This window comes from Sparus aurata, chromosome 23 (genome assembly GCF_900880675.1).
Source record: "Sparus aurata chromosome 23, fSpaAur1.1, whole genome shotgun sequence".
Classification (NCBI taxonomy): domain Eukaryota; kingdom Metazoa; phylum Chordata; class Actinopteri; order Spariformes; family Sparidae; genus Sparus; species Sparus aurata.
The window spans coordinates 2,058,728-2,328,711 of record NC_044209.1 but is presented as its reverse complement, the minus strand read 5'-3'; the positions used below and the strand labels follow the sequence as shown (position 1 = coordinate 2,328,711).

The window sequence follows — 269,984 nt, the reverse complement described above, 5'->3', positions numbered from 1 at the left end:
ACACACACACACACACACACACACACAGCCATACTTAAGCGTGCACTCACATGCACACACACACACACACACACACACACACACACACACACACACAGCCATACTTAAGCGTGCACTCACATGCACACACACACACACACACACACACACACACACACACACACACACACACACACACACACATTATATTTCCCAACATTTAAACTATATTTAACAAATATGTTTTCATTCATTCAAGCCAGGAACTCCATTCGAGTATTTAAATGTTTCCAATCATCAATATATTGAGATTTATTGAATTTCTCAGTGTGATTCAGAGTATTTGACTCATTCTCACTGAAACATCTCTTCATACTCCATCAGCTGAAATAAAACAAACTGGAATGCTGGCTCAAATTTGTGTTGAAATGCACTTTTCAGCACAAATTTAAGCTCTCTTGCTCTCTCTGTCTGTCTGTCTGTCTGTCTCTCTCTGTCTGTCTCTGTAGCCTCACATTGTAGGAAAAAAGTGGAAGACACCTGCGAAAAATTTCCCATAAGGAATGAATGGGATGATGTCAAAAAAGTCGCTAATCTTCGACGTTTGTCAAACATGTCCTGCTCTGGCATACATTCACCTAGAAACACCATTCAAACTTTAAAATGTAGGCACAAGTCCTGTGTATTTGAGTTGTATTTGAACTTTTTTCCTATGATGTGCACTTTCTAAGCCATGAGAGACTCAGAAATGTGCTCTTTACGTGACGCTCCCAGCCACACATGTCACTCAACAATGGTGATATTTTCCAGAGTTGTAGCCACGCTTGTCTTCTTTCTCCCAATGTGTCTACTTTATCGGTAGGATTTATGGTTTTTGAATTATCTGCCTCTAACCGGCAAGAGTAGCTCTCAACTGCTCCATTCACTCCAATGTAAATCGGGAGGAGGATTTTCGAAACTGCACCCTTTTTTAACTCGCTCCTATTACCACATTTCTGAAACTAGGACCACAAAACTTGATGAGTTTGCTTTTTCGTCACGGGGCAAAGCGCACAGCCCACTCTCGCGATTTCCTGGCGGGGAATTGTCTAGTTTCATTTTTACCATGGGAACTTTTTACACTCTTGAGTTTACGTATAGTTTGTTTTGGAACTGCACTCACCTGTTGAGTCCCTCTAATAGATCATTTAAACTATCCTTCAACCATTAATTATTATTAATTATATTTGGAAACTGGCTATTAGCCAACATGGTGTAAATGTTGTTATCCAATTCAAAGAAGAGTGCATTACTAACTAAATTACTTATTTTTATCCTCTAAATCATTTTACCTTACAACAGTTATTTTCATGTCCAGAAATCTTTTGAAAAAAGCAATTTTGAGCTGTCACAAGTTGTCATGTGAGCTGTAACATCCAGGAGGTCTGATGCATGTTGGGACATGATAACAACAAATGCCTTTGAAAACTAGCATGTCTTCTGGCTTCTCTGAGATCACCACACATGACATTACCAGTGGAGCTCCAGCAGCTCTTGTCTCTCTGGCAGTGTATCCAAGAGATACAACACTATGTAATTTCTTTACATCTGCTAGTTCTTTAGCACTAAGGTCTTTGTACAATGGAGAGTGTGGTTGTGAGAAGAGAAAAATCACTATTTCATACAGTATTGTTGATATGGAGCTTTGTGAGAGATGTATGTCCTTGGTGGACAAAAAGGAATAGATTTAAAAGCTGGACATGAATATATAAACATTTGAGCCTGCAGGGTTAGAAAAACAAAGGTCACTGGTTAGATTCCAATATCTTAATTGGAAGGGCAGAGGGAAATGTCCCTTGAGCAAGGCATGTAAACCCTTTACCACAAGACTGGGGTCGTACAGGGCAAGTTCCATAGAAAGAAGCATGCAGGCTTATTAAACCATTGCTGGAAAAAACCTAAAATCAGGCAGGGCCTGGTGCCCATCTCTCACAAAGAAGTCATATCTTGCTGTTCTCCAAGTGGGAATCGATGTGTTTGATGAGGGCGTCATCAGGGTAACCAGTAGGGAAGGTCAGCTGACACAGAGGACAGCTACGAACAGCACTCTCCTCTGACTCCATCCATAACTACAGACAGAGGAAGACACAAGTGTCAGTGAGTGAAGCTCAAATTTTGAGTAAAATCTCAGAATCTCATCTCAGTTTTCACTAAACAATAACCAACAAATTAAACCAACGTTTAATTGTTATTACAACCCATTGCAAGTTTTGCTAACTTGTGAACCTTTTAAGGTGATACAATTTAAGTATTGCTTGTACTGACTGGTCTGCACTGATGGATCAAAACGTTCTATCAATACAGCTCAAACTGACAACTTTTGCTTATTTCCAATATGCTATGTTAGATTTTATATTTACATTTCTAACTTTTGGAGAAACAACTGCGTTTTCTCTGCCTCAGAAAGTTCTGATATTATACCATCCCACTTCTGCTTAGTGTAGTGGAGTTTGTTTGTCTACGGAAGTCCAGAGGGGAAAATGTGATTTCACAATTGGATTTAACAACGTTTTCCACATACATATTACATTACATTATGAAATCATTCAAATGTAAATTCAAATATGTAAATTACATTTCAATATAAAGACTGCACCCTTTGAAAAAGAAAATTAAAAAAGCCATCTGCCATTTTGCACATACAAGCATGTGAAAATGAAAATGCAACGTGGATTATTACGTTAGTGTTGCACACATATGTGACAATTCTATTGTGGAATTACACTTTCATTCTCAGGTTGTCTCAGGTTGTAAATTATTGGGTTTGTTTTCTCTATATTTTTTTCCCCATGTATCCTGTCATGTCATGTATTTCCATGCAGGGAATCTATTAGCTGCTTTATGACATTCTCATGTTTCCTACTCACGTTAATGGAGGGCCAAGACTGAGCATGCTCAGTGTTCATGTAGGGAGGCAGATGGCAGGAGAGGGTGGCAGGGCCCTCAGGTGCTGAGAAGGAGGGATGATGGGGCTGTTTCCTAGGAGACGGAAACGAAGGGTGTAGGGGCTGTTCCCTAGGAGACGATGAGCCAATCCCAATTGCACCAAGTGTCTGAGGCGGGCTGGCAGCCGGCGATAGGTATGTGCATACATCCTGTAAATTTACACAACATACACATCTTCACAATGAATATCTCTATGAATCCATAAGCAGAGCCACACACACATTTATCATGGACTTCACCTCTTCATCATCAGAGGACTGTGGTGGTGTAACCAGTGGGGTGGGCTCTGGTGGGTTGTCAAGGTGACAAAAGTGATGCACCTGGATGAAAGGAGGGTCAGGGGAGAGCATGATGATTAAATATCATCAAGTTCAATGGTTATACGTCAGTGTTTCTGTCTAAAACAAACAGTGGTGCAGAAAGCATGTCTTGTTTTGTAAAGGGTTTTATATGAATTAAAGTGAAACTCTTGCCAAAATGCAACCAAGGCTTTTTTTTGTGAATGTATATGAGTCAAACCTACATGTAAAAGCATATTACGACAAAAGGGGCACTTTTAAGATTTACTGTATTTTCATATTCGGGTCAAACTCATTTTCAATGGGAGTGCTAAGGGCAAATTAGCACTACCATCAAAATCGACACGTCATGAAACTTTGCTCGTAGTATCACCAGGGTCTCTACACATGAACACGAGCATTGAAAACATTGTTTGTGTACACAGAGTTTACTAAAAAGAGAGTTTTTGGACGACTCATGTTAGCAGATGTTTCTTCCGCTAGCCGCCGTCCTGCCAGTGAGAAGTGTCGATCTCTGAATGCGACGTAACATGGAGGACAGTTAAGGTGGACCGCTCCTAAAGCTTGGTTCCATATAAATGCACAGATAATTCATTGTTGTGTCGTTAGCGAAAAACAATATTGACCTTGAAGTTGAAAAAGGAGCCTCATATAAGAAACAATACTAAAATCAAAAGCTGGAAAAGTCACGTGAGATATCGCGTGGATAGTTGTTGCTGGAAGACAGTAGTGTTCCACCTTAACTCTCGTCCATGTTACGTCACATTCGGAGATCGATACTTCTCGGTTGCCATGACGGCGGCTAGCAAAACAAGTTACTGCTAACTTTAGTTGTTAAAAAACTTTTTTTTTAGTAAACTCTGTGTAAACAAACAATGTTCGCAATGCTCATGTTCATGTGTAGAGACCCTGGTGATACTATGAGCAAAGCTTCATGTTGTGTCGAGCCTTCTTACTGTTTTAAAAATAGCGATTCTGATGCTAGCGCTAATTTGCCCCAAGCACTCTCATTGAAAATGAGTTTGAACGAAAATACGGTAAATCTTAAAAGTGCCTCTTTCATCGTAATTTTGCTTTTACATGAAGGTTTGACTCATATACATTCACAAAAAAAGCCTAGGTTGCATTTTGGTGAGAGTTTCACTTTAAAGTAAAGGAAAGCTCTCACTCTGACCTCAGCAGCCAAAGGGAAGCCCAGGTCCAGAGCACAATGATGAGGACTGCTGCTCAGGCTGCTGCCCCCACCTCTCTCACCTCCCCCTCCTCTCTCTCCCCCGGCTCCATGAGCCGAGGCTGGTCTGACCAGGCCCACCAAGGACGCACGCAGCTGGGGTTTGGCTTGGCCAAAACCCTGCATCTCCCCAAGGAGCGGCCTGGGCTTAGGGAGGGTGGATACTGGATCTCTCATCAGGCGAGCTGATGGTCTCTGGATGACTGATGGGTCAGATACCTTGGAAAAAGGTCAAAACAATTGTCAGGCAGTATACCTGTAGTTTGATAGTTAAAATAGACAAAATATTAATAAGCGCATGTCAGATCTTCAAACCAAGTTATACCAAAAATCAAGCCTCACCTCTGAGTAACTACGGCGACCCTGGAATTTTGCTCGTAGGCGGCTGCTCGTTGGCTGATGGGAGTAAGAGGCAGGGCCATCGTTTGGTGACAGAGGAGGAGAGGTAGTGGGGAGGAGCCTGTCAGGAGAGAGTGAGGGGTGTTGGGGGGAAGTAGGGGAGAGACGCTGAGGAGCCGGGGGAGGACGAGAGACTTGAGGAAGAAGAGAGAAAGACAGACATTTTGGCTTTTTGGCTCAATAATACAGAAGGATAGTGACAATCAATCGAATGCATCAACCAAGAAGCCACTCAGGTGACCTACCCGGCTCCTGTGAGACGTGTCGCAGAAGGTCACTCTGTTTCACTGCCAGATTGCGAACACGACCCAACTCCTCTGTTAGCTCAGTGTAAGCTAATGCTAGGTTCACCCTGCAGCATGAAGAGAGTGCATGAATACACAAATAAATAGAAACAGAAACACTGCAGACTGGTTGTAAAATACTGTCCTATTTAAAGTAAGACTCACTGTTCGTCCCCGGCTTTCTTTATCCATTCCACATCACAGTGTTCACAGTGTGTGGACAAGTCCTGTGACTGACAGAGAGACAGACACAGTGCTGTCTTAACATCTTTTCTAATACATCTCTGTAAATCTATTATGTACTGTATTTCATATATTTGTTTATCTACATATGGTCTAGCTTTGGCTTTCTTCCCTCTACTGCAACACTTGCACTACTATTTCATTTTTGTTTTATTTTTTGATGGATGGATTTTATCTGTGTGTAGCACTCAACAGTCCTTCCACCTCTACTCATGTTTAAATTGGTGGCTGAGTTCATCCTTCTGTCTGTAAGTTTGCTGAAAAAGCTTTTCGCCAAGGCTCTTTGGGAAAAAAGCTAATGTTGGGATCTGTATCTGGTTACTGTGGGGTTTTGTAGTTCCTGGGATTTGGTTTCTATGGTAATATTCACAATATTTGATCACTCATTTGCCATGTTAGTCTTGTTATGAAAATGCTCCTGATATTATGCTGAATATTAATTTTGTGTGAACAGAACCTCTGCTGTGCACATTAAATGTCCTCTAGATTTTCTTATGTGAACCCTGAACCTTCAAACGGTTCAGTTCGAACTCCAGCTGTGATAAAAGGATGTGCCATGGAAGACCTTTTTAGAAATATGACTGGATGCAGGGTAGGCTCATCATGTCAGGTATAGGTGGCAAAATGAACATGAAAATTACACTGGTTTCATATCAGCTCTGAGCGATTTGATAATATGCAAAGAAGCCATATATGACATGTTAAAATTATTGAACATTTTATATTTTTAGAATTACTCCTCATAATACAAATTGATTAATTATTGTACAGAGATTCAATTTGTTGCACATGAGGCAACACCGTTCTTAACCCTATCTGTGACTCTAGGCCCCAAGCCCTTTGGTTGTTCATGGTGTAAATCTTTCGAAGTGGTTGACAAATATATAGTTTATTATTATTATTATTTTCTTAATATTCATTCATTTCCCTAAACAGCTGGTCTCTGGAGTTTTCAAAAAAGCTTAAATACTATAGATATCAGGAACTGTTGTCACTATTCTCAACCAACCACATCAACCTGCAATAGGTTTGTATGATTATTTTTATGATTTGTATTATGCATACATGTAATCTATTCATTTCAGTTTCATTGAATTTTGTTTTTCCTTTCCACACTTCATTATGAATTTCCATTATCTGTGAAAATGGCCTGGAGACCTGCAGTAGATAATGGCTCTGTGGTGTAAACATTCAGTCTTTTAGGCATGAGGCCTACCTGTCTCTGGGCATCCTGTAGCTGAGCTACATCCTGCTGCAGCCTCTGAACCTTGGCCCTCAGCTCCTTCTCCCTCTGACAGGCTCCCTCGGCTTGGTGCCTCGCCCCCTCCAGCTCAGCCTCCAGTCGCTGTAGCTTCAGGTCTGACAAGGCGTCCAGACTGCGGGAGCTTTGCAGCGTTGGCCCACGGCCCTCTGACAAAACCAGACACATAGCTGCTTCAGTGTGTGTCATCTTTTACTCATTAGTTTTCTTTCAGATCGATGCTCTACAATGATATGAAGAAAATAATAAACACCTAAATCGTTGGCATTGTCTATGTACATGTCTGTGATCTGCCCCACTGTTCTAACAGTTACGAATAATTTAACACTGGAGTACAGATGCCATGCATGAAGTTGCCACACCCTTTACCCATTCTGTGTTCTCTTCATGTCTATGAAATATTCTACAGATATGGACAGTAAAACTGCAGTGAAAAGTTGGTATGATGACGCTATGGCTGTCCACAGGTTACTTCAGGTCTATTTCACGATGAATTGACTACAAATGAGACAGCTAGTCAGCTAGCATGCTACTTCAAATTTTGTATATTCAGTGGTTGTCAGGAGTCATTGGGTTTGTGTCTGTTCTTCCGCAGTTGGTTTGTATAACAAAACTACTGAGTGGAGCAGTGGTACAGCGGCTCAAGTGAACAGCTGCTCACAGCAAGTTGTCTGAACTTGACAGGAACAGCAGCAGACTATAAAACTATAGCTCATAAAGCACCGCAAGACAAATAGATATAACCACACTACACTTTAAGTTGAAAGTTTCAGTCAAGTGTAGAGAACCAGTCAGAGGCCGAGTAGATCTTAGATTAATATTTAGTTATTAAGTAGATGGGTCTTAATAACACAATAAGGAATGGACTGAACAGTGTGTGGTAACTGTATATAAAGGGGAAGGGATTATCAAATGATAAATTGCATCATTTGTATGTTTACCTAACTAAACTTGGGTCGTGTAGTGAGAAGAGGTTTAGGTGTCCACTTTAAGCTTGTGCTCTACAGCTACTAATATATGTCTAGCATTACTACAAATACTTCTGTTGTTATGACTGGCAGAACTGCCGTGATCCAAACAGCACCTACCTCTGGGTACATCCAGGCTTGTGTGGAGCTGAGACTGATCTTTGCTGCGGAGCTGAGCGCTGAGTGTCTGAAGGGAGGTTTCTCTCTGCCTGAGAGCCGACTCCAGACTGTGGATTCGCTCCACATGCTGCTCTGCTAGAGTCGTCTGACACACACACAGACCAAAAATTGCCACTTTATACTTTTGCTTAAATGTTCTGACAAGGAAACATTGGTCTTTGTCTGTGTGTGTGTGTGTGTGTGTGTGTGTGTGTGTGTGTGTGTGTGTGTGTGTGTGTGTGTGTGTGTGTGTGTGTGTGCTTACCATCTTATCTAGGTCTCTCTGAACATTGCTTTTCTCCAGGTGAATCTTCTCATAAGCCTGGATGACTTCCTCCAACCTCTCCTCTCTCTCCTTACTCTTCTGGAGCTGAGACACAAAGAGACAACTGTCAGATTCTGCTTCAGTTCATTAAAAACAAACAGTTTGGGTTTGATATTTCTTTTGTTCTGTCCATCATTCCAATTCTGAATGAAAACACATAAATGCATCTCCTCAGCGACTATCAGTTAAGCTGTGATTCGTAGTGAAATATTTCATGATATGATAACTCGGCTGAGCTATGAACCTTATGAACATAACAGCTTTGGACTAAATCTACACTGAAGTGCAGACACTCAGTTCACCGACTGTTGTATGTACTGAATTGCCTTTAAATGGTGGTGCATTCAGTTGAACATAGTAAGGTGCATTTGACCTTTGATGTGACTCGTATCTTTGGAGAAAAAAAGGACATGGACTACATCAGTTGTGTGTGCAAATCCAATTTGACACTACGCACTAAAATGATAAAATAGCTGTTCAAAGCTGCAGAGCATGCTCTTTTTGTATGAATTAATTGGCGGAGATATGAAGATAAGCTTTTCTGACAGTATTATACAAAATGAAGCGCCTCTTGTGCAAAAGCTTGTTGACAGTAGCTGCACTTACAAGGACACTCAAAATTTAAATGCCTCATATGAGCAGAATAAGATATTTGGAATAGGCTGGTCTGATCTAGAGGGACAAAAACAAGCAGGGCCAGCCCGAGGCATAAGCGAACTAAGTGGCTGCATGGGGCCACCATCAAGAAAAAAACAATGATTTTTTTTTTCTTATACACATAAAATAAATTAAACAAGTGACATAAATGAATGAATGAATAAATGAATAATTAAATTCATTTATGTCAATAATTGTCAAGCACAGGTAACTATTTGGTGGTAGGAGGGTGGCCCAAAATCAAATTCTGCTTAGGGCCCCCAAGAGGTTTGGGCCGGCACTGGTGACAAAACAGAGCTGGACTATGGCTGATACATGTTTTTGCTGGGGATCTTAGAATTTAGGATTACTGAAGGTGGAGAGGTTCAAAATAAGACGCTGTTCAAACGAGTGCTTGAGGATACGAACAAAGCTGGAGTCCCGTGCTCTTGTCGGAACACACTGGAACATATCGTGTAAGGTAAAACCCAGGAACTTCTTGCTGTGACCTCATTAGGCTGCCTGTATGAATGATTTGATTTTTATTTGATTCTTATTTTTCCTCTTCTGTTTTATTTCTGGCAGATTAGACCTGACACCTCACAGAGGGCAGGACCACTTTGTGCATATCAAGTTGTATTCTGATTAAAGGTGTGCTATGTAGTCTTAATGAGAAGAGAAAGATCTTCTGCCTAAACAAACTTAATATTTAAACTGTCTTTTCATGACTGAATAAGCAAACTGACCTTAAAGGACAACACAATTTATGCTGTTTAACTTTGTTCATATGTGGCGGACCCTGCCACCTTTCTAGCTTCAAACAGTGTTCTGGAGAACTTCATTTCCTCTGAGAACAGTTTTTGGAAACAATGATTATTTGACTTTGCATTAGTTCCTCATTAATATTGTAAAGTATCAACATTCTGAGTTTGAATTTCTAATCCCAAACTACATAGTGCCCCTTAAAACTTTCTACTAGTAAATCTCTACTAGAATAATTTCAGTCACACTACAGAACCATTATCCATGTACGCACAACTAGTGAGGATGATGACAATGTATTAGATGGTGAGAAATATTAGTGAATATGCAAATGACAGCACGTTTTAGAAATGCAGGCTACTAACTCACAGTTATCTAAAGTTACAACCATAAACAGTCTTATGATCACGCTACTTGTTGACTGGTGAGTGGGTGAGAAGGAGCAGCTCATTCGCTCTCCCATCCAGCATTAAAGATAAACGAAAAAACACACTTGAAGCTACTCTTGCATGATAATCAGAAGCAAACTGAAAAATACAGAGCGCTTTAATGATAAAATGACTAAATCTTTTTTGTGTTTGCTCTATGTGACCCCATAGTAGAAGTCAGAGTTGATGTAAGGAGTTTTCCTCAAATTGTCTTCCAGCTTGGTTAAAAATATTGGGTCTTAGTGTATGTTTGCCAACACTGAGTAACAGATATGTGCCGCAGCAGTACATCTGCTATCTTGGACAGTTAAGTACGGCAACACAACATGGACAAACCACATACAGTACATATCACAAATGCAGTAAAAGCAGAAATTTGTTACATTGGTTTAAGATTATGATACATTGTTAATAATTAATATTTTGGACAGTAGTGTAGGATTCCCACAGCATATTTTACAGTGTTCATTTTGTGGTTATTGTGGATTGCCCAAATATTTAACTAATATTATACATTTTGTGCAAAACTTTTTTTTAAATCTGTATTTATCAGCTTTAAAGAAATGTAATTACTAATTCAATAATCACATTGAAAAACAATTATTTTAACAGCTTGTAGAAATGCATGAAACACACCGAACATTAAAAAGAGATCACAAAAAGTAATAAATATTGTACAAAAAAACAACACATGGCTATGATATCAAAGATTTTCCAGCTGACAGTACTTTAACATTTTTAAATATAGCCCAGACTGTAGAGTCAATTAGTTTATATTGACTTCATTAAGTGTCATCTTTAATATATAATTTCGAGGCTTTTAACAGAGACTATTGAACTATTTAACCTGCCCACAAAAATCAAACACCCTACCTTTTATTTTCCTCTGCCGCTGGGACTGCTGTGCAACAAGGGATCAATAGCAACTGTAAAGTTGTGCTCACTTTGGTGTGACCTCAATAATCCGGCTAAACAGTCAGCTCGGTGTCTAGTGGTCTGACTTTGAGAGAATATTGTCTCTACACTCGACAGTAATTCCATGTCCCCAGATTTCAGCAATTGCAACACTGCTAATATTACAGAGTACCTCCTGAGTGAGAGAGTTGATCCTCTGCTGTAGGTTGGTGGTCTCTGATTGGATAACACTGGTATCCTTGATGATGGGCTCACAGGAACAGCAGAGTATCCTCTCCTCTCCAAATTCACTGATCATAGGAAACTGGAGGACAGGAGAATAGAGGACATGTGAGAAGATTGACTCTCCAGTAAACAATGCATTCACATCTTGACAGTGTGTTTTCTATTCTCTTGTGTTCTATTCTGTGTGATAATTTGTGTATCGTCTGTGTGTTTGTGTATGTGCTGCTCTCCACCTTGACCTCGTAGTGTTTGAGCTTCCTCTTAATGCTGCTGTTCTCCCTCTCCAAACTGGCCAACCGGGTCTTGATGTCATGATAGGCCGCGGCCAGGGCCAATCCTGATGCCGGGTACATGTCCTCAGGCAGCCGATTGGCTGACCAGCTGATTCCGGAAACACCCACATCATCTCTCAGCCCTTCTCCTCCTCCAAGCAGCCCCAGCTCTCCTCTGCGGAATAGATCCATCATCAGTTAGCTGTAGGAGAGGAACAGAAAGAGCTGTGGTGAGTCTCTGGAAATGTGGTGGAGAAAACACAAGCTGGCCTTTAGGCAGACAGTCAAAAGGCTAGTAGCCATATCAGCTCAGTAAGTCACTTTGCACTCTCCACCTCACACCGGGGGCACTAATTACAATAAATCTGCCAGGCTGCATGTCTTGGCAGAGGTGGCAGTCAGAGAGAGTGTTTGTGTGGTTGTGCATTTTCAAACTTCAGCCAGGAGCCCACTGAGCCCGCCAGCCAAGGTTTTGGTGTTTTCCATCTGCTTCTGTTAAGTACATCCGCTCTACCCTGTCCCTTTCCTCTCACCAACCACTTTCCAGGGTTACAGCAAAAAAAGATACCTCAAAAGAAGACAAAGAATTTAATCTAAAACTATACCTGCACATGATGGAATCAATAAGGATTGATAATTCCATGTTTTACGGGGCGTGTGTGGGTGTGTGTGTGTGTGCTTTTCCTAGCCACTGCTTCTCAAGAGCTCTGAACCTTCACTATGGTGTGTTGACACGAGTGTCATGACAGTCTGGATTTGTTGGCAAGAAAAACTGTAGCACTTGCTGTAGAGTCACAGCCCTAACCCTAACACAAGAATTTATGCCCCGAATTCAAAAAGTTCGTTGCTGGACAAATAGACCTCTTCTTTGAAATTAATGACTGTCCAGACATATCTCATTGCACCTTATGGGAATCACATAAAGCCTACATTAGAGGTCAGATAATTTCATACACGGCACAAAAAAATAAAGAACACAATAAACGCCTTTTGGAAATTGAGCAGGCTATAGCAGATATCGATAAAAAATGCTCAACACACTCCACATCAGAACTACACAAAGAGTGCATCCTGTTACAAATGGAATATAATAATCTCTCTACCCATAAGGTAGTAAGTAATCTGCTTAAAACTAAACAAAAATTCTATGAGCACGGTGAGAAAGCACCCAGAGGAAAGGAAAATTGGAAAAGAGATCTCAATAGTGTCTCATTCATTGCTCCTAGACAACTATGAGATCTTTGTGAGACCAAAGTGAGGCTGTGGCTGATTTCTCATGTTTCTCAATTGTTTCCCCTGAGAAACAGGTGCAGAAAATCTTGGGCTCCCTGTAAGTTTCAAAGGAGATCTCATCAAGCTCTCAATGAAGTTTCAGAATGTCTCCCCAGTGCTGGAAAGGAGCAAGGTTTAAGCGGTAAAGTCTCAAGTCTCACCTATTGCTCCTAGGGAATTTTAGGAGAAACAAATGAGAAATGTTTGAGACCAAAAAAGACTACAACGAGACTGAAATGAGAACTCTCATTGAGCTCCTTTACAGCTCCATAGCCATAAAGGAGCAAGCTTTAAGCAGTAAAATTTTCCTCTGGGCAGGTCGAATGCTCGCACATTAGCACCGACAGTCAACCAGCAATTCTCAAATTACAGAGATTAACATTGGCCCAGGTGTAACCACATCTGACCCAAACCTTATAAACGACCAATTAAAAAAATATTACTCAAACCTTTATTTGTCAGATACGGACACAAATACAGCTAAAATACAATCCTTTCTGGACTCTCTAGATGCTCCCACTCTCAATCCAGACATCAAATCCTCCCTTGATCAACCTCTCACAATCAATGAGATCCAAGCCGCAATTAACTCCTCGCAGAGTGGGCGGACTCCAGGACCTGATGGGTTTCCAATTGAGTACTATAAGGCATTCTCTTCCAGATTAGTCCCCTTACTTAAATCAATGTATGATGAAACTCTGGAGTCTGGCTGTTTACCACCAACTCTAACCCAAGCAACTATATCATTAATATTAAAAAAGGATAAGAATCCACTTGTAGAGCTGGTGGGGGGCGGCTGTGGCTCAGTGGGTAGAGCTGGTGGACTAGTGATCAGAAGGTCGCTGGTTCAAATCCCCAGCCCCCCTGGGGTGGAGCTGAGCCACATGTCAAAGCATCCTTGAGCAAGATACTGAACCCCAGAATTGCTCCTGATGTGCAGTTGGCACCTTGTGTGGCAGCCACTGCCATCAGTAAGGGTCCTGTGATGAGCTGGCAACTCATTCAGGGTGTACCCTGGCCTTCACCCCTGAGTAAAACTGGATTTGGCCCCAGTAAGCCCCACAACCCCTCAGGGGCATAAAAGCAGCAACATCCCATGACCCTCATGGAAAGAAAACAAACGAATGAAGAATCCACTTGACTGCTCATCTTACTAGTCCAGCAGATTAGTAAAAAAATCGTTCACTTTGGTACACAAGCATGAAATTTGGCACAGATACTCTCTAAGGGCCACTATTTCGGAAAAAGGCGTTGGCCACTCAAAAATTCAACATGGCGGCCATTTTTCAAGATGGCCACCGTTCCTGTCGAATATTAATTATTTCAATTGTTCAAATGGTGATGCAAGCATAAAATTAGACAGAAATACTCTTCAAGGAACATGTTGCTTGCTTATGCTTATTATATCAATTATTGAAACAGTGATCCAAGCATAAAATGTGATACAAATACTCTCTAAAGGACATGTTAATGGAAAAAGATGCTTGTCCCTCAAAAATTCAGGATGGTGACCATTTTCAAGATGGCCACCATTTCTGTCAAATAGTCATAATGTCTGCTTTGTCTGCCTCCTCTCCTTTGACCTGTCCGGCTTAGTTAAACTTGCCAGGGATATAAAATCCCCGCCGGCATGGCTCTCAGGTTCATTAGAGTACACAAGCCTCTCCACCACGGCAAAGTGCAGTCCACAGAAAAAGGAAGTGGCCAGTAAAAATTCAGGATGGAAACCATTTTTCAAGATGGCTGCCATTCCTGTCCTATGTTCATCGCCACTGTTTCCAAATAGTGATACAGAAAATATGCCACAAATACTCTGTTAAGGCCACTTTTTGGAAAAATCGGATGTCCAATAAAAAATTCAAGATGGAGACCTTTTCCAAGATGGCCGTCATTTCAGTAGTATGTACACATATGCACACATGCATGTTAGCAAAAATACTCTAACGGCCACACTTTTAGAAAAAGGGTATTGCAAAAGTTCAAGATTCATTGTTCAGGGTGGGTGTTGCTTTAATAGTGTACTCTGTTGGGACTGAGTTAAAAGGAAGGATTGAAAAAAAAACCCCCACAAGTTCTATTCACATTTTTACCAGCTCAAAGGCCTTGTGGTTAGAGTGTCCAACCTGAGATTGAGAGGTTGTGCCCTGCTGAGTCATAATAAAGACTGTTAAAAGTGGTAGCCAATGCCTCCCTGCTTGGCAGTCAGCAAGTGTTGTATTGGGGGCAACATATCCAGGAAGGTGTACATATACATCACGGTCCAGAATCGGGAAGAATATTTCTACCAAATTTGATGATAGCATCACCACTTGAAAAATTGATTTAAGGATTAAAGAGTAATGGCGGCCATCTTGAAAAATGGCTGCCATCTTGAATTTTTGAGGGACGAGCACCGTTTTCCAAAAAAAACATTCTTGAGAGAATTTTTTAACAAAACGTATGCCTACATCACTGTTTGAACGATTGACATAATGAGCATTTGACAGAAATAGCGGCCATCTTGATAAAAGTTGAGTTTTTGGGTGGCCAATGCCTTTTTCCCAAAAAGTGACCCTTAGAGAGTATCTGTGCCAAATTTCATGCTTGTATACCAATTTGAACGATTCTCTTGAAATATGCCATTAATCTGCTCCACTATACATCTCTGTTGTGATTACAAAGTCCTGACCAAAGCCTTGGCTAACTGATTGAATGATGTGATACCAACACTTATACATCAGGATCAGACCGGCTTTATTCCAGGCCGACAGCCCTTTTTCAACCTAAGGCGTCTCTTACATGCAGTAATGAAAAAGTTTGGATTCGGGGAAACATTCAGAAACTTGATCAAAATTTTATATAGCAGTCTTATGTCTGCTGTAAAAACAAATGGCTTAACATCAGCATATTTCCCACTATATAAAGGTATACGTCAGGGCTGCTGTCTGTCACCATTTTTATTCGATTTAGCCATAGAACCTCTGGCCATTGCAATTAGGGAGGATGGGAAGATTACGGGCATCACTAGAGAAAACACAACCCATAAGACTGCGCTTTATGCAGATGACTTGCTCCTTTTTGAAGGGAATTTGGGAGTTTCTCTGGCTATAAATTAAATTTATCAATTTACTTTTTCCCGGCCCTGCGATGAGCTGGCGACTCATCCAGGGGGTACCCATAGAGTCACTGGATTTGGCCCCAGTACCCCCGCTCCACCTTGAAAAAAAGGTGGTATAAAAGCGGTAACATCACCCGCGACCCGCATGGATAAAGCGGAAGAAAACGAAACGAAAAATTTACTTTTCCCCATAAATGATATAAACAATACACTAGACTTTGACACATTTCCCTTTAAAATTGAACATCAGTCCTTTAAGTACCTAGGTGTACATGTAACCAGTTCATTCAAATCACTTTAAAAAAACAACTTTGACAATTTATTAGAACAAACCAAAAAAGATTTGGAGAGGTGGTCGTGCCTCCCCATTTCGCTGGCGGGCTGCATTAATACCCTCAAGATGACAGTATTGCCTAGATTCCTGTATTTGTTTGTAGCAATCCCTATCTGGCTCCCAAAACATTTCTTTATTAAACTGGATAAGTATGTCTCATCTTTTATATGGACCCATGCTATGCCACGCATTAAGAAGGTCTATCTGGAAAGACCTAAATCGGAAGGAGGATTGGGTCTCCCCAACTTCCTCCATTATTACTGGGCATCAAATATTTCTAAATTGGCATATTGGGTGACATCTTTCTCTGACAAAAATGGACTTGCCTGGGCGATGATAGAGCTTTCATCACATACATCGATATCCCCTATCTCGTTGCTCACAGCTCCATTGGCAGCGCAGACAAATAACAAGACTTTTTGTAATCCTATGGTGTCTAATTCCATTCGAATTTGGGTACAATTTCGTAAGCATTTTAACCTTGATCAGATGAATAGCCTCTCCCCTCTTTCTTTTAATCATCTCTTCGCACCCTGACAGACGGACCAGAATTTCGCTGGTTGGCATCGGCACGGACTGGTTTTCTTTGATGATTTGTTTGATGAGAGCTCCTTCCTGTCCTTCGAAGACCTAGTAAAAGACCATAATATCCCAAGATCTAATTTTTTCAGATATCTCCAAGCACGCAGTTTTGCCTCCAAACATTTCCCTACTTACCCCAAGCCGCCAAACAAAGATTCTGTGTATGATTTATTAAACCTGAATCCATGGAACAGGGGTCTAATCTCCAAAGCATATAATATAATACATAATATGGATCCCCCATCGCATGCTAAAACGCGTGAAGCATGGGAACGGGATCTGGAAATTGTGATACCGGAGGATGTCTGGGCTAGATGTATCTCCAACATACACATCTCCTCTATATGTATAAGACACGGGCTGATACAATTCAAAGTATTCCATCGGTTACATTACTCCAATGATAGGCTAGCTAAAATATACTCGTCTGTTCTCCCTACCTGTCCCAGTTGTGACGACCAAGTGTCACTCGGCCATATGCTCTGGTCCTGTCCCTCCTTGGTTGATTTCTGGTCCTCTATTTTCAACTGTCTATCAGTTCTATGTAACACACCCCTTAAACCCAATCCACTCACCGCTTTATTTGGAGTCACACCCTCAGAAATATGTTCCACTAATACACAAAAGAGAGCAATAGCGTTCTGTAGCCTTATAACTCGTAGGGTGATTTTAATGAATTGGAAATCTAACAAATGCCCACCCTTCAGGAGATGGATTCAGGAGGTTTTATCTCTTCTTCAACTAGAAAGGATAAGACTTACACTGAACGGCTCATGTGACACATATACCAGAGTGTGGTCTCCCTTTATTGAGTATGTAAAGAAGTTAAATCTCTAACCAATCATGTTGCCTTGGTACTTTCTCTTGTCAACCTGTCTGACTAGCCCATTGATTGATATGCAGTATTGGATCGTTTTTCCTTTTTTTTTTTTTTTCTCTCTTGTACTCTTGGTCCCAAAGGAGGGTATGTGGGGAGGGAGAAGGGGAGGGTATGTGGGGAGGGAGAAAGGGAGGGTACTAGTATGGGATTATGTTAATGGTGACTGTTGTACAAGCCTGCAAAAACTGAAAATACAAGGTAAAGCAGATTCTCTCTGGGCACAAAAGTGAGCTTGTGTTTAGGTATATCATGTTGTACAATTAAAATAGACAACACTATGTGTACAATGAACTGAATTGAGCAGCACATTGCTTCCATCCACTAACTGTCCGAGCTGTCCCCTGACCCCTGCTCATACCACAGCCTAACCTACTGTAGGAAGAGAGAAACACACAGAAATAAGTCAATACTTCTAAACTTCTTGTTCCCTCTTCTCAAAGTAAATGGGCTTTTGAATGGGTTCCTGTTTAGAAATGTTGAAAAAAGGTCTGTGGTTAACACAAGCTGAACAGATTTTCAGATTTTGTTTGGTTTAAAATACATCAGTAAATACCCCACGCTTGAATTCTAAAGCATGTACACACTTAAGAAAGATGGTTGCTATAGTGGCTAAAAAAAGCATCAGGCTTGATGTTAACTTTTAGCCCTATGAGCACATAGGGAACTTGGAGCACAATGATAATGTATCAGATTCAGTTTTTTTCTCAACAAAGGGATGCAAGGAGATATTTACAAGCTAAATAATACCACTTATTTGAGTCAAAAAGTGCACTAGTATATTTTAATTTTATTTAGTAATTATGTAATTATTTATATTTACTCCTATTCATTTTCAATAGTACATTCAAGCCTTTTCAAAGTGCATTTCCAAGCCTTTAAGCACTTTCCAGCTGTGGCTAGTTGCATGTTATATATGGACAAAATTATTATTTGACTTCCATCACATTCAATCATAAAGACAAGCAAAAAACCCTTTGGTCTCTAAATGTGTCACCTGTCTGTAAGTAGACTTGGCATCCGTAATAACCCGACCTAACCGATGAAAGAATAACTCATATAAGTGATTTCTTACAAAAAGCAAAGTTGCTGATTCAAGCAGTTTAAACTTCAGCTTTTTCCAAAATGTTTTCTGTCCCTGCCCTGAGGAGCCTCTACTCCTCCTGCTCACTGCTTTTATCTGGTTACTTGAATCTCTGACAGCAGTTCAGTAACATAATGTAAAGTGTCTGAAGCAGTGCATTTATTTAGCGTATACTTGTTGTGTCATCACATTAACTGCAGTTCACTGTCATATACATCATCTACCTCTGAACAGAAACTCTGTCCTGCTGTGTATTCAGCTCTGTTAGCTGTAAGCTATTAACTCCATTAGCTGTAAACTGGTGGCTAACAGCTAACACAGCTAACCAGCTCTCCTCCTACTGATTTCAGTAGGCCTATGGATTTCCAGTAACCCTTTTGAGTTATTCAGCATATCATATTTGCAGGGTCCTGTCTGCAAGCCGTTTGTGACCGAGAAGATGGAGGGACAGGTAACAATTCTTGTAACGTCAGGTCTTGAGGTCAGTGATTGTAACTACCACTGACACAGCTCTGTTTAGAGAAAAAACTATGGTTACAGCATGAGAAGACACGCTCTGTTGTAGTCAGCATGGGCAGGTCAGTTCAGTCATTTGAGTAGTCTTTTTGTCCCAAACAAATTTTCTGTCTCGCTGCTCAGATCTCAAGCCTGTTTCTTTCCTGTTCTTAGCCCCTAACTAATTTGTGGCACCTAGAAAACTCTTCACACTGACAGGTGGATCCAGTCATTGGTTCTTCTTCTTCTTGTTTTGTCACTGATTTGACAGCTTTGGTGACACAGAGATGTTATTTTCATTCATTGTCGTTGTTGTTGTGTTAAAAAAGAAGTGGCTGTTTGGGCTGAATAATATAGTCACACATTTTCTCATGATTAATTATAAAAGTTCCCACACATCTATGTCCTGTTGCGAATGTGACTGAAATGCTCATGCTGTCAAGCCCTGGTCGGGGAGATTAAAGCTGCAGTCTGGAGTTTTGAGAAAAACGTGGACTTAGCCAGAAAATGTTAATGAGCACAGCTCCCAGGTCCCTCCTTCTTCCTCTCTGCTGCGCTGCAGCCCTGCCTTCAAAGCCCCTCCCACAGAGGAGCCTGCTGTGCACAAGCAGGCTTGTAACCACGGTAACAGAGGACGCCAGATAACCAAGACAGCGCTGTAGGAGACACTGCTCACACACTACTTTGATATATATATGATAATCAATCACTGGTAATTAATTTTACACTCGTAAATGGGGCACCACCTCCGTGTTTAGTTCTTGGAATAATCTGGAGGAAATGATTCCAAACACCCAACTGTACCAGTTGGCTTGGACAGTTAGAGTCCATTCAAAATCAATTTATTCAGTCTCAATATTCTGAAGTAGTGACTTCTTTGCACATATCCATCGGTTCGCCACATTAAAATTAAGTTCAAGACAAAGACAAACGATTATATATGTTTATTGACTAAATAATTTGGGGTAAAATAAATGAAATGACAATTTTAGACGAACAACAGATAACAGAAAAGGTAAAGACTGTAATTAAGAAAGTAATAAAGTCATGTTTTTATATATTAAATATTACGGGAGTAATTTTAATACTAACGAGAGCCTAATCGTAATTCTCTTAAGTTCATAGAATAGAAGTCAGAACTTAGACAGAAGTCAGAACCTAGACAGAAGTCAGAACCTAGACAGAAGTCAGAACTTTAGACACCACTCATTCTCACGTGTGTGGATCCAGCTGCATGAAGACGTTCAGCCTGTTTTGTCTGGGAGTCAGGAGGCACTGAAGTTTGGTGTTCTTGAGAGTTCTGGATTGGACTACGGCACGGCGCGTTGATCCAATAGCCAGTGGGAAGGCCGGTACTCTGTTGAGGATCTCTTGGTCCAAAGGCCCAGCGGGGTTGCCGCCTTGGGAGCGCTGGGGGCAGAGTCGGTCTCGGCTGGGAGCACACAAGGTCTCTTTTGTTGGAGACTCCTTGCAAGGCTTCTGAAGCAGACAATGACTGCAACGTTCTTCATCAAATGATCACAGTCTTGAAAAAGACTTTTTCTCTGTTGTTTCAAGTAGTGGTTCTTAAGTTCTGATTCTGAAACTGATTCAACTTCTTCTTGATCAGGCGGTGATACTTTAACAGTATATTAAAATCAAAAATCAAAAAGAAAAGAATTTGTTCTATTAAAAACTTGGATAAAAGTAAAACACTTAAGGTAGGGATTCAATCCGCTTGTCTTAGAGCTTGTTGCAAAAATAAAACTAAAGATTACTTAAAAAAATTATTAAAAGGAATGAAAGAAGAAAAGAGATTAGTGGGAGATGTGAAGAGAAGAAGTCAGGAGAAGGAGCAGGGAGAGAAGAGAGGGGAGAAGAAGGGTCTGTTTTATGACCTGCAGCAGATGGACCACAAGGGGTGGGGGCAGAGTGTCCCTCCTTCTGTGATCAGAGTTTAGGCTCCCAAAAGTTTAATCTAACTACACTATTGTATTTAATGTTTTGAAATCATGTTTTAACCTTCCCAAAACTTCACCATCTTAAAAGTCGAAATTTTGCCTTCGTGAAAAGATGCAACATGAAAATGATAACTTATCATTCGAAAGAATTATAACCTGATTAAGACATGAAGCAATAAAGTATACAACATAAAACAATAAAGTATACAATACACAGTAGGACCAAGGACTTATACATATTCCTTGTAGTTCTATCTTAACAAAACCTATCAGACATTTAACTGGTAAATAACACAAGTATTACACAAGGAATAATGATCTGCAAGTCTCTCCTCCATCACCAAGGGGAGGAGCTGGTTTCTGTTGACCTCAAACTCATTAAGTAATAAACTTCATTTGGGCTTGACAATAACATGGGAAAGATCTATTGTATGACCTTCTTACGCTATTTTGGAATCTGCTAAAATTAAGGAATTGAGATTGCAGTTTATTAGTTATTTAGGACGTATTTGAATTTGGGTGAGGATAGAGACTGCAGTGGGATTGGTGTGTCAGACCCAGGAACAACAGTGGTCGTAAATAAAAGTTGGACATGTGAGGTAGAAGAACACACAGATTAGGTTTCCCATTAAGCCTTCCCCCACTGGAGAATGTTCCAGAGGGAGAGAGATGTAGATTAGTAAGACACCTTAAATCACAACATCTGTGTTAGAAACCAGTTCTCCCTTCTTCTGATGTGGAGAAAGAAAACTCTATCCTGCTTGACCTCGTTTGACCTGAGGAAAAGGGGTTCATCTTCTTTGGAGGGGAGGAAAACGACCAGATGTGCTTAGTCGTTGTAAATTACTAAAAGAAGGTCTCTGGTGATCTGTTTATAGCAAGAAAAACAACTTCCTCCCCCCTTGGTGGAGAGGAGAAGATCTGCCAGGTCAGGATATGGGGGGGGGGGCTTTCAGTCCCATATGCTGGAAAAAGGAGTTGATTTGGGTTAAAGGGGTTCATCTTCTTTGGAGGGGAGGAAAACGACCAGATGTGCTTAGTCGTTGTAAATTACTAAAAGAAGGTCTCTGGTGATCTGTTTATAGCAAGAAAAACAACTTCCTCCCCCCTTGGTGGAGAGGAGAAGATCTGCCAGGTCAGGATATGGGGGGGGGCTTTCAGTCCCATATGCTGGAAAAAGGAGTTGATTTGGGTTAAAGGTAATCATGGCCGAAATGAGACCACTTTAAGATGCAGAGACAAAGGCTTGTGTTCCTACAGCGCATTCAAAATAGCAACAACAACAACAACGTAAGCCCCAATTGTTCTCTTTCTGACCAATACAACTAAATTACAATGACGAGTGCCTAATGCAGATCACAGTATATATCCTGATGACAAACAATATTCCTCACAACGCAGTAGACAGCGCTACCAGGGAATCATTACCCGGTGCGACATTTCTAAGACACTCCCCTTGGCTCTGATTGGTTGTGTTGGTCCAGAAGCGGTGGATTCTTTGAAATCAAATTAGGGCCACTGGGTGTAGCTGCAGACAGTGGACTTTTACACAGCTGACCTGTATCTTATTCTACTGTCAGATCATAATGACAATTCTAGCAACTATAACAAAAAAATAGTTACAGACTACAACTTTAAACGTCATCACAGTGAACACAGAGACTTATCTACTCACTAGTCTGTCTTCACAGGTGGACTTTAGTTGCTATTCTAATTCTAACTTTTCAACTTGCACATTGATCAGGTTAAAGAACAGTGTGTTTTGTATAGTGTAGTAACATGATAGCAGTGGTGACGTTGAAGTCATGGTACCATGATGTAGTTTGTTTGTATCTTAATGTTGCATATTACTTCCTTGGATTTCATTTATGCTTCAAAAATGTTTCATCTACAAAGATAATCATGCTGAACAAAATCCAATCAAATATAGGCTTTTTGTTGAGGGAACAACTTCCCTCTAACTTCCTATAAAAAGATGTCATCCCTGCAGCGCTCCATAGCAATGGATGTCAAGAGCGCCTTTTTCAGGACTGATGCCTGAAACACATGATATTATGGCTTAACATTCTACACAATGTATGCTCTTTACTGTGATGCACATCCAATTTGCACAACACCAAGGCATAAAGGACGAAGTACCCAAATGCACAGTGCCTGACCTACTCCAGTGAAAGATACAAACTAAATGTATTGACCAAATGCAAGAAAATAGGCAATGAATAATAGACATGGCCACAATGTTGTCTTGTTTACTTAATACATTCAGACACTCTATTTTTCAGAAAAGTTTGACTAGTTGGAGGTCCCTCAACCACTTGGTCTTACACAGAGTTAAACGCACAATATGTAATTTCTGCTGCATTGTCTGTATTTGACTGGTGAATATCACCTCTCATCATTACTGACCAGGGCTGCTGACACTGAAACATTTACCATGATACTTTTCATACATTCTCAAGCAATTTTCTCACAGAATGCAATGCAAATTTTTAACTAATAATGGAACAAGAAACGGACATCGACAGCATATAGAAAAGAGTGAACGACTCTGTAGGCTGCAGTGTCTCCTCCTCCTCTGCACCGTGCACAGGCAGGTAGGAGGGACAGTGAGTTACTTTTCAATGTATTTTAGAGTGAGGTTCATTATCAGTAAAGTTGGTGCACTTTTTGAGTAGGCCTTCTGTGACCATACCCACCACTGGAGTCAGTGTCATACTAATCATGTCAAGTCAATAATCCTGGTTGATGATAAATAAATATGGTTTATCAAATTACTTGTCAGCCACCTGACATAGTCTTAATCGGAAGATGAACATTAAAAGGGTATCTGGAGATCCATTCAAACATCCTGTCTTCGTCATGTGTTTGTTTTTCACTACATTAACAAAAGAATGTGATACGGAAGAGTGTATGAAAAGTGTCCATTATGTGAGTCACACAGTTAGTGCGTGAGAGTTGGCAGATTTGCCCTTTTTTCCTCCTCATATTTCTGAATTCATTAAATTTCTGCAGGCTGGATGAGCAGCTTCGGCGGGTTACATGTGACCTGTGCGATGCCAGTTGACAATCACTGGTCTCTGCAAATGCCGCAGAGATCTGATTATGTAAGATTAAAACTACTTAGAACAGTCTAAAGATGCTGAGCAAGAGGATCTGAGCAGTGGCTTGATGAGAGCAGGACAGAGAGTGCAGCTCTGCAGTACATTAACATTTCATATATGAACATCGAACACAAGGTTCATAACAGCCATCCACACCTCTCACAACAGCAAGCAGCAAAACACATATGCATGCGCATATCCCAGTTCTACACTACAGTGTTTAGCAATCAGATCATGAAGCAGGCAGTGTTGTGGCATTATGTAAAACCACAAAACTTCTTCAACTGTGTTGTGACTAAATTTTTTAAGTGAATTTTAGAAGGAAGTGCAACCGTGTATATATAAAGACTTGTGTTGAAACAAATCCACGAAAGTTTAAAATGTTTCCACTTGAGCAACAAATTTTTTATCCTGAGGCCTGTGATGCCATTTCACATTGCTGGTCGGTTATGAGACACATCAGCAGCTGAGCCGTTACACCAACACAGCACATGCACTTACTGTACATGGCTGGTGTGTATGCTGCTAACAAGCTACAGCTAACTGTAAGTAAGATAAACTGGCAATAACAGTCCAATGATCAAGTTCCTCTGAATATCACTGGCGGAATGTCATGTTAGCTGTAGAACGTCATGGGTTGACTGTTTCCATAAATCTACGTGCTCATGACCACTGTGCAAAGAAAGAGAGTGGTGGACGTAAGGCTGTGTAATTTTCTTGCTCCAACTGAGCCTTCATTAGATATTACGTAAGTTTGCGTCGATGGTCTCACCTGTGTGATCGTCTCACATCTTCTAAAAAACTCTACCAAGTCACTGTACAGAGAATATGTGGAAAAAGCAGGTTTTTAACAACTATGTGCTGACGCTGTCAGTACATTATCTACTTGTACAGCAAGCACACTGTTGGAATTTCATCATGTTTTTAGGGTAACGTTTCGTCTGTGAGTAGGCTCTATGTTTGGATCCTATGTTGCTAGTTGATGTTTGGGACTATAGGTACTGTATATCACTGATTAGCATTATCATTGGGAGGTCAGTGGGATTAATTCACTGTTAGCACCACAAATGAGACAATATTGGCTAGCTAGCATACCATTTCCTAACTGTATGTTCAGTGGTTGTCTAGTGTTAATTGGCTGTGTCTGTATTTTTCCTTGTGGTCAGTTTGTAAAACAAGCAGCCAGTGGTGGAGATGATACAGCTGACTGAGAGCTGCAGTTTCCCTGTAGACACACTGATTAGGTTAGCTATGGTTAGGCAGAGCAGTCAGGCCAGGTGGTGGACCAGCTTTGCCTAGAGACACTCTTGAAGCAAAGAGTGGCTCTGGAGGATGACTGATCCTGAGGGGAGCAGCAGCAGACCAGGAGAGAGGCCAGTTTGTGTACAGTTTACAATGAGTTAACAGTTTGAGTCAAGAATAAAGAACACAAATAAATAATAACAGTCAGAGGCACGATGGGGCATGTCTGGCAAAAAACAAAAACAGTGGTGTCCAAAATAATGCATAATGTTCCAATTTAGCTAACCCAGGCTGATAGGCAATGACAGGGTTGTGATTAAACGTTTTGCGAAAACAAGGACAAGGGCTACATACAACCATACCTATAAATGTATTTGAAATCGTTCTCAGCAGTCATTTCATGGTACAAAATATGGAAAATGTGCATAATAAAGCTATCATGCTACATGCATTCTGAGTTGTTTGTCCAAAAAAAGGTCAAATAAAACATTATTGTCATTGACAAATGGGAAGTTTTGGAATTGACATAGGCCTATGTAGTCACTTAGGTTGTTGCTCATGAATTAAATAACCCTGAAGGGGAAATGTGTCCTGTGTGTTTGACATGTCCTTACGGAGCAGCTCCAGCTCTCTGGCAAGAGACTTGATTGTGGGCAAGAGCATAGCACTGGAGAATAATTTCATACTATTGTGAGCTTATTAAAAATCTAACGCTCTTTCTCTTCTTCACACGCTATTACTTCCGTGTGTGTGTGTGTGTGTGTGTGTGTGTGTGTGTGTTTACAAAGCCTAAAGGCAGCTGCAATAGCAGAGAGGTCAAAGCATCTCTCTGCAGATAACTCCCACTCTGCAGCCCACAGACTCTGTCTCACACACACACATTGAGCCCACACACTGCTCGTGTCTGTGGTCTATCTAGCTCTTCCTCTACATCCCCCTCAATTTTCAACACAATTCACTCAGCTCTATTGACGTGCTTTTGCAGGAGCACACACACAGTACCAGCCAAGGGCAAATCAGAGCAGGGCCATATGTCTTCATCACATGGTTGATTCATTTATTAATGGACCCACAACCCCCTGCAGTCAAACACAAAAGCCAGTGGTATGCCTCATCATCAGAGTGTTTGCAGTAATGGCATTCATGTAGACCAAAAAGCTTTAGTAATAATGCAACTGTCAGCATTTCATTCTTTTTACTGTATGTGTTATTTATCATTTTATTATTTGTATGTTTATTTACAGTCTATACACTTTACACACTTTACACTTTACAATGATCTGGAGAAGCAGAAGCGAGGAACAGAGACATACAACCTCGACACATCAGACATTTTTGTTGCTGTTATTTCTTTGGCAGATGTAAACAAAACTGAGCAGTGCAGCCTCCTGCATAAATAAATTAAATATAGGTGGGAAAATGATGCATGAGGTAAAACACGACAGTAGCTTTTGAAAAGAATGAAGAATGTTTTGATTTAGATCATTTGTTTTTAACTGTCCATTATGAGTCCAACTGCCTTTCAAAACCTGGTGCCTACAATTACCCATAATGCAACATAACCACTGAGTGACATCATTGGAGGCAAATTATAGATAGATGGATAGATAAATAGATAGATAGATAGATAGATAGATAGATAGATAGATAGAATTACTTTAATGATCCCCGACAGTGAAATTTTTTTGTTACAGCAGTAGTGGGTCCACAAATAAAACACTTTGTACATAACATAAATAGAAGGCAATATATGCATAGTGTATATATACAATGCACAGTGTGCTATATACAATAAACAATAACAATATATACAACAAAACAAAATATGCAAAATATATTATAAACAATAATAATATATACAAACAGTAGAGAGATCAGAGTTCTCTGTCAGGCAGAGGTGAGAGAGTTATTGTATAAAGTGATGGCTTGTGGCAGGAAAGATTTCCTGTATCCATTTGTTGGGCCTCGTGCCCTCATGCACATGTCTCAAACAAAGGGACCAAGAGAGGCCTGTAGTTGAAACCAGAAGCCTAACTACTAGGGCCTCACACGAGGAACTACCAAACAAAGAACAGGGAAAAATGCCGACCAGGTGTGAAAAACGTGACCAGATTGACCTGCCCCCAAGACGTCACCCGGGTCCCTATTGGCTGTGAGCCCGGAAGCTCCGCCAGGATCACAATGACGTCACTCCCACATTAAAAGGTCACGCAACCCTCCTGCTCTTTCTACTCAGGCAGCATCCGTTGTGAAGAGACTTCGGTTTCACGCAACTGCTGCCATAAGGGTACAACTCCGAGAAACGTTTTTCATTTTTCCCCACTTTTGCTTGAGCTGATTTCAGTTCCCTCCTCGCTGGACAAGACAGAGACTGTTTTTGTTTCACTTTCATTTTTGTTCAGACGTTCGTCATAATTGTTTTGGATCCCGAGAGGAACGCTGTACAACCCAGCCGTTTCCTCACTACCTGCAGAAGGAAGAAAAGAATCTTCAGAAGGAACGAAACCGTCCCTTCCATCGAGTCGACATATCGCTGTGGACAGCCTGCCATCAGCTGGAGGACGCTAAAGCTGATTCCGCGCCCGCGCTCCCGACCGAGTTGGAGCTTCGGGTCAGATGGACCCCACGCTACCGCAACAAGCGGCATCCCAAGTAAGAGGCTTTTGTTTGGGCAGAAACAGATAGTATATAGCGTGTTTTTCTTTGTTGTGCTTTTGTTTTATTGTGAAAGGACCGCTGAGTCCGATTTACGGTTACCCGTACTGTGTGCTAACTGTGTATGCTACGCTCGCTAGGAGCTCATTCAGGCTAATCCAGCCTGTACGGTCTTGCCGCCGTGTGTGACTACAAGACGTCGTATTCCGGCTCGATCAGCGGACGACAAACGAACCTCGGTTCGCTTGCCGGCCACTGTTCGAGGGAGAGACGACCGCTGTGCACCACATGGCTGTTGTGTTTGTTTCTTTGTCGTCTTAGCTTCTTCCCTCTTTTACTAACACACACACACACACACACACACACACACACACACACACACGGAGATACATGGCGATCTGTTGTAAACTTACAGTTAACAACCCCGCTATAACATAAGATGTGTGTCCAGCATATTCCCTTTATTGACTGTAAAGACGGACTTCCCCGGTAGCACGGCTACCTTTTTGGGACTGTGGCTATCATCCCTGTAAATTCACCCCTCGTGTGACCAAACCGCACACGAGATCAAAGACGGCGCAACCGCTGCCTTTGTTCAAACCTCGCGCGCATGTGTAGTGATCACCTTTGGTCGATACAGTCACAGCCGCCATGTTTGAGTTCCAGGTATATGAATCAGTGAATCTGAATTCATCATCTCGGAATTCGCGCTCTCGCGTGACACTAAGTCACGTCCGGTGTCTCCTGTAGTCTCTCCGACGAGACTTCCCAAGTCACGCCCACCAATTTGTAGTCCAGTGAACGTGACTTTCCAAGCCACGTTCGGCCATCTTTGTAGTCTTTATTGGGGACTTCCTGCCACACACACGCACACACACACACACACACACACGCCTCCACCCAGGTACCTGTTTGGCTTGCTTATGTTTTGATGTTGCTAGCTTTGTGAAGGAAATTGTTGTTTGTTAAAGTAAGTGGTTCGTTCTGTGGAGAAAGCTTTAATAAACACTGTTGACTTTAACTGAGCAACATCTGTGATTGTTTTGCACAATCTCATATCGTAATAACTGCTGGTTGAGATGGTCAGTGCTCGGATTCACGCCTTCCCTCTTGTCTAATTATTGATAATTTCATAATATTGACAAGTTGACTAATTTTCAGGCTAGGAGACTCAAAGGTAAATCATTTGATTATTGATCCCTGATTTCAGGGTGGTGCCCCGTGTTCATTAATGACTCATAGTTACCTAGGTTTCATTAATCAACTATAATAAATGTAATTAATTAATAATAACATATTAATTAATAATCAATAATCAATAACGATTCCCAACATATTGCTATGACAGCGAAGCTGAAGCAGCCTTCCGGAGAAGGTGCTCCGCTGTCTGACCAGTGTGAGTTGGAGAGGGTGGAGAGGATTATCCATGATGGATAACAGTTTTTTCAGTGTCCTCCTCTCCACCACGGCCTCCAGAGTGTCCTGTTTGCAGCCAATCACAGAGCCAGCCTTCCTGATCAGTTTGTTGAGTCTGTTGGTGTCGCTGGCTCCAATGCTGCTTCCCCAACAAACTACAGCAAAGAAAAGTACACTGGCCACCACAGACTGATAAAAGATCTCCAACATCTTGCTGCACACGTTGAAGGATCTCAGCTTCCTCAGGAAGTAAAGTCTGCTCATCCCCTTCTTGTAAACAGCTTCAGTGTTAGATCTCTAGTCCAGTCTGTGGTTGATGGTAACACCAAGGTACTTATAATCCTCCACCGCCTCCACATCCCTTCCCAGAATGTGCAGTTGTTGGAAAGCTGTCTTCCTTTTCTTCCTGAAATCTATCACCATCTCTCTGGTCTTGCTGATGTTCAGCCACAGGTGATTCTGTCCAGTCCACTCCACAAAGTTGTCCACCAGTGCCCTGTACTCCTCCTCCTGTCCCTCACTTATACACCCAACAACAGCCAAGACGTCAGAAAACTTCTGCAGGTGACACGACCCGGTGTTGTACTGAAAGTCAGTGGTGTATAAGGTGAACAGGAAAGGAGACAGTACAGTCCCCTGTGGAGCTCCTGTATCACTAACCACCGCATCAGACAGAACACTGCCCATACGGACAAACTGTGGCCTGCCTGTTAGGTAGTCAGTAATCCAGGAGATCATTGTGTCGTCTACACCCATCACCCGCAGCTTCTCCCCCAGTAGCAGTGGCTGAATGGTGTTAAAAGCACTAGAAAAATCAAAGAATGTGATTCTCACAGTGCCTCCTCCACCATCCAGGTGCGAATGGGCTCGTTGCAGCAGGTAGATGACAGCGTCATCAACTCCCAAGTGGGGCTGGTAAGCAAATTGCAGAGGGTCTAGCAGAGCTCTCACCTGCGGCCTCAGGTTGGCCAAGACCAGTCTCTCCAGCACCTCCATGACGTAAGATGTGAGGGCCACTGGTCGATAGTCATTGAGGTCTGATGGTGTTGACTTCTTTGGAACAGGAACCAGGCAGGATGTCTTCCAAAGCACTGGTATTCTCTCCTGACCCAGGCTCAGGTTGTAGAGGTGTTTTAGGACAGGAGACAGTTGGCTGGCACATGTCTTCAGGACCCTGGGGCTGATACCGTCAGGGCCTGCAGCCTTCTGCTGGTGGAGTCTCTCCAGCTGTCTCCTAACCTGGCCTGCAGTCACAGTCATGCGGGGGAGGCTGCTGATGTCTTCAGTGGAGGACGAGGAAGTGGAGGAGGAGGTGGAGGTGGAAGAGGAGGAGGAGGAGGAGGTGGAGGAGGAAGAGGAAGAGGAAGAGGAGGAGGAGGAGGAGGAGGAGGAGGAGGAGGAGGAAAGGTGCTGCACAGGAGGGCTCACATCAGGGGAGTGAGGGGGGAGGGGAGGAAGCATTTGGGGCAGTGAGGGTGTGTGGGGGTCTGGAGGTGTCAGGGAGACGACAGAAGGCTGTGAGCTGAACCTATTGAAGAATCTGTTCAGCTCGTTTGCCCTCTCCAGGCTGCCCGATGACTGTCTGCTGCTCACCTTACACCCAGTGATCTGCTTCATACCAGTCCACACATCCCTCACATTGTTCTGCTGAAGTTTGGCCTCTAGCTTCCTCTTGTAGGCGTCTTTACAGGCCCTCAGCATATCCCTGAGTTCATGCTGCACTCTCCTCAGTTCTTCCCTGTCTCCAGACCTGAACGCCCTCTTCTTCTTGTTAAGAAGGGCTTTCAGGTGATCCACGGCTTATTATTAGGGAAGCAGTGTACAGTTCGGGTTGGCATGGTGGTGTGTTCACAGAACTTGATGTATTCTGTGATGCAGTGGGTCATGCTGTCGAGATCCTCTCCATGCAGCTCAACGAGGGCATCCCAGTCTGTCGACTCAAAGCAGTCCTGTAGTGCGTCAGCAGCCTCCTGAGTCCACCTCCTCACGCTCCTAGTGTGGACAGGCTGCCGCTGAACAAGAGGGACATACGTAGGGGTCAGCAGGACCAGGTTGTGGTCAGATCTTCCAAGCGGGGGGAGGGCTGTGGGACTGTATGCATCCTTAGCATTTGCATATAAAAAATCCAGTGTGTTACAGTCTCTGGTGGGGCAGTCAACATACTGATGAAATGTTGGGAGGGTTTTGTCCAGTGAGACATGATTGAAAACCCCAGTGATGACAATAAATGCGTCAGGATGCTGCGTCTGTATCTGGGCAACAGCGGAGTGGATGACGTCATAGGCCACCGCTGCATCAGCTGAAGGAGGAACGTACACACTGATGATGATGGCGGTGAATTCCCGGGGCAAATAATAAGGCCGCATCCCCACAGTCAGCAGTTCAATGTCCGGGCTACAGAGACGTTCCTTCACATGAACATGTCCGGGATTACACCACCTCTCACTCACATACAGTGCAATCCCTCCTCCTTTCTTCCTTCCGCTGCTTGTCAGGTCCCTGTCCGCCCGAACAGTGCTGAAGCCGGGTACCGCCACGCTGTGGTCCGGGATGTGTGAGTGGAGCCATGTCTCCGTGAAACACAACACACTGCACTCACGATATTCCCTCTGAGACTTTATCAGCGCGGTGAGCTCGTCAGTCTTGTTCCCCAGAGACCTCACGTTCCCCATGACGATCGCCGGTACAGCCGTTCTGTGTCTCCTCTTCTTCACCCTCCATTTCACTCCGGCTCTGCACCCCTGGTGTCTCCTCCGCAGCTCCTTCAGGACCTCAGGCCTGGTTCCGGGCAGCAGTGCAGGTTCACACAGCAGTGCAGGTTTGCACAGCGCAATCAGCTGGTCGCGTGTTTAAACAATGCGCTCAATGATGCGCTCCTGACCCTCCGTTGCTAGGGTGAGCAAAAACATCATGAAAGTGCCTTAAAAATGTTTTAAAAAGAAAAAAAAGTTAAGTGTTCGTCTTCTCTCAGTCTCTGGAGAAGAGTTGCCAAAGTTCAACGGAAATCAGAACAGAAATACAACAAAAACTACGAAAAAACTTGAAAACCCACAGGAGCTGCTGTTACAGGCTGCCACCTAGTACGGCGCCATAGCAACAAACATCAGATTACATGCAGCTTGCTCTGGAGTAGTGTAACAACTAATAATTTAATAATGGCTAATAATGTAATAACGGCTCATAATGTAATAATTTCAATGTAATAAAAGTTCATAATGTAATAATTTCAATGTAATAAAAGTTCATAATGTAATAATCGATTCATAATGTAATAAAATCACGGATGCATAACGTAGTAAGGGCTTTGAGCATAATGTAATAATGAAAAACGTATTACATTAAGAGCCTTATTGATATCGCCCATAATGTAATAACAGCTCGTAATGTAATAATAGCACATATAGTGAGAAAAGTGTTGCATTATCATAATTTTTACTTCTGCCATCCCTTCAGGGGTGGAAGGAAACGCTTTCACCTGTGTCTGTCTGTCAGCAAGATCACATATTTCTGCAAACATGGTGGAGTATCAGCCAACTTAGGTGCCATATACTGTACCTCCACTCCCAATAAGCGGCAGGCCTCATAAAAAGGAAGAGAAGCCTATTTGTTTAACGCATCATCCTCCATAGGTCAAATCCATGGTATAAAGGCCACAACTGCACACACTGACAACTAGAATGCACTTATTGACAGAGGTCTGTTTTTTTTTTTTACTATGATTTGTACATAGGTGGTGCTACAGTAACCAACTCAAAAGCTGGCAGGAGAAGAGGTTGGATTGGGGAGGAAGGAGGGGGACTGTAGTTCATGTAGTCAAGAGCATTTTCTTTGCTACAATAACTAATAATAACTTTTTCAATAAAAACACATTTAAAATTGTTCTTTTCAAATGAGTAAGTGAACTCTCTTTCCTTCCACACAACCTGACGAAGACCTTCCAGTCAAAATGGTGCAGTTTATTATTGTTGGCCTTTAATGCCATTTTAATAAAGGCTTTTAAACATTATTTTCCTGCTACTTACGTTAAATACATGTTACAAGCAGCATAACTTTCCAGCTTCTAGACTGATAAATCAAAATGTCAAAATGTGTGACTTGTGAAACTTGTGTTTGCTATGGGTATTAATTTCTGCAATAATAAAAACCAAATTCTCCATTTTCTTAACTTATTCTCCAATTTCTATTGGCTTTTTGCACACCTCTACTCAGAAATGTGAATCCGAAATGGGTCATCCGAAATTCAGTTAAATGCCTGAAATAAGGTCTATGACTAAGACGAGAGATTTTCAACATTTTCAACATGCAAAATCTGATAGCATTTAGACATGAAAAGGACATTATACAGGGCTGATGGACCTGACCAGCTGGACTGCTGCACCCACATCTTTAAAGAGACCCCACCACAACGCCCCAGGTTCAGCTGTTGTACTCGACGTGTGGACTGTGTTCCTAGCCAAGAGAGCACAGGACTACAAGCACTCAAAAAATCCACAGCATGTTCATGTACATATGTACTGTATATAACCAGTGCTATCCAAAAAAAAATTAAGTTTTGCAAGCGAACATTGACAAGTGTCATGCCTAACATCATGTATGACAAAATGAACAAAGCAAAATAATGATAAAGCCAAGAGATAGAGAGAGAGCGGGAGGGAGAGAGAGAGAGATCCTCAAGGACATGGAGCCTTATCTGTGAGCACAGCTGAAGGCCAATTCAGTGTGTGTGTGTGTGTGTGTGTGTGTGTGTGTGTGTGTGTGTGTAGTGGGGGTCATGCATGGACAGTGGGCAGTCAGCTAGAAAGTGCAGAGAGAGACACATGGAGAAGAAGACTTCAAAATAGGACGACAGAGACGCAGAGAGATGAGAGGGAATTAAGAATGACTGAGGGGGACAGCGTGACATGGATAGAGAGCACGAGTCAAAGAACATGGCGAGAAAACAAAGGAAAGGGGTGACGGCGGTAGAGAGAATTATAAGAGAACTCTGTTCTGTCATCATATGACCTTTTCAACACGTAACACACACACAGGTGATCATGAGGAAACTCGTTATTTTACTCTGCATTGCAAATCCTTTCATTCAGAGGGTGGTCAGTAGCTGATCTCGGTTGTGTAGGCCTATCATCTGGCATTACATCAGCTCTAAACTGACTTTCTTTCCAATTTAGTGGAATCCTAGTTCAGTTCCGAGTTCAGATGAAGTACAGGGGTTCAGGGTGCATTTGCCTTGGTTCCAGTGGCCGTGCATTCAGTCGGGTAGGGTCTAAAAGATAATGTGTTAGAGTCCCAGTTTAAGACTCATGCAAAGTTAAATAAGAACATATCTAGAGGAGATGAGACATTACATCATTTTAGTAGCGTCCTAAAATCTGGGATCAATTTGTCGCTTTCCACAGATAGAATTCATGAGAATACTTACATTCATTTGAGCTTGTCAGGCATTTCTTGCAGAACATGATTGATGTTAACATAACTACATTTTTCTCGTATTGTATATCTATGATTGGTATTCAAAGTTTATTTGAGTTTCAGTTATTGAACTTTATTGAAGTTCTCTGTCAGTGTTAGACCTTTCTGGACCGGACCAGGAGCAAATTAAGCTTCAAGGCTATTATCTTCCATTTTATGTTCTTAACTACAGTCAGTACGTTTATATGCACAGCTTAGTCAGATTACAGCCATAGTTAACTCTGCCTCGGCATTTAAGAAAGATGGCGTACGAAAGGCAAGAGGAAGCTACATCTTTGTACATTTCGTATATGGTGTACATGATAATTACACAAACTAGATGCACAATGGAACCCTTGCTTGCGGTTATTTCGGAGGAAAGCCGCACCGCCGCCGCCGTTGCTGCCGTCCTTCTACTTCCGGCTCATGGCCCAGGGAAAAAAATCTTGAGCCTGCGCAGAACGCAAAATCTGAATCCAATCTGATAGAACGTATAAATGCACAAGTAATGTGACTATCAATCGAATTACCTAGGTGTTTTAATCCGACTATGAGAAATCTGATCCGGTCCGATTTTAGTTAGACTAAGGTGTAATCATGCATCTTAAAAATCCGATCATAGTCGGACTTACCCAATAATTCGTTTTTCTTGAGTGTCATGTAAACACACTGACTGAAATGTGTGCTGTGTGTTTACTGGCTGATGTATGCTTATCACAGATACATTAGTTTCACAGTTAAATAGTGTGGGAGTGCCATTGTTTAAAACTTGAAGCAGCTTGGGGCATTCCCTTTCCAGCCAATCATCTTTTGTGAAGGCTTAAAGGAGTTGGGGAATGGCACCAAGGTGGCTCTCACATTCATTCTGAATCTGTCCCTGGCTCACTGAGAACCTCATCCCCTCAGACTGCCAGCAAGACACTCTGGTTTGTCAAGGCTCTATATCGCGTTTACTTGGCCGCCCCATGTCTAGTGAGGAAACTGATTATTCTTTAACTCCTAGAAATCCAAGCCTCTATACACCTTCAGTTTGCACATTTTATTACTAATGGGAGCACATTTTTTGTTTGATTACACCATGAAGAGGCATTTGTTTATTGGTTTATTGTCCAAGTAGCTAACATTGTTCAACATCTCTAGATTTACATACTGTATTTCTTGTTAATATTTTTATGCAGGTTGGGGCTGGCTTTCAAGCATTTTATTGCCAGTACTGCCATGTGTTTGTCCAGCAGAGAGAAGTCAATTTTGACATTTTGCAAAATGTCTCACTCAGCACATATGTGGTTAACAATTCATTATTACTTAAATATACAAATATAATTATTGTAAGCCGCTTTGCCAAAAGCATCGGCTAAATGCCCTAAATTTAAATGTAAATGTAAATTTAGGGGATCAAAACTGGAATTGATTTTAGACTGTATTCAAAATCTCTACAGGGGGTCGAGGTCTTCTGGGTGCACTCTGCTAAATGGGTTTAATGGTTTCTCAAGACAAGAAAGCTGAACAAAGGCTTTCATTCCTCTTCCTCAAAGACGGACCAAAACAACACTGAGAATTTTAGGACAATTAACACAGTCTTTTCCCTTATTTTACCTTACACACACTGTGTAGTGTTGTAGGTCTTCCACTGCCCTCTCCTCCCACACATTTACTCACAAATACCAACTTAAAACATGCTCTCCAAACCCCTTTATCTCCCTTTGCCTTCTTCAACAAACAGCACTACTGTTACAGCCAACTACATGTAAAGCAAAGCTCTCTGCTACTCTTGGCCCTTTTGGACTTTTTCCAGCGGCTTTACCAGAGAATGATTGAGCAGACCACCCACCTCCAGCTAGTTTTAGAGTTTCAGATGGAGAAGAAAGCATGGCAAGGACAAAATGACAGGTAAGGCAAAGTGAGTTTCATCCAGCATCCATCCAGAGAACAAAGTCTTCAGCTGAGCTGTGCTGTTAAGATTATTTTAGCCATCTGAAATAGTACAGAAAAACTAAGAGCTGAGGTATTTTATTTAAATTTTTTATTTCAATTTCACTTAAGTGATAAAAATATCAGTCAACTGGTGGCTCCTGTATTAAAACAGATTTGCATTTTTTTTTTAAAAGCACTTAACAATGTATATATATTTTCACCTAAGTTTTGCTGTTGAATCACACATTCTTTGGGCCTTTTTTCAAGGATTTATTGGACAGGACAGCTTGAAGTCGGGGGAGGGATACCATGCAGCAAAAGGCAAACGGGTCGGACCTGAATCTTGGGCTGCTACAGTGAGGACATAGCCCGTGTACATGTGGCACATGCACTACAAACTGAGCAACTAGGGCGACTCACATAACAAACCTATAAACATCTCCAGCACATGAGGGTCCCTTGAACTGAGGTCAGCTCTCATCATGTAGATCAACCAGCTAATAGGCTATAATGTCATTCAGGTAAATTAATGATTGCAACTAATGCTAATGTTTAACATGTGACTGGTCATTGTTAACAGTTCTACTAGCTGTACCATAGTTCTGCAGGGGACTAAAGCAACAAAAAATCTCAAAGTGACTGCTCATGTTGTCTAATTTTAATTCAACAATTAACAATACAACAATACAATTTACATAAACAGAAAGTCAAAACAAGAAAACAAACAACCAGAGCTTTATGCATCACAAAAGCCTGAATCTGAGCCTGTATGTCTGTGTAGGGCTGTCACATTTTTAAAAGTCAAGTTTAATGCATTAGAACTTAGATGTTATTTGTTCAGCACCTGCAGTCCACAATTAAGATTCATTGGTCATTTGCTGGTCCCCCTCATCCTCACTGACTGACACGCTAACATGACTGTCTGAGACAACTTTAAGATGTGAATAAATCATTCTAGATGGAATATTTATTTCTTCCACAAGTTCTCAATGTGGTTGGAATTGAATCAAGGCACAGCTTTAGTCTGTACCAGCTAGATCTGGAATATTACTTGCTAAATTAGATGCCACTTACGTTTTCGGAAAAGCTGTCTGACATACTGCAAATGGTTTGTCTTACCCATTACACAATAACAAATCTACGTAACCACTCACAAGGCACATAAATTCAATGACAACTGACTAAACTGTGCATTCCAATCACTCAAATATATCCAATCTCTATGTTTTATCCAAGACATTTTTTTCTAAACATTTAGGCTTACAAAGTGGAGCTGACCAACAAACACTCAGTCGTCACATGCTTATACAAGGTTTGCCAGGTCTCTGTTGCTTACAAAAAGGGATCAGGCCTGACAGGATGTGCCTTATTGGGATTAAAGGTCCCATATTATGAAAATCACATTTTCTCTGGTGTCTGCACATATAAGCTGGTCCTCCCTGAGCCTACCAACTCCCAGAATGAGGAAAGCAAACGAGTCCTGCACGGTCTCTGCAGTCCACCCAATGGTAAAACAGTGCTCCGACAGGCTGTTCAGATTCAGCTACTGTCATTGTGTAACGAAAGGAGAGATGTTCATAGGCCGGCCTCCTCTGCGTGGTGGTAGAAGATATCCGAGAGGGGGGCGTCCATCCCCGAGGTAAAGTTTGGTGTGTCCAGCGGTAAGCTGGCAGTGTTTCGCAATGTCAGAGCGAGACACACAAATTGCTCTGTTGTGGTTGTACAAATCAACATCAGTGCCTATATTCTGTCCCAGCAAGAGAACAACAGAGGAGACAGTGGTTGTGTTTAATTTTTAACGACAACGTGTTGGCTGCGCTTCCTGTTAGTTTGTATGTGTGTGCTAACCACTTCACATCGGACTGCTTCAGTAACGAGGGTCAGTACAAAGCTGGCTTTGACTTGACTTGACCCTGACCCTCGTAAAAGGATCAGTCCCAACCATACCGGACCCAGCAACTGCACCTGAGCCACAGGTAAGTGTCGCCACGTTTGGATAGTATTTACAGTTGCCTAGAGTATGGTGAAGTCAGCTTGAAACTGAAAACTAACATTATACAGACACACTAACCATTCTGAAACGCCCTGCTGCAGCCACAGAGTCTGTACTTCTTCAGGAGCCTCTCCTTCTGGGTCCGATTCTGGGTCAAACTGGTATGGTTGAACGACAGCATCTCGGCGAGCCATAGCGATAAAAGACTTTTGGATTTTTTATTTTGGTGTGTTTACGATTCCATTTTTCACAAACCAGTAGTCTGTTTTATAGGAGTGTTTGACTAATAGTTGGCATTAATTATATCCATCCCATAAGGTTCTTATACAAGGAAACATTGTTCACAACTCGAGTAAACAGGATCAACCTTAAATATGATTTGACAACTGGAGATAACCTAGCCAACTCATCTCATAGAACCCTTTGGCTATTACAATAGCTAGAATGCTAACATTATGCTAGCAAGATTCAAAGTCAATAACTTTGTGTACAGTTGACTAACAAGATTAGCTACTCCAGCCATGTCATTGTCCTCAATATCAATATCAAGATTTCAGTTCATGTTTACTGTCGGGCTCAACCTGAAGTAGTGAACTGAACAGTGAATGAGATGTAAGATGAATACTGCTGATACAAAGTATCAGTAAGTTCACAGGGAGAGAGATTGTGTGTCACAGCCACAGGACGATGCACTGAGAGACCACACTCAGTGTTGTAAATACGGTGTATGAGTGTACGGTGTACACATTAAGCTTTTTAGTGTGTTGCAAAATATTGTGAACGAAGACTTTGACTGCATCCCTGTTACTATGGTTTCATAATTTAGATATCGGCTACAGCGCATTAATTTAGAAACTGTTAACAGACAGTTTTTTTCAAAACTGCTTCATCATGCCACGGGTGAGTGTATGTCTGCATTTAATTGACAGTCATCAGAGTCAACCAGACCAGTATAGCATTGTCTTAATCATAGAGAAAATTATGGAGCCAGAACGGTGACTTTAAAATTTGGCATCCAAAAAAAAAATTGGCATTGAAAACAAAACCAGTACTGAAAAAAGAAACATTGTCATTGAAACATTTGTATTGAAAACAGTTGTATTGGCATTGAAACAAGTATTGGCACTGAAAAAAGAAAGTAATTCAAATAATTCAAATCCGAAAATCTTATCATTTTATTTTATTTGGATTTTTTTGTATTTTTCAATGACAATCTTCAGATTTTTTCTTCATGTCACTTTTTTTTCAGTGACAGATTTTTTTACAATGTCAGTTTTTTTTCAGTGTCACTGATTTTCAGTTTCAACTTTCTGTCACTGTTTTGGCGTCGAGAGGGAGGGGCCTGAGGGGAGGGGCAAGTAGAGCGTGGTTTGCATATCATTTGAGAAGGTAATGGCAGCAGCCTGCGGGAAGGCGGGGCTGGACGGTCCAGCCACAATACAACATGTTAGGGCCCGTGTGCCGGCCGTCGCTGGGCAACACAGAGTCCAACTACCTCGCAGACTTTTCTTCAAGCTCTCTCCTGATGTGTCCAAGTCTCTGTGTATCTGGTTCTGTCCTGCAGCTCCCGAGCTCCGGTCTCTATGTGTATGGAGTGTGTAAGTAGTACTGGGGCGCCGAGCACGGAGCATTAGCCACAGTTAGCACAACAGTAGAACAGCCTGTTGCTCCAAGCCGGGGCGGCAGCGCCGACAGCAGTGCTCTGGTCTGCTCCCCGAGCTTTCAGTTTCAACTTTCTGTCACTGTTTTGGCGTCGAGAGGGAGGGGCCTGAGGGGAGGGGCAAGTAGAGCGCGGTTTGCATATCATTTGAGAAGGTAATGGCAGCAGCCTGCGGGAAGGCGGGGCTGGACGGTCCAGCCATAATACACCATGTTAGGGCCCGTGTGCCGGCCGACTCTGGGCAACACAGAGTCCAACTACCTCGCGGACTTTTCTTCAAGCTCTCTCCTGATGTGTCCAAGTCTCTGTGTATCTGGTTCTGTCCTATCTACTGAAGTTAGCATGTTAATCATCCAAAAGCAGTCCAAAGCACCCAGTAGAACAGCTAGCTGCACAGCTAACTCACATAACAAGCTAACAGTAGCTACAGTCATCCATGTATACAAAATAATACCGGTAGCATCAGTTAGCAGTTACTCAGGTGATATGCCGCCCTGTTTGTTGGGAGTATGATTTCAACAGATGGACAGTTTTTCCATACTGCAACTTTATAATGTTCAGTGGGACAAAGGCTTGTATTAATCAACTACAGGAAGTCATCAGCCACGTGTAACATTCCAGGCTACAATTCATCCTTTGGGTTGTGAGCATCCTAGCTAGAGATACTTTTATTCAGGCTATGCCACCTCAAGCTGCAGGACTTCCCTAACCACAGGCTTGTTCTGGTTCCATTAGGGAACATGAAAAGTGTTTCAGAAAAGCACAAGCCTGGTTTGATTGTGAACTTCTTCTAACCATCTAGATGAAAAAGACAGTCGGTCCTCTGCAGGCTTAAGCTACAAGATTTTTAAGCTGCTTCCTAAGGTGTACCTCTTTCTGAATCAAATCAACAATGGCAGCCTGCCAGCTATATCTGGATGAGAACTTACAACTTGTATTTTACCTTGAAACTATTTTCATCATTCAGCAGAGAAAATATGTTGTTACCCAGCTGTTTCAAGTCTCTCTCCATATAGTGGTTACCTAATGTAAACCAGAGGCAAAAACTGGGGCTGCAGACATCAGCACAATCTGTTTCCGTGGTGGTGGTGTTTCTGGAATCTCATAAATGGCCTAATATTTTTTGAGGACCATCAGCTAAACTGACCAATCACGTGTTTTACAATGTCAAAGTTTAGGAACTCAGGGAGAAAATGTTTTAAAAAATATTCACGAGTAACAAACATATGTCTTGCAGCCGTCTGCGCAACAAACTTAAGTTATGTCTGCGAGACATATGTGTGCTATTGGGGGAGAAGTTATCCTTTTTAAATGAGTGTTTAAGTGAAGGGGTCATTTTAACCCAGACCACAGTTTTCTCACACCTAACCCTGTTTTTATTAGCTCATAAGCAGCAACAGAAAACATACAATACATACAGTAGCACCTCAGCACAGAAAAAGTATGAACAATCTCAAGTCTGGCCATATTAACAGCTACAGCTATGTGGTAATATTGTTTTAAGAGTGTCAGTTCTGTGTGCCAGCCAATATACAGGACCAGCTTTGAAAGGTGTCAGTGAGAGTCAACGAGATGACGTCAAGTGTGTGTGATCTTTCTAATCAGGCTCAATATTTTCGGACCTTAGTTTTATGACAAACACACTTTCTTGAGTTAAAAAATGATCGTTCAGGCACACAGACATCACCAAACAGGATCAGAGCTATTGTACAAATCAGCTCCAACCGGGCCGTATCAGATGCATGCACATCTTTCAACCGAAACAAAGATAGTGCTTGAAATGGAAGTTACATTCCTGTGGCGTTTCCTCTCATCCCAAGTAACATGACGCCAAACCCCATCACAGATTCCCGGGAAACTGACGACACCTGAACGCAACACGTAAATCCGCTCTCCCTGCCAGCCTTGGTGAAACCTCGTCACTCAAATGTTCCCCGTCGGTTCGGTACAGTAAAGAATAAATGGTGAGAAAAAAAACACTGAAGCTGCGGCACCAAGTGCACCCAACCATGGCTAGTAGCCCATCTCCCCACAGCGCCGCATAGCGCATCAGCGGGACTGATGAGTTTCCACCAACCTATCAAATATCGATATTTTTCTCTGTAATGTAATAATGTAGGTGATCGCCTGTTTGTCTGATATCCCTCCTAGTGTTCATTATGGCTCCACTGCTGAGCCTCTCCCCCGACACAGTCCACCGCTGCGCAACCCAGAACATCCCAGGCTGACCCGCTTGGAAATAATGAAGCCTCGCTACCACCGGTGATCGCAGCTCTTCGAAGAGATCCGCAGATACACGCACATTTCAGCGACAGACACGGCGCTGTGAAGTTAGGAAAGGGACCGAGAGGACGGTGGAGCCGGGATACTTACATCTTTGTAGAAAAGCCATAAAGATGGTGGTGCTGATGGTGCTGAGGAGGGTCGACATGACTGGAGTCTAACATCAGCAGTGGATGCCGAATGTAGGCAATGTGTGTGTGTGTGTGTGTGTGTGCCCGCGCGCCTCCCACCTCCCATCTTTGACCATACAGCGAGACACTGACAGAGGAAACACGCACTGTAGATATCTGTTCCAAACTGTATTGGTTTAGTTATTTCGTTTCAGTAGTCTATATAAATTCAAAGAAGAAATGTATTTACATACAGAGTGAAAAACGTTTATTTGCGAGACAGTCTATCCAATTGAAATATCAATATCGTTTCCTGCAAAAACGAAATGATTCCATCTGTGTATGGAAGCACATAGTGGGCTTCGTCACAAATTCTTATGTAAATTAAAAAATTAAAATGTAATTCCACATTAGCACCTAACCCAAAGTGGACAATATTCTTCTTCTTATTATTATTATATTTAAGTCACGATTTAAATCAATATGCAAACAAATTGAAAACAGAAATGAAAATAGCGTTTGATGTTTTCGCAAAATGAAAATGGGATAATTGCATTTTCACTATAACACATACGTATAGGGAATATTAAATGGCAACAGTGGAATTACATCTTAATTTCCAAGTTTAATTATTATTTCAATAATGTCCCATATTGGCTTCCATGGGATCCTTCTCTGCTATTCAAATTCAGATGTTTTGCATCATAGCTAGTCTTAAAGATATAACTGACCCAAAAGTACAAAGTTCCGCAATTAGCCACATTGCTTAAAGGGGCAATATGTAAGAATTTTAGTTTCAAATATTTTAAACTTAATTACAATTATCTACAGAACGTGCAGTGCATAACAGTGTTGTAGAGGTATACTCTGATGATATACTACCTGTATTTGTTTGAAGTATCAATGTGATCATCCATCTATCTATCTATCTATCTATCTATCTATCTATCTATCTATCCATCTATCCATCCATCCATCCATCCATCCATCCATCTCGAAAGAGAGGGAGATATATCAGTGTTTGCAACAAGATCAACTGTCACTGTAGTGGAGTATCTGGTTGTATATATGCAGTAAGATGGCAATGATATGGAGGAACAGTGGTTAGTGGTTGAAATTAAATAAAACATTCTTCTCTTTGTTAACTCTCTGCATATGTGCTTAAGACACAGGGTTTGTCAGAATATCTCATGCAGCAGGTGTACTGTATGTGCATTATGCTCCATCTCCAAGTCAAGTGCTTCTCCACATTCATCATTAACCTATTTAAGCATTGACGTCATTACGTGTCAGCATGTTTGAGTGCTCCTATGTGCAAGTGCATCTCAGTGATGAGGCAGATGTGACATTGTGCTGTTCATACATCCACACAACTACAGCTCAGGACACTGGTGCGTCATTCAGCTGTGAAGGCTTTTCTACTCGTTCAGCTGGAACAGTGGGAGATGTGGAGACTGGTGACATAGTTTGAATACACTGTGAGTGGTGGAGCAAGATAAGATGAAATTTACCATTACTGATCCTCCACAACATATATCTATCTGATCTCTCTCTCTCTCACTCTCTCTCTCTCTCTTTCAAGATAGAGTTAACAAAGAGAAGAATGTTTTATTTAATTTCAACCACTGAAGTCACTGTTCCTCCATATCAGTGCCATCTTACTGCATATATACAACCAACTACTCCACTACAGTGACAGTTGATCTTGTTGCAAACACTGTCCTTGCCAGAAGACTGGCTACAGGTGGCTCCTCCCTCTGGGCCTGCTGCTGGTCTCTCCTATTTTTTTGTGCTCCCTCTCCTTCTTCCACCCTGGATGAGCTGGTCAGATAAGTATCACCTGACAGCGTATCTGCAAAGACGCGCACTGTTTTCAGTTTCCACAATGACTGCTTTAAAAGGCAGTTCTACCAATTTTCCATATTAAACTGTCTACAGGTGCTGGGGAGCGCTATGTATATGTGAAAAAAAGAAGTATTGAGTCTTTTGTGGCTCAGCTGCATGTAATCTGACCAGTATCCTCAAGTGATATATGATATGATTTGAAAAGCAGTCCACTGGTCTATCATTGCACTCCTATAACATCATTGGAATCCTTCACCATTTTTGTCTCACACATTCTTCTTCCTATATTTAAGACCTTTTCTTTTTTACTTGTCCTGTAACATTATTTCCACCACTCACAGTCACCTGTCATCTGTCTCAGCTCAGGTGCCACTTCTATCAGAAGAGACTGACCTCTGGTGGTGCATGCTGTGCAGCACATCGCCTCAATGCAGCTAGTCTGTATCAGTTTAGTTGAAAGAGCAGGGTCTGTATTTTTACCAGTATTGAAAATCACAACTTCATTATTTCTCAATATTATGAGACACAGAAATACCTTGTTACTGCAACAAGATGGTTAGAACCCACTGCTGTGTCCCTCCCTGCTTCAGCTGAATCAGGATGCTGTTTTTTTTTTTCCAATCAGCTTCAAGGGTGAGATTGTGATGAATGCTGAGCTGAAGTCAACAAACACTCTGCGCTTCAGTACAGCACCCTGCAACTGGATATTGGACTTCTTCACAAGCAGACCCCAGAGAGTTCTGATTGGCAGTCACACCTCCTTGTTTGTGCTCAACACCAGAGGACCCCCAGGGCTGAGTGCTCAGACCCCTTCTGTTCACACTGTACACCCATGACTGCACAAACAAGAGAACTTTATTGGTAAGTACAGGCAGGACACAGCTGCTTTCCCCAGGCTGTAAGACTCTTCAGTTCATCATCAACACTCCATTTTCTTTTTTCTTTTTTTTTTTTAAAGTATTTTTTTTTGGCCTTCCATTGCTCCACTGATAATACAGCTGAAGAGGGTGACAGGGAATAGTAAAAGAGAGAGGGGGAGCAACACGCAGCAAAGGGACCCAGGCCGGGAGTTGAACCCGGGTTCGCTGCAGAGCCTCAGCACATGGGACACCCGCTCCACCAATCGAGCCAAACGGCGCCCCAACACTCCATTTTCAAAACAGATGTAGCAGGTCTCAAAGGAATGTTTTTTTTTAAATCCTTGTGATTTAAAAAAGAGGACAAATTAACTTAATTGAGGAAAAGGGAAAAATGGGCAATGAATGCATGGTGTTTTATAGGGAAGGGTGCTACGCCCTGATTTGGCCATGAGTCTAAGGGCCCTGACATTGGGGAATGGACAACCGTCAGCTTGGCGTGTCAGTTGAGAATGTAGGATCGGCAGTGGAGCCCATTTGTGAAAGAAATCCCTCTGATTGGCTGTTCAGTGAAGCAAATCAGTGCGCGAGAACAAAAACTGAGAGAGAAAGGGTCCTTTGAGCCTGTTGCTTTTGCATCCAAGATTTCACCTATTGAGTGTAGTTTATATTATTTTTTCTTCACCAGTGCCATTTGCAACTGGAGCTGAAAGTGGGCTGTCCCTTTCCAAAGGTTTGGCCTAGAAAGGACACTGAGTGAAGAGCAAGAAGAGGTGATTAAAGCTTGGTTTTGCTTTGTCTTTCTTTTTCTTGCTTTGTCTAATATGTCATGTTAGAAAACAATGTGTCACAAAACAGATATGTGGTGTTCAGTAGTGTAAAAGGATAATTAAACTGAATTTAAATGGTGTTGAAATTGAGTATAGTAAACAACATCATTGGGAGTGATTATAGAGTTGTGGAATGAAATGTATGACATTCTAGGAAATGCATATCAAACAAATGTGAACCCGATAATTAAACTTCAGGAAAGAACTCTGAAATTCTGAACTGAAAGTGAACTGACCCTTGAATGCTGTTCATGCTGAGCGGAACATATCTGCTAACCATCCATAGATGCTGAGGTTAACTTTCTTATTAACAAGTGACTGAGCTATCCAGGTGTGTTTTCAGGTGCCTGATAAAGTTTGATGTATTCGAACCAACTGTATTCCCATACAAATATGAATCAACTCAATCAATGTTGTAACTCATTTGAGATTTGGGTTCAGCATGGAGGAAGGTGGTGACACTGCACATGGATTTAAACAGGTGCTAGTACTATTTACAACTTGTGTTCATGACACAGTCCTCTAGCTTTTAATGGTAAGCACCTTTTTATATCTGTTGTGACGGTAACTCACATAGTGCGAGTTGTGATCGCACACTGAAGTCGTTTTCAAGTCCATCTGACCTGTGTTCTTCGTTATTTGGAGTTTGCATTTAGATTGTAAGTTAAAGATAACGTTGCAGGACCTTTAGACAAAAAAAAAAATGTAGGAGCAATTTCTGGTTGCTGAAACACATCAATACACGTCTATGTAAAGAGGTACTTAAAGCAATATTATGTAGAAATTGACGTATTGCACAATTTGGCTTTATTCAAAAAACATTCTTTTTTATTGTAGAGCATGATTTAATGATTTAAAACCTTCAAAACCCTGCCCTTGCACTCAAATAAACTCCACTTGTGCTACGGTGGGCTCACCACTTGCAGGAGGGTTCAGAAGGGGCCGGTGCAGTCTGATTTGGGTGGCAGTCGTGGGCGGGGGCCCCGGCGACCCAATCCCCGGACGGTGACTCTAGCCATGGGGACATGGAATGTCACCTCACTGGGGGGGAAAGAGCCTGAGCTGGTGCGGGAGGTTGAGCAATACCGGCTAGAAATAGTCGGGCTCACCTCCACGCACAGTCTGGGCTCTGGAACCCAACTCCTTGAGAGAGGCTGGACTCTCTTCTACTCTGGGGTTGCCCGCGGTGAGAGGCGGCGAGCTGGTGTGGGCTTGCTTATAGCTCCTCAGCTCAGCCGCCATGTGTTGGAGTTTACCCCAGTGGATGAGAAGGTCGCTTCCCTGCGCCTTCGGGTCAGGGATAGGTCTCTCACTGTTGTCTTGGCTTATGGGCTGAACAGCAGTGCAGAGTACCCGGCCTTCTTGGAGTCCCTGGGAGGGGTACTGGAGAGTGCTCCAACCGGGGACTCCGTTGTTCTACTGGGGGACTTCAACACCCACGTGGGCAGCGACAGTGTTACCTGGAGGGGTTTGATTGGGAGGAACGGACTCCCCGATCTGAACCCGAGTGGTGTTTTGTTACTGGACTTCTGTGCTAGTCACAGTTTGTCCATAACAAACACCATGTTCAAGCATAAGGGTGTCCATATGTGCACGTGGCACCAGGACACCCTAGGCCGGAGGTCAATGATCGACTTTGTGGTCGTGTCATCTGACCTCCGGCCGTATGTCTTGGACACTCGGGTGAAGAGAGGGGCTGAGCTGTCAACTGATCACCACCTGGTGGTGAGTCGGATCCGCTGGCAGGGGAGGAAGCTGGACAGACCTGGCAGACCCAAACGTATTGTGAGGGTCTGCTGGGAACGTCTGGCGGAACCCTCTGTCAGGGAGATCTTTAACTCCCACCTCCGGGAGAGCTTTGACCAGATCCTGAGGGAGGCTGGGGACATTGAGTCCAAATGGACCATGTTCTCCACTTCCATTGTTGACGCGGCTGTCCAGAGCTGTGGCCGTAAGGTCTCCGGTGCCTGTCGTGGCGGCAATCCCCGAACCCGGTGGTGGACCCCGGAAGTAAGGGATGCTGTCAAGATGAAGAAGGAGTCCTATCGAGCCTGGTTGGCCCGGGGGACTCCTGAGGCAGTTGACGGGTACCGGCAGGCCAAGCGTGCGGCAGCACGGGCAGTCGCGGAAGCAAAAACTCGGGTCTGGGAAAAGTTCGAGGAGGCCATGGAGGAGGACTACCGGTCAGCCTCGAAGAAATTCTGGCAAACTATCCGGCGCCTCAGGAGGGGGAAGCAGTCCTCCACCAACACTGTTTACAGTGGAGGTGGGGAGCTGTTGACCTCGACTGGGGACATTGTCGGGCGGTGGAAGGAATACTTCGAGGATCTCCTCAATCCCACTGACATGCCTTCCATAGAGGAAGCAGAGGCTGGGGACTCAGAGGTTGACCCATTCATCACCCAAGCTGAAGTCACTGAGGTAGTCCGGAAGCTCCTCAGTGGCAAAGCACTGGGGGTGGATGAGATCCGCCCTGAGTACCTCAAGTCTCTGGATGTTGTGGGGCTGTCTTGGTTGACACGTCTCTGCAGCATCGCGTGGCAGTCGGGCACAGTGCCTCTGGACTGGCAGACAGGGGTGTTGGTCCCCCTATTCAAAAATGGGGACCGGAGGGTGTGTTCCAACTATCGGGGGATCACACTCCTCAGCCTCCCTGGGAAAGTCTATTCCAGGGTACTGGAGAGGAGAATTCGGCCGATAGTCGAACCTCGGATTCAGGAGGAACAATGCGGTTTTCGTCCGGGCCGCGGAACACTGGACCAGCTCTACACCCTCCACAGGGTGCTCGAGGGTTCATGGGAGTTTGCCCAACCAGTCCACATGTTTTGTGGACTTGGAGAAAGCATTCGACCGTGTCCCTCGTGGCATTCTGTGGGAGGTGCTCCGGGAGTACGGGGTTGGAGGCCCTCTGTTAAGGGCTGTACAGTCCTTGGACGACTGGAGCAGGAGCTTGGTTCACATTGCCGGCAGTAAGTCACCTGTTCCCGGTGCATGTTGGACTCCGCTAGGGCTGCCCTTTGTCACCGGTTCTGTTCATCGTTTTTATGGACAGAATTTCTAGGTGCAGCCACGGGCCAGAGGGGGTCTGGTTCGGGAGCCACTGGATTTCATCTCTGCTTTTCGCGGATGATGTGGTCTTGTTGGCTCCTTCGAGACAGGACCTCCAGCATGTCCTGGGGCGGTTTGCAGCCGAGTGTGAAGCGGCTGGGATGAGAATCAGCACCTCCAAGTCCGAGGCCATGGTTCTCGACCGGAAAAAGGTGGCTTGCTCCCTCCGGGTTGGGGGAGAGTTCCTGCCTCAAGTGGAGGAGTTTAAGTATCTTGGGGTCTTGTTCACGAGTGAGGGAAGGATGGAACATGAGATTGACAGGCGGATCGGTGCAGCGGCCGCAGTAATGCGGTCGTTGTATCGGTCCGTCATGGTGAAGAGAGAGCTGAGTCGAAAGGTGAAGCTCTCGATTTACCGGTCAATCTACGTTCCTACCCTCACCTATGGCCAAGAAATTTGGGTCATGACCGAAAGAATAAGATCCCGGATACAAGCGGCTGAAATGAGTTTCCTCCGCAGGGTGGCAGGGCGCTCCCTTAGAGATAGGGTGAGGAGCTCTGTCACCCGGGAGGAGCTCAGAGTAGAGCCGCTGCTCCTCCACATCGAGAGGAGCCAGCTGAGGCGGCTCGGGCATCTGTTTCAGATGCCCCCGGGACGCCTCCCTCGGGAGGTGTTCCTGGCATGTCCCGCCGGGGGGGGAGGGGGACCCTGAGGAAGACCCAGGACACGCTGGTGTGACTATGTCACTCAGCTGGCCTGGGAATGCCTTGGGATCCTCCCAGAAGAGCTGGAGGAAGTGTCCGGGGAGAGGGAAGTCTGGGTGTCCCTGCTCAGGCAGCTGCCCCCGCGACCCAGCCCCGGATAAGCGGACGAAAATGGATGGATGGATGGATGGATGGATGTGCTAAGGATTGTTCTGACTGTGCTCAAATATATTGTGGCTTGGACTGATTTAATGCAGTCGAGCTTCAGCCCCTCTGCTCCGTGAAACTTCTGCAACTTCCTCCAGGTATCTCCTGCACTCTTAGATGTTTTGTGTAATAATTTTTTCAAAATAACCCAGCCAATAGAGAGCCGAAGTCACACCTCTTCTGGTGGACCTCATGGGACCTCCATTTTGGAAAATTCAAATTCAGATTTTTAATCACAGAGAACACCAAAACACACAAAAGCACAGAAAAAAGTCCAGACGAGACAAGTGCTGGTTATTAACAGGCTAACAGAACAGCATAATATGAGTTTGAGGAGCAACACAGTATTGTACAGTCAGTAGTCTCTATCTTTCCACAGTGTCTCAAGTAGTGTCTGCCTCATAACAGTGCCGCCTAGTGGCACAGGTGTTGATAATTTCTCCAAAATTCTAAATCAGATTCCTACTGAAACATGTATGGAGGTGAGGTTTTTGTTTTAGAATTGATCATTGTGTAGAAATTCACTGAAGAAAAATGCAGCCAAACTCTGTATGATCACAGCAGTTAAGCCACTGAATGTCCCCCTATAGCACTCTTACCAGATGTCCTAAGTAGTAAAGCAACACATCTGCAACGAAGCAGGGATCATTTCATGGGTCGCCACGCCACCTAGCATTCTATTGACTGGAGAAGTGTGACAGGAGTATTCCAGAAAACATCTGAGAGCAGAGCAATTCTAAGCACAAGCAGGGGATATCTGAGTACCAGGGCGGGTTCTGAAGGAAAACATTAAGACAGAAACCTTAAATCACACTCTCAAACTGAAAGGGCATGAAAGGAACTGCTCATGAAGTGTCCAGAATCAACTTTTGTTGTGAATTGGCATTATACAAATGAAGATCGATTGAAACCCCAGGTGTGTAACAGTTTGTCAGATGTAATGTAGGTGCCAACTACAAACAAAACTCATGACATCATGATGTGTTGAAAACATGTATCTTGTGATGCTGTAACGGCTCTCGCTGAGGTTACATTACTACATCACTGAAGAAACAGGACAGAGATACCTTCATCCTGTTACAAGAGATTGTGCGATCAAAATGATTTTGAAGCTGTTATTTTAAGATTTTAAAAAATATACATTATTTTGCTTTAATATGAATACACTGAAGGTGTATTTGCTGAAAAAAATGACAGAAGCAATGAGAAGAAGTTAAAGACTTAACTGATTAACATGAGGAAAAAGCTTAAAAGTCTTAAAATTTAATCACAGAAATAACACACATGTATGGTCTGAAACAAAATGTTAAAAGCTGTTCTGCTCAGCTGCAGACTGAAACAGGTGTGCTGGTCTAAATAGCTGTGGTGTGTCCCACAGAGAAGCATGTTATGTCATAAACCAGAAGCACTCCTCAAGACTGCGCTCAAGCTTTCCAAGCTGCAGGGATTTGGGTATGTTAATGTCTGTGACATGAAGAGTTGACTGACAGGCTGTCACTCAGCGTGCGTCCTGGTATTTCGTGTTTCGCCTGGCTTCAACAGTTATCACCGACTCTTTCATGAAGCATTAGTGTCTGCCTCTAAGTCTGTGACTTCTCCGTGTGATTACATCTTTCTGTGTGTGTATGGGTGTGCTGTTATGCATGTGCATAATGTTATCTGCACACAGATGACATCATCACATAACTCAATGAACCATTACAGAGATATCTTTTTGAATGTGTGTTTGAGCATGTTTATTCTCTAAACAAGGACTTTACATGCTGTGAGAGCAAAGGTCAGCAGGAGGCCACTGACGCTGACGGTCCATGGTGCTCCACAGGTGACCACAGCATTTTCACTAAGCACAGCTTCCAGGATGAGTGGGATACCACAGAGGTTACTGGATATACAGCCGAGCTCCAACATCTCTGTAGAGTTTGACATCACTACAGAGGAAGGGCATGAGAATAATACAGATTAGAAAGAAAAAAGAGAAAGATTTCATTAAACTGGCAATTGATGACTTTTCCCTTTTAACCTTTTAACTCGTAATACTGTGGAAAAGTGACACCATCTTCATATAGGCTGGTTCTCTATGAGTTCTCTTTCCCCTATAACGGCTCCAAACCAGTATTCTTTCCACTAGATCAGTAAGTAACCAGACACTTTTCAGCACTGAGGTCAGGGTTTCTCAGTAAAACAGGGATTGTTAAATGTTTTATTTTGTTTTAGACAGTAGCCAGGCTACTAGCGGTAGCCATGTTGGATCGGCTGATTATCAAAATCAGTGGAGGTTAGATGATGAAATAAATTAATTCAAATGTGCTACTTTGGCCCTAGTAAAGAAAAATATTTGTCTCCAAACTGTAGTGGAGTAGAAAAGGAAAATACTCTAAATGTACTTAAGTAAAGTAGTTGAGTAAATGTACTTCATTCCATCATTGTATCCCCATAAAACTTACCATATTAATCTAAAACTGATCTTATCTTAAAGGTCCCATATCATAAAAAACATGTTTTCTCTGGTCTCTACATATATAAACTGGTCCTCCCTGAGCCTGCCAACTCCCAGAATGAGGAAAACAAGCGAGTCCTGCATGGTCTCTGCAGCCCACCCACTGGTAAAACGGCGCTCCTACAGGCTGTTCAGATTCAGCTCCTTTCGTTACGTACCGAAAGGAGTCATTATCATAGGCCGACCTCCTCTGCGCGGTGATAGGAGATATCAGAGAGGGGGGCGTTCATCCCCGAGGTGAAGTTCGGTGTGTCCAGCGGAGAGACAGCAGTGTTTCACAACGTTGTCGCTCAGAGCTAGACACGCAATTGCTCTGTTGTTGGTGTATGAATCAACAGAAGTGCCTATATTCTGTCCCAGCTACAGAACAACAGAAGATACCGTGGTTGTGTTTCATTTTTAACGACAACATGCCGGCTGCGGTTCGTGTTAGCTTGTATGTGTGTGCTAACCACTTACATCGGACTGCTTCAGTAACGAGGGTCAGTACAAAGCTGGCTTTGCCTCGACACTGACCCTCGTAAAAGGATCAGTCTCAACCATACTGGACCCAGCAACTGCACCTGAGCCACCAATAAGTGTCGCCGTGGTTTGATAGTATTTACAGTTGCCGACGAGTATGATGAGGTCAGCTGGAAACTGGCTAACTAGTTAGCTCCACTTCGGTCCGCTATGCAATGGCGTTTGAAGCGAGTTTGATGTTAATAATATTATGATGGAGCTTGGTTGTCACAGTAGAAAGTCTGGAAACGTGCAGACTGGAGACAGAGACGATGCGAACGGTGTATAATAGTTTGGAGACTGTGTTGGAGAAAAACACAGCTTTCGCTAGCTGTTAGCCATTAGCTACATGGTAACGTTAGTAACCATAACAACACATACAAACAAACTAACATTATTTAGCCAAATTAACCATTCTGAAACATCCTGCTGCAGCCGCAGAGTCTGTAATACTTCAGGAGCCTCTCCTTCTGGGTCCGATTCTGGGTCAAACTGGTTTGGTTGAACGAAAAAATCTGCGCGAGCCATAGTGTTACATCCACCGTAAACATTAGCGCATGCTACCGTTAGCATAAGGGGCTTCCTCTCCCTGAGAGTGACATAGCAGGCAAGGCTCCCCAAGTAGGCGTTGACAGGCGGAGTTCATTAGCATTTAAAGGTGCAGGCACAGAAACAGAGTGCTGTGAACAGACCTCAGCAGAGCGACTTTTAGACAGCTGGAGTTCAGGACCATGGATGTGTTTGGGGCAATACATATCGAATACAGAGTTGTTGGACCTCTGACAGCTGTGTGAAATTGATGAAAAACAGTATAATATGGGACCTTTAAACAGAATGAATATACATGGAAAAAAATAATACATTAATATATGGTAACAAACAAAACAGCTTCTGAATATCTGATGTTGATTTAGAATTTAAATGTCAACGTTATGAATGCAGCTTCCAACTGTTCAGAACAGTCTGCAATGCACTGATTACAAATTATGGCCAATCATAACATTTAGAATTTCTATTGGAATTGTTATTCTAATTAGTAGTTTCACTTACTTTGCTTGTGTATAAAGGTCAAAATGGTTTGCTGTGTTCGCATGAACATCAACAGCCTCAAACTAATCACAACAATCATTTTACTGTTAGAACATACTAGTGCCATTGAAGCAACGGTCCTCAACTCCCGCACAGGACAGTGTGGTGTTGCAGGTTCCTGCCATGCTGTCAGCTGAGCTTGCACATGCAACACACTGCTTCCCATTTGTTAAAAGATTGGGAACTGGACACATGTGACAGAAGGAAACAGAGAGGGAGACAGAACCAGAAGTCTAGTAACTACATGTATACAAATTCATTTATAACGCCAGTTCTCAAACTGAACTCAATAAAATACAAGTGTATTTAGTATGTAGTTACAGAGATGAGAGGAAGGATATCACTCATAGGATAAGCGTAAACACTGCTAGAAAGGAAATAGTTAACAGTTAACAACCTGCCTCTGGCACTGTTCAGACCTGACATTTACATCTGTCCTGAGTGATCCATTCACAAGTGGACAGCTTTAAGTACAGCTCACATTTGAGATCCGACCACTCAAAACACTTTCAGAGGTGGTCTTGGCCACATGTGACCACATTCTTTTAGCAGTGAGTACAAATATGTGTCCTGGGCCACACTGAAGGGCAGCCTACTCAACTGATGTCCTGCACAAAAAAAAAAACAACGAGAAAAACCACAACATTCACAATGGATTAAATGCTGTCTGATTTTCATGTGCTTCACTCTAATGTAAACTACATGTTTGGATGGACTGTCTTAACCAGCCAGTATTAGCAGCAGATGTTTGTGAATACACAGTCTGTTACTGCTGATCTAACCTTTTAACTACTAACCAATATCTCCAGACCCAAAACATTGTTTCCTTCTTGTAAATTCAGCATTAAATCAGAAGCTGAAGTTGTCCGTCTCCTTGTCAAAAGTGTCAGTTTGTGGCAGCATGTCTGTACCAGCTTTGAATTAGAAAAAACTTTATCAACTTCGCGAATTGGTGTCTCCATCAATTTCCCTTGTTTGAGTTTGCAGATTTAGTGCTGTTCACTTGTGGTACGATCACTCAGGACAGATGTCAAAGGTAACAAAATCCACCCACCACCTCTAAAGCTCACTCGAGCTGTAACTTCCTGGAGTATTCCAAGGAAACAAACATAAGAACGAACAGTAGTGACATAACAGTCCTGGCACATAACAGCGAACTGACATTATCACACATCAGTTTTTGTATATGTTAATAAGTTAATTTAAGAGGTGTTGGTAGGCAGGTCAGGCTAGCTGTTACCCTCTTTCCAGTCTTTTGGAAAGAGGGTAACAGTCTTTTTCATGCAAATGCAGTTGAACTGACCAGGCGAAGTCACAGCTACAACCAACAGGAAGGATGTGTGTGTGGTTGACCCTCCAAAAATTATAAAATAACAAATAACAAATAACACTTGGAATGATTTTGATTTTCAAATCTAACTCAACAAGAAAGCGACATAAAAATATATTTCCAAAAATAAATTTCTTTAAAAAATGAAATCACTTAGCCAAGGAATAGTGAACAATGTCAGTGACAGTGAAACTTTTAGTTTGAACCTTGAAACGATCACCTCTAATGTGGAGAATTGAAGCAGGCTACATTTAGTCACTATTGGCTACAAAGTTATTAATCTGTGAACTTATATCAGTTTCATGTTTTTCAGAACACAGTAAACAAGCACATTTCCCTATTCGCCTCTTTCCCCCAAAAAGAGGTGCTGGTCTTGGCGATGCAAGTGTAAAGGCCTCAGCCAGGTCACGGACTGCTTTATGAACTTAATAACAGTAGCAGTAGATCTTACCAGCCAGTGTCCCGAGGTTGCAGTTATCAGTTGTGCAGCAAATCTGTGTGTGGGCTTCTTTTTTAAAACCTCGGTTCACAGACCATTCAGTTTCAACGTTGTTGGGAGTGATGCAGGACAGCGGCGAGGAACAGTTTTTTCCCACCGTCACACTAGCAATTGTATTGCTCAGCCTCACTAACAGGAGGGAAGGAATAAATGGTGATGATGAAAAAGGAATTATTCAGGCTCCTTCATCTTGTAAAAAACCTCCCCTATATGACAACATGATGAAACTGTCATTCTATTGGTCTGATGTGTCATCAGAGATGTAAATTAACTTGAATATACTGTGTTATGAGTAACTGGCACCCACCTGAAGTGATAGTTCTGCACACTGTACTCGTGAGAGGACACAGGACTGAGGTTGAGTTGGAACATGATTCATTGGTGCACTGATAGCAGCGCAGTGACTCAGCTGAAAGGGAACAAATTCATGTAAAGAATTCAATGAATTTATATTGTATTTCTGACTTATACAGACCCGATCACCAGGGCAACCAAAAGACAGCACCCACCCACCACAGTCTGTTCACCCTGCTGCCATCCGCCAAATACAGAAGTACCTTCTGCTGTATCACCAGACTACATAGCAGCTTCTGTCCTACGGCTGAGAGACTCCTGAACTCATCATCAACACTCCACCATAAAAAAATAGGTTTCTTGTGTAACATTAAGGGAAACAAATTGCATTTTGTTGTAGAATAACAAATAAATGAATGTTTAATAGCTAAAATATGTTTCGGCTCTTATCCCATGATAGGGAGGTCAGGGCACCACAGTTTGAAGATTTATTCAGTTAAAACCATTTTGTTTGTCAAAAGTACTGTTGGGTGCTGAGGTTGAAAAAGTCATATGATGGCTCTACATCAAATCAAATCAGTCTAATCAAATATATCGTTACACATATTCTATCATTTATCCTCAGTGCACATGATCATATACAACATGGTTGTTGTCTAATATACTTACACACTCACTGTACAGCTATGAATATTAATATTGTAAAACCCTTTTTTTTCTTTGACCAGTAAGGTCAAATTTAAATTATCTGTCTTCTGCAGCCCATATTTGCTAAAGGTCTATGTACAAATGATGCATGATACAACCCCACATCAAAAGACCCAAACTATTCCTTTAACTTCTCCGCACAATTAGAATCATTACATTAATTAGTTAAACATCATCTCAAATGTCGGATGTAAAGAAGCAGCGAACTTGACTTGGTACTCCAGGATGCAGATAAAACAAAAAAACAAACATTAAAGATAAAGAACTGCCTGCTTCTGCTGTGTGAAAAATCCCTTCCAAAACCTTGAATACAGGAAATAAATACTGGAAAAGATTTCTGTACTGATGTAGAGGTGTGTGTGGAAGTATCAGAGTAAGTTACCTGTGTAGAGCAGAACAGAAGCCAGACAGACAGTCAGCATCAGCTTCATGCTGGATACAGTTGGTAGCTGTTTGGTGCTTCAAGGCAGGAACACAACAGCTGGTATAGTGATGTGCAGTGCTCCTTGTAGAAGGAAACTGAATACTGTTCTTTTCTACGAGGGAGTGAGAATGCTGGAAAAGTCCCTGGGTGGCACCTGAACTTTATATCTATACTCTGTCAGCTATGGAACCAGTTTAACTGCTGATTATCTGATCATTTGGGTTCCTTGTTTTCTTCTCTCCCAGGCCCAAGAGTTAGCCATTCATCATGGTAGTGATGAGGTAAAAGCTCCTGCAGTTTGTTTGATATGAAGTTGCTGTGAAAGTCAATGGACAAGCAGGTGTTTCTGGAAAATGAATCCTTCACTTAATCGTGATTTTCAATGTGAGAACCCTTTGAGAATAAACACATTTATTTTAGATGTAGAGATAAACAGATAGACCTGACTGAAGCAGATAGAATCTTACAGCTTCCTTCGACTTTTACCTCGTGACACATATTCTCACAAAATGGTTTCAGTCAGGATGACTTGCACGTTTTATCCACAACATGTTCACACAGTGCTGGTGTTCAATAAACATGGATCATGTGTAGAACTGTTCAGATGCAGACACATATTTTACAGACTGACAGAATAACAAACATGAACTGTGGTGAGGTTGATCTCAACAGGTAAGCATGTATTAACTGTCACACCGCGGTGAGGGCTGTCCTGTCTCGGGTTTTTTTGTCTCGTGGATTTCATGTTTTATTTTGAAAAGTAACTCTCCTCTCGTTTCAGGTCACTTGCCCTTCCTCTCGTGTCACCGGTCTGACGTCTCCCCTAATCCCTGATTGTTTCCACCTGTGCTCCCTTCCCTGGTGTATATATTGTCTGTGTCTTCCCCTGTCTCGTCGCCAGAGTATTTTGTCCTGTCGTGTACCTCCAGCCCCCGAACCACAGCCTTACCACAGTTTGAGAAAGTATTGTCTTGCTTGATTTTCTGTTTATTCTTGTATTCCTCCGATGTTGAGTGATTTTGGTTACTGTTAAGTTTTGGTCAGCGTGTTCTTTTGTGCTTCAGTTAATTTCTTAGTATTTTGTGTTTTCCTCCCTCGGGAGCGTTTTGATTTGTAATTTTAATAGCTCAGTGTAGCTCAGTTCTGTTTATAGCCTTTTGCTTTTTCCTCTTTCGAGAGCGATTTCTGTTGTTTAACATTTCATAGATTTATTTGTCGTATTCAGATCAGAGTAGCTATAGCCTCTGTGTTTTCCTCCCTCGGGAGCGTTTTCTGTTTTTTTCTGGTGTTTGTGCCACGTTTTGTTTTCTTAGTTCCTCGTCTGCTCAGACGAGTATAGAGTTCATAGCCTGTTGAGTTGTCACATCAATGGAAGTCGATACTTGGGTATCAGAATAAAAGCTTGCTTTTCACCGTTCTCTGTCTGCACTTGAGTCCTCATTTTGCCTAGGCCTGACAGAATACTCTGGCCAGACATGGACTCAGCAGAGGCAGAACGGGTGTCGGAGATCCTGCGGACCCAGGAGGCGCGTCTCGTCCGTCAGGAGGAGTTCCAGACGGCAATGGCGGCGCACATGGGCCAGCTCTCTACCCAGCTACAAGACCTGCTGGGGCACGTCAATCGACCGGGTCCGGCAGCCCCGCCTCCAACAACGAGCGCCCCACCAGCTCCACCCACAGCTATCAGCGGAGCCGGTTGTAAGTTGGCACCTCCAGCTCAGTACACTGGAGAATCAGGACTGTGTAGGGTATTTTTAATTGACTGCTCGATTCATTTTGAACTGACACCCCATGCTTTTCCCACGGATCGGTCCAAGATTGCCTTTATGATTTCGCACCTGGGAGGCAGAGCCAAGGCTTGGGCCTCAGCTGAATGGGGCCGGGGTTCATCCATCTGCAACTCTCTCCGAGATTTCCAGGGCGCACTCACCAAGACATTCGATCCGGTTTCCACCAACCGGGAAAAGGCTCAAGAATTGAGCAATCTGAGGCAAGGCAGCGGATCGGTATGTGATTACGCCATCCGGTTTCGCACCCTGGCGGGGGAGAGCGGGTGGAACGCCGCCGCGCTTTACGACGTGTTCATGAAGGGGCTGGCAGCCCCCATACAAGACCTGCTCGTCCCGCTGGACTTACCATCAGATGTGGATTCACTCATCGCGCTGGCCATCCGGACAGACAATCGACTCGGCCAACTCCGACGACAGCGAGGTGGGAGGCCGACAGCCACGGAGAGACATCTTCTACCACCTGAGCTGACTCCTCACACCAGTGCAGAACGAGAGGAGGAGCCCATGCAGCTGGGGAGAGCTCGACTGACGCCTGAAGAGCGGAGGAAACGTCAGTTGGAGGGGAGGTGTTTCTACTGCGGTGAGGTCGGCCATCTTGTCATTTCATGCCCAGCTAAAACGTCTCGAACGGTGAGTCATGTTACGGTTTCTAGTCCTGTACATCGTATCCTCACGAAAATTACCGTAAACCATCACACCACCACTGATTTAGAAGCGCTCATCGATTCAGGAGCCGACGAAAGTCTGATGGACTGGGGGTTAGCTGATAAGCTGGGACTTAAATCTGAGCCGCTAGCTAAACCCATCAGGGCCAGATCACTGAATGGCAAGGAGTTATTTGCCATCACACACATCAGCGAGCCCATCCAGATGCACATTGACCACCACCACGAACTCATTCGCTTCTATCTATTTACCTCCTCATCCCACTCTCTGGTTCTGGGACAACCCTGGCTTTTCCTTCACAACCCGCACATTAACTGGAGAACGGGAAAGATCAGAGAGTGAGGAGAAGGGTGCATCACAAAATGTTTTACCCCGACTATGCAGGAGAAGACTGTTACCGAAATTAACCTGTTCTCTGCCAACCCTGCCACAGACGCAGAGTACCCGGACCTGAACGCGGTTCCCTCCTGTTACCATCACCTTCAAAAGGTATTCAGCAAGACCAAGGCCCTGTCTCTTCCTCCCCATCGACCATACGACTGCGCCATTGAACTGATCCCAGGCTCCACCATTCCTAAGGGCCGGCTATACTCCGTTTCGGGACCTGAAAAAGAGGCCATGAGGGAGTACATCATGGCATCGCTAGAGGCGGGCCTGATTCGCCCCTCATCTTCTTCCCCAGCAGGGGCGGGGTTCTTCTTCGTGGGGAAGAAGGATGGGTCCCTTAGACCTTGCATCGACTATAGCCCCTTAAATGAGATCACAATAAAGAACCGTTACCCCCTTCCTCTCATGTCATCTGTTTTCGACCAACTTCAGCAAGCCCAGGTATTCACTAAATTAGACCTTAGAAACGCTTACCATTTGATCCGGATTAAGGAAGGGGATGAGTGGAAGACAGGTTTCAACACACCCAGTGGACACTACGAATACCGGGTCATGCCGTTTGGCCTCACCAACGCACCCGCTGTCTTTCAAGCCATGATCAATGATGTACTCAGAGATTTTCTTGACCATTTTGTGTATGTGTATTTAGATGACATCCTGATCTATTCACCCGACCTCGACACACACAAGGATCATGTGAACCAGGTTTTAAAGAGACTGCTAGATAATGACCTGTATGTCAAAGCCGAAAAGAGTGTGTTTCATGCCGACACTGTCTCCTTCCTCGGCTTCATTGTAGCCCCTGGAAGAGTACAGATGGACCCGGCTAAAGTTAGCGCTGTAGCAGATTGGCCTACACCAGACAGCCGCAAGAAGGTTCAGCAATTCTTGGGATTTGCTAACTTTTACAGGCGGTTTGTCAGAGGCTTCAGCGCAATAGCTGCTCCTCTCCATGCTCTCACTTCCACCCAGGTGCAGTTCTGTTGGTCACCAGAAGCGGACAAAGCCTTCCAGTCTCTCAAACAACGCTTCACCTCGGCTCCCATCCTCACCATGCCGGACCCACAGCGGCAATTCGTGGTGGAGGTCGACGCCTCCAACGAGGGAGTAGGAGCAGTCCTGTCGCAGCGCTCGGAAAAGGACGGCAAGATGCATCCCTGTGCCTTCCTGTCGCGGCGGCTGTCTAAAGCGGAGAGGAATTATGATGTCGGTAATCGGGAGCTGTTGGCAGTCAAACTAGCCTTGGAGGAGTGGCGCCATTGGCTGGAGGGGGCTGACCAACCATTCATAGTCTGGACTGACCATAAAAATCTGGAATACATTAAAAAAGCTAAAAGATTAAACTCTCGCCAGGCCAGGTGGGCGCTGTTCTTTAACCGTTTTGCATTCTCCCTTTCTTACAGGCCGGGGTCCCGGAATGTTAAACCGGACGCCCTGTCCCGACTATTTGACCCCGAGCCCAAGGCCAAGGAACCAGAAACCATCCTTCCACTGACCTGTGTGGTGGGAGCGGTGACTTGGCCAATAGAAACAGAGGTAAAGCAGGCTAATGGTGGAGCACCGTCACCCAGTGGATGTCCTGATAACCGTTTATTTGTTCCCCCCGAGCTACGTCCACAGGTGATTCACTGGGCTCACACCTCGCTGCTTTCATGTCATCCGGGAGTCAGACGAACGATGTTCGTCATCTCCCGGTGGTTCTGGTGGCCATCCATGGAGCCGGAGGTCCGGGAGTACGTAGAGGCATGTTCGGTCTGCGCACGTAACAAGACGACTTCCAGGGCCCGCATGGGTCTACTTCAGCCACTTCCTATCCCCTCCAGACCGTGGTCCGACATCTCCATCGACTTCGTCACGGGGCTCCCGGTCTCTCAAGGTAACACCACTGTGCTCACGGTGGTCGACAGATTCTCTAAAATGGTCAGATTTATCGCCATGCCCAAATTACCATCCGCCAAAGAAACGGCGGAGGTCATGATGACCAACATATTTCGAGTCCATGGGTTCCCCAGGGATATCGTTTCAGACCGGGGGCCCCAGTTCGTGTCCCGGTTCTGGAGGGAGTTCTGCCGGCTCATCGGAGCCCAGGTCAGCCTGACCTCAGGCTACCACCCGGAAGCTAACGGCCAGACCGAACGCCTCAATCAACAGCTGGAAACCGGCCTCCGGTGCGTGACCTCACAGAACCCCTCCACATGGAGCAAACACCTGGTCTGGGTAGAGTACGCACACAATTCATTACCCACATCTGCCACTGGGTTTTCACCATTTAAGTGTGCTCTTGGTTATCAGCCCCCTCTCTTCCTAGAAAATGAGCTGGAAGTGTCGGTCCCCTCCGCCCATGCCATGGTCCGCCGCTGCCGGCGCATCTGGGCAGCTGCCCGACAGGTATTAATTCGACAGGGAGATCGCGTCAAAAGAGCGGCTGACCGCAAGAGACGGCCTGCTCCCGCTTACCAGCCTGGCCAAAGGGTGTGGCTGTCGGCCAAGGATCTGCACCTCAAAGTACCTTCCAGGAAGTTGGCGCCGCGGTTCGTGGGACCATTTCCAGTCACCAGACTCGTCGGTCCAGCAGCGGTCCGGCTGCGTCTGCCCCGGTCTCTCCGCGTTCATCCCACTTTCCATGTCAGCCAAGTGAAACCGGTCAAGGAGAGCTCCATGGTTCCAGCTGCCGCACCCCCCCCCTCCACCAGAGGTGATCGATGGAGGCCCCGTGTACAAGGTTAAGCAGCTGTTGGCAGTACGCAACCGGGGCCGGGGCAGACAATTCCTGGTGGACTGGGAGGGCTACGGTCCGGAGGAAAGACAATGGGTTCCGTCGCGTCACATCATTGACCACAGCCTCATTGACGACTTCTACCGGGACCATCCTGAACTTCCTGGGTCGTCAGGAGTCGACCCTAGAGGGAGGGGTACTGTCACACCGCGGTGAGGGCTGTCCTGTCTCGGGTTTTTTTGTCTCGTGGATTTCATGTTTTATTTTGAAAAGTAACTCTCCTCTCGTTTCAGGTCACTTGCCCTTCCTCTCGTGTCACCGGTCTGACGTCTCCCCTAATCCCTGATTGTTTCCACCTGTGCTCCCTTCCCTGGTGTATATATTGTCTGTGTCTTCCCCTGTCTCGTCGCCAGAGTATTTCGTCCTGTCGTGTACCTCCAGCCCCCGAACCACAGCCTTACCACAGCTTGAGAAAGTATTGTCTTGCTTGATTTTCTGTTTATTCTTGTATTCCTCCGATGTTGAGTGATTTTGGTTACTGTTAAGTTTTGGTCAGCGTGTTCTTTTGTGCTTCAGTTAATTTCTTAGTATTTTGTGTTTTCCTCCCTCGGGAGCGTTTTGATTTGTAATTTTAATAGCTCAGTGTAGCTCAGTTCTGTTTATAGCCTTTTGCTTTTTCCTCTTTCGAGAGCGATTTCTGTTGTTTAACATTTCATAGATTTATTTGTCGTATTCAGATCAGAGTAGCTATAGCCTCTGTGTTTTCCTCCCTCGGGAGCGTTTTCTGTTTTTTTCTGGTGTTTGTGCCACGTTTTGTTTTCTTAGTTCCTCGTCTGCTCAGACGAGTATAGAGTTCATAGCCTGTTGAGTTGTCACATCAACGGAAGTCGATACTTGGGTATCAGAATAAAAGCTTGCTTTTCACCGTTCTCTGTCTGCACTTGAGTCCTCATTTTGCCTAGGCCTGACATTAACACCCAATTCTGATCCGATCCCTCACCCTACTCCTCGACAGAGTGTAACTCGATTTAAACATTAATAACACAGAGACTAAACACGAACATTGAATACCCACAACACCGCTATCCATCCCTCCCCCCGGAACACACGAATCACCCCCACATCCCTCCCCCCTTCCTCGCCTCCTCCCCCTCCCCACGGGACACAGTTATACATTTTACAAAATCCGAATCAAAACAGACAAATAGTACAATGTGATATACAGGATTACAAACATACAGCGTGACACAGGTGAACGTCAAAGGTCATGACAATAATGTTTGAACATCTTCTGCAGCTTTTTTCCACATCTGCAACGTTTGTGGCTTAGAATTATTAATGCGAGCTGATGACCACTCCAGGTAGATCAGCACAAGGAGAGCTTGTAGCCAGTGTTTTATTGATAACTGATGTGGGGAAAGCCACCTTAAAACTATAATTTTTTTTACTGCAGTCATGCCAGCCAACCAGAGTTTACGTTCTACCTCAGCAATCTTGAACCTGGAGTCATTATTTAAGAGGAAAAGTGCAGGTTCCAGAGGGAGTTTCCTCCCTATCAGATCAGACACCTTATCCACAACTTTAACCCAGAACCTTTGTACATCTGGACACTCTCACAAGACATGCATCAATGTACCCATAACGCCCTGATTACAGAATGTACAGTCAGGATTGGGAGCTAAGCCCATTATATGTCTTTTACGTGGTGTTAAGTAGGTCCTGTGACAAATTTTGTAGTAGATTAATTGCTGATTTGGGTTTTTAGAAGACCGAAAGACATTTTCCCACACGGTATCCCAATCAATGGTCTCTGTTCCTAGATGTATATCCGCCTCCCAAGATCTGCGTTTGGGGGATTCTGCAGGGATGTATGATAGGAGATTATTATAAACATAAGAGACTGTTTTCTTATGGGGAGCTTTCTCTATCAGTGATATTAAAGGGTGAATCCCCAAATCAGCCCCCCAAGGACCCTTGAGCGAATTAAATAGAGGAACTGTGAGTTTCTTGAGATACCGAAATGGGACATTAGATTGGGAAAATCCAGAATTGCATTCTGGCCTGAGATATCCCCCGATGTCCAAATGCCATGTTGAGCCCATAATTGTGAAATGAATGGTTCGCCACCTTACATAGGATATTATCGGGCCAAATTGAGAATAACATTTCTTATGTTTGAGTCCAGAGAAAGCCGCATCCCGAAGTCTTAGGGGATGAACCAGCTCCTGTTCCAGTGTCCTCCAGGGGGAAGCTACCTCTGTATCAAACCAGTGTTTCAAGGAACGCAGCACGAACGCCCAATGATATAACTTAAAGTTTGGGCAAGCCCATCCACCTTGGGGTTTATCTCGTTGTAATGTTGACCATTTAATGCAAGGTTTTTTCCCCATTCCAAATTAACTTTTTAAGCTTTGAGTCAAGTTTCTGCCAGAACCCCGCTGGGGTTGGTAAAGGGAGAATAGAACTTACAAAGTTTATGCGTGGGAGCACATTCATTTTGATTGTAGCTACACGGGCAGGCATTGATGAAGGGAGTGCTGCCCATCTCTCAAGGTCATCATAAGAGTAGTTATTTTTCGTTATTGCCTGGATACAGGGACTAATTTCTATACCTAAATATACTGCTTTTTGTGCCACCGGTATGCAGGATTGGATTTTTAATTTCTTCAGATCTGTGTTCAACAATAGTAGGATCGACTTCGATGGTTAATCTTATAACCAGAAAGTGTACCAAAGTGTTCTATGATTTTCAGCACACTTGGGAGAGACTGTTGTAGGTTGGTTGAGGTAAACAAGTGTGTCGTCCGCATTCATTGAAATTGAGTGTGATGTGGAGCTTATTTTAATTGGACCAACTAATGTGCTTTGTTGTATGTATTGGGCTAACGGTTCGAGAGACAAATTGAAAATGGCAGGAGATGCTGGGCAGCCCTGTCTAGAACCTATACTAAAAAGATCATAAAGATCATGATCATGCCCAGCTGTGACAACCCTAGCAGAAGGATTAGAATATAAAACTTGTATCATTTTAATAAAATTTGGACCAAATTTAAGTTTTCCCAAGACTTTCCACAGATATCCCCATTCCAAGCGATCAAATGCTTTCTCCGCATCAAGAAATAGGAGTCCACCTGGCAAGCCTGTCTTTTTGGCATCAGCGATGACATGTAAAAGCCGGCGGACATTGTCTGATATCAACCGTCCTTTAAGGAAGCCGGTTTGGTCCGGATTGATTAACTTCCCTACGACTTTGTCCAGACGCAAAGCAATAACTTTGGAGTAAATTTTGATATCTGAGTTAATTAGTGATATAGGGCGGTAACTTGCACAGCTCTGGGGATCCTTGCCAGGCTTATGAAGCACTGAGATAAGTGCGGTGTTAAGATCTTTGTGGAAATAGCCCTTTCTTATAGCAGAATTAATAGTGTCTAACCAAATTGGACCTATAATATTCCATAGTTCTAAATAAAGCTCAGCAGGGATCCCATCAATTCCTGGGGAGCGCCCCCTATTGGTTAATTTAACTGCTGTGTGTAGCTCATCTAAAGTTATTGGGGCATCCAGTTCCTTAGATTCATTGTCAGATAGCGTTGGTAAGTTCAGCTTGTCAAAAAATGAATCAAATAATTCCAGTGTGAGTCTGTCCTCTGAGGAGTATAGATTCTCCAAAAATGACTTAAATGTATTATTAATATCGGCTGTTTTGGTGACCCGTCCCTTAACCGGGCAGTTAATAGATGGGATGTTGAATTGGTTTTCTTGCCGTGTCAAGGTTAAAGCAAGGAGACGACTTGGTTTACTGCTATCAGTATAATATCTATGTTTGGTGGTGTGCATCATAAATTCAACCCGCTGCCTAAGTATATCATCTAGCTCTGCCATCACTGACTTAAGCTTTCTTTCCACTTCATCCCTATAGTTGTCCTTAAGCTCTCTCTCTAAATTACTGCAAGCCTGTTCTAATTGGGAAATCTTTTGCATTTTTTTAAAAAATAAGATGAGAAACCAATCGCATTGTGGCGCAGACAGCCCTTGATCGCTGACCATACAATTGCGTTATCCGAGACTGAATCTTTGTTAATATTAATAAATTCTACCAATTTGGTTTTAACTTGTGAGAGATATTTTTCATTTTTAAGAAGAGTTGTATTAAACCTCCACCTGGAAGGGGTACCTTGTAGGAGAACCAGATTAAATGAGGTTATTACTGTGTTATGATCAGAGATATTACGAGGTAGGAATACAACTTCATCTACAGTTCGAATCAGGTTTGGTGTGGCTAGGTTATAGTCTATTCTTGAGAACATTTTATGATATGTGAAGAAGTATGTGTAATCTCTAACCGTAGGATTCTGAATCCTCCAGATATCCACCAAATTAATGTCCTTAGCAAAGTTCTTTAAAGCGTCGGAGGATAAGGCTTGTGAGTGCGTAATGGATGGATTAGATCTATCTAGATTACAATCGAAAAATGTGTTCATGTCTGATCCTACAATAAGTGAGTAATTAGAGAGACACATTAACTCTTTAGTTAACCAAGGAAAATAAGATGGGTTAAAGGTTGTGGGCACGTATATACTTGCAAAGGCTATTTTTTTACCTTGGATAGAAACCCCACAATAAGCCAATCTCCCTGAATTATTACAGCTAATTTTATCAATTGCCAGATTTAGTTTATGTTTCATTAGAATCATAACCCCTTTGGTCTTAGATCCATCCCCCGAGGATGCAACTACTCTGTAGTGTTTGTTCTGCATACGACGGACATCAGACGGTTCTAGATGAGTCTCAGATAGGAGAGCCACATCTACATTTTTCCTTTTCAATAATTCTATAACTTTTGAGCGCTTAAATGGTGAGTTTAATCCCCTAACATTGAGGGATAGTAGTGTAGTTAGCCATCCAAGTGACCCCTTATCATGTGGTGGTATAACATCCCTGTGTGTCCCCCCACCCCCCCTCCCTTCTGTGATATACACATAACTTCCTTGAAAGCCTCATTGAGCTATCTACCCTACCTAGAAGAGCTCCCAAGTTTAAATTCTTAACATATAATGCCAAAATCAATATCAATATACACTGAAAGAGAAAGGGACGAAAGTGAAAAATGTAATAATAACAGAATGTAACAGCATTGGAAATGGGACTTGAGAGTATCTTTTTATATCTCAATAGATTTTGTCCCTGTCACCTCCCATCTCAGGTATTTAATCAAACAGTATGGAGACTTAGCGATGCAGTAGTGACTGCTGACCAGAAGACAACCACTGACTGTCTGAAATTCTTATGAACTATAACTGGTCATTGTACAAAAGAAAGAAAATATAGCAATTCAACCAAAAATATACAACGAAGAAAGTCTCCCACACTAAATGAGCTTCTTTTAAATCAGTTCTGAGAATGAGGCACTTATTGTATTGTCCATGTGAATAAAAGTCTGTCAGTCAATAAAAAGAAAAATAAATAAATAATAGAAACATAAATAAATGAAGTGTAATAAACTAAGAGCCTTCAATGTTGTACAAAACCTTTAAATTGTCCTGTTCAATTACAGTGCCATACCGTAGAGAGGTCAGATCAAAGAGTAAGGCTCTTACGGTGTTCAGTTGCCATGGTAATGGTCATTCAACGGTCAAAGCTAGATCGGGCTCCAACATCTGGGTCGAGGTGTTGGTTAAAAAAGGCCTCCGCAGCCCCAGCGGTGCTGAACGAGTGTCGGGACCCTTTGAAGTACACCACGAGCGTTGCAGGGTATCGAAGGCTGAACTTGATATCCTTCTCGTGCAGCTGTGCTTTCACCTTCTTATAGGTGCTACGCTTGGCCACCAGCCGGGCACCAAGGTCAGGGAAAATAAGGATTTTCTTACCCCCATAGGAGAGTTGGCGTTTCTGTATCGCCAGCTGGAGCACTTGCTCCCTCTCCTGGTAGCGATGAAAGCATAGGATGAATGGTCGGGGACGTGCATCGGGGCTCGGCTTGGCCATCAGGGCTCTGTGACATCTCTCCAACTCCGGCGGTTTTGTAAAGCTTTCATCATTCAGCACTTTCACCAGAAGCTCGGACATGAATTTCAGGGGACACTGTCCCCGCTCGCTGTCCTCGGCAACACCGAGGACCCTTAGGTTCATACGCCTTTGCCTGTTTTCATATCCATCCAATGTATCTTTTAGTCCTTCATTTTCCTTAGCAAGGTCCTGCACGGTGGATTGCAGTTCCTCTATGGATGTTTCCAGCGTGGTGATCTGGTCACTGTGGTCTGAGAGCGCGCTCTCTGTCTCGGTAAAACGAGCCTCAAACGATTCAACCTGGTGTTTTACGGCTTCCAGTCCTGTCTTAATCGGCAAGAGCGCTGTTGTTAGTGCTTCTGTGATGTTACTCTGGGATTTCTCAAGCTCAGTTATCAACGTGGCTAACGTTAGCTGCTGCTGCTGCTCCGCCGTTGCTGCCACTGCCTCTGTACTTCTCGTAGCCGGCCTCTCTTTTCTGTTTCCTTCCGACATCTCGAATGTAAATCTAACCTGATAAGGTCGTTGGCGTAAAGTTATGGTCACTTTATAGGCGTAATTATTAAACTAAAATAAACTTTACTCGAGAGCTCCCCTCCAGGCGTCCGCTCAGCAAGCCATCAACCGACAGAGTGTAACTCTTGACGGAGTCACATTTAAGGCTCTGGAGAGTCTCTTGATAAGGCAGAGGGTGTAAATACACTGACAAGTTTTGGGACACCCTTGCCTTCTGTGACAGGAACAAGAAAATTTGCATATAATGCACACATTTTTACATATTTCTATATATTGTTATTTATTAGGGATTTAACAATACCAAAAACTGCAAGGATATCAAGATATATAGTCCACAGTACGATATTTATCATAATATTAAAAATGACTTGAACAATGTCCTTTATTATTACATGCAATGTTGTATACAAATAAGAATGATATAAAGTGTTTTTACTTTAACGTCCTTCTGCTTTCCTTTTTTAGGGTTAGGAAAGGAAAGTAGTCGGCCATGAGTATGATGTGTAAACAGTAGCCATTGGACTATGTACAATTGCAAAACAACACAGCAACCAGTAGCAATCCCGCCCTCCTTCTGGTTGTACATTCGGACTTTCAGGGCACCCAGGGGGATGTGACACAGGCACTCAGCTGCAGGTCCCACCTATCTCCCTCTTTCCTGTTCTCCAGCAGTTGACCAGGGCCACAAGAAAATCTCTTTCAGCTTCACTGACACAACATTATGTCCTAACTGTATGTTCAGTGGCTGTCTGTTATTGGCACTTTGTTTTTCTCACAGCTTGGTAAAACAAGCAAGGAGTGAGGAAACAGTCAGCAGCGGAGCTGATGCAGCAGATTGTGAGCCGTAGTTTCCCCCACTGGTAAACACACCACTTGGCTGTCACACATGCAGCGTCTTTTGTCTCGTTAGGTAAAGCAGACAGGATGGGTGGCGGAGCAGCGGCAGCACAGCCACCCATCCTGCGCGACAGCCAGCCTGCTTGATCCGCCTAACCAGCCTAGAGTCACTGCAGTGAAATTCGGCTCCGGAGAATGACTAGGCTAGTGAAGAGGTTGGAGCAGAACTACAGCTTAAACACTGCCAAGAACAGACATTACTTGGGGCGTCTGTGTATGCTTAACCAGACTGGAATTGAGACTAATTGGATAATGGCTGTGTCTTAACGTGAAACTCTCACCAAAATGCAACCTAGGCTTTTTTTGTGAATGTATATGAGTCAAACTTTTGTGTAAAAGCATAATTTTTTCGGGTCAAGCTCATATTCTCAGTGCAAGGGGCAATTTTACGATAGCATCAAATCGTTATTTTTAAAACACTAAGAAGGCTCAACACAACATGAAACTTTGCTCGTAGTATCACCAGGGTCTCTACACATGAACACGAGCACCGAGAACATTGTTTGTGTACACACAGTTTACTAAAAAGAAAGTTTTTGGACAACTCACGTTAGCAGATGTTTCCTCCGCTCGCCGCCGTCCTGCCAGTGAGAAGTATCGATCTCCTAATGCGACGTAACATGGAGGTGAGTTAAGGCCCCCACACACCGCCCAGACTCAAACCAACAGCCAACTGCCTTTATCTGACCACTCTGTTGCCTCTTGTCTGAACCGTTCGGCAGAAAAGTTGCACTGAACACACCGCTTCGATGTGCTTCCTACTCCACAGTAGCGTGTACGTTCCGTGCTTGTGCGAGATGCAATAAGCGGGTGGCTCTACATGAAAACAGGAAATGACGGAACAGAGTGCATAGAAAAGCAAAGTATTCCGCCCCTCCCACACCGCTCTGATTTGCTAGCTCACCACCAATCAGAATGGCCATACAGCTAGCACACAACCAATCAGAGAATCCAATGGCTCAGACAGCCGACAGCCAACCTTCTCAGACTTCGTATGTTGAATCGGAGCAGACAACGTCCACGCGGCTCCGCAAGCTTCCAACACAGCTACACACACCGAACAGATTTGTTCCCGACCTCGTCCGAGTCTCCCCAAACGCTTCAGATGTCCAGCGGTTGGGCCAGTGTGTTTCTGCCTTTAAGGTGGACCGCTCCTAAAGCTTAGTTCCATATAAATGCACGGATAATTCATTGTTTTGTCATTAGCGAAAAAAACAATATTGACCTTGAAGTTGAAAAAGGAGCGTCATATATGAAACAATACTAAAATAAAAAGCCAGAAAAGTCACAAGATATCGCGTGGATACTAGTTGTTGTCAAAAGACAGTAGTGGTCCACCTTAACTGTCCTCCAGGTTACGTTGCATTCTGAGATCGATACTTCTCAGCTGCCATGACGACTGGGAGCGGAACAAGCTACTGCTAAAGTGAGTTGTTAGAAAAACTTCATAAGCAAACTCTGCGTACACAAACAGTGTTCTCAGTGCTCAAGTTCCTGTGTGGAGACCCTGGTGATACCTAGTGTTTTAAGAATAGCGATTTTGATGCCATCGTAAAAGTGCCCCTTGCACTGAGAAAATGAGCTTGACCTGAAAACGAAAATGGTAAATCTTAAAAGTGAATCTTTCGTCGTAATTATGCTTTTACACAAAGGTTTGACTCATATACATTCACAAAAAATGCCTAGGTTGCATTTTGGCGAGAGTTTCACTTTAAGGCATCCATCTACCCATCTCCAGGGGTAACTCCGAGCTCCTCACTTGGGGTGTTACTGTTTTAAAAGGGAAAACTGAGGCCCTTTCCACACCAGACCAGGTTATTTTGCAACTGAGGTTTTGTTAAATAAAATTCCGCGTCCACACGAGTGGTGTAATAAAAATAACCGAGAATAACTCCGTACACACGCAACCGTAAAATCCACCACCAAGTGATGCGATACACGTGTAATACATATGCCACAGCAATAGGTGGGGATGTAAGGTAAAACGAGAAGGCTGTTTTAACCAATCAAAATAGTTTAAAACCGGAAAGGGGAAGTGTGGTAAATACCAAAACACAAACAACAATGGTGACTCGCAAGGGTGCATCGTTTGTTTTCTAGCAAGAGGGGCAGTCTCCTTCGTTGCTCATCCAGGCGCCGTCGTTGTTGCATTAGGTTGAGCAGCTGGACATAAGCCAATAAACAACAACTTTGTCACGTCCATATTAGCCAAGTTATCAAACGAAGCAAGTTAACCTCTTACCACCTTCTAACTGTCATTACTCTGGGTTTACATTGCTGCGTGTGCAATATTTACAGAGGCACACGCTCAGCTCTGATATTTGCGGTTGTCATATCCACGCGCAATCGCTGAAACCCGAATCGGCTGAAAACCTCACCCTGGACTCCGGTTTCAAACGACCACGGTTCCAGTGTTCCAAAAGCACGGTTGCATGTGGACAGAACAGTAAAACCGGGAACATAACTTCACGGTTGCAAAATTAACCGGGCTGGTGTGGACAGTTCCTGAAAGGTGAACCCAAAAGCAGACACACAGGAGGCAAAGCTGATGCGCCACAAAACAGAAAAACCAAAACTGAATTACCAGGACAACAGAAAGATACTAGGGCTAAAACAAAGTACAACCAAAAACAGAGGTCAACTCAAACATAGAAAAAACAGAAATCAAAAATCCAAAAACATGTCAGGAGACCAGAGACACGGGAGGAAACGCAGAGGAGCTGGAGGGGGGACACCACACTAAACACATACATCAAACTGACAAGGCGTGCAGGGAAGACAAAGACTATATTCACAGACACTAACGACAAGACGAGGAACAGATGAGGTGGAGCAGCAGGTGAGATAACGAAAGGGAATCACAGAGGAAACAATACTGGCAGACAGAGGGAGACAAACATGCACAAGAGGGGAAAGCGCAGAGGGAAGAACACAGGAGACACTGAAAAGACGAGAGCAAGAGAGCAAGGAATCAAAACATAAGACACAACAAGACACAGAAACATGACATGGGGTCTCGTTTAAATACAACGTACACTTGAACAGTTGTAGATTTTTTTAGGTGAACCTTGTTTTAGGTGGTTAAATTTAGCTTTTTCTCTGGACCCCGTTCACTGCAGTACAAAGCTAAGCGTCTGGGCTGGAGCGGCTCTCTACTTCTCCAAACTGAGGCTGCGCTGATCGGTGATTACGGTAGGGAACAGATCGACTATAGATATGTACTTTATATGACCCCACTTCAAAAAAACAGAACTATCCCTTTAACATCTCATTACTATCATCCACCTGATTTTAGGTTGGTACAGTTTAGATGAGAGATGCACTGAAAAAAAAGTCTGTTGAATAAAGATAAAAAAATATGTACATCGGTTGCACATATTATATTTATGTTTAGTCAAAATGATTAATTTCTATTTAATATACTGAATTCTTATTTGTAAAACCAGCATTATTTTATTATGTTAATTCAAAGTTTTTCATTAATGTTAATTATATTCAATTATTCTGTGATGACCCAACATAATCTTTTGGGGTTAATTTAAAGTTTCCCTTTTATGTTTACTGTATTCAATTCTTACCTATTAAAGCAACATGAGATTTTTATGCAAAGTATATGCAGTCAACTTTTCCTGCTCAAGTTAGTCTCATAAAGATCCTACATACTTTGTGTATGAATTCTACATGCTAAAATTATTTCTGTACGCTGATTTCTAATGAATATCTTACCTACAGCATTTACTCCTGTAACATTTTCAAAACAAATAAGGCATAACAAAAATGTTTAGTTTAAAACTGTATTGTCATAGAACAGTAGGTTCGGTGCAATGTATACACTAACACATATGCATACATACACAAACAAATCTCAAATTAGAACAAAGCACCCTTGTCTTTCATAAGAAATACTTGGTACCCTAGTTATCAAGAGTGTGTAGTAAACATTCATGACTGCTACAACCTGAGGAAACACTGTTGGTCCTTTAAACACCTTCTGAATTACTCCAAACCAGCATCAAGAGAATAACACAATGGCCAGATTAATGCAGGAATGTCTTGCAAAATGTGCAAAAAACATTTACAACATTTACAATTTTTCAACAAAATAAAAGAACAAATGTAAGAAAACAATTATTGTCCTGGCAAATGTAGATCCAGTGCTTGAAAAAATAATTTTCTCCTTTAACTGCAAGGGTTTTGAAAATAAAGTGTGATAAAGTAATGGCTTGCTTTCCCAGCAATACTACTTTTCAGTTAAGAATGTGCAAAAACCAAAAATCACCTCCGAAATTTCAAAATGGGGGAAATTGTTGAAGCTCTATTCAACACACATCTGACAAATGCTGACACATAGATGAAAAAGGCACATTTTGCAACACATGACCCTGAGAAAAGAAATCTGCTGAAAACAATACACAACACTTGATATAAACAAGAACATACATTAAGGCAGCGCAAGTGAAATGTGTAAGTGTCAAAAGTCCAGTCCAATGAAAAAGCAGCAGTGGTCCATATTCCAAAAGAAGATAGGGAGACTGTTGTATCCATCTTGCCATTAAATGGCAACAGCTCACTGTAGGAGTCTGTTTTTTGAGAACCTGGGCTTTCTTTGACAATGTGTTGCCGTCCAGCTCCATCACAACCTTCTGGAGCACTTCGAAAGAGTACTTAAGTTCAGAAGGGTAGGTGAGGTTTAAGGCATACATTAGGCCAAACAGCATGGCAACAGCTAAGGCAACGTTGTCCAGATCATGCAGTACCAGCTGGCCCTTCAGGACAATCCCAATGTCCTCTGGTCTATCAGTGGCATCTCTATGTTTCACAACACATATTCCCAGCATGGTCTCCTCAATGGCTCCTTGGTGCAGGCCTTCGTCTTCTGCCTGCAGAGTGCACATTCACAAAAAGAGTCATATGAGAGGAAATAAAACACTTGGCCTAAACCTTAAGTCTATCATGCCCTGAAGACATCATACTATTTAACTAGTATCTATGTTAACTGATAACTGTTTCCTCAAATCCTCTCCATTTCACTGGGCAGCTCCTTTAGCCCCCCCTTTCTTTTCTTTTTGCAGATCTGCATGATTCACGTGGGTCACATTTTCAGGTCGGAAAATCCGGAATTCCAGATAATCCGGAGAAATCACATCCCTGATTAATGAACCTTGACAGGTTAACAGCTCTTCAGTAAGAAATGTAGCCAGTACCAAAGCAATACTTTATAATATTTTGTATAAAAAGGTCAAGTATTTTATGTAACTACAAGGAATCTGTCAGTAGATGTTTTTTTGAATTATACTACAATTTAATGAAATACCATGAGGGCAGCGACTAACAATTCTGTCATTATTAGTTAATCTATTGTTTTCTCAATGGTTACCCATTATGAAAATTCCATACAACACAAAGCAACATAACATCATAGTGAAAAATACATTATGTGTTTCATTTCTAATGTCTCATATTTTTAGACATTTCACCCTACTGGTCTTATAAATGTAAAAATTGATATACACAAATTCTATGACATGAATTATTTTAAAATTTCAGTCTTCAACATATTTTAGGCTACTACCAAACATGAACTAATTTTAGACCCATTTCAAAACCACTACCATGGTGATATCTAAATAATTGGCTAGCTGTTGACTAGATGTTTTAAAACTTCATAAAGTATTTAACATAAATCTCAAAACTACTGAATCCTAATATTATACTCACTGTATATTCTCTCACTAGATTTTCCGGGTCCTCATTGAGGTACACACACAGACCCTTGAGCATGCATTCCTGCCCAACATTGTAATATTCCATGATGTTCCATGTATGCTTTTATTCTGAAACTCCAGTACCGGAGTAGAATGTAACGAAGATATGTCTATGGTAACTGTTGCCTAAGGGACTGGGAATAAAAAGTAGTGGAGCTACAGACAGCTACAAAGTGGCAGTGAAGGTATCCGGTTTGTTGTACAGGATAGATTATTAACACATCATGAGTAGTCTATCACAACATGGTGTCAGAGATTAGTCGCTAGACTATGGACCCGCCGCGTTAAAAAAAATAAAATAAAAAAAAAAAAAGAGAGAGAAAGGAAGACGTGAGAAAGTGTCGGAGAAAGTGTTTCGCTGAAAAAAAAACACCAACGGTAAGAAGAAATGGAAGCCTTCGGTGTTCCTACTCCCAAAATGGATTGGGACTCGACCAATTTACCGGATGGATGGCGGAGATTTTGACAACACGTCGAGCTCATGTTTACCGGACCACTCAAAGCAAAGTCAGAAGAGGAGAAATGCAGCTTTCTTCTGCTGTGGATCGGTGTTAAAGGACGCGACATCAGCAACACTTGGACACTAACGGATAAGAAGGCGAACACGTTAAAAACGTACTACGACAGATTCACGGAGTACCTCACCCCTAAAGCAAACCCCATCTTTGCTAGGTACAAGTTTCATGAGAAGACACAAGGAAGCAGTGAGTCTTTTGACCATTTTGTGACTGAACTGAAGTTGCTTGTTAAGGACTGTGGCTACACAAACAGTGATGAAATGGTCAGGGACCGTATAGTGTTCGCCACCAACTCACCTAGAGTGCGAGAGAAGTTGCTTAGCAACGGACCGGAGCTGACGCTGGAGAAAGCAATAGATATAGCGCGCTCCCATGAACTATCACAAGCACAGTTAAAGGCTATGGCAAATGAATGTCAAGTGCATGCAGTCCACCACAAGATGGTAAAGCCAGGCGCCAGGAGAGGTGCTAGTAACAAGCCAAATGACCACCAGAAGAATCAGGAGAGAGCCTGTAGTACGTGTGGAGGAAACCACAACTACACAACAGAATGCCCTGCAAAAGGCAAGCAATGCATGAAGTGCAAGAAGTTCAACCACTATGCAAGAGTGTGTAAAACGAAGCCTCAGACTCAGAATAGAATGAGATACAAGAACGTTCACACCGTTGAAGATGTCGATGAGGACTATGATTCTGAGCTGTATGTGGACACTATTACTGCAGAGGAAGAGGATGAGGAAAGTGCATATGCAGACATCGGACTGGGACCACAGAACCGACAGCTGAAGTTCAAGCTGGATACTGGAGCTCAAACCAGCATAATCCCTGCCACTGCCTTTGCCACACTCATGCCCAAAACACAGTTAAAAGCCCCAGATCATAGGTTAACAGGCTATGGGGGACACTCACTAGAAGTGAAAGGCTACTGCAACATAGAAGGGAGGTATAAAGAGAGGTCAACCATCCAGAAGTTCTATGTAGTGAACTGTAATGGCCCCCCTATCCTAGGCTTCAGAGCATGTAAAGCGCTAGGGCTTATTAAAGTAGTATATGCAGTCAGCAGTGAGAAAGAGAGAACCACTCAGTCAGACAAAATCTTAAGTGAATATGCAGATGTTTTTAAAGGCATCGGCACATTCCCAGGTGAATGCAGTTTCACTATTGACCCAGAGGTAGCACCAGTGGTCTGTCCACCACGCAGGGTACCATTTGCACTAAAAGATCATCTAAAAACAGAGTTAGACAACATGGAGAGAGAAGGCATAATCTGTAAAGTAACTGAGCCTACACAGTGGGTTAATGCCTAGTAGTGTGTGAGAAACCAAAGACAGGCAAGCTTAGAATATGCCTAGACCCAAGACCCTTAAATAAAGCAATAATGAGGCCACACTTCCCCCTACCCACACTTGAGGATGTAACATCCAAGTTAGCAGGGGCGAAATTTTTCAGCATCTTAGATGCAAGATCAGGTTATTGAGCTATTAAGTTAAGTGAGGAGTCGTCGCTACTCACCACATTTAACACTACGTTTGGCAGATACCGCTTTCTCAGGCTACCCTTTGGCATTGTATCAGCCCAAGATGAGTTTCAGAGGAGAGTAGATGAGACATATGAAGGCCTTAGGGGCGTGGCTGGGATAGTTGATGACATCGTTGTTTTTGGAAAAACAAAGGAGGAGCAAGAACGCAACCTCAGAGCAATGCTCAGCAGGACCAGAGAGCGAGGGATGAGGCTGAATCCTGAAAAGTGTTGCATAGATCTGCGTGCCTGAAGTGAGCTACTTTGGACATAGGCTGACAGCAGACAGCCTAAGACCAGACCCACTTAAGGTGAAAGCGATCAGAGAGATGGCACCGCCCAAAAGTGAGGCAGAGATGGATACTGTTCTTGGTATGGTGACTTACCTAGCTAGGTTTGCTCCCAATCTATCTGAGGTAACAGCACTACTAAGACAGCTACTAAAGCAGGACACAGAATTCAAGTGGAACAACACACGCGAGAGTGCATTCGAGCGGATGAAGGAGATCATCACAGTGGAGCCAGGGCCAGTGTTGGCCCATTTCGATCCTGAAAAAGAAGTGACAGTCAATGCGTTTACATGCACAGCTTAGTCAGATTACAGCCATAGTTCGACTATGCTGCTCAATCGGACAACTGCAATTATCCGAGTATACATGCCGGTGAGAAAATCAAATTACTGCCGAAAGCATGTCATACCCCGGTACGCTAGGTGGCGCTGTGCCCATTTCAACTAGTGTTAACGGGGCCACCTCCGGCTGACCTCTTTACGTCACCAGCTGCCTCGGCATTCAAGAAAGATGGCGTAAGAAGAGCGAGACGAAGCTACATCTTTGTACACTTCGTATATGGTGTTCATGATAATTACACAAACTAGATGCACAATGGCGCTCTTTCTTGCGGTGATTTCGGAGGAAAGACGCCGCCGTCCATCTACTTCCGGCTCACGGCCCCGGGGAAAAATCTCGCGCCTGCGCAGAACGCAAAATCCGATCCGATCCGCTGGAAACGTATACATGCAGGAGTTAATGCGACTTTCAATCGAATAATCTACGTGGTGTAATTCGACTATGAGAAATCCAATCCGGTCCGATTTTAGTCAGACTAAGGTGTATACATGCATCTTAAAAATCCGATCATAGTCAGATTAACGCAGTAATACGGTTTTCTTGAGTGTCATGTAAACGCACTGACTGCAAGTAGATGCATCAAAAAATGGCCTGGGTGCAACCATCATGCAGGAAGGCAGGCCAGTTACATATGCATCAAAGCTGCTTAATAAGACAGAGCAGAATTACGCCCAAATTGAGAAGGAACTGTATGCAGTTTTATTTGGGTGTAGGAGGTTTTAAGAGTACCTCTATGGGCGAAATGTAACCGCGGAGTCAGACCACAAACCACTGGAGGCCCTACTCCGAAAACCAGTAGCCCTTGCACCACCACGTTTACAGCGCATGATGCTGGCACTGCAGAAATACAGCATCACTCTCATCCACAAGCCAGGCAAGGAAATCCCGGTGGCCAACACATTGTCCAGGAAGTCCATGGATGATGAGGACAGCTCACTATCTGAAGCTATGGAAACTCAGATACACACAGTGATCAGTGCAGCACCTGTAAGTGCAGACAGGATGAACGACATCAGAACAGCAACTACTCAAGAGGAGCAACTGTCCACTCTCAAGCAGGTCATCTGGTCAGGCTGGCCGGAGACCAGAAAAAAGTGTCACCCACATGTCAGTGAATATTGGAACCACCGTGATGAAATCACTGAGGCTGATGGCATCCTTCTAAAAGGTGAGAAGATAATCATTCCACACAGCCTCAGACCTCACATGCTACGCTGCATACACACTGGACACTTTGGAGTGGAGAAAAGTAAGCACAGAGCACGGGACGTTATGTTTTGGCCAGGCATGAGTCAGCAGATAGAGGATATGGTTAAACAATGTGACATCTGCCAAACACACCGCAGCGCCAACACAAAGGAGCCCATGCTCTCACATGAGATTCCAGAGAACCCATGGGAGACTGTAGGAACAGACCTATTCTCAGAGAACTATATTGTGATCTGTGACTACCTCAGCAGGTACTTTGAGGTGGAACGCCTAACAAACGTCACCACCACTGCTGTCATTCACAGAATGAAAGCAGTATTTGCAAGGCATGGCATCCCAAAAAAAGTGATTAGTGACAACGGGCCATGCTACCGCTCACATGAGTTTAAACAGTTTGCAGACTCGTGGGGATTCCAGCATGTCACCTCAAGCCCACATTATCCGCAGAGCAACGGCCTTGCAGAAAAGACAGTTCAGACTGCAAAGCAGATCTTCACCAAGGCCAAGGAGGACAAGAGAGACCCGTACCTCAGCCTGCTGGAGTACAGAAACACTCCAGTTGATGGACTCAAATCACCAGCTGAAATCCTGATGAGTCGCAGGCTACGCTCCATCCTGCCCAACACAACTCAACAACTACGACCTCAGGTAACCCCCCAGGACACTGTACAAGCAAGGAGACAGAGCTGCCAACAGCGCCAAAAAGAGCATTACAGCAGATCTACAAAACCCCTATCACCACTACATGCTGGGGCACCCATCCCTTTCCAGCAAGGAGATGGCACATGGAAACCAGCAACAGTCATTCAACCAGTTGAAACACCACGTAGCTACCACATCAGAGCTGGCGATGGACAGACTTTCAGGTGCAACCGATGTCATCACATCAGCAACCACACACCTGTCATACAGCAGCCAGAGATCAGTGAGGACGACGCTGGACGAGACACAAAAAATGACCAGCAACAACCTGTGTCTGTGAGTGACCAAGATCACTTTGGGCCTTATCGTACCAGATATGGCCGTGTGATTAAGCCAAGGAAAGCCTTTGACTTATAAACTTTCTTAAAAAAAAAAAAAAAGAAAAAAATGTATGTATGTATGTATGTTCCTGTAAAAAAAAATGAATATTGCATTTCCCTTCAGAAATAGAGATAATAGAGAAATAGAGGTGTGAGGCGAGAGACCCTGCCCGGAGGAAGCCCGGGGCCCATGTCCGGAGCCAGGCCCGGACGGAGGGCCCGTGAGCGAGCGCCTGGTGGCGGGTCTGCCACGGGGCCCGGCCGGGCACAGCCCGAAAGAACAACGTGGCACTTCTCCCTCCCCCATCCCGTGGACCCACCATCCGCAGGAGAAACAGCTGGGGTCGTGTGTGCTGCCACATGGTTGGCAGTGGTGGTGACGGGCCCTGGTGACCTGGGTGGCAGAGGCTGACTCTGGGGACGTGGAATGTCACCTCTCTTGGGGGGAAGGAGCCGGAGCTGGTGCGGGAGGTCAAGCGTTACCGGTTGGATCTGGTGGGGCTTGCCTCCACGCACAGCGTTGGCTCTGGATCCAAACTCCTGGAAAGGGGCTGGACACTATTCTTCTCCGGAGTTGCCAAAGGTGTGAGGCGCCGGGCGGGTGTGGGGATACTCACAAGTCCCCGGCTGAGCGCCGCCGTGTTGGAGTTTACCCCGGTGGACGAGAGGGTCGCCTCCCTACACCTAAGGGCTGGGGGGAAAACTCTGACTGTTGTCTGTGCGTATGCACCGAACAGCAGTTCGGAGTATGTGGCCTTCTTGGAGGTCCTGGCTGGGGCCCTGCAAGGGGCCCCAGTGGGGGACTCCGTGGTCTTACTGGGGGACTTCAACGCGCACGTCAGCAATGATGGAGATACCTGGAGGGGCGTGATTGGGAGGATCGGCTTCCCCGATCTGAACCCGAGTGGTGTTCTATTATTAGACTTCTGTGCTAGTCACGGTCTGTCCATAATGAACACCATGTTCGAACACAAGGATGCTCATAAGTGTACGTGGTACCAGAGCACCCTAGGTCAAAGGTCAATGATCGATTTTGTGATCGTATCATCTGATCTTCGACCGTGTGTTTTGGACACTCGGGTGAAGAGAGGGGCAGAGCTGTCAACTGATCACCACCTGGTGGTGAGTTGGTTTCGGTGGCAGGGGAAATCCCTGGACAGACCTGGTAAGCCCAAATGAGTAGTGCGGGTAAGCTGGTAACGTCTGGGGGAGGCCCCTGTCCGAGAAGCCTTCAACTCCCACCTCCGAAGGAGCTTCTCTAGCATCCCTGTGGAGGCTGGTCGTCCGACTGAAGAAGGAGTCCTTCAGGGACATGTTGTCCCAGGGGACTCCTGAGGCAGTTTTGGGGTACCGACGGGCCCGAAGGGCAGCAGCCGCAGCTGTGGCAGAGGCAAAGCAGCGGGTGTGGAAGGAGTTCGGCGAGGCCATGGAGAAGGACTTTCGGGCGGCGCCAAAGCGCTCTTGGAAAACTGTCCGCCACCTCAGGAGGGGGAAACGGGGAACCATCCAAGCTGTGTACAGCAAGGATGGGACCTTGTTGACTTCGACTGAGGAGGTCATAGGGCGGTGGAAGGAGTACTTTGGTGACCTCCTGAATCCCACTCAGCCACCCTCTGTAATGGAGACAGAGCTGGAGGATGATGGGGTATCATCGCCGATTTCCCTGGGTGAAGTCACAGTGGTAGTCAAACAACTCCACAGTGGCAAAGCCCCAGGGATCGATGAGATACCACCAGAAATGCTGAAGGCTCTGGGTGTTGAGGGGCTGTCATGGTTGACACGCCTCTTCAACATTGTGTGGGGGTCGGGGTCGGTGCCGAAGGAGTGGCAAACAGGTGTGGTGGTCCCTCTCTTTAAGAAGGAGGACCAGAGGGTGTGTGCCAATTACAGAGGTATCACACTACTCAGCCTGCCTGGGAAAGTCTACTCCAAGGTGCTGGAAAGGAGGGTCTGGCCGATTGTCGAACCTCAGATTGAAGAGGAACAATGTGGATTCCGTCCTGGTCGTGGAACAATGGACCAGCTCTTTACTCTGGCAGGGGTCTTGGAGGGGGCCTGGGAGTACAATCTCCCAGTCCACATGTGTTTTGTGGATCTGGAGAAGGCGTACGACCGGGTCCCCCGGGATGTTCTGTGGGAGGTGCTGCGGGAGTATGGGGTGAGGGGGTCCCTTCTCAGGGCCATCCTATCCCTATATTCTCAAAGCGAGAGCTGCGTGCGTATACTCGGAAGTAAGTCGGACTTGTTCCAAGTGGGTGTTGGCCTCCGCCAGGGCTGTGCCTTGTCCCCAATCCTGTTTGTGATATACATGGACAGGATTTCGAGGCGCAGTCGTGGTATGGAGGGGTTACAGGTTGGTGACCTTAAGATCGCATCACTGCTTTTTGCAGATGATGTGGTCTTGATGGCATCAGCGGCTGTAGATCTACAACGCTCACTGGATCAGTTCGCAGCTGAGAGTGAAGCGGCAGGGATGAGGATCAGCACCTCTAAATCTGAGGCCATGGTTCTCAGTAGGAAACCGGTGGATTGCCTACTCCAGGTGGGGAATGTGTCCTTGCCCCAAGTGAAGGAGTTCAAGTACCTCTGGGTTTTGTTCACGAGTGAGGGGATGATGGGGCGTGAGATTGACAGGAGAGTCGGAGCAGCGGGTGCGGTGTTGCATGCGCTTCACCGCACGGTTGTGACGAAAAGGGAGCTGAGCCAAAAGGCAAAGCTCTCGATCTACTGGTCAGTCTTCGTCCCTACCCTCACCTATGGTCATGAGCGATGGGTCATGACCGAAAGAATGAGATAGCGGGTACAAGCGGCCGAAATGGGTTTTCTTCACAGGGTGGCTGGGGTCTCCCTTAGAGATAGGGTAAGAAGCTCAGCCATCCGGGAGGGACTCGGAGTAGAGCTGCTGCTCCTCTGCGTGGAAAGGAGCCAGTTGAGGTGGTTCGGGCATCTGATGAGGATGCCACCAGGGCACTTTCCTAGGGAGGTGTTCCTGGCACGTCCAAATGGGACGAGACCTAGGGGTAGACCCAGGACCAGGTGGAGGGATTATATCTCTTCTCTGTCCTGGGAGCACCTGGGGATTCCCCAGTCAGAGTTAGCCGATGTGGCCGGGGAAAGGGATGTCTGGGGCTCGCTACTGAAGCTGCTGCCCCCACGAGCTGGTTTTTTCTGGGGTTTTTTTTTTACGTTTTTTTCAACATCATCATCCTAAATCAAGGGAAATAAGCAGAACAAGTCATGGAGTTAGAGTCCTTACCTCCATCAGATGTGTACAAATCGGTAATTCATTTCAGTGCATTTACCATCACCTCACGACACCCCAACTTTCTCAAGTGAGTTCGGTAGATTGCAAGTTTATTTTTCAAGCTAGCTTTCCATCCAGCATATCCAGTGAGGGAGCCTTTCTCAGTCAGACAGGGATGCTTTGAGATGAGGGCCTCTCCAACCATGTTAAACTGTTTATCAGTGACATAAACTCTGTAGCTGACTATTTCTTGCACCAGTCCCTATAAAATGTTTGACTTCAGTTTTGGATCTGGAGTAAGCGATGTACCCTTTTCTCTGAACGCTGCATTGCCCTGCTCAAGTTTGAGTTCGGCATCATAGCTAAACTGAGGAACATGGAAGACTCTGGGCCAAAATGACCTTGAGCTGGATGACTCTGACTCCGGTGAAGAGAGTATGTCAGTGTCAACACACCCACTAGACAGGGACGAGGATTCTTCAAGAACGTGCTGGTGCAGAGCAGGAACTGAAGTAGAAGGGATATTGGCACACTGCAGAGGTGAGGTTTTGGTCATGGAAATTACTCTGATGGTCCCCCTATTCTGTACTTCATCTATTGAAGTGAGATTCATAAACTAATTTCCAAATAGCGCATCCATGAATTGAAGTCTGAAGTTTGAGTTAAGGCCACATTGTCTTTGTACCTCACTAACAAGCTCATTAACAGATCCAGGAAGTCCGTTTTGGAAAGACAACCTTTGGCTGCTGTTGTCACCCAGGATTACTTTGAGAATGGTCGGGGGATTTATCATTTTGCGCTCTAGTCTGTAAAGAGGAGGAGAAAGATTCAATTATGAGAAGATTGTTATATATTGTTTTAATGTTAAGACACTATTCCGTATGAAATAAACATTGATCTAACATTGACTTTTTAAATTTCTCAGATGCAGGGTAATATTTTGTAGTTAGCTAGCAACATGAGTGAAGATGAACTAGCTACCGTCGATTTAATCAATCTGTGACACTTTTATCCTGCCAACTTGACAGTGGAGGCTATAAATTAGAGGCGTAGGAGGGATGTGGTCCACATGCATATGACATTTAGTAGTAGTGGGACATATTGTGGTTAGAAAATGGATTTAAAGTAAGGTAGGCAAAAGCTCCCAGACAGTGTGGCACAACAAATGCACCCAGAATGTGGAGAGACAAGAGTCATGCTTACACAGGCAAACAGGATGACTGAAAGCGAGGCCATGGGAAAAAAATCATTATATACCAAACAGTTTTTAAATACCTTCACCACAAAACATAACCAAAATACTGCATTAACGTCAAAAGAAAACTTAAGGCAGAATCAGTATAATTTGCTTTCTGGGATTTATGATCACAAGATTCAATGTTGGTTGCTCATCCCAAGATCCTTTTGGATAAATGTAGGGCTGGGCGATATGGCCAAAAATTCATATGATTTGATGTTGATAATAATTTTTGTAAGTTTAAAGGCTGATTTTTGCTCCTGAGTGAGGACTGAAGAAACCAAATGGTTAAAGCTAGGGTCGGTAATGTTGTTCAGAAACACTGGGTGAAATAATCCTGCTATCCTGAGAGTAGTCAATACATTATGTATTCAGAAAAAGGAACGAAAATAATCAGACCTCTGTGGCAGCTACAGGACTGAGAAAAAGCTGACCAATCCGTGCTATCTGGCCCGAATAGCATGGATTGGTCAGATGCCTTCATGTCTCGTTCTGTCCCTCCCTCCTCTGCGTGTGCACACGTTACGTTTCACTGATGCCGGAAATATTCAGCACACTCCTCTGCAGAAATACGGAGTTGCAGGTGAAGGCATTCATTTGGTTACAATGGCAGAGAAAATGCAGCCAGCGTTACTTGTAACAGCTCATCCCGCTAAAAAGGCAAGGAAAAGAAAGCCTGAGGCAGAAAAGGCTGCGACGAAAAAGGCTCTGGATAAAGAAAGAAGTCGGACCGAGTCAACATCGGTGCGGCGTTTGAGCGGTGGAGACAACTGGGGCATGTGAAGGGCTTGAAAAGTGATGCAGAGGTTGCTCTCTTTCTGTTGGACAGGTAATTATTTGTTTTGTTTCAGGGGCATGAAATATGTGAGGTTTGCCAACTCATATTAGCCCAATGCTAACGTTAGCTTCTTTGTGTGTTGTTTTTAGCCATGAGAATGGCTAATGAGTCGGCCCAATGGAGTGGGTGGAACTTAGAGGAGGTGCCACTTTCAAATCTTGCTAGCTCTCTTGCTAGCCCTCCAGGATTGTAGACCCTAGCTTTTAATTGTGGTTTTAAACTTTTCTTTATGTCGTGTCCAAGAACACTTGATGCCAAATGGTAGATCATTCAAAACAATCATAATGAAATTATTTATTGAATTATTTATCTATAGATTATTTTTCAAGGAAAGTCATACTCATTTTGCCTTTAATTGTTAATTACTATCCTGATGGTTAACCAACCTTTTATGATAATATGCCTTTTTAAGGTCACCATACGAGTTGATCGAACCACATAATCGGCCAATGGATAGGTGTCCAGAAGTTCACTGAGAGCCACAAGCTTTGTTTCTCTTGATGGTGACAAGCTTAGTTCAAAGGCTCTGTAGTGTTCAATGTACAACCCACACAGCACTTTCACAATGGGGAACAACTCCTCATTTATAACACACATCTGAACAATTTCAGCAAACTGGTAATCCACTTGCTTATCCATAGGCAACTATCATGCCCTTGCTGTAGGCTATGCCACAGCTTGATGCGTTCTTAGCAAGATGTACTTCAGATGTGTTAGGGTATTTTGACCTAATAGCATGAGCCACTTCCTCTTTCAGTACATCAACTGGAACTGTGGACACATTTGGTACATCAAGGCTAGATTTACCATAAGATGGTGAGTTTATGTGGAAAGCAATCATCAGCTGATGTTTGGAAGCCAAAGTCAGAGGTATATTCTTCAAACAACTCATGTGCTTCACAATCTGCTTACAGGGTTCGTACACATTTTTCAAGGTCAAATTCAAGCACTTTTCAAGCACTTTTAAGGGTCATTTACAAAATTTTCCAGCACCTTATCGCTGGGATAAAATACATATCTACAGGAATATATATACTCATGATTATTTTTTCACTTTTTATCACAATAATGCACATTGTATTATGCTGTAAACATCTAAAATGATGTTTCATGATAGCAAAAACTTTAGAAATTAAAGGAGAACACAAAGTTGTTTATCCAAAAAAGGGAAGCCACTTGGCGCTCTTCAGGTACACTTGCACCGGGACAAAGAGAGACCTGAGAACTTTTATAAGCTTTTCGCTTATTTATCAAAGTTTATTAATATCAAACGTGTCATCAGTCCAAATTGCATCAAATTCACCTTCTCCTCAGCCATCCTTCTCTATTGCTACCAGGCTGCATGTGTGATGATTCACACACACACACACACACACTGATTTTATTTCTCCTTGTAATAAGAAAACTATCCAGTCTGATCCCAATGTTGCCAAGACACAGAGTTATAATGTCAAGCACTTTCAAGCACTTAAGCTAAAATCCAAGCACTTTTCAGACCTTGAAAACACAACATTGAAATTCAAGCACTTTCAAGGAATTCAAGCACGCGTACGAACCCTGTGCTTAAAGAAACTATGTTTGGACTCAAATCGCATTGTCCAGAGTGCGACTAGAGGGCCAAAACACCTTATCATGTGAGGGTAGTGCTCAAGATAGTGATGCTTAGGTCGAAGTCTGACATCAGGGAACAACTCTTGGTACCGCTGTCTGTGCTCAACTATTTTGCTTTTGAGATATGAGATGGATTCATCAGTATGCACAGGAGCAACAACTAACTCAACAATATATTTTAAGTCCATCAATACTAGCCACGCTGGCTCATTTTTTGGCACTAAAGGTCCAATCAAAAACAGGAGAAACCTCAGCAAATTCCAATTTTCATGGGCATTGCCCCAAATAGTTTTCCGACCCAAGAAAGTCTGTGGCACAACGTGTGGCTTGTTTGTTTTGTCTGACCATTTATAAGGGAAAGCCAAAATAGCTTTATTCAGGTCATCTAATATAAATAACTTCTTTGATATCATTAATGCCAAACAGCAAGCCAGCTCGACTGGAACAATACCTTCAAAAACATTGTGTGCAACATCAGGAGGAAAACCAGAGACAACATGAAAGTGAAACAGATTTTTGGTTAAAACACACTCTCGTTTAACTCCAAAGCAAAGGGAATTACTCTCAAGCGCTGCTTGTACATGCTCTGTATGTACCTCTTTGGTTCTTAGGCTGAAAGCACCAGATGCCACACAGTCAGTCCTAATATCAAAACGTTTTGCTGTGCAAAACCGGCAGAAGAACTCTCCTGAAAAACTTTCAGAGAAGCCTGCAATACTGTGCGCCCCCAAGTTATCAGCAACAACACTCTGAACTGTACCTTTAAGAGAGGTACCTAATAAAGGGACATACACTCCATGGTCTTCTAGAGTTTTAAGATCCTGCAATAGAGGCTCCAACACTTTGTCATAACCATATATTTTTACATCAACACTTTTGCAAAGTATTGCAAGATAAATAGATGATAATGAGTGAGAGCCAGGTGGCAAGTTACCTAGTGTCCAATAAACACCACAAAGCTTGTGTTTCTTCCGAGAGGTACCTAAGGGATTGCAGGTCTCAAAATCGTCTACATACAGTCGCAGTGATATTCGTAATTCCTCAACATTCAAAAAGCTGTTTTCCTTAAAATGACAACAATCTTAAGGAGACTTGAATTCATAAGAGGGGTCTAGTTCAATGTCCTGATGTCCTCTATGATGTTTAATGATCTTATCAAGAATTACTTTGCAATCTAATATTCACAGCAAGGATTTTAACAATGGGACATACTGAAAGGTGTGTTTCTTTTTATGATCAAGAATATAAGTAACTGGTTCAACAACAGAAAATCTGTCCTTGTAATATTGTTTACGTTGATATGAAGTGCTAAGAGATCCACCTTTTTCAATAGCTCTATGAACTGGGTTAGATGAGCAAACTGCTGTCGTAATTTCGGTAACTACAGAATCATCAACTTGGAGATTGTAACGCTCAAAATATCACTCACAAAACCTCTAGATAGTTTGGCTGATGCAGAATTTAGGTAGTTAAGTTCTTGTAAAAATTCATCAATAGCTGTACCTGGCACGTGCACTAAATATTCCAACTTCAACAAGGCTACTGCAAGCTGCTACTCAATTACACCTGGGAACTCCTTCTGTTGACCTGGATCTAGGGATGTACCAGAAACTTCCCCGTCTACACACTCGTTATCCTGGCAATCAGCAAAAGAATCCTGTAATGATGGAGGTGGTAATGTTGTTGTTTTAACAATGTTCGTTCGTACGTTTTCTTTTCCGCTTTTTTCGTGAGGGTTGCGGGATGTTGCCGCTTTTTATCCCCCTGAGGGGTTGCGGGGCTTACTGGGGCCAAATCCAGTTCTACTCTACAGTTTTAACAATGCCAGGTATAAAATCAGTTAGGGTGTGAGGTGTGTGTTGGCAGCTCCTATGAGACTTAAAGGTTACATAAATGCTAGTTTGAAAACTACAGCCAACAAACATGCAACAAACCTTTTCATTTCTCCTCAGATGTGTGTTAATATGAAAAAAGAACTCCCTTTCATTTGCTAAATGTTTACACGTACATAAGTGACAGCCAGTGACGTGCGCAGACAATTGAAGGGCAGGGGCGAAAAGAAGGGCACTTTAGCGCGCGTTTTGGCTCCCAAGAGGGCACTTTAGCGCGTGTTTTGGCTCCCAAGAGGGCAGTTTATCATGTTTCAACCAGCCAAGGGGGCAGTTTAGTGTGTTTTGTCAACCAAGAGGGCACTTTGGCACATGTTTTGGCTCCCAGGAGAGCACTTTAGCACACGTTTTGGCTCCCAGGAGGGCACTTTAGCACGCGTTTTGGCTCCCAGGAGGGCACTTTAGCGCGCGTTTTTCAACAATTGGGCCACAAGGGGGGGCGACTGCGTCTTGAGTCTGACAAACGTTCGTAGAATGCACTCTACTTTGATGAACGATTAAAGCATTCCATGTCATGAATGAGCACGGGCATTTCAAATATGTACATGGATAGCGGATAGTACGTCCAAAATGTGGATGTTTGAGTTTGTAATGGTGAAGTAGCTTGGACCTACTTGCAGCAGCTACTGAACACCCCTTATGGGGCGTTCAGACCAAACGCGACAGACGCGAATACAATCGCTTCAGACGCTTAATTCGCGCCGCGCCAGACGCTCCATTCGCGCCGCGTGATCATTTTGGACTATTCGCTTCATTCGCGTCATTCGCGCTTGCCTGCTTGCCCACTCATTTTTGAACCGGTATTTCTCAACCCGCTGTCTTTCCACGTCTATTATGGCTGATATCACCACCGTTGCTGCACTGTACCTGCTGTCCCAGAAACGCCGGAAAACCACCCGCCGTCGTGTCTGGATTCATGAAGTCCTCCGGAGACACACGGAGCTGGGGGAATTTCACTGTCTCCTCCAGGAGCTCCGTCTGGATGACGACCGGTTCCATCGGTACCTCAGGCTGACCGGAGCCCAGTTCGAGGACCTGTTAGCTCGGGTCGATGCCAGGATCTCCCGCCTGGACACCAACTACAGGCGCTCCATCTCTGAGGTGAGTTGCGGTGTCGTACAGCACCGGGTGCCCACACACAGCTACAATTAGCTTCTCCTCCATCGTTGCTCTGAGCAACCGTAAACAACCGTACGTGAGAGAAGTGACGTCGTCGGCTTGAACTCGTCGCTGATTGGATGTTGCGACGCGATGCCGCCTGAAAAGTTGGATATTTTCAACTTTATTCGCGCCGCGCCAGACGCTCCATTCGCGCGGCCGTCGCCTGAATCGCGTGTAATCGCGCCATTTACATTGATTTTCAATGTAGAGTTGCCGCTCCATTCGCGTCTATCGCGTTCGGTCTGAACGCCCCTTTACACTGCCACATTCACTGGGGAGAGAGAGAGAGAGAGAAACAAATCAGAGGACATACTAATGTTAGGTATTAAGAGCAGCCAGGTTAGATTCAATATTATAAACACCATTTTTAAACAGTTTTAACAAATACTGCACTTTGTAACCTTCATGAAGGTAGGATTTATTACAGGACTGTATTAGACTGAATTAGTTTCAACCTAAAACTGTAGCAACAAAATACCCAGACATTTTTGAAAGACAATTTAGTTTAAACATGTCAAATAGAATAAAAACATTTGTATATTACTTACCATTTACTACAGAGCCTTTGGTACTGTGCTCAAAGCAAAGCGGAGATTTAAACAGGAACACCACCTAATACCTATCCAGAAAACAAAAACATTTTTAAATTATTTTATTATTTCTACAAGTTGGTGAAGCATCCTGATTGTGACACAGCTTATCTAACTGTTCCGTTTTCTTTCCGCTTATCCATGAGGGTCGCGGGATGTTGCCGCTTTTTTTTTTTTTCCCCCCTAAGGGGTTGCGGGGCTTACTGGGGCCAAATCCAGTCTTACTCTATGGGCGTAGGCCAGGGTACACCCTGGACGAGTCGCCAGCTCATCGCAGGACCCTTACTGATGGCAGTGGCTGCCTTCACAAGGTGCCAACTGCACATCAGGAGCAACTTCGGGGTTCAGTATCTTGCTCAAGGATACTTCGACTTGTAGCTCAGTCCCGCCCTGGGGAGCTGGGATTTGAACCAGTGATCTTCTGATCATCAGTCAACCAGCTCTACCCACTGAGCTACAGCCGCCCCTTATCTAACTGTGTCAAAGTTAAAAATTCAAATTATGAAAAGGCATTTGAATAATACTCATCACAATATTTTAAAACAATCTCAAATAAATAAACTTGATTTTAGATACATTTTCTTGCCAATGTAAATCTCAAGCAGCACATCCAAGTTTTAATTCCATCACAGAAAATGTTGAAAAGAATTACTAAACATTTAACATCAGGAATAAGGACATGGTAAAAATTGCCCTTATCATCGTCATGCACCTCCTCTACATGAATTTACAGGAGATTGAGATACTGAGGACGTTTGAGGAATCTCTATGTATTGTACATAAGTGCCAACTGCACCATGGTGATTTAACCGAGCAGTTTTACCTTTCACTAAGCTTAATTTAGAAAACAGGATTCAAGATTTCACTTTCCTGACTTTATCAAGTGCTGCTTTCTAATTAATAAGCACAGAGCAAATTTAAAATGTGCACGGTCAGCAAAAAACTGCAGTAAACTTTAGCCACAACTACTAGCTTAACATAGTCTAATTAAGAAGTTGAGCATGTGGTCTAATTAGGGGGCCAAGCCCGAGGGCACGAGGGAATGCATATGCAAGCATATGCTTTTCCTAGGACCAGCGGTGCTAGGAACCCTATTGTAATTGTAAAGATTTTTATTTTTATTTTTCTCCGGCTAAAAGTGGTGCTGCAGGCTAAACCGTGCAATTTGGAGGGATGGTACAGACTCCTGCGAATATCTCAGACACAAAAAACTACATATATTAGCCTGCAGGGGGCGCTATAACCCAGGCCAACGCGTTTTTGCCTATAACTCCCACACCGTATGTCGCACATTCGAAAACCTTGTATCCCCAGATTCCCTGAATGGAGCTGAATCACTTTGCGATTGGCCACTTTTTTTGGCCTACTTTTTCGAACTCCTCCTTGGGATTTTGTCCGATCTGCTTGAAACTTGGCACATACACTCTTCAGCTGGACCTGATCTAAAGTTATCAAAATAATTTAGCACGGTCAAAAAATACACAAATTATTAACAAACACATTTCTGTAGCTAGTTATAAAAATGTGAACTGTTTGATATCTCGGTCAAACTAAATACTATTAACACCAAATTTGAGATCCTTGGTTGCAATGACACTGGGAAGGGATGAGCCCAATTTGGCGGATTTTGGCCACTAGGGGGCGCTAAAAATATGGGAAGTTTATGTCTCTTGAACGGCTACACCGATTTTTAAGAAATTTGGTTGGTATGATGTAGGGCCAATCCTGAGGTCAAATCTTGAAGGTGGTCATGACTGGTCAATGTGGGCGTGGCTTAGTACAACACATCCAAATTGGCACACATTCAGCCTTTTGCACTTCCAGTGCACTTCCCATTACAGCAAATACCACGGCTCAGACGTTGGCCTGTGTCTTCACTTTTGTCCCAAGCCCGTCATCCTTTGGGGCCAACTTCCGTGGGCTCTGCGGTGTGTGGGGAGTGGTATAGGCCACGCCCATTTCCGCCTACCGTTTTTTTTTTCTACGTCGCAAAATGTCGAAAACCTACTTTTTCAAACTCCTCCCAGGCGATTTAACCGAATTGCACGAAACTTGGCACACAGCATTTGTGGACCCTCCTGACAAAAAATTGTTAAAAGAATTTTGATAGGCCACACAATACTCAAGTTATTAAATAACAACTTCCTGCAGATTTGGTTACAAACAGGAAGTGTTGCATATCTCCACATTGGTGCGGTCTAATGACATGAAACTCAGGATACTACTTCCCCTGAACCCCTGGAGAGGTGGAAACATTCCTGACAAGGTTGGTACAGTCAGGTGTAACTCGGCCACCTTACTTGAGCCTGGCCATGAGTATCTCATCTGGGGAAAACTGCCAAAAAACACTGCTGTTTCTCCAGGCAGCAACGTCATGACAGAACCCACGTCATCCCACTCAGCTCCCAGAGGTGTTTTGGTTGCGAAGATTGTAACTGCACTGTGGGGAGACAGGTGGGTCCCCCTGAGGCTCATCAATACATCTGACAAGCCTGTGCTGGCGAGGCGCAATGCAAAACTGGCTGATGTTTACCCATGTGCAGCACTTGAGGACGTGGACGTCGCTGAGAGCTCAGAAGTTCCTCTGGTCAGCTGCGCCCAATCAGCTGTGCCACCTTCAGCCGATGCGAACTCTGCCAAAGACAGGCTCAGGTCAGTTGGGCTCAGTGCCGTTGACGTTGAGTCATGTGAAGTGTCAGAAAACTGTAAGAGGAGGATGGCTGACCTTGTTCTGCAGTATGAGGACGTCTTTTCACGCCACCATCTTGACTGTGGGGAGGCGAAGGGCTTTGTACACCGCATACACCTGTCAGACAGCAGACCATTCAGACTCCCATACAGAAGAGCGCCTCCTGCCCAATACCAGAAGCTACGTCAAGTGCTGAGCGAGATGGAGGAAAAAGAAATCATCCGGAAATCGACCAGTGAATACGCATTACCGTTGGTGCTTGTGTGGAAAAAGAATGGAGATCTGCGCATTTGTACAGACTTTCGATGGTTGAATAAGAGGACTCTGAAAGACGCTCATCCCCTTCCTCACCAGGCCAATTGTTTGGCAGCTCTGGGAGGCAACTGTCTTTTCAGCATGATGGATTTGACCTCCGGCTTCTACAACATGCCACTCCATGAGGAAGACAGGAAGTACTCAGCTTTTACCACTCCCATGGGCCTGCATGAGTATAACCGCCTGCCGCAGGGTCTTTGCAACAGCCCTGGGATCTTTATGCGCATGATGACCAGCATCTTCGGTGACCAAAACTATTTGAGTCTGCTGTGCTACTTGGATGATCTGTTGGTGTTTGCACCTGATGAGGAGACTGCCTTGCTGCGCCTGAGGATGGTGTTTGAGCGACTGCGTGGCCATAATTTGAAGTTGGCCCCCAAAAAGTGCTTCTTCCTCAGGCGGTCTGTGAAATTTCTCGGCCACGTGATTGACGAGAATGGTGTTTCGACAGACCCCAGTAAAGTTGAGAACATTTCGAACATGACAAGCACTGACCTCATGGAGCCTGATGGCGTGACCACATCCCAGAAGCGGATACGATCTTTTTTAGGGATGGTAAATTACTATCAACACTTTGTGCCGAGGTACTCTGCGATCGCCAAAAGGTGAGAAGAGGAAGGGCAAACAGCATAAAAACAAACTGTCAAGAAGGAGGTTGTGTGCATCTGACTGGACACCAGAGCAGGAACAGGCTTTTGAAAACCTGAAGACTTCACTGGTTCACAGTGTCGTCCTGGCTCATCCTGACTTCTCCCGTCCCTTCATGCTGTCAACTGATGCTTCCCTGGATGGCATAGGTGCTGTTCTGTCTCAAATTCAGGAGGGTGAAACACGAGCTAGACCCATTGCTTTTGCCAGCAAGTCATTGTCACAGTCCCAAAAGAACTATCCGGCTCACCGTTTGGAGTTTCTTGCTTTGAAATGGTCAGCCACTGGCTGAAGGGCAACAAATTCACAGTTTGGATGGACAATAACCCGTTGACTCACATCCTGACAAAGCCAAAGTTGGACTGTTGTGAGCAGCGCTGGGTGGCCAAGTTGGCGAGTTACGACTTTGACATCAAGTATGTTCCTGGTCAGCAGAATGTTGTCGCTGATGCCCTGAGCCGTGTACCATTTGTCAAGGAGAGTGTTGGACACAGGCTGCTCGCTGAACCCTAAGCAGGTCTTCTCACTGATGTCAAAGATATATCAAGTGCTTCTGTCCAAAATGCCTTTCGGTCGTCCAGTGGCCACAAGAACTTTTCCCCGGTGAATGACATTGCCCAGTCCTCATGCAGTCCACCTCACATGCACACTCAGTCTGTCGCCATGGAAGATGTGTCTGCTGTGCTACAGTCGCATGTTGAGTGGGAAGCTGGTCCGAGGGCCCGCGCTGTTGAGATGTTGCAGTACTTACCTCAGTTGGTTCCACCTGGGCAGGACGCCTTACCTGCCTACACCGAAAAGGACCTCCGTGATAAGCAGTTGGAGGATAGGACCCTCTCTCGTGTCCTGTCCTATGTTGAGAGACGTCGGAGACCTTCTCGGAGGGAAACATTCAAAGAGTCTGTCTCTGTCACAAAATACTTGAAGCACTGGGATAGGCTCACTGTGAGCAATGGTGTGCTGTACAGGATTTCAAGAGACCAGAAAACCAAGGCAAAGCGTTTCCAGTATGTTGTTCCTAACTCGCTCAAGGCTGAAGTTCTGCAGGGAGTTCACGACAGGGCCGGACATCAGGCTCAGTACAGGAGCCTCAGCCTGACGAGACAGAGGTTTTTCTGGCCAAATCACGAGAATGGCTCAGGCATTTCCATGTAAAGACCAGACGGCTAAGCAGGTGGCAAAGGTTCTCTGGGACCGGTATTTTTGTGTTTTTGGATTCCCAGAAAGGATTCATAGTGACCAAGGGGCTAACTTTGAGAGTCAGCTGATAAGTGAGCTCCTCAGGGTCTCAGGTGTGAAGAAATCACACACTACCCCATACCACCCAATGGGAAATGGGAGCGTGGAGCGGTTCAATCGGACCTTGGGTGGCATGATCCGTGCGTTGTCCCCTGAAGAGAAAGCTGATTGGCCACGACGCTTGCAGACTCTAACTTTCATGTACAACTGCACAGCCCATGAGACAACGGGCTAACCCCCCTTTTACCTCATGTTCGGACGTGTCCCTCGCCTGCCTGTTGATGTCCTCTTCCATTCTGTTCTTCATGACTCTGCTGTGATGAGCTATGATAAGTATGTGACATGTCTCGCCGGCGCTCTGAAGGAGGCGGTTGTAATTGCCCAGGACCACGCTGCAAAAGAGCAGAGTAGACACGCTCAGTTGTACAACAGGCAAGTGAAGGGATCCAAGATTGAAATCGGCGACAGAGTGCTCTTGGCCAACAGGAAGGAATGAGGTAAAAAGAAGCTTGCCGATCGATGGGAATCAAATGTCTACACTGTGGTGGACATGAACACTAAGACTCACACATACAGGATCCATGACACAGTCACTGGACAGGAGAAGGTGATCCACAGAAACCTGCTGATGCTGGTCAATTTCCTCCCTGCGGGATGTCTGATACTGCCTCGTCCATGCCCGTTACAGGACCTTCAGCTCCAGGAACCGATGATGAGGAAGAGGCGGGAGCAACCTTGTTCGAGAGAGAGAGCGAGACTTTCGTTGGAGCTAATGAACACCTTGACGCTGTCGGTGACAGAAACTCACCTGTGACTGTGGGAGAGGGACAGGACCCCTTGACTGATTCAGAGCCTGTGAACTCTGAGAGAAGGACCATAGAATGGATTACACAGTTGTCTGCGCCTAGTCTGTCAGAGGCAGACGCTACAGCCATAAAAAGCATGACATGTGACCCCTACGACGCCTCGGTCTCACCTGAGGACGACATGACAGATCAATCTGTCACCAGTGTTTCTGGCCCTGTGACTACTGTGGACGTTCCAGCACATGCGAGACTGCCTGACCCCACTCTTGACACCATGACACAGACAGACGATGTATCAAACACTCTGCACTCTGGTGATCACACCTCGCTCATGCCTTGGGGTCGTTCTGATGCACAGACGCAGGTCAGGTCAAGATTTGGTCGCCTAGTCATACCTGTGAATAGGTTCATACAAACCATGTACAGGCAGGATGTTGTTTAGGACAAGTTCAATGTTAAGGCCGTTTGCAAATCTATGTTCAGAACTTTTGCTGATTGAAACCCTGATCAGATGACCTATGCCTTTATGTCTCTGGAAGTTCTCTTTGTATTGGTATGATGTGCCTCAGTTCTCGTTTTGTTTTCTGCCATGGGCTTACACTGCGCTATGTGTTAGGGTCTTGCGGGGTGTACAAGGCACCCTGTTGCCAGTTGCTGGGTTGAGAGATCAGTGTTGCTCTCATACCACTCCATCCTTTGTGGGATACATTTGTTGTTGGTCTTCTTGATGATGATCCTTTGTGATGTCAATTTGTTGTGCTTTCTATGGTACATTTTGGTAGCTGATGCTCATGTTCGCTAAAATTCAGTGGGGGTGGATGTAACAGAGTTAAAAATGCACTTTATCAATCCTGATTTCCAACCTGTATTTGTCAATTTTATTTATCATTTAATGCTTGTTGAGTATGTGTGAATTTTATCGTAATGAGTTAATTTCATTTACCGTTATTTTTAATAACGTTTTCCTGCAGAAATCACTTTGCTATACGTCACCTTTTCTGTACCTCCTAAGCTTCCGTAACTCTGACTGACCCTCACATTGCCGCCTTGCATTGTTGAGGGTAAGTCGTGTGGAAAATGCTGCTGCACTGTTTCATTGTTTTCTTCAGAAATTGAATAATTTACGTCGTAACGTTAATGCATAATGGTTACCGCTAACACTGCTACGTTATCCAGCTGTTGTGTGCTGTTTTGACCATTAACATAAGTTTTGTAGATGTTTTGGTCTAACTTTCTTGGCGCCATGGTAACGCAGCAGACCGCCCTGTGTCTAGTAAATGAAGTACCGTTTCTGACAATGTAGCATCCAATAATTAATGCAAACTCTGGTATGTTGTCTGTTTAGGAACAGAGGTGCAGAGAAGGAACAAAAGGCAATTAATGTGTATTACTGTCTTCTGCAGGTATGTGCTCTTCCTTGCTTCATGTGTTAAGTTTCGTTTTCTCTGTACAGCCGCTCTCGTCCAGGCACTGTTCTAAATTACCAACAGAGGTCGCTGTCCTCCCTTTTTATACATGTTTTCACTGTTTTGAGGAGATATGTTGTTTAAGTTGAAGTGTTTTCCAGCCAATTTAAATAGCTCTTGGCCAGTAATGTGTATGTTAAGCCGAATACATACTGTAATATTAAAATAATGTGTTTATATGTATTTTGAGGCCTCACACATTGCAGCCTTGCATTGTTGAGGGAACAGAGGTGCAGAGAAGGAACAAAAGGCAATTAATGTGTATTACTGTCTTCTGCAGAATAAATGTGGGAAACAAGTCCTTGGGTCGTCTTCTGTCAGGCTCTATCCACACCTGTTACAGTGGCACACAGATTCCCAAGAGCAAACAGAGTAAGATTGAACTTCCATATCTGTGCAGTGAGCACTGTGTTTTAGCACAAAGGTGACATCATCCAGTGTTTTGAAATCATCAGGGGAGTTTGAGCCTACCATTGTGCGAGAAGCTGGAAGGTTTGTTCAGCTTCTTCCTGAAACTATTTCATTGCATCATGCCTCATGTGCACATTCTCTTCAGCCAGCTCCAGACGCGGACCATCGACTCAGTCTTTGTCTGGGGAATCATGCAGCAGGTCACACAGTTTTTCTGACTTCATCGTACATTATTTCACACCGGCAATAGCAGGCCACCGAATTATACAGCAACGACTTCCTCAGCGGAAGGTGTTGCTTGAGCATGCCCCGACGGCAGCATGCATCGACGGCGGCACGCCCCGACGCAAAACAAAAACCTTGTATCCCCACATTCCCTGAATAGAGCTGAATCACTTTGTGATTGGCCACGCCCACTTCCGGTTAGAAAGTTTTTTCGCAAAATCGCAAAAACTGGAAAACCTACTTTTTCGAACTCCTCCTTGGGATTTTGTCCGATCTGCGTGAAACTTGGCACGTACACTCTTCAACTGGACTTGATCTAAAATTATCAAAAGAATTTTGCTTGGTCAAAAAATGCGCAAATTATTCACAAACACATTTCCGTAGCTAGCTATAAAATTTTAAACTGTTTGATATCTCGGTCAAACTAAATTCTGTTAACACCAAATTTGAGATCCTTGGTTGCCATAACACTGGGAAGGGATGAGCCCAATTTGGCGAATTTTGGCCACTAGGGGGTGCTAAAAATATGGGAAGTTTATATCTCATGAACAGCTACACCGATTTTTACGAAATTTGGTCAGTATGATGTAGGGCCAATCCTGAGGCCATATCTTGAAGGTGGTCATGACTGCTCAATGTAGGCGTGGCTTATTACAGCATAAACAACAATCATCAATTTCAGCCAAACTATCATGCTGACAGCTTTGAAATGTATATGGTACACATAGAATAGGGCACAGTTCTTCCATACCAAAAGTTGCACATGTACTCCACTAGGTGGCGCTATAATGGATGCAATCGCGTTTTTGCCCACATTTTAAATAAAACATTCGCAAACCTTATATCCATATGTTCCCTGAATAGACCTGGGTTTTCTGACATAGGACATGCCCACTTCTGCTGCACATTTCGTTCACTGAATCGCCACATATGCAAAACCTACTTTTTCAAACTCCTCCTTGGGATTTTGTCCGATCTGCATGAAACTTGGCAGGCGAGGTGGGTCGGTACACGGGAAGGCAGTCAGCGGGGCAAACAAATCCGGCAAGGAGTAGACAGGCGAGGTGGGTCGGTACACGGGAAGACAGTCAGCGGGGCAAACAAATCCGGCAGGGGTCAGGCAGAGGCGAAGTCAGAAGGCTCACAGAAAAGTCCAAAACCAGAAAGGCTAGAATAAGGCTAGGAATTGAAAAAGGCTGGAATGCTATGTACAATGACAAAAGACGAACTGGCAACGGACAGGGGGAAACCCGGAACTCAAAACACACACAGGGAACCCAGGTGAACGTAATCAGGGCGGGGAAAGCAATCAGTGAGGAGGATGAAACCATACGAGCAGGGAGAGTGGATCTGAAATGAGAAGAGATGTAAATACACAAGACAATAACGGGAGAAACTATAATCTTGGACGGATCGTAACAATTTGGCCCAGGTGGTACACCACTCTCTGTCATAGGCAAATACACAGAGTCACTAGGTAAAGGTGAGCAGGTCATTCAGGAGGATGTATATGTAATAAAAGACTTAAATATAGCTTTGCTAAGCAGGCTTGCTAGTGTGAAGCTCAACCTTGTCTCCAGACTAGACAGCTTGGATAAGAAAAGGATGGCAGAGTCATGTCCAAAACTCTGTCAGGGCTTAGGGATGTTGCAGCAGCCATACACAATCAAATTTAAGCCAGATGCCATTCCATTTTCCCTTACAACACCCAGACGCATCCCTATTCACTTACTTAGTAAAGTGAAGGAGGAGCTGGCGAGACAGGAGAGTCTGGAAGTCATCTCATGAGTGGAAGAGCCACAGAATGGTGCTCAGGGATGGTTCCAGTGCCATCAAAAAATGGATCGGTGCGCATCTACGTAGACCTCACCCGCCTTAATGAAGCAGTCTGCAGAGAGAAATATATCCTACCTTCAGTAGAGTAGACACTTGGATCTCTCACAGGAGCTCAACTCTTCAGCAAATTGGATGCCAATAGAGGGTTTGGGCAAATTCCATTGTCCCCAGAGTCAGCGCGATACACAACATTCATAACTCCCTTTGGACGCTTTTATTTTAACAGATTGCCCTTCGGCATAGCTTCAGCCCCAGAACACTTTCAGCGGAGGATGTCCATGATCCTCGATGGGCTGCAGGGAGTAGTCTGCCACATGGACGATGTCCTTGTGTGGGGTAAAGATCAAGAGGAGCATGACACCAGGCTTCATGCAGTGCTGCAAAAGCTCCAGGAAACCGATGTCACTCTAAACATGGAGAAGTGCGAGCTGAGCAGACACCAAGTCAAGTTCCTTGGCCACATCCTGTCTACTGAGGGTGTGTAGCCAGACCCGGACAAGACAAAGGCTGTAAGAGACATGAAAGAGCCTTCTAACACAGGTGAAGTCTGCAGCTTCCTTGGAATGTTTAATCAGCTGGGGAAATTTATCCCAGGACTGGCAGAGAAAGACAAACCACTGTGAGACCTTCTCTCCAAGAAAAATCAGTGGATCTGGAGCTGTGTACAACAAAATGCATTTGATCAGCTGAAAAATGATCTCACCTCACCTCCAGTGCTGACACTCTACGACCCCAACAAAGAGCTTAAACTGTCAGCGGATGCATCTTTGTATGGACTTGGTGCTGTCCTTCTGCAAAAAGAGGGAGAACAGTGGAGGCCAGTTGCATACGCATCACGATCAATGACAGAGACTGAACAGAGATATGCGCAGGTGGAAAAAGAGGTGCTAGGATTAACCTGGGGTTGTGAAAGGTTCAGAGACTTTCTTATTGGAAGGCATTTTTCCCTAGAAACAGACCATAAGCCACTTGTTAGCCTCTTAGGTCACCAGACACTAACAGAGCTCCCTCCCAGAATCCAGTGATTTAGACTTAGGCTCATGAGGTAAAGTTTCTCTATCTCTCACACACCTGGCAAAGATCTACATACAGCGGACACTCTCTCACGTGCACCTGTCACCACTAGCTCAAGTTTAAAGTTGACAGACAAAGATCTAATGAAAGACACAACATCTATGTTGATGAGTTAATCCACAACATGCCAGCCAGCTCAACATACATGACACAGCTGAGGGATCATTTGAAAGAACACAGTGTTTGCTCAGTAGTTATGTCATTTTGTCAGAAAGGTTGGCCTGACTACAGTAGACTCACAGGTCCAGTGAAAACCTACTGGTCAGAAAGAGCTGTACTTACTGTGCATAATGGACTGTTACTTAAAGTCTCCAGACTTGTCATTCCCACAGCAATGCGCAACTCTGTCTTAAAGGCTCTTCACGAGGGACACCAAGGGATGACAAGATGCAGAGAGCGGGCTAAAGAAACAGTGTGGTGGCCGGGCCTGAGCAGCCAACTGAATGAACTTGTGACAGGCTGCAGCACATGCATCAAAGAACGCACCAATCCTGTGGAGCTGCTGTTGCTGAGTGAGCTCCCAGAGAGGCCGTGGCAAAAGGTGGGAGCAGACTTATTCACCCTAAACAATTGCAGTTACCTGCTTGTAGCAGACTCTTACTCAAGATTTGTGGCGATTGCTAAGCTAAGGCCACCACGTTCAGAGGACGTGATTGTACACCTGAAGTTTATTTTTTCCAGACATGGCATCCCAGAACTGTTTTTCAGTGACAATGGCCCACACTTTTCTAGCCAACAGTTCACAGACTTTTCATCAGCCTATGGATTCAAACATGTCACAAGCAGCCCAAGATTTGCTCAAAGCAACGGTGAAGCAGAACGACATGTATAGACAGTGAAAAGACTGCTAAAGAAAGCTCAAGATCCATATCTTGCTCTGATAGCATATAGAGCTACTCCATTGCCGAATGGCTACAGTCCTGCTCAATTGCTTATGGGCCGCAGGCTTTGTACACCAGTGCCCAAGCACCCCTCTACTCAGCCCAGAGCTCCCTGATAGGACTACGGTTGCAGAGAGAGGAAAATCAAAGACACAAGAGTATTCAACAAGAGACACCGTGTGAGGAATCTCATCAGCTAACACCTGGACAACCTGTGTGGATTACTGATACCAAGACTCAAGGCACGGTGGTTTCAACCCACTCCACACCATGTTCATATGTAGTGGACAGTCCCTCAGGCACCATTAGGTGCAACAGGCATCATCTTGTCCCCATGCCAGAGACTGTTCCTCGGGATCAGACTCCTTGCACACCAACTCAGCCAGTTGAGTCTGTCCCAAACACACCAAGCCACCTTGAGCCCCCAAATCAGACTCAAAAGACATTAACACCTGTCCCTACCAGAACTAGGTTTGGCAGAGGGGTGGTAAAACCTCTGAGACTGGACTTGTGAAAAAAAAAAAAGAGGGGGGGGGGGGGTAAAAACATGCTTTTGTCACGAAAGTAGAGGCGCAGACACAAAGTATCACTCTTCTCCTCCAGGCGTCAGCGTGGGAAGTGGGCTCCCGAGAGGGCGAGGCCTCCGCTCATCTTCCCTTTTGTACCTCCTCCCGTTGATTGTAACGCTGCCCTGGCTTGCTTCCCTGCAGGAAATAGACGGACAGAAAGGGAAAAGGAGAAAGACACAACCGGTCGGGCACAACAGGTATTTCCTCACAGGCCAGCACATAACAACACTCCAAACACACTATATGTCACAAATCTCTCAACTCTCAGAACTCGCTATCACTATCACGTCACTGCTGCTGTCACTCTTTCGCCACCGTCCCTCCCACAACTTCCCCCTGTTCCTCAGCAACAAAATCACGTGTTTTGCCATAGCATTTTGTCTTTGGTTGGTGTGGTGCCTTTTTCCACCCATAGGAACGTGTTTTTTTGCTTGCAAACACTTCCTGCTTGCAGACACTTTCGTGACAAAAGCATGTTTTTACCATTTCTTCCTGCACCAGACACAAAGCAAACGTGACGGCAATGTTCGCGAAAAAGCGTAAATCCGGTTTTGGACAAGCCGGTGTGTCCGTCGACTCAGGGGATGGGCGTGGGTGTGGGCCAGCAGCTAGCTACACATGAACAGCCACAGATTACGATTCCAGTTTGTTGTCCAGATCTCCTCAGACTGGAACAGACTCGGGCCGGACACGTTCAGTTTCATTAATCCACAACAGTCAGTTTAGATGCACAGAACGGGACCGAACCACCGGCAAAATCCCAGTCCAGCTGACGCCACTGCAGGTATAAATCCGCTTGTTTCTTAAGGTGTGTCATGGGGGTGGGCTCTGCAGTGATTGTCTTTGGTGCGCACGTGGCTTTGGTGTGCAGTGATTGGCTCTGGTGCGATGGTTGACAATGCTAGCGGAATTCGTAAATCATTTAAGAAATAATTTATTAACGGTATAATTACCGAATAGATATTCAGTATATATCTATCATTTTCAATGCCACATTAAAGACAACTCACAACACAGACAATGAACTGAGGAGGCGTTTTGCATTTTAGTCTTGTCCAGCAGAAGGCAGCATAGACCTGCAATGCTCAGCACTGTAAACGTTAAAAGTATAGATGATACGGGAGCTGTTTAGCTCAGTTGGTAGAGCGGGCATCCCATGTACTGAGGCTCTGCAGCGGACCTGGGTTCAACTCCCGGCCTGGGTCCCTTTGCTGCGTGTCACTCCCCCTCTCTCTCTCCCTGTTTCCTGTCACCCTCTTCAGCTGTACTATCAATAAAACCCTAAAAGGCCAAAAAAATAGATGACAAGGAATAATGTAACATGTCTCATATTTGGTTGTAATATAACACTGTTGGCTTTCTTGCTGACAGACGTTGATAAGCAAGAAGTGCTTTATGTTTTTATGTTTATATTTTCAAACAGTTAATAGAGGGATGACTTTTAGGATGACAACAATCTGTGCAAACTCCCTTAAAGCCAATAAGGAGCATGTCAACCCCTTTTCAATTTCGACCCCTACCCCTCATTTTTGAGTGCCCCGTTGCCCCTCAGAACAGAGTTACAAGGGGTAGTGGTCGAAATCTCCCCCTATGAAACAGGTTAGGGTTACAATATTCTGTCCTAATCAATGGAGATTTCTCTTGCGCTACCATGTCAATCTTCGTATTATTACAACACCATTTTCCATTTATCTGATGGTGATAGAAAAGCATGGATGCACACAATATGCTCATAACTTCACACAATCAATCAAGTCATCAAAGGAAAAAGAACACTGCTTTGTTACACCTACCAGGCCTCTAGTGGTGCATAACAGGCTAAACCACCCTACCAGTCTGCACATTCTAGCAGCAACTTCAGTTTTGGTCATCATATATATCATCTTTGAAGGTGGGAATGCAGGAATAAGAATGTAACATTAGCTAAGGCAAGTTAAAGAAAAATCAAAAAATTAGTAGTGGTTGATTTATACTTGTAAAATGACCATAATATGTTGAAACGAAGGGTTTAAGGTGTTGCTCTGAAAATCCTCCACCTGGAGGCCCATACACCGACACTTCACCCTACCCCTCTATCCAACCAAAGAATCAGTACATCCTGAGGCATGAACTAAGAAAATGGAGGGGTGGAGTTATGTGGGAGCCAATGGGAGCTGAGTACCCATTCGAGCTCCCATGAAAGCAGAAAAATCACACACCTGTGGCGGTCACTCAGACATTACCAATAACCATTATTTTATTCTAAAGTATAAAATTTTTCAATATAATTAGTTTTTTTCACATTAATGAATACATTCTCTTGTAAATTACAGTAGTGATGGTAGCGTAAAATTGTCGCCTAATCGCCTAATTGTTGTTGTGATCTAATTGATGCAGTAAAAAGTGCTGGTTTTTTGCCTCATTGCTGTAAAAGCATGTCTGTTTTGATTAGTGCATCCTGTACCTCCCAGCAACTGTTTAAATTTCGACTTATTTCAATTACAAATCCTGTAAACAATAACCTATGAAGGCTACTTTGGAGAAAGAGAGTATAGGAGAAAGTCACTAGATTCCCTGTAAGAATAGTTAGGAGACTGTATGAAGTTTGTGAAGCTCTCTATATAACACATTCTTAACTATTTGGGCCTACTCAGTCATTCAGAAAACGTTATACATGAAGATATGTCTTTCTTTGTCCAAAAATCGCAGCCTTCCATTGATGTAGGTGTATATATGCATATAGAGCGGGGAAGAGACATCAGATCTTAAGTTGTTAATCAAGACGCATGTCAAGACGAAATGTAATGCTAGGTGTGAATTAACAGGCTTGAAGCTGTGCACTTATGATTGGATCACTCAGGATGGACGGTAAACCCAAACTTGATAGTATTTCTCTCTCTCTCTGTCTCTCCCTCTCCTAGAGATCCCCACAGAGCTCAGATTATAACTTGAACCTTGAGTCTCGGGTGGTCAGTTGGATGAATCCCAGAGGGGGTGGGTCTGTAATGAGTTTTGTGTTTTTTTGACAAATTGCACTGTTTAACATGATGTGTTTATAATTATGGTTGTATTCAGATTTATAATTTAAATGGACGTGCATTTATTTAGCACTTTTCTGGTCTACCCCCCGACTCAAAGTTCTTAACATCAACATTTGCCAGATTCCCCCATCCATTCATGGATACAGCACTTTCTTGCCAAAGCATCCCACAATGTTTCCACGCTCAGCCATACACACACATATACAAGCACACACACACTTTTTTATTCTATTCCACGCTGTCCCTCTATTGTTAATCCCTCTTTAAATGGGGCCCCAGGTAAATAAGCTTGAAAAAAGCTGGTCCGCAACACAGGTCTGTTTGTGTGTGTGTCCTTGGGTATGTGTGTGTGTGTGTGTGTAATGAGGGCCTGGCAGGTCTCTAAACTGTAATGCATTCCCCCTGTTGTCGCCCTCTTAGCGAGCTTCCAGACTGTAAACAGGCTATATTAAGGAATGCTGGAGTGGTGGCTGGCTGTCTGATGCAGGAGCAAAGCACAGAGGACAGAAATAAATTGAATTAAAACTGCAAGCAGTGATGAACGGGCCCTCGCAGTCCGCGCGCGCGTCGGGGCGTGCCGCCGTCCAAACGCGCCACGGCTTAAGCCCCGTTGCTCGGTCGTTGTTCACGGAGGCGGCAACCGCCTGCGTTTGGGACGGTGCACGCCGGGGGTGAATATCAGCCTCTTCTCCCAACGTGTGTTTGTAACGTGGTGGGTTGCCCCTGCCAGTATTAAGCGCTTTCAGGTGAAGTCAGAACGACTTCCTGCAATCCACAGAAATCCAAAGGGACTACAGGCGAATGATTTCTAAAACATTTAATAATCGGGTACGTTTTGACAATCGATTCTGCACCGTTACGTTGTGGTTAAGTGTTACGGCCTTCTCTTTGCCTTTGTCTGGAATTCAGAGATTGACACCTGTGTTTTTGCAGGGAATAGATTGGAAGTGGGACAGAGAGGGGGGGGGTTGTGGCTTGCAGTAAACCTCCTCCGCCCTAAATTCGAACCAGGGTCCACTGCGTATGTGCCACGCACTCCAACCACTCGACCGCCGGCGCAGCTAAGACACTGCTGTCTGTTCTCACCGTGAAGGCAGGAAGGCAGCGCATCATAGGGGAGGATGGAAGTGGAATGCCACAGATTTAGATAGGTAGTGGAGTGCAGCCAGATGTGATTCTTCCTTTTGTAAAGGGACAGCGGTCAAGTGACCAGGTTTGACCAGCGTCCTGCACAGTGGCGCCCCAGAACAGTTTCTTTGGGGGGGAGGCAGATGGGGCCAGTGAAAATCTTAGGGTGGCACACCAAAATGGTCCTTCTTGTGGCAACTCAGATTCAGCTCCAGTCAGTGGCTGCGTATTGCATTCCCCTGGACTCTTTTTCATTAAAGACAATATGCATCCAACACATTTACCTCAAGTTTGAGAAACACACAAACATTTCAGACAAATACAAAAATCTTGTTGTTTCTTCTTCTGCTTCTTGCGCTGACTTCCCGTCAGACAGCACACCTTTCAGCACGTAAGCACCCCTGCAGATGTAGATTTAAATTACAGTTCCCTATTGAGCCAGCACCTTAGTCAGTCAGGGAAATTGGTGGGAGCACTGGGGGGGCCAGTGGTCCTGCAGTAGCTGTGTTTAACCAAAGAGCTCACTCAGTTGTTTCAAATCGCAGGGGAAGCCACTTCGTTCATCGCGAAAAAGTTGGGCAAAATCACAACTACACACATCTTGTTGTGTGCCACATTGACAGGGCAGACCCAACACACAAATGGCATTCTTTTCAAACTGGCCTATTTAAAAATTGTGTGCTGTGGCTTACTACCGCTGACTTATCAATTATGTGGCTCTAAACATGACCCTCCTGTTATGCCATATTGTTATGTGCAAAACTTTATGACAAAACTACCTGCAAATGCCATGTACATCTGACTATGTTTGTCATCACTGAACATAAATGAGTGTAGAATAATGCTTCACTTGCCTTCTTTCAAAAATTTATTTATGGCTGTCTATCAGTGTCAAGCTTTTGATCTAAGTTCTGCTTTGTTTGCCAGTTATTATTCCAAGAAGTGCGTGCTGCCACCTTTTGAAGTTTCAATAAAATCTGATGAATATGCGGCTGACTTGCTGGAATTGAATGGAATCATTCAGAGGTTATCTAGATAGGATACATGTGCCTTGAAAGACAACAGTGCCATCTGGTGGCGACTTGTATCACGTACACCATAAACGTACAGCATCAATTCATGTGCTTCTAAGCAATATAGACCACTTCCTGTTGGACTGAGAGTGTGGGTGTAAATGAGTCATTTGTGCGTCTTGTCATGACACACATGCGTGCCAAATTTCATTCATGTACATGCATGTAGGACACCAGATTTGCCTGAGATAAAACTTACTTCATGTTTCCAGTGGGTGGCGCTATGGATATGACACAGCATTGATGCACAGGTCTATTCAGGGCGACTCCCTCTAGATTCCCTCTAGATTTGGCCAAGCTAGGAAGGAGATATCGGGACTTGATGCTTCATGACGAAGGATTGTTATGGCGAGCTCCGCAACTGCCAGCAGGTATGACCTGGAGTAAAGATTTCCATAACTTTTCATCTTCAAGGTCAGAGGATGCTACTGAGTGACTTAGAAGTCGGTGGTGTTACATCTGTAGGAGGAGATAATTTAAGTACAAAGACTGGCATAATTCAAAATGGCGGCCACAGCAAAATGGCAGACTAAGTATTGATACTGGGATTTGTTCTGGGAGACAGCCTCTACAGTTACAAGCAGTTTGGTGTGGATAGGAAATTGTATGTTGAAGTTATAAAGCCTTGATGTTTGACCGCGAGGGCAAAAAATGGTTTCCACTGCCCCGCCCACTAAAGTATGTCGCAGCTGAAAGATTTTAATAACTTTTGTTCTTCAAGGCATGAAGAAAATGACTGAGTTAATTTAAAGACAGTGGTGTTTAAGCTCTAGGACAAGTTCGTTGTCAAAGTAGGCATGATTTGGACAAAAACGGCGCCACACATCTACATGGCTGACTTCCTGTTGGACTGACACCAGGGGTCCAAATGGGTTTTTTGTGCGTCCAGTCATGAGGAATCTGCGTACAAATTTTCGTCCTTCTATGTTACATGTAGGAGGCGGGCATCACAATAGGTGGCGCTACAGAGCCCACGCGTCACGGCCACGCCTCATGACCACACATATCTCATCAGGGCGACTCCCTCTGCATTCCTGAGAGATTTGGCCGAGATAAGACATTATATGAAGAAGTTATGAGGAAACGATGCTTTACGGCGAAGGATTCGAATTGACCGCTCCACTGTGGCCAGCAGGTATGACGTAGGATAAAGATTTTGATAACCTTTCATCTTCAAGGTCAGAGGATGCTACTGAGTGACTTTGAAGTCGGTGGCGTTACATCTGTAGGAGGAGTTAATTTAAGTACGAAGATTGGCACTATTTCAACATGGCGGCCAAAATCAAAATGGCCGACTTAGTATTGATGCTGAGATGTGTTCAGGGAGACAGCCTCTACACTTATGAGAAGTTTGGTGTGGATAGGAAATTGTATGTTGAAGTTATAAAGCCTCGATGGTTGACTGCGAGGGAAAAAAATGGTTTCCGTCGCCCCGCCCACTAAAGTATCTCGCATCTGAAAGATTTTAATAACTTTTGTTCTCCAAGGCATGAAGAAAATTACTGAGATAATGTGAAGACTGTCGTGTTTAAGCTCTAGGACAAGTTCGTTGTCAAAGTAGGTATGAATTGGACAAAAACGCCGCCACACATCTAAATTGCTAACTTCCTGTTGGAGTGACGGTATCGCTCCAAGAGCATTTTTTGTGCGTCTGGTCATGAGGAACCAGCGTATTGATTTTCGTTCTTCTAGGCACTTGTGGGAGGCGGGGCTGAACATTAGGGGGCGCTACAGAGCCCGCAGGTCACGACCTCGCCCAAAGACATTAAATTATCAAATTTTTCGCCAGATGTGACGTATATTCCAAATTTGGTGACTTTTTGGGTATGTTCAGGCTCCCAAAACTGCAGTCAAAGTGGTAGGAATAATAATAATAATGAAGAATAATTTTTCCAATTACAATAGGGACCTCACAGGTCGATGACCTGCTCGGGCCCTAATAATGACATCTGTGACAACAGCAGCAACATGTGTATCGGTCTCAGTAAGAGGTGAAAAAATTCTCAATTTTCCAAAAAACAAAAAAAAAGAAATGTCATTCACTCTTTGTTGTTTGTTGATATATAAAATATATCACAACTTTATTGTCAAACCAGGGCAGAAAATGTTTGCTTTTGTTTTACTGGTGATAGTAATTTTAGTTTTTAATTTTAGAAGTAGGTATGACAACTGCATTTTATTTATGTAGACTGACATTAATCATGTACTAAGGATGTTAGAGCCTCTTTGTATTGAATATCAATATCCAACATGGTGATCAGATCACCATTGGACAGCCATGTGTGAAAAGTTTATCATTTCACACATGGCATTAGAGTCCATTTGGAATGACTGGGTCCACTCCTTTGTGCGCTGCTGCACCAGTGGAGATTTAGCACTGAGGGCCTGGAAAGTGTTATAGTGTAATCTGTGAACCAGTGGCAGGTGCTCTGTATGCAAATAAACAAATACATCACAGAGGCAATCAAAAGGCATGATGTCTTTTACACATGAAGGAAAAATCCTTCTGTATAACATATGCAGAATTAACAAGAAGGCCCAAATAATGATGAGTGTGTCTCAGACAGTGTTTCACAAAGTCCATAATGTTTCTCATAACTTAACAACTCACAAAATTGAGTGTTTTTTTTCAAGAGAGTTTAAGGTGGTCAAAGAAATTGCCTCCACAGGTTACTATGTACTGTATTTGTACCAGGTAATGATGCCTTCTTTCATAAATATAGAGTCCAATTATTTAAATAACTCAGTTTTTGCATGAAATGCCGAAGACAGCCCTAATGACTTGATGAATTTGCTGTAAGCATTTCACAAAGTTGTTTAGGCTTCTCTCTCAGCTCTCAAAATTGTGCGAATTTTTGAGGGAGACTGGGGATATTGGGGTTACTATTCAAATGGTTAGTTGGAACACAAACAAACAGTGAACAGTGACAGTGAACCACACAGGAATCAGACAGTGTGCCTGTTGATGTGGCTTCTTCTTCTTCTTCTTCTTCTTGTTTCAGAGCAGTGGTCCTTGTGTTTCCCATGACACATTCACATACACACTGCTATAAGAAAGCATTTGCACATACCACAGGCAACCTCTAAACATGCTCATAGTGGTCGTACCTGCCCTGTCCTCTGATCTGATCACTCAGGAAAAATGTTGATCTGAACGGGCCTTATTTAACATGTTTACAGAGAGCTTCAGCTAGGATGACACAAATGGCAGTGCAACAACAGGCTGACAGTCAGGTTACACTGGCAGAGTGTTTCCAGTCACACAGAGCGTTAGCTGCAGATAGAGAATGTTCCTGTCAAGGAAAACACATGCCAGGAGTGCATGACAGACAGCTGCCACTGTCAAGCACTGGCATGGTGACAGAGAAATAAAAACACTAATGCCGTTCAGTTGTTGTTTTTTAGTACTTGGTTTCAACGGTTAATGTTTTATTTATACATTTAGATTTATTTATTATTTTCTGCATTTACCATGTGTGTACATGCACATAACACTTCCATTCAACAGAGGTTAGCCTATTAAGTTTTTACTGTGAAAGAAAATAAGAAATCACTGTGAAACTGTAAAAACAGTGTTTCAAACATCACATTGAATGATAGTGATTACAAATAAGACATTCATGCAGTGTTGTTGGTCCTGGAGATGTCCTCTCCAGGATGTCCATGATGTGCGAGGCCAGAAATTTGGTGCTGCTCACCCTCTCCACAGCAGAGCCGCTGATGGTCAGTGGGTGGTGTTGGGTTTCTGTTCTCCGGAAGTCAATGTCAATTTCTTCTAGCCATGCACCACATGGCTAGTTAGTTCACCTCACTTTAGTAGTTTGTCTCCTCATTGTTGTTGATGAGACCCACCACGGTTCCTGTCATCCGCAAACTTGATGAGGAAGTTGGTGCTGTTGTTTTGCAGTCGTGCGTCAGTGGGGTGAAGAGCAGGGGACAATGAGTGTGATGGTGCTAGATGTTCTGTTGATGACCTGAATTGCTTGTATATAAATACAGTGTGTGTGTGTGTGTGTGTGTGTGTGTGTGTGTGTGTGTGTGTGTGTGTGTTTGAGCGTGACAGAACTCTCAATGTTGCATGCTGGTACCCGGGGACATGTAATGACACAAACAGAGGTCAATAAGAAGACATAGAATAGGACATGGAAGAAGAATCTTTTTTGGTATCACATACAATAAAACAATGTACGATTTAGTGAAATTGGGTCTCTGCATTTAACCCATCCCAGAGGAGCAGTGGGCAGCCAACATATACTGCCCAGGGACCAGCTCCAGATCTTATCCAGTGCCGTGGTCAAGGGCACTGAAGGGAGAATTAACCTATTGTTTGCGTACAACCACAAGCTACAGTCTAAGGCCTCCGTCTGTTTAAACGTTAAGTTCTTTTTATGCTTCGATAACTAGCTACTTCCAAATCAGTGATATAGGCTACCACTTCGGGTCACACTGTTAAGATCTGAGAAATGTCTCAGCTGGTAGAAAATGTGTAAATTGCTTGCTAACAATCATCTTTCCAATCAAAAGCAATCAACTATGTAAATAGGAAGTGACTTTACTATCACACGCTAGTGTAACAGTGAAGGATGTGCTTTTGTAATGTAGGTATTTGTTTTACTTCGACAGACATCTGTATGTATGAAATATGCATTTTAGTGTGTTGTATTGGGCTGTTCAGACAGAGCATGCTGCACCCAGGAGTGGTGCTCCAAGACCGACTTAAATTTGTAGTGATAATTCCATCATCAGTTTTACATATTCTGCATGCAACGAAAGAATCAGGCATAAAAAACACACTGATCATCAGTCAGAAATAGTGTCATTGCTGTTTACGTAGGCCTATTTATTCTTCAGTTATGAATGGACTCACACAGGACGACAATCACCAAACTGTCAAATCAAAGAGTAACCGATCCATTTTCATTTACTCTTTTCGGTTCATTTGTAAAATGTCAATGTGAACAGCAACCAAACCAGAACTCAAAGGCCGCAATCAGTTGGCTAACCTTTTTGTTTGTAACATGTTTGATGCTGTCTGGCCTGTTTTAAGCAGTAGTGTTGTGTGATCTCAGCCATGACTATACTGGAGACTCCATTTTTATCATGACCAGGAGAAGTAATGGTCAAGTCTCACAGATAACTGGATTACCATCCACTCTTGTGCAGCAGGTATTGTTTTTGCCTTGCTGTGGATAGATTTTGTCAGCATGTTAGCATTACAATGTTATCATCACTCAAAGCCGCTTTACAACACTTGTCAGATTCACCCATTCATACATGGTAGAGGCTGCCATGCAAGGTGCCACCTGCACATCAGGAGCAATTTACTGGTTCAGTATCTTGCTCAAGGACACTTCGACATGCAGCTAGGAGGAGCCGGGATTAATCCAGTGACCTTCCGATTACTAGACGACCCGCTCAACCTCCTTTTATCATCTGTCCTCTGATGATGTCAGCAGCTAGTTTGAAAAAGAAGTTAAGGAGAAAATTGAACCTTGGTCTTAAATGTAGACTCTTTTCGGCCAAAGTGTGAACAATTCATTTTTCATGGGATATTGCTGTATTTGTGATGTGCCTGTCCTGTCCTCACTGGTCCGAAGTGGGCAGGGCTCAATCAATTAAACGCCATGTGAATCTGAAAAACTTATGCTGCCAGCACTCCATTCAATATGATCAGACCAAACCTTTACAGTCCATATAAAGAAGTTCAGTTTTCTTTATAGGCTAGTCCTTATTTGATAAAATAATAGTCAGAGGTTGTTTTGTTTTTGCATATTTTATGTATATGTCATTAATTTGGTTTGCTTAATTCTTAGATACTTAGAAAACACATTCAAGGCGATTGAAAAGAGAAGAGTTCAAATCTCTGTTTGCTCTTCATAATTTAGATTAGACACACTGTCAGTGTTGTTGTTATATTGGGATGTAATGTTTCCAATAACTGCCAATACACTTCTTGACCTTGGTGGTAAGCAGACATTGTCCTAATCTAGTGTTCTGGCATTTAAACACATAGTTGCATCCCTTAAAATGGCTGTCCTCAATCTGCTGTGTGTATACTTACAGAGGACACACGCCCCCCTCGCCAAAAGCAGACATCACCATGTTTTGATCCCATTTAGGGCAAGGGGATATTTTTTGAGCCTTTTATTATCCTGCATGATTTGATGTGTTGAATAAACATTTTCATAAAGCAAGCATATTTGCCCTTTCTTATGTTGGTAAAAGTATTAAGAACATGAAAAAAATACATTAAGGTACATTTAGAACAGAAAGAAATATGCAAAAAAAAAAATTGCGATTAATTTGCGATTAATCGCAGGTTAACTATGGACAAAATGCGATTAATCACAATTTAAAAAATTAATCGTTTGACAGCCCTACTAATTTTATTGCACGGCTCTTCTTAATGCTGTAGAATGCTCCATTCACTTGAATGGGCCTTCCAAACATTCAGCGGTCAATTATTTTCGTATAATTGAGCATGACGTTTGGCGGTCAATTATTTTCGTAAAATTGATCGCTGCTAAGCATATTTGACCATTGTCAAGGAAAGTGGCCTTTTTGCCTCTGATTCACGTATTTCGTAGCACTCCGCACTCTAAAATCTTTGCTTCGCAAGTAGTCACTTACCACCCCAGAGTTTTTCTTCGGTTGCTAAGCGACGTCAGCTGATCTGTAGTCTACTTCATATCGGAAAAACGTACTCCTAGGCAACTTGTATGGATGAGTTTCACATTAACTTTAATATTCTTGGGAAATACGGTGATTTCAATTCTTGGCAAAAGGCTGAGTTGTCGTCACCGGTCAAGAAAAGAAAAAGGGTGGAAAGCAGCGAAGAGGGAGAAGCGAAACGTGTCGGTTTGGCGAACTATATTTCTCTGCTGAAAAACACTATGAATGGTAACAAATAAATTGTAAAAAGACACACTGTGTCAAGTTTTTTTGTGTTTGTTGGCAAGTAACCGTGTAATAAGCGGGATAATGTATAGAACGGCGAATCAGACCCCTCCGGGTTCGTCCTGACGGGACTTTCGGGACCGATAGTGACCGCCGTTCAATACATTATCCCTTACATAGTGATATCATCTAACTGTGTCACCTCAAATTACCAGCTTCAGAGTCACGTTGATGGTACAGTGTGGTGTAACAGATGGAATAGTGTCTCTGTCTATTGTTTCTGCTCTAACTTCAGTGAGAGGGGAGGATCACAGCTACATACATGTTTACTTCAACATACAAGTTTACTTCAATAGACAAGTTTTCAACACATCACATTGTTCTTATTTGAGTTTGTAATCAGCACCTACATTATATCTGATGAACTGTTACACAACTGTAATTTGTATTTACCACAAATCACGCAAACTGCCAATTTCTACATGAGGTTGCTTTAAATATACACTGACTTGCATACATTTCCAGAGAACAAACGTAAACATTATATAAGACCATGTTCACCATTCTTGTTTTCAATTTGTTGACATAGTTAAAGTAGCAATAGTCTTTGGAGAAGGATTTCTGCAGCTGTTTTTTAAGACCATACAGAGGTCTTCATTTTTCACATTTAAAGGAGAACTTCGGTCGATTTTAACATGCAGCTTTATCACTCTGCTCCCTGCAAGAACCATTAGCATGAGCAAACAAGCTAGCTCTCGGTGCAGAGCGAATAGACTCATAACAGGCTATTGTAAGGCTAATGGCTCATGACAGGCTGTAACATGAACATGTACGTTATGAACAGAAAAACGAAAATGCTGGATTACGTTTCTGTCTGCAAAATTCAAGTTTCCGTCGCTGCCAGTGAGGGAGTAAGCGCACGCTCGACGGATCGACTAGTTTGGTCTACGACACGGATGTCAACAAACGGTATGTAGCTGCTTGCATAAACAGACTGTTTTAACCACTTTTTTATTTATTGTGAGTCATAAACGCTACAGTGCTGTGTTCTTAGGTGTCTGCTCATGCTGCATACGTTTTGGGGTGAGATTTGGAGCATGTTAAGACGCTTAAAACACAGTGTAAAGTTCTGACCCCATGCTGTTAGTTAGTTAGTTGACAGGGCGTTTTATATGAAAATATACGGTAATCTTACTGCCAGCCCTCTCCTGTTCTGTGACCAATGAGCTGACAGCACACTCCCACACGAGAATAACAATGCAGAATCCGGCTCTTCTCATTGGTCGAGGTACTGTTGCTCGCAAGAAGATACCGGAAGACAAGAGACTGAGGCAACTGGCAAAACAATCCAGCATGGCTAACAACGACACAGGTTCACAGGACACTGCAGATGGTACGCCTTCCACCATGAGCAGTAACGTTACTCCCCCGATAAAAAAAGAAAAGGCTGCAAAAATACAGTCTTGAATGAGAAAAAGAAAACGTGGCTGGAAATAGTGTAGATAATGTCTGCCGGCGCACTTTTTCTGTAGCCCATGGTGAACTGTTTGATGTGAAACAGCATGCATCTAGTGGTCTACACATGAGGGACAACCAGGTGGACCCTTGACTGGTTTGTTGTCCACCAGGCAACACCAGAGGCAGATATGGTATGTAGAAAAAATAAGAATGTTTTTTAAGTCCAATAAATGGCAGTATTTTGTGGCCAAAAAAATTGTTTAGTGGAATAAACACATACAGTTGATAGATGAATACATAAAATAGATAAATAATACATAAAAGTAATACATAGATGAATAATTGATAAAGAATACACACTATACTGTATACATATACAACCTTACACATGTCAGTTCAAACAGTCCATAGATAGATGTGATGTGCATAATTTGTGTCCCTTATTTAATTTTCAGGGAGTTGGCAACCCTAGTCAAGGGTAGCTTTAGCGATAAAGCTGCATGTTGAAATCGACCGAAGTTCTCCTTTAAGGGGCTCTGTGTAACTTCCTTGTTGCGCTGGATCCAGGGTTTTGTCAATGTAAGCAGACTCAAATTAGCCACTGTTGCTCTCTGTTAGTGAAGTAATGTATCTTGATCTTTCCATAGGTTTTGGATTACCTCAAAACCAAACATATGCTAATGAAGACAAGAGAAAAAACATTTCAATAAGATGATTTTTAATGAATCTTCCTTGAACGTGTGTCCTCTGTAAGTATACACACAGCAGATTGAGGACAGCCATTTTAAGGGATGCAACTATGTGTTTAAATGCCAGAACACTAGATTAGGACAATGTCTGCTTACCACCAAGGTCAAGAAGTGTATTGGCAGTTATTGGAAACATTACATCACAATATAACAACAACACTGACAGTGTGTCTAATCTAAATTATGAAGAGCAAACAGAGATTTGAACTCTTCTCTTTTCAATCGCCTTGAATGTGTTTTCTAAGTATCTAAGAATTGAGCAAACCAAATTAATGACATATACATAAAATATGCAAAAACAAAACAACCTCTGACTATTATTTTATCAAATAAGGACTAGCCTATAAAGAAAACTGAACTTCTTTATATGGAGTAGTGTTCCTCAGACTTGTCCTGATCTGATCCCAGGACAGGGAGCGCTTGTTTGTCTGCTCTCACAGTTTGTATTGATGTGAAGACAGCAGAACACACGCTGTTTATTATATGGAGGAAGCGTTACCTAACCCGCTGTGACCCGGTCCGGTCACACACACACACACACACACACACACCTACACACACACACACACACACACACACACACACACACACACACACACACACACACTTGTTTACTATCTTCATACAGTACAAGTAGGTGGAATTCCTAGAATCCAATTGGCTGGCTACCGCCCACCGCGCTCTCCCATTGGCTGAGGTGTGTGTTAAGTAAGAGTGTCATGTGCGGAGCTGCAGACTGTTCACGCCAGCATCCCGTCCACCAGCTGATCTCACTCACTGCCACTGGACTCCCTTCTGATCTCCGAAGATTTCAGATCTCATCTCCATGTCCAGTTTTTTGATTCGCTGAATAGATTTGTGAGGATGACTAGCAAAATGAAGTTTGTCAGGTCTCTGGTGAAGGCTGCAGCGCTGGCCAACGTTCCCAAACACATCGATCACTTCTCCAAGTTCTCCCCGTCTCCTCTGTCGATGAAGCAGTTCTTGGATTTCGGTAAGACTTTTCTCACCATGTTCACGGGGGGGCTGCAGATCCCTGACAGGTCTTCGGTTCTTCATCCGTGAGGGGAAGAGTAGCGCTTCTCCTCTGATGATGCAGCTGTACCTAAACCTCTCATTCTTTAAACAGTGTTGTATATTATTTTTTATTGTTTTGTTTTAACTATCATGTTATTGGTAACATTTAGTTCGAACTCTTCAAATGTGTCGTTTATTATATGCACACTGCACACGAACATGAGTCACACCTACTAAGTAAGTGAAGACATGAAGTAACCTAATAAGTGTTACATCTATAAAATCTGTGAGGTTGAACGGCTCGTAACACTTTATAATCACCATCATTAATACATGGTACATTTAAGCATTTCATTTTGAAATAAATATGATCTAATGTTTGACTCACTATAGATGGAACATTTATTAACGATGGTTGTTACAAAGTGTTACTGTAGTGCCTCTCTGTGTGCACTCAATCATTGCTGTAGTGTTCAGCAGTCACCCTGAGACAGTGCTGTGATAAAAGCTGTCTTTGTTGTCTCATTAGCCTGATTTCACAATCTCACCTCATCCCAGAGAACCAGTTTCTACTGATCCCCTGTGGCATCAGAGCCAGCACAGTTCATTTTTTAATTGATTTATTTTATCTACCAGTTAAAAATCTGATAAAAAGACAGAGAGCAGGACTAATAATAGGCTGACCCCTAGTGTACAATTGATACTGTACATACATGTTAATATATGTGTAATTTAGTCTAGCATGTACTCTTGATACTTAACTGCATTTAATGTTTATTTTTTTAGTTTAATTTAGTAAACTACATTGTAATCGCGCTGTGCATTCTACAGGTTCCATCAATGCCTGTGAGCGCACGTCATTTGTCTTCCTTCGTCAGGAGCTTCCTGTCCGTTTGTCCAACATCATGAAGGAAATAAACCTGCTGCCGGACCGGCTGCTGGCCACGCCCTCCGTCCAACTGGTCCAGAGCTGGTGAGAGATGTAGAATACTCAACTCATTAAACAATTGATGTATGATGAACTGAACTGAACTGATACCGATAGGCTGTCAGCCTATAGATCACAGCCTACTCTTTGTCTTTTAGATATGTTTGATGTTTGACCAGGTGTTTTCTCAGGTTAGGTGTGTTGCCCTGGTCATCTTTGTGTATCTAGCTCTCTCTCTCTCTTTCTCTCTATGTTGTTACTCTAAAGATGAACTCTCTGAAATTTACACTGATTGATTTCATATAAATCAGTACTTGGTAGTACCCGTTAATGGATCAGTACACTTAAAAGTGCAGAGTTTGGTAGCCTTCTAACATTACATGTCACTGCTTTCTTGCTAAGAACAACAATATCTCACATTTCTTTCTGTATTTACAGAAGGAGCTGAGTAGAGCACGTGTTAAAACAAAAACCTACTAAGTGACAATTAAAATGAGTCTTTTTAAAGTGCACAAGCAAAATTAATGTCTCTTTCCATCCTTGGTGTTATACATGATGTCACTTAAGACACAGCTTCATTCTCTCCTGTTTGAGAACAGACTGTACCCTTCAGACTTGCAAAAGACTTTTAAAACTCCCACACAGCCTTCATTCGTTCATACAGTTGTTCCACATCTTTAAGAGTTGCAATGTTATTAATCTGACTTGTATAAATAGCAGGCCAACACTGCACTGTGGGTATGGAAATAATTAGAGATTACATTACAGTGCAGGAGGGTGGCTGATGGGAAGGGGGGCTGAACTTTGTCCCAGTTCCTCCCCCACTTTCCCCGCCTTCCTTCCTCTTTTCCTTAGCCCTGCCTGCTTGTTGTTGCAGTTGAAGGGAACAGCACGTTCAGATCTCAGAGTCTCACTGCTGATTCAGTAACAGTGTCACAGTTATAAACAGAACATCGTGCAATAATAAAGGTGCAGTATCATGTAAGAATTTTAGCTTAAAAGCTTCATAAATTAACGAAAATCCTGAACAGAATGTGAAGAAATGACAGTTTTGGTGTTCTGTCAAAGATGTCTGAGGTAGCATGCTAACCACCTAGCTCCGGACTTGAACACCTCTTTCTCCAAGCAGTCAAACGCTCATGTGCTACCAGTTTAAACACAGACACTCCCCTAGCAGTTTGGTAAGCTGCACAGCTAACAAGCTGACAAGAAGCTAACAGTAGCTAAAGTCATGGATGTATAAACAGAATACAGTAAGCAGGAGTTAGCCGATATTCTAATGATATGCTGCCAAGCAGGTTGGCTAGTTCTTACATATTGCACCTTTGAGTGATAGAAGCTGATGTTGTAACAAAGCTGGAACAAGTATAAAGTGTACCAAGTAGATTCATTTGCAATATGTTCTCAAAGCAAGTGATGGCTTTCTCAGAATTGCTCACAGGAAATGGTTTCTCACCATACTGCTTAATTTTCTCTTACCATCACAGAATTAACAGAGCCAACAAAGGCTTACCCCAAATGGCAGCTGAAAGGTCCATCAGGGAAATGTGACATAAGAATGTATGTTATGATGTAATGGATGTAATACATGAGAGGTGCAACGTGGGGCTTTACAGACTATTTTTTTCATAGTGGTACTGAAGAGTAAGCTTGATGGCATGTGATTTTAAGCTGTATGCTGATGCAAATGGAAAAATCTGTTAACATGAAGCCGAAGAGTATCAAATACAAAGTTGTTCCTTTATGATTCAGACCTTGTTTTTATTTTATAGAATCAATGGGTTATAGAACATGAGTGTGCAGAGCAGATCTGTGTGCTGTTGCATTATAAAGAAACATGCAATTGAATGAGCATTAGTCCGTGATAAAAAGCAGCTGCTGCTCATGATCTGCTGGGAGATTGGTCAACAGCGTGGCAGGACAGATGACGGGTGGTGCTGTTTACATCCTCTGCTCGGCCCGCTCCTCCCCTTCTCCCTCTGTTTTTTTCAGCCTTGCTTGCTGCCCTGTGGAATGTACTGTAGCAGTGTTAATGTGTGTCAGCATGTGTCTTTCTGCCAAGCTGTAGCTACAACGATCTCCTGTGTTTGTGTTCTCTCAGGTACATACAGAGCCTAATGGAGATCCTGGACTTTCTGGACCAAAACCCAGATGACCAGAGAGTCCTTGAGACGTGAGTTTAAAACATACATTAGCTCTGAGCTAACCTTGTGCACCTGTCCTTCCTGTCCTCCCTTGTTCTTACTGTTGCCGTCCTCCGCCCACCAACCCCAGGTTTGTGGAGGTCTTAGAGTCCATCAGAAACCGGCACAATGAGGTGGTCCCCACCATGGCTCAGGGAGTGATTGAGTACAAAGATTCCTATGGCCAGTATGACTCTGTAACAGACCACAACATCCAGTACTTCCTGGACCGCTTCTACACCAGCCGCATCTCCATCCGCATGCTCATCAACCAGCACAGTGAGCAACCAAACACACATATTTAGAGCCAGATTCAGTGAAGTTAGGATTGCATCAACCTGTTATTCTTAGACGTGACCAATACTTGATTATTACACAAATCAAATTGTGTTTCTTCTTGCAGCCCTTGTCTTCAACGGCAACATAAACCCCGCTCACCCCTACACCATTGGCTGTATTCACTCCATATGTGATGTGACAGAAGTTGCAAGAGGTAAGAGGAAAGAGGGGGGTAGAAAGGCTGTCACAGGTCATTTTGACCACTGCTGTTTTATTATCAGCTGATACCTGCTCTTTATTCCATTATGTTTTCATCACAATCATCATCATTTTACATCCACTGTCAACATGGCATGCTACTTAAATGCAGTACATTATTATACAGTAATAGATGGTGTATAACACAGGAGAACAATTGGAATACTCATGAAATGGAAAAGTAAATCTTTTGTTGTTTAGCTGGTAGTTCAGGGAGGCAGTTTGACACAAGGTTGGGATACCCATTAGAGGAGGTGTGCAAATGTCTCAGAGCGTCCAGATCCACTCCAGCCCTGAGTCAGTGCATGTTTGATTCTTTGACCAATTCGTTTTCCTTACTGTTGCCTCAAACCAACTGTTGCAGAAGTATTGTATTGGAAGTGTATTTGAATTCTGTTAATATGACTTAATTACACCTTTAATTTGGTATTTGGAGTGGAAAACAATATGGCCAGGCTGCCTGTCAGATTAGTGCATCTTTAAGAAGAAGTGCTTTTAAAAACCACAAAAGGCAAGGACTTAATTTTCTCATCTGTATTTTTATAGTAAATAAACTAGTTCAGATGTCGTTGGGCTTCTCTGATAGAGTAACAAAACCTCTCACAGCATCAAATGAATTAGGTCGATAACTGGGACAGAGCTGGCAGTCTGCTCATCCAGTTTGGGCCGGTTTCAGTGTTTGAACAGAAAGTCAGAGCAGCTGGTTGTGATTCAACACTCTTATAAGCCATAATGTTTACACTGATGATAACCTTGTATTTATCATATCTGTATATCTTTATGTCAGTTTTATTGTCCATATATGGCAAGGAATACAGTTGTTTTCTTCTGTCTCTAGATGCCTATGAGAGTGCTAAGATGCTGTGTGAGCAGTATTACCTGGGAGCACCAGAGCTGGAGCTGAGGGAAATGAACGGTGAGACAATACACACACACATGAAACAATAAACACGCTCACGCTTTGTGTCGATGTGTGTGTGCATCAAGTGTTGACTGTTATTTTGCTCCCTCCCCTAGCCAACAACATGAAAGAGCCTATCCAGATCTCATACATCCCATCTCACCTGTATCACATGCTTTTTGAACTATTTAAGGTAATAAATAGAACTGCACCTTTAAACCAGAAATACATTTAAAATGCTGTAGGATATATGTCTACTATAAACAATATTACAGAAGCCTCCTTGTTATCCTAAAGGGCCAGTTTGGGGACTTTGGAGAAACAGATTATTTAAAAAAAAAAATCTTAATCTGGCAATCAAAAAAGTTTTTAGTTATAATTTATCATCAAGAACTAAATGATGACGGCCAAATGTAATGGCTCTAGTATAATCAACGTTTCCCTATAAACCTTGCTTTCACTAAGTTATTTTCTGCCCGCCCACTGGGCAAAAAAAATCTTGAAAATGGAGGCTGACTGCTGATCCAAAGTGGCAACATGGCACAATTCTATCTGCTTTCACGTCAGCATTTTAGACTGAATGAATGAATGAATAAACTCTCATTAAGATTTCCATCGTTGATTGTCACTGTTGGATCCAAATATTGAATCATATTTGCTCAATTTATTGACATAATAGAATATGTTGAACTTCCTTTTGTATCAGATGAAATCTGCCTTTTGATAAAATGTAAATATTTACCCAAATATGCAGTGTTCTGACACTAGCCTGCTAGCAGAACAAATGATAATGCTCCCTGTTTCCTCTTTCAGAATGCCATGAGAGCAACCATTGAGACCCACGAGGCCAGCAGGACCCTCCCACCCATCAAAGTCATGATCGCCCTTGGTGGAGAGGACCTGTCAATCAAGGTGAGTGACTGCTTTGTCGCAGGTTAGCAGCCCAGTCTCAGCCTCCACATTAAGCAAAGCTGTTTCTGAAGTGAGAGTTTTACTAATGTCCATTTCATAGACTCACATGATATGTTCTTATGGTGCGTTGCACTGAGTTGGCCTACTCCAGCAGAATCCACAACAAACTAAAAAGGCAGGGAACATGGAAGGGCAGCATGTTGTCATGAAAGAGATCTATCTTGTGTAAAATCGAGGAAAAGGGGGGAGGGGAAAGACCGTATTCAAACCTCTGATGTCTCACTGCTGTGTTCCATGTTGCAGTCGTATGAATGTAGAGAATCTGTTATCATTTCACGTCTTTACCACAGTGACAATCCAGAGGGACATTAAATGCCATATTCCTGTGTAAAACAACATATTTGATCATTGATTAGCTGCCATCAGACAACAGATATGCTTAGCATTTAACCACTTCTTCAGATTACCGTTTGACAGTATAACATGCTACAACATGAGGCGGTGTTAATAATAATATTAAAATTGATATTTTTTTCTTGAACGTCACAAGTAAAGGGAAAAACAAAGGTTGACCCAAAGGCTTTAGCCAAGAATAGAAACAAGAGTTGGCTCAGCTAAAACTTTTTTAGTCCAAAAAAAGAAAACCAGTAATCGTCCTACTACTTTAATGAAGTATGTTACACATACTATTTGTTAACAATAAGGTGATTGTGTGATGGTGGTAACAAGAACAAATGCCTTTACCCCATTCTGAAGTGATGTGTTTTCACTGATTGCTCTGCTGTTCTAATTACCCTGACTCACCTCTGTTCAGCTGCTTAATCAGGTTACATAAAGCCCATAAACCCTCATTATCATCAAAGAAACTTAACCCACCCATATTTAGAGCCCATTCATTGACATCACTGGCTCCTGGCACAGCCTGCCCTCATATTTAAAGAGGATTAACTCTTGTTAACTATTGTATCACACCTGTAACCCTTGACTGCCACAGAAAACTGAATGTGATTATTAAGGATGGACTTTAATATATACACAAACTTGGAAACACACTTAAAACAGCTCATCCTGTCTCTGTTTTATGGTAACATGGTAACAAATTTTAGGGTGTTCTGTCATTCTCACCCAGGGTTTGAGTTATGATCTGAATCTCTGAAATAACTGACCCTAGCCCTTAACCTATAAAAGGGACAGAGATAGATGAATAGGTAATAGCTGAACATGTTTATTTAATTATTTATATCATAAATGTAATAATCATTATGTTGATAGATTCATCATCTGTGATTAAAAGAAATGTTTTGTGGTAATGTATTGGGGTGCCTCAAGCATCTATGATTTGATTGTTTTTCATGGGAGCTCCCACTGACTCTAATGTAACTCAAAACTGAGATCTCACCCTTTCATAACGACTGAAGACTTGTTTCAGGTTGACATGTCTCCATCATGGCTGCTGAGCCTTCACTGTTGTGTTAACCTCCCAATATTGTCTGTGCCTCTCCAGATGAGCGATAGAGGAGGTGGCGTTCCCTTCAGAAAGACAGAGCGTCTGTTCAGCTACATGTACTCCACAGCTCCCAGACCCTCCTTTGGAGACAAACACAGAGCCCCATTGGTGACTAACTCACACACAAACACACACATTCAAACACAATATTAATACATAGGAAGAGCTAACGTGTGTGTGGGTGTGTGTCTGTGCAGGCAGGGTTTGGCTATGGTCTGCCTATCTCTCGTCTCTACGCTCGCTATTTCCAAGGAGACTTACAGCTCTACTCTATGGAGGGTACTGGCACTGATGCTGTTATACACCTGAAGGTAATACACGTGTGCAGCAACATGTGTTGCTTGATATGTGAAGGATAAGATATTGACTTAGCTAATCGAAAACATGTTGTGCCTAGAGTAAGAACATCTGCACACAAAAAAAACAAGCTGTAAATTGTCCCTGCATTAAAGTTTTCTGTCTGTCTTTAGGCGTTGTCTACAGACTCAGTGGAGAGGCTGCCAGTTTTTAACAAGACCGCTCTGCGACACTACAAGCTAAGTTTGGAGGCAGATGATTGGTGCATTCCCTCCAAGGATCCTCTGGATCTGGCTGTCTACCGCGTTGCCAAGTGATCCTGTCGTAACCTGACATAATTTCTGACACAAACACTTAAAAGCTGACCATAAAATGACCTTTGGGGTCAGGGCATTATAGGACCAGAACTATTCCCGTCATGGGTGAGAGCCTAGGTGACCAAAAGTAGCCAAAGTGATCAAAGAGAGGACAGAGCAACCTTCAATTGTCAGTGAACTTTGTTTATTGGAGCGTGCTTCTTCTTCCTGTATGGCCTCCTGCCGTCTATACACGTGTGCTATAAATATAGGAAGAGAAGAACAAGGGTGACATTCTGGCATTTTCTAACCAATATCTTGAATATGGTCAAGAACCCAGCAATCAAAAGTGTGTTCATAAGAGATGAACAATCTGACACTGTCAGATGGCAAGTAACATCTGACAATGTTTAATTGAAAAGCACTGACCCTTCTTCTATGTTGCTGCTGAGCTAATGTTAGCTTCACAGACGAGCTGCTTCATAAACCTGAATACTGGACATCCAGATTCAGAACCCAAACAGGGACATGATTAAAACAAAGCTGTGATCTACTTTATTGATCAGCTGGGAGATTTCTCCGCCTTATTTCTCTATCTTATCAAACTGATACAGGCCAGCTCATCAAACGTTATCAGTGACAGTCGTCTACATGCCATGTGAGTCAACAGTTTGCAGATTGATTTGATGCGGTCAAAAATGAAATGCTTTGTTAAGATCACACGTCTCATGATAAGAAAATGATTTTCTTTCAATTTGTGATTTTGACTTGACTGTAACAGGTAAAACCTTTGTAAATGTTCCAACCATTTGCAAATGAGCTAGCACACAAAAACGTTCAGATGACAGAAAGAGGTTGTGGAATTTTTCATGGAGGGTTTTGTTGAGTCTGTATTACTATTATTTCAACCATAACCTCACACAGAAAAACAGATTTTACCCAAATGTTAGCTGTCTGTTTTTCTTTTTCAACATTTTCTCAGGGTACAGCTGACTTTTACTTTAGATTTCAACATACCAGCAAGAGGTTTTCTTCAGAAATAATAAGTGCTTGTGTGCATTGACTGAGATGTGCCTTTATTCATTTAGCCGCAAGAAACTGAACATTGCCTCCTTTCTTTGTGTGCCTGACCTGCTGTTTGAGTGTATCAATCAGTGGGAATGCAATGCAAACATGTGTGACTTGTTTATCTTCTCTTCTAAAAATTCCTGTTTTGTGGCCTTGTGCTTATTTAAGTTGCAGAACAAACAGATGTTAAACTGCTCAGTTACTGATGGCGAACAAGAGTTAATCAATATTTGGTTAGAGCTTGGCAGGCACTATGATAATGTCAAAGAGTTATGTAAGCTTGTCTTGTACTGACGGTAACGGTTATCTATTAATTAGCCTTGCTTAAATTGTGGAAGGTTTTTGTTGAAGGCCTGTTATGGTCCAAACTTCTATGTGTGGATTGAGCATGTGTGAAAATAATAACTGCCTCATATACAGTATATTGTAATTCATTATGTGTATTCATGTCATGTGACCCAAACACTATGTAATTTGAAGTGCCTATATTCTCTTGTATATTTGAAGTGAACAGTTTTTATCAAATTAATTTTATTTTTTTATAAGGAAACTTAATAAATAAATCAAATCCTGAAATGAATTTGTCTGAGGTCCTTATTAGGGCCCGAGCAGGGAACCTGCGAGGTCCCTATTGTAATCGTAATGATTATTATTAGGGCCCGAGCAGGGAAACTGCAAGGACCCTATTGTAATTGAAATGATTCTTTATTAGGGCCCGAGCAGGGAACCTGCAAGGACCCTATTGTAATTGAAATGATTTTTATTATTAGGGCCCGAGCAGGGAACCTGCGAGGTCCCTATTGTAATTGAAATGATTTTTAGGGCCCGAGCAGGGAACCTGCGAGGTCCCTATTGTAATCGTAATGATTATTATTCTTCTTCTTTTTTTTTCCTTTGTCCAAAATGATTGCATTTTTCACTGCCTGAACATACCCCAAAACTCACCAAACTTGGAATATAAGTCACACCTGGCGAAAAATTTTATAATCTATTGTCGTCCTGAATTTCCACCACTAGGTGGCGCTGTTATTAAGGAAAGCGCGTTTTGGCTAATAACTCCCATAAACTTTGTCGCACATTCAAAAACCTTACATCCACGCGTTCAGTGGATTGTGCTGAATCTCGTGGTATAGGCCACGCCCATTTCCGCCTACCGTTTTTTTTCGCTACGTCGCAAAATGTCGAAAACCTACTTTTTCGAACTCCTCCCAGGCGATTTCACCGATTTGCACGAAACTTGGCACACAGCATCTGTGGACCCTCCTGACAAAAAGTTATTAAAGGATTCTAATTAAAATAAATAATTTTGAAGTTATTAAATAACAAATTCCTGCAGATTTGGCTCAAAACAGGAAGTGTTGCATATCTCCACATTGGTGTGGTCTAATGACATGAAACTCAGGATACTACTTCCCCATGAGCCCCTGAGGCCCTGTGCAAAATTTTAGGCGATGACCACAAGGTGGCGCTCTTTAAATTGATGTATTTTATATCTCCACAACGGTGCATCGGAATAAGACGAAACTTGGTACATTTATTGTCAGTGCCCTCCTGAGGACATCTGACAAAGGGTTTACCGATCCACCACTAGGTGGCGCTCTGGGTGCCAGTTTAATTGCTATAATTGGCCCTGTGTCCACACCATAACACTTATGGAAATGAAATTCATAGAGGTACTATAGAATGGCCCCTGTGACTCACTCACCGAAAATGACCACCAGGTGGTCGCTATTATCAAATTGCAAAAGCGTTTTTGGCTCATAACTCCCACTTAATATGTTGCATATTATTAAACCTCATGCCGATGTGTTCCTCTGCATTCAGATGAATTGTTTGGTGTAGGCCACGCCCACTTTGCACGCTAACTTTCCAGTTCGCAAAATCGCGACAAATGAAAAACGTACTTTTTCGAACTCCTCCTAGAGCAATTTCAGTGATTTGCACCAAACGTTGCATGTAAGCATCTGTGGACCCTCCTGACAAAAAGTTATCACAAGAATTTTGATAGTCCATAAACTGCCCGAAATATAAAATGACAAATTCCTGCATATTGTGTTGAAAACAGACAATCTTGTATATCTTTACAAAATACTGTCTGATTATCACATGAATACTCTTCATTGTGTGGTATGGCATGATGAGGCTTTGTGTAAAATTTGGTGCATATCGGCCAATAGATGGCGCTCTGGTCGCAGTCTAATCAGTGTCAATGGGATCTTCAAGTCCTCTTCAAAACTCATTGACCTTCATCCTTTTCTTGTCCCTCATACTTTGAGCTAGACACTCCATTCCAACTTTTAAAGAGTCAGAAGACCTCAAACTATTGGGCATGTAATCAGTTTTTGAAAATCTTTTACAGTTTTCAAATCATCACAGTTTTAGTTTTAAAGATTTTTAGGCCGTCTTCTCATTTTATAATGGGTGTGTATTGCGCAGTGTTGGGCATGTTACTTTAAAAAAGTAATTAGTTATAGTTACTAGTTACTTCTCCCAAAAAGTAACTGAGTTAGTAATAGAATTAGTCCACTATACAAGTAGTTAGTTACCAGGAAATTAACTATTGCGCTACTTTTATTTCTACCCCCTTTTGAGCTCAGCAGTCATTTTAGCTACTTGGCATCTACATATGTATTTAGAAAATGGCCTGCTATCATCATCAACAGCGTCAGCAACAGAGTTTTGTCCAGTGTTAGTTTTGTAAAAGCGTGTGCCATTGAGAGAGGCCTCATTAGATCAGAGTTGCTTACAACGGACATGGACAAAGGAGATTAAAGCAGTGTCTGTACTTCCAATTTGCAAACATTTACTTTCCCTCCGGACTCGCCATTGCCACAGTTCCCTTCTGCTAGTTTGAGTGTGTGAGGCTGCTGTGTGCGTGTGTGGCTTGTGTGTAAACCGAACATTGCCACTGATTGGCTTAAGAACTCTCACTCAACGTTAGGGAGCCAATCATCACCACTTATGCGGTTGTCTCGCTCCTCCCTCCTCCCTCCTCCCTCACCGGAGGAAAAACAATACAGCTCTGCAGCTCCGGTGGCTGAGAGCAGAGATGGATGACAACAGCTTCAGTGATCAGCTTCAGTTTGTCACGCGCCACATTTAATAGTCCGTAACGGTGACGGCATTGTAACGATGGAAATAGTAATATTGGTGAGATTACCTGTTACTGAAAAAAAGTTACGCTGTGAGTAACGCCGTTTATTCTAACGCCGTTATTCCCAACACTGGTGTTGCTTGAAATAGAATGCGTGACATCATAGCTACAGTGGAGAGCAGCTGGAAGAACTGTAGAAAAAGTTCTCTTCAGCTTTATTTGGATCCCACATCTTTTACTTCACATAGACAACATATACATAGACATGTTCCTGATGTTCCTGAAACTATTTCATTGCATCATGCCTAGTGTGCACATTCTCTTCAGCCAGCTCCAGAGGCGGAGGATCGACTCAGTCTTTGTCCGGGGAATCATGCAGCAGTTCACACAGTTTTTCTGACTTCAGCGTACATCATTTCAAACCGGCAATAGCAGTCCATCGAATTATGAAGCAACGACTTCCTCAGCGGAAGGTGTTGCTTGAGCATGCCCCGAAGGCAGCGAGCCCCGACGGCAGCATGCATCGACGGCAGCACGCCCCGACGCGCGTGGACTGCGAGGGCCCGTTCATCGCTGCTTGCAGCTTTAATTATTATTTTTCTTCTCACATAATGATCGCATTTTTCACTGCCTGAACATACCCCAAAACTCACCAAACTTGGAATATAAGTCACACCTGGCGAAAAATTTTATAATCTATTGTCGTCCTGAATTTCCACCACTAGGTGGCGCTGTTATTAAGGAAAGCGCGTTTTGGCTAATAACTCCCATATACTTTGTCGCACATTCAAAAACCTTACATCCACGCGTTCAGTGGATGGTGCTGAATCTCGTGGTATAGGCCACGCCCATTTCCGCCTACCGTTTTTTTCGCTACGTCGCGAAATGTCGAAAACCTACTTTTTCGAACTCCTCCCAGGCGATTTCACCGATTTGCACGAAACTTGGCACACAGCATCTGTGGACCCTCCTGACAAAAAGTTATTAAAAGAATTTTGATAGGCCACACAATACTCAAGTTATTAAATAACAACTTCCTGCAGATTTGGTTACAAACAGGAAGTGTTGCATATCTCCACATTGGTGTGGTCTAATGACATGAAACTCAGGATACTACTTCCCCATGAGCCCCTGAGGCGTTGTGCAAAATTTTAGGCGATGACCACAATGTGGCGCTCTTTAAATTGATGTATTTTATATCTCAACAACGGTTAATCGGATTAAGACGAAACTTTGTACATTTATTGTCAGTGCCCTCCTGAGGAGAGCTGACGAAGGGTTTACCAATCCGCAACTAGGTGGCGCTCTGGTGCCAGTTTAATTCTATAATTGGCCCTGTGTCCACACCATAACACTTATGGAAATGAAATTCATAGAGGTACTATAGAATGGCCCCTGTGACTCACTCACCGAAAATGACCACCAGGTGGTGCTATTATAAAATGCAAAAGCGTTTTTGGCTCATAACTCCCACTTAATATGTTGCATATTATTAAACCTCATCCCTATGTGTTCTCTGCATTCAGCTGAATTGTTTGGTGTAGGCCACGCCCACTTTCACGCTAACTTTCCATTTGCAAAATCCCGACAAATGAAAAACGTACTTTTTCGAACTCCTCCTAGGCAATTTCAGTGATTTACACCAAACGTTGCGTGAAGCATCTGTGGACCCTCCTGACAAAAAGTTATCACAAGAATTTTGATAGTCCATAAACTGCCCGAAATATAAAATGACAAATTCCTGCATATTGTGTTGAAAACAGACAATCTTGTATATCTTTACAAAATGCTGTCTGATTATCACAGAAATGTTCGGCATTGTGTGGTATGGCCTGATGAGGATTTGTGTAAAATTTGGTGCAAATCGGCCAATAGATGGCACTCTGGTCGCAGTCTAATTAGTTTCAATGGGATTAAATGGGGAAATCTTCAAGTCCCCTCCAAATTCATCGACCTTCAACCTCTCCTTGTCCCTCATACTTTGAGCTAGACATACCATTCTAACTTTTAAAGAGTCAGAAGACCTCAAACTCTTGGGCATGTATTCACTTATTAAAAATCTTTCATGGTTTTCAAATCATCACAGTTTTAGTTTTAAGGATTTGTAGGCTGTCTTCTGATTTTATAATGGTTGTGTATTGCGCAGTGTTGGGCACGTTACTTTTAAAAAGTAATTAGTAATCGCTACTAGTTACTTCTCCTAAAAAGTAACTGAGTTAGTAACCAAATTAGTCCACTAGAAAAGTAATTAGTTACCAGGAAATTAACTATTGCGTTACTTTTATTTCTTCCCCCTTTTGAGCTCGGCAGTCATTTTAGCTACTTGGCATCTACATATGTATTAAGAAAATGTATTTCTGCATGGCGGACCAGCACCTGCTCTCCCCGATATTTTGCCAATGAGTGCTCTGAAGGAGTCTGAGTCAGCTGCTGATAATGGAAGCAAGGTCTCAACATCATACCTGTCTATCATTGCATTCAGTAAAGTCTGTGTCACAAGTTTATGTGAAGCTGTTAGCGAAGCACACGTTAGCCACACCTGGCCTGCTATCATCATCAGCAGCGTCAGCAACAGAGTTTTGTCCAGTGTTAGTTTTGTAGAAGCGTGTGCCGTTTAGAGAAGCTTCATTAGATCAGAGTTGCTTACAACGGACGTGGACAGATGAGATTAAAGTAGTGTCTGTACTTCCACTTTGAAAACATTAACTTTCCCTCCGGACTCGCCATAGCCGCAGTTCCACTCTGCTAGTTTGAGTGTGTGAGGCTGCTGTGTGCGTGTGTGGCTTGTTTGTACACCGAACATTGCCACTGATTGGCTTAAGAACTCTCACTCAATGTTGGGGAGCCAATCATCATCACTTATGCGGTTGTCTCGCTCCTCCCTCCTCCCTCACCGGAGGAAAAAAAATACAGCTCTGCAGCTCCGGTGGCTGAGAGCCGAGATGGATGACAACAGCTTCAGTGATAAGCTTTAGTTTGTCACGCCCCACATTTAATAGTCGGTAAGGGTAGCGGCAATGTAATGATGGAAATAGTAATATTGGTTAGATTACCTGTTACTGAAAAAAGTAACGCTGTTAGTAATGCCGTTTATTCTAACGCCGTTATTCCCAACACTGGTATTGCGTGAACTAGAATGCGTGACATCATAGCTACAGTGGAGAGCAGCTGGAAGAACTGGAGAAAAAGTTCTCTTCAGCTTGACTTGGATCCCACATCTTTCACTTCACATAGACAATATATACATAGACATGTAGGAAATCTTGTTGGCTTTAAGCTGATGGTCTCATTTCAGATGTAGGACAGATGTTACACTTTTGGCTGTTGAAGCCCCAGAGGGACAAACACAACAGCAACTCCTCCATGAGCTGCAATTTCCTCCTCTTCAGCTTTCATCATGCAGCAGGTGACATCTCACATCCAATCAGTTAATCAGTTCTTCTCTGATATGGCTGGATTATCTGGATTTTCTTCAAGATCTCCCAAGAGAACCAGTGTGTGTGACAGAATAGTGGCACACAGATTCCCAAGAGCAAACAGAGTAAAGGCGGGTACACACTACAGGATTTTTCAAACCTTCACAGATTAGGAGACCACACACTTGATGATAACAAAAGCCAGATCGCACAAGATCTCTCTCTCTGCTGATCTTATAGTGTGTGGTGTTCTCCGTAGTGCACACCACACACTAATCGATTCTTCAGCAGAGTATCAGGTTCTTCACGCTCAATATTACAAATCTCGCGTGGTCAAACGTGACTTCAGTGTAAACAAACATGGCGGATGAACCAGAAGATGCAGTGGTGGTTGTTTTAGGCCTATTACTGGCTGAAAAAGTCATGGAGACGACGAGAGTGTGGGCTGTATGCATTACAGCGCGAGCTGTAACCATGGCAACAGGCAACAGGTAAGTTAAAGGCTGACGGAGAAATACAGCTGACTCAGCTCGCGTCTTGATTGGCTGTTTGTCTGGTCCACGTGACATCACACGCTGTGCGTGCTCAGCTCCGCACAGCGTCGCAAATATTAAACATGTTCATGTTACACGTGAAAGCGTTTTTGGCCCATAACTCCCACATAATGTGTCGCACATTGTTAAACCTCATATCTACATGTTCCCTCAATTCAGCTGGATTTTGTTGTATAGGCCACGCCCACTTTTGCGATAACTTTCCATTCGCAAAATCACGACAAATGAAAAACCTACTTTTTCGAACTCCTCACAGGCGATTTCACCAATTTGCACGAAACTTGGCACACAGCATCTGTGGACACTCCTGACAAAATGTTACTCGGGGATTTTAATTAAAACAAATAATTTTAAAGTTGTTAAATAACAACTTCCTGCAGATTTGGTTCAAAACAGGAAGTGTTGGATATTTCCACAGTGGTCAGGTCTAATGACATGAAACTCAGGATACTACTTCCCCATGAGCCCCTGAGGTCCTGTGCAAAATTTCAGACGCTGACCACAAGGTGGTTAATTTTATATTTGGCCCTGTGCCCACACCATAACACTTATGGAAATGAAATTCATAGAGGTGCTATAGGATGGCCCCTGTGACTCACACACCAAAAATGACCAGCAGGTGGCGCTATTTTCAACGCAAAAGACTTTTTCACTCATTACTCACACTTAAAATGTTGCAGATCATTAATCCTCGTATCTATGTATTCCCTGAATTTAGCTGAATTGTTTGGTGTAGGCCACGCCCACTTTTGCAGTAACTTTCCGTTAGCAAAATCGCGACACATGAAAAACGTACTTTTTCGACCTCCTCCTAGAGAATTTGACCAATTTGCACTAACTTTGCATGTAGCATCTGTAGACCCTCCTGACAAAAAGTTATCAAAAGAATTTTGATAGTCCATAAACTGCCCGAAATACAAAATGACAAATTCCTGCATATTGTGTTGAAAACAGACAATCTTGCATATCTTTACAAAATGCTGTCTGATTATCACATGAATGTTCAGCATTGTGTGGTATGGCCTGATGAGGATTTGTGTAAAATTTGGTGCAAATCGGCCAATAGATGGCGCTCTGGTCGCAGTCTAATTAGTTTCAATGGGATTAAATGGGGAAATCTTCAAGTCCTCTTCAAAACTCATCGACCTTCAACCTCTCCTTGTCCCTCATACTTTGAGCTAGACACACAATTCTAACTTTTTAAGGAGTTAGAAGACCTCAAACTATTGGGCATTGTTGTGGAAATTTTCTGCTCTTGGTGAAGAATGAAATAGAGACTTCTTGCCGGCCGACAAAGTTTTATTTTCTTTGCAAAGAAAAGGTCAATCAACATCCGAGCGGTTCAAAATGAAGAAAAACCCTGAACATCAGGAAACTTGAACATTTATGCCTGAGGAAAAACCCACCCCTTGGGTGTGTTTTACATCCTTTGTCTGCTGTGGGGTCGGCCCCCTACTCAGAATGTCTTTTCACACTCTTGAGTTTCACAGGTATCAGCACCGACATCCTGGAGTGTGATTGAGAGGTCTAATCAACACAATTTAAAATACAAAAGGGTTTGAGTATATCATGAGAAAGTGAGAGGTTGGGTGTCTCCGAAACTTGAAATGCAATTACAAGGTCTAGACATTAAAATACACAAATGGGTAGCAAACAAAGAGATCTGATACCTTGGGGGAAAGCAGGGTGTGGAGGCATCTCAAGTAAAAAGGGAATATTAAAATTTACTACTACAGCATGTATTCAGTTTTTAAAAATCTTGTGCGGTTTTCAAATCATCACAGTTTTAGTTTTAAAGATTTTTAGGCCGTCTTCTGATTTTATAATGGGTGTGTATTGCGTGAGCTAGAGTGCGTGACATCATCGCTACAGTGGAGAGCAGATGGAAGAAATAGACAATATATACATAGAAATGTAGGAAATCTTGTTGGCTTTCAGCTGGTGGTCTTATTTCAGAGGTAGGACTTATACTTTTGGCTGCTAAAGCCCCAGAGGGAAAAGCACAACAGCAACTCCCCCATGAGCTGCAATTTCTTCCTCTTCAGCTTTTATCATGCAGCAGGTGACATCTCCCATCCCATCAGCTAATCAGTTCTTCTCTGACCTGGCTGGATTCTCTGATCATCCAAGAGAACCAGTGTGTGTGACAGAGTGGTGGCACACAGACTCCCAAGAGCAAACAGAGTAAGATGAAACTTCCATATCTGTGCAGTGAACACTGTTTTAGCACAAAGGTGACATCATCCAGTGTTTTGAAACCATTAGGGGAGTTTGAGCCTACTACTGTGCGAGAAGCTGGAAGGTTTGTGAGGCTACTGGAGGATGACTCTTTCAGCTTCTTCCTGCAACTATTTCATTGCATCATGCCTCGTGTGCGCATTCTCTTCAGCCAGCTCAAGAGGCGGACCATCGACTCAGTCTTTGTCTGGGGAATCATGCAGCAGCTCACACAATTTTTTTGACTTCAGCGTACATTATTTCACACCGGCAATAGCGAGCCATCGAATTATAAAGCAACGATTTCCTCAGCGGAAGGTGTTGCTTCAGCATGCCCCGACGGCAGCATGCATCGACGGCGGCATGCCCCGACGCGCATGGACTGCGAGGGCCCGTTCAACGCTGCTTGCAGCTTTAATTATTGTTTATTATCATTATTATTATTATTATTATTATTATTATTATTGGTGTATTTGTGTGTGTGTGTGTGTGTGTGTGTGTGTGTGTATGTGTGTGTGTTTGTGTGTGTGTGTGTGTGTGTGTGTGTGTGTCTTTCCCCTTCAGAGGTTGTTTCTACTCAGTTCTGCTGATTCAGGGTTTGTGGCAGCGGTTAAGAGGACATCCTACTGTCAGTCTGTGTATGTCTCACAGGCCATGAACTGTACAGGGGGAAGGGACAGACCTGAATACCGACCAGTCAGAGACTGAGTTACATAATGGGGATGTGTGTGTGTTTCTATGTGTAACAACCTTGAATAGTTCACTACAGCACCAGGGTCAATATAAGGACTTTGACCTCCATGCAGGGTGTGTTTGTTACGACTTCAAATATCACGCAATGTTTGTGTGAGTTTGTGTGAGTGTGTGTGTGTGTGTGTGTGTGTGTGTGCAAGTGTGTGTGTGTCTGTCTGAACTTGAGAGATCAACCTGCTCTTGTTAAAGTAAGAGTGGAGGTGTGAGGTCATAGATAAGTGAGCCAATGGACTGACACTTGGTTTGTAGTGTGGAGGTGAGCATGGTCGAGGCACGGCTGTGGATGAGAGAGAGGTGGAGAGGACTCGGGGGAGCAGCGCCAGGTGAGTGATTGGCAGAGCTGGCACTCAATTACAAATCACTCTTTCCCTTTAAATGCAGTAGCGTGCTGGACCTCAGATGGAGGACGCATGGGAGAAGCTCAGGAGAGCAGCCAGGAAGCAAGAGGATGAGATGCATGAGCCAGGTTCGGACCCCCTGGCAGTATTATTGTGTAGTTGGTGTTAGTAAGAAATAAAAGAGAGTTAAACACCAGAAACGTGTGCTTGTGTGTGCGAGAAGAACTCACGGTAGCCCGGAAAAGGCTACAGTAGCTATGGTGCATTTTAACACAAGTAAAGTTGTAAATGTAACATCTGCCGTAATAAACTCAAACATCCACATTGGCTGTTAATGTAAGAGTATGTCTGGTCTTCTTCTGTAGTTCTTATTGTTGAACAATTCCATGAAAATACCAAATCTAACAATTTGTGATCCCTAAGATTTAAGTTCCTCAGCAAGAATCAGTAGACATATTCCTACTGAACAACCTACATCTTCACAAATAAACTGGTCAACCACAACATTACATGAACAAATAGGTGAAGTGCAATTTCAATGCAATGTTCTTCTTGGAAACCTTGGGTCCTGACATTCATGAGGATACCAGTTACCATACACCAACCACCCAAACATGACTACAGATCAAGTACACCCTTCACTCCCAGAAGGCACCTGTGCTTCTCTGCCTTTTTTCACCTGCACATCATCCCCACATCAGTTTAGTTTGTATTAAAGTTGAATCATTAGTTTAGTCCTTTTTTAATTGTCTGTTCATTTTACCTGCTTTTGATGCTATTTTTGGAAAGAAAGTTCTGCCATTTATGTCGTCTCGTGCATTTGGATCCACCGTCTCTGCTCTCAGTGTGACATTCCCATCAGGCCATTGAATTGTAACTATCTACTAATAGCAATCAGCTATTATTAACTATAATAACCATTAGCTATTTGGTCCTTTAGCCAAACACCCACCTCGCTCCCCTACTGCCAATTTCAACAGGATTTCTGGTTTACAGCGTAGGCCTATAATGATCAGGGAAACATATGGTGCGTCTCCCATCTATACTCAGCAGCCAGCCAGTGAGCCTGTAATAGTGAGTTTAGTAACGGCATGAGAAAACCTGCTCTGTTGCAATTGCCGCTGGGTTTAGCTTATCATTTGCTAAGCAGTAGAATAAATGTTACATACATGAAAGACATACAAAAATCCCCTTTGTCCCAGCGGCATCCTGGGGATGATCTGTGCTTCACAAACTCCATTTTTGTCCACACGATGACACAACGGCATTGGTCTCGAGCCCTGTGCTCTACCTGGATAAAACAATATTTAACAAACTTATTACACCTATTGGCAAAGATGCCATGTTTCTTTTTGTAGATGTCAGTCCAAATGTCCTATGAGACAAAACTGGATGTCAACCATGAAAGAGATTTAGCCTGCACAGGCCAGATACATGATTTACTACACGTACAAGACAGCAGGAAACACAAATACAAATGTACCCAAAGGCCGGTTCATGGCAGTCTAGTCCAGTTGTATAATGAGTGATCAAGCCAAAACCAGGCCCCTGTTACAGCATAGCATGGTTCATGGTTACCCGGCTCTGCATCTGTTCTTATCAATCATTGTCAAGTGTTTTGCTCAACCCTAATATTATTAACCCCTAATATCAGTAAAACCTGACGGACAGTGTTTTAACTTGATACTTCATTACATTTCTTGATTTTAAACAGCTGCTTATAAACACATTTTTCTCCTAGACACATTTCAAGTGTGCTGCAGAAGAAGTTGCATCGCACTGTAAATCCTGCTTTATATAATGGATTTTTTACACATTACTCTACTTCCCAAATGCCAAATAGGTCTGTTTGAATTTCCATTATTGGCTTGCTCATGAGAGTTTTAACAAAGTTGGCTAACATTATTTACTCATACAGCAGAGAGTCTGGATGATCCCAATGAATGAGGGAGGAAGGAAGGAACACAATAATGTTATTCATCTCAAATATGATGGAGATAAGAACTTAAAAATCAACAGTGTGCGAATCTGCAGTAAACTGGCCTTGCCATGCTGACCCAGCTGTCACGCAGAGCTGAAGTGTCCATGATAACCTGAAGGGTTTTCAGTGGCTGTACCAGGTTATTGATTCACAAGTTGTCTTTCCCTGCAGTTTGTGTGATTATTGGCTGAACAGTGACCCCTTGTGGTCAGGTTTGCAAATCATTACAGCAATCTATTTATTAGATGTATTTTACATTCCTACAGTATGGGTTGAACAGTGGCAGTGATAAATACATTATTATTGACCAAACAGCAAAGTCAAAAGGCATAATAGTAAATAATATTGTAACCATATCAAATATAGTGTCATTCTAGATAACACCTCATATGTGCTCCATGATGACCTGTTGCAAATCAGCAGCTTATGATAACCTCGCTACTATTTTGATTTGAGGTACATTTCTTACATTAATTTTTTCCCCCAGATAAGCTTGAGGTTGCTTAATTATTTCCAAAATGTCTTATATCATTCTCATCATTCCTTGGTTTATTGGATAGCGTAATTTAGTTAGCCAGCGCGCACAATACCAGTACACTGAAACTGAATTTAGCCAAATTGTGGTGTGAAAAAAGACAACTTTCTTAACAAAATTGCATTTCTTGTTGCTGTCACACAAACTTTAAATGTAGGGGAGACCAGGGATGGCTGTAACACTTTTTGTCTCTAACTAACTGAAAATATTATGATCTCTCAAATTTTGGAACAAGTACCCTCATTTGTCAACTACAAATAGCAGTGTTTGCAATTACCACAGCTATATCACAATATTCATTAAGGGAGTTCCATCATTACAACCTAAACTCACTACCTGGGGTAAGCGCTACAAATTAAAAATTGAGACCACATCACACAATATGGATCTGGAGAAGTTTATTTCCCTTCTCATGAAGCCATGAACCAATCAGTACCTGCCATGTTGTTTCAGTTTCACAAAATTCACAGATGTACATTCCTCACCTAAAAGAAGGTTAAGAGTATCTTAATGCAAATACAAAGAAAACCTATATGAAGCACTTCCTACTTAGATCTCAGTTGCTGACCTGACCTGCCAGATGCCTAGTACTGTAGCTAATGTGGAGTGAGTCCAACATACAATCTGCTGGCCCAGCCCAGCCAGGCCAGCTGTCTACATCCTCGTTCTCTGAGGTTATGTTATTTCTTGCAGTATCTGCTCAGTGTAATATGATAGTATTTTTTTGGGATTCTTTGGCAACTTTCAATCACCTTCTCTCAGCTACTAACTTGGCATGTTGAAAAAAACAGGATTATGATAGAGGAAATGTGTTAAGTTGTCATTAAATTTAGTTGGAACATTAAAAGATGAATAAATAAATAAAATCTTAATCTAGCTGTAGCAGCATAGTGGTTCATAATTAGCATACAGTGCCTTGCCAAAGTAATCACCCCCCTTGAACTTTTCCACATTCTGTCACGTTTTAACTACAAATGTAAACATATTTTATTGGGATGGGATGTGATAGACCAACACAAAGTGGTGCATAATTGTGAAATGGAAGGAAATTGATACATGATTTTATTATTTTTTTTACAAATAAAAAACAGAAAAGTTTGGTGTGCAAAAGTATTCACCCCCCTGTGTCAATACTTTATAGAACCACCTTTTGCTGCAATGACAGCTGCAAGTCTTTTGGGGTAAGTCTCTACCAGCGATGCACATATAGAGAATGAAATATTTGCCCATTCTTCCTTGCAAAATAGCTCAAGCGTAGTCTGATTGGATGGAGAGTGTCTGTGAACAGCAATTTTCAAGTCTTTCCAGAGATTCTTAAGTTGATTTAGGTCTGGACTTTGACTGGGCCATTCTAACACATATTTATTCTTTGATCTAAACCATTCCATTGTAGCTCTGGCTGTATGTTTAGGCTCGTTGTCCTGCTGGAAGGTGAAACTCCACCCCAGTCTCAAGTCTTTTGCAGACTCTAACAGGTTTTCTTCCAAGATTGTCCTGTATTTGGCTCCATCCATCTTCCCATCAACTCAAACCAGCTTCCCTGTCCCTGCTGAAGACAAGCATCCCCACAGCATGATGCTGCCACCACCATGTTTCACGGTGGGGATGGTGTGTTCAGGGTCATGTGCAGTGTTGTTTTCTGCCACACATAGTGTTTTGCATTTAGGCCAAAAATGTCAATTTTGGTCTCATCTGACCGGAGCACCTTCCTCCACATGTGTGTTGTGCCCCCACATGGCTTGTGGCATACTGCATGGCTTTGTTTCAACAATGGCTCTCTTCTTGCCACTCTTCCATAAATGCCAGATTTGTGGAGTGCACAACTAATAGTTGTCCTGTGGACAGATTCTCCCACCTGAGCTGTGGATCTCTGCAGCTCCTCCAGAGTTATCATGGGCCTCTTGGCCGCTTCTCTGATCAATGCTCTCCTTGCCCAGCCTGTCAGTTTAGGTGGACGGCCATGTCTTGGTAGGTTTGCAGTTGTGCCAAACTCTTTCCATTTTCAGGTGATAGATTGAACAGTGCTCTGTGAGATGTTCAAAGCTTGGGATATTTTTTCATATCCTAATCATGCTTTAAACTTCTCCACAACTTTATCCCTGACCTGTCTGGTGTGTTCCTTGGGCCTCATGATGCTTTTTGTTCACTAATGTTCTCTAGCAAACCTCTGAGGCTTTTACAGAATAGCTGTATTTATACTGAGATTAGATTACACACAGGTGGACTCCATTTACTGATTAGGTGACTTCTGAAGGCAACTGGTTGCACTGGATTTTATTTAATGGTATCAGAGTAAAGGGGGGTGAACACTTTGCACACCACTTTTCTGTTTTTTATTTGTAAAGAAAAAAAAAATTAAAACCATGTATAATTTTCCTTCCACTTCACAATTATGCACCACTTTGTGTTGGTCTATCACATAAAATCCCAATAAAATACAACTACATTTGTGGTTAAAACATGACAAAATGTGGGGGGTGAATACTTTTGCAAGGCACTGTATATCATATTAAGGTTTGGCCCAGCAGATGTAGAAAAAAGAGGTAAAAGACAATGATCTACTGTTGATGCTGTTGAATTTTTTGTCAGGTAAAATACTCCTTAAAATAGACCTATGTAGGATCCGTAAATTATGTATTTATTTTTTATGGTCTGATCACAGTGGACAGAGTTACAAACTGTGTAGGAAGTCAGTTAATTTAAGGGAACACAGGATCCTAGTATGAAGTCCTGAGAGGCAAGTGAAACAAAAGGACCTCCTAGGATTATCCTATGCTTGAGGTTTTTGGTTTTTTTTACCCTCTTTTAGAAATAAAGACAGAGGCAAAAATGTATACTGTAGAGGCATTTTGCATCATAACAATACAACACAACAGGTGTTTTAAGCACCATTAGTTTGGGTTCCCTCATCTAACACAAGTTACATCATTCTAACTTCAACAGCATCTGTTCTAATCAAAGTAGAGAATTGGTCTGAAAATGTGCTCTTAAATTACCAGAATATCAGTGTTTGCACAGTAAAATCTACATACTTATTCACACAGCTGAGCCATTTCACATGGTTTCATCAATGTGATGAACTGAGACATTTGTGGTTCACTTTCATTTTTTATATTTTCTTAGTCCCCCCAGGAATCCGCGATTCCGCGATCGCTGAATTTACCGCAGATTTCTCGGCCGTCCGCGGATTCAAAGACCCTCCGCGGAATATCACATTTTGCATGTAGTTTTCATCCCGGCCGCTAGATGTCGCTGTCAGATAGACTGGGCTCTAGACTCACAGTAGAAGTACACGTTGATAATGAAAATAACTTAATTATCAACGTGCAGTGAAGCGACAGACTCAAGTTTCCATCCACCAGGTGAGTGAAGAACACCTGAATCATCGTCAAACAAACGTGTCGCAGCTCTGACTGTACAGTCACAGTTTGAGCTGCTGTCGAGCTCGTGTTAATCACACGCTGTCAATCACTCCACCGCAGGAAGGCTGACTCAGGTGTGTAGAGAAATGTTCTGACGAGCAGCTCAGTCTGGTTCTGTGTTCACTGACACCAGCTCCCCTGCAGTGACACCAGAACTTAAGAGGAACTGCTAGTTTCACTGCTAGTTCCTAAACCTTCACCCATAGTTTGGTGAAAAGTTTTGCACTTTTTATGTTGCAAATAAATCTGCCCAACAGGGACACAGAAAATGTTGGTGTTGATCATTTTAAAACCAGTAATAGTAGGTTCCACAATGTTTTACATTGTTCTGGTATTGCAATTAATTTCATAAGAGAATACTTAATTCATTATTACATTAAAAAAAGTATGTTTTTTAAAAGAAAGTATGTTTTTTTTGAATGTTCGCGGAATTTTAACTTTCAAGCCGCGGAATTAAGAATTGCTCTCCGCAGAATCAAAATTCCTCTCTGCGTTATTTAAACTTTTTCTCTGCAGATTCCTGGGGGGACTATTTTCTGTCTGAAGTTAATGCTACATGGTGTGAATGGGAAACTTACACAAAAGATGAACATTGATAATGAGAAACCTGTGAGCAGGCTGTTAAACCGGTGTTTGTATGACCTGTGAAATGTCACACTATGCTTACATACTTTCGTTTATCTTCTTTTAGACAATGACAAAGGGAAATATTGTGTTGGTGGCGCGTGTCAATGCACTGATTGAGTGAGTTTTGAGTGAATGACAGTTCCTTCCAGGACAAACTGATTTCCTCCTCAGTATAAGAATGATGTGGTGATTGCTCTCGATATTTAGAGACCTGCAACAGTGTGTTAAAAAGGGCGTTCAGAAACAGACAAAAACTGTGACAAAACAAGCAGCGACAAAAAAACCACACAAGACACAAATGGGAAATTTTGCATTAGCTTTTAATGTTTTTATGAAGTTTTGAGTTTTCTCTTTAAACTGAATTTGTTTGCGTTTTCCCAGTAGTTCTGTGATTTTTTTTTTTCATTATTATTCATCTTTTCTTTTTTTCATTTATCCTATCAGTAAAGGAGAAGAGTTGCTCAGGTAAATCAGCATTCACAGTCAAACCTTCATATGTTTTAACAACAGAACTGTTTTTTATAAGTCTCTTTTGCACAAATGCTGTTGAACTATTACAGTTTCACCTTTTTTGTTCTTTACATGTTTAAAAAATAGAAAAGGTAAATAATAAACATTCCATTGAAATATATTTTATACAGCTCTTGATTCTTTTTATTTTTTTCTCTCTCAATGTAGAGACCATAAAATTAGATCCAGCATCAGTCTTTATAGAATAAACTCTGTTCACTGATGGAGGGAAGCCTCTCGTCTTTGCGTCTCTGTCATGCTTTTTTTTCTCTGCCTCTTTTCAGTGGACACATATCATCAACCAACAAGCTGATCAACTGACTACTCAATCATTCAGTCAACAGGGCTTTGGAATCCAAAATGCAACAGGATGAACAGCTGCAACTGGACTTAAAAGGGACAGCAAAGATGAAAAAAACAATGAAAACAATTAAGGGAGGTTAGCTGAACAGACAGGTAGAGAGACAGGTGATTGTAGCCAGCTTGTCTAACAATGAAAAGTTTTCCATGACTTCAGCATCCATGATTCAGAACAAAAATTGTGAACGTAGTGTCAATATTATAGTAAAGGTTGCCCCAAAAACATTCTTGGAATATGTTCTCAAAGGGTGATACACACAGAAATAGAATTATTCCACTTGATTTCCCAAACAAGCTCCAAACCCCAGTGCTTGGAACTTTTTTGAAAACCATGACTGGACTCATGAAACTGAGCCTGATTTGCCTCCAGAGCATGATAGCATCACACTGTGCTGCTCTGTGAAAAGTGACGGTGAAAAATGCCCTGCTTTAGTATTAAAAAAAAAGCACAAGGAAAAAAAAAAGTTAATGAATGATTAGGGCAAAAAATGAAGAGAATTCAAGAGAAATGGTAATAATCCAACACCACATCTTCTAACCTGACAGAGAAAGGAAGAGGAGAAGACGAGACCTATGCTCTTTTTTTTCCTTGGAGGAGAGGCTTCCCTTCACATGGCCATCCACAATTAGGTCATCATTTTAAAGTTTCCCACGCATGCATTTAGAATTTATCTCCAAAAAACAGGATAGAAAAACACAAGAACAAGGGATGCAAAAAGAAGCTTCTTCCTCAAAATAACTGAAGGAGGAGGAGGGGAAGGAGGAAGATGGGGGAAAGGACAGAAAGAGACTAGAGGGTGAAGAGTGTGGGATGGAGAGGAGAGGGTGATGCAAGAAATGCAGACTGAAGTTTTGGAGCCCAACATTATCTGGGTTGAATGCACCCAAATTAAAGACGTGATTTCCGATGTTTTTCCTCCACTGTGACATAACATATTTGGGTGTGGGTGGACCTTTTAACTCACATGGAGCTGCGAGGCAACTGTTTCTGCTGCTTTTGATCTACCGCAGACCAATCACATTTCTCTTGGATTCTTGTATAAAGACACTTGCAACTCTGATCAGCATTAAAGAAAGTATATCCTGATATGTTTGGTCGCCATTTCGGTTCAAGAAGAGCTGCACTATTGGTTAGCTCAGCTGTCATTCTTCTCTCAGGGGCGTGACTTAACTCAGTCTATGCAGGGAAGCTCAAATGCTAGGATGATGTTATGCTGCTGTGTTCCAGGCAAGTTGGATAAACGTTGGAAATGTGACAAATTATCGTTAAACTGCTTCAAACACGATCAGCAACTGAAATGATGATAGATGGTGAAAATCTGGAAGGACGTCAGACCATATTTCAGTGGGAAACAACGCATTAGATATCGTAAGCATTCAGACATCACAGCTAACATTATCACTTGATCCTTCAAATGTGTTTTACTGCCAGGCTTAAATAAATGTGTTTTCATATTGAAGTATTAATCTATACATTTCCTGTCATGTCCTTTATATATATCAAATTTAACAATAGCTAGGAAGTGGTCGACTGCTAACGGTAGCTAATACATCATTTAACATGTTGTTTTACCTTGAAAATATTGCTCTGTCTCTTTAAATGTTCACTCTCAATCACCTTTGCAGTCACTGATCAGTTGGGAAGTGTGGAAATGATAAAGACTTCCCCATGTTTCTACGACCTGCAACTTGGAACACAGCAGCGTGACTTTTGAGCATTCCACCCTGCACGTGATGTTGGGGTGAAAATGGGAGAAATGGCATTAGAATATGGTCTATGCGTCCTCTCTAAAACACATAATTTATACAGACAAACACGCATTTAGAACACACTTGTAAGCACACAAACGTGTTAGACTTCCTTAAAAATTAGCTAGCTTGTACTATTATTGCTCTGTCCCAGCTACACTGCAGTGGAAAAATCATGGTCTCTGTCTGTCTTCGTCCGTGTAGCCATCATTACCTCTGTGTCTCCTACTGCTTTATAAGTCTGTGTTAGTCTTAGTTAGGTAGGTCTTTGAGGCTACATGCCTTAGGAAATGTATGACGGGAGAGGGGTGGGTGTGGGGAGTTCTGATGCGGTGGTGCGACACAGGGCTATACCCATATCCCATGAACCCTTGAGGCATTTCTTTTTCTAAAATTTGCAATGTAAGCACCAAGCAATACACAACTACTTTTGTTCTGATAGCTACGTGTGCTAAACCGAGCATGTTAAAAAGGTCATTCCTGTGGGACACCAAAGGACTGAAGATGAAAAATGACGTCAATCTTCCAATGTAAAATAACTATTTTGTACTTGTGTGCTTTTTTTTTTTATTTCATGCGAATTTCAAAAAATGTCACAAAGGCTGCAAGTAAAATTCTTCAGGGTTTCTGGCCTTAACCAGTCATCCAAATCCTGATCTTCACCACTGGAGAACAAACCAAAATGTTCTTCAGTGACTGCTGTCATTTGAACCTTCAAATCAAAATGCTGGCATGGAGTGTGAAAGATGTCTGAGAACCAGAACAGCAAGGGTCTACTGCTGCAACAAATTGCAACTCGGAAGTCAATATTTCCAAAGTTGGTATTCCTGACTTCCAGTCTAAATGCGTCCTAGTACATTTGCTCACGAGATGCATTTATATGGCAAGCCTGTGAACTTCACAAACAACTACAGCAGCTGATTTAACAGATTAGCACATTCAATAAAAGACAGGAGAAGAAGGCTTTAAATCAACTTAATGGATATTGTAAAATACAAATCTGTTGTAACAGGACATTTCATGACACAACATGAAACAAAAAGAGATGTGAAGTTAAAAAGTAATTGTCCACTGTGTGCAGCACCACACTGCTGTTATGTTGTGTGTGTTTATGTCAGTGAAGTCAGTCTTGGTGGTTCTTTCCTGAGTTTACAACTTGGAATTCTGACTTGGATGACTGTTTTGAGTTCAGTGAAATGCAGCATTATGACAGATACAGTCAGTGGCATTATGGGAATTGTAGGTTGCTTGACTCATGCTCGAGGCTAAAAATCTAAATATCTTGGCCTCAGATGCTTCAATTTTGGCCTTATTTTTTAAATCTATCTCTCTCATACTCCTAATCCTATGAACCAGATACAGGTTGCTACATTACATTTGTTTCTCTAAAAACCCCTCATTTGCACAGCCTTTATATACACAGCGCATCTCTATCAGCAATTTTGATTTGCAATAGTGTCTATAAAATATTGGCTCAATCACACACGGTTTTATTGCTAGACTTAGGGTTTAGGGTTAGGGTTACATGCACAGTGAGGAGTTGGGGCCATAGTAGATGTCCCATTATAATCATTTTGCACTGTGTGGCCAGGTTACAAGTCTGTAACAAAAAACTATTCTGCCTCTGATATCTACAATTGCCACATCTGGCCTCCTGACTAAACCTTCCAAAGACAGTCTGAGACTCATGACCAGTTGTTCTCCAAGAGTACAATGACATCAAGCCTGTGGCCCAACTGGTGCGTGCATAGGCTCTCTTTATGGTCACTGCATGCTTGAATACAAAAGCATTTATCAATGCATTGTTATCTTCATGATCACAATTTATCACAATTGCACATGTTAAATATGCAAAATATATGATATGTAAACCAAAAGTACAGTTTTAGCAAAAAAAAATAATCCTAAAAGCATATAAATTAACACAATGAATGACACTGACAGAGTTGTGTTCACCTTGGTATAGCTACAGTACAGTACATGGAAGGCTATTATACATTTTTTGACATTTCTGCAGCTCTACTTTAATATTTCAGGAAGACAAGTGAGATAAAATATCTGAACTGATCCCTAATGTTATCACATACAGTACCACAGAAAAACAACACCCTGGAAGCAATGAGGCTTGGTGTGGTGTGGAGGAACAGTGGGACACGTCTTTTTTTACACCAAAATGTCTAAAATAAAAATCTTCTTCCTAGCTTCAAGTAACATTGTAGGGATACAGATGTACTCACTGGACTGATCATAATGTTCTTTTGAAACTATTATTTGAAACTTCACACTTTCCTGAAAAGACAAACTGCAGCATTACAACACGTCAACATTCCACCTCTCAGTTTTGATACAGTGTATTCCTGAGATAAGTCCTGTTTTCTAATTGATTTTTGGCTCCCTGCTATTTAAGACTCCCCCATAATGATACAGAGAAAAGTGTCTCGAAAATATAAATGAAAAACAAATGAAAGAAAAAGCAAAAACATTGTTAGACTCATTATTTAGGCTGTGAGCTGTGATGACACAGTAATTTTAAACACAGTATGGAAGCCAAAGCTTGGCATGTAAGCAGCTAGGGGATCTGTTTTGTCAGCCATGGCCCTTGAAGTTATCAGATTCATTCAGCACGGATGCATACACTGTAAATAGGATAGGATTTATACTGTTAATAAAGTCTCAAAATATGAAAGTCTGCATTTCATACATTGCACGACCTTAGACACAATAAAAATGAAAGTAAACTTGCTCTGTAGGAAACAGAAGGGCTTTCCAGTAAGCTACCATACCTTGGTTGATTTCACCACTTCCCTCACAGATACACATATTCAAGTCTGTTCTCTAGAGTCTGTGAAATGTGCCCAGCATTGTCCGAATCCAGAATGGGCCTTTTCTGTAGACTTCTCCAGATAATACAATAATATATTAAATAATCACAGTTAAAGGAAAGTGTACTGTGAATATCCAACAAAATAAAACTGTCTTAACTAAATGGCAGACCTGGCACATCTTGTATTAATTGCCAATCTCAACATTAAGAACCGTTTAGAAAAATATATTGAGGGGTGGGGTACAGGCTCAAGAATTCCTATCAATACAGATAATGTAGGTCTTAACTGTCTGACACAATCTTTCTGTGGAACACAGGATAATGGTTGAAGCATCACGATACCAGTGATAAAACTCCAAGGGATCCAGTCCACAAATCCTCAGGGTAGACATTTGGATTTAGACCCTCTGAGCAAGCATGTCTGTCTGTTTATCAGCCAGAAAAAAGCAATGGCTTGCCAGAATAAAATCTTTTAGCTCAATAGCCCTTATCAAAAAGCATGTGCAGCTCATGATCTTGCAGATTTGTCTGCTAATAGCAAGACAGTTTTCATTACATGTTTGTTTTCTGTCATCTGCTCTTTCTGAGTGTGAGTTTGTTTTAACAGGGAAGAAGCTATGAAGAGGAATATTTTGGTTTGGTGTTTGTCATAGCCCTACTGTATGTTAGCCACAAAGTAAAAACCTACACACATGGATGGACTACGGGCCCCTGGGCTTCGACATGTAAAAGTCCTCCCACCCTTTCTAAAAAGGAGAAAAAGACTGAAGCAGTTTTGTGTCTCTGTGTAGTGGAGCCAGAAGGCTCCGAAAGCCTTTTGGCCCCTGGGCCTGTGTCCAGTGGGCCTGGTGGCACACTTTTGACTTAACATCCATTATAAAGATAAAGTTATAGTTCATTAAACATTTGTTAATAGTTATTTCACTGTTAACAAACAATGGAATGCTTTTATAGCATTCACTGAGCAATCATAATGGTTAGTAAACATCAATTGCAACAGTGCCGTTGCTTATAAATGGCTTCTAAAGCATCTCATTGTTTGTTACAGTAAAAATAATCAGACTAACTAAAGTTTAATTAAACATAAATTGGTGTGGTGTGGCCACATCATCTCACAAACCAAAATACCAGTAATAAAATAAATAAACAGCATCAAGTGAATGTAAGTGCTCACATGAGTCGCATTATAAAGACATGAGAAGACAAAAAAATGAGAAGTACCGGCACATCCAAATCCAGATAAATATAGATTCTAACAATTTAATTTTTTTTGTAACACATCTGTCCAGAGCTGCTAGCTTTCTGTCCAATCAAAGTGCTTCTACCATCTTTAAAGGCATTTCCATGTCTCTGTGTAATTCAACCTTTTCATCTAAATCTATCTGCAGATTCTGAGAAGATAGTGTTTTTCCTGCAGCCCAGCAGGGTGTCCTCACTTTTGCCTGTTCTTACTTGGCCAACCCTGTTTTAACACATAGAGCCAAGATGGCTGCCTCTCACCCTCAGGGAAAAACCACCAGCACCACCACTCAGGAGCTGCTGCTCATCCACTGATGCTGGTTTGACTGATGAGCTGTACACTATTGCCTGTGTCTTTTCTGTCCTCTCAACAAGGGAATGATGCTCGACTCCTTTCAGGTTTCAGTGTTAAAGCACCCTGTCGTAGCAGTTTGACCACAGTGTTTAAATGAGAAATGCATATTCCCCCACTAAACAATTTCTAAAGTCATTCAAATCAAGTCAATTTAGTAATCTGGAAAGTCTCCACTCTACAGGCTAAACCTTTGGCTGTTTTTGCTCAGTTTTCACCCCCTTTATTCATAGGCTTATGATATAGTTACTACATGTTTTACCTGGGCTTGTCAAATAGTGTTTTCAGAACAAGCTAGGCTAAAACTGTTATCATTTGGCATGTTAGCAGGACCATACACGTTCTAGGACAGTTTTACAGAATCTGAAATAGTTTGGCTTTGATGATTACCTTTTACTGATAATGATCGTCATGTTTTAGGCGGTTCTAACCTTTTTCTCAACTTGAGTCATTAAAAAAATACTTTGTAAAAGAAGCTACACTTTTAAAGTAACACCAGGAACACCATGAAGCAAGTGATTATTTTCCTGAGTTATTTTGAAGACAGAAGCATCAAAATTGAACAATACGGGAGCTTTAAGCGAGTGATGGTGTGGCTACATTCAAGCTTACTCAAGTAAGGGTAGTAAATCACAAATCCCATTTAGGAGGCAAGTCGCAAGACAACATTCAAGATGAAGTAGGAGATCTTACAAGGAGTGCTATTTAGTATGAGATGTGTGATTTAAAGGGCATTTGGCAAAGCTACACCATGAAAAAGCTACTGGAGAAATTATTTGCAGATGACATCCTTTTGTTAGTTTGTGTCTTCTGTCTTTCTCTTTCCTTGTGTTTTTCAGGGTCACTGCTACCTCTGAGAACACGTCACCTCATCTGTATTTGACATGAAATGTGGAGTTTTCTACAGTTACACTTGCTGGGTTTTTAAAGGTTGATTTTGACAAATTTTGAATGTTTTTAGACCGTAACTAAACAAAGATTCTTGCACACCAGACCTAGAAAGAAACCCAAAGAATCCTGTACAGGTAATGAAGTCATGGACAGAGTGCAGGATTCTTTGATTTTTCCTCTGTCGTTTCTTGGGGAAAAACTAAATATGTTAAACAGAAATAAAGGAGATGTATCAATAAAAACCTGATACCAGATCATGATGAAAGGACATTTGATTAAATATAATTGAAAAGGTAAATTAATTAATCAGATGTTGGAGTAGTCTCTCTTTTAGAATGCTAAGAAAGACTCACAGAATTATTGGTGGCCTCAAAGGTAAATTGGATTTCTGAAAAGCTGGTTGTGGCCATGTATTAGTTCAAAATTCAAACGAGTGCAGATACAGCATGAATTGATAATTAAAAACATGCACTAATTGTAATCCCTAACCCTTTAAAGCAGATATCATTTTAACCCCAACCCTAATTAATAATACACAGGAAAAACAAATTTCTGCTCGGAATAGAAACATTACAACATAATCTGACATCAATCTAACCTAGTGGAATAACAGCCCTGGATGATGAGGCAGCCATCTTACCCTCTCACCTGAGGAAGTAAATAGTCCTTCCTGTATCACAATGTAGGTAAATAAACTCACCTAGTTGACATTTCTAACCTTGAAGGAGTGATTTTGCCGTGGATATCAAGGTCAAGAAAAGGGCCCAAGAAAAGGAACAATAGACATTTTCACTTCAAACAAACAGGATCAATGACATCTCAGAGTGGACAGCACAGTTCAGTTCAACATCTGTTTGAAAGTCCTGGGTCCAAATGGGGACACAGACACACACAGCTGCCATTGGAGAGAGTAACATATACGGATTCTGGTAAAAGGCTACAAGAGGAGGAAGAGGAGGAAGAAGAAGCAGAGTAGCAGCCAGGTGATTAGTAGTAGTAGACAAAGTTGTAGTAGCAGAATAAATACTTGCAGACGTTGGGAGGAGTCTTCTGGGATTTTAAAAGGGTCGGGGGATCTCCTAAGATTTCTTAAAGAAACAAAACAGGGTACATGATGCAACCCCTTTTTTTCCTAAATTGTGTTTTGTCATTAAAAACAAAATTGAGAAAATCTTTTTTTAAACATAATCCTGCTTTTTTAAAATTTGTTGCATATAAGATCATTTCTTTTAAATGTTAATGTTTAAATTTTCAATTTCTAGCCCTGTTATTCATGGGGGAGATCAGAATGGCTTGCAGAAGTCATGCAGAATATTCATGCTTGTAAACAATGTCATAAAAATGCATTTCTAATTTGCAATCATTGCCATTATTTTTTTTTTGTCCCTAGAATAGTTTTTCAAAGGTGTGCTCCCGCTCCTGCTGAATACCTGCTTTCTTTCAAAAAGCTTCATTCTTCTTGCCCCACATCCCCAGAGGTATAGAGTGTATGGTCTGCAGAATCTCCTCCCCCCCTTCCTCTGTCCCTCAGAGGGGGAAGGAGCTCCTCCTCATCCATCATGCCTTCTGAGAGCAGTCTGCTGCAGAGGATGCTGTTTTGCACATTTAGCAGCCAGTTTTGAGAGTTCTAGAGGAGCTTGAACAACGATGATGATGATGATGATGATGATGATGATGATGATGACTTTGCATTGACATTGCTGGGTGAAAAAAAAAAAATCTCTGGTCTCTCTCCCCCTTTCTCATAGACTCCTTCCTTTGTTTCTCCTCATATTTTATTAAATCCATCCATTGTGTCTTTGACTGTCTTTCTCTGGGTTTTAATTGGTTTCATTCATGCCATGCAGTTTTGTTAAAGAGGAGGAGCAGCAGCAATGCTGAGATGCAGGGAAGGGGGTGGTCAAGATACGGTAAAGACTCGAGAGGGAAAGAGAGAGTAAGAGAAAGAGAGAAAGCTAAATCGCATCTTTATTTTCAGTGACACCTCCTTTTTCTTAGCAGATGCTGGGACACTTCCCGTCCTTCACTGCAAATGATAGATATGTCCATCCACATGTCTGTCTTTGGGTTAATTCCATCACAAGGTGGATTTAAACTGGCTCTTTGATTAGTTGAACTTGAAGTCCCAAGATGTCAACTGTCTCAGATGTTATATCATGTCAAATATAAATGTGATATGGCTGATGTTTTCTGATATGTATGAGTAGATTTCAGCCAGAGGTCCTGTAGCTCAGCAGAGATTATCAGGGTGGCTCAACCTGTGCAGCCCAGCGGAAACACTGGATCAGACTCTGCCGGAGCTGTTAGACATCAAGATGGACCACCCCTCACCTTGCATAGTGCTTTGAGTGCCAAAATAATGGAACATCCACTGGAAATCAACAGTTGTGATTGCAGCTTCTTGAAAAAAAAAGCGTGATCAGTAAAGCAATAACACAGCAAAATAACAAAGACATAGAGGGCATCCTTGTCACATGGTTTCCAAATCCAAGTCTGTCAGAGGCCCTCTGGCTGCTACGCTGGGAGCATCCATGCTCTGGTCTGCTCTGAAAATCAGTTCAAAAGATGAGGAAATGGTTTGTTTCCCATCTTGAAATGTGATCATAAGCATTTTCTTCACTGGGATCATCAGCGAGCTTGCATATGAATGTGTCATACAGATGATGAAACGTTCAGGTCAGTGTCAGTGACTGTGGTGATTTCTACTGCTCATCTTCTTTTGTCTCTTTCTCTCTTTCTCACTCGTTTTCTACAGTGAATCCTGTTGGAGGAGATGGAGGATCAGCGGTTCAAAGTTCATTGTTTTCCTCTTCTTGTAGGGAAAGGGGGGGGGAGGATTTAGAAACTCAGCACTGAAAAGGAAGCAGAAACGAGAGTTTAGTGAGGATTTGAAGTGAATACGTCATGACTGCTGACCCGCAGACACCAGACCATGGCAAAGAGTTTGAACTTGTTGTGCAATTCTACTACCATTACAGGTTTATCAAAATTACATTTGATTGAAAGCACTTTATAGTAGGCGATAAACACTTTAGATGAAGCATTTGGTAATCATTTGACTTCACGCTATACCAATCAGTTATTTTGTTTTAAATCATAAGTAGATGTGGGAACATCCAGGTCTGGTGCAGATCAAGGTCAAAGTCCATATTTTACATACAGTAAGTCATTGGAATGATGCTGGTGGGTAAATTAATGTCTTCTTCGATTTCATGGCATATGCTCACATACACAGTCCTGTAGATAGTCATGAATTCAAATTTAGCCTCATTCTAACACAAGTATTCACTCAGTGGTGTTAAGCACCACCAAATCAAAAACTGGTTGCACCTCATGATCTACATATTTGACCTGAAACTCTGCAAATTTCAAGGTAAGAAACTGGTAATTACTAAGTAACCTATTTCAAGTTTCTTTCAAATTATCCCCAATTGTCCAAACATGATTTAATGATATCCTTTTGACCAATAAGCAGTTGATAAATAGCTGGTTTTATCAACATTTCCTGGAAACTTCCAACCGGTTTCTGCTTAACTTCTGCTGATAATACCATTTCAATTAGTTAATTAGTTAATTTTCAACTAATTTCTGTCTAACTTCCATTCAGCAGGCTGATTTCCACTTCTTCACTTCATTTCCATTTCTGTTCATCCTCTGCAGGTCAGTAAACTGAAGTATATTTTTTTACCATTCACCTGTCCACCAGTTTCACTTCAGCAGATCAGTCCAGCATCAGTCCATTAATGTTCCTAAATGTCTTTTTTATACGTTAGCCACTGTAACGCTAGTTTCATACCTTAACTGCCCATTGGGGCCTAAATATGACATCTTCATAATGCTCAAGCTAAATATTTTTACCAATTCATATTGCGGTATTGGACCAAATTATTGTGATAAATGGAGTATAATTTCAACGACATTTCAAATATGTAACTCTGTAATTACAGACTACTTACCGAAAAAATTTCAGACCTGTAAAAATGGAGTGCCAATGAAACTCTGTTTTATAATCCTGTTGATAATCAAGATCTTAAGTGATTTCTCTTATCATATCTCATAATTTCCACTCGTTATAAAATGTGTGAATAATAAGTGAAACATATACTGTATAGTCCCCCCAGGAATCTGCAGAGAAAAAGTTTAAATAACGCGGAGAGGAATTTTGATTCTGCGGAGAGCAATTCTTGATTACGCGGCTTGAAAGTTAAAATTCCGCGAACATTAAAAAAAACATACTTTCTTTTAAAAAACATACTTTTTTAATGTAATAATGAATTAAGTATTCTCTTATGAAATTAATTGCAATACCAGAACAATGTAAAACATTGTGGAACCTACTATTACTGGTTTTAAAATAATCAATATCAACATTTTCTGTGTCCCTGTTGGGCAGATTTATTTGCAACATAAAAAGTGTAAAACTTTTCACCAAACTATGGGTGAAGGTTTAGGAACTAGCAGTGAAACTAGCAGTTCCTCTTAAGTTCTGGTGTCACTGCAGGGGAGCTGGTGTCAGTGAACACAAAACCAGACTGAGCTGCTCGTCAGAACATTTCTCTACACACCTGAGTCAGCCTTCCTGCGGTGGAGTGATTGACAGCGTGTGATTAACACGAGCTCGACAGCAGCTCAAACTGTGACTGTACAGTCAGAGCTGCGACACGTTTGTTTGACGATGATTCAGGTGTTCTTCACTCACCTGGTGGATGGAAACTTGAGTCTGTCGCTTCACTGCACGTTGATAATTAAGTTATTTTCATTATCAACGTGTACTTCTACTGTGAGTCTAGAGCCCAGTCTATCTGACAGCGACATCTAGCGGCCGGGATGAAAACTACATGCAAAATGTGATATTCCGCGGAGGGTCTTTGAATCCGCGGACGGCCGAGAAATCTGCGGTAAATTCCGGATTCCTGGAGGGACTTACTGTATTTTTTCATGTATGCTTTCATTCTTTTAAGCAAGCTGTTACTGAGAATTTAGTGACGAATTTAGCTGGTGCAGCCCAATCCTGTTCTCTCAGTATTGGCCGATAAGATTTACTCTCTTGAAGATTCACATTGTACAACTGATTAGGGACCGTTTTGACCTATAGAATTATGAGAAGCCACAAATTCAGGAGATTTTCAAGAGGTAAACTTAGCAAAATTGGCAATTATTTTACCCACCATCACAGAAAAATCTAATTTCAGCATTCATTCAGTTGTTATGATTTCCATTCCCTCTACTGAGGTTAAAATATATTTCTGAGGTTCATTGTGGAACCACATCAGGCATTGACCTGTTTCCCAAAAGCATCAAGACTCGGTATAATTACTTTTTGTATTGTATTGGAGGCAATAGAAATTTGTATAATTTTGTGACGTTTAACAAAACCAACTTAACTCTATTTAGTATCTTTTCTGGAGCTTTCAACCACGTATCACGGCCTTCATCAGGTGAAGTTGTCCTACGGCTGCAATCATATTAAATGCAATACTAAGCATAGGTCTGAGGTATTGTACTTCACTTGGGGATTTCTTACTCCATTAACCAAATTGTTTTCCCTTACAACCACTGAGATGGTTTATTCAAGTAATTGTTCAAGGTTTGTTCAGAGAATTTTTACATTGTGTTATTCGTACTCTAACCCAATAAAAAGGTCTGAGTACTTCCACTGACACGTGATGATGACTGAGCAAACTCCATCTGCTGTTGAGGACTGTGAGATGCAGTTGAAAGCTCCCAAAAAAACCATAACATCTTGTTGGGCTGGAACATTTATTTCTGTCTAATGTATTGCAGAAATAATAATTTAATAACATAATATGGTTAAATTGACTTTATGCCTGTCAGCAACCAAAAAGTCAACTGCTTTTACTACTTTCTTTTGTCTTTAAACTTCCTGTCTACATAGGCCAATGGAGCTGTGTTGCACTATGCAGATTAACTTCTGCTGCTTGTGATCACTTTGTGACTACACATTTAAAACATTTCTGAGGGTCTACAACAGTTTGGTGAACACCAACTGCTGTTTACATAGCAGCACTAATTGGATCAGCTGGTCATGGTTCTGTTATAATAGTCACAGTGACTGGTCAGAGTGTATACAGCATATGATATTCTAACACTAGTTGTCTGATTGTGGCCAATCTGTGTTCACACAAAATTCTATTTCCAACATACAGAGTCACACAGGAGACTCTTCTGGTTAACTTTCCATGACTTGGCTTATTATTGTATAACTAGCTCATTATTCAAAATTATACCATCAATACATATACTGTATATCATGTTACACAGTTGTAAGCTAGTTAACAGCAAATAACATGACATTACTTATCTGGGATCAGCCCAGTTTCCTGGATCAATGTTGGCAGTTCGGGTCTGCGCTTCAACATCTATGTGAGGCCACTGGATATTTTTCATGTAACATTGGGTAATCTCAAGCTGTGTTTGTGATGACTAAACCAGATAGGTATTTTGAGCAAATACATGATGTTTTCCTCACCCTTACCAAGGGGTTTGTGTGCCTACACCTTACTAGACAATAAGCACAGCATTGTCACTGAATCAGATTGAAAACCTAAAGAAATGTAAAGTTTCAACATATCCATGGTTAGACGAAATTGATGTACATTGATAACATTTATTCTAATAATTGGACTGCTGTGGTAGATTTGGTGTTGTGAGGTCATGCAACCTTGCTAACTTTGTGTAGCTGGCTCTGTGATCAGCACTGTGACTGTGACTACTTGTATAATTACTTTAGCCAGCAAAGGTAACCGGAAGTTTTAAGACAAAACAGAAAGTGAGAAAACGGCAGGGTTGCCAAAGACCAATCTCAATACACTGGTTTGTCCAGTGTTTTAATGTCAACACTCTGAATCCCGGAGATGCTGTTGGCAAAGAGGCAATGGGAGTTGAGTTGATTTAATGTTCTATATGAGATTGACAGTGTTAGCCATTGTAGAAACCTTTTTTTAAATACTGCAGCACGACTTTCCAAACAGAAGAATGTGGAAATTCAAAGACTTCTACAATGGCAGACTGAGTGTTCCTAGTCTACCGTGTAGTTTCCAGTGGTTCTCAATGCAAAAAGTTGTCAGTACTAATGGAAACTGCAGCAACATAATACTGTGCACTTAGGCAAGGAAATGATAGGCCAAACACACCACTGAAGCAAAGAAAAGACACGTCACTACAAAGCTTGACCGGCCCAGCTGACATGCAAGTACACCAAGAACATAGAGTTTGAATGTGACACACACACATTAGCATTTCTCTCTGTCTCTAAATCTCACACACACAGACAACCTGCAGAAGTCCTTGGGGGGCTGCTCAGTCCTCTGATATAACAAATCTTTGGACACTAATTAAGTAGCTGATGAGACCACAAGACATCGTGGTCATGGAATGAAATCAAAAGATGTCAGAGGTCAAAGTTCAAACCAGAGGACTGCAACCAACCAGGACTGGGTGAACGTCCAGACCAATAACTGAGAGTGGAACATCTCAGTTGGTGTGTCCTGCACATATGCAGACCAGACCTTGGCCAAATAACAAATTGATTGATCCCACTTCCATCAGACAGACACGGCTTGCTGCATCAGGTCATTTCATTTCCTTTTCTTTCTTTTTTGTTATACCCTTGTGCAGTTTGTGTATGCCTGAATGACAAACTCCACATTTTTCTGCACGTGTGGGGGTTAAACAAGCCGTGCGTAGCTTTTGTACAGGCTGTTTGACCCAGGTGTGGTGCACACAAAGGCTACACAAAAAAAAAGGTAAGGAAACAGGGTGCGGCACACAACACGAAAAACACATAGAATGTAAAACAAAATGTCACACCAACACAGAACCACAAACAGGTGAAGAAACACAACACAAGGAGTAAAACGGTGCATAGGAACACCAGTGAAATACACATTCTTACATGGAGAAGTGATTTTGCTTCTTTCTGTTTTTCCTCCTCCTCCTTATCATCACCACACTTTTCTGTCTTCCCAAAACCTTTTTCTCCTCCATTTCCTCCCTCTGATGCTTCTTGACTGACAATCCACTCAGAACACATCGTTCCACTCAGAGCATTTCTCCCCTCCTCCCCATCTACATCATCATCAGTCTTTTTCATTCATTTAAATGTCCGTTCCTGTCTTTCTCCTTGGTGAAATCCAGTGTTTGGCCAAATCGTTTTATTCTCATGTGCGAAGGTGCTCCAATTTCAGTCAATTCCTTTTTGGTTTTTGCTGTCAGAGACTTCAGTATGAGGGCATGGATGGTGTTGTGGGTTCAAAGTCTCACAGAAAGAGGGACACAGTTATTGGGAGTGTGTGGAGAGACAAGGGACGGCACAAGGAGAAGACAGGAAACAGTTGGACAAGAAAAGCAAAATAGCATTTTGAAGGAGGGGCGCAAGAGCCACAAAACAGAGCACAGAAAAGAGGAAAAGCATGTTTTTTTTCTTATCTTTCCATTTTTTCAGACATACAATACATCTTTGAGGGAACATGGCTGAACAGGAATACAGGGATGGGGGGTCAGGGGCAAAGAGAGATTGAGAAAGAGATACCTGAGTTGTGAAAGGATGGAAAGGAGAGCGATGCTGGCAACAAGGGGAAGAAGCTAAAGAACCAGCAGAAATTTGAATTAAAAACTTTGACTTTGGGGTCCTTCTGCAGTATGGTGTCTTATTAAACACAAACTCTTCAAAGATCTGTCCAGATCAACTGTAGAAAAATAATACATCAGCTTGCTTAAATTGTTTAGCTGGTATGAGGCCCATAAGATTTAAGTCCTAAGTTTTGGATGTTGCTGCACACTTTCTATAGCTGGTCTGAGTCTAGTGCAGACTCTCCAAAATTTTGAATTTAAGTCATTGTGGCCAAATTAGGGTGTTGCTCCTGTCATGAATTAGCCCCGAGCAAAGCTGGCAACTACCCCAGACCCTCAGGGACCCAAAGGCACCAGATTCAGCTGTGTTGTAATTATTAAATGATGATCTGATTGATTGCAAATATTGGGGGAAACAAACCCCACTAAAGCACAATCAAGCCTGTGGCCAGAGAAGAACGTGGTCATATTGGAGGATTCTGCAAAACCTTGTGTTAAATTTAGATTGTTAGGCTGCAGAGTCCATCTGTTTTGGTCACACATGCGCCCATTTTTATTGGTCACACCAGTGTAAATGATTTTCAGCAGGTCAGACTGCTTTAAACTCTACTTCATTTAAATGAAGAAAGAAATGTATCTGCAACCTAATTCCTGTTAACAATTATTACAATTAAAACATTTTATTGGGTGCCCCTAAATTAGGTGCTGGTACACCTGGATGAAAGAGTTAGGTGCACCACTGCATCTAGTGTACAATTTTGTCTGGGGAATAGAGACAAAAGTGAAAAGAGTTTGTGTCCTCTGACGTCATTGCTGAACAAATTTACTTTCCTGATAATTTCATGATGCTGTGATTGATATACAAGAGATTTACATTTGTTTTTGAATAAAGCATTATTATGTTTACCATTGGAAAGGATAGGGATTCTCTGCTTCTTGGACAAACATGTGTTTCATATCTTTAAAAAGCTGTTCAACAAAAATGGTGTCTGAAAATGGGCAGTGTCTTATAATCACGATCATTTATATCAGACCAACACTGCATCATGCTTAACTGGGTATTCTTAAATTAATGTGCATTCAATGAAGGTTTGATCAAACACACATAGAGAAGTAGTAGAAGTAGGGTGGGGTTGCTCATAAAAGATCTGCAGTTCAGTTTTGGCCCCCTGGCAGATTAGTCTGGTCCTGATCCTTGTCCTTTGTGGGAGGTTGCATTGAATATGTGCATTCTCACATTGAAGAGGTATCCTTCTTCTGAACTCACTGCAGCTTAACTGCAAGTGTAGATTACAGCACTGGACAGAAAGAAATGGAACGAGACATGGACAGGGTGAAGTAAGAAACGCAATGAAAAGCAGATGAACAAAACAATGGACAGGGACATTTTGGTAAGGAGGTATCTTGGGAGGAGAATGGTCTCTTCTCTCTCTTGCAGAAGAGGAGTTGAGACAATGATGGAAGAAGCTGGATTTTTTTTCATGTCCTAGCATTAGTTCACAGTTACTGCTTCTTTTTGCATATATCTGATAAGCACGGGGCTTTCAGAACAGTTCTCTGTGAAAAGAGGCAAAAGAAAGGAGAAAAAAATCATAAGCTACGATTGTTAAATGTTTATCTTATCATAAGTCTCTCAAGATCAATAAGAAAGCAGCTATACAAGACCTACTAGAAACATTACCCCTCCCCATCCTGCAAAAATAAACTTTCCCACCCCCACCCAGGCCCATTACAGTACCTAACTTGGTCTCTTTCGACCAATAGCATCATAGCATTTTGGCATGCATAATTTCAGCGTGTCCCACCTCTTGCATTCATAGAGGAGAAGATTTTTTGTCCTACATGCTTTGTTAGTGCATACGTTTGCGTCTAAACACACACATCCATACACACTCTTAGTATTCTAAATATTATATACACATTCATTAAGCTTGAGACTAAAATCTTATCAAACCTCCTCACATCATAAGTCATATCAGTTTCCTTATTGCTTGCGATGGGAACCCATGCAGATTCATCTACGACACAAACTTTACATATGTACATCATCATGACAAAAGCGACCAATCAGCAGTGGCTTAGGGAAAGGTGACGGACACACTCCAAACAAGTGGACGTTGGGAAGGGAGAGGAAAGTACGTGAAAATGAAATGGTGAGAAACAACAGACAAGTTCAGTAGAAATACCGGAGTGTGTGTATACATCTATGTATGTGTGTGTGTGTGTGTGTGTGTGTGTGTGTGTGTGTGTGTCAAAAAAAAGAAAATCCCAACTAGGAGTTAAATCCTGATTTCCCACTAGATTGAAATCTGAAAATCATCCATTCATACATCAATTAGTATTCAGTTGGACTTTGACTATGAAACGGTTAACCCTATATGGTCACCTAAGGTTAAAAGAATAGCTTGATAATTTGGGAACATTTCTAATACAGTTTCTTTCGGAGAGTGAGATATGTAATCAGTATAAACCTCATGCCTGTGTAATACATATCCAGAGCCAGGAGGCATTTAAAGACTGGAAGCAGGGGAACATCTAGCATGGTAGCTAGCAACTGTAAACATACATATTCAATATTGTGAGGTTGTTCAAAATATACTATTGGTTAATAGAATTATGTCTTGTCGTGTGACATTGTATATCCAATGTACGTGACGTAACAAATAACCCTGATTTATGTTAACTTACTTCAGTGACATACATTAAAAAGTAAATCACTCTTGACTCGTCACCAAGGTAATGCGAGCCCTGCCCTCCGGAGGGACCTCACCAACCCACTATTCTGATTTTTCGTGGTCTTTGAACTCCTACACGGGAGGGGCTCATGAAAGGTGATGCTAGCGGGGTTGCTAAACTCCAAATGACCAGGCTGCTGTATTTGATGCATTGGGAGTGAGAACAGGCTGGACACAGATGTGAAATTGATAGAGATTATCTCATCTCACTCGCAGCAAGAAAGGGAGTGAGTGTTTTTCCCAGAACGTTAAACTAATTCTTTAGATACACGATTATCTGCTAATCATACAAGTCATTTAGCGATCTCACCTCCCAAAACTCTAAGCTTGAATGCAAAAAGGTCCAAGGACTTCAGAGCACTGAAACAGCTTTTTCCTCTTAAAAAAGGAATATCCTAAGCTCATTTCCCTTTTTAGCAGGATCCAAGAGACAAACAGAGCTTGATAAACTTCCTTTGCACATTTAAGTGGCTCTTGTCCAAGGATATTCTTAACTTAACAGACTCTACTGTATGTTCACTGAGTAGTTAGTAATAGTTTTTCTCTTTTGGGAATCGAATGCAAATCCAAAGGAATGTTAAATCTCTGTTAATTTCGGATGGGAGGTGAGAACGACAGATGAGGACAAGGGATTTCAACAGATATAAAACCTAACCAACAGACACATGATTACTGTCTACAACAATAAACACTAGTTGAGAAATCAAATACATATCTGCAACATCTGAAAAATCAGCTTAAAGCAAAAAGTAAACAACATTTATATTTTAGAGCAAAGGAACTGTTGAAAACAAAAGCACACTCACTGACATAAAGGTGACATTATTATGTGATCACACACAGATTGAAATTATTAAACATCCAAACTGGAGGGAAAGAATAATTAATTTTTCCAAGTTGATATTTGTGCATCTTATTACAGAGGTAGATGCAGGTCTGGGCACACACACACATACAAATGCACATACAAACAACCATGTGCACACTTGTCATGTGTGCTATAGATACAACATATTTGAACAGAAACGCACAGATCCAACCACCGCTGTCTCATTTATCTACATTGCATATTTCTATGTCTGTATGCTGTCTCTTTTGTCTTGTTCCCTCTCTTCTTCCCATACGGCGTTTGTCGTCCGCTCTTTCTCTACCATGGGCTGTCGCTCCAGTAGCCGTTCACGGTGCCTCCTACTGAGTGGCCGCAGCCAAAACAAGGAAGAGATGGACAGACAGAAGAGGAGGGAGAGGGGGAAGGAGCGTTGGGGGGTTCAAGAGGGGCAAAAACAGGGAAAGAAAGAGAAGCCAAAAAGGGAGAAAACTAAAAATATTGCCACTGGCTGCTGAGTCACACTGGAGTTAGTGCAAGTAGAAACGCTGTTGGCGGTGATGATGGTGGTGGTGGTGGTGGTGATAGTGACGGGATGAACTCAGACTTGAGGGAAACCATACTTCTCACACTGAGGCTGAGCTGCCATGTCCCAAACGTTTTCCAGATAAAGAGGAAACCAATCACCCCGCCACATCAAAGGAATAGTTTTACTGGAAGTTTGCCAATTTGCTTTCTTTTGCTTAAAATGATTAATATCAGTCTCAGCTGAGGTTGGGAGGTGGTTTGCCAAGCTTAGCATAAGACTTGAATCAGGGGGAGAGAGCTAACCCCGCTCTGCTTGTTTGCGCTGTAAAGATATGATGGTGGTAAAACCTGGCAAGACCCTGGAGTGTGTTCACAGTTTCAGCGCTTTAACAGCATCAAGCCACATCAAGTGTTTCCCTCAGCTTCTCGTCTCAATACTAAGCTAGGGTACCTGAGTTCAGAGTCTAGCAATATACTTAACATGAGAGTACAGACGTAAGAGTCGTATGAAATGTCTCATCTCGCCTTTGGAAAGAACACAAGTAAGCTTCCATTGTACTGTTCCCTTAAACCTTAGCTAATGACTGAATGAAAGCACGACAAAGAAAACAGAAGTGGTCATCCCTTACTTCTGGCTTTGCCGCGCAGCCTTTTGCTGAGAGCCCAGGTGAGAACACATGGAGAGCAGGTGTGGAGTGATGGTGTGGTAAATATCAGACCCTTTCACTACAGTTTCAAATGACCTTTTTCATTTTTCTATAGCTGCTCATGTCTATTCATTCTATAAAATATGTTTCATGCCCCAGCTCTACAGTGTTAATCAAGTTACAGCTCAGCCAATAGCAACTCTGCGTTTATCCCTTAATTACAGCATCCTCTATCAGCATTTGACAGTGATTCCCTTCTCAGCCTGTAAAAAGGTTGGGGGCTGGTTCAGATACTGATTTGTTTCTAAAATCCTTATCTTCAATGCTTGTCTTCAATTATGATGATATTGTTATATCATTATCATATATCACTGTTATACTGATATTGTTTACTTTTTTTGTATATTACTGTCTTGACTGACCTGAACAAAATGAAGTTCCCTAGTGGACAAAAAAAAACATCTAATCTTTTGCCATCATGTGTAGCACAATGAAATACAGGACTGCTCTTAATATTTCCATTGTTTGAGCTTTGACTGGAGGGGGAATTCCAGTATTTTTACACCCGGGCCCTACATTCACATGTTTTGGCACATAAATAATCCATACTTACCAAATGTTTTGGATATGTCCTGTATTTCATCAAAACTTACACAACATAGCTGCAGTGGCTGCAATGTTATCCTTTGTGGCAATTTCGACTGTCAAGTGCTTGTTTATGTACCTGACAGGCTAAGGATGCTGTTGTTGTGTCTGACAAGACTGTGGAAACAATTCTTTTGGAGACAGGCCTTTTGTGAGATCCTTTGTGTGGCAAGAAACACAAGTCTTGCTCTGAAATCTGGCGGGAATAGAGTTGGTGCAGGGAGACGACAGTGGAAATGTAAGCCGGATGTTGAGAGAGGAGTTCCTAGAGGAACTACTGGCAAGAATGTAGTTCCAAAGTCATGGCTGAAACTTTGACTAAGTTTGAGAATCTACATGGAACAAGAACTCACCCGGCCCGATTTCAGAGTGACACTTATTGGGCAAGACTTGGACTGACTCTAAAACTTTTGGTACGTATTAATCATTTACACAAAAATATGTAAACATAGGGCCCAGGTTTGAAAGTACTACAATTCCCCTTCAATGACATCATCTCATTGTGCCAGCCCAAGAACCAGATGCATAATAATTCACATTTTATTTTGCAGATATAAATTAAGCTAACCATCTGAGAATTTACAGTATGCCTCTGTAAGTAGAGTTGCTTAAGTTGAAAAGCTTAAGGGGCCTGGAATGCCAAAAGTCAAAGATACAAAAGCACAAGTTGATGTTTTTTCGATAGACATGTTATCTCATTTTATCTCGTTTAAATCATCTCTCAACTGCATTGGGTTTATCTTGCAGCTCCTGATTGGGAACCACTGTCCTATGACCGCCATCCCACCCTGACAAAGACATCCACGCTTATTCACACCTGTTCCCCTGCCGTTCACGGTATGAAAAATAATTTGTCATCCAGTCCTCCTGCAGTACATCCTGTGAGTGTTGTAGCAGAGTGTTTAGGGTCTTAGCAGAGTCTGCAGGGTCAAAGAAGGAGAAGTAGGAGGGGATGCCGCTGCTTGTATAAGTTGCTTATAGAGCTAATGAACTCCCTGTCTCCTGTCTCCTTGTACTAAAGGTTTTCACTGAGAGAAAACCATGTGTCCGGGTGTTGATGCATGTGCATGTTTGCACATGTGTGTAAGAGGGGTTGTTTTACATAAATGTAACACGGAGAACTGAACATCTACAGCCGATATGGCTTTTTTCAAAGGTGCAGAGGTGCTACAGTTTGGGATATTTCCTTTTTTAGAGATAAAATGTCTTTGTTTTTTCAATCTACTAGGATTAGTGTATGTTCTTATTGTGGAGATTCTTATGAGTAAAAACATGCATGCTGCAGTAATATTTCTGTGTGTGAATGTGTGCATTCAGAGGCTTATATTAGAGAAGTCTCTTATTAATAGCTACTCTTAAGTATCAGTTTTTAAAGCATTGAAGTGCAAGTGCAGTCAAGATACAGGCAAGAAGTAGCACAGGGAGGTAAACTAACTCAACTATCATATCAGTCTAAACTAACCTAGACTATATCCCTGTTAGTAAGGCAGGTGTGTTAGTGTGTGTTTGTGTATTTTAAAATACATTTGCTTAAGCATCTATCTCATCTTAATCAGTAAGAATTAGCTATATTGTGGTTTTAAAATAGGACCCTCTAGTGCCTAGATGGACTCTAAATTATTGTTGTTTCTATCAAGACGAAAACATGTGAGTAATGGTAATGAAAGAGCAGCAAAGATGAATTAAATGTCCATGAAACACTCCTTTCATGTTTGTTTCTTTCACGTTCCCCAGACAAAAAATCGAATCAAATAAATAAAAAAAATTGAAAAACTTTTTTTGTTGTTGTTGCTGTTGTTGTTGACATTTTGTTGTGTCTCCTTGTCGGCTATGCTACAAGATGGAGGGAATGGGGGAGTGACATCGCCTAAGGCCAGGCGGCTCGAAGGGCTCAAAAGTGGAGTTGGTGATGGGGGTGAGACGCAGCGGGGCGCCCGTCATCCCGGAGATATTATTGAGGCTGCGTGACTTCTCATAACCCGTGGCTACATGAAGATGACAAGCAGAGGTGAGAGGGCAGAGGTTAGAGTGGGGGTTATAAAGGGTCAGCATTAATGTTTTCATGATATGGTCAAAAGATGAGAGGTGAGGAATGTGTTATTGGATTGGAAATGCACATTTTTAGGTAATGTCATGATAAATTCATTTATGTTATGACAGCATTGCACATCAGAAATAGCAAATATAAACCATTTGTTACAGTTACAAGCATTTGTAAATGAAACAAAGTTGAAAAAAAAGGTAAATAACTCAAGACAAAAACCAGCCCAAATCAAGTAAAATATTTTAGACCAAAGGAGGAAGTTAGAAAAAGACAGACAGACAGACAGACAGACAGACAGATGGACGGAGGGACAAACAGATGGACAGACAGACAGGGACAGGACAAAACAGGAATATTGGTTACGAAAATCAGTTGCCACAATATCCCTTAGACACCTAGGGGTGGCACTCTGCAGCACCAACATCAACTGTTAAGGGGTGTGGGGGTGGGATGCACTAGTCCAATGGACATGCATAGAAACCCTTGATCTGCATCTCATAATATTTCTGTTCTTGTATGCCCACTGGACTACCTCCTGAGATTCCCAAGAGCACAACAGTGCTTTTGTTCAGAAACAAGAAACACAGCCAGCCTGTGGTTAATTGATTTTTGGGAAACTCAGAGCAACTCAAGTGGGTAAATCATCTGGAGCTGAGCACAGTAGGAAATATACACAATCCTGCATGTTAACACTCAATCTGTAAAAAAGAAAAAGAGAAAAAAAAGAAAATTTGATCTCAGAATCCAGGTGTTTTAGCCAGTAGGGACAACAGGCCAATATTAACAGGGAACAGTCAGTTAGACAGAAAGACAGACAGACACACTGACCGAAGAGAAAACCCTCTCCAAGGTTAGTATCAGGTAGGCTGTGTGCTTCTTCTTATTGAGAAGCTAAGATTGAACAAGTCCACATCCATACTCAGCAGCTCTGTAAGGCTGTATTTGGCTAAAGTATTGTGTGGAGCTAAATTCTAACATGATATTGAGCAGGTGTAATGTTTACCATTTTCATGCTCAGTTAGCATGCTCATAGTGGTAATTAGCACTAAAGACAAACACAGCTGAGGCTGGACTGGTTGATATAGCAAGACGTGCAAGTGTATGGAGACCTTTCCACATGTACTGTTGATTATATTAGTGAGAAATATGGTTTATACATTACATATGTCATTTATACCTGGCTGACAACTGGTTGCAACATTTGTTTCCCTACATATAATGAATAAAAAACTTTTGCATAAACTTGAATACTGACATGACTACTAAATCTGACGATGTAGCTGGATGTTTTAGGCCAAGAAGACATTTGTGATTCATGAGTTTGCATGATATCAGCTGACATGCTTTCTTTTGTACATAAACGAATCATAAAATTACATTTTTGAAATGCTTTATTTAAAAAGGGCACTCCAGGTCTCTAGTGGATGAATGATTACATGAAAACACTGTTTTGAAATTCCAATATACACATCCTTGTCATATGCCAAGTTGTTGATATATCTACAAGAAGCAAATATAAGGGGAGAGATACAGAGAGCTGCAGCGATTACTTATTTTTGTGGACTAATGTGAGTTTTAGCATTACCCTGGTTCCCTAAACAAAAAGGCCTATTGCAATTTTCTTTGGATTTTGGATTCTGGGAGAAAATAACTGAACACAAGAACAGCAAGATAATCTTCACCAATGAACACCACTTTCATTATTTTTGAAGCGTAAATTAAATCAGCAGAAGTAAAAAAATACAAACCAAAAAAAACCATTAGGGTACATCACAGTCACATGAGCTCAACGTCACCACCACTAAGTTCCTTACTATACAATACTATACTATACTATACACATGTACAAGTTGTAAAGTCAGAGTTAAAATAGTTTGTAACTAAAGTGGGCCTGTAAAGATGGACGTGTGTGTAGATGAGGCCACATGCTGTGATGACATTCAATGTCCCTGACAACCTCTGTAGTGTCATTTAGACACTTGTTAGCGACTGCCTTTTTTTTAAATACACATTAACACTTTATAGCTCAAATGTGAGGTATTTAGTGATGTATTTTAATATCGTAGAACAAAATATGAAATAGGGATGTAACGGTTACCGGTGTCAGGGTAAACCATGGTAAAATTCCCGACGGTGTAGGTTACCTTTTAAGTTTTAATTATAATGGTAAACGCAGCAGTCGATAACCACGGTGTAGACAACTTGTGAGATACGCATGTGCAGCGCGCAACGTGTGCTTGTTATGTAGTGAAGAAGACATGGCGGAGGGAGGACGTGATAGTCGCGGCCCTCAAGGCATTTTTCCGTCTTCAGAGAAACCAAATCTGAAGTTGCGTATTCTGGTTATTATAAGAATGCTCAGGGACAGCTGGTCGAGGATGGCAGCCCTATCTGCAGGAGCTGCGAGAAAAAAGTTGCTGCCTGGGGCGGCAACTCATCCAATTTACTTACTTTCACTTTACGACCATCACCCTCAACTGTTCAGCGAATGCAAGGTAAGCTAACCTTAAGCTCAGGTGCATGATGTATGTGTATGTCGAGTTTTCTCTGTCTAATTTGCTGTTGTCACTAATGTAAACTGACCAGATAGTGGTATAACGAACAAAGTTGATCCGTGATTTGGCACGTAATCTGGGCCGCTTATTAATTGTAGATTTCACTTTTTAAAGTCGACCTAATAATTCCCCAAATATTGATGCAGAGCTGCAGTGAGGAGGATTTCAGACAAACACGTACTGGGTGAACTGAGTAAGTGAACGCAAACTGACTGAGATGACTGCCTTTCATCTCAGCTACCGTCACCGGAGTAGCGTCTACCTGTGGCTCAGCAACCATCTGACCAATCAGACTGACCGAGTCCACTGACAACAGACGAGCAGGCAGACAGAGAGACAGACAGCCAATATATATCCAGCCAGTAATATCAGAATAATAGTTGTGGATTATTTGTAGAATAGACTATATATAAAGAATATGTGTATAAATGGTGAATGTAACAAGTGTCTAGATAGACATGAGAGCCAAAATAGAGTATTCATAATTCATTTTCAACAATTATCCTTTTTGTTTTGATCTAAAAAATTATCCAACCTGTTTCTAACAAAAGTGATATGATCTAAATTGTGAGTTTTGTGATCTGTTGGTTGCACCCTTAGTATTGACAGTAATAATTAATAATGACATGTTCTATTCATTTTTTTCACAGAGAGGTTCTGCTGGACAATCGAGTGCTACTGCCAATATATCTCATTCTACCGTATTTAAGGTTTATTTTGCACAGTTTTGATACATTCTTTTATACTTATTAAATGTTGATTTTTCAGTGTTTTGTTAAGGTTTTGGATTTGGACTATTTTGATATATAATAAATCTATTTAAATATGAATGAAATTATTTCAATTTATCAGTGTATCTGTGTTTTTTCAGCATTTTGAAGACATTTTGAAAATACCGCGGTATACCAATAACCGTGATAAATTTTGTCACTATTACCGGTGTGAAATTTTCTTACCGTTACATCCCTAATATGAAAGTCTCTTAAGTTTGCCCACAGACCTTATTTTAGGCATTTAACCAAAAACCCATTTTAAACAAACCCACTGATGTAAAGATGAACCTGAAATGCAACTTGTATAGTTTAAGGACTCATTCCTGTGGCACTCTATTGGTCCGGCTGTTTTATTATTGCAGCTTGAGATTTATTTATTTTTTTATGTGACATAAACATAAACATCATAAACAACAAGCAAAACCATACAAAATAAAAATAAAAACATTAGCCATTATTAGCCATACATATTTTGCCTTACAAAAGTATTCACTCTTGAACTTTTCCACATTTTTTTTTTATCCACAAATGTAGTTGTATTTTATTGGGATTTTATGTGATAGACCAACACAAAGTGGTGCATAATTGGGAAGTGGAAGGAAAATGATACATGGTTTTATTTGATTTTTTTTACAAATATAAAACAGAAATGTGTGGTGTGCAAAAGTATTCACCCCCCTTTACTCTGAAACCCTTTTAAAAAATCCAGTGCAACCAGTTACCTTCAGAAGTCACCTAATTAGTAAATGGAGTCCACCTGTGTGTAATCTAATCTCAGTATAAATACAGCTATTCTGTGAAAGCCTCAGAGGTTTGCTAGAGAACATTAGTGAAAAAACAGCATCATGAAGCCCAAGGAACACACCAGACAGGTCAGGGATAAAGTTGTGGAGAAGTTTAAAGCATGATTAGGATATGATAAAATATCCCAAGCTTTGAACATCTCACAGAGCACTGTTCAATCCATCACCTGAAAATGGAAAGAATTTGGCACAACTGCAAACCTACCAAGACATGGCCGTCCACCTAAACTGACAGGCTGGGCAAGGAGAGCATTGATCAGAGAAGCGGCCAAGAGGCCCATGATAACTCTGGAGGAGCTGCAGGGATCCACAGCTCAGGTGGGAGAATCTGTGCACAGGACAAGTTTAGTTGTGCACTCCACAAATCTGGCATTTATGGAAGAGTGGCAAAAAGAAAGTCATTGTTGAAACAAAGCCATGCAGTATGCCACAAGCCATGTGGGGGGCACAACACACATGTGGAGGAAGGTGCTCCAGTCAGATGAGACCGTTTTTGGCTTAAATGCAAAACGCTATGTGTGGCAGAAAACTAACACTGCACATGACCCTGAACACACCATCCCCACCGTGAAACATAGTGGTGGCAGCATCATGCTGTGGGGATGCTTGTCTTCAGCAGGGACAGGGAAGCTGGTTTGAGTTGATGGGAAGATGGATGGAGCCAAATACAGGACAATCTTGGAAGAAAACCTGTTAGAGTCTGCAAAAGACTTGAGACTGGGGCGGAGTTTCACCTTCCAGCAGGACAACGAGCCTAAACATACAGCCAGAGCTACAATGGAATGGTTTAGATCAAAGAATATTCATGTGTTAGAATGGCCCAGTCAAAGTCAGACCTAAATCAACTTGAGAATCTCTGGAAAGACTTGAACATTTCTATTTGTAAAAAAAATGTTAAACCATCTATCATTTTCCTTCCACTTCACGATGATGCACCACTTTGTGTTGGTCTATCTCCTAAAATCCCAATAAAATACATTTACATTTGTGGTTAAAACGTGACAAAATGTGGAAAAGTTCAAGGGGGGTGAATACTTTTGCAAGACACTGTATGAGATCTGGAAGTCTCTTTTATGAGAAAATGGCACCGTTTATTTTACTTTTTTCTTTCATTCAACTGGTATTCCAAAGTAAACTTGAATTGTTGCCTCCACCTGCCTCTGGGTTTACTTCCACTAATTTTATTTCTGTCTCGCCGATGCAACTTGTTGGAGTGAATGAAGTTAGGACATCAGACAGAGTTGTATTTCCTGAAACAACTTCAGGACTGAGATATTTTAGACTTTCTGGTTTACAGTGGGGTCGGTGTGTAGAATAAAATCAAACCTCTGTGAGTTTTATTTCACCGAATAATGTTCTTCCAATTTCAGTGGAAGCTGCCTGATGTTGAGTGTGCAAAGCCTGAGGTGCTTCTGGGCAACCAGCAACACAAAACAATCCAGACACAAATTAAATCAATTAATCATGTCTTCAAAATAGGGATGCTAATAAAGAGCCCTAATGTGTTTAGCAATCAAAGGTATAGATACACTTCACTGAATTCCTATTTTGAAAGAGTTATTGAACAGTCAGAGGAGAACTAACACTAAAGCCTTGTTCATCTTACAACATACACGATGTAAACATCTCAAACATGACATACAGTAAGAGGTAAGGCTATGTTCAGACAGACATTAGCACAACCTTCTTATTCTTGTCAATGAGAGCACAGTTTTACCTTGTAATATAAATGGGGTAGTTGACTGCTCCATAACACCGCCAGCCCCCCAGCCAGCAAAGGCCCAATTGAAGCTCAGCAACTGTGATAAGGGCTGGCAAGCCAGCCAAGTTAAGATTTCTCCAACTACCATAATATGACGGCGCTATGGTAAGAGCAATATTCATTATCATACACAGTGGTGTCTTACAGCTATAAACTACAGCAAGTTGGCTAACTAGCTTAATTTACTGCCTAACACTCATATGTAACATTTAAGGGCCAGTAGAGATGTTGTTTGCAACAGGGTCACATTTAAGTATTAGCATTAGCTTGCAACAGCTAATGAAATCTGCTACTGCAACAGTCATCTTACAGACAGCATAACTTCAAGTTACCAGCTAGAAAGGAGAATCTGTTTTTGTCTATTTCTAAATCAAGGATTTAGTGTTGTCACATAGCAAATATGACAATAGTGGCAGATTAACAATAAAAAAAACTAATTGCAAATTGATTTATTGTTAATCTGCCATTGTTATCATATTTGCTATGTTACAATAGAAAACTTCACCATCGTATTTTTGTCACCAACAGGCAGCTCTATTTTAGTCCAATTTAGTTGAACTAGCAAACAGCCTCACCTTAATCTATGATTATGCTGCCATATCTAAATTATTCTAGCAGATGCATTGTGATTAACGCCTAAATTCACTGAAATACAAAAACACTGATTTAAAAATGTTGCATTAAGTGTAGGTCATATAACACACAATACTGAGTAAAAATGACCCAGTGTTGGTCTTAATTCTTGGTTTACTGAATCAAAACAGCCATTCTGTCATGTGGTTATCTACTCAAGGATAATTTGTGAATTAGTTCCAGCATTACATTGGTGTTATATTAAGGCCACACTGGGTCAATGTTAACCTTGTGTTAACACAGGTAAAAAGAATAGTATCTTCACTGACATGTTCAAATTTTGGATCTTCACCTGGCATAGCTATCTTATAGCACTGCCTAGGAATATATATACATTTCATTTAACCTGCAATAGTGTCTTCTTCAGTTATCAGACATACTTTTTTTTGGGACAGCATTATGGTCAAGTGAGGCTAAAGTCTACCTGAACCTTAAAGTCTGTGTAAAGCAGAAATAAATTTGTCATTGACCATTGACCACTGAGCCAAATTTGAAAGATTAAAAAAATTGCCAAGTATATAAAATTATTTCTCAAAATCATGGAAAAACAAGCACTTCTCTCTGCTGTGAAACGCTGGGGGCGTGTCAGTTATCGGCGCTGGAACCACGCCCACGCAGGGAGGAGAGCCTCCTCCGTGTACTGTACAAGGATGTAACCTACAGTAACAATGGAAGCTAGCAGCATCATCGGACGGACCCAGCCCGACCTGTTTGAGTCATCAGAGCCAGAAACTGACTCTGAGTCAGACACTGATAGTGCTCAGCCTCGTTCCTCACAGTCCATGTTTTACATTACACACAAACGTAAAACCCCAGTCTACATGTAATTCCTTGTCATAGCTACATTGGTGCACATAAATTATTACTTGTAGATTATCATTGTGCTGTCAGATGGACTCCGCTCAGGGAATGAGGCCAAATCATGTCATGATTAAATGTAGAGATGCACCGATCGATCGGCAACCGATCGCAATCGGCCGATAATGCCCCTATCGGTTTTGATCGGAGTTCTCAAAATAGATCAAATCAGGCCGATCGGATGACGTTTCAATATAGAGACAGTGCATTGACTGCATGCAGGGTGGGAATTTCACGGCGGCCATGGCCGCTGTTGCCCCGCACTTTGGCCTTGATGCAGCGTGAAAAAAAAATCTCACCGTACGGCCACAGTGGCCTCTGTGCCCCTGGCCCGGTCAGCGTAGCGGGCTGGCCTCTAATTACAGCCACCTGAGTGCACAGTAGTCACTCACAGTAACTTCAGTGAGTCCGCGGTTCGTGCAGGTGGAGTCTCATCATCACGATGATCTCATGTGTAGCTAGTAAGCTACAGTTACTCTATGTAAGCTGAGTCCAAGTTGTCTCTAAGAGAGTCTCTAGAGTGTGAAATATTGCACATTGCCTCAGCCTGCAATAAAACGGTGGTCAATTCATGATACTTTCTCATCTCCTAATTTTTATACTTAATAATACAATGTCAATGTTGTGTTAGAAGAATCATTAATTAGATATATGAAAGTTACACAAGACAGAAGAATTTATGGATTTGACACTGTGATCGGTGATCGGCAATATCGGGATTGGCAGATACTGCTTTTGGTGATCGGTGATCGGCCCCAAAAATCCTGATCGGTGCATCTCTAATACAAAACACTGGAAAAGTTGTGGATACTGGAAACCGTAATTACAGATGAAATGATTGGACACCATTGTAGATGACCCCAGTCACTGTTTTCAATGTAAACCTTTTTTACAAAGAGGATTTCAAGCCTATAGGACGTGAGATTTGATACTCAAACTGGCAATAGACAAGCTGTTTACTTGAACATATCATTAATGTGTCATTGTTGATTATACAATGTAATAGCTATAGAATAATGACTCCACATTGTTTCAATTTGCTATGAAGTTGAAGGGTCACTGGTAATCCAGTCAGGCTGGAAGCCTTGCATCATTTCTATCTGCTTTCACATCTCATTAGAGACTAAATGAAACCCTAACCCTGAACTCACATATTTTCCTGTGCTGTATGTAATTGTTCGATCCGTTTGTCTCTACAACAACTGCACCAACAATAATACCACTTAAAACACTTTACTTTAGGATATTTTGGAGAAGCATGGCTTAAAGGCTTCCCAAGGTCAACAGTAAAAGCAAATTGGCAAACTCTTCTCTTAGTTTAACCAATCCTGTTCAAGAAAGCCAGCAAAACAGTAACGGCTCTCTTATAAAGCAATTTTACAAAGTTCTATTTCTGAGTTTGACCTTACATGCTGGCCTCAGATCAGTGCCTCACTTCCACTTCATGCAACATCCATCTTATGTTTCCAAAGAGTTGAAACTGATCGCAGTCTAACCTCACAAGGGCAAACCCTTCCTGAGAGGTGTTGATGAGTAATTAAAAACTCTTGTGTATCATGTGTTGGTGGGTTATGGGGGTATTGATTTCTAGTTGTTTCTTGTTGTAGCCTTTGTGATGAGGGTGCAAGGTAGAGATGTCCTTTAGTACTTTACTGTCAGCTCTTCCCTTGACTTATCCAAGGACGACATGAGTTTGATGCATAGATTGGTATAAAAGCACGGGGGAGACACGGACAGACGGACAGACGGACAGACGGTCATCAACTCCGTAAGCCGGGGGACGGACGAACGCTCATCGCCGTCAACCGGGGGACGGACGGACAGACGCTCGTCACTGTCACGCGTGGAGTATAGCGGCGCTGACCTAGCGGTATAGCGGCGCAGCGCCGCTGTTCCACCGTCTGGGGAGAACCCTGTGTCTCCTCCACATCGCTCGTGCATCTTTCCTGGATGCCACAGTGGGCAGGGTAACGGCGCCGTTAGCTTATTTAAGTTTCCTAAGGACGACAACGTAAGGAAACGGTGGATCGATTTTGTCAAGAGGGACTACTGTGAAGAGTTTAAAATCACCACCATCGCCCGTCACTGCAGTGTCCACTTTACCCCCGATAGTTACAGCAACTGTCACCAGGTAAAGTCTGGATATCTGAAGAGTCCATTGACGCTGGTCAGTGGGGCCGAACCGACTCTCTCCGTCCCCGGCTTGCATCGTCCCGTCCAGCCGACAGTGCATGCTCTTATCTCTGCCGCCGGCATTATGTGCCCGTCTGCGACCGTCCCGCCGACAACAGGTCTCTCATCCGGCATTACGTGCCCACCAGAGAGTGTAAGTAGAGTTTAGATTCTCTGCCCGAGCCCGACCCTGACCCGACCGGGACCGTGGGCCGCGGGCCGGGTCGGGCCGATATTTCCCGTCAATATCCTCGGGTCGGGTCGTGCAGGCCCTTGATCAAGCATTTGTGTGTGTGTGTGTTTTTTTTTTAATAACTCAAAATAATGACTGTATTTTCAGCTACAAAAGGCGCATCTCTCTCCTCCCTCCATGTTGTTTGTGCCGCTGTGTGGTTTTACACGTGAGTGAGTGTCCTCGTGCTGAAAACGTGACTTCTCGCGCACGTGACGTCACTCCCCGAGACGCAAGAAGAAAGCAAAAATATATATTTTTACTAAGGAAAATGACAAAAATAATAGTAACGCACAGTGATTTGAATAAGTAACTTTAATCTGATTAGTGGTTCGGAAATATTACCGCGTTAGATTACTCCTCACTGAAATAAGTGGTTAGATTAGAGTGATTACGCGTTACTGGCATCACTGCACAGGCTCGGGTCGGCTCGGTTCGGGTCAGGCTTGATTTTTTTTGGGCCAGATCTAAGCTCTAAGTGTAAGTGTGTGCTTATGTATGTTATAAATATTGTACATTTGCTCAATTAAATGCATTTTGCTGAAGGTGCAAATCCTGAAAGTGATTTTACATCGTGCATCCTGTCATGCCCATGTAATGTTAGCAAATGTTATTGCATTTAATTAGAGATGCACCGATCAGGATTTTTGGGGCCGATCACCGATCACCAAAAGCAGTATCTGCCGATCCCGATATTGCCGATCACCGATCACAGTGTCAAATCCATAAATTCTTCTATGTTGGTGTCTTGTGTAACTTTCATATATCTAATTAATGATTCTTCTTACACAACATTGACATTGTATTATGATGTATAAAAATTAGGAGATGAGAAAGTATCATGAATTGACCACCGTTTTATTGCAGGCTGAGGCAATGTGCAATATTTCACACTCTAGAGCAGTGGTTCCCAACCTTTTTTCCTCAAAGCCCCCCTTACCTGTGTCGAAGACAAGCCAGGCCCCCCCAACCCGCATACACTGAAATAATAAAGTGATTAATTACAAACTTTTATTTACAAAAATAAACAACAGTTGTAGGTTTTTGCTCTTATTCTCCTTGTTTTACAATGTATATTGATACATTTCTTCCTTTTTTGTGTCATCAGGTGTATCACACAAAAACACACACACACACACAGTTTACCTACCTACCTGCCTACCTCATAGGGGTGTTGGTGATAAATAGCTTAATGAATTTAAAAATACTAAAAATACGTTCAATTTGGATTATACAGACATTTGATTATCCAGTTGGGTGTGTTATTGGGATTTTATACATTTAATGTGCACAAATATAATTTTGGAAACCTCCCAACCTCAGAGCAGACAAAGTTGTGTGCCCCCCCTGCGATCTCTGACGCCCCCCTAGGGGGGGCCCGGACCCCAGGTTGGGAACCACTGCTCTAGAGACTCTCTTAGAGACAACTTGGACTCAGCTTACATAGAGTAACTGTAGCTTACTAGTGGGAATGCAGTCAGGATGGGAATTTTGTCATTTTAGGGGCAAGTCCATTTGGCCTGCACTTTTGTTTTCAGGGGCACCAAGGCCACATGACAGGGCACAAAGGCCACTGAGTAAAATTTGTTGATTTACCTTTCAGACTGATACCATAACATCCTAATTTATAATAAGACATGGATTATGTATTAACACATTTTTTAATACCAAAATCAAGTTAAAGTTACATTAGAAAGTAGTTTTTGTTAAGTAGGGTTAGGGTGAGGTGATTTTTGTGACACCACACTGAATATTAGTGTTAATGAATATTTCTCCCAATAGAAATTCCCCAGAATTATGGCAAAGCACATTTTTTCCAAACAAAAAATTGTAGAATAACAGCAGGAGACCACTGATGTGTGGAGTGATTTTGGTGGCACTACACTCTGAATAATAGTGAAGTTATTGAATTTTTTGTAGTTTCTCTTTTCGGTGTTGCACTTTGTAGACGGTCCCTGCGCCCTCGTCTCACAGCTGGCTGACCATACAGACCAGAGTTAATGTCCAGACGCTCGTTTTGATTAACATACGGTTGTAGCTCGTTGTCTACCTCACTACGGTAGGAAAGAGCCGTCGTTTGTGTTTTAACAAGGTTTCACTTATGAGTTATTGATCCGGGAAGTTCGAATCTGTGAATATATTTCCAACTTTACCGGACTAAATCCTACCACATAAGTCAGTTACGTATCATGTCAAAACCGGCTGCGCTCGCTCGCTGTGCTGTAAGTTTCGTTCTTCTGTTTTGAGACGCTGCTGCTGTTTGAGAGGCTTTCACGTGAGATCTTCGTGATGATGAGACTCCACCTGCACGAACCGCGAACTCACTGAAGTTACTGTGAGTGACTACTGTGCACTCAGGTGGCTGTAATTAAAGGCAAGCCCGCTACGCTGACCGGGCCAGGGGCACAGAGGCCACTGTGGCCGTACGGTGAGATTTTTTTCACGCTGCATCAAGGCCAAAGTGCGGGGCAACAGCGGCCATGGCCGCCGTGAAATTCCCACCCTACATGCAGTCAATGCACTGTCTCTATATTGAAACGTCATCTGATCGGCCTGATTTGATCTATTTTGAGAACTCCGATCAAAACCGATAGGGGCATTATCGGCCGATTGCGATCGGTTGCCGATCGATCGGTGCATCTCTATTTTGTATGTTGCTGCTCTCTAATTTACAATAAGCGTATATGAAGTTGTATGAATGTATTGTCTTTTTTACTGTTTTCAGTTGAATCTGTGTAAAAAAAGAATAAGCTAATTATCACATTGTTAAAAATGTATGTTTTGCACAGTATCACAACATTTTTGGAATCAGGGTTGTATTATTATGGCACAGTATATCGAATACTAAGCATAATGTCTGTGGAGTTATCTTTCACTTAATGGGCATTGACAAGCTCTCTTAAACCTCAGGAGGCATTCTGGGTACCGCATACTACAGCAACAGATCTGGGTCATCATGTTCTGAGGACCTGGCTATTCAATGTAGTGTGTGTGTGTGTGTGTGTGTGTGTGTCACATGTCAGTTAAAGTGCACACCTTACCATTTTCTTTGTGTGTAAGTAGTCAACATGGGATAGGATCGTAGAATAGCATTCTGAAATCAATGACCAATGACATGTTGGCTTTAGATATGCCTTGTGTGTGTGTGTGTGTGTGTGTGTGTGTTTGTGTATTTGAGCATGTTTACTGTGTATCAGCACACATTCTACTCTGTTTGAATAGCTGTAACAACAGGAATAAATCAGCAGCACTGCGGCTCTAAGTTGATTAGAACACACACACACACATGCATGCCAGCACACACACACACACACACACACACACACACACACACATATACACACACACACACACACAGCAGTGGCAGTGTTGGAATGATTGGAATCAACAACCTACAGTTTCTAACACGCAGCAGCAACTTAAAGATTTTGGTATACTACCTGATCAGGACTGCTCTCATCATAGATGATGCGATTATGATGATTCTGATTATAAACAGAGATCTGCCTGACCAACGTTTACTACTAACAGACAAACAAAGGCAAATCACAATATTGATCAGCACTTATATGTCTCATTGCTTCAAAGATTCAAATGCAGTTAATGCTTCTAGTATGGCTCTCAGTGTACACAAAGTGAAGCAGAAAGGTGCTTAGCATCTTTAATGAGAGCCTCTCTGCAGTTTGCACTGCAGCACATGCAGCATCAGGCAGCCTCAGCTCTGATCACACTTACTGTGCTTGGTGTCTCTCTCATGGCCTTTGAAGCTACTTCATCTTGTATTTTTCTGGTGCTTCAACTGACATAATGTCTTTACTGGCTTTATTCGTTTACTGCACAAGATAGTAATGCATTGCGGTTTTACAGCAATGTGATTACTTTTTCGATAAGAGTAGTGTGAGGGATGATCCTGCACCAGGAGCCTAACTTGACACCAGAGTCTAACTAAGTGTACTAAACACTGTAAAGTGTTTAGTACAGAAAAGGTCTCCCTTAATGCTGTTGATCGGTGGAGGTTACATTTATAGAGTGTTGTTTCTATGCTCTCCAAACTTGCTACAACTACACACACTAAAACACTAAAAATCAGAATAAGGACACTAAGGTTGGTGTAAAGAGGAGTCAGATACACTTTTGACAGGCACTGAATTGACTCCTGTCTCACTGCTCACATTACTTGATCCACGGGACCAATTTTTAACTGTTTCCCTACATTCCAAGATATCAGCAATTATTTTGGTGCAGCATTGAGTACTACATCAGCGTCTTTACTGCTTGTTATAAGAACAACCTTGTAGCATGCCACAGGCTTTGGAAAGGAAGAATAATGTGTGAAATAAAAAGGTGATGTCTGTCTGTTGAATTGATTTGTTCTTAAACTGTCCGGAATGAGTCCAAAAGTGTTAGAGGAGTGCAATGCGAGACCAGTGGACTGCTTTTCAAAACCTGTCGCCTAAATTACCCACAATGCTACTTCGCCACTGACTGACATCACAGGAGGCATTTTATCAGATTTCATGCAGCTTCCTCTAGAGCCACAGCAGGCTTTAAACTACTTTTTCGCATATGTAGTTGTACTACCCAACACCTGTACACCACTTTCATATGGAATATTGGTGGAGTTACCCTTTAGTCTGGATGAGTAGAGTCGAATTAGAGAAAACCAAATACAATCTGAAAACTGGCTGGAAAGGGCAAGACAAGAGGAAGGTAAAATGGCCTATTTAGTGCATTTGAAAACAGTTTTAAATAGTGCATCACATCATGATCCTACTTATGTTAAAGTGAAACTCTGGCAAAAATGCAACCTAGAGTCTTTTTGTGAATGAGCTCGAGTTTGTTTAACTCTCCTCCATGTTACGTCACATTCGGAGATCGACACTCCTTGACTGGCAGAATGGTGGCGAGTGGAAACCACTTTTCGTAAACTCTGTGTACACAAACAATGTTCTCAATGCTCGAGTTCATGTGTAGAGACCCCGGTGATACTACGAGCAAAGTTTAATGTTGTGTCGAGCCTCTTAGTGTTTTAAAAATAGCGATTTTGATGCTAACATAGCATTTGCCCCTAACACTCAATTGAAAATGATTTTGACCCGAAAACGAAAATAAGGTCAATCTTAAAAGTGGCGCTTTTGTCATAATTATGCTTTTAAACAAACTTTTGACTAGGGTACATTCACAAAAAGACCCTAGGTTGCTTTTTGGCGAGAGTTTCACTTTAAGCCAGTTGTTCAGCTCAACAGTTAATACGATAAAGTAGTTTGATTACATCAACCAGTGAGATTTTTTTAGCCCCTGTTCTGTGTTTTCAAAAGTCAAACTGTGATTTCCAATGGATTCTTCTCAAAGCCAAAGCAAGAAGCCACAGCAAGAAGCTTAGTGAGTGCTCACAGTTTAGCAGCATGTTAGCTGTGCTGTGGCAGTGATTTGTTGTACATACCTCCACTCAGTTAGACTTTAGTAACACAACGCAGGGGAAGAGACTGTGGAGGATAGCCTGAGGATGGGATGGATACACCAGTGTTAGAATGGGATGGTGAGACATGAGGGAGGGGGGAAGGCGAAGGGGAAGGGGAAGGAGAAGGAGAGAAGTGTAAAGGATGATAGGGAAAGGTGGAAGAGGAGGAGGAGGGAAACAGGAGGTAGAAGCAGAGGAGGAATAGGATGGAGTAAGCTTATGTATGCTCATACCACAACTGACTTAGGAACTACTGTCTCTGGACAGGAAGTCAATTACTGTACAGTACTAAACAAGGCTTGTTAATTTAATATATAACTTTCCAGAATTTTTAGTTCTGAGTTTTGAGTGAACATTTTATTTAAAATGATTCAAATAAATCTATTGTTTGGCATGCTATGGTGATACCATACTGCATGTATTGTACTTCTCACCAGGTTAAAATGAAGTAATACAATATAAAGAAATGCAACTGGCTCAGGTACCAGTGATACAGGATGTTGTGATGAAACTATACTGTATGTTCAACAATGTTATTAACTAGAGTTATCAAATGTATAAAGGACCTGTCAGCCCCACAACTGCATTTATATAGAGAGATCTAACAATTACATGACAAATTGAACTTACCTTTGTGAAACGAAGAGACTGGTGTTATTGCATATTTTTTACTGTCAAAAAAACTCATAGAAAGACCAAAATCAATGTGTCTGTTTTTTGATACTTGCTGTCCATGGCCCTCCAAGCCCATTTGTCCCTGTTTGATATAAATCTTACTGTAGTCTTGCTGACCTTGCTAACTGGACCCAGAGGAAATGAAAATTGGAAAAGAGATCTCAGTAGTATCTCATTCATTTCTCCGACAACTATGAGAGCTATGTGAGACCAAAGTGAGGCTGTGGCTGATTTCTCCTGTTTCTCAATTGTTTCTCCTGAGAAACAGGTGCAGAAAATCTCAACTTGGGCTCCCTGTAAGTTTCAAAGGAGATCTCATCAAGCTCTCAATGAAGTTTCAGAATGTCTCCCCAGTGCTGGAAAGGAGCAAGGTTTAAGCGGTAAAGTCTCAAGTCTCACCTATTGCTCCTAAGGAATTTTAGGAGAAACAAATGAGAAATGTTTGAGACCAAAAAAGACTACAATGAGACTGAAATGAGAACTCTCATTGAGCTCCATTACGGCTCCATAGCCATAAAGGAGCAACCTTTGAGCAGTAAAATTTTCCTCTGGGGACTTACAATTGCATACTTTTTCTGGCACAGTACAATACATCTTCCAACTTAACACTACATTTGCACACCTTACCGCAATTTGTATCAAAAGGGAATACTTGTTTTACTTCTATGTACTTGTGTTTAACATTTATTTTGCATTAGTAATGTTTGAAGTGGCTGCAAGGTGTGCTGATGCTGTGATGTTAAATCTTGTATCTAATCCACATTTAGTGCTTGAGTGAGTATTTAGGGCAGCAGGACAGTGTGTTGGGGGTTGAGTCAAAATTAACTCATGGTAACAAAGGAACATGTCACCCCATGCAACATTGTGGCTCAATGGAGTGTTTGAAGTCTTTTCTGGACAACGATAGGAGCTCTATAGGACAGAGAAATCATCAGGCTGTGATGCATATAACACCTGTTGCATAGCTGATTTGGTCTTGGACTGGAAAAAATACAGAATATCACCAGACTTACTATTCAAAATCAGTACTTACTGTATATAGATTATCTGGAGACCTGCTGGTAAACGCTACAGTATTAACCACAGGCAATCTGGGTTATGAGTTATAGCTATGATCTGTGATCACTGTAATGGTTGCATGACATTCCTGCAGTGGAAGGGACAATAGAGGGATGTGAAAAGGTCGAATGATGAAGAAAGCGCAGTGCGAGGAGGTCCAGGAAAGAGGTGGAAAATGGGGAGGGCAGAAGGAAGTTGGGGAAGGTCTTGAAGGCAAGGAAGTGTACACAGAAATGAACAACCAGGGCAAATACTATTCCAACAGCAATCAGCATGCAAAGACATATATATATCAACACGTGTTTCAGTTTACAGCAACATAATTATATTATTATTATTCTTAGATATTTGGAATGCTACACAAACTTTTTTGATATGCTCAAACAAATACTGTATAAACACCTCAAATTGAAATTATCATTTGAAACCACATGTGGATTTGAGATTGTCAAGAAATAATATTTGCATCAAATACTGGCATATGAAAATGCAATATGACATTACAACACATTAAACTCTAGGTTAAAATGTACGTACGTACATACATACATCAGAGCATGTGAGCGGAGCTGAGCGGCGAGAATTTCCGCTACCCGCTTACATGGGTGTTCGCTCCTTCACTCCATCGCTCAAAGTTATACCAGACAGCTCCGCTCAAAGACCGCTCTCCGCTCACCTAAAATTTCATTCAGCTCCGGTGAAATCGCTCCACGTTCACTCAAATTTAAAAGAGGGAGCAATTCCTGACGTTGCACCTATATGACCTGTCTGCTTGCTTTTCGAAATATTTTACAAACTCCATCTCTCAACGAATGACCTCTGATGTAGGCTAACCCTTGAAGGCACACGTGAGTCTGGATTTGTGCATGCCCTAGACTCGTGGAGAGCGGTATCGGAACAGAACTGGAGCGAAATGGAACCATCGCTCTGGCCTTTGGATTAAAACCCGCTCTGCGCTCCGACTATATTTCACATGCTCCGCTCCACGCTCGCGACGCTCCGCTCACATGCCCTGACATACATACATACATACATTTATATAACATGTATGTATGTATGTATGTATGTATGTATGTGACATAGCTGATACACAACTGAGATAAGAAAAGGATAGAGAGACAAAGATGAAAAGCACACATGAACACAAATGACAGTAAAGGAAACATATACAGTCTCATTGCTATGTCATATCAACACAGAGACATACATTAAAGACCACACAGATGAATACATTAACCATCAAAAACACCATGGTTTATGCATAAAGAGATGCACATGCAGAACATTTATAATGATGACACATGCATAAAAATCTGCACAAATAATACCATGGTTATACTGTATAAATGTACCATTGAAATCTATTTACCTGAGCAAACAAATAAGTCTTAGCACAATATAATATATGGAATGAAAAACATGGCAAAGTTATGACATTATTCAGATGTGTGTGTGTGTGTGTGGGGGGGGGGGGGGGGGGGGGGGGGGGGGGGTGAGGGTTAGGGTTACATAAAGGGGACAAAAAATTACAGTATAAGTGCTGAATAAGACGTCCTTTATTTTATATGTCCTTTATTACCAATTAACCTTCTTTGATTTTGCGTGTTGAAGTTGTATTGAACTGCTTAAAGGTGTAATATAAGCCTAAAAATTGGCCACCTGTCAAATTCATACTCAAAGAAAATAAGGGCCAGCATATCACTGGAGTTACTGCTAACTGCTGCTAAATGTAGCTGCCTTTAGCTAGTTAGCTCTGTTGGCCATGCAGCCAGGAGTCTAACTAGCTGATCCTGCCAATATTTATGCTAAGAATATCGCCTCTTGAGGAACAGTGTGGTAGATAAGAAAAGACAGGATGGGCCAGGGCTAGCTGGTTAGCATGCTAACTTCAGCGAACATCGTTTTTAACACAGCACACAGAGATTTTTTGCCATAACGTCACCACTGTTATTTCTTCACTTTCTTTTTATTATTCAAGTTTTTGGAATGTTTTAAAATAAAAGTCTGACATAGTCCATCTTTAAGACACTAAAACAGTTTATGAGTACAGATGTCTATGGTGGCTGAGAGAACTCAGAACAACTAGTCTAAAAAAGCACGAGCACATACACAAGTGCAAGTGCATGATAAAACATCCCCATCCCTCTGACAAATAAAAACAGCCTGGTAACCCAGCAATGGACCATCTGCTAAACCTCTTCCCCGAACAGCAAACGTTTGCACCTAGTTGAGCAACCATCTTGAGGCACAGTGGCCTGTCAAGCTTTGAATTTCTCCTGGCGCAAGTGAGTTACTCTTTAAGGTGGACATACATAGTTTTTGATTCAGAATAAACTCTCAGCTATAACTGTATGTTACATAAAGCAATGCTTTAAAGAAAAAATGATTCAAATCTATCTTAATTTGAATGATCTGATAATATATAATAAAAATTTAATAAAATCATGAGCTCAATCTGTCAATGTATGCTTTTTCTGTGGATGTGAGACAGCCAAGCGTCAGATGTAGGTGGATTTTCCATTTGGCGAGGAAACATCTGAGGGCTGTCCGCCACACTGATGGGTATCAAAACAGTCATGTAGGAAAACTATGCTGAGAATATCGATATTTAACTGAATCTGAAATCAAATCCAATCAGAATTTAATTGATTAGGCGGTCAATGATGATACACAGCTCTATTAATAAACAGTATAGTCACATTAAACAGGGCAATAATTCTTAGTTTACCCATGATGAGAGCAGAGCCTTGTTTACATGGTTATAAATTCACAATTTCTGCTTTCTCTATATAATCCATTTTATTAAAATGGTTAGTTTCCTTGGTCATCATTGGCTCTCCTCCTGACACCATTGTAGCTCAACTGTAGCACTCAGAAAATAAAATAATGTGGCCTCAGGGGATTTGGATCACCAATAATGATTAAATACTAGCCTTAAGGCCATCGATCACTGACTGGAAAGGAGGAGAGTGAAGTCAAAACAAACTGTGTGTGAATGAGATAAATAGAGTGAAATCGGATGAAAAGAGAGAATATATCAAAGTGGTATAAATTGTGTGTTGGTAGTAAACTCAAGGGAGAGCAAGTGAAAGAGAGAAAGAGGGAGCACTCCCCGCTGTTGAGGCGCAGCATATCTCCTTACACCAATGAGACTCTCAGCAAAATTCAAGAGTCAGTTCAGGCCAATGGTATCTGTCTGTCAATGAAGAGAATCGATACTATTTCTACTGAGAACAGGAGGGGGAGGGCAGGGAGAAAAAGACAGGGAGAAAGAGAATTATGGGAAGAAAAAAAACAAGGAGAGACAGGACGGCAGTCAGAGAGAGCATGAAATACAAAGCGAGGGAGAGATTAATGCAACATTTCATTCCTTTATTCAACCTCCACCCACTCACTGATTAGTTCTTCCAATGAAAGGGGAGATAGATGTGTACAGTATCATAATGCAGAGTGTGTCTGCTGCCTTTGAATCTCATGCAGTCAAACGGGAGTGTAATGTGTAGTCTTGGCCTGTGGAGGCACTAGTGGCATTGCACCAATATCCGCTCCAGAGCTACCTCTCTGCAGCTTTTTTTTCTTTTTTTTTATTTTCTGAAGGAGAGCAGGCAGCATTCTCCTCTTTGCCTTCTAGTGGTCAGGGCACTCTACCTGATCATTTATCCTGTTTTGTACTGAGACAGCAAAAAGACCTTAACAAGGTGCAGAGTCACAGAAAAACTGAGTTGTGGTTGATGGAACAGCAGGACATTAATGTGAATAAAGGCCTTAGTCCAACCACATCTAAAGACAAAGGTTTTGCATCTGTTCTGAATGACGACTGGCAGACAAGAATGTTGATATGGAGTCTTTTTGCAAAGAACCAGATAACATTCATTGACTGTTTTTTGCCCCCATTGGCAATGTTTTCAAAATGATGGCTTTCTGGAGCAAGGGAGAAATCGTGGCTGAAGCAAATAAACCTGTTTGAAATCTGCTCACAAATTGGGGTTTCAGCTAGAAAAAGATTGTGCTTAAAGTGAATAACAGATGGATGTTGCAGGTCTATCATTGGGTTTCACAGTCTTCTACACAATCGTCTGACAACTTACATGCCTATCCAACCCAACCCTTACTGGATCTAGGGCTAATTGTTGACCATAATTGATTCATAGGTCCATTCTTAACCATCATTGACAATTATGTTCAGTATGCCAGTATCCCTGTACTGACACATAGTATTCCTTTTATTAAAGTAAATTTTTTTGGTCTTTGGCTTCATTGACAGGACAGTTGAAGACATGACAGGGAAACAGGTTGAGAGAGGGGGGAGTGACACGTAGCACAGTGCCCCAGGCTGGGACTCGAACCTGGGGATACTGCAGCAAGGACAAAGCCTGCTCTACCCACTGAGCTCAACTGCACCTCAGACACACAGTATTTTACAAGCACTGGACTTTCATTCAGGAAACTGCTGTTCATGTCCCGTCTGAAGCTAGAAGTCAACTGTTTAATAACATCACATAAATAAGGGAACATCTTTTACTGTAGTAACGTATTAACAGAACATAACATTTTCCTAAACTAAACCAAGTAGCTATCATCCCTAAACCTTACAAAACTGTGAGTAGGTCCAGTAGGTCTGTGGCTGTCAGGCCGCAACAGTCATGTTGTCTGGGGAATGGTGATATATGGCGCTGACAATCAACCTATTCAGTCATTTACTTTTGAGGATTTGTTGGGAGAAATTGCATCTAAATGTGCATCATTTGTTGCTGTGTAGCATTTGTAGTAATCAAGATGCTTTACTAACATATTTGGACAGGCAACTTGTAATTATGCTTGATCCATTTTCACTTACTTGTCCAAACTAGAAAATGTTACAGGTAGCTCTGAATCCGGCATGTATTTTAATTACTACCTAATCAAACTGTTGATTCTAAGATTACACTTGGATATTATTAGGATATTTGTGTATTTGCATGTTTAACCTTCACAAGAGCCTGAACAAACTGTCTGGCATGTTTGAAGAGAAATCTGCAAACGTGGAGCTGCTGATTATACAGAGGCTTCTTAGGCTATGGAATAAGGTTAAAGAGAGAAGAAAAATAAATTAACCAATCATATGACATTGTGTCACTTAAAACTTGACTAAACGTTTTCAGTTGTTGTTGACTTAAACTACACTATGTGACTAATGGCCAACTAAAACCAAAACAAACAATTTCATCCACAAACTGAGACAAGATCTAAAAAAAGTTACTTCTGGGTTTCTACAAATTGTTGCCCAATTAAAAGCAAAAAGTGCTTGCCCCTCTTTGTAAATAAAGAAATTCATAAGTATCAGTTGAGATTACTGGTTTACTGGGTACTTAAATAAAATAGTCCTGTACACTTTATATGCTTATTGGTTTGGCTATTCAAGTATGAACAGCAACATCTGTCTCCTGAAACCATAAAGTGTTGTTTGGCACTCTCCGTTCCTTTTTGTAGCTGACATCACGTCCTTGCATGTTATACAGTGGCATCATTCATTTCACAAAGGTTTGATTTGTCTTGCCATTTGTCTCCCTTGGCTTTATTGGATGGGTAGTGGATTGCAGTCCACTATATCAATATGAATCAATAATGCAATCAAACACCAAGGCCTGACCCAAAATGCTTTGCTGCGCCAAGTCCCAGAATTCCCCTGTCCACTGTTTCCGTAGCAACAGCAGGGAGATAGGAAGTAAGCGAGTAAAAAGAAAAAGAGAGAGAGAGAGAGAGCGGAGTGTGGTGGTAATGATCAAAGCATGAGAAGGTACGACAGAATGATAAGGACTGATAAAATAAAAATGACATACAATCATAAAGAGATCAAAATATAACAATTTCAAGGGTATGGAAAAATTATTTAAAACAAATCAGCGCATTTCCAACAGATAGATAGATAGATAGATAGATAGATAGATAGATAGATAGATAGATAGATAGATAGATAGATAGATAGACGGATAGACGGATAGATAGATAGATAGATAGATAGATAGATAGATAGATAGATAGATATGTTGCCTTTAGCCCCAGAGAGATAATCAGACCAGCTGACAAAGAGCGAAGGAAAGTAAGAGTGTGAAAGATGAAAGATCCTCTCAATTGTTTGACTTCCTGTGACTTGTGCCCTTGAGCCAGGATCACCAAAAGGTCAAAGCATTGCATTTCATATCATAAAACCATGACCAAGCTACAAACCACAGGAATCCCTCTGGCAGGGGCGAAGCAAGGATTGCTTTTCAAGAGTTTTGCATCGATAGTGACTTTTAACAGTGCTTCTGTTTTTTTAATCTGTCCTAATTCGGACTTTCAGAACCAGAAGTAGTAGCTTGCGCCCCTGCCCTACTACTTGCTCAGAAAAAGGAACGAGAGCCAGGAAAAAAGAAAAAGAGGACAAAAACATTGCACAGAAGGGCAAAGGAGCATTACAATGCTATGCCGACCTTTTAAGAATGCCTCCAAAATGCTCAAGTCTTTCGTTCCTCCCGCCCATCGCAGCCACATATCTAATAGTGTTGGATTACAGCGACAGCACTGACACTGAGATGCGCAATTAATCCTATCCAAGTACAGCACTATCTGTGATAATATCAGCGAGAGGGAGGAAAGAAGGAAAGAGAACTGTCAAAGAGAGACTGGAAGAGAGCCCTGGTGGTACGTCTGAAGCAAAAGCCGACCATTCAGAAATGAGTGCGACTGTCAAGTCTCGAGGTGTGCTTGATTTATCTTGTCAAGAAATTTGACCAGTTGTGAGCAGAAAACTTCAGAAAAGATAAATAAAGCAAACATTTTTTTTACCCCCAGAGGCAGGCAGCTAATATTTTTCCAGTGGTTTTAAAGCTTTAAAGTGCAGACAGATAAATGGGAGGCCATCACAGCACAACAAACAGTGCCACTGCTATGCTTGTCACTACAGCCCTTCAAAGCTGATCTCATACTTACCTGGATGTGTATGTGTTTGTGTCTGTTTGGGTTTAGTTTTGTCTGTCTCTCTTTCTCCCTGCCTGCTGGTCGTTAAAGAACCTGCTAGATCTTGTATGCTTTTGTACTTGGAAAAAAACAAAACAACTTTTGCCCTTTTGAAGCATGTACAGTGGTCAGTGTTCCAGCCCAGCCTGACAGAGAGTCAGAAAAGGCTCAGCTACTAAAAATGTTTTTGTTTTCATTTAACGTGCAATGGGATCTTTTAAAAACCTTTTGGTAAATGAGATGTACAAAATAGTTCCCTGAGAGATCCAATCAGCTCAATCCCATAATGCATCAATTGGAGCCAAGTCTGCTGTGAAACGGAACAGTGCTCTCTGTGGGCTGCACTGTAAAAACTGACCTGAGCTCAGTTCCAGAGGAGAGGACAGAGGAAACCTATCAACCAACCAATCAGCAACCAGCTCTCACTAGTCTGGCAGGGCAATGAGCCAACCAGTGCACAGCAGCCGCTTTCACTCTGGCACCCGTCCCAAAACAGGGTTGAACTGAAGCCCCATGTATTCCTTTCCTTTTTCAGGAAAAAAAGTTTGAGTTTTGTCTAATTTTTTGTTGAAAAACTCCCACAGTATTTTTGTGCAAAATACTTTTCATTTTGATTTGATTGATCTCAATCTCTATGTAAAATCTACAAACAAAATCATGTATCAAAGTTTTGTCCACACATGAAGCCAAGTTTGTGAAGACCGGGCACAATCTCCCCAAAAGCAGTCTTTGAGTATGACATCACTGGTCCATTTGGAACCAGGCTGACTGCGAGCTAAGATGCTTTCAGGGTGGGAAATGGGATGGTGAACGTTTGGTTTTTGGCACCCCCCACTATCTGTAAGTACCAGAGTGAGAAGAGACCGGGTGAGAGGAGGAGAAAGAGGAGGAAGAGGAGGAGCAGGAGGAGGGGAAGACAGCTACACACACAAATACAGACACACACACAGAAAAGGACAGACATACGGACAGAAACAAACAGAAAAAATAGAGAAACAGACAGACAAACAGACAGATGGATAGTGTAACACAGACCAACAAGAGCCAACATACAAACGCATGACCTGACACAACCTGGGGAAGGAGACAGTAACACAACAACATAACAACAACAACAACAACAACAGCAGCAGCAACAGCACGCATCAGACATGGACCTGCAATGTGAAATTTAACCTTTCACCCACTTTGACCCCGTGACCTGTTCTCCCTGGTCGTTACAACATACTGAAGGTGTAAAGAGGGAAGGCATATCTCTCACACCAACACACAAACAGGCTGATAAACAGTACACACAGTCACAGAGTCATGCTTGCAGACTCACACTGTGTTCATTTGGTAAAGTGGTGGAAGGTTGTGTGTGTGTGTGTGTGTGTGTGTGTGTGTGTGTGTGTGTGTGTGTGTGTGTGTGTGCGTGCGTGCGTGCGTGCGTGTGTGTTTGTGTGTGTACAGTTGTTAGAGCTGATTCGTCTTTCAGGGCTTTAGCAGTTTTAATGAAAGCTGAGCTAAGGTTTTTAGCCATTTATGTACAATTAATCTCATTTATACCGCACACAAACTATGAACTGCAGCAATTGTAAGCAAGTCTATTGTGCCTTTACATATAATATGTATTGATGTGACAGTCATGAGCATGAAATGTAACATACGGACAGAATAATTAGACAATTTACATTTTATAGATAAATTGTTTAATTTTCACCGCCCTTGGTGCTAATTAATGTGTCCGGATGTTTACTACTGTGTTATCCACTTCCAAATAAGTGCACAATAATAACCTTTTCATCTTAGTGTTACCATTTTTTCTTTTTCTTTAATTTCCCTGTTCTGTGCTCTGTCAAGCTTGCTTGCAAGCTCGCTCATCCTGTGTGTTGTGGTGTGCCACTGCATTAGCCTGTTGTAGATTAAAAGTAGGCAAATTGTGATCGACCATTTTGTCTCAAATGAAATCACCAGTAGGAATCTCAGGATTTCCACTACAAAGCAGGATGATGACAACTTGCATGACTGAAAGGGGATCTGTAGCTGCCATGCTAACTGCTAACCCAGTTGCCAGCAAAAACGTATCATTACTAGTCAGTCACAATAGCTCTCTGATATTCTTTATATTTCATACTACCAAAAGGTCACCAGTGTGACTGTGAGTGAATCCACTACTTTCTGCAATTATCTAACCTTTGTAAATAGTAATTATGTGATAATAATGAAAAGAAGTGATCATAATATCTCATAAAATAACTTGTGCGCTTGCTTGTAATATTTTTTTGTCTTTCATGTTCGAAATGTCACATTGGGTCACAAAATTGAGGCACAAATACAACTCCATATGTTTCTGCATATATATATGTAATTTGTCATTGGAGGCTACACTGCATCAAATGCTGGGGAGCTAACCTGCTTGTAGCAGTAATGAGATATGTCATTGTCATTACTTGTTATAGTGAATTATGTGAATCCTGACAAGTGGTCAAGTCTTTTGTAGTGTAGGGACAAAACACACACACAAATACACCATGCATATGCCCCCACCCTACACACCACTACTATCCACAATATGATGCTTAACCACACTTAAAGCTTTACAGTAACAAGCAACCTGCATGCACCTCAGTACATGTAACCTTTGAGTTTGTGTGAGGCGCTAAAATATAAAAAGTCTGTCACTTGGTCTGTATGCATGTGTGTGTGTGTGTGTGTGTGTGTGTGTGTGTGTGTGTGTGTGTGTGTGTGTGTGTGTGTGGCTGTTTTAAGATAATGGGAAAGCGCAAGAAACAGCTGCTGACTTTGATGTTGTTTTGGGGGTTGGAACGTTTTCCTGTTTTTCGGTATCTCACTAACTGTAAGGCTTTATGATGTGCTATCTCCTTTATTCTTTTCTGTCAGTGTTTCAGTGTATTTTATTGTCCCTTACTACTTTGCTGTAATCTGATAATGCCATATTTGATTACCATATTTAATTAAATCTAATCTAGTTTAGTCCAGTCCAGTCTAATCAAATCAATTCTAATCTAGCTGTATCTAGTCTATTGTTATGTAATCTGGTCTAATCTAATCCAAATTAATTTAACCTCACATTCGAGTCTGGTCTTTTCCATGTACTGTAATCTAATGAAGTCTAATCTAAACTGCTCTATTCTCTTCTGGTCTAGTCTAATCGAATCTGGTCCAATCTATTCTAATTTTAATTCTAATTTCTTCCAATACATTTGAATACAATGTTATCTATTCTAGTGCGGTCTGGTCAAAGCTTATTGAATCTAACCTAGTCTAGTGTAGTCTATTCAAATGCAATTTATTCTAATACATCAAATCTGATCTAAAACTGATCTAATTCACATACACTCATCTACATTAGTCTGTTCTAGAATCTGCCTTAATTCACTCTATTAGAACCAAACCGATATATATCAGTGGGCTGATTTTATCAACTGATATTGGTTTATAACAGAAATATCAGATTTGATGTATTTGCAGTAAAATATCCTGCTGCCATATCTTTGTCACAAGTAGAGCATGAACAGTTAGTCTGTTAATCAATTAGTCAAATCAGAGGAGCTAAATACTTTGATTATCAATTAGTTATTTTAGTTATTTTTCAAGTATTAATGTCAAATGTTAGTGCTTTTCTCTGTCATTTATGAAATAAAAACAATCCATTAATCGTGAAAGTAATCTGCAGATTAATTGGTAACAAAACTAACTGTTATTTGCAGTCAATAGTAGGTTTGATCCTGTTTTGTCTAATTTAATCAAGTCTTATCTAAACTATTTTTAATATACTCTAATCAAGCTTGCTCTAGGCTATCAAGTTTAATCCAGTCTCATCTAATATATTCTAATCTTTTGTTTACAGACAGTTTGTCGGGTCAGTGAAGTTTCCCAGTGAGTTGAGGTTGTATCATTGATGTAGAAATGTTTTTCACTGCTTCGTGCGCTGTGTGGAAGTGTCACCTCTGCGTTTCTACAGTTTGATCCAGGAGGCGGTGGCGTTAACACTGAGCTCCTGCTGTAGCAGAGGCCCCTCCGGCTTGAACCAGTCCTCCCCCAGGGAGGACCTCACACTGCTGGACGCTGAGCCGTCTACACGTGGGTGTGTATTTTAGAGTGTGTTTTTGTTTGTGTTTGTGTGTGTGAGATTGAGCATGTGGAAGGTTTATAGAGGAGTGTATAGGTTGTTAAAGGTTAGGGGTTATATTTCAAAACAAAAATAAGAATTTTAGTGTTATCAGGTGAAGGTGGTGGTAAGCAAGATGACAGCATGGATACGGGGAGGGAGGGAAAACATTAGATAGGACAGACATCAAGCAGGTAGATGAGAGTGAAATGAGAGAATAAGGCAAAGGTAAATGCAAAGTCAATGAAGGAGGTGGGAAATGAGAAAGAGTAGAGAGGGGGGAAGAGAGAGAAAGAAACAATGAAGAGTTAATGAATGACAGTACGGAAAAATGGAAAAAACAAACTATTCTGACACAGCAGGATGATGAAGAAGCCTGGTGTGATGGCTGAGACACTCATCTGATCTGCCTGTTTGGACGGATCAGATTCAAAATACTGCACAATTATACATGAAGAGTTTCATTTCAAAACAAGCCAAAGGCGCACTTTTGCAACACTAAAATATTGCAAGAAAGTTCCAGTAGTTGTGCGATGTTACCTTAAAGAATGAGGCAGGACACATTTTGCATCTGTATTACTGTCAACAAATCCCATGAAAAGTATACATCCTGTTAAGTATTGTGTGAGTATCAAATCCTGATTTTTCTTCTCCCCCAGTGCTACCTATCTTAATTGTTTTCCAAAATATATTAAAAATACATCAATGAGCTGCAAAGCGACGTAGGTAACGTCATTCGTTTATAGGGTCACAAACCAAAGTATTTGACCTGATTATGGGTTGCAGCAGACAAGTGAATGTGAATGTGTCACTAAATATGACCAGTACCAGTACCTGGAATCAGGTACCAGATGGTACAGTTTTTTTTGGTACTTTACTCTCTCAGTAATGAAACAAAGGTCTTTCAGTTAAAATTAGCATTGCTACAAAGAAGGAAGACAATTAAAGACCTGGAGGCATCTTGGAGAAACTGTTCTTACTTTGTGCACTTCACTCAACCTGGATACCTGGACTAAAATGAAGACACTGATGGAATATCAGCACAGTATTGGACTATGTATAAAGATAAACGTAACTGTCAAAATGAACATTAATAACAAAATGTAGACGGCAGCAATATGCCGCTGCAGCATCTGTCTGCCTGACCCAAAGAAGAAGAGGACACATCAGTATTGTCTGTTATGTTGTTCTTGCATACTGTAATATTTCCCCATAAATATTATGCAGTTCACGGAGCATTGGTTTCATACCAAGGTTTCAGACATACTAAAAAAAACTCTCATACTGTTTCACCATACAAGACAGCACAATGATAAGGAAGAGCTGGATGGTGGGGCCGGGCTTTGCTCTACCCCGAGGACCTGATCAATGGTGGGGCAGTCCTCATTGGGATAGCTATCCTCCTGGGTAGCACACAATATGCAGCTGGTTGGCGCGGGAAACCAACCTGGATGGCGTAACCAATCTCTACAGCCCAGCTGCAGCACTCTACAGCACACTATTTCCTCTCGTTGGCACACCTGGCCTGGCACAGGATAGGTGGTGTCCATCTTGGCTATTATTCTGAATCATTAGGCCCCCAATAACGTTCGAGACGGACAAAACTAATAATTCACAAGAGCACCAGATGTCCTTGTCAAGTAAGCATGTGTGATTTACTGACACTAGTCTTTTTTGTCTTCACGTGGGATTTGATAATAATAAAAATAAATTAAATAGTCATCTGCATCCTAAGATTTATCTCAAAAATCTCAGGTAACACTATAATCCAAATAAAGGCCTGTTGTGAAATGAAATTTTATGTACACAAAGAGCTGTATCAGCTGTGAAGAACAGAGAATGCAGCACACACACAATGTTACCCTGCATGTAGTGTTGCTGAGTGACTGCTGACTCACCTCAGCAAGAAATCCGCAGAATGTGAATATTTGACCAGAATTCACAAAGAAAAGCCACCATGAATTCTTATGTGTTACAGTGGAGTAAATCAAGTCACTTCAACATCAGCACAGATGGCAGTGCTGCAGCAGCCTCTGCAGTACCTCTGCAGTACAGATGCAGGAGAAATGCATGAAGGGGAATTCTTCTACTACAGCTGTAGTTTGAAGGTGTGAGTGAGAGGAATCATTGAATCAAATATCAATGCCGCTGACTGGACATTGATATGTTATTTGTACCACAGGACAGAGCTGTTCATGTTGAGAGGTCGGAAGGAGTGATGCTGAGGTGTCACCAAGAATGATGGAGGGGAGTGAGGGGGGGTGTCAGAAGTTGTGTGTTTGTGGGGTTTGTCTTAGGTTTTGCTTAGCACAAAGGCTTTTTGAGCACTTAATTTTGAAAAAGCTGTGTATTGTTTGTGTTGTCTGTACTGTGTGTGTGCACTTTTATACTTTGTATGTGTGTCTGTGTATCTAACACATTCTATAGGTGCAGAGGGCAGACACAGTACCATCTGTAAAAACCTGCAATATGCATTTTGATCCAGTTAGGTGTTTTTTTTATTTTGTCCACCCCCTGTATGTACAGTATGTATGTCATGAAATGTGTGTGTGCTTGGAACATGTGTCTGAATGTTACGTGTGTTTGCACACTATACACACTGTCAGCACACATCAATCAGGACCATGCATCGAGCGACAGACCACTGCTGTCACTCAAGTAGCGCCCTCCTCCCGCTCCTCCTCCTCCACCCTCAATCCTCCGCCTTTCCCTCTCCGCCCTCCTACCTTTCCGAACGTTTCCGTCCGTCGTGCGCTGGAATTCTCCGGCGCTCAGCAGGAAGCAGGCCCGGTCATGTGGGTAGCGCTCGCGGCTGGTGGTGGAGCCAAGGCCCCCGGTGGCCGGGCTACGCTCGTCCCCGAGGACCTGATCGATGGTAGGGCAGTCCTCGTTGGCCAGGGCCGCCGCATTGGCCGCCGCATCACCATTCTGCTTGGAGTCTGCTTGGGGTGGGGAGGGGTTTTTTTTGGGGGGGGGGGGGAGATAACAAGGTTGAGGCCAGCAGTGAAAGAAGAGAAGGACAGGAGATGGATAGTGTGCAAGGAGAGAGGAAGTAAAATTTGTAAGTGAGAGTGTAAACAGAAAGAGGATAGGAGAGGAAACGAAACAGTTGAGATGGGAGGAGAGGATGCGAGAGAGAAAGAAAAATGTAATGGCAGAGGAGCACAGAGGAGAAAAGAGGAAAGGAAAGGAGATGGGAGAAAAGGAAGAGGAGATGGGATGGGGGAGTTGAGAGACAGTGAGGAGGAGAGGAGGTAAAGGAATAGAAGATTAATAGTGGTGAGTGAGCAGGAGGAGTATGGAGGAGGAGGGGAACCCATTGATAGAAACAGGGACAGTAAGAGCATGAAAGTAATAAAAATGGAAAAGGGAGATAAGCCCGCAGGTGTTGAGGAGCGGCTCAGAGGAGGACAAGGAGAAGGGATATGGAGATGAGAAAAAGAAGGTGAAAAACGGGAGATGAAAGGGAAGCGGCAAGAGAAAAACATGGAGAAGGTAAAAATAAAATGAAAGAGGGTAAATTAAGGATGTATAGATAATAAGAGATAGAGGGGGGGAATGAGGGGGGAGGAGGGGGGGTGTAGAGGAACGTTAGTGCCTTGTGATAGCTATCCTGATCACATGACCAACACACTGCAGCAGAGCTGGCTGTAGACACACACACACACACACACACACACACACTTGTGTGTTCTCACACACAGCATTTAACAGCACTGAATGAGAGCAAGTGAACAGAGGAGAGCAAGAAGGAGAGAGAAAATATGTAGTGTGCTACGTATGTACACACACACACACACACACACACATACAGGAGGTGATGTCTACAGAGAAAGCAGTGTTTGTAGCTTTCAATGCAGCTGTCAAATCTAATCAGATATGATTTACTGCTCAACACTTGCAGATACCAGAGACACACGCGAAGAGAGAAAGTTAAAGCTGGCATGCACAGAAGTTTTGTTGACGCTCTGAGTCCAGTCGCCATCGAGTATGAATATTGTTTTAACCTTGGGAGGATGCATAGATTTTAAATACAACTACATTAGTGAACACAAAGATGGCGCCTATTCAGTCTAATCTGAATTGCTCGCCTGGCACATGTGCCAACACATGATGATGCAACAGATTAGACATTTCTTGGCTTGGTTCAATTACAAATAAAAAAACCTCTATGAATCATAAATGCATAATAAAGAAGTCACAATGGACCCTTGTTTGGGGTTTGAGGTGTCCTGTCAGCAGTTACAGTTTTTCAGATCTCTTTTATGATGGTGATCTGTGGGGAGTATTTAGGTTTGCTGGTATTCTTGAGTACAATTCCATGCAGATCTGGTGAGCTTTAAGTATGGTTAAGCAGTTAAAGGTGGTTTTAAATTTGGAGTGAGACAGTGCTATAGAGTTTGATATTAGATTAGACTTGATTGAATTAAAGGGGATGGTGGGGCGTTGGCAGAGGTATGCACTCTACAGTGCCTTTCTAGTTCATTCTTTTGTTGACCTGAATTTTAGATATATGCTTTAACACTTCATGGGCACAGTTGAATTCAGCAGAAAGGTATTGCTAATAACAAATTAAGCTCTCAAACACACGTACACAGACACACATATACACATACACATACACACGATGATTACATGCCAGTTTGCTGTTCAACGCTGGTGGCAAGCCAATCTCAAGACTTCTCATAGTTATAAACCCTAAATCTTGTAAAGGCCCACACTGCTACTCCACCACAAGCATGCAAACACACACATACACACATACACATACACACACACACACATTTATGTATCAGTGCAGATGATGGACATGTCCATTAAAAGAGCAGAGCAGAGCAGAGATGAGATGAGATGGCTTGGATCAATGTCTTGACAGGCATAACATACTGTATATCTATATAGAACCCAATCCAGGATTATCTGAGCATGTCAGCCTTGGTGGTAGAGCACATGGCTGTGAGAGGGAGGAGATGGATCCGTCCAGAGAAAGTGAGTAGTTTTTTTTGCAGCCTTCACGTTCCATCGTAAATTAGAATCTATTTTAGTGTACTCCACTCTTGGAAGAACGAGGACATCAGCAAGTTATTTACAGCTTCAAAACCTGTTAGATACACACTTCTTCTCACATCAGTACAGAGCTGGAAGTCTGACCTCTGGTCATCAGTTTGATGAGAAAGTGAGAAACTTGAGCAGTTTTACATAATCATTTTTGTTGATGCTGCTTCAGTGATTAACAATATAATTTAGAACTCTGTAAGTTGTAAAGTGTAGAAAAAGAGATGACACATCAAATACAAAAACTAATCCATTGTCCACCATGCCTGAGCATGTCCAAAACAACCTCCAAGCCCATATACATATACAAGAGACATGTCCCTGCCTTCTAGTGCTCACTCACAACCACATTCCAATACTGGCATCCAAGTTTTAGCAATGCCACAACTAAATTCAAGGGCTCTTAATTAATTTGGAGGATTTGGGGTGTGATATTGGTTCAAATCAGATCCATAATTCAGAGGTCTCTGTTTTATCAACACACCTTTCAATATTGTGTTGGAACACTTCATTAACTAATTAGAACAATGAAAGGAAGCAACTATCTTGACAACTGATTGTTCGTTCATCAATTTACAAGAAGGTTTAAAATGCTTCTTCGAATGGTGAAATGGAATAAAAGATTAAAAAAAAGGAACTTTAAAGACCAGTGTGTCCCATCCACACATATCACAATTCTGTAAAATCACTCACCTGCCCTGTTGATCTCGATGATCTCCTCCTGTGCCAGTGGGCAGTCTCCAGTACCCATCATACTGCCAGATCCCACCATGCCGGGCCCAAGTACGTTGCCCATCAGCCTGTGCGGTGAGGCGGTTGCCATGGCCAAGGCGTCTGGCTTGCAGTAGTTGGGGCTGCCTGGCTGTGGTGCTCGGGGGATGTGCTTGTTCCTCTTCTTAGGGAGCTTCTGCTTGGCCATGGCCAGGGAGTAGTACATGCCGAAGTTGTTGACAATGACGGGCACAGGCATGGCGATGGTCAGCACACCGGCCAAGGCACAGAGGGCACCCACCAGCATTCCCGACCATGTCTCCGGGTACATATCCCCATAACCCAGCGTTGTCATGGTCACTACAGCCCACCAGAAACCGATGGGGATGTTCTTGAAGTTGGTATGGGCCGCAGCTGTCGGATCATCAGGATCGGCACCAATGCGTTCGGCGTAGTAGATCATGGTAGCAAAGATGAGGACGCCCAGCGCCAGGAAGATGATGAGCAGCAGGAACTCGTTGGTGCTTGCCCGCAGAGTGTGGCCCAGGACCCGTAAGCCGACAAAGTGGCGGGTCAGCTTGAATATACGCAGGATACGAACAAAGCGCACCACGCGCAGGAAGCTCAGCACGTCTTTGGCTGTTTTGGAGGAGAGGCCACTCAGCGCCACCTCCAGGTAAAAGGGCACGATGGCCACAAAGTCAATGATGTTAAGGGCGCTACGGAAGAACTCTGCCTTGTCGGGGCAGAATATGACACGCAGCATCACCTCAATGGTGAACCAAATGACGCAGACACCCTCCACATATGTCAGCCAGCCATCTGTGACTACCTCATACACTATCTGCAGAGTCAGAAGAAAAATATGAAGGGTTAGTGGTTTTTATCAACCTTCACTCCTTAGTTATTCATTCAGTAAGAGGTGCAACACTGTGTTCCCCAGGGAATACTGATCCCTGATACTGACTACGTCTAATTGTCATATGGATCATTCCATACATACTAAATTAAGCCCTCCTAATTCGTGTCATGGATTTCCTTGAAACAATTTATGAAAAAACTTTATAGGAGCTGGTGAAATTCTTTAGTAGTATTCCACATACTTTGGAACTAAATGTCATCCATTTTGTGATTCTTTGCATGTGTACTCACCAACCGGAATGTTTTACAGTGATAACATTAACAGCAATTATTTTTTTTTTTTACCTGGACCAAGAATCTTTTATTTTCAAAAAATTCATATCTCCGCTATTATGTGCTTTGTTGATAACACAGGTTTGATTCTGTGTAGTATTGATATAGTTCTATCACATCTAGAAGATTTTGTCAAATGTAGCTCTGAGGGATCAAAAAAAAGAAAAAAAGCATAGATACTTTGACTCTATATTTTCCCAAGAAGGACTGTATCAATTCCCTTGAAACTTTTAAATGTGAAATTAAACTGAAATTTTAATGTGTGCTGTCATGAACTGGGAAAAGTTCAACATTTTGGCTGAATTGGTAAGTTTTATAATCCCACTCTGATATCATTCTGTCAATAATTAATTTATTGAGCAACTCCTTTAAAACTATACCCATGGGTGTTTAACTGAAAGAGATAACTCATAAGGGGGGAAACCAACCTAACGTCTAGCAAACCCCTTCTGTCACAGATAACATTTTGCACTTCTTCTGTATCATTAAACTAATTAGCACTAACAACAACTCAGTTCAACCCCATACATCAAATCGTGAAAAAAATACCTCCTTAGCACAGTTCATAGGTCTATAATACAGAATGTATAATCCAAGAGACCCCTAATGTTATTCATTCTGCACAGCTGCATTGCCTAATCAGGTACTTAGACACTTTGGTTCACAACTTAGATATCTACTACAACACCACACTCCCCTTTTCCATCTTCTGAGTGACCTTCAAACTACCAAAGTATCTAATTATGTCTCATTAAAAGGCAATTCTCAGATTTTCAGTTACTAATTATGAGCAGTACTGTGGCCTGTTTTATGACTTCTGCTGATCACGAGGTTCTTTGTCAGGTCTGATCAGAGGTTTTATCTAAACATGAGCTTGGAGACGACAACATTTAAGGACAAGGGCTTTTGCCATGCTGGAAGTGTGTGAAAAAAGAATGCCACAGGGCACATCATGAGAAATGTAGTATTGTGCATTTTTCAGTGGTTGAATCAAATGCTAAAAATCAGACTAATTCTGCCTCTGCTGCTTCATGTTTTGGTCATTCTTCATCAGTTTCAGAAATCTCCAGACTTTATAGAAAAGCAATAGTGTCCCTTCAACTAAAAACTAAAACTAAAATAACAATTCACTAAAGTTTCACTGTACCTCCTCATGTGTTGAGTTGCCAACAGTGACGATCTCCGTTTTGTTGTAGATGGTGTTGAAGGCTTCATGGGTCTCCAGGCAAAAAGTAGAGATGGAGAGGAGGATAAAGAAGAGTGAGCCAAATGCCACATACTGCAGAGAGAGAGAGAGAGAGATAGGGAGAGAAGTGTTACAAGTTGCACATCAAACATTCATCATGTGTTTTCACTCAGGCAACATTACAGTCTCACACACATTTGTTTGGCCAGTTTCAGTCACTGTCATTAATATTTTGCTGTTCATGTGATTGCTGGTGGAGGAGGAGGGGTTTGGGCCATTGCAGTAAGCGGAGAGCAGCGGTTGTGCCAAAAAGCTTTAGATAGGGGGCGCCAGTAACTCACTGAGGACTGAGTATGCAGGAATGCTGGTAATTCAGTGCAAATGTCCTGACTGCTGCAATCCCATTGATAACAGCACAGTCAGAGAGATGGAGGGAGGGAGAGAGGTGGAGGGAGGTAAGGATGATGGATCGAGGGTGTATAAGTAATGAGGTGCACAGGGTATCTGTGTGTGTGTGTGTGTCTGTGTGTGTGTGTTAAAATAGATACTCAGTGTAAGAAAGAGAAAATAAGATGTTGCATGAACAATGGAGGTATAATAAGATGATGCATTAATGTAAGCAGCATAATGAAAAATGCTACATGTATCATAGAACTTAAACGCATTTCTTTTCACGTGTGTGTTTGTGCACGTTGGGGAACAGATTTTTTTCTATCAGCATAGGATCAATGATCACACCCTATCTACCTTACAACTGGAAAATCAAACATACATTTTATGTAGCATATAATCAATCGGTTTTTGTGCAGTACTCATGTGTATATAATAACATTTCCTTTTCTCGACCCCAACTAGCAATTGTCTATCTAAATTCTGGGATTGATCTCAGTGTCAGTTTACTCAAATACAAAAGACATCTGACATCATTTAGGCTCTTTTGCTAAAGCTGTTTCCTTGCTTGTAACCCTGATGTTTGTTCAAAGCAATGTCCTGCCTTGCAGTCATGCCGACATTGAGCTGACCAGGTGCTGACCAGGTCACTGTGTTTCAAATTTGGCAGCAGCTGACACTTTGGTGGAAAAGTTAAACACATACCAAGTGCTGTGAGTATGATTGTGCCAGTTGATGTCATTGTCCATTGCTAATGGCTGGCAGTCATCAACTACTGAGCCCTGTACTGTCATAACATAGTGATTTAAGAGGCCCCTTGCCAGTAGCTTGTCCCATCAGAGCTTCCCTAAGGCAGGAGTTAATGTCATAACATGTGGGAGGGAAAAATTTAAAGAAGTGTGTTGCCTTTTGAACAGTTCAGTGTTTCATGTCCCATTTGTTATTACATCCACCAAAAGGTTATGTTTTCACCTGTATTTTCTTCTTGGTTGGTTTGTCAGCAGAATTACGCAGAAGCAAAATTTCCATGAAACTTGGATGGAGGATGGATCTCTGTCCAGAATATCCCATACTAACTTTTGGTGCAGATCCAGATAAGGGACAGTTTCGGGAATTTTCTTTAACATCCCTTAACATTTTGAGATGGTGATGGGGATTTTCAGTTTTTTTTTTTTCATTACTTCCTTAGGGAATAATGCACTGATCTTCTGGCATATTTAGCTGGTATAAATACTGGTATAGCTGGTGATTAATAAAAATCAAGGGTAGTCTTTTTTCATTGTCCTAGTAACAGATCTGGTGATCTTAAATTATGGTTAAGCAGTTAAGGGGTTGGTGATACAGGGCAATTTTCTCTGATACTGGATAAGGCTTGACTGAATTATAGGAGACTGTCGGGCTTTGTTGGAGGTATGCATGTATCTATTAAGTGTCCTTCCAGTTTTAGTGACATTAGTGGAAGTGGTGCTTATTTTGTGAAGAAGGAGACCATTTTAAACCTGACAAAGGGATGTATGTATGACTTTGACAGAAGACAGGTTTGTCATCTAGGTGAGATAAGTGGGGAAGAATGGTGAATTCAGTGATGTTCTAATGGGCAACTCCTCCTGTCATACTACTGCACATTCAGAAACACACAGTAACACACGGATCCCCCACCCTCAGCATCTATATCGCCATCCATCACATTATTCACTGTGGACACCGCTGAATGCCAATTTGGTAGACAGGACTCCACCAACTCCTGAGAAAGAATCTAGCTCTTTAGCTGCTAAATGGTCCCCTACATTCACCACCACATGGCTAACTTTGTCTGTCTGCTGAAATGTACAGTGGGTTTAGCTGGTAGATCGGAAAATGCTTTGTGGAGTTTCGAAGAACTGCAAAGTTGAAAACTTTTTTCTGGGCTTTTTTGCATCTGTGACCTATTTCACGTTATACATCATTTTTATCTGTTTTTGTTCAAAGGCAAATTTCACTGGAAATATGATCACTAAACAGCTCATAAACAAGTTTTAGGCAAGGTTTTAAGGTTTAAAAGTCAGTTCACCCAATTTACACACCCACATTCAAGGAAAAAAATAATTTGTCACACCCCTGATAGTTTCTATTCTTGCACACACTTTAATTCATGTTCCTGTAATTGTATTTATAAAATCAAAGACCTACAGGCACTTCCAAAGACAGTGTTCCAGTAAGACCTCACTATCGACAGTTTTCTGCCCTTCTACTGAAAAAATAGTCCCTTTGAAAACTGTGAGCACCACAAATGATATTCCATTTTCCTCCATGGTGTTAGGGTGTATGTGGAACAGCTGGAGATACTACCAGATGTGTAGCTTGTATGTAATATGGGTAAATTGCCGAATTTATTCCAAAAAGAAAGTTTTCATGCTTACTATTATGTGAATATGTGACATGCTTGTTGCTCAATAAATGCACACAGTTGCTGTAAGATCGGGAGCACAGGGTCATAAACAATAACATGATCTGGTTTCTTGGTGCGCAGGTGGTCGAGTGGTTAGAGCGCATGCCATATAAAGCAGCCGACCCTGGTTAGATTCCAGCCGGAGGTCCTTTGCTGCATGTCACATCCCCCTCTCTCTCTCCAATATTTCCTATCTGTCTGCTGCTTAATAAAGGTGTCTATGCCATAAATCTAAAAAAAAAAAAAAAAAAAAAAAAAAAAAACATGATCTGGTTTCCAGTACATGTCTGCAGGAAGCAGAGGGGCTAAGGGTGAGAGGGGCGACACCCACAGAGTGGTTACACCTAGATGTCTGAAGCAAGTTATATATGTCACCCATGTGATCTTTTGCTCTTTTGTAAACTGCAAATTGCCATTGCATCAGTGTGTCCGTTTCACTAGCATCAAAGCTAGCCAAAAGGCTTTGGCTCATAGACAAATAATTTAAATTCAAAACCTATCCCCAAGTGGCTATGTTCCTCTTTTATTCAGCATTCCCTTAAAGGGTTTAAATAAGTCACACGTAGACTGTGATGTAATAACAGTAGGATCCACTTTCGATCCTTGGGAAATACTCATGTTATTTCTTGCTGAGATTTAAATGAGAAGATTAATATCACTGTCATATCTGTACAGTTAGTATGATGCTTGATTCAGCAGCTGAGTTGCTTAGCTTCACATACAGACGGTCTGTTAAAAGAAACCTCTGAAGCTCACTAATTACCATGTTATAACTTGCTTGTTGTTGTACTATTTACAGGCTATTATTTATTCATTCACTATTATTATTCTTGCTTATGTAGGTTAAATAGAGGTTAAATTGACATGGGGAATCTTTCATAACCATTTAGAAGCAGAACAAAATAAATATATTAACTACATGAGACAACCTGAAACTATTTAAGTTTAAGCAAGATTAAAAAGATAAATCTAACACAGGTTGCACATTAAATATTAATGTGCAGGCTGTTCCATAAGAATAAAAAAAGGGCTGTCTTTTCATATCTCTTTGTTTCTTAACCTTTGGTACATTTAAAGCTGTATTGTTTGATGCCCTGAGGCTGTAAGTAGGTAGTACAGGGAGTACAGTGGAATAAAATGTTGATATTTGATTCTAAAACAGATGGGAATACATTTGGAGATGTTTCTTATGTTCCTGTTTTCTTTTGTTGATGAAAAGTTTGGTGGCTGCAATGTTAAGTATGTTCAGGCGCAAGATTTGGTCGGACTATTCCTATATTTCTTAGATGGTAACCTGCTGTCTAATTGGTCATTGATCGCTTTGCTTTCTTAAATTGATCTTGTGATCTATAAGGACACCCATCCTCTTTGGCTGAACCTATTTTGCAAGTTTTGACGGTCTGTTAAACAATGGCAATTGTTTGGGTCATTGGATGCAACAAATAATTACATTTGTGCATCGTCTGCATAGCTATGAAATGGCATACAATTAATGAGTGGGATTATGCACAGTGAAAATAGACCTGATATATTTGGAATATTATATTATATATTTATATTATATTTTGAAAAGCACAGTTGTAACTGGGAACATCAACAATGGTCCTGTTCCATCATTAATAACTATAAATGAGACCTTAGTTCAGTGCACTAACACAAACCCAGAAACTTAGATCCCTGTTAAAACCACTTCCTGTGTGTGTGTGTGTGTGTGTGTGTGTGTGTGTACATATGGTCATGTTCACATCTCTGTCTCTATGTTAGTTCGGTTTTCCACCGGTAACATGCTCATACTGTACATATGTCCTTGTGTGTTCAAGTGTGTATGTATTAAACACTACAGTACATGTGTATGCCTATTCTTAACTGCTTTATATGCTTGATAAAGTATATACTGTGTAAGTATGCTTTTAAGTATTTGTCATCATGTTTGTGTGTGTGTGTGTGTGTGTGTGTGTGTGTGTGTGTGTGTGTGTGTGTGTGTGTGTGCATGTTTGTGTGTGGGTGTCAGGTCAGTGATGAAGACAGACAGTTGAAGTCTTCTTCTAATCCTCAGGGAGCACATCAAGTCCCACAGCTTATTATCATGGTCTAATTTAACACTGCTATCTAGAGCTGCCCTGGATACACACACATACACACGTCAAATGCACGCACACAAGCACACACACATTCTTGAGCATTTTGAGGGAGTTGGAGGCTTATTAAAAGCAGATGAAGGAGGATACACAGCACAACCATCCCCTCATTTAATTTTACAACTTGCCTTGGCGCATGGATGCTGAACATCTTTCAAACATCTCAATCAGTTTTAGGTCAGTATCAAAATGAATATACATTGATCTTGCTGCAGTATCAAGCCCCCTCTGAGTTATTTTATTACCAGCCACAACAGTGTGGTTGAGATCAAAATGAAGGCTGAGTTCAAAGAGGCTCTTTATCTGACCCATGACTGCTGAGTGCCATGAGTTGTAAAATGTAGTAATCAGACAGGGTCTGCATTTTGTTAATCTAGTGAAGTAAATACCTGTCAAATGAGTATTCTCAATAGGGCTGCTTAGTAAAAAAAAAAGGCTGACAAAAATTGTGAGGTACATTTTTGTTTCGAGCTCAAATAAGGTTAGATCAAACCCTCACAGGGGGTCCACCTATTGAAGGAGAAAAACAGAAGCAAGGGTTAGTGGCTGAACGTTTGTCAAGATTAATTTCCATGTGTGTTCAGTATTACTTTTATTTTTAAGAAGGTTATCATGCTATTCTAATTTCTTTGTGAAATGGCCTTATGTCCTATCTGTAGCTAGGCAAGACTCCTTTTATTTGTTTAATTAGAGCGCTGTCATGTGGCAGTGGTGGTAATTATAGATACCCGAGGTTGTCAGCTCATCCCTTTGGATATAGATGATCTGAAGTACTTGAAAACTGGATGTGGATGGATCAGCCTAACCAAATCTGAAGATGGGTCTTTGATAGATGCAATCTAAACAATGTGCTGCCATTTGTAAAAAAAAAAAAAAAAAAGACATGATATTTGATTTTAGCTAAAAAAGAGGTTGCTGTTCAAGGTTAGAGAGCATGTAAGCAAGAAGGCAGAGAGAGATACGCCTCTGATTACAGATTATATGCCTATTCCATAGAACATTACAACAGAACTGTGAAAAATGAAAGCAATACGGGTGGAAATGTATGACATACACTAGCAGTGTGATGCTGTGTGTTGTGCTTATTTGTGTCCAGCTGATCCGCCCTTAGCAAAAAGTAGTATACTTGAAGTTCATTTTATTAAGTATGCTTGAGTATAAGTATAATATAGCAACTATACTATGGACCATGTACTTGTAGCATACTAGAAAGTATACTAATTTAATACTTCTTCGGACTAAATTGGAACATTTTAAGTTTATTAAAGTATACTTTAAGTATACTTTATGAGGTCACTTTAAGTTTACAGAAGTACACTTTCAAGTATACAACAAGTATACTCATATATATACTACTAGTGTACTTAGTATATACTTCTAGTCCACATTTTAGTTTATTAACATGTAAGTTTATAACAGGGGTGATACCTCAAAGCAAATTTGTGTAGTGAAAAACCTTTTTATTCTGCTAAATTAAATGTAAGCACAAGTCAATGAGTCAACCTTTTTCTGTACTTACATCAAGATATTGAAAGTATTAGCACTTATAATGTGGCAAGCTCTACCAAGAGATTCACCATTTATTACCGTACGTGCCCACAGCTTAACAGAAGGGAAATCTCTCCCGTAAAACACCCCTTCACTCACGGTGCCAATATTTTTATCATCTTTGTTAATTCGACACAATTTAACCACATAACAAGGATTTGAATTAACCCGCAACCGTCTTACACATCATCTTATTCACAAACACATTCACAAACCATAATTACACCAACAACAACAGAATACCCAAGAGTCTTTGTGCCACAGTCCACAGTATACTAAAGTACAAGTATAAGCTTTAGTATTAAAGTATAAGTCTAAGTATTAATGTACTTAGTCTTAGACTATTCTTTATACTTTTCAGTATAAGCCAAGTATACTTCACTATACTTTTCTTAAGTATATAAAATGTAGTACATAAAAAGTACACTTTAAGTATACTGCCTCAGTTTTAGTTTAAAATAAGTATACTTGTAGTACACTTGAATAAACTACTTTTTGCTAAGGGCGCTGTTACCATGGAATACAATTCGGCTAGTCACAGAGAAGACTACAAAACAGTAGTGCAACACACTGGGGTATACTGACTTAATATTTTCTATACAAAGAAAGAGATATATTCCTGTGTTAAATTGTTTAACACAGGAATGGTTGATATGGTTGATATTCTTTTACCTTTACACTACAACACATAAAACTTACTCAGTTGTATTCAAATATAGGGTGTAAATGGGGTCTCGAAGGCTGGAAGGGTGCTTTTACTTACATTTACTAACCTTTGGCATTACATACATGTAAAGTAGCAGACTTTTGTGACATCTCATTTTTTTTTTTCATTTTCTGCAACCATTTATTTTGTCTATAAATGTAGCATAAAGACCTGTAGGACATTTTCAGTGACATACGGCACAATAGATTTCTATTTCTGTTAGGGCTGCACAAAAAATCGTTAAAAAATCGCGATCTCGATTCACACATACACGTGATCTTATTTCTACACATAGCGATTCTGGAGCATTTTATATCTGGAGCTGAATCACAAACAAATGCTCCTATTTTCCTCCCGGATTTTTCAAAGCGCCCCCAAACGCAGCACTGGCGCTGCCTCCTCCCTCAACCTGTGGTAAAGCGTCTTTACAACACGGATTCAGCGGAGGAAGCCCGCCTGCAGTTGAGTGTTTGGAAGGAGTGAGTGAGAGGCCGTTTTTAGACAGGGCAGCAAGCCGCCAATCTGTCCGTCTTTTGGGCAGCTAGGTCCACGGTTTTAGACAGAGGGCGGCAAATTGAGAGTCTGTTTAGGTCCGCCGATTTGCCGCCTCAGAGGGTACACTTATTTCCACCTCGCCTGCTACTTGAGCAACTGGACAGCCGCTGAGATCCGGGAGATGCTAGCTTCTCCTAGACCAGTGGTTCTCAACCTTTTTTGTACAAACGCCCCCCTGACCATACCATGATCCATCCCCCCCCCCCCCCACTATATATTCTGGTGTTTGACATGCTCTTGTAGTAAACAGTGTGTTAAGACCGGAGGACTTCAATTGACATCGGGTTTTGTATGATGAGAGAAGCCATTCGTTTGCTTTAAAGTCCCTGTTTTTATTGGATTGGAGTTGTATTTATGCCCCCAACAACATGATGTGCTGCTGAGCAAATCTGACCATTTTATAGGAAATGAAAGCATGGATTTTAATTTATTTTAATTATTTTTTTTGTTATTATTATTATTTTTTTTAATGTTTTTGACACATATAGTAGGTCATGTTTGTATATAACTCAACACTATGCCTGGAGAAACTGGTAAACAACATGGAAATTATTTTAGTTGTAATTGGACCTTGAGCTCTTGAGTTGCTAGGATCTTTCTGCAAAGAGCTGTGAGATAGAATTTAAGTCAAACTGGTGTTTCTACTGAGAGAAAGGCCACACAGCCTTTGAGGATGATGAATGAATTGCATATTAAGTCTGAATAGAAGTGGTTAACGTTTATATCACTTCACAATATCACAACATTTGAAAATAACCCCAGGTGTATTGAGCAACGTGGAACTTGGGAAGAAAAATACCACCACAGCAGAATTTGTTGAAAATTAGTTTTAGTAGGCTTATGTAGTCAGAGATGCCAACAACATGCACACTTCACGTGAACAACAGTGAACGAACCAATAAAAAAACGCTCGTGCAGAAATCGCTCATGCGTTAATTGATGCACTCTAGGCGTATTAAACATTTGAAAAAGCAACGGTCATTGCCTGAGGACTGAGATGCTGACATGAACCAAGGAAAAAAAGAAGGAAAAAAAGCCTATTTTAAAGAAGGGAACTATACAGGACTGCACACGCTTTATTTTTTGAAAGCAACCTAGTGAGAGCCCTGTGCTTGGTGGGCCGCTGCCAGCTTTTTCACATCTGGACACTGGGATGTTAGTTTCAGTCTGAGAGCGCCAGAGCTAACCAGGTTCAGACGGTTGCGGTATTTCGTCTGCATGTGGAGCGCTTGGCTGAATCCCTGTTCGACGAGGTACGACGTGGGGAAAGCGAGGAGCAGGAGATGGACCCTCTCCCACAACGGGGGAAAACGCTGACCTTGCGATACCCACATCGCACGCCAACCTGAGGTCCGGAACGTTGCTTTTGCCTCTTCGTCGTTCTGGAGATCAATGAGGCTCTCCTGGATTTCGGGCTCACAGCTGACAGCATCTGCTTTCCATGGCTCCATCACCCAGTCAGGCACATCTAACTGCTGGAGGTCCCTGAACCGAATCGCCATGTCGGCCTTGACTGCCTTCAAGTGGTCGGTGTAGAGCAGCAGGTGACTATCCGTCAGCTCATCCAACACCTGAACAAGCACAGTTAAATATAATATTTATATAGGCCTATAATAAATAAATAAATATATTATATTATATTTATTATATATATAGCCTATATATCTTGCTTAGTATGAACAGGCCTTAATTTAAAAACCTACCTTGGCTAACTGTGGAAAGTTAATGAATTGTCGCCTCCCCAGGTTCTGTTGGTAGAGCTCCAGTTTTGCAAGGAAGCTGCAGATGGTGGCCTTGGAGTGGACCAGCGTCATCCCATCCCCCTGGAGCTTCAATGTGACCTCATTCATTTTCCCGAAAAAGTCGGAGAGGTAAAAAATGTCATGGCGACAGGACCACAGCTTGGCCTTCAAGGTTGCGTCTGCCTGGTCGAGAAATTCAATTACTGAATGGAAAAGCTCGCACAGCCTGGCCAAGCAGTTGCCCTTTGACAGCCAGCGCACCTCTGTGTGGAGCAGCAGACGCTTAAAGGCCTCATCATTGTCCCCACACAGCTGTCTGAAGAGCCGATCATTAAGCGCATGGGCTTTTATTTTGTTGATCGCCTTGACCGCAACATCCAGGGACTGATGGAGTGACGGGGACATTTTTTTGGACACCAAGTTGTGACGGTGCAGTATGCAGTGCACTGTCAACACCTGGGGGACTTGCTGCTTGAGGAGGGTGGCGAATCCCCGGTATCTGCCGACCATAGCTGGCGCTCCATCCGTGGCGCAGGCGATGATGTTCGTCACTGGGATGTCCCTCTCCCGCAGGAACTCCGTCAGGGCGGCGAAGATGGTTTCCCCTCGCGTGTCTGTGGCCAGGTATTCCCCGAACAGGAAATCCTCAGGCAGATCCCTCCCGGACACATAACGGACATAGGCCATCAGGAGAACATTGTTGTCGGCCGTGGTGGTCTCATCCAGCTGGATACTAAAGCGACAGCCGCGCAACGTAGCACACAGCTGTTGCTCAGTGTCCATGGACATCTCCCGTATGCGCAGGGCCACACTGTCGTTGCTGAGCGGGATGGCCTTGGTGACTGGCGCAGGGTCGCGCTGCATGACAGTGGAGATCGCCTCCTTTATTGCAGGAATAACGAGAGACTCCCCTACAGTGAACGGTAAGCCGGCCTTTGCAATTAGCAGAGCTATATTGTAAGATGCCACCAACCCGCTCTCTGTTTGGTTGACGCTCCGAGCGAACATGGTGTTGATCGTAGGGCGCCTTGAACGCTGATCTCTCAGTGACTGGAAGTAGGCCGAGTCTTTTGATGCCTTGTCAGGATGTTTTTTTGACAGATGCTCCTGTAATCGCGACGGCTTCATTGCCTCATTTGAGAAAACCTGCTCACATAGCAGGCACATCGGCAGATGTACATTCGCTGGTGATGGAATAAATCCATAATTTATGTAATTTGCATTGTACTGCCGGCACTTCTTCTTGTTTTCCGCCATGTTTGATTGTAATGTAAATGGATTGTGATTAAATGTGATTACGTAATCGTGCTTGTGTACGTTTTAATTGGCTATTGAAGTGTTAGCCCGCGAACTATTAGCTGGAGCTGGAAGTGACAGCTGTCAAAAGTAGCCAAGTGTCAGAATACTCCCTGCTGCTGTGGTTTGTTTACGGGCGTTACTATGGAGACCGTTCCTGCTCAGCTCGTCCAATCATGGTCAGGGAGCAGAGAGGATAGCTCTCCCTTCAGCTCTCTCGACCACACGCACACGCGCACACACACACACACCGCTCTCGCTCTTAAAAGGACACACACCGATCTCATAACATGTAGCTCAGTAGAATTTATTGAAACACCCATAAAGTAGACTATTAACACTGCATGAAAAGTGGGATTTTCGTCAGTATGCGGCACTGTAGATTGCCGTGGAATTTCAGGTTTGCGGCTGCACGCGGCAATTTGCAGGCAACACTGAAAACTGACGTAAATTGTCAGAAATTGACGTGGGCCTTGCTTGGCAGTTGTCCCCCAATGACCCCCCTCCCCCTGATTCCAGGGGAGGCTTTAACATGTAAATGAAAATGCTGTGAGCTATACAAATGCAAATCAGGGTAGCAGGGGGAGTTTTACCCCAGGTGATCTTTTTCTAAAAGGTGTTAACTTCATTTTAAGAAAATCTCTGGTACAAATAGATGAGGCTCAATATAGCCTAATTATAGACCCTTATATTTGAGCTTAAATTGATTTATTTAATGAAAGTATGCTAGATTAATTACTGTGTATGTCATTAGCAATGGCCAATGTTATGTAAAAAAGATTATTTATTCTTTTTTTTCTCTCTCTCTCCTGGGAACAAGTTAAAGATAAAATGCCAGTTGTTAAGAAGTTAAAATTTGCACGAAATATTTTGAGATAACCAAGATATTAAAATGTAAAAAAAAAAAAGTTTTTCTATAATTTCATGGGTTCTGAATGTTTTAAAAGCTGTTGAAAAGTAATTCTTATTGCGTGTGAGAGTTCATGACCTGTAAGAGTTTTTACACTTCCGGGTAGACCGGAGCGTGAGTGACGAGGAAGAAGGAGCGGAGAGTTAATGGCGTCGAGCAGCTGACAGTGGACTGTGTGTGTCGTGTTTTATCACTAACAGACTGAACTGTTGTCTGACGACGTGCTGTGAGTGTGTGAGTTGGACTCTCCATCGCAGTCAAAGTGTTTGTGTTTTAATGGACACGAAGCAAGTTCGGCTAAGCTAGCTAGCTGGAGCTAAGCTAGCTAGCAGGAGCTAGGCTAGCGGCCCGGCCATTGTTGAGAGGAGGCCTGCGCGGACGGGAGAAGCTTTGCCGGGTCGCCACGAAGAATGTCGCCGACGGACGGAGCTTCGCTGCCGCAGAGGGACACGGATGTTTATCGCTGCGAGCATTTTGTTTCCACAGACTAACCTCGCCTCATAACAAGGCCGCGACCTCCTGTTAGCTCGGAGCCACGTCTGCAAGTCCAGATTTACACGATGTCGATAATGACGCCATTGTGTAAGTAACTGTTAACGTTTTCTCCCTCGCTTAATTTTACTGTGACTTACGTTTCTTTATTCATACCATACTTTTTAATTGTTTTCCAGCTGCCTGTAAGACATTACGAGACAGTACGCAGGACAACAAACAAGCAGATCTTGCATCGCAGGCGGACGCTGTGAGGAGGTCAGCTCGGAGTCGATCGAGGACAAAGAGGGTAAGATTTATTAGATTGGATCCGTTTTTGGTCAATGTGACTATTATTCTATTAAATAATAGATGTGTTGTATCCATACGCAGTGCATCGCGCAGTACTGATCGTCTTTATTGATTGTTTTTACAGCTGATGGAAGCGAGCCAGAGTGCTAGCTGAGGATGAGGTGGACCTTTGGAAGTCCGCCGCCATGGACCTGATGTCTGAGGAGGAAGACGGCACAAGATGGCGGGTGTCTGGATGGATTGTGCGACCTCAGTCCTTTCACAGCCGGGAGCTCACCGAGCTCTGTGCCATGCTGCTGTCACATGAGAGGCGATTCCGAAGTACAGGGCAGCGCACCACAGACGTCTGCAAAAACAGACACTTCGCGGTGCTGTAGGATTTTGGGCCTCTTGTGAGCTTCCCGTTTGTTGTGTGGACAGATTATGCTTTGTACATGCTGTGTGTTTGTGCTAATAAAACTCTTTCTTTGAATAAACGACTCCTTCCTGGCAAATGTTCCTTTTCTTAGTAAATTCATTCATGTCATTGATTATATCATAAATATAAATGAATGAATAAATCATATAAATATAAATATATAAACATTATATATATATATATATATATATATATATATATATATATATATATATTCCCACCGGGGTTAACATTTATAATGACCCAGGGTGACCAATCACGAGTGACTTTGCTTGTTTATGAGTAGTGGTTTCATCCAATACTGAGTGAGGATATTCAAGCCAGCCCACACATTCTCTGGCCAGGCGTGGTTTCGCTGCTATTCATATGCTAATTAGAGCCGTTCGCACCTCCGGGAACTCCACTGACGTCATGGTTCGTTTCCGACAATTTTCGGCACAGACAACAGCCTGTAAATTGTCGTTAACTGCCGAAAATTAGGGAGATTTCCGGGCGTTTATGGGGCCGAAAATCCCACTTTTCATGCAGTGTAAGGTCGGTTATTTGCACTAAAAAAGTTGGGAAACCATGAAAGTTTAAAATGTAGAGTTCAAATGAACTTTGTACAAGCCAAGTTGTGGCGCCCCCAATTCCTGCCTGAGCGCCCCCCTCTCAGCCCCCACGCTCCCAGCGCCCCCCACAATGTCTAGAACGCCCCCTGGGGGGCGGTACCGCCCCCGTTGAGAAACCCTATCCTAGACCCTTCTCGGTTTCGTTGTGTTAGCTTGTTGTAGCGCAAGCTAGAAACGGTCGCTACTTTCAAAGTAAAAGCCCCCCGCTAAGAACCCAGTTCTAAACTCCAATGGGGTGCAATGTAAAGCTCTTATTTTGAAGACAAATTTGTTGTCAACTGTTCCCAGCCCAACTTCGGGCTTCATGTCATGTCACATGTTTACTCGATGAATATTACGCCTCCTTTTTAGAAAGCCGATCAAAGCAGCTATCACATATCACCTAGCCAAAGATACGGCCCCAATAAACACTGTACAACATGAGGGATTAAAGGATTCCCTCTCATCTTGGAGACAAATTATTGTTTTTTTTTCTTTTGTAAAAATCATTTCTCATCCAATGATAGAACTTGAACAAAACAAAAAAAAAAACATTGCTTTATGCCTCTGTCTCATCAGTGCAATAAACATTTTGTGAAAAAATCGTACCAGAGAATCGTGATCTCAATTCTAAGCAAAAAAAACGTGATTCACATTTTTTCCAGAATCGTGCAGCCCTAATTTCTGTTGACAGCCAACAGCCTGGATTAGATCATATGAGATGTTTCAGTGGGAAACTCCTCCATCAGCCAAATGCTGCCCAAATGTGTCTGGCAGGTGTGTCTTTCTGCTTTGCCAGACATTTTGGCAGGTAACCAGCCATCTTTTGGCCTCATAGTTGCCTGATGAAATAATATGATTGTCTGACTGGTTGATAAGAGGGCTTTGGCTATCAATGTGGTCTGCTGAGAGTTAAGAAGAAAAACCTTTTTATTTAATTGTTTTGACTTGTATATGAGGATTGATGCACACACCTGAGCTCCAGGGCAAGTTAGCTGTGTACAGTCTGATTACTAACCAGTTAGATGACTAGAAAACCGCATTACCATTCCTAAGTGACATAAAGAAGAGCAGGGATGTTTTTTGTAGATCAGGAGAATCATTTTGCTTTCTTTGTTATTTATGTGAAAGATTAAGGAATCATTTTTCTACCATGAGGTTTTTCATCAAAATAAACTACAGTCTTGATACTATTGATGGTCAGCATCTTCTCATCAAAAGCCATTCAATGCATTTATATTCAGTGGTTACCTCTCTATAGTATATATCGACCAACTCCTGGCGTGGAGGATTTGACAGGAAATTATAATGTAATGTTACTGTGTGTTGTATGTTCTCATTCATATCAGCCACACTTGCTGTTTGCAGTTCACTCTACAGCCCCATCAGTGCTGGAATATATTAACTTATTAAGTAAATTAATAACCTGCTGCTTCTTCATATTAGCATATATGGGGAATTTTACTGGAGTTTTATAGCAAAGTAGTCACAGGAAAATCATCTAAACATTATCAAACTAAATAACGTATCAATACATTATTAATGAACAAGTTTGTTGGGCTGCACTGTAAGAGACACAACTGTTATTTTTTATATTACTGATAAAGATTCTGCTCACAGAGTGTTTCATATTGAACCATAGTTGCTGCTCCTATGCTGTTATGCACAATGCTGAAGATTGAGCTTGATGTTATATGTTGATGAAGGTTGTCAGTCATCCAGGTCATGGTAATTCTAAGTGCTGTATCGTCAGCAACTGGACGTGTTTCAGTTTGTTGAAGAGGTTTCACCTCTCATCCAAGAGGCTTCTTCAGTCCCAACTAAGTGTAGGGAGGCTGCAGATTTTTAAACCCTGTGTGAGAGTGTTCTTACAGAGTCTCAGAGTTTCAGAGTCATTAGGGCCAAGTGGCCCTAACAACATTTTATAATGTATTTATATGTAATTTTATACACCCCACAATATCTGCTTATATTCTTTTAGGCTCTTTTTTTCAAATGGCCCTTGCTCCAATTGCTGCTTGACAATTTCAAGAAAACAACCGTAACGAGAAAAACACATATTCACCCTGCTCTTTCTCTTCATCTCTGTTTATCTTCAAACTTCTTCTTCCTCTCCATGTCATTCCCTTGCTCCTGCCAGTCATACAGAATGACCTAAATCTCTTTCAGTACCTCCTCCCCTGGACAATCTCTTCTCTTTCTTTAGCTTTCTCTCTTTATCTTCTTCATCACTGACTACCTTTTCTCCCTCCTGTCTATGCTATTTTCTCCTCTATTTCTGTCACTCTTTTTATACCTTTCACCTTCATTTGTGTTCTTCCCTTTCCATCAACTCTTGGTATCATTAGATCTCTCCTTGTTTTTGTTCCCTTCTCAATTATTTGTTTCTTTCTTTATATAGTAATGGAAAGTAGTAAGCCACCATAGCTTGTTGTTTGTCTGTGCATCTCACAACCATTTCTACCCTGCCAAGGCCACTACTTTCAGCAATAAAGCACCAAACACTGGACAGACAGAGTTGCTTGAACTTACTTTCATCAGGAACAGAAATATGACTCACAATTAATGCTGTCACTGGATGTGTAAAGGCAAATGCAGTTGTTGTGAACACCTTCACCAAAACAGGTTTGAAACATGTGAGATGTATGACTTTGCTTATAATCAATTATTAAAAATCAATTATTTAAGCTTCAGTATATAACCTATTAAAATTCAATACACTAGCTTCCTAGCACAGCCGTGAGCTGGTGAGTAAGGTCAAACGAAGATAGAACCAAATATTTTATGAGCCAATCAACTGCTTTATCACATATTAACCAGAAATTGTATCAGCCAATCATGTTGTTGCACTGAGGCGAGATCACAATTGAGATTCAGGACAGTTTCAACCGATTCGGTGTGGCTCAAGATTGACTTCTTATAAGTTTGCTGTAGAAGAGGAGAAGATCATGCTCATGATTACCCAGAAATGTGCCATTATCCAAACAACAAACATTAAATCTGGCTCTCTGTATTGAGCTGTAAAGAAGGTGGTCACATAAAACTGTGTGCCTGGGGTGGATTGACAGGTGGCCCTATGGCGTCATGAAAATAATAACATGAATGAATGAATAAATATATAAATGAATGAAAAAAATAAATAATTGAATTTAATGTTTGATTGTCCTTTTCTTTATCAGCCAGATGGAACAATGGCTAAACACCTATTTCTTAGACACTTTTTTAAAAAGCAATTGGGAGGATTGGGAGAAACTTCCCCACATTAATGGAAGAACTAGACGGCTGCCTTGCTGATGTTTTTCCAAACATGAATAGTTTAAGGGCAATCATAAAACTGCCACGTCCTGCAGTGTTGACTGACTTTTCTCCGCAACAAACAGTATCCAAACGCCCTGAGATCATCCATGCTGACTGATTTTGAATCTTATTTTGGGACAAAGTCACAGAACTTTATGTTTTTTAATCAGATTTGACTGGTGATTATATACATGCATTTTTCATGTCCAGGTGACTACTGAAAGTGAAGTTCTGGCTCTGAGGGCTGTGTGTCTGTCAGCTTTTCTGCCTCCTAGTGACTAAGGATAATGAATACAGCTATAATAGAAATACATTTTTGCTGACATGTAACTAGCCAGCTAATAGATGAAGTCTTCAAATGGGAGCAAAGACTGACTAAAAAATAAAAGCACTTACACAGGTTTGCTTGTGCATATCCGAAGGAACAACATTAAAACATCTTCCGGTGACACAGAAAATAATCATTATCTAAGTACTTGGCCAAAATATCAATACTGAGAGGGAAGGCAAGTGATAGAGGGGGAAGGGTGAAGACAAGCAGCAAAAAGCAAGTGCGCAAGTCAGCATCGGAGAGAGATGTGAAAAAAGAGAGAGGGAGGATAGAGGAGACAAAAGAAGAAAAGACAATTGCAATAAAGGGATGGAGCAAAAAAACTTGGGAGCTTGGGACAGAGGATCAGAAGCTTCTAATTAGTGTCATTTAGCCTGGCCAGGCTTGAGATCTGTACCCGAACTCATCACACTGATCCCACACTGACCTATATGTCAGTGGAGAGAGGCAGAGAAAGATAGCAGGAGTAGGAAGGCCACTAACAAAACTACAGAAATAGAGAGCTGTGGTACACTGATTGTAATCCTTGACCTCCAGCTGGTGGATACACTGTGAGGCAACTTACCATGAGTGGAAGCAAAAAAGACTGAAGGACTGGTTAAAGAGGACACGCTCATGTGCCCTGTCTACTACAAAATAACTTATAACTAATCTGTGTGGCCAAATACATTTGTAGGAGAGTGGAACTGCTGTCTATTACATGTTCCATGGCAACTCACACTCTGTCCACTACACCTTGCATTTTATCTTGCACTACAATTACTCTGCTTGCTTATTTATACACTTTTATACATTTTGTTCATTTTGTATATTACATTCGTATTGCTATTTAATATGTCTAGGTTGTTTCTCTTATTTCATTGTGTTGTTATTGTCTCTTATGCTGCTGCTATACTGTAATTTTCCAGCTTGGGATCAATAAAGTATATCTATCTATCTATCTATCTATCTATCTATCTAACTCTTTTGGGTGAAGAAAGTTCACCATTGATGTAGCACATGGGATTCATAGGTGGTGCAGAGCCCAAGAGAACACGGTTAATATCCCAAGTTGGTCATGGGTAATGAAAGGACTGTAGTCAAGTTAACGGAAAGATCAATGTTTTGCTCAAATATTAAATAGACTTGTTAAGCCTCAAACGTTTCTCCACTTCCTAATATCCCATCGATGAATAGTTTTTGAGGAATGGTCCAACAGTTTGGGAAATACGCTTTTGCACCATTTTGCCGAGAATTAGATGAGAAGATGGGCAGCGCTTTCATATCTGTATAAAAAACGAAGCTACAGACAGCCAGATTTGTTTGTCTGTATAGAAATTGAAGTGTGAAATACTTCTTGTCACAGTAATGTTGCCAGGCAACAAGCTAAGACTCCAGGAAGTGGCTATGCCCGGCCAGTGACTTGAACAGGACAAGTTAATTACCAGCTGCGATAGCACGGCCTGTATTGCTTCACCTTGTGAGTCTGTCTGTGTGTGTGTGTGTGTGTGTGTGTGTGGCAAACAGTGGTCATGGAGACACCTGCTGTAGTGGGAACTACTGCTTCACCACCATCGTCTGTCTCCGGACAGATTTTGTCAATACGTTAGCGTCAAAAGAGATCAAAATGAAGTTAAGTTCGAAAGACGAGTGTGGTCCAAACCGTGAGTAGGCTACTGAGTGCTCATGTAATGTAATGACCAAGGGTTAAACTGGGGTTTATAATGTGGAATGTCATCATCCAATGTCCAAGAATATTTTTTACCAACAATGTTTTTTTGATATGCATATCAAATATGATTTATTTGACGTTAGAACTGAATTATTGAAAGATGCTGCAGTCATACAAGTCTAAAATTATCACAGGTATTTTGACCTGTACATGACACTCATTCTGATTGTGAGGTCAGCAACAAAAGGCTGGAATAGTTATGAAATGCTCAAAAAAAAAATCAGTGTAACTATGGCAGTACAAGAACACTTAGAATGTGTATGTTGCGTACTACTTTTAAACCAATCACCAATTCAGTACCTGACTAAATGTGAAATACGGTCACTATCTTCCCTTCTGTCATAATATCATCATCATTTCATCCTATTCTGCAATTGTTTGAAATTCTATCATCATTTTCATGATTATGGCCAAAAACATGCATTGTGAGGTCAGAGTGACCTTGAACTTTTACCTCTGACAACCAAATGTTATTAGTTCCTCCTTGACATCCATTTGACAGTTTTGCTTAATCTGAAGAAATTCCCACCTCCCCCATTGCAATTACCAGAATGGGACAGACGGACGGAAAAGCCTAGGTCCACATGTCTGTTCTTGTGATCACAATGTGGGAGTTGGGAATTTTGGACAGACGGACAACCTGATAACATCATGACAGCAGACATAAATGTAAGCTGAACAACATCAAATTTTGTCTCCTGTAGCAGTGACGCAGCAGTCGGGATGTCCTCTGTTACATTGCAGAAATGACACACAAACACACACACACACACACACAGTGTCCCTTGTAAAGGTGACTTCACTACAAATAGCCTGGCTGAAGTTTTGCATATTTTCTACGCCCCAGGAGGAGGATACAGCAGTATACTGGCTGGGATCCCTCTGCATGCACACACACGCACACACACACACACACACACACACACACACACACACACATTTGAAGTGTGTATTCTGCCAAGTCAGTACGAACTGGACAGGCTGTGTGAATATGTGTGTCTCTGTGAGGCAGTGAGAGATGAAAGCAGCAGAGGCTCAGGTGAGAGACAGCCTGTAGCCTGACTTTTAGCTGTGTGTTGTTGTAGACAGCAGGAAGTGGTGCAGTGCATTAGTTCTCACTTCTCAGTGCACTACAGTGGCTGGGATGTCACAGCCAAACTCCAACTGTGGATTTCCCTCTATCTTCCCATTTTGTTCCACTTCATTTTCCCTGTTTATACTCATTTATCTTTTGCTCTTTATCTAGTCGTCTGTCTGGCCGCCTTCATCCTCACTGCAGCTCATGGTTTTCTGCATCCCCCAACCTGTTTGTTGTCTCAGTAGTAAACTGTAAACAGTAAATTGTCTCCTCAATCAATTAATTCAACATTTCATCTAGTCAAATTTGACAAAATTTCACAATTTCTTGAAATCCAAGTTGGCATATTTGAATTGATGAAGAATTTGAGTTGACTATCACAGAGATTAAAACAGCACATTGAATAGCTGAAACCACAGATTATTTTTTGTTACTTTTTTGGGATTGCTTAAAGGTGCATTATGAATTTTAGCCAAAAAACAAAAAGTATCAAGTGAATGTGAAGTTTTGTTGCTATGATATCTATGTATTGTGTTGCAGAGATATCAACTGAAGCATGGTCACCAATTAGCCTATGTTGTCCTGATCCAAAGCTCCCCTGCTAGCAGCATAAACACTAATACTTCCCCAGTGCTCTGAACTCCCTGTCTGGACCATTAGATCAATTATTGACTGGTCGGTTGGTTGGTTTGTCAGCAGGATTACACAAAAACCACAGAGGGGATTTCAACAAAACTTGGATTGAGGTTGGGTCTCAGACAGTAATAGAACCCAACTTTTGATGTGGTTCCAGATAAAGGGACAGATCATGGAATTTGTTCTCACTTTCTTTAAGTGTTTAAGTATTTAGGTGGCTGGTATCTATGAGTGAGTACAATTAGGTGTGGATCGAAATAGAAATCTGGACCTAGTGGATTTTGACATGTTTTATTAGATTTTTTTATTATTATTTTATTTGATTATAGATTAGGCTTGATTGAATTAAAAGGGACTGTTGGGCCTTGCTGGGGATATGCGCTCTACTGAAAGCCATTCTTCCAATGTCTTTGGGAATATGCACAAATAAAGCACTTATCAGTAGCAGTAGGAGTGTTATAACCTTTGTCATGTTTACTTATCTTCTTTGTTGGACAGCACAATATATAGTTTTAGCATCGACATCTTAAAGTAGACCCGAACGACTCGGAAACTCAGAGCTCACACCTGTCCTTAACAACTCTGTAAGGACACTCCTACACACAGTTTAAAAGCCTGCAACTCCTCTCCAGCAAGTTATAACTGAGGAAGCCTCTTGGATAAGGGGTCAAAAGTCTTCAACAAACCGAAAAAAGTCCAGTTGCTGACAATACAGCACATAGAATTACTATGACCTGGATGACTGACAACCTTCCTCAACGTCTCAAAGAAGCCATGTGCAATAGTCACATTGCATAAAATGCAATGTCAAAGTGAGGAAATCTTGGCTATTTAACAATGTGCATCACAACACAGAAACAGAGGAGTCATCAGTCCGAAAACAAGACTTACCTAGTCTGTTGCATGCTACATTTTGGGCGATGTCATGGTGCAAAAAAACACATCCAGAGAAAAGTATGGTCTCATCTTTGAAGTGGATAGTTTGCAGATAACCTCATCCCCAATGTGTAACGACTACCACAGTCAGACACGACTCGATCCAAGATTAATAAATCCCCTATTTTTTTTGGCAGGAGCCAAGGGGATTATGGGGTAACATGCATCTTTGTCATATTAGTCTCAGTAAAACCTAAACTTTGACATGAAATTAGAAGTTAATAGCTAACTTTTTAAAATCTTCTCAGGCACCAGGACAAAGAGCTACTGAATACAGCAATAAATACACTCAAAGGCTGCACTCCCCTGGAAAATGAGTCTTCTAAAACACGGTTATTTATCTGGCAAGTATTCCTGTTCTTTTTCATAGCATAGTAAATAATCACAGAAAAACTATTCACAATGTCAGTATTTTTATATTATATTATCATCATTACTATAGAATACATTTAACTAGAGATTATATATACATATACAGATGTAGATATAAGAAATATATATATATATCTGCACTCTGATAGTAATTGCTGTCCGGCCTTCACCAGACGTATGCGTAAGCAAAGCTGCAGCGCACTGAATCAGCAAAGGAAGGGGGAGATGGAGGGGGAGAGAAGAGGATCGATAAGACTGTTTTGGATGAAAAACAAAAGAGCCTGGATGTCTTTTCATTATAAATTGATATATTAACTCCCATCAATCTCAACTCATCTCCATAAGTCTTAAATACACCCAGTTTGACGGAGTTTGGATCTCGTTTCACCCTGTGCTGCAGTATGCCAAGGTGGTGTATGCTAGAAGAATAATTAGCCATACTCAGAGCTCATTTAGGGGGGGAAAGACATATCTTTCTAGCTAATTTCATCTGCTAAGCAAGGCAGTTTGTGCTTGAAAAGATTGGGAGAGGGAGCAGGACCAATGGAGGGACAGCAGACAAGTTACAAGCTAATGTAATGCCTAGAGCTCCCTACTGCGCTATAATGACATGGACCAACGGATACCCAAGGTAGAACATCAAGACAGGACGGCAAGAGGAGGAGGAGGAATGGTGCTCTCACAAAGCAACAGGGCTCTGGCACTGAGAGAGCCGCCCATCCATACACTAGCTGCAGTACTAAAACAGCCCCAAGCCACACTGCAAAACCTGCTGCGTCTAAGTTTGTGCGTGCGCATCTAAGCTGACTCCACTTGGTTGGTTTAATAAGCAAAAAAAGGGCTGTGTTGAAGAATAGTTTTAGCTGTGTGCCTTTATGACCGAGAAAAAGGACATTCTGAGAACAGGAATAAAAAGAAACATCCGTAACCTCAATCAAACAACTCAAACTAAATGATTAAACAAGCAGGAACCTGTAGACAGAAACCTGATGAATGTGAACAGTATTTGAATGGCTTCCTCCTCCCTCTCCTCCTCTGCTTTAGCGCTACAGGCCACAGATTGCTGCAGTGCTTTGCTCGGTGCAGAGCTAGCTCCAATACACTAAGTAGAATGGACTGAGCTCTGCCAAATAGTGCCCCAGGCTGCCAAGGCTCAGAGTGAGGGTCAGAGTAGCTGCTGCCAGAAAGTGAATACCGCATGCACCTGGGGGATAGAGCAGACCAGTAGGGGCGCTGTCTGACACTTGCTGCTACTGTGGTGGCCATACAGACCCCCACTCACACACCACAACAGTTTATGGTTCTTAATTCCTGCTTCACAACCATGATAACCGGCGTAGTTTCTAACCACAAACATATTTTTTTATCTTCTACCACATCTTTAGTGCTGGCAGCAGAGTCAGTGGCCATGTAGTCGTATGGCAGATCAGCTCAAAACAGGCTTAAATCTCATCAGTTATTAAAGCATTCATGGGTAGGACTGGAGACAACTTCCTGTTTGTTCACAACAAGCTGGAGAGGACTGGAACTTTATTTTAAAAACCGTATTCATACAGAACCTTTCTTTACAAAGTCCTTGACAGAAAATAAAACCAGACAATGCAGATAAAATAATAAGAAAAATAAGAACAATATTGATTAAAGCATATTGAACATTTTCAAAAGCTTGTACAGTGTTGCCACAGTTACCTTGAAAAAGAAATCTGATTACTGATTACTCCTTTAAAAGGTAACTTAGTTACTTTACTGATTACTTGTTTGTAAAAGTAACTGAGTTACTTTATAAGTTACATTCAGCAGCTGCCGACAACACCCCAGCCGCCTCAACATAAAAAAGACAGCCAGTTTTGTCAATACTCATTTAATTGGAAGTGCATCTTTAACAGTAATGCCGAGCACAGCATTGATAGTAGTAGGGATCTTGTTTATTATGGCACCAAACGAGGGCGAGTCAACCGTGTTTAAGTGCAGCATTTCCTCTACAACATACCGCCCGACCAACTTCTTCAACTGTCTCCCACTTACTTGTTTTGCACTTTTGCAAAAGTGAAGAATAAGATTTTAAAATAAGTTTGAAATCTATCGGGAGGTTAGTGAAGGGAAGCAAGCAAATGGGAGACGTGATCACATAATGAGTTAGGCATTTTTGACCTACCGCAGACAATGCAGGGAGCCGTGGCAGACACCTGTGTACAGTGCATTCAACACAGCTGGGTCATCGAGGAAAGCAGAGCAGGAATTACCCAGAGCAAAAGAACAAGTTCTGTCACTGAGGTCTGATTTTAATAAGCTAATAGCCAAACCCTAGAGTCCTAGCCAGATCACTGACAATGACACTATGTCTGACTTTATCAAAGGAAGTACTTCAATCTAAAAGAACTAAAATTGAGAATCGACAATGATGATTCTGATAACCAAAGCCCAAAAAGCGAATGAGTGACAGAATAAATGAATATAGTAGACATTGTATCCATGCTGCATCATCCTGAATTCAAACATGTAGGATTTTGCAGTCAAATAATTCAGGTCTAAGTGGACGGGACTTTCTCCTACGATACAGAAACCTGACTTTTGTAACTGATAGTTAGTGTTACTGCAAGCTGATCACACCTTTCTAATAAATGTACAACTGTATTTTTGTTTGATTTTATTTTTGTCACTTGGGGGCACTGAAATAGACCCTAACCACATTGCCATAATATCACCTAATAAAGCTGTTATGGTGAAACCATTACAACCAGCTGACTATGTATGTCTAATGTTTGGTGGTGTTAGTGTAGTTTTAGATGCTTTACGTAATATTTTTTCATTTGTTCGGACTTCCCTGATTTTTCTCTTGCACTCGCTTGCCTTGATGGAAATTGTCATGAATATGTACCTTAAAAAAAAGTCTAAAGTAATCAGTTATGCTAGCGACATTGTGAGACACTTTGGCACAGTCAGTATTGCTTTGAGCCAAAAGACAATGCTAACATGCTGATATCAGGCATCCATGAGTTTCCTGGGGAAGCCCCTGGCGAGGTTACTGGGAAAAGTTTGTAGGTGATATTTACAGTGGAATATTAGCAGTAAGAAAGTAACTGATAACAACACATAATAACTGATGCACTGGTGGAATTAACAGGACTTTAGAAGTGTTAGCTAAGTGTGCCCAGCAACAATAATAATAGTGTTAGCAATATTCAGTCAATAAAGTTGCTAATCTAGATCGTTATGACTGATATGTAAACCAATCGTTATAGCAAAGAGGATTAGCATCCTGTTACCATGGAAAATAACAGTTCCAGTACAATTATGGGGGCTAGGAATAAGGTGAATACCTGCAATGTGTACTCTCTTTACCATGCTAGCATGCTTAAAGGTGCTTTAACCTTGGGATGGCAGCCAGCCCGACATACATTCCCAATGTGTCAGTATTTGACGAGATGGGAATGAGACTTATCAATGACCCTTTCTTATGAGTAGGAGCTTTAAAAGACATTTGGGGTGCCCATTAGCTCAGTTGTGGGCTAATGCCCCCATATCTTATCAATAAATCCATAAAAAGGTCAAAAAATACTTTAGAAAAAGTTAGACTTTTGATAATCAACCCTAAATACAGCTAGTTGAGGCTGATGGGAATGTCAGTTATTTGTATTTGGTCATAAACTTATGTACTAGATCACCAAATGTGTCCTGATGGTGGCGCTAAATGAAAATTTTAAGATTTTTTTGGTTTGGACCAAAGTGGTGCACAGCCATCCCCAGAGCCACAGTGCTCGTGTGGCTAAAACCAAAGAGATGTGGACTCGAGTCATGAGTTGGCTCAAGTCACTGTTTTGATAACTTGCAACTTTACATGAAAACGAATTAATGACTTGAGACAAATGATTTTCAGCTTGGTTTCTAGGTTTTATTTTTTCTTTCAGATAGCATTTTCACATTTTTGCAATTAACACTAAATATGCTTTTACAAAGTGAATTGTTATATTACATTTGTTTCACTGGATATCAATAATTATATTACAAATTCAATCCATTATCTCTCCCAAGAAAAATGCCTTGTTTGTCACTCACATTCACAGACCTACACAATAGTAATATTAATTTAACATTTGGTTCCCTTGTGAGTATTTGTATGTAACTGTACAGTTGCTGCAGAGACTTCTGCCTTTCCAGCACAGTATCTAAATCTATTTGACAAGTGACAACTCTGACAACTTTTTTGTTGCAATTTTCCATTTAAGTTGCATTACCTTTTTAGGAGAGAATCATCCATTGAAATACTGGACAGACTGAGCATAGCTGCATGAAAGCAGACAGGATGAAGTCTCCAACTACTGTCCACTGTAATGATTGACAGGCTGGCCCCGCCTTCCTGCCCCATATTGATGTTTTAACTGGCTGGTTTGATGAGGTCATCAACTGAGGAGAGCACTCTGCTAAGGTCATATATTGATCCCCTATCTTTCCACTTGTGTTTGTGTGTGATTGTATATTGGCATGGGCGGTCTTAGCTTGTGAAAAACAGAAGTAGTCAAATTACCAATAGGGCAGTGACATAAGTGAGATCCTTGCAGATTTAAGCACAAATATACAGTAGTTGTGTCCATACGTGTGTATGTATGTGGCTGATAGTGATATTATTACACAAGTGAGATGACAATAAGTTTCTTTTGTGTTGAAGCTCCACAACAGAAAAAAAGATAACTGGCACAGGTACAAGACTGGGGATGTGACTGAACTATCAACCCACTGAGCCATCCACGCACACACACACACTCACACACAAACGCACACACACACACACACACACACACACACACACACACACACAGAATACCGCAGAGCCCTAGAGACCAAGCAGCTGGTTGTGTTCCTAGGCTGAATGGACACACGATGGATGGAAGAAGACTAATATCCAGCAAACTGGGACCGACCTCATTGGTACATTGTATGTCGACAGGGCCTCTTGTGGTCATTCAGATAATGACTGCTGTTTCACAGAGGCAGTGATGTAAGAAGCATGACAAAACCTCTAATACCTTTGTCACACTAAACAGCCTACCTTTGAGCCTAACCTGACTGATAGAAGGGGCAGATACACAGCATTGGCCCTGGCAGACGATTGGAGCAGAAAACAAGCTAGTTTGAGTCTGCGTCGTGTGTCATCGAGGAAGACAACAACAGATGCACAGTTCATCTTTTACATACAACTGTACTGTTGCATTGAGTCAGCCTGAGTGCTGATGTAAAAGGATCCGGCATAAGAGTTTAACCTGGCTCATCTTTTGGCACACTGCAGTGTCATTGGTCATCACAGGGTTAATAAAATATGTGCCTAGTCCTGATTATGTGAAACTCATAAATCTGCTGTTTACCCCGTGATCCTCAAATGACCTAAATAAATGACCTGCAGCACAAACTAGAATGGCACTCAGTAGAGTGCATACCGAATTTAAATTGGCTAGATCTGGATTTATATCTGGAACTGCATCATTTGGAATCACATTGATTCTATAATCAAGATCCATGCATTATGCCCTGAGACATTAACGAAAATGTTGAAAAACACTCGATGTCACAATGTTGTTGTCAGTGTGAGAAAAGATTCCTGGATCAGTCGGTTTTATCAGTGTCATGACTCTGGTTTTATGTCTTTGTATCTTGTCTTGTGTCTTGTTTTTCCATGCCCTCATGTGTCCTTTAAGTTCTCCTGTGTATTTTCCTATGTTCCCTCTGGCTCCCTCTGTCTATTGCTTTGTTCCCTTCACGTTCTCGTGTGCTCCTCCCCTTCGTTACCTCACCTGTTGGTCCACCTCACCTGTTCCTCGTCTTGTCATCAGTGTCTGTGTACTTAGTCTGTGTGTTTCCCTTCACTCCCTGTCTGGTCATTGTTCTTGTCAGTGTCCGTCTTTGTCCATGCTCCGGTCTGTTCCTTGTTCCCCCACGGTATGTGTTTTTGGATTTTGAGTTTTGTATTGTTCCATGTTTGATTTGAACTTTGCCTTTTTCTTTGTACTTTGTCTTGCCTTTTAGTTGCTACTTTGCCTCTTGCCCCTGTTTTGTCTGCGGCTATTTTTGTGTTCAGCTTTGAAATAAAGCTCGCCTTTTGTTTCCCCGTATCCTTGCCTCCCGTGCTTAACTGCATTTGGGTCCACCTTCCCTTATCCATAGTCTTTCCTTAAAACCCCGACCTGACAATCAGGATCCACACCAAAAGTTAAGACAGGGGTCTTCTCTGGGCTGAGACCCCATCATACAAGTTTTGTGGAAATCAGTTCAGTTGTGTAGTTTGATCTGAGCATGAGTAGTTTCACATACCCAAACTTAGAGGAACAAAAACCATAACTATAGAGGTGGCAGTGCCCAAATGAATATTTTTTTTATTGTAGTAATTTTTTTTATCGCTTTGAAAGACACCACCAAACAGTGACATACTAGCGTATCAGGGGCCATTTCAAAAAATGCTTCTCTTGATTATATAGTTTGAAGGGCTCCAATTATTGACATTTGTATAGTAGAAATTAATGAATACATTAGCGTGACCACATTTTTACTTGATGCACCTATCACTTTCCTCTCTGACAGGAGTTTTGTTAATATATAGATAGATATAGTACTTTTACCTTAAACTCTACTCAGCTGATGTACTTCAGTGCATATTTTTACTGCACTGTTTAACACTTCATGTTCCTGTGAACAGAAACTCTGTCCTGCAGTGTGTTTAGCTTGACTGTAAGCTATTAGCGCCATTAGCTGGAGGCTACTAGCTCTATTAATCAGATTCCAGTCTCAAAAATCTAGTATCATACAAACTAATGCTGTACTGTTATTGCTTTGTCATGCTGTAGTGTATTTATTACTTTGTTCTGTTTAATTGTCATTTTCAGCTTCTTCCTCTCCAAAAGGACAGTTTGACAAGGTGACTTTTTCAGAGCTGTGCAGAAGAAAAACTTCCACATCACTCTGATAAAGTCACCCGCGCCTGCAATGATGGTTAGTTCTGTTTTTCATCAGCTAAATCAAGACGCATCATGGAACATGCTTGGGTGTGTGTGTGGTAGTTCACATCTTTCATTTCTCTCTATAACCTCATCTATTTATTAAATATCCCCACGTTTTACTTCTGTTTTTCTTGTCTCTCTCTTACTCTTGTTGGTGTAAGACGTCCTTTGTCCTCAGTCTCATAGCAGCACTGTTGCCAACACCTCAGTAAGGAAAGTCTCTATCGGCTGTCCTAAAAGTCGCTAGAAGTTGCTAAATGATGCCATCACCTAATTTGCATAACTGACCATGTGCATTTAGTTGTAATCGGTGCTGTAGGAGAGATGAATAACATAGTGAGAGTGACAAAAAGTGACTAAAAATCACCCTTAATATGTTTAGAACTACAAATGAAATTGGTTAAGTGCAGTAATTTATCTTAGACAAAGAACATTTTACATATAACTCAGCCAGCGGCAACTTTGCACATGCGTGATTTGCAGTCTGGACGCGAACGGCTGAACATCTCCTGCAACGACTGCAGCTGGGAGGAACTCCCAGCTGGGCTGGACCTGTGAGAGCTTTGGGACGGGGGAGGGGCCACGGCAGCACCCGCTGCTCGCTAAGATGTGTAAAAATGACACATGCTTTCACATCAGTCTCTAAAAATCTCCAATAACACCAGAAAATTTGCTAGATTTGTCGCTAGTCGCATTTTTGAAAAAGAGTCGCTAGAGGGGTCTGAAAACTCATTAAATAAAGCGAAAAAGTTGCTAAGTTGACAACACTGCATAGCGGCCTCATTGTGTCTGGCCCCATTTCATGTTTGCACACCCACAACATGTGAAGAGTCTGAAGACTGCCAAAAGCTGCTCTGTCGTTTTTAGATTATTTTTGCACTTTCCTGACAAGTGACCTCTAGACAGTTATTGGAGAAAAAAAATCTATTGCAGCAAAACGGCATTGCAGCGTTCTCCTGCGTGCACCCACTTCAGATGGGCTGTTTGCTAATGCTATTAGCTCAGCAGCCACAGTGAAGACCTTTGACTAAAAAGGGTGTAAATAACGTCTTTTCAAATCAAATTTGCATCTTGGAGACTACTTTTACACTAGACAATATCTTTAATTATTTTTTGCCTCCCTTTTAATTTGAATTTCTTTTTCATTTAAAAAACAGTTGCACCAACTTCAGTTGATTAGCAGAAATGCTGCAGTGGTGCACACTGTTTTGCTGTGAAGCTCCTAGAATGTTTTGTGGACTACGAAAATCAACGACTTCTGCCATCAATGAACATTACAATAAAGGTCTGTGCTTCTAGTAGATATCAGTGTGTGCTTAGTTTGTGAATGAAAATGTTCACACGTTCTAGCAGCCAGAGTTTTGTGTTTGACCTCTAAGCAACGCAAAGCACTGCAAACTTCAACTCAATAGTTCCTTATCCATTGCAAATTACTACCTAGAGTGCAGAGACTTTTTTTGAGTTCAAGAACAAAGGCTGAGGAACTTAATTTAGACTCGTCCTTAAAAATGAAGGTATAGTTCCTACAAAGATTCCTGGGTTTTAAAAAATTCCCTGCAACACACCCGGGCATCTCATTTAAATGACACCAGTAATGTCTGATGTATTGTGTGTGTGTGTGTGTGTGTGTGAACAGACCAATAGGGATTGATCAGCATTTCCCCTTCTGGAAACACAAACTCACATGAACCAGAAATACTCTCAGAAAGTAAATAATGGAGGGTTTAGCCCCACGGTCACAACCGATTCTCTACAAAAGTTTGTAGTCTGTTGTCTGCCACAGCATCGAAAAGCAAACTGCTCTGAGGTTTCTGGAGGACACAGGTGATTTACATTAGTGAAAGAAGAGGAAATGAATTGCATGGCTTTTTGTCCCAAATCTTCCTGGTCCACTTAGCTTTTCAATGAAGCATATTACAACTGCATCCTGCACTGATGTAAAGAAACACCTGGAGGTACATTAACTAGCTGGCTTCCTGTCCTGACTTGGCCAGGCTGCTTCCTTCTTTCCTTTCTCCCTCTCTTCCTTCCTCCCTTTCTTCCTTCCCTTTCTTCATTTCTTATCTGTATTTTCTTTTTCATTTTATTTTGATCTTTTTACCTTTCTTTCCTTCCTCTGTCCCCTCCTCTTCTTTTCTCTTCCTTCATTGCTTATCTTTCTTTCTTTTTTCATTACATTGAATACTTTTGTCATTTCTGTCCTCAGTTCCTCGGTTTATTTTCCTTTCCTACCTTCATTCCTTTTCTTTGTTTGTATTGAGTCCTCATCTTTCTTTCTTTCTTTCTTTCTTTCTAAATTTTCTTTCATTCTTCATTTTGTTCTTCTGTACTTCCCTTTCACCCTTCCTTTCCTCCTTCCTTTACTTTGTATGTCTCCAGAACATGGTAGACAAAGAGGGTATAATGTTAGGAGGAGGTGTATGCTCATGTAGTGTTTGTGCACGCACGTGCGCATGTGTGTGTGTGTGTGTGTCTTTGTGCATAGCTATAAGTCCCTTGAGTGATTTAAGAACAGTACAAGACCTCAGGGACAACGAGAATGAGAACAGGATAATGGAATATGATATTATGCAGAGGGACGAGGGAAAGAAAAAAAAAGTTCTGTTCTGTTACGTCTGGCACTCTTATGACTACATACATTTCTCCTGTACATTTCTGTCAATCAGCAATGCTTACCAGTACTGCTCGGTCTCATCTCGTCTCCCTGGTGCGCGCGCACACACACACACACACACACACACCCACACACACTAACACCACACATTGAATTCACCCACACAGCGCACTGAGGTGAAGCAGCAAACAGAAGGTAGTGCACTTTTTTTGCTTAGTTCTCCTGTTCTCCCTGACCGCTGCAGTGCTCAACAATGCTATTCACATTTGTCCTTGCAAAAAAATGTCCCCCTCTCCTGCTGTATCCTCTCCTCCTTTCCCTCTTTCTAATGAATAGCATTTCCTACAGCAATGGTACCTTGAAGACATCAGTACAGATGTTGCTGCTGGTAACATTAGTGAGAAACCAGGAAGAACATGAGCTTTCATGTTCTGACATCGTGTGCTGAGCAGTTCATAAATGCTGCTGAGTGTTCAGGACTTTTCTAGTTGTCCTTCGTCTTAGCCAGACGTCAAGCAATCATTTCACCCCTAAAATGAAAATAACCTTTTCTCTATCACAACTTTGACTGTTCAGCAGAGATCAACCAATCGCCCCTACCAGTCCATTTCCAGCAGAAAAAAGCTCATGGCCAAAAAACAATGCTGGCCGAGTTCATGGTTTGTGATATTGGAACTTCGGGCAAGCTAAAGACATTTTTCTCAGGAACTCGGAGCCAAAACAGAGCTAAGAGGAGGAGTCATCAGTCAGGTCTCCTGCAGTGAAACACATATTTTTGTGGGAGTAAGGTGACATTAACATTATGTTTGGACATAAGAATCTATCCGTGTCGGTACATTTAGGCCGATTGTCCTGCTGTACTGTCCTAAATTAAGGGCAACTAGTCCCACACTGCTCAGCCAATATACACATATAAATATATGAACAACCTTAAACACCCTTAGAGCTGAAAGGCAGTACTTTAACCTCAGAGTCAATGTTTTATTTGGAGACTGTCCTCACCAGGACAAGAGTCTACAGCCATGCTTGTGGCTCTGTGAGGTGGTCTTAGTGCTAATAATATACTAACATGTTCACCATACCAATGCTCTTACACTGATATGAAAAAGATATTGCTGCCATGTTCAACGTCTTAGCTTGTTTGCGTGCTAACATGCCACGATTCATTTCTATACTGTATGTTATGTGTTGTGTGTTTATTTAAATGGTTGTTGCAAAAATGTTTTGAGTATTTAAATCAATAACAATAAACCATTGCCTAAAATAAAAACATTTTATTCTCAGATATCTCCTCAAGTCTTTTAGTACTGCATTACAATCTTGTTGAAAAAGCAGCTGAAAAACCCCACCTGTTCTATCACTCCAACAATTATTGGATTTTTTTTTTTTTATGTTTTTTTTTTTTTACCTAGTAGACTAGTGGAGATATGCACTTTGGAAATGAAAAGATTGTTTGTCTGGGTAAAAACTGAATTATTGTTATTAATCTAATTTCTGTAAACATTCTGCAATAACTATTTTGATGATGTGTGTTGCAAATAATCTTTAAGCTATTTTCTAATATTTATATTATATTTTCAGCCAAATCCTGTGCCCAATTATGAAATTAAGCTATCACAGCCAAACTCGAACATTCATAACTTAAACAGTATCTTGAGTACAGCTACAGGATTATGCAAGGTGCCATGAATTATATAGAACTCTAACCCCAACCCTTAACTTTTTTCTCTTGTTTGCATGGAATAACCCACCCCTAACCCCTGGTTTGTGAGTGAACAACTCATGTCCCAAAATGGAAAAAGCAGACCATAACAGACGATCAGCGGACTGATAGCAGAGGTACTGTGGCAACATTGGAAATGTTGATTCATTTTCTTTTTCAGATATCCTTTACTGATTTGTTTGGGAACATAGTTTACTCCGGACAGATTTTGAAAACTGAACTTTGTAACAAACTGAATTTCTAAATTTGCTGTTATTATAAAATACCCCTAATTTTTAAAGACGAAGATTAAAATGTAAATGACAATTGTAAGGGCATAAAACCAAGTATCAGCCAATGCTGTCCAGTAGTCTAACAATGACAAAGCTGGTGGTGTTGGAAAAAAATGCCAAAATCAAAAATCAGGTCAAATCTTGACTTTAAAATTAACATCTACATTTGGAGAATCTTCACACCCCTTTTCCCTTCTGTCCAACACGTACCTACATACTGTTTACAGTGCAAATCAAATGGCATCCTGTCGGCCTCAGCTGTTGCCTACCTTGTGCTAATTAGCAAATCTTAGCATGCTTACGTGCTAAACTGAAATAGCTCATTATCTTTCCTGCTAAGCATTAGCATGCTAGAGTTATCAGTGCAAGAACATGATTTGAAAATTTTAGCTCAAAGCACCTCTGTGTCTAAACTCCAGTTACCACCAGGCCCATCATGGCCGTGTTACAGCTACAGTACAGTCAGTTCTAGACAATGCTTGTGTTTCAAATGGCTGCACCATGGCACATTTCAGCAGCGTTCCAGAAGCAGTTTTCCATTCTGCTCCATGGAGAATACACACCAAGTCTATTTTCGTCATCTCCACAGAGCAGGTCAAGCCACACAGGAAGTCAGACAGTAAGAAAAGCAGAGTGTGTCCGGTCAGTTTCCAAAATAAAGCAGCCTGTGCCAAAATGGGGCTCAATAAACAGCATAACAATAAACAGAAATAACGGAAATGAACACACTTAAAACAGACAAATAACTAATCAAGTATGGAGTAGTATGGAGCCTACTCAACCACAGCAGAAGCACAAACATCAAGGAGAAATTAGCTGCTAGCATGGCTGCAAACTCTCTTGGTCCACGCTAAAATTTAACACACAATAACATATACTGTGGATTCACAGAACTGAGGACAATCTGACTTTGCATGTGTTTTGTAAAGCAGCAATCACCAACCTATTTCATCTCCATCATCAAAGAGCACACACATGCACGCGCTCTCCAGTCTACAAACATCTGCATAGAGTTCTCAGCATACAAGTGGAAACATTAAATAAGATGAATGTATAGAGGGCAAAGTGGAATATCCCAGGAAAGGCTATCAGGAGAGACCGGAACAGGAAAGAGAGGAAGAATCCATGAGAATGTCATTTGAAAAAATGGAAGTGGGAAAAAATAAGGAGGGATTCCTTCACCCCCCTTCCCTGACAGAATTCCCAGTCGGTACTTCTTCCTCCTTCTTCATTTGTCATGAAATAATCCTTTCTTAACCTCCCTCTCTCATCGCCTACTCCTCTTCATATTCATCTTCTCCACTGTATCTTTATGTCACTTTCTGAACAGTGGGCTGCAGCATTACACCTATGTCATTCTGAGATTCTCCACTTCTTCGCTCACATCTCGTCCCGCAGTATGCAGATATGTACACACACACACCAGCACAAACATACCTAAAGTAATCAGTCAAGACCATGGTGAAGAGTGGCTTGAACACGGCAAACATACAGGAAGGTTTAACAGAAATCATTGTCTTATTGATGCAGAGCACGAGGACTGACGGAGAGGTTTATGGCGCGCGTGTGTTTTTGTGTGTGCAGGGTCGAGAGCGAGAAACAGCCGACTTTGCAGTAATGTTAAGAGACAGGTGGTGGACTAAAATGGACCTTCTTTCTGTCTTGTTCTCCTTTTCTCCCATTGCTTTATGTCCTTTTTCTTGTCATGGAAGAAGGAGCCGGTTTGTGGTTTAAATATACCTACTGAAACAGCACTTGCGCCTTTCTCTTAAAGGACAATTTCACCCAAAAATTTAAATTCAGTCATTATAATTTCCTCACCCTCATGCCAATGGAAAATCAGGTGAAGTTCCATGGACAACAAAACATGTCTGGAACTTCAAAAAAAAGAGCAATGCAGCATTCTTTTAAACAACTGAAGTAGATGGGAACATAAAATGGCTCCATACATCGCATCTGGCATAAATCTCCAGAAGCCCAGAGATCCCAAATTGATAAGGGAAGACATCATTTAGACCTTTGACACTCAGGTTGTGCACCCATGTTGGGCCGATGCATGCAAACAGTCAGTGCGTTTACATGCACAGCTTAGTCAGATTACAGCCATAGTTCGACTATGCTACTCAACCAGACAACTGCAATTATCCGAGTATACATGCCAGTGAGAAAATCGGATTATTGGGCCAGAGCATGTCATACCCCGGTACGCTAGGTGGCGCTGTACTCATTTCAAGTAGTGGTAACAGAGCCACCTCCAGCTGACCTCTTTACATCACCAGCTGCCTCGGTATTCAAGAAAGATTGCGTATGAAGAGCGAGACGAAGCTACATCTTTGTACACTTCGTATATGGTGTACATGATAATTACACAAACTAGGGGCACAATGGCGCACTTTCTTGCGGTGATTTCGGAGGAAAGACGCCGCCACCGCCATCCGTCTACTTCCGGCTCACGGAAAGCAAAATCCGATTCCGATCTGATGGAACGTATACTTGCAGGAGTAATGCGACTATCAATCGAATAATCTGGGTGCTTTAATTCGACTATGAGAAATCCGATCCGGTCCGATTTTAGTCAGACTAAGGTGTATACATGCATCTCAAAAATCCGTTCATAGTCAGACTAACCAAGTAATTTGGTTTTCTTGAGTGTCATGTAAACGCACTGACTTTTAGTTTAGCATCTACAAAGGGGATTTGGGCTGAAAAGAATGTAAATAACGTCTTTCAGGATCTCTGGGCTTTCAGAGACTTGGGATTAAGCTGGACGAGTCGTATGGAGCCAGTTTATGTTTCTTGTAGTTTTTTTATGTTTTAAAATAAGTCCCCTTCTACTACAGTTCTAGTACTGTACTGTTCATGACCAAGAAATAGTCAGAGCTGTTTTGAATAGAGTTCAGTCCCATTGTGGGTTCTTCTCATTAACAAACATGACATTATGTTTACAAAGGTAATAGTCTTAGTGCAAAGATCACCAGCTAAACAGTCGTTATGTCTCTGGGACCAAATTGATCAAGTGCCATAGGATTTCCCTCCAGGCTGCATTCAATAGACCTCTCTATAGGAGCAGCGAGGACAGAGGAGGATGACTGTGCTCTGCAGTAAGGCTGATTTGTTTCACTGATATTTTGATTTGCAGCCATGCTTGCATCTCTGTAAGGCTGTACTTAGGCACAGTAGTGGGACCTTGATCTCCATGCAAACATTAGCATGCTAACATGCTCACATTCATCTTTTGTGTCACAGCAACTGTCTTTACCATGCTCACTATCTTAGTTTAGCATGTTGGACAAAATGTTGACCTGATGGTGGAGCTAGAAGAAAAGGATTGACACGTAAATTCAACCTCTGGGGACATCTCATCTCATCAGAATCTGATGGCAATAATGAGATATTTCAGTCTAGATAGTTCAACCAGTCAAACCAAAGTTGCTCTCCCTTTTGTCTTTAATGTCCACAATGCTATGTAAATCTGTTTGCACAAATCTCAATGCTATGTAAAGTGATGAATGTGAAATGAATGATTTTCCAATTTTTCAATGAATGAAAATTCAATGTGAAATTGAATTTTTCCTAATAAAACATTTGTGCCAAAACAAAACCATTTAAAAAACTTAACTAAATTAGCCAACCACTATGATGATTTATTTTAGTTGGCTAAAGGGAGGCAGTCATTTCCTAACTATAGCTGTTTTTTACCTCACTGACCTGCAAACTCATTAATTACAGCCAAATATCACTTCAGCACATTCTAGATGAGATAACAAAGTTTCCAAAGAGAAAGATTTCAGGTTTTACTCAATTTACATCTTTAATAAATATTTGGAAGAATACAGAATAAACTGTCTGTAGCGCAGAGTAGAATCTATATTTTGTTCTAGATAACCATTTTTTATTAATTCATTAACTACGTTTGGAGATAATGGGGGAAAAACTGTTCAGTGCAGTATGTATTAAGGGCACCCACCACTTGTATCTGTTTAAGCCTGTATCTAATTAAGTCAGTTAACTTACATTTAACAATATCTCAAAAGAAATACAGCTAATTGCGGACACCTACTCAAATTTAAAAGCTGCAATAACATTTGTTTTTTGTATGTGTCATAAATATTAACATTTCATCAAAACATGTCACATCACGTTCACTTTGCATGTTTATTATCTGACATTCATATTGGGTGGTGGAGGAGATGGTGTTGGAGTCAAAGGCTGGAAGGCCAGTGGCTGCAGGTCTAAAACTTTACGGGAAATCCGGAAAAATCTTGTTTTTGTACTGTGTTTATTCCTAACACTAACCAAGTGATTTTTTTTGTGGTTAAACCTAACCAGACAAGCACTGTCACAACAGGAAAACTGTAAAATTTAACCTCCCGAAGTTGCAACATATTGCAGAAGCATAAAAACATTGATTCTGTCAACTGGGTTGGAGGACAAAACTCCAGAAGAAGTACTCACACACATCCAGGACAAACATTAGCAGCATTAGCATTCTTGTGAAGCTGTGATGTGTCCACCTGATGAAAATCAACTCACTATTTACTCTCTGGTTTGGCCTAAATGCTCCATGTTGCTGACTGCGACTGTCTACTGTCTGGTAGGGTTAGGGTTATTCGATTTATCAAATCTGTTTGATTGGAAATAGCTGCCGGCTGATTGATTGAATATTTATATATATGTATATATTTATATATATATATGTGTTTATATATATATATATATATATATATATATATATATATATATATATATATATATATATATATATATATATATATAAAAAACCTTGAGGCCTTGTCAGCTCCAGTATGCCTGCTGTTTGCTACAGCGCCCCCCGCAGAGCACCTCCATGAACACTGCCGCAGGGTGTTCCTCCTCATGCAAAGAGGCAATGTGTTTGTGTGTGTGAGACTGCACCAGGGGCTCGACTCTATGAGCATGCATCAGAGGCGATGTAATACCTCCGAGCCCACTGGGGGGATGAGGTGTGTGTGTTGGAAATGACAGAATGAAAGAAGTCTATATTTAGAGGAGAGGAAAGAAGTAAAGGAGGAGGGATGGGAGGGAGAAAGAGATCTTCTAATGGCTTTTTGGCTACTTGAAGAAAAGGATTGAGAAAAGCTATGGGTTCATCTCAGTTTACTGCATTCGTAGTCGTACATTCATCTAGCCAGCATAAAAGCCTGCTGACAGGCTATGGCACTACTGCTTTTCCCAATCCCCCTAAGGAGGAATTTTTTGGAAAATCCTAAAATTACTCAAATTAAATTCAGTTTACACATCTTCTCGTGGCACACAATACGGCTATCTAAACTACTCATTGTTTGAATCTGAATATCAAAAAGATGTGTTTTCTGTGTCTGACCAGAAATCAATGCCAGATGGCTCTGAGTCAATCCATCACTTATCATTAACAATGAAAATGCCTTTATCATACTTTCAATGGTAGCCACAGAATGACTGTGGATTGGAGTGGGAAGTGTAATTCTGGGATGTGATGTGTGGCCAGAGGCTTGGTTGTGAGTGTTAAAGTGATACTGTTGGTTTGGTCAAACAACTATGAAAGGCTTCCTCGGGTCAATAGATCCCTTGAGAAAGCTCTTCAAATGTCATGTTTGTCATGAATAAATAAAGTCACACAGACCGCAATCTATATGTGTGTGTGTGGGAGTTGATACAGGCACAGCTTAGCCTGTAATGTGAATGTGTGTTTACGTGAAATTTTGTATTACACTATTTTGACAACTGCTTTCAGTTCAGCCCTGTCGTTCAGCAGATGTTTACCACACTGCTTTCTTATTCCAAGATACTCACATCTTACGAGTTACACACAGAATTATACTTTTTGATTTAAAACAAGTACAACACTACACCTGCCTGCAAAGACAAAAGGTGAGGAATAGGTTTACTCCTTTACTAGAATTACATTTCTGGGGGATTTATATAGGTGTACATGTTGTTTTCAACTAATAATCAACAACTAATACATGACTTACAAATGTTCACTGGGGAAATCTAACATAATCTGCATCTCCAGCACTGATACACGTATGTATGCCATGCAGCAACTTCCAGGGATGAAAAAATTAAGCAAACGGCAAGTACAAATAACTGCAGTTCATCAAATGGCCATTTGAAGTTGGCTCCAAAAACTAGTCGGTCCTCATAAGAGTCCATGTCAAGATGTCCAACTTGACAGCAGAAGTAAACATGTGTACATCCTGGGTTCAAGAGCTAATTTGTCCCTTCATAAAAATTGTACATGGGGATGGTTACCAAAACCTGGTGTTAAACGGGCCCCGGGCTGAATTTAGAAAGGCTGTAGTCTCAATAAGCTCCCATGTCATCAGTTGTCATCACATTATTGGAAAAATTAGGGCTCTCTATGCCTGTCCGTCACTTTTTTTTCGGTTTCAGCAGCCTAGCTCGTAGTTCCTGTCCAGTTTCTCCATCTATCTCAAGTATTTCGGGTCAGCAGGAGCCCACACAGTTAATTAAATTATAGAGACATGGGTTGTTAGCCGTTAGTAACCATTAGCCAGCTGAATGTTTAGCTATGCAGTCGTGAATTCTGTCTGACAGGGTGAAAACTGTATCCTTCAATATGCTCAGACTCAAGTATTACATCCAGCAATTAGGCTACCAATTTAGCTATTTTTTGACCAACAGCTTGAATGATGCCTTCAGCATTTCAGACAGAATTAATGAATGTATCGCTAAAGATTCAGCTGACTAATAGCAACAGTTATTAACCCATGTATGTGTGTATATACTGTAGCAGCTTGTACGTGTTACCACAGTATTTCTTTACATCATAGTCGCTAATAGTGAATTGTTGAACATAAAAAAAGGTGTGGATATAACTGTTTATTTCATTTATTATTCTCTATTGAGTGACAGCTGGCTGCCTTGTCTGTTCGGCTTCACCTCAGCTAATTCTAGTCACTGATCTTGACCTCTCTGCCATGTTTGTGGTGTTGTTGGCTTTGGAAGAATTTTTAATGCAAGCATTGGACAAATAATATATGTTGATGCGTGGTAAGAGCTGGAGCTTCTGGAGGAAGAAACACCCCATGCACTTTGAGCTTCACTCTGGCTCTTCACAGAACTTTGCATGATGTCACCGTGACTCTGTCCAGTTTTTTTGCAGACAAATATATACCAACAATACCATACCATGACATGACAAGTGATAAATCAGTAAGGGTACAGGTTCTCCACCTATTTTGACTGATGACTCTCCCTTCAGGTTGCACGTTGTCCATGATCATCAAAGAATTGTGTTTTAAGAGTATCTAGAAACAGTCCAGTTCCATATCACAAACTAATCACAACATGGTGAAACTGTGTCCAAACTACCTCGCTCAAGGCTGAAACACTGTTGATCCAGCCTGGGACAAGGCAAAGTCCACATCATCTTTAGTTAGGTAGGATGATAACAGTGCTGAAACATTTTATCCTTACCCTGTCAACTGGCGGCATTTAATTTCCAAGAGGATCTCAAACCTATAGTGAAACTGCCGTCTGTACACTATTTCAGCACTTAAGCGCTGGACAACTTCTGCTTCAGAAGCTGCCTCACCATCTGAAAGTGCCAACAACCAATAGCCAGTAAAACTACTGCTCCCAAATTAAAACTGCATTCTGAAGTTGATTCAGCACTTCTTCACCTCTAGCAGTGCTTCAATTTTCTGGTTACTACTTGGTGCCAGCGACCCACATTAGCCACTTCAGCTGGATAGCACCCCAGGGGAACAAACAGCACATGCAAAGCTTTTCATTTTTCATAGGACAGCTCTGTTAGCTGAAACCTACACCCTCTATCAGCTCTCTCAGCAGTGGATAGCTTATTGGTTCAGCACTGACAGGATTCATGCACTGTGAGCAGTCTAACAGGCATCCATACAGGATCCTCAGACATGCATTTCATTTCACATTGTCAAGGTGCTGTCCCAATCTAAGGAACCATAACACTTTCTTCAACTGTACTTACAAGATAAACACTAAAATATTACCATTTCGTCTAAGATGCTCTTCAGGATGTCTTCAATTATTGTATGTTGTGATCGTGTTGTATAATGGGGAATCCCCCATGGACACTTTTATTTTGAGGGCATTTGTGCAGTTCTGTTCACGTGTACATTGACAATGAAAATGTTAACCAGTGCTGATGATAAGCTGCATGTTCGTATAATGTTGATGAAAGTTCTCAGCCATCCAGGTCATGGTAATTCTAAAGGCCTGTACACACCGCCCAGACTCAAACCAACAGCCAACTGCCTTTATCTGACCACTCTGTTGCCTCTTGTCTGACCCGTTCGGCAGAAAGGTTGCATTGAACACACCACTTCGACGTGCTGCCAGCTCCACAGTAGCGTGTACGTTCCATGCTTGCGTGGAGATGCAATAAGCGGGTGGCGCTACATGAAAACAGGAAATGACGGAATGGAGTGCATAGAAAAACAAAGCGCACACAGTATTCCGCCCCTCCCAACCACCACGCTGATTCACTAGGACACCGCCAATCAGAATGGCCATACAGCTAGCACACAACCAATCAGAGAATCCAATGGCTCAGACGGCCAACAGCCAACCTTCTCAGACTTCGCATGTTGAATCGGAGCGACAACATCCACGCTGCCTTAAGTGCTGTATTGTAGGCAACTGGACTTGTTTCAGTCTCTTGAAGCCATTTCACCTGTCATCCAAGAGGCTTCTTCGTTCTTACTAACTGGAGGGGAGTTGCAGGCTTTTAAACTCTGTGTGGGAGTGTCCTTACAGAGTCGTTCAGGACATGTGTGAGCTCTGAGTTTCAGAGTCATTAGGACCACTTGTGGGTCGTTGACCCAACCGGCCTTCATCTGGGTTGCTAGGGCAAGGTCAGCCCAGGTGTGAATAGTTGTTTATGTAGGCTATCTCCTACTACTTATCACCAAAGACATCACCCACCTACAATACAGTACTGAGTTCCTCCCCAGACATCTTAACAGACATTCACATCTGCAAATTCCAGCTGCCCACAATACAGCCATTAGAAATGTTTGTATAATGTTTACTATGGCCACATCTTACTTTAGCGTGTTAGCATGCTAACATATTCTAATTAGTCGTTAATGCAAAATTAAACTAAGAGATTATGGGAATGTCATAAATTATACAGTTATCTGGCCATAATCCAAATAATCTGACAAACATAAAGACGATCTTGTGATGGATTTCAAGCAGCAATGCCAAATTGGTTGCATGATGCAATGGAAGACATGACATGAGAGAAGTGAAAGGATGAGACAGGTAAACTGTGCCATATTTGTTCAATATTCTTTTATTCAACTTTTAACCTATGTTAGTATTGACATATGTGTCGTTAACATATTTGTGTTTTACCAAAATATTCGATCATTTGATGCAAGCAATAAACCGCATCAAGCGTGCCACAGTTCAACTGTTTCACCAAACTCACTTCTGTCATGTCATGAGTTCCTCTGCAACATACACTGACCGGCTGAGTTCAGTGATCCCATCCCAAGATCGTTTTTTACCTAATATCTAATGTTTGACCTAACTGTCTATCAGTTCGGACAGGAATGATTAAAAAGGGTACCTGGACTTAAAAAGAATGTGGGCCAGGGGCGTAAATTGGGAGGACCAATGGCCCCATCTCTACTGTCTACTCCATGCTTCCAGCGCTCTTGCAGCGTCCTCAAACTCTGCCTTCATTTTGCCGCAAGAGATAATTTGAGAGTCTCGAGATCACACAAGAATCCAGCCTCCATTTGCTACATAGCCTGACTAAAATGCTCTATATACCAGAGACAATGTTGAGGTGGAAACAACAATGCCATATTTATACCAAAATGAACACATTTCTACTGTGGCCCTTTATAACGTCATATCACCCTACCTTAAAGCATTACACCATAATCTTGACTTGCTAGCATAAGAACTCTTCCATTATTTTTGTTCCATTTATTCTGCTATGCTGTGATCCTTCATGCTGACCCAACTCACAGTCCCAAAGTGTTAGTATTTGACGAGTAGAGAGTAGAGTGGGAGGAAATGAGACTCAAAAATTACTGTCTTAAAAAGTTGACACCAGCTGATATTAGTGTGTTCATAGTTGTAGGAGCCAATACCTATCCTGTATTTCATCCTACAGGTTACTGAAAAGTGAATATGAACAAGAGGATTACTTTTGGTTCCTCTGGGCTGAATGTAACACAGCAAATGTTTGGGTCTTCTGTTGTAAGTATCAGGTCCATTCTGCTTGAGAGCATTAAGCACCTGCTCAGCCATGACAAATGAATGTGTAAGAGCGTATTTGTCTTGATGTGTGTGTGTGACTTATGTGTTGCTCGGAGTTGTTGTTATTTGCTAACAGCAGAGCATATGGTGTTATTAGCTGTTATAGGGCTACAAGGAGACAGCTTAGCAAACAGAACAGCTGCTGAGCCAACAGCAACTTCTCTTTCATGTCCTTCTATAGAACAGTTGCAAACAAAGTGACAAGAGGGAGAATCCTGTTTCATCATTTCAGTCTATTTCAGTCCAGAAAGAGAGATGATGATGAATGATACTGAACAAATCAAACAAGTTGGAAGATTTGACAAGTACAAAACCAACCTCATCAGAACAGTGTCTGGATTTTGTTCAAATGCTTGTTTTTACCTTTACCTGCTGGTCATGTGAACAATTAGTTTCCTTACACATATGGAGAGTATAACGTTAATAATAATAATAATAGTACAAATGGCATGGGTTTAACTGCAAGTTTTTGCAGAATCATATAGAAAATAGTTTTGCTATGGTAACAAGGTTGCTTACGTCATGTCTCTCAAGTGATAACAGAACCCCAAACAAAAATTAATCTTAAAATGTAGAGATCTATTATCCTCACTTTCTTTCACGCAGTGACAAGATGTGAAAAATACGTTGGCCGGGAGGTGCAAACCAAAATTACAAAATGTGAAACACTTTTACGAAGCTTGAGACAAATTTACATTTTGGAAAACATTTTTACATATCATAAAACAAAATTACATTACCGAAACAAATTTACATTTCAGAAAACAAATTTACATTTCAGAAAACAAATTTACATGATACAAAACACTTTTACAAACGCTGAGACAAATTTACAAGTAGTGAAACACTTTTACAAGTCCCAAAACAAATTTACAAATAACATCAACCGGAAAGGGAATGTACCAACTCCGGTGTTGAGCCGGAAGTGATAACCCAGCAGCGGCCAATTCGAGTTGTTGTTGTTGTTGATGGAGTTCATGGTGAGCTCAAGATGGACAGCCATCGAGTGAGGTTTTGCCTGTTTTGTGGACAACATATGAGCCGTTTAACACGGTTTTGTTCTTCGTGTGGTCGGTCTTTAGAGTTTTTAAGGGGCATGGACCAGATCGACGGACCAGATATGCTGCAGCAGTGCATAAAATATTTAAATGAGAGACACTCGTACGTTGTAATCGTGGACATGATGTAATGTTTACACGGTGTTCACATCAGGAGTAGAGGAGTAAGCCTTTCTGCGGTATAACCCGGCTCCATTCAGTTTGCTTTTCAGAGACCTCAAGCTGATGTGAACACCGTGTAAACATGACATCATGTCCACGATTACAGCGTACGAGTGTCCCTCATTAAAATATGTTATGCACTGCTGCAGCATATCTGGTCCATCGATCTAACCCGCAAGCAGCACTGAAGTGCTCAAATGACGTTAAAGCACACCCGCGAGGGTAATATTGCGATTATACAACTAATACCAACACAAATAAAATGTATAATCAAAATATATCCATGTTGATGGACAATTTGCTCTCAAATTTTAAAGGTTTTTGCGAGTGTGCGTCGCGTTTCCATTGAAACACATGGGGTCTGACTAATAACTGAAACAAAATCAGTCACGTCAGTTGACTCATATGTGTGATGGAACGTAGTTTACCACTCCATCAAATAATCCAACCCTTAGTAACGACCTAGCAACAGAAAGGATTTTCTAGTCTGAGCTGACGTTAATGTTTTATCGCGATCTCGGAATTTCCTGAACTGAATCAATACTGCACAGATAAACAGAAAAGGCTTATTTTTATCGCCGAGTTATAACAAAGATGTTGATTTTTTTTTCTTTTAGATTTTTTATAAAACGTTTTCACCGCGGCCACAATAGTGTCTTTCACACTGAAGTGAAAATAAATAATAGCCGGGGCGTTTATTTGTTTCAATCACTTAACAGACAAGGCGTTTATTTGGGACCAGGCGGCAATTTGGGACAGGCGTTTAATTCCTTCCTCTCAAAAATCCGGGATGAAAATGTCACAAACTTCGCCAGCTTCTCGGTGAATTCTCCGGCATCCTGCTGGGCAATAGTTGTCTTCTGCAAGTGAAGTTGTTGCGGCGGAGGAAACGATTCAGCCGACCAGCACTCGCAGATAATTCCTCATCTGTGCTGTCACTCACGGTGGCGTACATTTGTTTCTCCATCGCCCTGATCATTTTGCGGGACACTCTCTCGTGGCGTGCCCGTTTACTGATAACTCATTCCCGCATGTTTATCTCCAGCTCCTCGCTAGCCTTCTTCCTCCCTCCAGCAGGCAGCCTGGCCCTGTTGCTGTCTTCCTCGGACAGCTCCGTTTTTGTTTTTTTTATCGCCAATCTCTCACTCTTTTGGGGTCGACAGAGAAATGTCTAGCGGCTGCTTCTCCCGACTTTTCCTCTGCATATTTTGCGGCAGAAAGTTTGAATTTCAAGCCTTATTTTTACCTTTTTTTTTTGCTCCAGCTCTGACAGTTACTATGTTGCCATGGAGATGGATACACTATTGCCACAGACTTGGCGGAATAATATTTTGAGTAATGAGTCAGGCGTGCTGTCATGCTGATTTGAGCACGGTCAAAATGTCTTGTTGACCAATCAGATTGCTTGTATAATTTCGGTTCAACACCGGAGTTGGTACATTCCCTTTCCGGTTGATGTTATTTGTAAATTTGTTTTGGGACTTGTAAAAGTGTTTCACCACTTGTAAATTTGTCTCGGCGTTTGTAAAAGTGTTTTGTATCATGTACATTTGTTTTCTGAAATGTAAATTTGTTTCGGTAATGTAATTTTGTTTTATGATATGTAAAAATGTTTTCCAAAATGTAAATTTGTCTCAAGCTTCGTAAAAGTGTTTCACATTTTGTAATTTTGGTTTGCACCTCCCGGCCACCGTAGAAAAACATTCATCACACAAGCATGGTGATGAATTAAGTGAAGTGTTCATGACAAAATGCTCTCAGGAAGCTTTTTTGTTGCAACCTCAGCCACTCCTTCTGGTCGTCTTAAATCCCTGTCTGCTCTTTACAGTGTAAATGCAGGCACCAAATAGTGACGGAGTAATGTGGCTCAAATCGAGCCAGTAAAGAAGCTGTAGCAGCAGATCAGCCCCCTTTCTCTCTCTCTCTCAAACACACACACACTGCACAGCGCGTCGCAGCAGATCATTCTGCAGTACTTTGCTGCATGTGTGAGTGTGTTCGGCTGTGCTAGGCTAGAGGCTTACTGCACATGCTATTTTCTATGCTCAATTAGCGCTTTTGCATGAGTGTGTGTGTCTCTACATTAAACCAGTGTATGTATGTATGTATGTGTGTGTGTGTGTGTGTGTGCGTGCATGCGTGCGTGCCTGTGTGCGCGTGCGTGTGTGCGTATGTGTGTTCGGTGACTGCGTTATTGACCCCTGCAAGGCGAGAGGACAGTGGAGATCACTCAGAGGTTAAACGCTTTATTTCTTGACATGTCATCAACTATAGTATGGTGTCCCTCTTTCTCTGCAGCCTCTCTTCTTACATTCGCACCTCTCTCTCTCTCTCTCTCCCGCGATGGGCAACACAGAGAAAGAAAGCTCTGTCGCAGCATTATCCTGAAAAGCAAAGAGGGGGAAGGGGGACCCTTCCTAGGTACATTGCTTATAGCGCAGCAACACTACTAGGAGGGAGGGGGGGAGAGAGAGAGAGAGAGAGAGAGCAGCGGCAAAGGTTTTAAAAACAGGAGGAAAGACAGAGAAAAAATGTCAAGAGAGAAAAAGACAGGACGATTTTAAAAACAGCTTAAGTACGTGTGATTACATTTCATCATCTGGTTTTTGTTATTTTGCTGCAGTGGAATTGAGTTCTTGCAGTGAAATTACTATCTAATGTTGTACTCCCTACTGAAGGTCAGCAGTAATGTACCTGCTCCATAAATAACGCTGGCTAACTCTTTGTTTTTGAGGGAATCAGTTAATGAGTAGAGCCAGTTTACACCCACTGACCATCTGTCTCACCTTAGCTCTTAAAGGAATAGTTCAACATGTTGGGTATTAGACCTTGCTTTGCTTTTTTTTTCAAGATTGAGATGGAAATGTGGAACATACGCATAAGAACGGGAAGGCGGAATTTACATACTGCAGTGGTTCCCGGCTGCTGTACCCCAACAGCCTGATGAGTTCAAGTCATCCAGCATGTTCTCAATGTTCATTTCATTTCATTTTAAAAGAGGATGTTATTCAACACTATAAATTACCTCTGCATTGGAGGTTATATTTTTGCCTGTGTGTTTTTTGTTTTATTTTGTCAGCTGAATAACACAAAAACTGCTGAATGGATTTCCATGAAGCTTGGATGGTGGTATCAACCCAGAATAGAGCCCATTAACTTTTGGTTTGGATCCAGATATAGAGGGTGATCCCAGAATTCTCTCTCACCTTCTTTAACATGATGAGATAGACATTTTTGTTAATTTCTAAGGGAGTAATACATGGATCTAAATTGAAAAAAATCTGTCATGTTTGCTATTTGCCAAATAAAAATCTGGATCTCAACCTATTTCAGCAGAAGACTGAACCAAGCAGAGGGCATGAGCACGCACAGGGGCCAGTGACACGTGTTAGGCAGGGTCGTGTGTGCGTGCTCACCTCTGCCTCCAAGTTGGGTTACCCTCTGCCACGACACTTACACCCCACACAAACTGAGGCACTCACTTTTGATTTGCAAGAAAGCTGGATTTGCAAGATCAAATGACCATGTGAGCTTGTGAATCCATGTTGCTTGGCTTAAAGCTATGGGCTTGGTCTGAATAGACGGACATTGAAACAATCAGCACCATGCGATGAACTGGTAGATAGAGAGCAGCAGCAGCTACGGGCATGACCAATCAGCGAGACTGCTTGTTTCAGAGACTAGACTACAGAGACTAAAGACTAAGACAGAATGGCCCTGAAGGCTTTTCTTCATGGTAAATGTGTTTTCGCTAGATAGATAGATAGATAGATAGATAGATAGATAGATAGATAGATAGATAACTTTATCAATCCCCGGGGGGAAATTAGGTCATCATAGCAGCCACTCAGATGATTTACTGACTGGCTCCACTTGTGGTAGTGCTCTCCTAGTTTCGACCAATCACCTTCCAAGTGTATTTTTTTTAAAAGCCTGCCCTTTTTCAAACAGCTTCTAGCAGCTTTCACAAATCCATCCAGCATGTTTGGGTGCCAGCCGAGAGCCAGAAGTAACCCAGATCTGGCAAAAATTGGTAGCGTCGGCAAGTATGTATCTAAGATTGCCACATTTCAAATGCTTTCATTCACAAATATCTAAAGGAATGTGATGAAATGTACCTGTTGGTTTGGGACTTCTGTTTTAGCAGTTTCAACACATATTTTTTATAGTTAAGAGTCTGATCAAGTAAAACTAGCACAGCAGCCAGTATTCATGTATTCATGTCTGATTATGATGAACCCAAATACCCACATTTGTAACCAAGCCTCTGAGAATGAGGTCAAAATGACATTAACGTGGCCACAACTGCTGTGCGTGGCAGTACAGTAACTGTGCGTAAGGGTAGCTGTGTGTGTGTGTGTGGTGTGTGTGTATGTGTGTGTGTGTGTGTGTATATATGTGCGCCGCCACTGTGCTGTATTTGTTTCTCTCCTTGAGGGAATTGGGACCTTCACACCCCGCTGTGTAGCAGGATGGAGGGAGGATGGAGCAGGGATGAGTGTGTAGGAAGGTTTTGCTTACAAAGGGGCACCATTCAGCTGAGACGTCCACCTGAATGAGGCGAGCTGAGACGGACTGCCCGATCGATACACGGATACGAGCGTCCAGCCTGCCGAGCTCAGCAGAAAAGCAAAAAAAAAAAAAGAAAGAAAGAAAGAAAAGAAGGACAGCGGAATGGGAAAAGAGGGGGTGTCGAATGTGACCCCCATCTTGTGCTTCTTCTGCGTCTACTGCTTCTTACTGTGAATTAATTTCATCGCCACCCTAACCAAAAACACCCCCCTCCCCCCTCCGTCTCTCCCTCCTCTGCAGCAGTCTACAGCGCAGTCAGCTACTACGGGGACTGCAGTGTTACGCTATAGCACAAGCAGAGAGCTGTAGAGAATGAGAGGAGGGGGGAGTAGAGGAGGGAGATGGAGGGGGAGGACGTGGAGGGGGTTGGGGGGCTGAATAGCGATAATAAGCAATCCAGCACTCAGCTCTGGAATCTCGGTAATAAAGCAGCTCGAGCCGTCAGTAGTGAGGACGGGAGAGGAGGAGGGACAGGACTGCAGAGAAGAAAACAAGAGGACAGGAGGAAAAAGCGAGAAATGGAAAACCCTATCTTTGAAAGGATGTTGCGTTCACTTAATGGACAGCTGTATGAATTAAAGCAGCGGTCCAGTCATTCACTTTCCATCACTGTCATCTAGCGTCACCTCCTCCCGCCGGCAGCTGGCAGGACGGAGCAGCTTCGCCCTCGTCGCTCTCCAACAAGCTAATCAGCTAAAAACGAGCCGCTGTGACCTCAGCCCACCTGGGTACTGCTGCTGCGCTGGCCGCCCACCTCAACCCCTCCAACCGGTCTCCATGTCACCGAGCTGGCACCAAAACTATTGACTGCAACACTTTCAAAGTCACCTCAGCTGTCACACTGATGCTCCCCAGACCCCACCACCACCACCACCACCATGACACCACCCTCGCATTCAATTTGTCTTTTTTGACTGTCAAAAAACTTCCATTCTTCCATCACTTATTTGGCTGCCATTCAGTTTCTGACTGAGGTTTAATGCATGAACATGCTGCACAAGGCAAGATTTTTTGGGTCAAAAACGTCTGTCTTAACGTGCTAAATATGAGACGCACTTGTGACAAAGAAAGATTCCCGATCCAATCCACACCCACTATGATCTTCCCTTTCTCTTATTCCTTCGGTGTCATCCTGGACAGACCAGTGGTTCTCTGCCTGTTTTCAGTTCCACATAACATATGACGAGCTGACATACACACGGACCAACTGGCAACTACAGACATCTCAGGCTGCACATCTGTAACTCCACCTGTAAATGACAAGTACATGCATGTCAAACAGAACCTGTTCAGGCAGTTAGGTGTGGTTCTCCTTTTTGCTGTAGGACAGAGAAAACATTTAGACACCCAGACACCAGACTGAAGATCACACACTCTTCTCTACAAACTTTGCTCTCTGATAGATGTATTTTGGTAAGAGGCATTTTTAAAGCAAACACAAAAATGAACAGAAGTGATGAAGGTACAGGCTGCTTGAGGATGCGCTGTTTGAAAAATGCTCACAGTGCACATGGTAGCTGTGTCTCATGGACATCCAGCTGCGGTTCTTAGTCATGTGTCTCAGTGCAGGACAACCTTGCTGAAGAACACTGATGTTCAAGAATTCAGCAAAATGTTGAATGCCAAGTTTCGTATCACATCCATATGTTTTAAACATTTCCACAATATGCGCATGTATTCACTACTGTCACTCAGAGCCAGTTCAACAAAGAAAGGTATCTCAGCATCGCCTCGTGAAGTTCCCCTTGAGTGCAGAAGTATACAAAGCAAAGTCGAAGAGTCTGGCGGATGAATGTTGTGTCCCAGTGTCTTACATGGGGAATACTAGAAAACATATTCTGGATTTTTTTGCAATCTAATAATGAAAATGATTTTTACAAGAAAATCAAATAAAGAAAAATTCAATATGTACAGATATTTATTTCCAAACTTCTCCTCGCAGAAGTTGCAAGAAGTCTATGGACCATTGTGTGCATATGCATGCCCGCGTGTTAGAGCTACAGTGATTTATCAATTTGTTTTCGACCAGAAAATGAATCACCAACTATATTGATAATTAATTCATCAATTTTTTGAAGAAAGAAATGTCTAAATTCTTCTCTATGACAGTACACTAAACATCTTTGACAAACAAAACATTTGAGGATGGTCAACTGTCCAACATTTATTTTTTACCATTTTCTGACATTGTATATATCAAACCAAAAGTTATTCATTGAGAAATTAATCAACAGATTAATCGATGATAAAAATATGATTGTTAGTTGCAGCCCTAATGTGTGTAGGTGCACGTGTGTGTGTGCGTAGCATGTGATTGTATGTCTCCATCCTAAATCACACAGAGGAGCTAAGTCAATATGCTGTTTTTGCGCACATGGCATAGTCCACAGAAAATACACTTCAGCTCCAGGTCAGCACTCGCCTCTGGCTCTGCAAACAGCCATAGAGTTTTTTGGGGATAATTAAGTAGAGAAAGGCAGAGGGAGACACGGGTGAAAGGTGAAGGACTGACCGACTGCACAAGAGAGGAAAGGGATGAAACTGAGGAGAGAAAAGAGAGGAAGATTGAGATCATGGTTAGAGATGAGAGAAAGAGCAAAATAGAAAAAAGACAAAAGTGAGGAAAATTAACTGGTTAGAAATATATATACAGCACTTATTATTCTGAGAGCAATAGTGAGGGTATTTTTCCAACTCTGCACACATTGTTTGACACCAAACTAACTTTCATGTGTCTCCTTGAAGTTGAAAAGTAAATTGTTGGTCACTGAATACTGTCGCCCCTCCTCAACTGGGACGACACAGCCAAGGTTTGTTTCCACGTAGCTCTGTGTCCGTGTGGCAGACCATTCATTCACGGTCTCCGATGTAGTTTGCGGAATTCCGTCCGATTTTTCTCTGGAGTGCAATATGCTTAGGGTACGTTGAACATTTGTGTGTAAAATTTTGTGACAGAACGTACGCACTTGTGTGCCACTGGAAGTTAACATAAAACAACATAAAAACACATCGGCTAAGTTATAGATGAATGTACAGCTCAGTTTACGCATTTTTTGTAAGTGTGGAGTTCAACGGCATATTTAGCTAATATTGGTAGCATGTCACAGTCAGGGTCAGACGGATTCCTGTCAGTCAGTGTGTCAATGTGTCTCTGTCCCTTGTCACTAGAGGCTGGGCGTAAACAATTATATTGTGATATTTTTCACTGTACCTCAATATATAATATATATCTTAATATTTTGAAAAATCTCCTCAAAACCACTTCATAAATGCTAGGACTGAGCAACAAAACCAAATATCACAGTTTTTTTGACCAAATACCTCATATTGATACTGCCAGATACTGCCACTGATTTTTGTTGGATAACTATCAGTAATGTGTATAGGAAGTGGGTGAAGGCAACTATTAGAACAAGTAGAACAGTCTGATAAGTTCAGAAAATGACATCAAATTACTGTAATGAGCCTTTTAAACCAGGAAAAGACAACACTTGTGCCATACCATGATATAGTGATATTCAAAATCTCAGATGGTTTATATCCTCGTATCACAATAACGATATATATTGTACTGTATATACTGGCCAGCCCTACTTGTCACCCACGCCACCCAGATTCTATGTTGCCAAGCATCACAAACCACGCCCCCCACTCTCAACGTCACATGTTATTCTGGGAAGCTGTACATGCCAACATTTAACTGTTGGACTGACAGAGGACACAAACTCCAGTTTCACATCTGGAAGCTGCAGTCCGTTGATATGACCATACAGGTCGACTATCAAGCAACTTATTACGACCCATATTTCTGCTTCTTTTTAGGCAACAACTTCTAATAGCTGTGGTAATTGTAAGTGCAAAGGAGGAAGTCAGGAGAAGTCGTATAACGATTGAGAAGGTTGGTATAGAGAGGAGGTCGAGGATGACACAATATGCAGTGTTCGTATCCAATGTAAAAACACAAGTCAAAAGCGACGTATTCAAGCTTAGTAAGGTGGTGAAGTCATGTCATGTGCCTAGTGCCTAAATCTAACCAAACTGAGATCGCAGTACGAAGGTCAGGTTCGCATGTCGCAGTATTTCATTCATGTGCATTCATGAATTCGTGTTCATCTACACACAGAAACATGCACAAACCCGTCAACCTATAGCCTGAAAGTGCGAGGAAGCTGCTGCCCACGGGATTTTAGTTTCGTGCTGTCAGTAACTTCTCAGAGTAGACAGAGAGCAGATGAGAAGAGGCAGGACTACTCACTAACCCTTGGATTTCACTTTCAGTTTCCTGGTGATTAAGTTCATTATTGGACCGCAGAACAATGTACACCAAACGTGGACTGATAATGAAGAGAGAGAGAACTGGATCCCAAATTAGAGGAACTCCTAATTGAGTCATGTGCTTAAAGTGCACACATACAGACACCGGAGAGAGACCGACAGAGAGCAGGCTGTGGTGATGCGCACAGACAAATGGGCATCAGCAGTGGCCGAATCGCTGCGTGACCATATCAATGAGAGAGATTCAAAGAAAGAGCAGCAGCACGGTAGTTACGCTGAGGAGAAAAGCAAAGTGAAGAGCAGAATGTCATGCATTAAGATGAGCAGAGAAAAAAAGAAGGTGCGGAAGAGAGGATCTATCTATCTGTCTATCTGTCTGTCTGTCTGTCCTTCTGTCTGTCTGTCTGTCTGTCTGTTTTGGCTGTTCTTGTTGAAAAAACACTGCAGTGAATTTGACATCCTCAGATTCCTTCACAACAAGTAACTTTACGCGTCACAATGCGCAGTGGCCAAAACAGTGCCAAACCTAGATATGTGAGCGCGCACCACAATAGAATAGAGTAGAATAGAAAGTTGTCCGGCCACTCACTCGGGCGTATTTGGAGGAGTAGGGGTCCTCGAACAGCGCCCACATATTGGGCTGCCACACCTCCCACCACGTCGCCCTGCGGCCGTCCTCCTGCATGCACAGCCGCTTCAGGTCGCCGTCCGCCCCGCCGGTGAGTGCCGGGTCATCCTCAGGTGCGTCTGGCTCGGGCTGCTCGAAGCTGTCCAGGGCTTCCTCTGCGTCGCGATGCTGCCGGTAGTTCATCCAGCAGCACGCCTCCACGTCCGTTTCGTCGATGCCCCAGAAGGCGAGCTCCTCTTCGAACAGCGGCCCGCACACATCGTTGGGGCAATGGAGCTTGCCGGTGCGGTAATAGTTGAGGATGAAGGCGAAGGTGGCCGGGTGACGGTCGAAGAAGAACTCGTCGGACTTGGGGTCGTAGTCGAAGTTGCTGTAGGCGTCTGGCTCGGTCAGCCAAGACAAGCGTGTTCCCGGCAGCGTCTTCAGGGTGCTCCGGTAGGTCTCGTGTCGGATCCCGCCGCAGTTGATCACGATCTTCTCGCTATCTGACGCCGAGCAAGTCATGGCTGCGCTGGAGCATGCTTCGGTCGATGCGCCCGACTGCTGCTGCTGCTGCTGCGGCTACTACCCTTCCCCATCCACCGCCAGTCGCCTCTCTGTAGGCTACTGTTATATCGTCCCGGCAAGGAGTCACAGGGGCAACTGAGAGGAGGAGGAGAGAGGAGGAGAGGAAGGAGGAGTTTGCGCGCGCGCGCGTGCGTGTGTGTCAGTCTGTCTGTGTGTACAGAGAGAAGATGTAGGATGCGGATTTTATGAATCAATACATTTGAATGACTGACTGCCTGATTGACGGACTGTAGCCATATTACTGGATCATTTGATGTATTTAAGTTAAATATGCCGTTTCTGCTGAGCAGATTTCTTTACAGTCGGTTCCTCTGGCTCTCTGCTGCACACCAGTTTGCTGCATCCTTGGACGGAACGGCAAAAAAAAAAAAAAAGAAAGATTCATTGAACTGCGAGGCAACGGGAGACAGCAACGAGATGCTTTTTTTTCACTGCAACAGCTCAAATGCTGAGATGCCGATGAGCACATTGCCGAAAATATGAACACCTGAACGTCACACCTATGACAGCCTTCACTCTGGTGATTTTAGTCTTTGCAGCAGTTGGACCTGCCGCAGAGATTTTACTCCCACAGCATCAGCGAGCTTCAACTGATGATGGTGATGAGCTCTGGCTCCCCACTCCGTGCTCCATCCATCCCAACGGGATTAAGGTCGATGTCAGCACTGTGTTACCATTTCTTTATGGACCAGACTGCGAATTAGGGCATCGTCATGTTAAAACAGGAAAAGGACAAACAAAAAAGAGTTGGACAGAAGAAGCAGATGTTGATGGTAGAGGCAGAAATTGCAGAAAAAAGCTTTGGAGCAGAAAAAAGGCAGATAGTCGGCTGATAGATGAAAGGGAACACCAAACTAATTATAAAAATTCTATGTATATATATATATATATATATATATATATATATATATATATATATATATATATATATATATATACACACACACACACATATACATACATTGTTTTTGTATTTTGTGCTCCTTGCTAGACACTTCTGTATATATAATGTAATAAGCAGCCCTTCTCTGAAACAGGGACACAGTCCCTTGGGACCAGTGTTGGGAAAGTTACTTTCAAAATGCAATATATTACACATAACTAATCATCTTCATTTTAGAGCTATATACAACGTTATAATGTTACTGTCTCCACTGAATAATAAGTTACTTCTTATACTACTTTTTAGTTGTTTGTGATAAATTGCCCAAATAACCTCTATAAAACAATGAAATAAATATTTTTAAGATATTTTGAAATAAAGGAATGGCCTTGGACACAGTGATGAGCAGGCAGACAGAGGATCACAGTGTGATATATTATGACATAAAAATAGAGATATTTAATTGTAGGCTCAGTCATATGAAGCACAACAGAGCTATACCTTCTATAATGTGGTCTATAATGACATGACAAGACACAAATCTCTTTTTCTATGTTCACAGAACAAGGAATGTATGGTGTGATTTAAGAATTTAATTAAAGTGCTCAGAGGACCAGGCTTCATCATAATGCGTTACTTTTGTAACCCCCAGCAATGCTTGTGTCTCCTGGTGTACTGTACCAAACAAATTTGCAAAATGTCACATATAAGTGATAACAACTGATTTTGGGACTCTGTTGGTTTCACAATAGCACCCCATTCATTTCAATGAAGGTTTCTCACTTGCTGGTTGGATCATTATCAGTGTTTTTTAATTGATCACTAAAATTGGCTTTGCAGTCTTTTGTGTGTATTTTATAGAAAAGTAACGATATACTGAATTTCACAAAATTGTGATACAAAATGTCTTGATAACGTCTTGGGACTGTGACGATATCTACCAACATATCACACGGTTATTTTGCTAGTTAAGCTCATGGCTCTTTCAAGGGTAATCAGTATTAACGCATTAGACTACTACCATATTATTGTGTTTGAACAGCAGGGGGTGCAATCATACTGCTCAAGAAGACAGACTCCCATTGTCGTGGGTCCTAGCTGCTCCACCTCTGATTGGTTGGCTTTGACAGTTACATTCTCAATGCTTAACTAGAACTGTTAATTCACAATGTTTCAGTTGTAGTCACAATCTGACCTCCTTGGCCTCTTCTATGCTGCAAGTGGGTGTCTGAACTATTCAGGTGGAGCAAAACAGGCTGGCTGTCCACAAGGCCAGAGACACTGCAGCCGTGAAAGCCAGTCGCTGGTGTGTTTACCTGCAGGGAAACTACAGCTCACAATCCATTGCATCAGCTCTGCCACTGGCTGTTTGTTTTTACAAACCAACTGCAAGAAAAACATGCCACCCCATTGGAACCATATAACCACCGAAGGTACATTTAGGAAATAGTAACTTGTTAGTAACGCTAACAAAGGTTTTCGTGGCCCCGGTTGTCTGCTGGTCAACAAAAGGGAGGGCGATCAGTGGTATCTGTGGCCGAGTGCCTGTTCTCAGCTGTCCTGTGTCAAACCCCCCTGGTAGTCCTGCTGTACAACTAGAATGAGGGAGGGATTGCTACTGGCTACTGGTTGCTGTATTGTTTTGCAGTTGTACATAGCCCAATAATTAATTGCCAAAAACAAATCAGTTTGTGCATGCTAAGTTCATGGTCAACTACTTTTATTTTACCATGGAATGAAAGCAAAAGCACATCAAGTTAAAAGTGAAAACTACACTGAACAACACTGAAGGCTTTTCTTGATGAAAAAGACTATTTCTGTCATCTTGACTGGCTTCAGTAAGAGTTAACTGACTCCCTGGGCGGTAGCAGCCCCCTTTACCTCTAGCTGGTGATCGATGGCGATAGACAGATGGCTTGTCCAATCACCTGTCAGGTATCTTTTAAAAGTGCCTGCCCCTGGTTCCGTGTAACAAACCATCTAGTGTGTCAAAATACTTTTGCACGTATTTTCTTAATGTTTTTCTTGTGAACGTGGAATACATTCATAAGTCACAGATCAACTACACAAGTGCATGATCCACAATGGTAGACAGCTGAGGCAACTGTGGTGGTGATGGGCCAGTAGCATGGCTGGAGGGTAAGAGTCAGTACTTCTGATATGAAAAGAGAGAGCTGAGATAGGAGTTGAAACCTTCACATGCCTGGACAGTCACTATTTAAAGCAGGATCAATGTCAAAGTGTCCGTTTTATAACATAAAGCCTGGTGGTTCCTCCATCAGAAAAACTGTTCCAGATGTTGTCAAACACTATATCAAGATTTTTGTCTGAAGCATACAGGCCTTTGGAGGTCTACTTTGTGGGAGCCGGAAAATAATGAAAGATCTACCCTTTACTCTTCGAGGTTCAGTTTTCATAGGTATGACTGGCTCAAATTTTAATGTCACACAACTAAAGAAATAAAATTGTCAGAATCTTTACCTTTGTCGATAAAAAATAATGCAGTAATCAATGTGAATGTTGCTATTTGGATGGTTAAGATTAGTTTCAATATTGATTAATCCACTGAATAGCAAATCAGAGTGTGTCTGACTGTTAGGCTCTACGGGCGATTAAAAGTGATGAGTCGTTAAAAAAGCTATGGACCAAGGCCGTCAAGTGACGATGTGGGACACACAGCCAACGACCCTGACACTGGTAAACGGTTGGTGTGACAGGGCTCTTAGTTGTTCCTAAATATCTACAACCACTACTGCTGACTGTGTCACTGGTGTGTTTATCTGACATGCCAGGTAGTTAATTACAACGAACCATCCGGAAAGGAGTCACTAGAAACTGTTTAGAGGTCCTTCCTTAAGATAGGCCCTTCCAAAATGTACTTGAAATTAGATCAGACAAACCATCAGTCTATCACAGTATGAACAGGCAAACTTCAACTACTTAGATCAACAGTAGGAGAGCACCACCACCAGAGGAGTGAAGTAAATCCACCTTATTCCATGCCCCAATTGATACCTTGCATGAATTATGGGCACAATTTCTGGCACGTCCTGTCACTTAACCAAAACTGCTGTTTGGTGGCAACTGGATGCTAATCTTTTTTCTAAGAGCAACTGGTACATTGTATCGTTCATCAAAGTGTACTTAGCTAATGCTTCCAAAGCCTTGAAAATCTCTCTGGTGCATCAGTTATTATGATTATGTTTCTTGTGCTAGTTCCGCAGTGCAATGGAAGTATCCCCTATGATTGTGTCGCCAGTAACCTTCCAAGGAATCTCCTGGATACTCTCTGGTTGTGATATAAATAATGCAACAGCAGCCACACTCACCTCTTGAGGAGCCGTCATCACACCTAAACCACACCCATAGTTCAACCCTGTGTGTTCAGCAAAAAGCCCATAGCCTGAATCCTGGCAAGACAGATTTGCGAGCTCACATTAACTCAGAAATCGAGCTGCCCTTGCAAAGTAACTGCTGTGTAGCTAACTGGACTGAGTGACGTAGCTAACATCAGCTTGGTTGGCTACTTTCTGAATTTTTCATGTTGCAACCTATTTCCAGTAAGTCACTTGTTTGAAACTAGCTAGTAGTTGCTTAGAATTGAGGAAGGACTATAATTACTTACATTCAAAGTAATGGACTTGGTGCATTAAGCATTAAGTACATTAAAATGTACTTAATGTTGCTCATTCTGTAAAACATTTCCTTTCTGTGGGTTTAATTATTGATGTAATTATGTGTCAGCAGTCTTTTTAATGTAGGTGATAAAAATATCCATTGCATATATGTAGTCAAGTAAACCTCCATGTAAAGTAACAGATGTGAAGAACTGAAATACCCTGAGTGCCACTACCTCAGCACTCTATTTAAGATTTGGTCCAGTGTCCTGCATGAAAATGAGTCTACCTTACCAAAGCACTCATCTGTCTCCCCCCCCCCCCCCCCCCCTCTCTCTCTCTCTCTCTGCTGCATCATTCCCTTCCTCCACACTGTCTTTCAATCTACTAAAACACTTGGCTCAATTAGAACGGAGCAGGAGGGATATGATAGAGTGTTTCACGCCCACCGCCCAGTCCCTCTCTCTCTTCCCCTTTCCAAGATAGTCCACCAGCAGCAAGAGGGGGTTGGGGGGTAAAGAGAGAGAGAGGAAGAAAAAGAGAGGGAAAGAGAGAGAGAGAGAGAGAGGAAGACCAGAAGCAGAACGAATATTTGCTGAGCTCCACAAAATGGGGAGAAAACACTGCAGACCATCAGATCATTAGTGCTCTCCCATTTTCTCTCTTTCTCTCCTTTTCTCACACAGTATATTCTCTCCATTTCTCTCTCCACCTCTCCTTAACATCTCTGTAGTGTCCTCTCTCTCGCTTACTCTCTCTCTCTCTTACAAAAGCAGAGAGTCAATGTGCTGTGTTGGTCTGTAGCAGTCTGCAGCACTGTGCTCTGCTGTATAGGTCCAATACATTGTCACTGGAACACACATGCACATACACACACATGCGTGCGCACATACACATACATACTATGGCGTTAAATCGATGTCAAAACAACCAGAGAGACACGCAGCAACGCACGCACGCATGATTATTTTGTTATGTGTGCGTGTGTGCGTGTGTGCGTGCGTGCGTGCGTGCGTTGTTACGTGCAGATTGTATTTCACGCGTAACAAAAAGCTGTGTACGTATGAAGCAGCGTGTGCACGTCTGTCTGTCACTATTTGACAAATGTTGTTAGGCGTTCACACGTACGTGCGGTCGCCGATTCTGATGCTACGCAACCGGAAGTTGATCTGCAGCGTGCACACCAATCCGCGTACATGAACGCCTCACGTAGTTGGCCTTTTCATTTTAATCAACCAGGGGAGGCAGCAGTGAGCCATACTTTGCCTGCCAGAAATTCAAAAGAAGAAGAAGAAGAAGACGGAGGATGAGAAAGGTGACTGGGAAATGGTTAATATTTACGTATAAATACATAGGTCATTTGTGTTGTGTAAGTTTAAAAGTAGAGTCTGGAGTATTGCTTGTTACAGTTTGTAAACAAAACATTGAAACTGGGCCCCTCCTCTCGGGCTCAACTGTGTAATGTTAGCCTCCTGCCCCTGACAGCAGCAGTTACCAGGACCACAAAGGTAAGGAAATACAGTCCGAAAGAAGTGCTGGTGCCTCCGTCACCAACACCGGGAGCCTCCGGTGTTATGTTGCCGTTGTGGTCAGCTGGGAAGACGGTGTTAGCAGCGGATGCTAACCGCTACTGCTAGCCAAAGTTAGCATCGAGTTAGCTCACCACCACAACAGTCTACATACTAGGCTTTAGTTGTCAGTGACGGGAATCGGCCCGCAGCTCCAGCGCTTCACTCAGGCTATATTTATTTTTCTTTGCCGTCCTGACTGCTGCTGCTGAGAGAGAGAGACGTGCTAGCACCATGGATGTATTGTTATAATAGATCCATGCCTAGCACTCAGCAGCATCAGAGACAGCTAGTGGGGCTAACGGGAGGGCTACACACAGCCACCACCACACAGGACTAGAAGCCAGGTGATGATTAAGACGGGTTTCATTTTTAAAAGTCTAGCGTTTATTTTGGGCTAAAAACTAAGATATTAAGCACCAGAACTGCGCCCCCTGCTGTCGAAAAGAGCTTCCGCAGAGTGGGTTGATGCAGCAGGTGGAAAATTTATATTGTTAGTGCTGCTAATCAGTTAGCTCGTTAATGCTTATTAGTTGCTAATAGTAAGAACTCTCCTACATGTGCTTGTATTATTGTTGTATATTGGCTGTTGTGAATTAAGCTGAATGATTCATTCTTATTTCTATTGGTTGTTTACCATTCCTGGTACTGTATAGTTAACCATGTACCTGCTGTTCTGATAACTGCTTTTTATTCTCTGTTACAGAACCACACAACTTTCATATACCTTCCACACACACATACTCATCTGTCACACTCACACCATCAACCATTCCTAATCAGCAATTGAGAAACTAAAAGAAACTAAAAGGAATTAAAACTAAAAGGACTAAAAGGAACTAATTCTAACCCAGCGGCCATAAGTGATTCAGTCCAGCTTACCATACAGTCCTTAGAATAAATCTCCACAACACATTCGTAACATGTCTTACAACAAGAAGGCCACCAGATAACACAGTCACCAGTTAAACCCACCGGGGGATCATGACATTGTGGGAAGACTAGCTATCAGATTGCACATCAATTCTGAATCAGGTAAGCAGTATCTTTGTGATCTTTGAACCTAAATCATGATTGTGAACTTTTAACATTATAGTTTAACAACAGATCCACTCAGACACATGTCACACTGGTAAGAGGCACCTGTAGAACTGAGTTTTGAGAGCTTAAAAAAATAGTGTTGCCTGTAACGTTGTGTCTGGTTTTCATCATTTTATATACCAACACTAAGCTTGTCCTTTTTCATGTCAGGTGTATTGTTGATACAGGGCTAAACCAGGGTTTGACAAGAGTTGCCAGTGTCTGATTCTACACCCGAACACAGCAGAGTGGGCGGGGCCTGCAGACCGACCCAGTTACACCTGCAGCGAGCAGACAGAGGAAGAGGAGTGTGAGATCCACGGGGAAAGGAGCAGGAGAAAGAGAACGACAGCTGTCGCCAGCAGACGGGCATTGACTGTTGGACTAATTGAAATGTGAGTTTATACTCTGCCCTAGGGATGTAATGAGATCAAAATCTACAGTATTTGCCGTCATTTCATACCATACATGTTCACAATGATATTGAGACACTTTTGTTTTGTTATCACGATATCGTGGTATTACCAATACGTTACATCCCTACTCTGCCTCCATTGTGCGAGTAGTGATCCCTGGTCGTGGAAAGTTATTGCGAATGTGTGTAAAAGTACAGTGACTGAAGTCCTCCCCCCCCTCCCCACATGACAAAGTAAGAGGCCAGCGCCCAATGACGGTGTGACAGCAGTGGTGCCAATGACGAGAGTGATGTTGGCCCGAGGTGACGGTGAACAGTTGATACTCTGCCCCATCGTGTGAGCAACGATCTTAGGACGTAAATGAAGTGGTGTGCATGTATTGGGTTTAAAAGTGCAGTGACTGCCATCTCGTTTCCCCCACAGCTCCCGAGTCTGCGCCCGGCAGAGGACAGTGTGCAAGTGGAAGATCAGCGGTGGTCGTGGAGAATCGGTGTTACCAAGTCACCACAATAACGGACCCCTTCCCCCCAGACCCCATTCTATAATTTCTGTGAATAAATATTGTTTTAAATGCCCTTTACGGTCTCCAAGCACTTTCTTGGTTATCGAAACACACGTCATATACGTCAGCGTAGATGAAAGCCAAGTCAGAGACAAGAGAGACAATGAATGAAATCCCGCGAAATGATGTGCAGTCAATATGACCGCTTATGGCCGAAATAGGTAAAACAAATCATATTTTCTTTTCCTTTTGTGTAATTTATATAAAAACTATTCTCAATTAAAATACAGACACTTTTGGAAAAATGGTTAGAAGTCTGTAATGTTTGCATTTTGTTTACATCGCAGATTGATAACTTAATTGTGATAATGTTCAAAGTTATCATTATTATTATTATTATTTACTGTGCTAGGTATTCTTTTCGTGGTTCTTGGTGCTTGGAGCAATATTGTTGTTGTGGCATTCATGCCAATAAAGCGAATTTGAAATGAATTGAATTAATAAACCTTTAGATTCTTGCCTATAGACTGATAAGTGTTGTGTTTACAAATGAGCAATACATCCAGATTTCTTGAGATTTGTACTGTCAATGGGAATTTAAATTTAAATGTCAGGCGATGTTTTCTTCATGGAAATTATTTTTCGGGCAAGAGAGAGGGAGCGCGGACGGGGGATCTGTTGTGTGACAGCGGAGCGCAGGGTCAGCAGTTGGATTTTGCACGCACGGTCAGTATTATTAGTAGGTGTTTGAGGTTTATTACGTTTGCGGACATTATTACATTCAATGTAATTATGTAACAGCCTTTGCGCCCTTGCCTTATAGCGCCTTTGCGTGCGCACAGTTTGCGTGTGTAGGCCCGTGGTCATGATAATCCGTCTATGGCTATAAGAGATGGATACATCAATACATATCATATATGGATACATATCAATTTCATGTAATGTTTATTGAATCAAAAATACATAGGTAGCCTATTGTCTTCTCCTCTGCTTTTTTTTTCAAAGACAAACTGAGCAGCAGTGCTCAATCCACTCATACATTGTTAACCTTCCACAAAGACAAGTTATGTTAAAACGAACGACCAGAGGGGTCATTCCCCGGCAGATCGCACCCATAGGCCACAGTTTATTTCAGAGTTGTGCGAGTGCGGCTGGAAGTGGGGATTCCAGCACCACGGATAGTGCGTGTAAAAAGATTAGACAAACGTTTAAATGTTTTTGCTGCAAGCGAAAATATACTACATAATAAATGAAGATAGTGACATAGGCCTATTAGCAATAAAAAGCAATGAGTTGTGTGAGTGTGGCCAGTGAGTGGACGGCAGTGTTTGATGTAGGAAGTAATGTAAACTTGAAAATCAATTTCGGAAATGCGGTGTTTTGAGGGGAGGGTCGGAACAGCGGTGTGTCGGAATGGAAGGCTGTCCCCTCACTCTGGGGTTAAAATGAATCATGTCATGCAAAAGCCTATATGTCTGTATCTCGCATTGGATCAATTGCGCCATCTACTGGATGAAAATGGAACACAGAACAACTACGCGAGACGTTCATGTACGCGGACTGGTGCGCACGGTGCAGATCAACTTCCGGCTGCGAAGCATCAGAATCTGCGACCGCACGTACGTGTGAACGCCTAACAACATTTGTCAAACAGTGACAGACAGACATGCACACGCTGCTTCATACGTACGCAGCTTCTTGTTACGAGTGACAGAGTTTGCGCACGTCATTTCCGCGTACGCGTAAGCGC

The 269,984-nt window shown here is 42.1% G+C and overlaps 5 protein-coding genes across 17 annotated transcripts; 1 reads left to right on the top strand and 4 right to left on the bottom strand.

The window, feature by feature from the left end:
• Window positions 1–1,645: 1,645 nt before the first annotated feature.
• On the bottom strand, window positions 1,646–42,987 carry LOC115576437 (TANK-binding kinase 1-binding protein 1-like). Of its 2 annotated transcripts, none has more exons than XM_030409038.1 (13): window positions 42,855–42,987; window positions 11,339–11,573; window positions 11,047–11,178; window positions 8,074–8,178; window positions 7,770–7,914; window positions 6,637–6,830; window positions 5,343–5,410; window positions 5,139–5,245; window positions 4,837–5,027; window positions 4,438–4,713; window positions 3,204–3,284; window positions 2,886–3,113; window positions 1,646–2,087 (listed from the first exon to the last, which is right to left on the bottom strand). In XM_030409038.1, the coding sequence occupies exons 2-13, from the start codon at window positions 11,564–11,566 to the stop codon at window positions 1,959–1,961; spliced, it is 1,884 nt and encodes a 627-aa protein (XP_030264898.1). In that variant the 5' UTR covers window positions 11,567–11,573; window positions 42,855–42,987; the 3' UTR covers window positions 1,646–1,958. The 2 variants fall into 2 exon arrangements, with proteins under 2 accessions (XP_030264898.1, XP_030264897.1); XM_030409037.1 differs by having other exon boundaries at window positions 11,333–11,573; window positions 42,855–42,986.
• A 9,090-nt stretch (window positions 42,988–52,077) lies between these two features.
• Window positions 52,078–57,774, bottom strand: LOC115574933 (lymphocyte antigen 6D-like). Of its 2 annotated transcripts, XM_030406619.1 has the most exons (5): window positions 57,667–57,774; window positions 56,590–56,691; window positions 56,235–56,411; window positions 54,512–54,637; window positions 52,078–52,294 (listed from the first exon to the last, which is right to left on the bottom strand). In XM_030406619.1, exons 1-5 carry the CDS (start codon window positions 57,713–57,715, stop codon window positions 52,110–52,112), a joined length of 639 nt encoding a protein of 212 aa, XP_030262479.1. In that variant the 5' UTR covers window positions 57,716–57,774; the 3' UTR covers window positions 52,078–52,109. The 2 variants fall into 2 exon arrangements, with proteins under 2 accessions (XP_030262479.1, XP_030262480.1); XM_030406620.1 differs by lacking the exon at window positions 54,512–54,637.
• A 61,305-nt stretch (window positions 57,775–119,079) lies between these two features.
• Window positions 119,080–128,627, top strand: LOC115576168 (pyruvate dehydrogenase (acetyl-transferring) kinase isozyme 2, mitochondrial-like). 2 transcript variants are annotated; one of them, XM_030408644.1, is made up of 11 exons: window positions 119,080–119,395; window positions 120,250–120,391; window positions 122,448–122,519; window positions 122,621–122,808; window positions 122,933–123,022; window positions 123,905–123,982; window positions 124,084–124,160; window positions 124,781–124,879; window positions 126,384–126,494; window positions 126,584–126,697; window positions 126,857–128,627. In XM_030408644.1, the coding sequence occupies exons 1-11, from the start codon at window positions 119,266–119,268 to the stop codon at window positions 126,998–127,000; spliced, it is 1,245 nt and encodes a 414-aa protein (XP_030264504.1). In that variant the 5' UTR covers window positions 119,080–119,265; the 3' UTR covers window positions 127,001–128,627. The 2 variants fall into 2 exon arrangements, 1 of the variants encoding a protein (XP_030264504.1); XR_003982783.1 differs by lacking the exons at window positions 124,084–124,160; window positions 126,857–128,627 and having other exon boundaries at window positions 126,584–126,608.
• A 16,660-nt stretch (window positions 128,628–145,287) lies between these two features.
• LOC115575337 (potassium voltage-gated channel subfamily C member 1-like) lies at window positions 145,288–260,686 on the bottom strand. Of its 10 annotated transcripts, XM_030407320.1 has the most exons (7): window positions 259,563–260,686; window positions 205,109–205,240; window positions 202,750–203,611; window positions 199,728–199,943; window positions 160,825–168,867; window positions 156,866–156,881; window positions 145,288–155,761 (listed from the first exon to the last, which is right to left on the bottom strand). In XM_030407320.1, exons 1-5 carry the CDS (start codon window positions 260,103–260,105, stop codon window positions 168,716–168,718), a joined length of 1,905 nt encoding a protein of 634 aa, XP_030263180.1. In that variant the 5' UTR covers window positions 260,106–260,686; the 3' UTR covers window positions 145,288–155,761; window positions 156,866–156,881; window positions 160,825–168,715. The 10 variants fall into 10 exon arrangements, with proteins under 10 accessions (XP_030263180.1, XP_030263179.1, XP_030263182.1 ...); XM_030407319.1 differs by lacking the exon at window positions 156,866–156,881; XM_030407322.1 differs by lacking the exon at window positions 156,866–156,881 and having other exon boundaries at window positions 161,461–168,867.
• Window positions 213,141–216,296, bottom strand: LOC115575338 (zinc finger BED domain-containing protein 5-like). The gene is made up of 2 exons (XM_030407330.1): window positions 214,616–216,296; window positions 213,141–214,483 (listed from the first exon to the last, which is right to left on the bottom strand). The coding sequence occupies exons 1-2, from the start codon at window positions 215,909–215,911 to the stop codon at window positions 214,007–214,009; spliced, it is 1,773 nt and encodes a 590-aa protein (XP_030263190.1). The 5' UTR covers window positions 215,912–216,296; the 3' UTR covers window positions 213,141–214,006.
• Window positions 260,687–269,984: the final 9,298 nt, after the last annotated feature.

Coding starts and splice junctions, on each gene's coding strand:
- LOC115576437 (XM_030409037.1), bottom strand. CDS start 11,566: ATGATGGATCTATTCCGCAGAGGAGAGCTGGGGCTGCTTGGAGGAGGA. Junction 7,915..8,073: donor AGAGAGACCTAGATAAGATG/GTAAGCACACAC, acceptor TGTGTGTGTCAG/ACGACTCTAGCAGAGCAGCA. Junction 2,088..2,885: donor AGTCTTGGCCCTCCATTAAC/GTGAGTAGGAAA, acceptor CTCTGTCTGTAG/TTATGGATGGAGTCAGAGGA.
- LOC115574933 (XM_030406619.1), bottom strand. CDS start 57,715: ATGAAGCTGATGCTGACTGTCTGTCTGGCTTCTGTTCTGCTCTACACA. Junction 56,412..56,589: donor GTGCAGAACTATCACTTCAG/GTGGGTGCCAGT, acceptor CCCTCCTGTTAG/TGAGGCTGAGCAATACAATT. Junction 54,638..56,234: donor CAACCTCGGGACACTGGCTG/GTAAGATCTACT, acceptor ACATGTGTCCAG/TTCCCAATCTTTTAACAAAT.
- LOC115576168 (XM_030408644.1), top strand. CDS start 119,266: ATGACTAGCAAAATGAAGTTTGTCAGGTCTCTGGTGAAGGCTGCAGCG. Junction 119,396..120,249: donor GAAGCAGTTCTTGGATTTCG/GTAAGACTTTTC, acceptor TGCATTCTACAG/GTTCCATCAATGCCTGTGAG. Junction 122,520..122,620: donor GACCAGAGAGTCCTTGAGAC/GTGAGTTTAAAA, acceptor CACCAACCCCAG/GTTTGTGGAGGTCTTAGAGT.
- LOC115575338 (XM_030407330.1), bottom strand. CDS start 215,911: ATGGCGGAAAACAAGAAGAAGTGCCGGCAGTACAATGCAAATTACATA. Junction 214,484..214,615: donor ACTTTCCACAGTTAGCCAAG/GTAGGTTTTTAA, acceptor GTGCTTGTTCAG/GTGTTGGATGAGCTGACGGA.
- LOC115575337 (XM_030407320.1), bottom strand. CDS start 260,105: ATGACTTGCTCGGCGTCAGATAGCGAGAAGATCGTGATCAACTGCGGC. Junction 199,944..202,749: donor CATCGAGATCAACAGGGCAG/GTGAGTGATTTT, acceptor CCCCACCCCAAG/CAGACTCCAAGCAGAATGGT. Junction 168,868..199,727: donor GGACGGAAACGTTCGGAAAG/GTAGGAGGGCGG, acceptor ATCTTCATGTAG/CCACGGGTTATGAGAAGTCA.